The following is a 288,358-nucleotide window of genomic DNA, read 5'->3' as shown; positions in this document are numbered from 1 at the left end:
AGTTTCTTTAAAGAGTTTTTGTGAGGAGTGCTGTTACTACATTTTGTAACAAATAAGAGCCTCTCCTGGCCACACACTGAGTGAGGCCTTCAGAGAATGCTAGAAGACTTCTGACACATTCATTCCCCCTGCAAAAGTTATTGTATTTGCCCATATGCCTGTTGACTTGATTCTAATGATTGCCTTTTCATGTTTATGCAGTTCAGGAATGAGATGTAAAAGTATATGGCTCCTTGCCCCCATCCGCTCTGGAGCCCATTCAGCCATTGATTATTTACCAAATTACACTTTTGTGAACGGTGAACAGCTGTTCAGGTAGCAATTTCATAGGAAAGGAACTAGAAATTATGGTGAGTTAGAGACTGAACAATGCCCGGCTATTACAGAAAAAAAAAAAGGAAGATAGCAAGCTAAGATGCATAAACACAAAATAAAATCTATGGCCGTGTTCTGCTCAGCACAGGTATGGGTTGGATAAAGCTCTGTGTTCAGTGTGTTGACTATGTTCAGTTTTGTACCCTTAGGGAATCAGAATTAGAGCAATAAAATCTTTTTAGATGTCCAAAAATCATAGTCTAGGAGTAAAACTGAATCTATCAATACTGTTAACCCCAAAAGATGTAAGAAGACGATGGTAACAGTCTTTAGCACGCACAAAAAGTTGCTGAAAAGGAGATAAATCCAATGCATTACAGAATAAGTAGACAGCAAGAAGAAATCAGGTTAGATATTAGAAAAATACCCAATACTTTCAAATACGAATGAAGCCCTAAAATGGATTGCTAGGGAGGTTGTAGTGTTGTTATAATAAAACAACTTTTAGAAATAGTTGGACAAGCATCTGCTAGAAGTGACTTACATAGAGCTGATCCTGTCTTGGGAAAGGAGCATAGATATTTAAGGAGATTTTCAATCCTACAGCTCTAAACTCAGCCATGAGAAAAAAAGCAGACTATATTGACTTCTAACTTCAGAGCAGCGTTGAAGTCTTGCTTTATATAGCCTCCCTAAAAATGGAGCACCCTTCAGCCTCCCAGGGAAAAGATCCATAAACTCCCAAATCAGTGGAATCAGGTCTGGATATGCTTTCCAGTTCAATTGTGCTGTCCCTGACACTGCTGCTACTTGAACTCACTCTTACCAGACTGATTTCAGTAGCTGACTCCTTGCTGTTCCGGGCAGGATAAACAAACTATTGCTACATATGTGCAGTATTATGGAGCTCAGCATCAGCTAAGTTATCTAGCAGCATTACCAGCTTGCATATATTCAAGAAATAACCTGGAAAATAAGCCATAAAAATTATTTTGTTCCTGGAAAAATAGAATGTATTGTTCACAGGCAATCCAGGGGAGAAAATCTCCCAGTGGGACAATTCAGATACATTTTGAAAAAGACTGAGATGGAAATACAGCAGGCTGAATATGCCTAAAGTTCCCAGAGAACAGTTTAGCCCTGCAAGTCATATTCCATGCACTTCTGAGTCTTCGGACCATGCCAGAAGGAGATACAATTTGTTGGTCTCAGTCTCATCATTTTAGGAGTGGAAAATGGTACGAGTTGAACATGCAAAAATATTTTTTTACAAGTTGCTCCAGGGAACGTAAGAAATCAAACAATGTTTCTTGCTTTACTACAGTATGTTCCTTGCACAGGAAAGATCCCATTATTATGGCAACGTTGTTTATCATCTCTACATTGAATGAGAAAGTTAATGGCTTAATTTTTCCCCTCCAGCCATATAATCCTAGTAACAATACAAGTCTTTAAGCATGTCTTATTCTTTCCCTCCTGAAGAGTGGCTTTGTGGCACCTGCTGAGAGATGTTCGATTTCGGTGCTGGTTCAGAGCCCACCGCTGCCCCTGCCCATGGTGACAGAGAACTCGCTGCTGCAAAGGGATTCAGCAGTGCAAAGATCATGGGAAGCTCTATCCCTTTGTTTTTAATTTCCCCCTAAGGGCAATTTGTTCCAATTAGTGTCTCAGCTAGTAATTACTGCTGCACAGTGCTCTGACTTAGTTCTGTCCGAACCAGCTGACGCAAAATCAGAGAACCTCACGTGTGATATAATATACACCCTGGCCTAGTGCCCTTGCCGTAAAGGAGATCCCTTGCCAGGGCTCATGGCCATGCTCTCTGGAAAAGAGAGCTTTCTTCATCATCAGATTTGGCCTTTCAGTACTTAAAAGGGGCCTATAAGGAAGAGGGGGATACACTTTTCAGCAGGGCCCATTGTGAGAGGACAAAGGGTAATGGTTTTACACTAAAAGAGGTGATATTTGGGATAGAAATGAGGAAGAAAGTTTTTTTACAATGGGGGTGGTAAAACACTGGCACAGGTTGTCCAGAGAGGTCGTAGATGCCGCATTCCGGGAAACATTTAAGGTCGGGCTGGACGGGACTCTGAGCAACCTGATCTAGTTGAAGATGTCCCTGCCCATTGGACTAGATGACCTTTGAAGGTCCCTTCCAACCCAAACTATTCTATGATTATATGGTTTGTTCTGTCTTCCATGTATACATGGGAGTAATTTTAAACAATGTTCCTCCTTTGCTGTAAGGGCGTCTGTACCTAATGCATATGAACAAAGCAACCCATCAGAACTGTATATGAATGATTTTTTTGTTGTTACCCTTTTGTCTGGCCTGGGTGCCGACCCCTTCTCCCAGCTGGGTCTCTCGCCGGCTCCAGCAGCCGGCATTCCTGGAAGGAGCCCGGTGCCACCCAGCACCTCATTCACAGCACGTATCAGATCCTCTTGTTTTGTCCTGTTTTCCCCACTAAGGAAAAACCCACCCCAGAAAGTTATGTAATAGCTTGTTTTGTCACATATTTAAAAATGCAGATACATCAGTACACACAGCTATTTCACCCCAAAAGCTTCACCTGAATGTACAATTTTAATGATGTAACGGAGAAAGAGCCTTGCCAGAACTTCATTTGATGTTTCACTTTTCTGACATTGGACAGTTTATTTAAAGCAAGAGGTCATGTGCTGATGCAGAGCTAATCATGGTTAGTACTCTATTTTCCATACCAATAATCATGACAAAATAGATGACATAAATTCAGCTGCTCATCTTCCGTTATTGTCTGAAGCTGTGCAATACGGCAAAATTTAATTTCCCAAAGGCACATTTGCCTATCATTTCTTTGGCTACTAGATCTTTAAACATTGTCAAGCAATGCCCCATTATCTGAATTACAGTGTACTCATGTTCCTGCCATTCTCATAAATACTTTCTAAGAAATGTTATTGAAGAAGAAACAGCTGACTGAATCTTAAAGCTTTCATTTATGAAAAGGTAAACAATATTCCATTACTGCTTTATACAAAATCCCCATTTTTAGGGAGTCCATGCTGGGATTATTTTTTTTCCTTTCCTGTGAAGTTAAACCTTTAGTGAGGTGAGCTGCTGGCAAGCATGCACTTACTCCCTACAGGCTTATTAGCAAACAAGTCTCCAAATGCAAAGTGCAGCCCAGAACTCCCTGAGGTCAATGGAGAGACTGCCATTAAATTCAACAGGCTTTGAACCAATTAATCCAAAGAAAAAGTACATTACGCTGGCTACACTAGGGTAGATTTGGATCTGGGTTCCTCAGTCTGTGTTTTGAGTACAAACACCGTAGGCTTTAATTACTCAACTGGCTTCCACCAACATAAAATTCAACAGCAGCAGAGGGTTTCTGTTTTGAGGGGCCTAGACAGTCTTAAAGCTTAAGTTTTATTCTGGTGTGATCACAAGTGATCATATAACACATAGAGGATATGGCAGGTTTCATGGAATTCCTAATAATTACTGTTAGATGTGATAAAACTGCCTGATCCTGTGTTGTTTCCATTATTTTATCTGCATCGACGTCTTCTAAGACTTCATGATGCCTACAGTCATAGTCAAAGCAGTACATTTCCTCATTAGGCATCACTTTGCTCTCCCAATTTTGCAATAATATCTGGCAAGTGGTTAACAGGCAGCACAGAAATTTAGAGTACAATAAACATTATCAAATACAGAACTTTAAAATAAGATAATAAATACTGTTCTTTATTTTTAGCTTGTGTATATGCCTCGTACCAGTAATAAAGCAAGAATTACATGTGTATTGGAACCTCATTTACTTTTCTAGAGTGTTTATAGACTCAAACTTAAAATTAGTAGAGCATCTGTAGTTCACAGCTTTATTTAGAAGTGAGTATTTGGGAGATCTGTGGAATACAGTCCAATCTTCAAATCCATAGAGCAACTGGAAATTTTCATTTGGCTTTCTGTGTCTTTTCATCCCAAATCAAGTGTGATGCTTTTCTTTCTATTAGAGCCTTCTTAGCAACTGAGAAAATAATATGTGGAGCATGCAAGGGTTTCCATATTGCAAGTCACTGCAATGACACTATTTGTGGAGTAATACAGTTCATGTGGTGTGTAAATACAGAATGATATGGCCCTCCATTTATAAAAATGAACCAATCAAATGGATAATTGGACTTTAATAAACACCCCTCTCAACATTTGCCTTCTAGCAAGAAATTATGAAGTTTGATATGCAGATTTCTGGTCTCAGGGGAGGCACCAACTAAGCTATATCTTAAAAGAAATTACATTGTTAACGTACAGCTTGTTTGTTGTGGCAAGTGAACAGATGTTAGTCAACTACCAGAATAATAAGGCTTTGATATAATTATCTGATTTAGAACTGCAATGGACATAAGGAATGCTGTAAAGGTGGTTTACCACAGATTCAGTCTGGGTATTCATAGAGAAATCCGAGTTTAGTCATCTGGAGCCCTAGTACATTTATTGCTCACCATACATTTGTAATTATTTAGTCTTACATGGCTTATATTAGGAGTGACTGTATATATTTCAGTATTTAATATCAACTCCCATACTGAAAATATCTCATAGCAACTGTTTTAACAACGTATTGCTCTTAACTTTGTAGGACTCTGGCAGCTTAGTTTCCAGCCAGTCTGTTCTTCTGGAGTGTTTCACCTGAGTTTCTTTTAAGAGATACTATCTTTTTAATTTGAAGTAAATTTAGGCTTCTTGTTAAAGAAAAACTTGACAGTTAAGATGGAGTTTTTTCACTCCCCAGAAAAAGCTTAGTCTTATAACTAGCCAGCAGTTATAGCCTGATCCCTAGCCCAATCTGACCAGAGAAATATGTTGCATCTGGTCTACATAAATTCTTATGGTTTTCCAAAGTAGATTATTCTTGACTAAGACCTTAAACTATCTCACAGGTATTAACTCGTTTTTACATGTAGTTTCTGATCTAGGGCAGACCAATGGCTTTTTTGCCACTTTGAGTGAAATAATCTACTTGAAACAAGGGAGGAGGTGGGTTTCTGCTGAAGGGATGACATCTGTTAGCTGCTCTCTGATGCCCCAGGTTGAGGAAGAGAGTAAAGCTGCTTAGGTTGATGGCATGGTGACCTGTGCCAGACACAGTGACTGTGCTGAGAGCTGATGACACCTTTAAAGACAGGTTCTGCTGCTAAATTATGGTAGAAGGCAATTCTGCAACAGGTAGGCAGAGTGTTGTGATTGTCCTAGCCAGATGAAAAGCATTTCTGGCCTGGAAATGCCCTCTACAGTGACATCGTAAGTCAGGACCCTCCACTTAGATTACAGGGAACCTAAAAATAGGGCTTCAGCATGGCTAGTGGAAGTGCCAAAAGGTAGATGTATCTACACCGTTCCTGCCACTGCACGCATACCTCCTGAAATGGGCATTAGCTTTTTGATGTCTGTTAGGTCATATCTTGAACAAAGGAAAGACCACACAATTGAAGATATAAGTTCTTGAGCCAACATGGGAGGCATGTTTGGTGACGGCACACTCAAGTTAGAGAAATGAGGTCTTGAGGTTGGTTCTGATTCGTAGTGGGAGACTTTCAGCGGGTATAAACACGCAGGGATCAAAACTAACTCTTAATACTCTGCCAGTTAATTAAATAAATGGCATGAGGGCACAAGACTCCCACAATACAAGGGAATCACAGAATCACAGAATGGTTAGAGCTGGAAGGGACCTTGAAAGATCATCTAGTCCAACTCACCTGCTAAAGCAGGTTCACCAGAGTAGATCACACAGGAATGTGGCCAGGCAGGTCTTGAATGTCTTGAGAGAAGAAGACTCCACAACCCCTCTGGGCAGCCTGTTCCAAGTCTCTGGCACCCTCAGAGTAAGGAAGTTTCTCCTCATATTCAGATGGAACCTACTGTGCTTCAGCTTGTGTCCATTGCCCCTCATCGTCTCATCAGGCATCACTGAAAGGAGTCAGATCCCATCCTCTTGACATCCACCCTTGAGATATCTATAAACATTGATGAGATCCCCTCTCAGCCTTCTCTTCTCCAGTCTGAACAGACCTGGCTCTCTCAGTCTCTCTTCTTAAGAAAGATTCTCTAGGCCCCTAATCATCTTCGTAGCCTGCTGCTGGACTCCCTCCAGTAATTCCTTGTCCTTCTTAAACTGGGGAGCCCAGAACTTGACGTGGTACCACAGATGCGGCCTCACAAGGGCAGAGTAGAGGGGGAGGAGAACCTCCCTCAACCTGCTGGTCACACTCTTCATAATGCACCCCAGGGTACCGTTGGCCTTCTTGGCCACAAAGGCACATTGTTCACTCATGGTCAACCTGTACATCAGTAAGTTCTTGAAGTTGCTGTGTTTGTACAGGACATTTTGAAAGTGTACAGATGTCAGAGAACGTTATGGTCAGATACTATTCCCAAAGCTGCACTTAAAGTCTGGGAAATTGGTGATTACAAGCAATGGTCTGAGGAGACACAACTGTCTTTGGCTCCCTTAAATGAGCAGGTTCATAGCTTGTAGGGGAAGTTTGATCCTGACTAGCAGAAGGAGATGTAAATGAGAATTAGTCCTTAATCTCCTTTGTTCCCCAGCAGCATGGCTCTTCTTATCGCGTGGCTGAAAGTGAGAGAAGAATCTCACATACAAAAATCCAAATTAGTCCATACATTCCTGGAGAAGATTAGCACAGAAAGAGCTAGGAGCAAACTTTACCTAAAAATATTTGGTACTTCTCTAAAGCAGTGATACACCTTAAAGTAGCTCCACTAAATTTCTTGAAGTTGAAACACTGGATAGATATTAAAAATTAACCCAAATGATGCACATATTTTTCTTCAAAGAGGGTGATGTTGTTCAAAACCAAGAACCCTGGCATCAGTCTTCACAGATGAAAAAACATATCCCTTTTGGAGTATTGGTCCCTGAGGACTGCCATGTATCATATATTCACACAATCCTTTGGGCTCATTTGTTTACTTATTTGGGTAGATCAGCTTATGGCCATGCAGCAAAAGCTCTAAATACAAAGCAACTTATGTAGTCAATTATATACAACATTAAAATCAAACGTACACATAATAGAGAACTTAAACATATATAATCATCTTTACCAAACACAACAAATAACAGGAGATATGGTCCAGGCTACTATTATCTAATCAGTTAAATTACATATGATAGCAGCTTCAAATTTCTTTAAACTAATTAAAAAGGTGAGGATATAATATGCATGTGATGCTGCTGTCACCAAAGATTTCTCTTGCAATAATAGAATTCTTACTTTTTCCTCTCTTTTACTTTATAAATGTGAAGCAGGCAGGAGTAAATCATTTCTCTAAGTAATACAGAGTTGGTGGAAAAAATTTGCTTACTTCTCTGATGTCATCATAACATAATACCAAGTAAATATTATTATGCAAAGTATGTTGTTTAATGCCTAGATGCTTCTGTCATAAGAGCCGTATTCTGTTTAAATGAGAGAAGAATTACCTGTGCCATTTCTTCTATAACATATAAAATACTATAAAACGTTTTGGTTTGACAATGTGATTACAAGACAAAAATATTTGATAAAGAAGTAAAAACCATACCCACAAATACTGGTAAATGTCTATATGCGAATGCATTTTAGAGCTCCACATCCTTTAGACTACTGTCACTCTTCCTTAGTTTTGTGCTGGTGACTGCTTTCTGATGGCACAACAATTGCATTTACTGCTTATGAAGCTAAAAAAAATTGCCTTGATTTGTATGGCACCAAGATAGTTTGTCTAGACTGGAAAAATTGCATGAATCTAACTACATTTAAGAAGTTTGCCTAGTTACAAGCATAAACCCCTTATGAATATGTGTCCAGAAGGTGTAAACCATGCAAAAGCTGGTTTTGCTTGTATCAGTAAATTACCTTATTAAACTAAACTAAGTTTTGGTTTGATCAGACCATCATATCCACTCCAGTAAAAGAGAAATTAAGAAAATTACCCTCCCTCACCAAAGAGGTGATCCCTAACTGTGCATGTATTCCCTGTAAAGAGTAAATCACTAATGATTTTTTTAAACAAATGCATTTTGCTTTGTATTATAATGCATCCAGAATACTTTGTTTCAACTCTTTTCATGCAGACATGGCCTAGGTCATAAAAACCCTGTAAACCATGTCACAATCTTTGCAGGACTTCTGCATTGTTTGTCATTTGGAAATGTGGCCTAAGATGTAAAGTTCTTACCCAGGGAGGTCTCAGCCAACTCACATCTATGTTCTGCTTTCATCTTCTAAAGACAGGGGAAGGTTACAGAGTTCTCACTGAGATACGAAGATTCCAAAATAAGAGGCTGCTCGTGTATACTCTCAGTGTTCAGAGCCATGTTACCATTTAATTTACCATCATGAACAAAGAATATTCCATGAGGTGGAAAACTAAGTCTCACTTCTCATTGTGCAAGGCTGCTGACAGTTCAGAGGAAATCCAGATGCATTTGCATGGAGTAAACTTCTGTAAACATGTTCTGCGCTCCAGCAAAGAAATAAATGTCAAGGTAAGCTTGGCAGGCGACAAAAAAGGATGAGTCATATTTCTTTAGTTTCATTCCAAAGATGCTATCTTTCACCTTCCTCAGTACTGTAGTCACAAGACTGACAATGTTTCTGCTCCTTTATGGGAAACAGTACTCAAACATTGTGGGTAAATGATTTAGTGGAGCCCCACAGTCATTTTTCACACGTACTTTGTTTTCATTACCAAAATCTGGAAGGAATAAGTTTCCATATGCAGCAATCAATGTGCAATTGCCTATCTACAATGTTTATAAGTCACTCCTCATCCATGCTTTTAGCTGATATATTTACATTAAAATATATAGGATGAAGTCATTTTACGAAAGGCTTCTTGTTAAGTAATGAATGGAAAATGTAATGTCCATTTTGCAAAAGAAGAAACTGAGGCAGCGTCACTAAGACCATGTTTCCAAGCAATCATTAGCTTTGAGTTGTTCAATTTCTAATTAACCAAATTGACGTGACTCGGAAACTCATTTTCAAGACTGCTATGCACTTGTCGTTTCAATTAAAGTCAACAGGATCTGTATGCACCTAACAGGTCTGAAATTCAGGCTAAGTACTCAGAAATTAAGGAATCGGGAATGAAAGGCCAATTCTGAAGGTTTGCACAAGATTATATGTTATGTCTGGGACACAGCCCAAAACTAAACTCAGTCCCTTAGCTCTCAGTCCAGAGAATTAACAGTGTAATTATCATTCCTGCAAATGCTACTGATTAGTAAGTATCTTCCTAAAAGAAACATATTATAGAAAGTACTTTCTGTGTAGCTCATCCCTATTCCCCGTTGGTTTGCTAATCCAACTGCACCTAATTAATAGTTTTGCTCTGGAATGATTAATGATTCTCACTTTAGTGAACAAAAGTCAGTACATGATAGAAATATTGTGATATTTATATGCAGAACCCAGCAGTTTATGAGAGTTTCAGCTGACTTCATCAGTGGTTTTTGTTAATCAGATCTCTCAGGTGAAGGTTTTGCCATTTCTGTTTTCCATTGCATTTTTAAAAGATGAAACACATAGTCAAGTTTAATGTTCACAAAAAGCAATGCAATTGAATATTTACATTCATGCTAATATCCCAGGATTGTGACTTTTTTTGTACTATCCAGCTAGGGTTTTTAATATAAAAAGATTCTGGATTGCTGTGTATTAAAAATTATATTTATTCTTGGTCCTATTCTCCTACCATTACTCATGCAAATACTAATCCTTGAAAATGCAGTGGAAATGTTCTAATGACATGGTGTTCTGCTTGATTAGCATTGCAGAATACAGCTAGGTTCATTTCTTTGTGGTAAATTTCAACCTAATCCAGATGATATAATCCAGATTACATCTGGATTATTAAAGCATTTGTGGTCTGTTGAATCCACCAGCTGGAGATTTTGAAGCATGTCAATTTAAGACAATAGAATTATAAATAAATCTCATTATTTACAAAGGAGATGAAAGCTACTATTTAATGCATTCTTGGTCATTACTTATGTACATCAATATGTGTGCTGATGCACAGAGAAGACATTTATTTCCATGCCAATGAACAACAACACCAAACCTGTTTCGAAAACGCAAAGTCACTGCATTTTCAGTCAGTTCTGCCTGTTGTCCTAGCTAAGTACAGGAAAGAGAATTACCTTGAAAATCCATTTGGAAACCTTATGGCAAATATCTCCAAGACATGTATCTTGGTGTTATTGCTTTAGAAATCTCCCAAAATCAGGATTCTGTATTTGGGAGTGACTTCTGGTTGCCCTTGGTTATGAAGAAATGTGATAGATTTCTTACAGCACTAGCTCTGAGAGCTTCAGTTTTGCTATTCTCAGGCTCCATAAGTAAGCAGAGATGTGCAAGAGAGAATTACTAAAAGCAAGAGCTGCAATTTTGGTCCAGAGAAGTTCTGATCTTATCTGCATGGATTCATTCAACTTTGCTTTATCCAGACTTAGCAGTGTGATTCCCTAAGCTATGCCTGTGCACATCCATTGAAGTGTCTGGGGTGACAACAGCTAAATAAAATCTTCTCTTACATTGTCTGTCCCTCACCACCTTCTCTCTCACATATGTCTCTTCCTTTCCATTTCTGTATGTTGATTGCTATCTGTTCCCTGATTCCTGCTACTCTCTCTCATAGTGTCTTTGTTTTCTAAACGTTGGAAGAAATTGATAAGTGAATTAGACCTGTCAAATCCAGGCATATAGCATAGTCATGGCCTGTAACAATGAGATGTGTTTATTGTGTCTTCCCTCTATACTTTGTCCCCAGTTACTCAGTCCCAGGTCAGACTTTCAGGGTGGAACTCATCCCTTCTGACTTCAGACATGAACCTCTCATCATCCTGCCTTAGAGTGGAAAGAAATAGGTGCTTGGAGACATGATTCATCTCATGCCTTTTAGATTCCTACCTTTGGATGAAACTACTTGAATCTTGGAAGAACCTCTTTGTTTCCACTGACTAGAAGGGTAGCACAGATAACTAGTTCAATAGCTGAAAGCCCCATTTGACATACTTACATTTGGTCAGACATGGCTTTAATTGTCCTACCCCATGTAGACTGGAGGAAGCCAAAGGATGTTTGAAATATGGAGACAGTGAAAACCACAATTCCAGCTCCAAAAATAATAACACCCTCCCCCCCCCAACAATTTAGGGTTGGCAGAACCAAACTACTATCTACTGTTGTGTGTTTTTCATGCAGTTGACCTTTTTAAGTTGGCAATTTGTATGTTATATGTAAAATAAAGTTTTAACAATATCCAAATCAACAGAGACTGTAATCCCCAAAATGATCTGGTAGAAAAATCTTTTACACCACAGGCTTGGCTTGATGCTTTGGATGTTACAGCTGCCACTCTTCGTCCAGTTTTTAAACATTAAGCATTTGATTTATGGCCCTAAAGCATGCAGGTGAGGAATCATAAGAAAAATAAGCACGCTGATTCACACAAAAAGTATGTGCCAAATAAAGCCTTAAATCATTTTATGCAGCCTGTCATTCAAACATATTTGACTGTCATCCAAATCATTGGAATTGTCTTTCATAGAGAAAAAAAAATGTATTTATTCTTAGGCTAATTGGAAAAGCAACAGATTATCTTCAAATTAATGAATAGGTCAAGTTGTTTTTATCATCGTAATAATATTTTCCATTGTCCCTCCCTCCCTAACACCTATCTTCACTGCCTAATCATTCACATACTTTATTTTTTTGCATTTGGATGAGTCATGAAGTGAACATTACAATGATAAATATATCATCTCTGCTTCCTCTTAGTATTAACTCAGCGGCGTGATTCATGTCGTAAACCTATTTTACTCATTCTGTCCTTTGTCGTTCATAACCTTGACTCCGTTAACATCAATGGTACTGCTGGAGTCACATGTTTTTAGTTAAAAGCTAACATAAAGGTTTTATCTGCCTTACCTTTTATAAATTCAGTCTGGCACATTTTTTTCTATTACACCAGTTATTCACATAAAATCACAAATGTTGTTGTAACGCAAGCTGAAGAAACTCACCTTATATATGAAGGTGATATCTCCCCCATATGATGCTATTTAACTGATTTATGTGAGTTAATTAAATATTGTAAAAGATGTTTAAGAAGCTCTTTCTTTCTTTTACAGCTTAGGCCACCATTTCAGGCCCGACTGGGACGGCTTTCCAGTGCCATGTCAGAAAATGGATAGACCCTCCGTGTATGGCCCAAACAGCATCACGCCTGGGGCTTTCTTGCCCAACCCCAAGGGCTATACTTATATTCACACCATCCTTGGAAGCCAGAGTATGTGCTTTGCTTCTCCGATTTCATGTGAGTAACAAATTAATTTGTAATAGTTCTGAGACTGTACTGGTTGATGATCATGACTGAGAGCAATTACGTGTGTGTCATTAAAGCAATGTGTAGCTGAGACGTAATTTTCTAAAGATAGTTATATGTGCTGGTGACTGAATAGTAAGGGAACATAAGATTTTCCTTAAGAGGAAGTTATTGGAAAGCTAAGAAAGCAAAGCAATAGGAGTTGTTTTCTGTGCAATTCCTTTCAGAAACAGGAGGCTCAATTTCGGAATGAAAGCACTGATTCACCATGTTTGTGAGCTCAGAGGAAGACAGAATGATTAGAAGTCGCTGGCTTGTGATGCAGTGGAGAGAAAATTGTGAGATCTTTTGCAAGTGAACACATAAGCGCATACACATGCTGTTGGAGTCTCCAAAAGCAGAAAGATAACCTTTTTTCAGATTTTAGCCTTAGAAAAGACAAGCAGGTGCAGAGACTGTTTCTTGTATCTACAGTGTGTGCTTTTTTTTTTTTTCCTGAAAAAAAGTAACTTCAAATAAAATATCTTGTCCAGTGATAACCAATAATCAGTGCTCTGCCTTCCATTCAGGGCTGAATACATGCCAGATTTATGTGGAAGGGGCTTTGCAGGGAAGTGATGTGGGAGTGTGTGCTGTGAAGCTCAGTTTTAAAAGATGAAGTGAGGCAAGGACGGGCAGGTGGGTAGTAGTGATGTAGGAGACTGGAAGGCTTCCTAAACTGGCTTCTCCTTGCTAAAATATTATCTGTTGCTTCAATGGGACAAGATCTACTGAATGCAAACCTGCAAAGGTAACCAGATTGAATAGCCCTAGACCAGTTCTCAGTCCAGCCCTAGAACAGGAAATTGCATGGCAAATTGAGTGAGTGATGTCTTTTTCACTCAGGCAAATGGCAATCCTACTATTAACTTCAATGGGTCAAGGCATGTACATTAATTAAATCAGCTACTGGGACTTTCTCTTTAAATGTCTTATTTGACTATGGATCTCTGAACATCTTTGGTAGCCATTTCATTGATGATGTTTAAACAGCAATAAAACTTAATTTTCCATTTTCACTGGAAGATGGAAGTTGGAGTAAGTTGGGACATAATTCAAATTTCTGTGGCAAATTTTGATATTAAGATTATACAAGGAAGTGGTGTACTACTTGAAAAACTGTTTTCCTTGGAAATCTGATTTATAGCATAATGTTGAAGAGTCCAGGACCACCTAAACAACCACTGTGTAAACACTGTGGTTATCAACAGAGAACTAGTCTATGCATGTTACAGAATGGTTAGTTGTACTGGTACAGCATACACCTCTGGAGCTTTTTCCTGTTTTTTTATTTCAGGGTGACCACTGCCTGCTTGTCCTGGCTTCAGAGGAGCAGAGCGTGCAAAAGCGGCTGCTTCCATAACTACGAGCTAAACCGCCCTGAGGCACCTCACTGGTCTCTCCCATACCCACCCATTCTGTGGTGGGCTGTGCCCTCCATCCCTCCTTGTTCCTCTCTCCCTCTCTCCCTCCATCTCTCTCTTCATCCCTCCATCCCTCTCTCCCTCTATTCCTCCCTCCTTCAATCTCTGTCTCCCTTCCTCCATCCCTCCCTGCCCGGGTGGAGACAGGACGTTCTCCCCTCCACGGCCGCGGCTCCTCCGGCACTCAGCCACTGCTCCGCAGCAGGTCTGACTGGATCCAGCGTCTGCCAGGGGCTGCCTTTCAGCAGCCAGGCCCAAGAAGGTAAATGCAGTGACTGAGAAAGGCTTCTCCCAAACAAACTATGACTTACTCATAGGAACAAGGCACTCAGGGAGAAAAATGTTAATGTGAGACGAGACAATATCTCACTCGAAAGGTAGCCAGGCCTGACTCTTCCTCAGACCCCCCCCTTTCTGGATGGAAACGCCTCTGAAGAACTTCACTTTTCTCAGCCTCAGAGCACATTTATTTTTTATAATGAGGCAGCCCCTCTTTTTTTCTGTGTCCGCAAGCTCCTCTTGCCAATCACATCAGGTGAAGAAAGAGTAATGGACACTGGAAACATTCCTCTGATTGCCCTGCTTTGTGCGGCACATCGGCACGAGAGGACTCCCTGTTTCTAAAATTGAACTGTCTCTTTATTAACGGTCTCATTTACCGGGACACTGAGCTGGCAAATCAGATGCACACGACTTGCCCGGCTGTGCTGCCTCCAAGCTCTGCCTTCCTGCAACATGTGCTCTTCCCTCCGAGTTCACCACAGGTAATTTTGTCTGTAAGTACTTGCTGGTGGCTGCCTATCTACTTTTACGCTGTTTACTGCACTGGGAATCTGAGGAAGACTGTTGAAATTGCTGCTTTGATAGACCATGCCATGAGAAAAAGAGATGTAATATTCAAGAAGATAATGAAGTGTCTCCCAAGATCTTTATAGTCGATTCTAAAACTGTTGTTTAGAAATCTTGGTTTGTGTTTTATTTAATTATTAGTTGGCAACAGAACAATTATTCTATAATTTGCACTCATAGAGTAATCTGGAAAGTATTCATAGATGCAGATGAATCTTTTCCAAGTACTGTGTGTACATATATAATAAATAAAATCAAAACTCCTACTTAATTTTGTGCATTTTAAAATTCTGTACATTAAGTATGAATGGCATTATCTAAAGGTATAATCTAGAGATCTCTTTTTCTTAAAAGCAGTGACTATTCTTTTGGTTCAGGAATAAATTAAATACTTCAGAATATAAGCTATCTTTCTGAACACAGAAAAAATGGGGTGGGACAAATATATGCTGCATCTTGTAGTACCTGTAGGGAGTAGTTGCTTTCCTTGTGTCATTGCAAATGATATAAACATGTTTTTGCTTGCTTGTTGGCATGCAGGCTAGAAATAAACTTATTATCTACCTAATATATGCCCTTCCTGCTGGATCTCAGGTTTCTGTCCAACGAATTCAAAAGTTACACTCAGCTTTCAGGCTATGAGTTAAACCTCAGCCCCACAAATGTCAGTGGGAGGTTTGCCATTACATTAATTGGGACCAGGATTTCACTAAACGAATATTTCTTGGAGAAGATCTTAAATACTGTGTTAAAAATCCAATGAGAGAAATCTCAGCTTACAAGTATGTAAGGCATTCATTTCTATCCTAATGTAAAATGACTTGGTCAATACCCAGGGACAATTAAATTAAGCCTGGTTAGAGCTTTTACTTGTTGCTAAAAATTCAGCACCTCACATATAGAATAGATTTTGTTTCTACTAAGAGAGAAACAGACTCCAGATATTTAGGTTGTGACATAGCTATGATTTATTTAGACCATGCACCAGGCTGGAGCAGATGGCTTAAGCTGCCAGTGTCAAAGGCTGGTTGTCTTAGAAGCCCTTCTAATTGTGCTAAAACATTAAGCATCAAGTTACATATAATTGTGCATAAGGTTCTGTGGACAGCACAATATGCAGACATTTTTTCGTGACAAACTAGATGAATATATTAGTCAAAGATCTCTGTCTTAAAAAGCAATGTGTTGCTTCAGTGACAGCTGATCAGCAGTGCTCTTTAGCTAAAGAAATTCAATTGCCACTTGACAGCATGAAGATTAGTAACTTCTTAATACACCCAACAACAGCATCTTGAATTTGGAGTTTACATCAGTAATACAATAGCCTAGGAGCATTACACAATAATACACAACATTTCACAGATGCTATCCCCCTTATCATTAAGCTTTCAGTTAGAGCAGGAAGAAAATACTACAAGCTCACTACATAAAAATAGAGTCTTGCTATTTCTGCATAAACTTTCCACCACAAAAGCGAGCTCAGATCTTCGGCGTGGTGAAGAGAGTGTTCAGAGCAGCACCCAGGCTGTGCAAAACAGGTTTTAAGCCAACTTTATTTTCTCCTCGTTGTGGAACCCTGTTGGGACTGGTGTATAGCAGAGAATTGAAAGGCTAGCAGAGATGCCAGCAGTCTCAAAAAGGCTATTTTAGTAGCCAGGATTATTGGGGCATAAAGGAACCACAAAGCCCTTGCTCTCTGACTGCCTTGTGCCAACAGCATGCAGTGAGGGACCAAAAGAAGATTCTTATAGCATATGAAGTTTCCACTGTTCTCGAGGAATATCTTTGTGACCAGCTCCTCTGGGATCCCAGACTCATGAATATCTGCTCCAGTTTACCAGTGCACTAGTGTTATAGTTTTGGGGAGACAGCTGAAGTGCTGCAGATTACATTTTAAAGACGTGATGCTGACAAATTAAGTTCAAAGTCTTAGCAGGGCCCTTCCAAGTGGCAGCTCTCCAAGACTGGACAGTTATAGCAGTAACTTCTATAAATCTTTTCAGAAGCTCCTTGGGCTTCAAATACTTCCAACATTTCGTCATTCCCTTTAAACAGGGAAAATTGCCCAATCCCTTTTTGGAGGCCAGCATAATTATACTCTCAGAAAACAATAATAATAATAAAAGTTTCAAAACCAGAACACTGTAGTTCATACCACGTGACAGAATTAGTTAATTATCACAGTAAATACTGGCAAAAATGGTAATACAATGGCTTTCTTAGATGTACTCCTGTAAATTTATCTTGATGCAAAGAAGTGCAAAGAGAACTTTTAAGATATTTGTTTGAGACTCTTCCTTGTAGCCAGGGAGTAGTTTAATTCCAGCTATAAAACCTCTGCCAAGCTGTGTACACGTCTCGCTGTACAGTGTGCATTTCTTTATTTAAACATGTCCCAAACAAAACCAACTGGACAAAATGTTTATGTTTCTTTACATCTACTGCTTTTTCCTCTGTCATATTTGCTTGCTACTGCTATCCCTGCTAATTACCATTCTGGAATATTTTGGAGGAAAGAAATGTAAATACAAGTGTCAAAGAGGTCTTTTCTATCTATAGAAATAAAACCAATCACATTATAGCAGCCTGAAGCTCCCAGAACAGCTCACAAGACAGTATGAACTATATGCTCATGCAGCTGAATACCTCCATGAATGACTCACATAAAGTATTACTTGTTTAAAAATGAAAACTCTCTGGTGAACTCACATTTTACAGTGAAGCCTCCAATGAAGGCATATCTTTTTTCCGTCATGATTAAAGTTATTGTGATAAAATTTAGCATCCATCCTCACATACTGTATGTATAAAAAAAGGAAACAAAAGAAATCAGATAAAACCTGAGACAACTTTACATGGATTCAGAGGAAAAAAGAGAAACAAACTGATGAAGATTCAAAAAGAAAATGAAAGGAAATATCAGTCTGGAAAGCTGAATAGATGTGATGCACAGCATTTGGACCCCGTTATGCTTCAGACTCTCAGAATACCATCACTTGGCAAGGCACTATACTGCTTATCACTCTTAATTTATTTTTTACACTGATGCATGAACAAGGTGATTTTGGTGTTCAGACAATGTCTTAATTCAATGAATTAATCTGACACAAAGTCCTCTCCATTTCCTGTATGGATAAAAGGAAACTGATTGAGTCCATTTATATTGACTTAATTTAATACTCTTCTAAATGTGCTGCCAGATATATACCAAGTTTTCAAGAAGGCAAAAATCACAAAAAGAGAAGATACAAATGACTACTGGATGTGAGAGACTTTTCCTAAAGCATAAATTGTTGCAGGTTCATAATTTCAGTTTAAGGAACATCCTTTGATTTCTACTTATAGGTGTAATATAAAAGAGAAACTTGGTGATTACTAAAAAGAGAAACATGCCATCTGGGAGAAAACAGCCTGTAACTGGAAGAAACCCCCCCAGTGTGGCTGTGGTGCTGTCGCCGTGGCCATTTCGGGGCGGATGGAGGCCCAGTTGCCGTTGCATTTCGGGGATGGAGGCCCAGGGCCGGCAGAGGTGAGAAGTGAAGCCCTTCCAGGCCAAGCCTGTGAGACCTGGGGGATGGAGCTGCGGAGGGGGAGACCTCGGTGAAGCCAACAGTGGGTGGTGGCCTTGCAGGGAGAAGAGCAGCTGTAGCGAAGAGCAGGTCCAAACCAGAAGAGATCAAACTGCATTAATTTTAACAAGTGATTAATTATAGATTTACATTTTTTTTTTGGTGGGTGAAGAAATTGTATGTGTCCCTATGAACTAAAAGTTGCCCATGTTTAACAAAGTCTCCGTATGATTGGCATAGAACCATAAAAAACACAGACTGTGCTCGAAAGAGGAATGCTCAGAGAGGCAAGGTGTAAGGCCTGTGAGGAAAAAGGAGCTTTGCCTGCTGCAGTACTTAAATACTGAATCACTTCCAGTATTCTGTGCCAGACAATCATTCGGATGTGTGTAAGTTGTACCAGTATGATCTGATACGTCAAGAGGCAAGCAGGTTACATCAGTCGTTGTGATCTTATCGGAACACAAAACCTGTGTTTCTTTCTTTTTGTGTTCAATGCATCATTTCCCAAACTATTTTTCTTGCGTTCCCTCCCCAGATGAACTTTTAAATTCATTGCCTGCTAATTCCTCGATGCAATTAACATGTCCCAGCATAATTCCTTCAGTTCATTGCCTGCTGCCCGAGCACAACCCCAGAATTTGTTTAGCTGTTGTTCTAGTAGCCTGAAGGCTATTTCAGTCACTATGAGAGCAATTCAGTTGCCTAACTTGGGTGCCTGATGCTATTTGAGAAGCTCTGAGGTATCTAAGCCACCCATCAGAGCTGATAACACAAGATCCGTGGGAAACCTACACCCTTGTGGAGCGGCAGGTAGAGACGAGGGCGGATGACCTTTGGTTCATGTCAAGTTACACAAGATGCCTACATTTGGGTAACCGGATTGAGCCTCAGCAGCTGGGCATAAACATATTATTGTGCCATGGAAAGTTCAGCTTAAATATAAACCAATGTTTTCATGCCTATTAACTTTTCCTAGTGCTGGACATGTCTTCTTGCAGTCTGTTTTCTGAAAAGCAATTAACAAGTAATTATGTTCTACCTCATCTCAAGCTCATGTAAAGGCAATTCAAGTACAGGAAGCCAGAATAACATTCAGAAGTAAACTGTTATTTACACTTTCAATCATTTGCCATGTTAAACACATGCATCATTCAGTTTCTAAGCTTGGTTTTCAGTAGCCATAGAAACTGAAGAAGACTAAAAATGACATCACTTATTTCCTTGTTCATTTACTGATCTTGAAAAGAATTCCTGATCTGCAGTGCTGTATTATGCACAATCACTTGCAATCTGATTTTATGTCATGTACTGTGTATAACTTAAAAACATTATCGAGTACCTCATATTTTAGCATTTGGCATTAAAACTGCAGCAATGGTTCAGAGTGGTATTATTATTTTGTTCCATTGCACTAAAAACCAAAAATGGCTTTCATCGGTGACTCTGTCCACCCTATGAGGAGATGTTTTGTGTTCCTACATTATAGTTCTACCATTTTTCATTGTTTGCCCCTTGGTTGCTGCTAAGAATGATGCTTGCAGGAGGAAATAGATGGTAAAGTATTGATGCTAGAAAAATACTTAGCACCTCAAAGCCGTTCCTATGGCAACTGAGGCCTACAGAAGTACTAGAACATATATGAAACCTCATGTAGTTTTCAAGCATGGCATTTTTGAAAATGCTGATTGTAATAAAAATACCATGTTATACCATTTTTTTCTTTTAACTTCCTAGACATACATGAAAATGTATTTTTGTGAACGGACTTCTTTTGATGTCATGACTAATTCATTACTTAATTATGCTTTTGAGATATCAATTGTCATACCACATTACTACTGGATCTACAAAATCAAATCAAGTTAATATTAAAAAAGATGTTAGTCATACATATTCAAGTATGTTATCTTGAATAACTGAAGTTTTTTAATGAAATGCAAACACCTAGGGTTAAAAACCTCCTTTATTTTCTCTTAACAGCTTTTAAAGCATATAAATCTAGTTAAAACATTTTTCCAGTGTGTGCTGCCTCCACTTTCTGAAAGAGTCATTGCAATAGATTAGAAAGTCCTGGTCTGGTCCAGAACCCTGATGTGAAACTCGCGGTTTGCCACTTATTCCTGGTGTATGTATGGCTGAGCTCACCCCCACTGCCTGGGGCTGGTTTTGAGGTGCTGAACAGCCTGACACGAGGGTGCAGCCTGATCCTGCTTCTGGGTCCTACCTGGTGCAAGGAGGACAAAGCGGTGAGACCAGGGTCATCAGCAGTTCTCTTTGCCATGAGGTAACGTCTTCCTTCACTAACACGCCTCCTTGCATACAATGCATTTAAATAGGCAGAAGAATCACCATCTGACAAACTGCAGGGATGATCCAGGCTGAGGGTGATCAGTCCTTGCTCCAGTGGGAACTGGAGCCTTATGGGTCAGGTGAAGGGAGCTTTCCACATTAATCCCTCTCTCAAAGTGTATTTCCCTCTGTGCTCTGATGAGATTTGCTGTTTTCCAACACAATAGATACTTGCTCTTCATCTTTAGCTTTTCTGTGCACCAAGCCTTGATAATTCATGCAAGTTAAAAAAAAAAGTTTCTCTTACACTTCAGTTGGTCTCTTGTCCCAGGATGTTTCCACCTTAATAGCCAGCTACTAAAATTTAACATTCTAATTCTTCCTGGGAAATATAGGCAAGAGTCTTATCAGTAAAAATGAATATCTGTCGGGGGTCAAGACCCCGGCATGGGTTTGGGCCTACGGCGACGGAGGAAGAAATGCGGCCATCCGATGCGGATGATAAACATGCTTCAATTTATTGATACAGAGCACAGACCATTATAGTGGTTCTATTAATTATGCCTACTCGTCAAACACCGATTTGATAGCATACGTAATGAGCCCATCCCAACATACATAATGAGTCCATCCCCTTCTGTGGCCCCCCTGGTATGTGAATTCCCTCGTTATCTCGGAGCTGCCTCCTGAGACTTGTTTATCCAGGCCTTTCTCAGGAGCTGCCTCCTGAGACTTGTTTGTCCAGGCCTTTCTCAGGCAATACCTTCTCACTTACCCTTGCTCAGCTCATGCTAACTGAGGCCTACTCATGTTAACTAGAAGAGATCCTCTCCGTAGAGAGGGTCTCATGCCCTTTCTCTCTTGGCCATTCTCCAACAAATATCCATGGAAGGTTATTCATGGCACAATGATTTTAAGGTAATAATTACTTGCTAGTGTTCTTCTTTCTGAGCCACTGAAGAATTCACCATCAACAGGGTCTTTCAGGCTTTCTCCCAGGACCATCTTCTATTAATATAACTGAAATATAAGACAGCAACAGGACAATCCACCATCTTGCATCACTGAGGTCCTTCAAATGATGTTTCAGGCCCTACTACATCATGTCCAGCCTCCTACTTGATCCTGGTTGGGGGCCTACAGTCACCTCCAATGTGATCAAAGAGGCCATGTACTTACCCTTCTCTACAGGAAGGGACCTGGATTAAGGTCTGTCACAGAACCTTCCCTGCTTTTGGAAATTTTTCTTACAAGCTGTTTTGCCACTGTTGTCATCAGTTATTGTGATATGACACAGAGGAATGGTAATCCTCAGAGAGATTTGTCTGGAAGTCAAGAAGTAGAAGACATCAAGTGCCATCCCCAGTATCACAAGCACTGCATCAGAAATGTATCTGTAGGTAAAAAGTAAAAGACCTTAAAAATCCAGGTTTTATTCTATAAGTGTAAAGCAAAAGTGACATCCAGTGGCCTGCAAATCCAGACAGATTGTTTGGAGTTCATATTACAAAAGCACTGCAGAATTTTTCAGAGGCAATTTCATCTTCTTTGCTGACTTCCATGAATTTGCTCTTCAGTAGCCTCTATTATAAAGCTATAATTTGACTTAAAAAATTAAAAAATGTGCTAGAGTGGTGAACAAATGTGGCTTGAACATATAAGGTCCTCAATAACACCACAGTGAATAAGAAAACATTTGAAGATGGTTTATAAGGTGAAAAAAGGAGAAAGGTAAACTTCAAAAGGAATTGAATACTTCAGTCTTGACACTGAACCTAAGGAATGCTTTAAGATTGCATTCTAAAATTAGATCAATGCAACCGTATACATTTTATAGACAATTTTATAAACGTGAGTAATTAATGAGCTTGATAAGATCTTCCTTCTGCTAAACATTTCCCAGACCACTCCACAAAGGGGTCCCGATTCCACATAGTGCTAATCATCTCCTAGGACATGATAAAGCCCCACGGGAGACAAAGTCCTTCTGTGAGGAGCGAACCGGCAGCAAACAAATTGTTCTGAGCAAAACTGGAGGATCCACTCAAATGCAAACACCTTGATAGGAGGGAACCTAAGCCTGCATGGAAAGGAGTGAAGAGCAGCAGCACTGTGAAACCAGAGCAGGCAGGGAAGCACTCAGCTCTGACATTTTGCAAACTCAAACTATTTTGCCATGTGCACTTGTCCTGCCTTCTTAAGCAAGACTGATTTCAGATGGATAAACCTGCCCATATGACTGTGCTAATGCACCTCTGTCCAGAACTGGCCCCAGGTGGGTTTTTTTTCATGAAGAGACTAGACATAAGCAGTTTTCAACGGCTGGACCTCTGCCTTCTGGTACTAAAGGCCATCAATACACATGGCAAACCCCAGAAAATAAATAAAAGAAGACAAAGGCAAAAATGCAACCAAAAGGTGGTTGTATACACAAGGAAATGAGCAGTGAAAGATGATAATCAAAAAGTCAGGAGCAAAGGAGCAAGACGCACTGCAACGGAAGAAACCCCATGCACTTGCTTTGTCCTCTTTCCTGGAGCAACCCCCCTAGTAACAGGCAGACTATCCAAACGCCACCCAGAGTCATCTTTTTCTCTTAGTAAACAAAGACCTGAGGTGGCCACCTTTTCTCATATGCTCTCTCCCTCTCTTAAAGTTCTCTAGTGATTGTATTGGAGATGGTTTCAAAGGCAAAGAGGCTGTCACATCACTTTTCACTTCGAATTCCTAAATGAGAAGGCCTGTCTGTATTTGATAACTTTTAGAAACAGTTGAAGAAAAGTTAGTAAAACACTAACTCTCTTTTGAGTTCTTTCAAGGGCAAGAGGCTCTAGAATAGACACATTTTGAGCAGCGACAATCTGGGTCCAGAAAAACTGCCAGTCAAACATCATATGAAAGGAGCGTGGTAAGGAAGTGAGAGAAGTCCCTTCAGAACAGTTAAAGAAATATAAATATCCTCGATCCCTCCAGCTTGTGTCTCTTTAGCAGAAACACCCAGTCGCAGACTCAGAGGACTTGGGAAGCAGCTGAACTGGTGCTACTGGCTCCTTTCCTGACTCGGGAATAATGGAGACTGGGATTGTAATGGTTCTCCTGCAGTCACCTCTGCTGAACAAGAAGTACATTTGATGAAGGACTGGTACTTTTCCATTTAAAAAAAGATAAATCACAGTTCCCTCTCTATTGACAACGCAGTCGGGCACCTCTGTAATCAACCTTTCCACAGATGGATAGTCTTGTTTGGGTATCTTTCATTTGCAATACAAAGCTAAAAGAGGAAAGAGCATTTAACTAGGACACAGCCACCAAATTTGGCAGTGTTCCCTTTGAATATTTTTCTAAGGATTTTGTCCATATGAGTTCTGAGCGCAAATGCCAAATGACATTCAGAAGAAAAAGATTAAGCTGATAAAACTGTGCAGCAGGTTTTTTCTACTATTTTGGCTGCCTATGGAACACAAATTACATTACATTTTTTTTGCTTGATTAAAATGAAAGGAAGCAAAAGTAGGGACTGGCCTTCCTTTTTAATTAAACTGATTTAAAAGGATCATCTGCGTGTTTGTCCTTTCATTTCATATTTCACTAGCCAAATGGGTTCTCCAAAGAGCTGTGCTGCAAGATAGGATATCTCTAATGAGGTAGTATTTTTTCTTGCAGGTATCTACTCACTTTATCTGGATGTCTCATTAGTTAATAGTCTCCTCTGCCCAGGCAGCTGTGCCTATGAGAGCAGAACAACATGTTCCCTCCAGTACAGCATGTGGAGTTATTTCATGTCCAACCAGAGATAAAATGTAAGCTACTCAAAAGGAACTTCCAAATCACCCTGTAAAAGGAAACTGCAGAGAGACAAGCTGCTGGCAAGAAGAGATGAAAGGGTTATGTTAAGGACTTATTGACCATATTTCTCTTTCATCGGGCTGGATTATGCAATCCTCCAGGTGCGGAATACTTGCAGTTTCTAAGAGCTGAACAAGTATTACAGATATGTGTGGAGTAAATACCTTCATTTAAATGACATGCTGGGAAAACAAAGTCATTTTGCATGGAGGTCAGGATGCAGAGGGAACAGGTGGCAGATGCAGATATTTTGGAATGGTTCTTCCACACTTTGGAGTGTACAAGGCAAAAGATTTAATCTGCATTGTTACAGTGGTCGGTGGATATTTCCCTTCCTTGTTTAGACATATTTACTGAAAAGGGAGTGAGACCACCTGGTAATATATTTTTAAACTTAAGTATTCCTGCAGGGAAGGGCTGGGAGGAGCTGTAGACCAGCTCTGCTGCAGCATCAACGGAGCAGGGACTGATGGTCCCAGGGGGCTGAAATGGGCTCCTGGGCCATGGGCACGGTGGGGAGAACCCTGAGGAGTGGTCAGAGACCCCTAAAATAAAGAAATAATTTGTACTGTGAGGTGAGCTTTCAGTTGGCTACATTTGAATGAGGTTAATCCCCCATAGCAGATCTCGGCTTACTCTGTCTAATGCTTCAGGATGAGTTTTATCAGGTGACGTTCTCACTAGCTGATTTGGGAACGGTAAACTTACTTAAGTGCTTGTGTTTTCTTTACCCTAGCCCTTTGTCACTTGGGTGACATCTGGTAGCAGATGTCCCTTGCAGAGAGTTCTGCAGCAAAAAGGCATTAAACACTTCAGCCCTCTCAGCATCATCTGTGCAGATCTCTCCTCCCCTCGGCGCAGCAGACCAAAGCCTTCTCTGCCTTCCTCTTCCTCTGAGGGCAATTACAGAAGGATTTCCTGCTCCTCCTCACAGCCACGGCCTCTCTCTGCTTTCCCCCTCCCTTGTAGCCTGTTGCTCTCGCACTGTCGCAGTCACACTGGGGTTTTTAGTGTTCTTCTGCACTCGGGTGGGTAACAGAGCCTTCTCCATCCTCTCTTCTCCCAGCTTCTTTGTTTCTCTTTGACTTTACCTATCACCCTCTGAGGTTGGTGAAATCTGCTTTTTTTTTTTGAGTATCTATTGCCTCATATGGTTCCTCTTTTCAGAAAATAGGGAACTCCGCAAGTTCAGAAACAGCGCAGGCTGTCCCCATCATGATCTCTACACTCGTTGAATAGTTAATTCTGGTGTATTATTTTTCCAAGTACTTCAGGCACTTCATTACCACTCCTGTCCTTTGGATGTAGAAATGTAAAAGCACTCAGAAATCAAAACAAACTTTACTTCTCTTGCTTTTGTGTGCTGAAACAGTTGCTCACTGATATGTTAGCATATGAAGAGGACAGAAAAATGTCCTTTATTTTTTTTAAATGTAAGTAATTCTTAGTACAAGAGACTCACAGGTCAAGGATAAAGACAAATACAACCCTCAGGTCTTGCATTCTGATTGAGCAATCTGTTGGAAACATGAAAACTGTAGACAGCTTTTAAAGAAGTTGTTTGTATGATCATTTTGATTCTCTTCAAAGCTGCACAATAATTCAAATCTAAACGATCTCACCCACATTCCAGTGAAACCAGGGGAGAATTTATTGTACTAATTGGTGGATTTTAGCTATGACTGAAAGTATGGAGCAAAAGAAGGTGTTACATATTTTAAGTTAAATCTCAATAATCAAAATTGGGTGGGATAATTTTAATTATTTGCTTATAGCCATAGTATTATTATGATTACCATCTCATATTTTGTCAGCTTTACAAGAAGCAGAGCGTGTACTGAAAAAAACATTATTAATTATCAAGTGCAGGGATCTTGCAAACTGTAGACCATCTAAAATATCCCTCTAAAACACTAATAATAGTGTTTTAGCATTAACTTTAGCTTCATTGTCTTTCTGAGTAATTCATACTGCTTTAAATTCTTAACAAACAAATAAGAAGCATGATAAACAACAAATTACCAAACTACTGGTGTAATTCTGTACAAGCCTAGTTCAGAGCTAGGAAATGATGAAAAACAATGGAGCAAGTAGACCACTATTATGTCTTATTTATTTTCCTCTCTTTGTGGGCAAGGTGGAAAAACAGCAAAAATATTTAGAAGAGAAGACAAAGCAATATTTTTATGTCCTGCTCTTCATTTTCTCAGTCAAAAAAAGAATTGCAAGCAAAATATGGACTGACATCCCCAAAACTGAGAAAAATTTGGGTGAATACATTTAAGTGCAAAAGCACGCTTTTCAAAATCAGTATTTTGATGAAAATGAAAGTATTTTTAGGAAAATATGATCTTTGAAATTAAAATACTGACCAGAAGCAAAAGTTATTTCTAATATGCCATAGACTTTGTTTGCATCTGTGGATGTGTGATGACAGCAGTAAGTATTTCCAGATTTTTGCTTGTTTATTTTGGGGCACACTTTGAAAATGGAACTTGCACCATTCTGGGCAACAACGAGGCAAAGTATGGTCCTGGGATGACCCACAAAACTGTTTTGTCTATCACTGGAGAGAGATGCAGCATTTACAAAAGGCAAAGCAACAGGTTGATAAGGATTTTGCACAGAAAGCAGAGAGCGCTGAAACATCTGAGGGACGTGTGCTTACTTCAGGAGGTCTTGATTTAAGGCAGAGGGAGGCTGGTGGCGGAGCAGAGCAGCACCTATTCTCCACAGCAATGAGGGGAGGTGCATCCTGCACTGCCGTGTGTTGGCATTCCAGCTCCTGCTCCTGGACAAAAGGAGCTTTCATTTAATCTGAGAGGTATTGAGTAACGAGCCCCCGCACTGCACAACGCATTGAACACAACTGGCTCAAACGAGGGTCTATTAAAGCATGGGAAATTTACCACGGCCTCATGATTGATCATTTTAATTGGAATAAGACAGATTCCATCAACAATTACAGAGCAGAGCTGCAAGAAATGTGTGTTTTCCTTTAGCAGCTGTTATTACGCAGGATAGACGAAGAGCTAAGGTGGGGGCAAACCCCCTTTTCAGTGTAAATATATATCCGTCTAATCTGTAGAAGATGTATGTGTGCAGGAGAAGAAGGGAAGCAGGACCTTTCAGATACAATCAACACCAAAGCAGCAAAATCATGCCTTTTTCCAAGGCCCTTACATGGCTTCAGCCTTCCTTACCTCTTGCAAATTCCTCTGCTAGTGCTACAGGAACTTTCCTCCACTTCTTCTTGGCATATTTGAACACGAGTTGTCAAAGAGTCATTCTTTGACCTTCCCAGGTGCTGCCCATTTAGAGTTTCTTTTTACAGTCAGTAAGTTAAGCAGGGATCAACAGACTGCCACCAAGCAGGAAAAAATGGAATGCAGCTTAGCATGCCTTGTTATAGATCTGGTATTTTTACTACATTAAATTAAGGATTTTAATATCGTGCCCCAATGCTGACATGAAAGACCACAATACTTAAGTTTAAGGTTATAATTTTAACTCATAAATGTCGTAGCCTGATAGTTACTTTTTCTAGAGTCTCATAGCTTTTGTGGAAATGACACATTATTGAACAGAGGAGCAAAAGACTTAAAGCGGGTTAATTTTTAATGCAAAATGGTCTTCTGCGGTCAAAAATATCTCTAATGATCCACTGTTTTCTAATCTGAAGATCACTATTCCATGCATACTGATTTCAAAGCAGACAATATAGGATTAGCTACCTGGCCATCAGAATGCAATACAAAACCACGTCTGGAAGATAGGCTTCCACTTAAGGACACAGGGAGATGCATCTACCTCTAGAAGTAATCTAAGAAATACCTAGCAGATATTAACCTAGAATGCCCACAATGGTCAGCAATCATCAAAAGCGAGATAAAATTTAAAAAGAAGGCTGTGCCACCATGATCCAAATGTGAACACCGTGATCAGTTTGGGTAAGCAGTGGTAGAAATGTCTTAGAAATGAACAATAGATATTGGCCAACTCCTGTGTGAGAACACAGTACGGATCAAATTTTTCACCTTGGGAAACATGCATGTGAAAAAAGATACACTGAGGACCTATAAAAAAACATGTTTGGGATCAAGAAGGTGAATAAAATTATGACTCATTATTTCTTGTGATAAATGGCATCCAATGAAATTGGTAGACAGCAAACTGAAAAAAAAAATAGATTTTGTTGCTGGGTTTGTGTGGGTTTTTTTTGTTTGTTTGTTTTTTACTTAATGTAGGAGCACCTGAACTGCAGAATTTGAACTTCAAAGTACAGATGAGTTAAGAAAAAGAGGTGAGAGAAATTCATGGAGTGTAAATCCAAAGCTGCCTATTAAACAGGATAATCCATGTGCAGTTTATTTTGGAGGAAGAGCTAATTGCTAGCTGTTCGTTGGATAGGTCAGGAAAGGGAGGAAATTTGTTGGTTCATGCCTTTTCTTCCAACTTTTTTTTTTCTCAAGTAACCATTGTTGGAAATAAGATTCTGAGCTGTTTCATTACCTATACATGAGTTTAAAACAAGTTAAATATACAGATTTAAACTACTACAGAAAAAGCACGTTTACATTTTCATGACAGTTAAGGGTGCTCACACATCTCAGCTGATGAGCTGTCATTTTTGAGTGATGAACCATGTCTACTTTTGGTTGTCATCCCATATCTTTCACTGTTGTAATGCTAGAAATAATAAATTTTAGTTCTCAAAGCTGAACTTGTTGCCTAGTCCACATTAATAGTAACAACATAATCAAGGCTAATTCAATGAAACAAATGGATTTTGATGAAATAATGTCATGCAGAAGCACCAGACAAATCGAAACACCATTTCCCAGAGTGACATTCCCCTCCAGTCCTGGTAGACACTGAATCTGAGCATGTAATTTATCATAATTAAATCCATTTCTGTTAATCATTTCATCAAAAATAGTCAGTGCTAAATAGTAGGCTAAAGGGTAGGACGCTGACAGTTGCTGTCAGGGGCTTGCTAAGTAGGAAAGCAGGAAAATGCCAGACCTCCCTTCTTTCACATCTCTCCCATGCACAGGGGACAGAGCAGAAGTATCTTTTTCCCATGGAAAACGAAACAAAACAAAACAAAAACTTAAATTCTAAACTACCTCCTACACTTTCCTGTGGGTTAAAACTCCAGTTGCATCCTGACCAGCTCTTGGCTCTTCACAGCTATCCGCTGTCAACTCGGAAATCTGCAGCACATTAAGAAAGCGCAAGTTGAAGACAGCCCAAAGTAAAGTGAATTAAAATGATGATAAATATCACAAGGAATCTAATTTTAATTCAATAAAGCCATTCCCTTTTTATTCAGTGTGTTAGCAGAATTTCCATTCTGAGATGCCAGAGAAACAGAAAAAAACGGAAAAGTCAAGAAGAGCTTACGATAAAATACAGTGCACTCGGTTTGAGCATTTATGGTCTTCTCTTCAAAACCTAACTCTGCAAACAGCATGTGAGTGTAACGTGTGGATTGAGAAAAAAAGCTGAATAAAAATAATTATATATCACATCAGTCAATCTCTGTTTGAGGAAGTGATGCAAGTGCAGTCCCAGCGCAGTGTGCCTCCCGGGAGCACTCTGCCACCCACAGCATTGTGCAACTTTCCTTCAGTGTGAAACATGGCTGGGCTTGGCTACCGTTAGCGCCAGTTAATTGCACCCTGTGCAACCTCGCTGCAAGTTAAAAAAACAACAAACGGATTATATTTCCCCCCCCTCTGCAAAAGTGGGTCTGATTAGACTCCGGCTACAAAGCCCTGCGATGGCAGAAAGAGTCCTGCAGTTTCTGATGTTCCACATCCCACCCCAGTGAATTGAAAGGCTGGTTGGCTTGAGAGCTGTTCGTGTTTTGGATCTTGCCTCTTTCACATCGCTGGTACTTCTCTAATTTCAACTTTATTGTTTCTGTTTCATTTCTCTTATTTTGTCTCCCATCAGCAAATTTTCTTTTTGTTCTTTTGCAGTTTCCAAGATTGAATAAAAAAGGAAAATGTAAGGTCAGGTGACAGAACTCAACACCTGACAGTTACTTTTAGGCAACACTGATGCAACAATCCCAGTTGATAAATGACTGCATTACATCATATTTGATTTGGCTGCCACCACAGTAAGCTTTGCATATAGCGCATCCCACTGCATTACCTCAAACCTGATACTTTCTATGCATATCTGCATAGAAAAACAGCTGCCTCAAAGCTATTGCATGAGTGAAGTGGCACTAGAAGAGAGTGCATTATTTGGCGTTACTTATCCCACTCTCAGGATATTGGGCTGTGCGTTTCAGTTGCCCTGTTCCTGTGAGGCCACAGCTTCCCATTGCCGCTGCAGAAACGGCTCATCTGCTCTTGCTGCCTCGTGTTGGGAGCAGGGCTGGTGGCAGGAAGCCACAATTGCTCCCTCTGTTTATCTCTCCCCATCTCACAGCCCTAACAGAGTGAGTCTATTTGGATAGTGAGAAGCTGTGGTAACCAGGCAGCCACAAAATCTAAAAGGGACATTTCCCAGCTACTTGCACGGCTAAGAGTAAGAGCAAAAAAAGTCTTTATAACAGAACAAGTAGATTTTTTAATGCGAATGGAGTGAGAAAAAGGAATAGTAGGTTTTGTGTGGGTGCTTTACTTACATAATCTTAAACTAAATCTTCTTCCTAGAGAAGGTTTTCACTGACAAGGGTATTAGCAATAACTTCATATTCTAGTTACAATCTCTACATAATTCATCTTGAGCCTTTCTGTGGGTCGTTCAGAACCGTGCACAGCCCACGTCCCTTCTCTCTCTAGAAAGCAGCTCCCATTTCCTTAGGGAATAACAAAATGTCTGCCTTTATGAAAGAGCCAGACCCACTTAACCCCTTCCTGGCACATTTAACACCTCTCCGCTGGAAGAAGCATTTCAAGAGGTAGGTTTACAATGCACACTTCTAAACGCAGACCTCAGCTTTTGCAAAGGAGAGACCGAGGGTTTCGGTTCAAGGTCAGCCATGGGGTCAGGAGCACACTGGGAGCAGAGACTGGGACCAGTATTGCTCCCGGACCTGCCTCCTGCACTCAGACCACTTCACAGAATCACAGAATGACAGAATGACAGAGTGTTGGGGATTGGAAGGGACCTCAAAAGATCATCTAGTCCAATCCCCCTGCCGGAGCAGGAACACCTAGATGAGGTTACACAGGAATGTGTCCAGGTGGGTTTTGAATGTCTCCAGAGTAGGAGACTCCACAACCTCCCTGGGCAGCCTGTTCCAGTGTTCTGTCACCCTCACTGTGAAGAAGTTTCTTCTCATATTTAAGCAGAAATTCCTGTGTTCTAGTTTGTATCCACTGCCCCTTGTCCTGTCATTGGTTGTCACTGAGAAGAGCCTGGCTCCATCCTTGTGACACTTCTGTTACTTTCATGTTCTAGACAAACAGTGCTAGTGACCGCAACCAAGAAAGACCAACAAAATGGTGATGAGACTGCTAGCAGTAGTTATTCTTCTATTTCCAGATGGGTTACTAGAAAGAAAGATGAAATTTTACATCAGAGGTTCTCCTGAACAGTAAGATTTGATCCTAAAAACCATAACGACAGATTTCTGCAAAGGTAAACTGTGCCTAAACTCTGTGTACACCTGTCTTCTGGACATGCTGCAGCCAGCGCGGCCTAGCAAGGCCAGAGAGGATGCTCAGCCTCTCTGCACAGGCTGTGGGCTGGTCTGACAAGATGTTTGTGCATCCTTCATTTTTCAAACTGATGGGTGAAATTTCCTGGTGCATTCTGACTGCCTTTTATCTCTTCAGGGCTGCAGAGCAATCATAAAGTTTAATTGCCCAATTAAGCAGGGTTTACAGTTGCTCTGCATTGCTGGAAGTGCCACAAAGCAGATGGAAAAAATAAATGAAGCTGCCGCCCCCACCCTGGTTTTTTTTGTCAGAAGAACATAAAATACCTGGGCTAAAGTAACCTATATAGTGGGTATAGCTTGCACAGGAAGGTATTGCAGTATTGCAGAATGAGTTAAAGGCGATATCCCTAATCCCTCCTGTTCTTGTTACAAGCTGGCACAGAGGGAGCCGCGAGTGTGCAAGGAAAGGTGGCACAGCCAGGGCTGTGAGATGGGGAAACACAGAACAACTGGGGCTTCCTGCTGTTCTCCGGGGTCAGCAGAAACAACCTTTGGAGAATGAATCATGGGAAAAGGAAAAAAAAAAAAAAAAGGAAAAAAGAAAAAAGAAAGCATATAAGCATCAGTGATGATTTGCGAAAGGAGAAATCTAAATTTTAATGGGGAGTGGATTTCTGTGAGGGCAGCAGTAGGTGAGGGCTCAGCCCCGCTGAACCCACAGCTCGGCCTCTCACCATCTGCTTGTCACTTGCCGGGTCCCTTCGCTGGCCCTGCAGTTTTTCTCCCCACCCACTGCTGGCGGGTTCCTGTTTGTTCTCAAGCCTCTTGTTTGTGGGGTGACACCGGATGCACGTGCCTGCGGAGAGGAGAACAGGCAACTCTTTAGGGTGGTGGAGGCCTCTAGAGACAATATGAACACAAATAAACACTACAGTTATTTAAACGCCAGCAGGCATCTCAGTAGAAGTGCCTTAATATTCAAGAAAGCTGCTTGATTACTTCCAGGTTAATATTTCTTTTTAATTTGCCGAATTGCTGATAATATAAGCTATTGGCTAGAGCAGCGCTTCTCAAACTGCGAGAAGAGTGCTGGGAGAGGTCAAAAGGACCAAAGCTCACAAAAAGTTAATTAATTCACAATATTTTTACACTAAACCACCAGCAATTTAAGGCAGTAATATTTCTCTTTATAAGTAGGTGGTATCCATGGATTGCAGGATTTTCACAGAAACAGGCAAATCAAGAAGCAGCCCTACTTGCCAAAACAAATTAATAAAAAACATGTGAAACAGAACCTGTTAGCAGCTGCCAGCTCAGTCCCCATGGGATGGTGCCCCTTGGTTGCAGTCACTGCCTGCACTAGGGTTACCCTCAGCTCCCAGTTCATCACACCTCGGGGAGCAACCCCGCTCCCCCTGTTCCCTGACAAAGTCAGCTTGAAGACTGTTGGTTTTCAGATCTGCATCAAAGTTTAATACAATATTTTGTCAATAGTTATATTTGAGTAAATGAAACGAATGTAATTAGCTGATTTCTAGGTGTTCTTTAGTGGGGATTAGTAGAGACGTATTTGAGTTAGTGCAAACACACTTTGGCTTAGCTTGTCCGCTGTGTAAAGATGGGGTTGGAGATACAGTTGTCACTAGGTGGTGATGGAAAAGCTAAGGGAGCTTTAGCATTCACCCCATTGCAACTGGCAGTAATGCTGACCCATGTCCAAGGGCACCCGCAGCTACGTAGGGCTGGGCACCAGCCCAGCTTCACCCTCCCCATCCCCATCCACCCACATGCACTGAGATCAGCACTGAGTCTCTTCCAGGATTGTCACAATTCTCTGACAAAGCAAAGAGAGACAAAAGGGTGAAGGATACGGAGTGAATTAGCAAGGAGAGCAGAGATGGAAGGAACATTCATGTGGAGTGGGAAAGGGCCAGATAGATCACTGGCTGAAAAAAACATCCTACCACAGTTTTCAGTTGTGTTTGAGGAGGCCCTTAGTCACAAGCACTTCTACAAGGATGCCGAACAGATGACAGAAGTGGCAAAGGTCGCTTTAAGCAAACTGATTTTGAATATAGCTCCAATTAGAAGGGCTGGAGGTCTGATCACTAGATAGTTATGCAACAGTCACATGTGAAATCATCAGTTGGTTCTTATAGTGCGGTCCAAGTGGTATGAGCTGGCACTGCAGAAGATGTAAACTCTCTGTCTGACCTGAACCCTCTGCCCAGTTTTTCCTCTGAAGAGTTAATGCAGGAAAAGCAGAAAGAAAGTGCATTTTGAGATTACTTTCTCATTCTCAGAACAGCACACGAAGTGGTTGTTTCTTTTGGATGTTGGGCAAAGAATAACTACATCTATTCTTTAGAGCAGAGGTATACAGTTTGGACCAGAGCTGCCTATTGAACAGTTGTCACATCGCTACTTAGGGACATATGCCAACAAAGTTTGAAATCCAAACATGCAGACATTAACAGGAACCTAGAGACTTCAGATAAAATGTGCATCTCAAACTATAAGTAGAGAAGTTTGCACTGACACTGCTTTATACAAAGCAAGATTTCGGTTGCTACGGTTTCCAAGTTGCCACATTTGGGAAGCAATCAATAAATACACTGAATTAAAATTAAATCAGGAAGATTGATGGGGACTGTGTAGCTTCTGATGCTGAAGTAAGGCATCTGACACAGTCTCCCACAGCATCCTCACAGCTAAATTGAGGGAGTGCGGTCTGGATGACCGGGCAGTGAGGTGGACTGCAAACTGGCTGAAGGGAAGAAGCCAGAGAGTCGTGGTCAATGGGGCAGAGTCCAGTTGGAGGCCTGTATCTAGTGGAGTGCCTCAGTGGTCAGTACTGGGGCCTATATTATTCAATATATTCATCAATGATTTGGATGAGGGAATAGAGTGTACTATCAGCAAGTTTGCTGATGACACCAAGCTGGGAGGAGTGGCTGACACACCAGAAGTCTGTGCTGCCATCCAGCGAGACCTGGACAGGCTGGAGAGTTGGGCAGGGAAAAATTTAATGAAATATAACAAGGGCAAGTGTAGAGTCTTACATCTGGGCAGGAACAAACCCAGGTTACAGTATAAGCTGGGGAATGACCTGCTAGAGAGCAGTGTAGGGGAAAGGGACCTGGGGGTGGACCTGGGGGTGGACAGCAGGGTGACCATGAGCCAGCACTGTGCCCTTGTGGCCAGGAAGGCCAATGGCATCCTGGGGTGTATTAGAAGGGGGGTGGTTAGTAGGTCAAGAGAGGTTCTCCTTCCCCTCTACTCTGCCCTGGTGAGACTGCATCTGGAATATTGTGTCCAGTTCTGGGCCCCTCAGTTCAAGAAGGACAGGGAACTGCTGGAGAGAGTCCAGCGCAGGGCAATGAAGATGATTAAGGGAGTGGAGCATCTCCCTTATGAGGAAAGGCTGAGAGGCTGCGTCTCTTTAGCTTGGAGAAGAGGAGACTGAAGGGTGACCTCATTAATGTTTACAGATATATAAAGGGTGAGTGTCACAAGGATGGAGCCAGGCTCTTCTCGGTGACAACCAATGATAGGACAAGGGGCAATGGGTACAACCTGGAACACAAAAGGTTCCACTTAAATTTGAGAAGAAACTTCTTCTCAGTGAGGGTGACAGAGCACTGGAACAGGCTGCCCAGAGGGGTTGTGGAGTCTCCTACTCTGGAGGCATTCAAGACCTGCCTGGATGCCTTCTTGTGTAACCTCATCTAGGTGTTCCTGCTCTGGCAGGGGGATTGGACTAGATGATCTTTCGAGGTCCCTTCCAATCCCTAACATCCTGTGATTCTGTGAAGGCAAGGCCTCTGCACATATTCAAAACTATTGGTTAGTTTGTTTAAGTCTTTGCATTCAGAAGATTTGCTAATTGCATAGAGGAAATTCATACATGCACACGCTGAGATCACACAGAGACAAAACGGTCTTTTTTAAATTTTTACACAAAGGGTGGTTCAACTCTTTGTGCTGTTGAAAGGCAAGTATCCTCTCAAACTCTTACAAGACACAACTCACTGCAAAAAATTATGTTCAAAATGATAAATCGACATATCACATTTTAATATTTTATTGAAGCATGCTTAAAATTCTCTCTATTAAATGTGAACTTTATGAACGATGTTTTAAAAATTAATACATATGGGAAAATCTCAAGCATTCTATTATTTTAATTAAAAAGGTCCAAACATTTAATACGTTAAAATCAAACTCCAACAGATTTGAAACCTGATGCCGTCTATGGATTTAACTCTTAAAATAAATGACTGGCAACTGAGCCCAGAATGCACAATAAACACACTTCAAGAGCTTTTAACTCTGATCTTAAAAAAGAAAGAAAAAAAAAAAAAAGAAAGGAAAAGAAAAAGTGTTTATATAACAGTCCAGAGTTTCTTTAAATCCAATGGAATACATTCTCTCAGACCTGCTGCATTTGTCTCAAGCACAACCCCGGCCTGTCTGTGAGAAACTTTGACCTGCTTGTTTTCAGCTCCTACCCAATAATGGATTTGCTAGAACAGAGAGGGCAAGTCCACTCAATACAGAGAGCACAACAGATAGAAAATAAATGTTCCAAAGAGTTCCAGTGATAATGAACAGAAATATAATCTTCAAAAGACACAGACACTTTAAAAAGTCTAATCAAATTAATTTCAAGTATATATATATACTCTGAATCTATGTCATTCTGCAAACAGGACTCAGGCACCTCCTGCTATACACATTTTAAACATTTTTGAAACCTTGGGTTCATTTCCCATCTAACTACTGATTTCCTTGTGGTATAAAATCACCGGAGTTTGTATTTCCACATTTATATTACTGTCCAAACCCCTTCATTTGACAAGACTACAACCTTACATCAACAGTATCTTCTACTGCATAAAACCACAGGCAGCAAACTCAGTGTGGGAGGATTATTGCTCACTGTTCTGAGTAATACCTTTCTCTGATGCTGTATGGTTGATACAACGCATTTTTATTCCTTGTGAAGAAAACGTACTGAACTCAGGGATTCCCATGGAGCCCAGAGCAGCATCTGACCTGCTGAAGTGACACAACATCTGAGGTGCCTGTTAGAGCACGAAGGGCCACGTACAAAGCACAAGTATCTCATGCTGTGAGGGGTGTTTTGCTAGGGCAAGGGGATTATTGTTTCTCCAATCCGTGTCCATCCAATCTCTGTATTCAATAGCTACATGAAAATCCTATTTAATTTCTTTTGGAGTGTGAAATGCATATGGGTCTCCCATTCTGTAGGGAAACTATCATTTCTGTGTTGATGTGCTCAGTGGTTTATTTTTTTTTTCAGTTAAGTTTTTTTCTCAAAGTGAGATATTGTACTTTTTCCTTGATTTCTATTGCCATAAAATTAAATAAGTCATTTTTATTTTTAAAAATACATATTTTCCTTTTGTTATGATTAATAGATGCAACACTACTGCCATTATTTCTATGATATTTATTTTGGAAAGATAATAATTGCCAGGAAAAATCATGAGGTGGTCTTTCTAACATTTAGATCAGCCTGCCACTTTTGCCACCAGTGTAAAAGAAAATCTTTGCTCTGCTCTGTATTTTCTGAATCTCCAAACTTCTGTTGAGCAGTCATAACCCTTAAAGAACACTTTTATAAAACCAGTAGCTGAACAAGAATATGGATAGGATGAAAGCCCTAGCAAAGCTGAATGTAAATAGGAAGAGAATGGATCTTTGTTGAAGCGGTGTTTACAACTGAGGTGTGATTCTTCATAAGGAAGGGATGGTAAAAGTTCATGCCTATGTTTTTTTTTTTTTTTTAAACCACATCAAGAAAGTCACCAAAGAAAGTTCTCTTGCTTCTTAATCTTCTAGTGACAATATATGTGTCACTATATGCCACACCTATGTTAAGACTGTGGAAATACACTTGCCAGAAATACTTTGTTTCTAAGACCAGCAAGAAGATACAGGTAGTACCATCAGAAAAAAAAAAAAAAATGAGGTCAAAAGCTCCTATGAAATTATGACATAAAAAAACACTCAAAAGAGAATTATGTTAAGACATTATAGATCATCAGTTGCTATGACTGCTGTGTTGCGGGAGGCTACTGAGCAGTAGAGCTTAGATTTTTAACCTAAGATGTTAATTTTGCATTGAAATAATCTGGAATCTACCTGTTGTTTGTCATTCTGTCAGAGAACTGCCCCCTACCAGTCAGTAACAGTTTCTTGGAGTGGCTGAAGCACATCTGAATGAGTACAGATGACAGTTCGCAAAATACGGCATTTCAAGGGACCTTGAGATTTCAACAGGTTTTGATGAGGCAGCTTTTAAAAGAGAAGGAGAAGCAGGTATGCATATACTTTACGGTTAAGACAAATGTTCTTTCTGGGTTTGAAGTAAAACTAAACCCGAAGGACTAGAAGGTCAGTTTGGTTAACGTCAAGGTTGTTTTTCTATCCTTTTCATAAATACTGAACAGAAGAGCTTGTTCCTAGTTGAAACTCATCAAATTCTTTCAATAAAAGGCTATTATCTAACTCTTAATTTCTTCTATTATTGCCCAACTTCTGTGTTACATTTCATCTTCCTTAGATTCTAAATTCTGCTGAAGAAGGACTGTATCTTCCTATGTAATTTTATAACGTAACAAAAGCTGGTTATAATCCTCACTAAAGCCTTTGGATGCTACTGTGGTAAAAAGAAGCAACACCATATATAAGAGCAGCCCACAAGTATCCCAGTGATGTAATTATGATATTTCTATCAAAAGGACTACTTGATGAGACATTTGTATGAATGTTTCAGTCCATCATCATAGGGCATGTATATAATTCTTTGTGTGTGAAACCTTCTCTAGAAGAACAAAGTACCTCACTAAATGTGAACTTTGTCTGCATAAATAAAACCATCTGGTTTGCTGTCTCACCATCTGGTTTGTCTGAAGTTTATAGTCTCCCGAGCGTTATTCACAGGCCCACATATGATCAAGCCTCCACAGACATTTTTATTTGGTAAAAGCTTTCCCACAGCACTTTTCTATCTGTTTTTGATCTTGTAAAAAAAAAAAAAAAAATCATTTTAATACATGTGTTGTAATGCTGCATGTGTTTGTGTTTCTGTGAACTGTGTGTAGATCTCCTAGTGAGTAGATATTACAGGCTAGATTCTCTTGGGAACAGTGGAGGAATGAATTATGAAAGCCATTTGGAGATACCAGATCCTACAACTTCTTCACTGCTTTCCCTCAACAGAGGGCTAGGTGGGGTGGACAGATTACTTTAAAATGCTTCACCTTTTAACATGTAACAAGACACCAAGCACCAACCTCTGTCTCAGTTCAAGAGCTACAGCTGGTCAGAGGTAACAACCACTTTATCAATGCCTCATCAGATGGGGACTCTGTTGGGTTTGATGGCTCCACAATTATTGGCAGCGTGCAGGGTCCAGATAACCCAGCCATGTTCAGCCCTGGGCAAATAAAATGTATTACTCATATTATTTTCCCCTAATGCTACAAGCTGGACAGTCACTACATTTCTGCTTGCTCTCTCTGCTTCATAAACAGAAGATTTTCCATCCGGAGCCTTTACAAAGCCTTGCCAAAAGGGTTCATTCTCCTTCAGAGTTCAGCTGCTCCAGTTTCTGGAGAAAATGTCTCCATTCTCTGGTAGGTCAGTCAGTACGCAACAGTTCATGAGCTCTGATGCTTCTGCCTTATCTGCCCTATTACCACAGGCAATGGAAAAATGTTTCACTTGAAACAACAAACAGATTCAAAATCAGAAATAGAAATGACCTCAGTGGAGATTAATATAACTTCACAGAAACCCACCTCTTTCTGCTCTACACGGTGATTGATGTTTCAGCAAATTAAGCATGTGCATATGTAATAGCCTATTTCTGCAGTCAATAACAATAATCACACCTTCTCACCTACCTAAAAGACAGCATCCTTCTGTGTGCGTGATATCAAAAGTGAGATTTAAAGAGAAATGTAGACCTACAGATCACAGAGCGTGATATTGTGTTTGTAATCTGAACACAACCGAGGCAAGCAGCCTGCATTTTAAAGATGTGCAAAATAGGTGTCCAATTCTGCAGTCCCTCTTCCCCAAATTTCTTTAGCACAGAAAAGTAGAAAGGATCCCAACAGGCCTGCGGAAGCTAAGACCCAGGACGACAACTCTCTGCAGAAGAGTTGAGAGAGGGCAGCTGGATCCCACTGGACCCTGCTGTGTTTAGTTGCTAAATAAGGGAACTAAACGGAGCAGCAGCCTCCAGGGGCAGCAGCATACAGCAGGAAGCCTGGAAATGCCGTTCTGTTCCAAAAAAATAAATTGTTTCATGTACGTGATTCTATTTACTTGTTGGCTTATTTGTATAGCTTGGGGGTACTGGGTTGTTGCCCGGTCAGCTTCTTACAACTTTGATTCCTGTTGACATGTAAAAGTGTGGGTGTATGAGCTCATGCACACGTGCTTAAGTGCAGCTTCTGTGGATGTACAGGAGATTTAAGTAATTCTAATTTACTGTCAACGAATTTCCCTAAAGCCTTGTGCACTGCGAGAGAGGCTGAAAATAGATGAATTCATATTCCAAATCTAAGTCCTAGATTTTTAGATTTTATCCTTTAATATATGGACAGATTCTAAAATGAGCAGTTAATAAACTTTCCTGCTAAACTACAGTAACTGCATATATGCATTTCTAGCCTTTGTAAATGGGACACATGTTGTAAATTTAAGTCACAACATTTTATGAGATTCCAGCAACAAGTCAGGTAACAGAGCTAAAACAACAAGCCTTAATGTCTGTCTGTATGTTTGGATCCAAGATGGGCTTCGTATTTCTTTTGTTTATTGTACTGGAAGAGCTATCCTATTCTTTCAAAACTAAAGTCAAGACAACCATTAATTGTGATTTTTCCCAAGTAGCTATGCTACTATGGTCCTGAGTAACCTATTGTATTGCTAATTATTTACACGCAATGAATTTCAGTGTGAATATGCCTGTCACTGTGTCAACTTCTACAGTACAAATTGGTTGTTGTTAACAATCTCAGTGTGACATTAACATTTATAATCTGCAAATGGGAGTCAATATTCACACCAATCAGGATAATCTATATCCTTACATTCTAGAACCTATGCTATAGAGCTTCCTCACAGAAGAAAAATTAAACCAAAAATTTTGCTTTATATTTTAAATATTTTCTTAGGAAAAAAATATTGTGTGATCCTTATTTGTTTTCAGAATGGATTTCCAAGAGCTGGGAAGATCTGTTTTCTGGCATGTATCAAATGTTTTTCCATTGGTCACAGCATTCTTGCACTAATTGAGTTTAGAAAACTCTTCAGCTGCTGCCTGGACGAATATGATCTGTGAAAAGCAAGCATCAGAAATAATGGGATCCATTAGCTAATTATGCTTTATCATCAAACATGCATCAGTTGCAAAATGTAATCTGAGAACTATATTCTGGTATCCCAGATCTTTCAGACTGTAAGAGCTGCCAGGAAAAAAAAAGCATGTCAGTATCTTCTTTCCTGAAATACTTCATACTTCTCAGTGAAGAAGCCCACTGATTTTCTAAAGGTATAAATTTGTACAAGACAGGAGCCTTCTGAAGTGTATGAAAATGATTTTGCTGTCTGAAATAAAAACTTCAGCCAATATGCTTTGTTTTTCATGCATGAAATATCAACAAATCTTTTCCCTTGTTAAAATTATCCACTCTCCTAAAAAAAACCCTATCTTACAATTATAATTCAATTGTAAAATGGGATGTTTTGGTAGAAGGCATGGATTTTTTTCTAATATGATTACGGACTATGTAGAAGAAACATGTTTTCGTGGTTCCCCAAAGTGCCCCTTTACTTTTACGATGATTTTTAAAAATTTTCTATTGCAACACACACAGAAGTAACTGACCATATTTTGCTATCTCACCTTTCAGACATTACATTAGGAAGATAATATCATTAATTCTCACACTTTTTTCCATGGAAAGTATGTTCTGTCCTTTAAATAGGAGGAAATTTAGAGTCACATTACAGCTGGCCTTGTTAACATATTGACCTTGACTCTTTGTTGCCTTATACTCTCAGTAGCTACATATTTCTGTGTTAAGTGGAAGCTACAATGTCATCCTCCTGGAATGTTTACCTTTTGAACTTCCATGTGAATTTGATTTGAAAGATGACAAGGTCCAAGTGGAGAACCAACATCATGATTCCGCATGGAAGCCCAGTTACTTGCTATTTTAAATTCCAAACTACAAAACAAAACAGAAAGAAAAGCAAACAAACAAACCTCACACACACACGTAAATAGCAAAAAATCTTCAATAGATTAGACTCCTGTATAGGGAGCCAAATAAAACCTCCGTTAGCATTCAAGTAACAAATAAGCATACATTTTAAGTTCATGGGTTGCACTACGTCAGCCTGATAGTATTGGTGGGGAGTGCCTGACACTCAGGCTTTGTACTAGTTTTCCATGTGCTCCACAGTGGCAAATTTCCAAACAAACAGACACAGAGCTGCCCAGCCCAGCACCTCTGCTCGGTCCACCTTTGCCCATCTTCTGCCATTCCCTTCCTGTCCTCCTCCCCACAGAGCCACGTTACCTACACAAGCTTTGTGCTCCTGTTGCAAAGAGAGGAAACACTTGGAGCCGTTCCCCTATAGCGCTAAACCCGCTGCTGGACTGCGGCTTTTCCCAGCAAACTGGCAGAGCAGCAGCGCACGTGCCTGGGCTGGGGGAGGACAGGAGGTCACAGCAACATCTCACACCATAGCCTGCAATGAGGTCAAAGCAGCTCCAGCAGAGGAGGTTGGTCAGTCTCAATTCCCTAAAAGCCTTGCTGAACACCTGTGTAAAAGATTTAGTGCTTTTAAGACGCTTCTTGGTACAAAGGAAATAATAAAAAAACCTTACCAAGATGGGTTCAAACCTGCCAACTTTCTCTTGAAATGCTCTTTCTGTTAAGAGTGGTTTACCAGCAAATATGCTTTAATTTCTCTGGGCCTGAATACTGAGTTCTGTGTGCTGTGTAACTCTTCACACTGGTGCACAGTAATGTTAAAATAAGAAGGCTGCTAAACAAGTGCCTTACATTCCACAGGTGCAATTTTACAGATAAAAAGGAATAAAATACAAGAGCCTGTAGGTGGTGCTTGGAGAGTCTTCCTTTGTTATTCTTTTGAAATCAGAGATACACTACTGTTTTGAAATATTCTGTTCCCAGTAAAACTAAGTAGTGACATTGTTTGTGCTTGGACTTTTCTGAAAAGTACAGTATCTTACCTGAGGGATTTCCCTCACTCTGCTTTTTGTTTCTTTTATGTACAATGATACTTATGATCTAATTCTCCCCATATTACAGCCTAATTTCTGTGGTAGGTGGTTTCTAAGTGCCTTTTAGCTCCTATTCCCATTTCCCAAAGGAAAAAAGAACACAAAGCCTCTAACCTTATCTTCTAGGCAACACTACCAATATTCATTGTTTTTCTTCTTATTTTGCTAACAGAAAACAGAAAGATACATAGGTGTATGCACATCACTGGTTTTATACACATGCTCTTCTAGGATTAATGTTTTCAATTCCAGGAAGAGCACACAGCAGATGAACAGCCAAAGGAAGATGAATTCTGAAGGACTTAAAAAAGCATGTTTCCAAAATGTAAGCTTTATAAACCCAGACATTTGAAAACCCCATAGTTAACGGTGTACTTGGTATTAAACCACAGATCTTCATTAGCAGATCTCAGATAATGCCCACAAAATAGAGATTTTCTTTCCTTTAAAAGTGTCCTGGATACCTAACAAAACTCATTTACTAACAGCTCACCTTTGGGTCGATCCTAAATCTTAGCTGAACTTTTTCATCTAACTGGGTTAATTAGGTATTATGTTTTCTCTTTTTCACCTAAGGTTTTGTAATGTCCAGTATTTCAGCTCTTGCAGCTGTTTTCATTATGCAAGTTCTCTCTTATACAAAGCCACATATTTTCACCAAATATGTACAAACTAATTTGGTTTTGAAATTTCCATTATTCTGTGAAAACTAACTGAAACTGTCCAACAAGCTGGCGACCATTCCCCTTCCCCTGATGATCAGAAAAGAGTGGATGATAGACATCTGTGACTGCATAAACACTGTTCCTTAGGAAACAGCCTTAAAAAAAACCATCACTTTTTGGGTCACATGTTAAAGCTTTGTACAATTGGGGGTTTGAGATGTGCTAAGTCTTACATGCTCTGCACAGTACTATTCACTTGAATAGAACTAATCACTCCAATTGCATAAAGCTAAGTGCTTGTTTAAATCCTCACATGACTCATGACTAATGTTCAGTATTTAAAATCCTGTCCAAAGACAAAGGAACTGATTGTTTCATTTGAGCAGTCAACTTTCTAATTAATCATAGCAATTTAAATCTCTATTGTTTAAAATATCTAAGAAGCATGACCTTGCTCCATTGAAAAGATTCTGCTTTTTTCCTTCTGGAAAACTTCGCATATTAAATATGAAGCCTTAGAAGTAAAATATTTTCAATCTGAAAGTGACTAATCTCCATGTTTTAAGACAGATACTAAACAAGGAGAACACAGATAAAAGCTCAAATTGATGGTGCTCTGTGGATGCCCTGAATCTAAGAACTCCTTATTTTAAACATAATGATCACTGACTATTTAAGTTGGTATAATGAATTGCCTGAATGTGCCTTGGTGTCCAGTGCCGGAATAGAATACAGGGTTTAATGCTTCATCTTCTCCAGCACTTTACCAAACCTCAAACTAAAAAAACCCTATGTGGTTTGTATTGCCGCATCTCAAGGTGGTCCAAAGAGTGACTCTAAGCCCTTCGGGGAAAGTATCATTTTGTTGTCTTTATACCAGAAGCCCAGCTGGGTTCTGCTTGTCACTGGGTACCTAACACTAGATGCTTCCTAAGGAACTGATGAAAAAGCCTCTCGCAGGCTGTGCATCCTCTGTCTCTCTCTCTCTCAAGAAGTCCTTCAAGTAGCTGTGAAAGCAGGGTTCCATCCTTTCGGGTAAAAAAGAGAAAGTGAAGTAATTATGTGTACTACAACTTTTTAAAATAACAAAAAACCCGCAATGAACCACAGTGCAAACCGGGGAGGGGGAAAAGACTGGGTGACCTGTTGCAGTTGAGACAGACAAACGACATAGACAAAGTTCTTATGTAGAGTCTTCATTTATTGCCACAAATGCCTTTTTATGTAGTCTTTACCAGCTCATGTGTCTTTTTGCTACTGGTTACAGGCCGCAATAGTAACATACCATTGGTTAATTTTGCTGCCGTCAATGTTAGCCTTTCACTCCCTTCTTTCTCACGGGTGCACCTTAATATCTTCAAGGTCAAGCTCTGTTCCCATACCCTCCGTCAGGGAATCCACGGACCCACCGTAGTCCCCCACGGTGACCCTGCACCATGGTGCCAAGGCGAAGAGCCTCACAAAAGGTTCTGTGGACGCCGTTTAACCATCCTCAGCGCCCATCAAGCCTCTCCGGCGGCCGCAGCGCCAGGGGGCCGCGTCTCTGTGCCGGCGGGGAGGCGGCAGCCGCGACCCCGCCAGAAGGAACCGGAGAGACAGAGACACGGTCCGTCCTCCCTCCTTCCCCGGGCCGCACGGGACGGCCGTTAACGGAAAGTGCGCACGCTGCCCGCCCGCTCCCCCTGCCTGCCTGCCCAGCTCCGGGCTGCCGCAAAGTGCGACCGGAGGGGGGAGGGCTGGACGTGTGTTCTGTCGCACTGCCGGAAGACGGCGTTGCGCTTTGCGGCCCGGCTGCCCCTGAGAAGAGCCTGGGAAGCCCCGTTCGGCCTTTTCGCGGTGCCGCCGCCGAGGGGAGGGTGAGTGTGCGGGGGCTCCGGCCTCCAACGCGCTGCCCGCTCCCTCTCGCCCGGCAGCGCTAACGCCGCCTCCCTCTCTCTTGCAGGAGCAACCATGCCGGCCAAGGGTCCCTTGCAAAGCGTCCAGGTCTTCGGGCGGAAGGTGAGGCCGGGGCGCCGCGGCCGCGCTGTCTCCTCCTCGTTGCCGGGCTGGGCCGCGCCCGGGAACCTCAGGCGCTCGGGATCCCGCGGCCCCAGCTCTTGGCCTGAGCCGTGTGGCGGGGCCGGGGCGCGGGCGGCCGGCGGTGCGGGGCCTGTTGGGCAGCTCCACGTGTCGTGCTCCGTGGGTGCTGGGCTCGCGGTGTCCCCGGGGCCCTGCGGGAGCGAGGGGAGAGATTCGCTCATTTAGGGGGTGGGTTCGAACCCTCTGGGTCCGAGCTCTGCTCCACCTCTCGGAAGCAGCCGCCGCTGTTGTCCCCGGGCTGTTGGGGCCTCACTCATTGCCTGTGTGCGACAGCCATGTTACCAGGGGGTGGTGGGAGAATAAAAGTTACACGGAATGTTAGAGATCGAAAGGGATCTTGAAAGATCATCTAGTCCAATCCCCCTGCCGGAGCAGGAACACCTAGATGAGGTTACACAGGAAGGTGTCCAGGTGGGTTTTGAATGTCTCCAGAGAAGGAGACTCCACAGCCTCCCTGGGCAGCCTGTTCCAGTGTTCTGTCACCCTCACCGTGAAAAGTTTGTTCTTAAACTTGAATGCTACCTCCTATGTTCCGGTTTATATCCATAAATGTTCTAGTTTATATCACAGTTCACACTTCTGGGATCCACTCGTTTGAATAGTCCCAGTTAACAGGCCTTCGTGAGGACATGAGCCACAAAAATATTGTGTTGCAGAAAGGAGAGGGTATCTTTCCCTCCTTTATAACTATTATAGCTATATAGCACTTATAACTGTAAATTAAATAAATTTTATTAAGAAGGTGCCTTAATACTTTTAGTAAATACCTGCAAATGTAAGCAGCAGAACTGTTTTTGTTTAGTGAGAGATGCTAATCTCTGACATATACTTAAGATTTTTAGATTGTTCTAAATAAATAGAAATGTGCTTCACACTGCTAATGCAAAAATGAAAATGCTGTACTAATACGCATTTGGATTTTCAGAAAACAGCAACTGCTGTTGCCCACTGCAAGAGAGGAAATGGCCTCATTAAAGTGAATGGAAGACCTCTGGAAATGATTGAGCCCAGAACTCTGCAATATAAAGTAAGCATCCACCCAGCCTCCTCCTGCCACCCCACCTTGGATGTTCAAATACCTTTTTATGTATAATTGCTTGGGGATGGAGAAGAGTTGGTTGCCTTATTGGTAGTACTAAATTTTTTGTTGTGTGTTACCTGATTACCTGAAATGAAAGTGCTGTTATGAAAATTCAGAAAACTGTCTTATGATTGCCTTGTTAGGAAGGGTGGGCTTTTCGCTTAACTGGGTTCGTGTATGTTAATGTAATTTTGCGAAGTATTTTCAGCACTACACATCTATTTTTAAAATTTAAATGAGTGACTTAAACCCCTCCTTTTTACAAGATTGTTTAGGACTTAAAAACGTAATTGTTTGAACACTGCTGAGAGAATCAAAGTGACTACGTTAATACAAAGTGTAATAAACAGTGGAGAAGACCGCACACAAGTTACTTCGAATATTAATTTTAATAAAATCAATTTATTTTTTGGATGTAGTTGTAGCATTCCACTAAACTGTTCCCTTGCTCTGAATTACCATGTGTGTATGCTTTGCTATTAAGACTTCTGAGACATAAAAAGGTAAACTTAAGACTTCAGCAAGTTTATTTTATAACAGCACTGGTAGGTGTCAAAGAGCTCTGCAGGAGATGTAGTTACATTGAATTGTGTCCTAAAATCAAGGCTGTGTTTTTCAGAACATTCAATAACCTCATATCTGGTAAACACACTACAAGCTCTGATCCTTGTTGTTTCTGATCACAAGTGAATTTTCTTTGCATTTTGTTTTCCAGCTGCTTGAACCTGTCCTCCTCCTGGGGAAGGAGCGGTTTGCTGGTGTTGACATCAGAGTCCGTGTAAAGGGTGGTGGCCACGTAGCACAAATCTATGGTATGGTTCCGTGTCAGATCTTCCATGTAGGCTAGAACAGGTCAAGCCACAGATTTAAGAGGCTTTAGTTTAGAATAGTAACTTGTGCGTCCTGACATTCTATTTCTTTTTCCACCACACAAATGTAGTTTTTCATAAGGGCTTATTGGTTGTATTTTATATGCAAATCGGTAACATCTAGAGTAAGTAGAATGAAGTATGTTGATGAAGTTTTGGGAGATGTGAGAAAAGTATATTTGTGTCTTGCAGCGTGACAGGAAAGTTCAGGTGCTCCTGAGCACAAAGATTTGGGGAGAGCAAAAGGGAATTTGTCATTAGAAGTTGTATGTTTAGTTGTAAATTTCGAAGTTGTTGAGAACCATCTATCAGCTGACCTGCAAAGCTGGGCAGTTTTTTCCCTTGCAGAAAAGACTGAAAACATACTTGTTGATATAGTCACTCTTTACAAGTGATAGATCAGTTCTGCTGTTTCAGTTTGGGTATAGATTAGTGAAGTGGAGCTGAAGCTGCGGAAAGAGCATAGACGTGTTTCAGTCTCCCAAGTTGATTATATTAATTTTTCAGAAAATTTCGATTTTCATCAAAATTCTGGTTTTAGGCTGTTATCTGTCAGAACACCAACATCTCTACAGTTAACTTCATGCTATTGCTTCGAGTTTTGATTGCTGGGTTACTGTGCTACAGGCTTGTTTTATTGAGGTCTGCTGGAAGAACTGTTGATATCTTCCTGTTGTCCCTATTGCCTCAGTCTATGAACACACTGATCCATTTTATCCTTGTTGAAATGTGTAGACATTTCAGAGAACTGTGTTTCTGAGGATTTTGAAAACTGCCTGTAGGTAGAAGATGAACCTACATTAGTAGTTGGCAGAAAGGTGATCAGGACTGCCCTTGTACAATTTTTTGGCTAGCTGGCAGCTGTCAAATCAACAAATGAACTATGGGTGGCCTCTTGGCACAGATTTCTTTGCATTTGCCAAAGTAAACGTCACGTGGAGTATGTGGGATGGGAAATTGAGGGAGAGGAAAATTTGGCAGGAAACAAGACAGCAAGTATCTCAGATAACTGGCACTTTGTGTTTAAGTTTTAAATACATTTGCAATCCTTACTGATCCACTGCCTTTTTTTTTAAATTTTTTAACAGCTATTCGTCAAGCTATCTCCAAAGCATTGGTGGCTTACTATCAAAAATGTAAGTAATTTTGATTGTTGTATGTGTTGTTGCCTTAAGTGGAAATGTATGGCTTCTGGTAGTTTTGATGCAAAATATATTAATATAAATTTGTTGCCTGTGCAGCTGCTTAAACTGAAGATTTTTTGTTTTTAAACAGATGTTGATGAAGCTTCTAAGAAAGAGATCAAGGATATTCTAATCCAGTACGATAGGACTCTGCTGGTTGCAGATCCTCGCCGTTGTGAATCCAAGAAATTTGGAGGACCTGGTGCTCGTGCGCGCTACCAGAAGTCTTACCGTTAAAATTGTTCTACAGTCATGTGACACTCAATAAAGAGAATTTGATACATTTCATGTGTCTAAATTGTGTTTTTCTGTGTGGGTAGATAGATTCCTAGTAACTCTAGATAGGTAGGCTCTTGGGAACAAAGAAAAAGCTTTCTCCTGTTGATAAATGTGCAGTTATCAGAAATTAAAGAAGGCTTACATGATGTTTTTCTGTGAGTACATGCAGCACTGTAGCAGTTGATTAAAGCAGAGTTTAGTCTTTGCCTTTCTGGTAAATCTAAATAAAGATGGATCTTCTCCAGTACCTGGATGGCTACTTGTGGCATTGTGGTCCAGCGTGAGTATCCCATGCAAAAATGTATGTCTCAACCTGGTTACAGACTTAGTCTGTATGTATCTGAGTGTGGATCTGATTCCTAGCTGGTAACTTCAGTGTTGCGTGACTTGCTTTAGTGCGCTGCGCCAGTGTAACACAACATATTAAGCATCTTTTGGCATAATGCTTCAGTGCTGGTGGTTTGTGTTCTGGCGAAGGACTTCTGTTTTCCTTGTATGTTCATTTGAAATACACACGGAGAGTTAAATTCTAAACAGCACTATAGTGTATTCTATGGCAATGAGCATCGTCTACAGCAATGCTTTTGTTTGTGCATCCTTAGCAGTCAGTGGCAAGGAATTTACCCTTGTTAGGGTAACTGCCTCAACATGGTGCTGAAGTGGGTGTTCAGGCACTTGTTCTAAAGTTTGTATTTAAAGTTTACACTGTGAAAACCAATGTAATTGTGGGGGCAGAGAAGAGAGGTTTATTGAACTTTTGCTTTACTAGATAATACAGTTTTCTGGATTGGTATGTTGGATTTTTTTTTTTTTTTTAATAACAAACTCCATATATTGCCTTTCAAAATAGTATTTTGTGAATGTAAAACAAAGGTTTTATGTTATAACTAAGATTGGGTCTAAATGATTTGTCCTTCACATGTTCACACAGTACAAGCACAGAGGGATGTAGACGTAGAGAATGTTAAATGATTAAAATACCACCACTACCACCCACAAAAAAAACCAACCAACCAACAAAAACCAGCAAAAAAAAAAAAACCTATCACACACAACCCACAACCAAAAAGAAACAAAAAAAACCCAGAAAAATCCCTTTGGAAGCGAGACAGCAGACAGTTGCTTATGTCGTGAGCCAGGTGCAGCAATTTGAAGGCCTTAGGGAGGTAAGTGGGAAAAACCTGGAGTCAAAAATATGATGGTAATTTTCAAAGATCTAGTTAGGGTGTGTGTGTATCAAACATAAAAAGAAATGGTGGAGAAGTTTCAGTTTCTTCATCCAATAAAAAAGAGGATTTTCATTCTGGAAGTGATCTGCTGGGGACAAAGAAGAGTAAAGTTTCAAGTAAGATGTGGCATATGCCAACAAAAGGCTGTTGGAAGGGCAAATTCTGTCCCTTGGAAGAGTTGCAAGTAATTGAATGAGGCCTTGGATATGAGCTGACCCAAGCAACCAAGAGCCTGGCTTCTGCTGCATCGCTCCCTAAGCCTGGTATTTTTGTGCGTCGTATTTTTGTGCATTGTACATTTGTGTGCCAATCCCAACATAGTTATAGGAGCACCTCGTTACATGAGACTTTTGTTGGGCTTTCTATTAACGTGGTATTTCTTCTCTCACTTGTTTCATGGTAGGTAATTTCAGTGTACTCAGCCAAAGCTGGACCAGCTTCCTTTGTGAATTGGGTTGGGGAATTAGAAAGAATAGTACAATTTTGCCTTTTTGCTCTAGTTTAGGAAAGTGAGTGCTCATGGCTTTTTATAGATTTGTTATGATGTCTCTGCTTTTCTTCTGTAGAAAGGCATCTTTACTGAAGTGTAGTTATTCAAGAGTTAAATGTGTAGCTTGAAAAAAATTCTTCATCCATCTCCCATTTTAGCTGCCAACGTCTGCCACAAAATCCTGCATGACATGACTGGAGTAAACATTCTTGTTCACACCCCTCACACTCCCATTGAAGGGGAAGGGACTGTTGTATGTTCTATCACCAATTTACACATCGGGTTTTTTGCCTCACACTAAGTGAATGAGATAGTCTCCTCCAGACACTGTGTCTCTGGGAAGTTGTATGGTTTGCTTTCCTTAGTCCTCCCTTTCTGCACCCTTGGACCTGACCCTTTTCTCATCCAGTGAGTTCCTCAGAGCTTATACCTTGCAGTAGAGTTGCTCACAAATTCTAGCTCTTGGGCTGCTGAAGAATGTGATATTCTGCCTCCTAGCCTGGCTTCCTAAGGAAAATATACTATGCAGGGCCAACTTCACATTTTGATTGCTTGAATTCCTATGAGTTCCGTGGAAACTGGTGTCTTGATAGATGTTAATTAGCTCCAGCTGAGGAAAAATAAGCTTTTTAGTTGTTTGGCTTGTGTGGTGAGTGAAAAGCAATGTCTCTCTCACTGCTTAGGAGATGCGTGCTGGCCTGCCAGTTGGCACATCCCCACCCTATGCTGTGGTTTGTCCAGAAGTAGTTTTTGCTGAGCTGTTAGAGCAGTCGGATGGAGGGAAAAAAAGAGAACACAAAGTTACTGGGGTGTGAAACTCAGGGAGGCAGCAGGAGATGCAATACCTGATGCCAGTAACCTTATGTGTGGATTCTACAGTTACAGGGAAATCTAATTCACCAGTTTTTCTGCCCACAGAACAGCTTGTAGCAATTGGGGATTTTTGTTTTGCTACTCTTTTACAGAAAGGTTGAAAAGAAAACATTACCACTAATATATCCATAGGTCATACCTGCGTGTCGTTTCTTCAACCAAAAGGCTCTTAGCATAATAAAAATGCTTTCTGAACTGAACTCTGATCCTATAAAAATGCTCTATTAATCCTGTAGAGTGATGTCATCTCCACAGACTTTCTAAATGAGAAATGTCAATGGAATCAGGCTGGTGTCTGCCTGGGTGGCTGAAGACTTTTATTCTAAATGGTTACTTACTGATCACCCACTAGAGGGCTTAACTTCATTGGGGAAGGAGAACTACCATGAAGTTTGAAGGTGAACTTCTTCATAAAGGTGTTTCCTTTCCTGATGTTGTTTTTCTGTGGGGATGGCAGTCTGCTCTGACCAGTGACACCCTTCCACAGAGAAGTAGTAACAGTTCGATCTTCAAGGCCCTAGCTGAGGCTCTTGAGCCACTGTTGAGGTGGTTCTTGGAGCAGAATAAATGCCTCTGACCTTGTATTGTCCAGCTCTCTCATTAGTTTCATTGATACTAATCCTTAGGCAGATTAGGCGTGCACATCAAAACGTGGCCTCACTTGAATTATTTGTTGAAAATACTGGGTCGGTGAAGGCTGGAGTGTGAGCTCTAAAAAGTACCCTGTTTTTTTCATGAAGACGGTGGATCTCATTCCAAACCAGCGCAAGCTTGTAGCCCTGGCTCTGAAGGTGGTTATTTTTTCCGTCAGTGTTCAGAATGCTGGTAACTGCATAACCTGTATGTAAAATTAAGTCCTCTCAAATGTTATGTTGGAAAATTCGGGGCAAATTAATTTATTGACTGTGACGTGCAGATATATTAATATAGAGAACTTTAAATTTTATTTTTAAAGAAAAATCTATAGCTTAAAAATGTACCACTGACATTTTCTAAGTATGGGCCAACGTATGTTCTGTATTGTGTTTATTTTCTTACCAAAATGATTATTTTCTAACACATTGTTTCTCCTCAAATTTTTCATTAAGTCCCAGTTAGTATTACGCTAGCTGGTATAGGTAATGTGTGCTATTGCCTTGATATAATTGGATTATTTTTTTTCTCTCTCTTTCTTAATATAGTCCTGGGAGTTACAGTTCAGTGTACTTGGCTAAATAATTTTTTTTCCTTATTAGCTAACATACTTCATGTACTTGGGACTGTGCTACTTCCTACCCTGCCTTGAGCAGAGATATCCAGAGCTAATGAAGCCTATTGCTCTAAGTCTTAAAAAGTCCCTTTGCAGTTGATGAGGCTTGGCCTACTTTTTAAATGTTACGAGCTAAGCAATTGTGAAATACTAATATACACTAAATATTCCCTCAAATTTGTAACAGAAAAATTGTAAAAAAAAAAAAGAGACAGAGAAAAAAGGCTATTTTTTATAGTTTCTGTTAAACCAAAATAATTAATTTATATTGATGGAAAGATTTATTTGTGAAGCTGCATATGAACCATGATGTGAAAAATGGTCTTGAAGAGGGGAAGAATCCCAGGTCAGATTTCTTAGAAGAGTTTGAAGAAGTTTCTAAACTGTATTTATCTTGAAAGTGAGATAACTCGGAGACTGGTAGTGGAATTTGGAAGCCCTAGTGCTTGGGCTCATCTCAGCTTGACAGCAACCTCCAGGCATCGTTCTGTAGATTTATGAGAGAGTGAAATGTTGATTTACCTCTGCCACCTCCTGTAGGATAGGTGGCCATATAAATGATTACAGCCTATTAGTATGACTACATGACTGTGTCAGTTTGGAGCAGGAGCTCACTTCTTTTGTTTCAGTTTGCAATCTGGAGTGGTTTTGGACCACGTGGAGAAGGTGAAACTAAGCCGGATGATGCTCTGCAGCTGCAGATAAGCATTCAGTCCGTGAGACCAGCCTAGAGCTAGACAGCAAAAAAACGAAACAAAGCAAAAAAATTATTGAATTTCAAATTGTGTGAATGTCAGCCTCTCAGATTCAACGATAATAGAAATAATTCTTAAGAAATACTCCATAGTGTAGTTTTACAACGTATCAGCTTGCAATAAGTATCCTTGCCACTAGTGATCCCAAACCTGCATAGAATCATAGAATCATTTTGATTGGAAAAGACCCTCAAGATCATCAGATCCAGCGTTAACACTGTCACTAACCCATGTCCATAAGAATCTCATCTACATGTCTTTTAAACACCTCCAGCAGCCTGTTCCAAAGCCTGACAACATTTTCAGCGAAAAAATTTTTCCCAATATCCAACCTGAACCTCCCCTAGCACAAGTTGATGCCCTTTCCATTCATCCTATCACTTGTTACTTGGGAGAAGAGACCAACACCCTCCATGCTACAACCTCCTTTCAGGTAGGTGTAGAGAGCGATAAGGTCTCCCCTCAGACTCCTTTTCTCCAGGCTAAACAGCCCCAGTTCCCTCAGCTGCTCCTCATCAGACTTGTGCTCCAGACCCCTCACCAGTTTTGTCACCCTCCTCTGAAGTCTCTCCATCACTTCAATGTCTTTCTTGTAGTGAGGGACCCAAAACCGAACACAGGATTTGAGGTGGGGCCTCACCAGTGCTGAGTACAGGGGCACGATCACTTCCCTTGTCCTGCTGGCCACACTATTCCTGATACAAGCCAGGATGCTGTTGGCCTTTTTGGCCACCTAGGCACACTGCTGGCTCATGTTCAGCTGCTGTCAACCAATACTCCCAGATCCTTTTCCCCCAGGCAGCTTTCCAGCCACTCTTCCCCGAGCCTGTAGCACTGCCTGGGGTTGTTGTGACCCAAGTGCAGGATCTGGCACTTGGCCTTGTTGAACCTTGTAGAGTTGGCCTCAGCCCATCGGTCCAGCCGGTCCAGATCTGGAGCATGAGTGTTTTTGGCTACTGTGTGGACACAGGGTTTGTCTTTGTCTGCAGTTGGAGAGGTTTCGTGTTTTCTTTTGCTTTCTCTTCCAGTCCAGCTGAGGAGCGTGGAAGAGAAAGGGCTAGAAGAAATGACAGGAGAACTTTTTACCTGAGAGAGGCCACCAGGTTCTGAATTTTATTGTTGTTCAAGCTCCCCCTCTGTAATGTGCTCACAGGGTCCCACAAAGCACATCCTGGGAAAAAGATAGGCTTTGCAAAATAAAATGAGTAGCAGCAGTTTCAATTAGCATTATATGTGTCTTTAAAAATGCAGCATTAATGTTATAGTAAAGCAGGTAAGATATTTCTATTTTAAAATATGGTAATTTCTAATTTGGGTGAAATTCTAGTTTTACATTTTAATGAAAATTAGGAACAAACCCCATTGGGCCTGTTGACTTCTTATTTTTGCTAATATGAGCATTTCATAACATGTTTTATTAAAAATGAAATATAATTATGTTCTGGGATGCTTTTGTGATGAAATGCAAAATAGATACAAAAATGTGTCCAAAGTATTCTTAAAAATCCAGGTGTATTAATGGAAGTTCATGTTTCTCCTTTCAGAATAACATTAATATGTTAATTTCTAAAACCATCTGGTTATAGTTTATACAACAGAATAACTGCAGGTTCTTGCTAAAATATTTCACTGTAGTAAGCAGTAAAGGGCAGCACTCAGCACACACCTCAGAGCGCACAAAGGTGCGTGACGGCTGCAGGAACGCTCAGATCATCACAACATGGCAACATTTCTGTGTCATTGTCTGCTGTGTTATAAAGGGCCGATTCAATTCAGCAGAGGGATAATGCTCGCAGGTCCAGCGAAAGTGTAACTAATCCAGACTCTGCTGAGGAGTCACCGTGCATCACTAATGAGAGACACCCAGCCAGTCGGTTGTCCGCAACGCTTGCAAAGCTCCTGAAGCTGCATGTGGCTACCAGGCTTCATGTCTCCTTCCCTTTTCCTTTTCTGCATTGCATTATTTTAAATAAAGCATCTCGCTATCTGACTTTTAAAGGATTTATACACGCTGTAGAAATAAATAGTTCTAAGATGCCATCGTAATCAAATGCATTAATTTGGATAAATTTCCTCTTACTAAGTTATACTGAAATGAACATTGTGGGAAAGCTCAATTTAATGATACCGTGGAGTATATTCTTGCTTCATTCACTGCTGTACTCTTTGCAAGGTAAGACCTTCAATCCTTTTTTGCAGTAATACAAACTTTAAAAAATATTTTTCTAGATACTTTAATAATACGGCTACTTCTTTTTCTGTCATTATAAAGCAATTTTTTTTACCCTTGCTGGATTTTATAAATAAAAGTATTTTTTAATGCAGGTTTAAGAAGTATATATTACTATTCTCTTTGAAAGCATAGAAACTAAAATAGAACTGTTTGGGTTTTTTTTTTCAACACATTTTTATGTCTTAATTTGTTATGAAATAATTATTTAGGAATGAAATTTGAGTTTCTTGGCTTTCTTGCCATTATTGTCAGGTGGGTAGCAGATAATGATTTTCAGTGGGCTATGATTTGGTTTGATCAGACTGCACCTGTAGTCTGTTTAAGCATTTTTAGAATGCTAAGGTAAATAATTGGTCTTCTGGCTATGCAAATGACCCTATTTTCTATTTAATACAAATGGACCTTATGGACAGTTTTCTTGCAACAACTACAAAGATTTCTAAGGCAATATGAAAAAGGAGTGGTGTTTTTTTGTTTGGTTCATTGTGTTTTTTTGAAGTGTGGTGTCTAGAGTGTTTTAAATGGATTACAATTCCAAGTAACATTCAGAAAATTATTATAGGTAACCGCAGTAGAGGTTTGATTCTGGAAAGCTCTAAGCATCTCTTGTATTTTACTAGTTTTAGTCTGAGCCTTGGAAGAACTATGAATTCTCTTGTGGGTGATGAGTACTTGACAGAATCAAACTCTCAGGAAGGAAAACATGTAGTGCTACATTCCTTGGGAACAGAAAAAGTTTGTGTGAAGATGCTCTGGAAAACTTAGGGTCATTCAAAACCAAAATTCAATAGTGTTGCTTTAAACTTGACAAACTGCTGTTTGCTAAGTGCAGAGTGAGGCTGTAGAAAAACCGTTTAATGTGATGACTTTTTAATCTACAGGATCTTATTGCAAGCTTTCTCTATTGAGAAGAACTTCAAGGTAAGTTTTTATTCCTTATTTGTCAAGTCCTACAAACAGAACAAGAATGAATAAGTGTGACGCATTGCAAGCTAGAACATAAAATATAGCCTTGAATTTGACATGTAGAATGTCATGCACATGTACATTGGATGTAAAACACACTTTCAGAGTGTTTACAACTCTTCTCAAAGAATTTACATAAAGGACACTGGTCCTCTGTTTGAAAAATTGAGATCTATATGAAAAATGACACTTCTATGGTCTAAAGAAAGCTTAGAGCAACAATGGAATGAAACCAGGATGAGATCATGATTTCATTACTGGAAAAATACATTAAATGAGTACCCTGCTACAGTTTTAATTGCATGATAAAATCCTAGCTGCTTTTTGGAGCACAGAAAAGTGCTATACGGCCTTAAAATAAACATTTTCAATACGAGTTTTCATGTAGAAGCTGAAATCCAAACAAAACCCAAACTAGGGAATGTTCCTGATCCCATTGAATTAAATGGGAACTCTGCCATCAATTTCAATGGAAGCATCCAGTTGGACGTAGCTTCAGATATCTAATGAGCTCCAATATACATCTAGCGAACACACATGCATGTCAAATGATATACCATCTTGGACTGTTGATAAAACTAGGTATGTTTTATAGTTTGATGCCCTGCTTTCTAAACTTAGTCACAAATTTAAGTCAGCTACAGCTGGAGATACATCTCTTGCTATTAAAAGTACCATCAGGGTATATTCAAATAATACTGGGGGGAACTCGCAGCCACTCACACCCAGAGTTAAGTAAATATGAAGATGCTTTACAATTTTGTATCCTGTTGTGTAAGCCTATTTTGCCTGTTTGTGTCTCGCCCACAAGCTCCAGGTACCTCCCTGTCCGAGCAGAGTTCGGAGTGCTTCCCAATTCTGAAAACTGAGACCATGAAAATTAAAAAAAAAAAGAAGAAAAAAAAATCACCTTTTAAAATGTTAACCCAAGAAAGACCTCTTTGATAAAGTGATGGTAATCAGAGAGAAACACTTCTCTTTGAGGACCTGCTTATTCAGGTTGCTCCAAGGACCTTTGATTATACAAAATCCTTTTTGTTTTCTTCCAGAAACGGGTTTAATGCAAGTCGACAGAAAAGAGATCTTGTAACAGCCGAGGTAGGTTTTACCTCCAAAGGTGGGAGGGAGGGGAAATCCTCCCCCCTTTTTTTCCTCTGGGCTTTTGCTGTCCTTACAAAGGAGCCTTTGTGGGGAGAAGGGCAGGAGGACAGGGAGGAGGAGCGGCCATTCCCTGTCTGCTCACCCCCACCTGAGCCCGTGGCCTCACCCCCTCATTCGCTCTCAGCAAGGCGCCCGGTGGGTGACCCACCCTGACGAGCCGAGTGGGAAATAAAACCGTGACGCCTCCATCTTTTGTGAAGGAGAACAGAGAGCCCCAGAAAACTGTCAGTGTTTGGTGAGAGGCACCATGGTGGCGCCGACAGCAGCGCTCCCTCCATTGCCCCAGCCCACTGCTGCCTCAGCGCTGTGTCCAGCCATGTTGCACTGAAATTAAATAACAAATGGTGGAATCTCATTCCACTGCTGATATACATTTCAGGTTTTGGAGTCCAAACAAGGGTTATAACCCCATTTGATGGGGGCAGGTGTGAAGCCCAAGGCAGTCCCTCCTCATGGCCTTGCAGGGAGCCTGCAGCTAAACCATGGAAGATTTTCTCTGAGTCCCTTTGAGATCTGTGTGCCTCCTGATCGAGGCAGAGGGCAGCTGGTGTGGCTGAGGGAAATGGGCCCTGGGGACTGATGGTGTCCCAGGAGGGTGCTCCACCTCCTGAAATAATGCAAAGGCCAAAAGCTGCATTCCTGAGGAGACTTGGCTCAGAGTAACTAGCAGGAGAAATGGAAAAAGGTCTTGTTGTGCAGGGAGGGAAAGGATCCTCTCCGGCTAACGACAGACCAGGGGGACCAGGAATAGTTTTTGTGCAGAGGGCTTACAGGTGGTGACTTGGTGAAGTCCATTTCAGGTTGATTTTAGACAGATTGTGTGACTTGGAGGCACCCCACACAGTATTTCCAGTTGGAAAAGGGAAGCATTTATGGTGTTATATGAGGCATTAGTGAGATTCAACCTGGCCTGTTCCTTGCACAGTGCTGTTCACTTTGAGATCCGTTAGCTCAGACTCCTGACTGGTGGCAGGAGGGAAGAAAGAAATGAGCTTACAAGCAAAGACTTGAACAATTTGTTTTGCTTAGCTGTACAGCTGAAGGCCGGCGTATACGTCTGTGGGGAGCATAGAAGGGTAACTATTTTCTCATAGTACCTCAGAGAGGGAATAAACCACAGGGAGGAAGAGCTATTTAAGCAAAAGGGCCAAGCTTTATAAAACAAAAGGATTGAAACTGGCCATGAATAAATGTGAGAGGGAAATATCTAACTACCCAGCACTTCACTCTGGTAAACTTTCCAATCAGACTAGTGGGGGCAAAAACCCCAGAGCACTTTCAGCCTGGAATGGGATCAGCTCTTGGAAGGGATGATGCGACGTGACAAACTCCAGTAGCAGATTGCTGGGTCAGATCCAGGGCTTCCTTATAGTCCGATGCTCCCCGGTTCCCAAAAAAGACAGGAAGCACATCAGGCAGATCCGTTTCCTCTTTTGTTTGGGATGACCTGAAACACAATTCTGAAGGATGTCAAGGGGGACATTAAATCCATCCATGCACAGCAGGATGACTGGGGTGCAGCACAGAACATGAGTCAGGGGAAAAGGGGAAATGGAGGGGTATCAGATCTCCAGGCTCACCACCTATTGGTATTTGACCAAAGTGAAAACACCACAAGTGCTCTCCATCCTCTCACTCTTCCTTCCAATGGATCCCTGCTGTTTTACTGGGACTGTAAGGCATGTAGTGATCCCACAGCACAGCTGTGTCCTCCTCCCCCCCCCCAAAAGCTGTGCTTTCCCTCCCCACAGTTGCTGCAGGCATTGCCTTCCCCAAATGGCCCAGGCTGCCAATTCCTCCTGCAGCACCTGTAGCTGTGCCGTGTGCTGGCCGAGCCGTAGATTACCCTTTTGTGTTAAAAGTCCCAACCCAATGTTAGGCTGTGAGGCCTCAGGCTTCTATCATCCCACTTGTAAAGCACAAACACCTTGATTTTGCTTTTATATTTCTCTGACAGATTCAAGGTGCCTCTCCTCGGTCGCACCTTCATGGAGCCTTGACACGGAGTCTGCCAGGAGGTCAGTGCCGTGTTCCTCGCACCCATGGGATGAAAGAGGCTCCTGCCTTCCTGTCAGCCCTCCTATGTCACCACGGGCTGTGAAAGCCCTCCTCATTACGACCCTACAAACCTCTGGTCTACCTCATTATCTCGTTTTGTCCGTGTTAAGTCATAGAAAATTCCCATTAAAATTGTACTTTCAACATAGCCTTACAACCAAATTTGAACAGCTAACTAAGGCAAATCTTTGATTTTTAAAAAAAGTTTAGTTCCATTACAATGTTTCTTTTCTGCCACTTTTTGTGGCCTTGGCAGAGTAAGTATGTCAGAGAGGTGTGTAGCTGGTTATGTGAAGGGACAGTGGTGCTAAGGCAATGAGCATGTGGCTGCTCCTGGAAGGTTTTAGGCATCGTACAGACATGTAAAGCATGTCCAAGCTACAGAAGTTGTTTTGCAGAAAAGTTCATTGTATACAACTGAACTTTGGTATTCTTGGAAAGTACGTATGTCTTGGTATGTGTTTTCTGTTGTGGTTTTCCATGTAAATGTATATATGTAACTTCACAGCTCACAAGTCTAACAACAACAGATAAGTTTTCCACGTTGCTGCTGTTTCATAAACAATATTTTCTGCCTCGTCTGTATTTTCGGAGCATTTGTGTATATTTGGAAGCAATTCTTAAATGGGAAAAATTCAAAACTAAGCAAGGAAAGGAGTTTTCCCGGTGAAGGCTGATGTTCTGAATTAGTGGTAACTTCTGTGTGTGCTTTACTGTGAAAGTCCATTTTTTTTTTTTTTTTTTCCCATTTGATGTCACTAGCAGCTTTACCATAGCTTCATTGGGAGTTGAAGGGCCTGTTTATTTAATTTACTTCCTGCTTTTTGCAAGGCTTTTTGGATCTTCGTCAGCAAGATTGTAAACATTAGTACCTAGGGTTTTAATTCTCCCCCAAGAAACAAAGAAACTATCTGCAAAACATGATGAATTTTACTTTGTGACTACCTTTCTTTTGGGGAATTATGATTTAGAACCACCTCATCAAGTGGTTAGTAGATTACAGAGATTACAGAGAGGTCCTATCTTCCAGACCATAAAACCCTTTAATGAAACTGCTTTTGGAAACAATTACTAACTATAACATAAAACAAGCCATTCCCATGGAATCTTAAGTCTCTGACTTCAGCCACCTCTTAAGCAGAAATAACCTTTTAACTGACTTTTTTTTTTTAGCATGAGGGGAAGGTTATTTATAGCTGCTTTTGATTCTGTAAATTATATATTCTGGACTGTTTATAAGCTGAATGTACTCTTTGCTGTAATGCTTAGGAGGGAGGAGCTGAACATAAGTATAAATTGTGCTTAATTTAGTCAATTAGAATAATCTGTGTCCTATGTATTTCAAGATCAGCAGGATTGGGATTTGGTTTCTTTGCATGGGAACTTGACCTTTTGTTTGCTGGGAGGAGGCTGACCTTTTGCTCCTTTGTTAGTTTACAAGTCTCAAACCAAATGAGAGGGAACCTTGCTTCTCTTTTAACCAAGGATTAACCAAAGGATAAAATTGAGTAAATGTTAAAATCTGGAGATTGTTGTTGGTTAATTTTCTTAGCTAATATAGCTGCTTATAATTTAACAATAAACTGATTTAATGTTGGTCTCTGAGCTTGTTTGCAAAATATAGTATGTACTAAGAGGCTACTGTGCTTGCTTACAGGTCCATGTCCTCAGGAGTGCCTTAATGGAGCAGCCTGCACAGAGGCAGGTGATTGTGACTGTCAGCTATTTCAGGCTCAAGGAAGCAGGTGCCAAATTGGTAGGTGTTGGGCCCAAAGATTCCATCTTCAGCTTCAAGTGAGGTTTAAGGGTCAGGTTTTTAAAACACTACCGTTAACAGCACATTTGTGATTCCTATGTAGTAGGATTATCATTCCACAAGTAGCTAAAAAGATTAAAATTAGATATTTTGGGGTTATATGTAGAGCAACATCAGGAACACCTACATTTTAGCACTTGGGTTGTAATGATACATAGATACTGTAACAAATAGATCACTGTCTAGTCCATCAGTAGCCAGCCAGCTTTTTTTTATAGTTAGCTGAACAAAAAAGTCACTGCAATTTTCTAACAAACAGTGACTTATTGCAAATAAAACTACCAACTATTGCAATGCACTGGTTTCTGGAATCTGCTGTGTGCAGGGCTCAACAAATATTGTCCTCCAGAATCTGCAGTAGATCTAAATCCCTTACCTGTACTTGTAATTACAATGTATCCACTGAAGCAAATTAAAAATGATGACTGCACATGACTAAAACTGCAGCCAACAGTTTAAAAAAATGTACTGACTTTATCAAAAGTTGAAGAAATTAGGTTATATTTTGTCCTTGCGGTGTATTTCCTTTCTAAGTTCTTGTTTCGGTTTTGAGCTCTTTATTTTGTAGACGCCTGTCAATTTTTGATTACCGTGCTTGTTCTTTCCAGTACCTAACTCTGGTAAGGACCGAGATGGGATTTGCAAATCATGGGGACAGTATCATTTTGAAACATTTGATGGCATCTACTACTACTTCCCGGGAAATTGTTCCTATATTTTTGCAAAAGACTGCAGTACTCCAGAACCCCAGTACACTGTTTGGGTAAGTATGTGAGCATATGCTAAAAATAACACACTGAGTATTCCTGTATTACAGGACTTATTTTTCATCACAAGTAAAATAACTAGACACACAATAAATGGATCAAACTGCTGTATTGCTTACTTAAATATAAAACTATGCTGCTGGAAAATGTCTACGCCTATGTGCAGTAACTCAAAACACTGATGAAATTATAATCAGCAGTCAGTATATTAAAAATAGTATTTCTTACTCCCCTTATCCTAATAAGGATTTCTCATCTCTCCTTTCTGGGAACAAAAGTGGGTCTTAAAGCAAACTTCAGTAAACTTTAGCTGTTAGTTTGTAAAAAAAAATAAAAAGAAAGAAAGAAAAAAAAAAGAGTTGCAGAGTAAGGCGCAAAGAGCTGTCACCTGCCTGATAGCTTGGCACTGAAGCATACAGGACCCCCATTCACATCTATTGGGATGCTATGGGGAGCTGCTTTCCTGGCCTGTGGAAAACTCTGTCCTCTCTGGAGATTTGCATTCTAATTTCGGATTACCTCTACGTCATGCAGAGAAGATTAACAGCTCAGAAGCCTTTGTCTTGACCTATGTATGGAAAGCACTCTTTTTAGTGATTTCCTCAAATTGCTGAGTGTCCATGGTTAAATGACTTTGGGTCAGGGAGAGTTCAAACCTATACCCTCTCTGAAGGAAGACGCCCTGTTTGTCAGGCTCTTGGTTACTGTGGGGAGAGGATACAAGCTCATCATGTTACTTTTTAAACAATGGGTGGGATTCAGTGCTGATTGAGCCGGGGAGAGGGACAAGAGGGATCCTGCTTCTGAGCCCTGGTGGTTACAGTGCTCACAGGGGCAAGGGCAGACTTAGACTCTGATTCCTACTCCAAGGACTGGTTTATTTATAAATACGTGATCTCATCTCCCCCCAGGTAATAGCCCCTACTGAAGATAAATCTGCCATTAAGACTGCCATTTCTATTCAATCAGGTTATAGACAGATGCTGTTACCTCTGCCTTCCACAATTTTATTTTGATTCTTTATGCTGCTATGATATTTCAGGATTTTTCAGAAAATGCTGTAGCAAAGCCCAAGATTGTATTAAAATCTAGAATCAATATTTCAGTGGATCCCAGTTGCTCTGGAAAGAGAGAAACTACCATTCAGTTGCTGGAGCAAATGTCATGTTTTGTTAAAAACTGAAAATGTTTACTCAGAAAAGTAATAAGTAATGTTGAAGCACTGCAGTCACTACAGGTTGGGCAATGGAGAGCCACGAACCTTGCCAAGTCCTCACATTATGGCCCTTCTGGCTTTAATAATCCACCTCTCCAGAGGAGAAAAAAACCAAAAGAATTATTTTGGTTTTCCTTGATTGTGTTTATTTCTTGGGCCAGGTTTACACAGAAATCATCTGTCAACACCAGTAACATTTATGATGTCTTTAATTATTATTTTCTTTATACAAAACCCCCAAAACTCGAATGTTTTTCCTGTTTTGGTTTATTTTACTCAAAGAAACCGTAACTGTTTTTTACTTTCAGGATTGTTAGTTTAGGAAGATTAATTTGAGTATGTGTTAGCACTGTATGTGTTTACCAGCAGAGCTTGTCTACAAAAATGATAGCTCTGGTTACTTTTACAGACTTCATTACTATGTTGGCAAAATGTTTCCCAGTTACTAATCTATTGAGCTTCACAGGACTGTCAAGTAAACTGGTAATGCACTCCCATCCTTCTCAGAGGAAGTTGATGCACAGTCATAGGTGTCATATTTGAGTTACATAAACTATGTCTACATTTTAATTTAGATAATGAGAGGTATCTAAGATTCACAACATGTTCCCTAAAATCAGAGGCTTTGTCTAAAATCAGCTTGTGAAGCATTGTAGTTTAAGGCATCCCACAGCTTCTTTTTGAAGGAAAGCTGTTGAAGTTTTGCTGAAGCCCTTGGTGTAGGTATGTGCTTAAAACTCACTTACGTTATGTGTGTATTTCAAAACTGTGTAGTAGTTAATCGATCAGAGCATATGCACAGAAAGTTGGAGAGCTGTATCCCTGTCATCAGCCAGTGTAAATCTGAACCCACAGTTTCCAAGTTGTGAGATCACACCCTGGCCAACGAAAGCTCTGTGGTCTCTGGGAACAAGGACCTTCCTGCGGGAGTTGTGCTCTGCCATGCCAAACGCCAGGAATGCAAAGAAACTCTGACTTTAGTGGTAGCCTCCTTTTTGCCAGACTATTAAAAGGAAGAGTACTGCCTTATCATGCCTGTTTCAGGGTCTGATTGCACATATTTTGTGCAAGATTTACTTGACTGCCCTAACACTGTAGACATGCTGTGATAGGAGTTGCATGGTTTTCACTTCTGGAAGCACGCATCTGTGATCTCTGGTAGTGGGCAGTCATGGAAGTCATACATTGACAATATCTGAGACACACAGTTTTGCAAATCTCTCTGGCTGACTGAAACCTGTATTGCTATTGCGGTTTTCACACTGGGGAAGCTGATATGCAATTCAAACCAATACCATGGCTCACTATACTATATCCACATAACAGGCAGAGGCAGACTTTAGGAAAGCCTTCCCTTCTTCATTAGCAGGGCTGGAAAGCCAGTGTGAAATAAGTTTTAACAGATCCATGTAAGTTACATACCTGCAGTAATCTGTGGGAGCACTCCAAAATCTCAACAAATCCTGAGTGGCTCAGGAAGGTGTGTTGTAGTTCAGCTGGTACCAGTTGCAGCTGGTGCAGAGAATGCGGGTATTATGCTGAGGTTTTTTATTGGTTTGCTGTTGCCTCTTATAGATCAGCCCTCTAGAAACAGAGCAATAGGGGTGTCTCCTCAGTGTAAATAAAAAGGTCCTACATTGGCAGTTATAAGACAGCTCACTACAGTGTCTCTGAAGTTCATCTATGTAAAATAGCTGAGTATTTCATCCAGTCTTTAAACCACTGTCTTGTGATGCTTTGTGCTATTAAACAGTTCGTCTTGTTTGTATTTCTTAGTAGTATTGGGTAGCATGAACTTCCAGTTTTGGATATTTTGTAACTATTATTTTCATATTCCAAGTATTTTTTTTGCAAAGCTCTCTCAGTAATGGGTGCATAGAAATATAAAATATAAGATATGAATTTATGAAAAATTGCATGAAATTATTGAGAACAAACATTTATTCTTATTGTGTGTATATTTTTCCCCTCTAAGGTTCATAACAGTCCTCACTGTTATGGTTCAGTATATAATTGTCAGAGGTACATCAGCTTGTTTTTTTCAAACCAAGAAGAGATAACTATTTCAGGACATGAAGTAAGAAAAGAAGGAATGAGGTAAGTGTTCTAAGGGTGGGTTTTAACATTTTACTACAAAAAAATAGCACAGAGCTCAGAAAAATTATGCTTTTTACACCAGCCATAGAAGATAATTTGATATGTATATTTATTTATTTATCTCTCGCTATTTTGTATTGGGGCTGATAGAATTCTAGTGTGAGTAGGTGTAATGGTGCTGTTGTAAAACCTGAGTGAGGATAGCATATACTCCTTTCACAGAGGCACCCCAAAGTCAGTTTTACACAGACAACAAGTTCCAAAACAGACTTTACTCTAGCCGGAAAAGTGTAACAAATAAACTGACTGGAAGCAGGGTGTATACAATTAGTTAGCACTCCGATAACAAAAAATACAGGTTCAGATATCAGCTGAGGAGATTATTGGGGCACAACAACGTAAGAATAATGAGAATCCACAGCATGCATGCATTTCACTCACAAGAAACAAAACCAGAGCCCTCTGACTACAGGCTATCCACAAGAAATAATCACTTAGATGGGTTAGGGAAGGACTTAGCGTTGCCTGGGTTAGGCAAGGGCTCATTCAAGGATATATTCAGTAAATAACCACTCAACCAAATGAGGAGGTGAGGTGCACTCAATCCTGGGAAGGCTCCTTAGATGGCATCCCAGTCTAAGGGGAGGGCTCCAGTTCATAGATCTGCTGCTCCAAGAAAACCACTCAAAGTGGGTCTTCAGTGGGGAGCCTGTTTTATAGGCTGATCAGATCTGGCTGTGGGCATTAGAACATAGTCCAGAAGCTTTGCAGCTACTCTGGGCACCTCCCCTGCTAACGACCCTGTCAGTTGATTCAGGGTCTTGTTAAGGACCCTTTCAATTGACCAAGGGTCCCAGCCCTCCTGCCCCGTCAGCTGGCAGAGGTGAAGTCACCTTGCCCCAGGGCAGGGGAGGATGTGACTGTCAGCACCTTGGCACCACCCTAGGTGGGGACAGGCACAACGGGGCACAAAAGGTGCCAAAAGAGCCGTCAACTGCCCTGTTGAAGGTTCCAGATATCAGAGGGAATGTGCAACTGCCACAACTCCCCACAGGAACCTTGTGTTCACCTCAGGTGTAACCTAACAGTCACCTGTCCCTACTTTTTATCAATAAAGTCTGCATGTTTTACTGGTTGATGAAGCACAGAAAATTTCAAAGAGTTGTTAAGGTGTTCTTGCCATCCCTTTTGAGGTTGTAGCCATTACCATCTGAGGCTGACAGCTACAGTGATGCTGTTCATCCCAACAGAAGCAACTTTGGAAGATTAGAATTAGATCCACGCTGCAATATTATTGTCCAGCGTTCTCTGGCACCAGGAGGAAGATATTTTGGTCAATGCTATTTTCTGTACTGTAAATTCCTCCATTTGCAGACATCTAACCCAACGAGGACCCCGTGCCCAAAGGGCTGCTGGTGGTCACAGTGTCACATAGCTCCTCCTGCAATGCAGCATACTCATGAAGTCACATATTCCTCAATGTGCTCATGCTGGGCTTTGAAAATTGAGATTCATTATTCTTTCAGGCTTATAATTGGTACAACTGATAGGTGTATACAGCAGAAAAACATTTCGTTTTTGATGGTTGATGTAGAGAAGTAAACAGAAGAAAAAATAGTAAAAAAATTACAAAGAATTGAATGGAAGCAACTGTACACACCTGGGAAAAAGGGCTTTGTGAGTTAGAAGGTGATGTTTGAGTGATATTTTTATAGCACTAACCTTGTTTCTTATGAGATCTTTGAAGCAGACTGTTTATTTTTCCAGGTTAACATTGCCTCAAACAATTGGAAATGCTTTCCTCGAGAGACTGGCTGACTATATTCTGGTGAAGACAACCTTCGGTTTTTCTCTTGCTTGGGATGGAAACTCTGGTATTTATATTAAGCTGACAGAAGAACATATGGGGAAACCTTGTGGCCTCTGTGGAAATTTTAATGGCAATAAATATGATGACCTGATACTGCAAAATAGTAAGTAAATAGCCTAGAAATACACATTTACCTTGTGTGAAAACTTTCTGTGTTCACTTCATATAGAATACAGTAAAAAGGCAGTTTCATTTATTTCAGTAGAAAATGAAATATCTGCTCTAGCTCGTCATTAAAGATGCTAAGGGAAAAGGTCCCTTTTCAAGCAAATATTTATATGTATGTTTAAGCCTTTTCTTGATGAACAAAGCACTTGGGGTACATTTATCTTAGCTAATGAAAATGCCTTCAAATAATAAATAAACAAAAAAATGCTTGTGGTTTTCTCTATGTTTAAGGATTGAGGGAGAAGGAGAGGAGCCAAATTATTAATATTTAAAAAAAGCACCATCTCAAGTCATTTGTTTATATGAGCATCATAAAAATACTAGTTGAAATATATAAATTTCAAGGCTGTTGCCAGGAAGTTCCTTGTATCTCTTTGTTGTTTTGGTATATTACGTGCCTCCAACTACCCTGTAGGATGAGGAGTTGTCCAATGCTGTGCCTGGAGCAGAGATGACCTGCCAAACTGGTAGAATATTCTGTAGTCTATGTAGGAAATATTCAACAGGGATTTTTGTCCTACTTACAACTAATGTGGAAAAAAAAAATTAAAAGAACAAGCTTGAGAATATAAGGAATATTTTTCTCAGTCTCCGCTAAAAGCAAAGATAGGACTGTTTTACTGTTACCATTAATTGCTGAGATAATCCAGTCCCGTGGCCTTGCATATTATTAAGTCACAAAAGTTATCTCATTGTAACTTGCTTCCCTCCTTTGTTTTTCCTCATTTTTTAATGGTTGATAGTGAAGCTTTTTGACTTTTGAAGTGAAGGAACACACAGTGTACGTATCTTTGTGCAGTCTTTAAAAATCTGCCCATTATAAATTTCTCATACCTCTTCTGCCATAAGAGGAGTTAAATTCCCTGTTTCATGCATTAACTTCTGCACACCGGTATATAATATGTATAATAAGTAGTTAAAACTGGTAATATGTATAATGGAGAAAAATGGAGTTTGAAGGAAATAATGAATTCACATGATCTCTAAAAAATATTAATTTCAGTATCTTTAAATGTATTATCTGTTATAAAGACTTCAAACTCTTAGCTTTCTTCATTTCCAGAGCTGCATTTCTTCACCATTGTAATTTCTTCTAGCATGTTTCTTCAGAAATTCTTCAGAAATTAGAGTATTATTGTAGTGTACAATCAAGAGCATTATTAATTATTTTTTACCTTGAACCAGTTGTATAACATGATGCCTTGAATCTATGCAAATTCTAAGCACAAGTTTCTGATATCTTCACAAGAATAGACTGCTAATTAGAATAACTTCTAAGCTGCAACTTTTTTTCCTAAGTCTTTCCAAATGTTATAAATAGTCTGGGATGATGATTTACCTTCCCCAACTAAACTACTTCTCCCAGTAGTGTAAGGTAAGCTCTTACATCTATCTTGAGTTTTCCAGAGTTTGAATGTTCTCTATTTGCAATGCTCCAAACTAATAGGTTGCTGAGAGGCACGTAATACCCCATTTTGAATCGCAGTTTAAAACCAAACTCCTTTTCTGTTTCTTTATCTTCATCTTTAATGGCACCTTTGCATTGTTTTAATATACAAGGCTATACCTGTGTATAGAACAGTTTCAAGGACAATGGTTTTATTTTGTGGCATTTTTTGAGGACTTAGAAATTTTTTTCATGGCATGTTGAAATATAAATAAAGCATCTTTAATGTTTTTGCAGAAACAGAGTTATGTCAATAGGTTTACCTCTAGACCGAAACACATATTTTTATGTTTGGGAAGGGTTTTCTGCACAAAGAACTATTCTGTCGGAGAGGGAGAAATGTCTAACTATCCCTTGCTCTTAAGTAAAATATACTGGTGGTTAGGATCTTATCTTTGTTTGTTTGTGGAGATCCAAATACAAATATCTGATTAGTGTTCTTTGGGGCTTTCCACATTGCAATGTCAAACTTTGTACATCTTGTACTGGAAGAAGTTAGATTAAGTTTTGGATAGTACAACTCTGTGAAAAAATACTCTGTCTCCCAACCATGTATAGATACAGATAGCGCTGGCATAGATACCAGTTACTGTAAGGTTCTTCAACATACTTTTTTAACATACTTAAGAACATAGAGAAAATGTAATGTTTAGTTCTTGCTGCAAAAATATGGAAATTTGGGGTCTGTTTCTTTACTGCCAACCTTTTTGTGTGTTTGTGTATCTTCCTCAGCTGGTTGCCATGACTTCCAGTCATGCATCTCACTCATTAATTCTCCCATGCTCATGCTGTGAGGATAGCTGGGCATGTAGTGGTGTGTTTGCCATAGGGCTTTTCTGCTGCAAGGGAAAATGAGGGAGGTAACAGTGCTAACCTTTGTGAAATGTGATGAAAGCCTTAAACTGTTTTTAAAAATACATTTTTTTCTTAAGTATTGAATGCTTTATGCTCGTCCTTATTTGTATATTTTTTATAAAATTTTCAGTGATTGTACCCAATCAACACTTGGCTTTTTTTTTCTTTTGTTCTTATATTTTCATTTAAATGCACTATAAAATACTATCTGAAATTTAAAAATAAAAATAACATTTTTCCACACCACCCACACTCCAAACATATCTCTGAGGTAATGAACACATCGAAAAACTACCAGAAATTTCCAAGCTGTCTTTTGTGTTTATATTGACTATTTTTTTTTTTTCCCTGGATGCTCTTTCAATGTTTTCATGCAGTAGGTGAATACACAGAAGACATCGCTGAATTTGCAAATAGCTGGGCTGTGCAAACCTCAGATGACGTAGCTTGTGTACCTACTGCTTCAGATTTTTCCAGTCCTTGCTCAGGTGGTGCAGAATCCACTGAGGTATATTAATAATGTAATATATATATATTACATGTATATATATTTTCTTAATCTTCACTGCCTAGCGATGGTACAAGAATATAATAATATACACCGTATTGAAAAAAGCCTTAAATGCATTGAGGCTCTCAAAAACAAAAGATTCAGGTCAGGACTGTTGCTAGAGAATGTCTGAAGATCTTCAGATGTTTAGCTTAAAAGTATAAAGGCTCAGATAGGGTGTGCCAAGTGCCACAGGTCTGCTTGGCAGAACTCTTCATTGCTGCATTAAACTTGGGTTCAGTTTCCAGTCCTGGCATCTTACAGCTCATTATTTTGAAAAGTGTGAAATACTGCAGAAGTAAAATGCTCAGCTCCTGCATTAGCACAAAATACCTTTTTTTGTGGTAATTTCACACTCTTTCATTCCAGCTGGTTTAGAAGCTGCATGCACGCGAGCCAGCCTAGGCAGAATGGACAGGTTTTAGGAAGAGGAATAAAGGAGACATAACAATAAATTGGGACTGTGAGATTCTCACATTTTAATGGGGATTAAAAGGACCTTAGATTAGGGAAACAAAGCTAAAAAAGAATTATGCTTGTTCAGAAAATATTTGCTAACCGTCCTTTACTGACTCTCCTTAATGTGCAGGACATATTCTTCAAGTGCCAAATCTTCCTACAGTTTCCTTTTCTCAGCTGTCATGAAAGCATAGATCCGTATTCTTATATTTCTAGCTGTATGAATGATCTTTGCAGGTAAGACTGGAGTTCTTGTGTATTTATTTTTGATGCATGAAATGAATGCTCACTCTTTTGTTTGAGGCCAGAACTGAGCAGAATTGAGGGAAGTTAGGAGGAACCAAGTTCAAACTGAAGGAGATGCAACTTCTCAGTGAGTGATTTAGTGTGGAAACAAAGATCACAGAACCAGCCTGCCATGGGATATTTGGATTGCTAAAGGTTTACATAGATTCAAGGAAGTATTAGACAAATACATGGAAGAGAAATCCATAGAGAATTATTAATGACAAAAGAGGAGATGCTAACCACAAACCCCCCTGAAAACTGTATCTGGATGTCCTGAATCAAAAATACAAGGAAATTATACTAGTGGGAAATATCAATGATTCTGGAGGAACACGGGAATTCATTGTGACCGTTTCTTAGCACAAGAAGAGTAATGACAAACAAGTTTTCAAATGTGATATTGAATAATTGTCAATGGTGTTAAGGTGGATTTGATTTTTGTCAACATGCATATGTGTATTGATATGAATTGTGTGAATGTTAAAAACCTTGAAGGAACTTTCTGTGTCTCAGAACCTCATTAATTTAGGCTTATTTTTCTTATAAAAGAGACCTCTCTTCTTCTGGCTTAGTGTCAGTTTACAAAGTTTTTTTGTGGGGCCATAATATATGCCAAGTATTCTTTCTATTAAAACCCATTTAATTGGATTAGATAAGGAGAGCTAGAGAGACTCTGATCACTGTAACAAAGAGTGGTAGTGGTGTTTGATTTGATAACAGATGTGTTGAAAGCAGAATACAAATATATTCTTTAAATCATTAATTTTGGAAGCACGATCTTGTGTGCTGAAAGACAAACTCAGCTGATCTGTCACAGTCATGCTTATAATAGCAATGTTGTGTTTTCCTTTTGGCGTCACGTCCTCCATAGTGAATGGTGGGAGTTGCTGGACTTTCACAGCAACAAAAGGTTGGTGGTATCTCACCTTATGTGACTTAGATCTGAATAAAATTTGAGCTTACCTAGACACTGATGAATGTCTCTTAACTTGATCCTTGGCAGAAGTGCAGTGTACAGCTTCTTCTGTACAGACTAAGGCAGAGATAATGCCTTTGCCCAAGGTCACGCTGTAAATCCCTGAGCCTGTCTGCAGTACTCAGTGGATAATGCTTCTGGCGCCAAGTACTCCAGCACAAGGTCAGGAGTCCACCAAGAGGGTTCTTCTTGCCCAAGTTCAAGGACTGACAGACAATTGGAAACTTGAACTTATTACTTGGATCAGAATGTCTTTTTTCAGAGTAGGTCAGAGTTTCCACATCATGCAGGAGGGAGAGGGCCTGAGACATGGATCTTAAGACTATTGAGTTGTCTGTCATCTTCAAGACAAGGTCACGTTTCTCTTTCACCATAACCAGCATTTATCTTTTATTTATTTATTTATTTATTTTTTAATTAGTGATTTTGTTCAGTGCAGTGATGTTAAAATGAAATAACTTTTTATGAGATCAAATGATAAAACCACAACAGTGTGCTCAGTATAGCTCATTCCTTTTCATAGTATTTTCCCTGTGTGTCATTATGACTGAGTGGAGTCAGCTACGTGTACCCTGTGCAGTGTCCCATGGCAGAGATTCGTAGTTGGGATTTGAGGTCCTTGATTACTCTCTTGTTTTACCATTTCAGAGTGGATGATGATGAAACGTACTGCAGGGCGGTGACAGAGTATGCGAGAGCGTGCTCTCATGCTGGATCCCCAGTGCGAGACTGGAGGGATGACTTTCCTGCCTGTAGTAAGACTTTAATAAAGCATACTATGTGACCTTTGAGATACCCCATCTATTCATTTCAAATAATTCCATCTGGACAACATTTGTCAGTATAGGACTCAAACCTGCTACTGAAGTATTAATAGATCAGCTAGCTCCACTATTGCTGGGGAACAATTAAGTCCCTGACTTGTTTGAGGAATATTTTAATTCAAATTCAATATGATCTAGATACATACAAAATTAATGGTTCTGCAAATTGCTTGAAACATCATGTGTGCTAATCATATTCTAGGATGAAGAACAAAATTCTGTGGAGATCTGATGTTGCCTCTCTTCCCAGATAACCTTTCAGCCTCTACAGGCCCTATAACAGAATTTATACAGTTAATCCAGCTCCTTCTAGTTATGACCACCACCCATCAATTGCATTTCAGTCTCACACACAAGACTCTGAACTAGCTGAGATATAAGCACATGTTTCCCTGCCATTGAAATGATAACTTCTTTTGGAGAGGTGATGTAAGAACTTGGTAAAGACATTTAAATACTGTTGAGAGATTCACCACAGTTCATCAGTTAAAACCTCTCCAAACAATTCATTGTACCTTATTCAAATAAATACCCATACCAGAAGCACTGAACAACTGTTTATTTGATAGAGAGGGGTTGTCCAGTATGGAAAGAGAAATTGCCCTGATGTTCAATGTGCCATGTATTTTTTTCTAGCTGAGAAGTGTGAAGACAGCTTTGTACATCGTGACTGTATCAGTTGTTGTCCACCAACCTGCACTTTTGAAAAAGATTGTCTTGGCAGCAATCTACACTGTTTAGATGGCTGTTACTGTCCAGATGGTAAGTGCTGCCAATTTTATGTGAAAAAAATATGTGCAAACCTATTATCTAGCATCATAATAAAGTTATCTAAATATACTGTGCTTAAAGTTAAAGCCTGAAAATATGAATATTATAAATTCTGCTCTAGCTGTTGTTATTCTCACTGTGATTCTTCCTTTTATTGTATTCTAAACGTTTCTCTAGGATAAAAAGGTGACTCAGAATGAAATATCAGTTAAAACCTGGAGCCGTCACTAATGCTTGCTACAAGAAGATATTGAACAGATTTAATCCACTTTATTTGAATTATTCCAAAATCTACTGAGGTTTTGTTTAAACAGGATATGTCTTACGCTTTGTACAAGAAAACAAACTTCCTGTGACCTATACTCAATACAAAAAGGGGATTGGACTATGAACAGTCCTGTTCTAGAAGGACTAGAGATTATGTGATCTCAGAATCTTTTAATTTTTGAGTCTGTACAGTTTTACGTGCTTAAAGCAGACATTCTTCATAAAGCAACTATTCAGAGTGGCAGCTGCTTTGAGAGAGCTTCACTGTTCATAACTCTCTGCACTCCCTGGGTAACTCTTTTTGCTGGTCCCCCGTTAAGACTGGTGAGATCACCTTCTGGCAGATTTGAATGTTTGAGTCAGATGGAGCAAGAGCAGTGATCCAGAGTTTGTTAACTTGGTTTTTATCTCATTTATTAACTTCCCTCCCAATAGGTCTCATTATGGAAAATGGAACTTGTATCTCTGTGTCGAATTGTCCTTGTGTTTATCATGGAACTGCCTTCCCTGTAGGCTCAAAAATTGAACAAGAATGTAGCAAGTGGTATGTGAAAGCCTCACGTATGTGTTTCCTCTCTCTGTGACTGCTGCCCGTAGTTAGTGTAACATCATAGTCACATTTAAAAGTCTACTTAGTCTATATGTTTTACAGTATGGACCCTGTGTACCACTAAAACATGTAGGCTGTTGCATGGAAAGGGTGAATTCAAGACATATTGATTAGCTCTAAGCTGCTTTTTTTTTTTTTTTTTTTGCTAAAGATCAGAACACTGAATTTCTGTTTTCTGATTTTTTTTTTTAGTATTTGTATTGGTGGCATTTGGAACTGCACTGAACATGATTGCCCAGGTATCTGTGTTTCATTATTATTTTATTTCCTCAGTGAACATAAGGAATACACTTTTCAGAAGGCAACAGAACCAAATATGATATAAGAGCTTGGGATGCTCATTTAAGAAGGAAGATTAAGGAGATGGATGTTGAGAGTGGCAGTGGGTCAGCTGGGGTGAAGCTCTTAACTACCTTACTCTACTTATCTTACCTTTTCCCATTTGCTTCTCTAACTCAGCATGTTACATCCACATCTTGTTTTCTGTCTCCTGTGTTCTTCGGGGCAGGCAGTTTATTTCTATTGCCTGTGCAGTACCTAGGCCAGGTATAAGGATCTTGCACTTCTAGGTGCAATTGTAATGCAAATAATAAGAAAAATATCATTCTGATGCTCAGTATGCTGTATTTTCTCCCTTGTAACAGCAATTAATGTTTAGATGATGATCATTACCTTTAAAGATTACATGTCTCTGTAGTGAGTTACTCAGAGGAATATGCAGTAGTCAGGTAGTGAAACTCCCTCGACAGTTCCATGTCTTAGACAAGATTACACTATGAAACTTGTGAAAGAGAGAATGTTTTACAAATTAAGGAGCTCCCTCTGAATGAGGTAATAAGGCTTATCAGTTACTAAGCAAGTCTTGACAGAGTGGATCTGCAGTGTGAAACAACTGACACTGAGAACCCCTCCACATGTCTTGTGTATGTTGATTATGACTAGTTGCAGCCCAAATGAATCTGGTTCATGTGTTCTGACACTGCCTCATGGTGTGAATCAAAGTGTAGCAAGTGAGGATACCCTGGAGACTTGCTTCAACAGTGATCTCCTGATCTGAACTGAAAAACAAATAAAAATGAGTCCCAAGGACAGGCACCTGCAGCCTCGTCATACCTGTGCTAACCAGTGGTGTCATAGTACCTAGAAGGAAGAAGAAAGTAGCTTGTCCTCTTTCACACTGTGTCATGCCAAAATCTGATGAAGAAGATAATTCTAGGAAACTTCAGTTGTAATAAAGATAAAACTCTCTTGTATTTTTGAGAACTTGTGACTCAAAGACGTCTCATCTAGTTAAAACCAAAAGATGTTGTGCATCAGTGTGTGCAATTTGCGATGGTATCTGGTGGAAATATTTGTATATAAAATATTTTGTTTCCAAATGCTATAATAGCTAGATAGATTAAAGTTAGCCTGAATTATGTGCTTAGAAATAAGCAGAGTTTCTCATTTATCTCTTTCATCATTTACAGAATAATAATACATTCTTATGCAAGTGAACATTTTTGTTTTTCCTTTTTCTCTCAAGCTGAGTGCTCCATCACAGGTAGCTCTCATTTTACAACATTTGATGGACGTCATTTTACCTTTCTTGGGATTTGCCAGTACATTTTGGTAAAAGGTACCGGGAAAAACAAATTCACAATCACTTTACAGAAATCACCTTGTGGACAGGTAAGTCACATTTTTGTTGAACATTCACAACAAATGTGTCCATTGATATTTCAGGCAATCTTGTTCTAATGTAAACTATCAGGTTATGTTTATAGAAAAGATCATAAACTGAAACCATTTTACAGTTTTTTTGTAAGCAATTGTATTGCTATGTGTCATATTGCCTATTGTGAAATCGATTGCATCTTTAGAGAGATTAAAATCTAAAAAGTTACTCATTCATGAACATTAAATGAGTATATGTGTCTTTGGTTATGGTATGTCACAGGCTTTAGAAAAACTCTTCCTGGGAGCACTGAGCAGGTTTAATACACTGCTAGTTAGGCAAGAGACTTTTTTTTTTTTTTTTTGGTAGCTTTAGGTTTTTATTTGATATGTTATATCATACTAATTTGTCAGAACAATGCCTTTAGAAAACTATTGAAGAGGTTAGCCACCACACATTTATTTAAAAGTATTTGGGCAGTTATGCAACAACTGGCTTTACGAACAGAAGTGCTTATAAAAAGTACTTATCTGCGAGCTGGATTTAATGATGTTAAAACCTAGGCTCTCAGAAGAGGCTTTGAGACCATGACTCACAGCCACCCATGTGCTGAGGGCTGAATGCCTGAACCCATCAGCAGGGACTGATGCACTGAAGCTGCTCTACTGCAGGACTGTCTCTCCCATCCCTTCAAAACTTATACTATGAGCTGCTGTCTCTGTTGTTTGTTTTTTTTTTGTAAGCACCTCCTTCTTCTGCATAGGTGTTGAGCCTCCTGTTTCTGCATTTCAGGTGGCCTCAAGCATGAAATGGTTGGTTAGGTAACTACTGAGAGACAAGGATGATACTGAAAATGACCCTTAGCACAGCTCTAGGCGCCTTGGAAAGTTTCTGGTTGAAAATATAGGGGCCCTGCAGAACATAAAATGCTTGGTTTAAGCTGGTTGTGTGTCACTTTTTGTCCTGTACTTAGATACATAAATTCTACCTGGATAGCACTCTAAAATGGTGGGTTTGAGTTAGGTTGTGAGTCACCATTTTCTGATAGTCAGATATAAATTACTGTAGTATAATTCTGGAGAAATTCTATTATTTTGGTCTGCAGTCAGAGATCATGCCTATTTTTCAAGGCAAGAAGCACCTTCATGTGCGCAAGAGTTTCTATCTCCTGTGTTGCTGCATTTGGGCTCTGGCTGCACCAGCTTGATATAGACAGGGTCAATCTCACTCAAACATGGGTTAACCCAGCAAGGAGGAGTACCCAGGGTGGTGTCGAGGGTTTAGATTGTGGGGTGACGATAAAACCCTGGCAGATGTATTGTTAACCTCCTTCTTCCCTCCTCCTTCCCCTTTCAGCCCCTCCCTCTCCCCCCTTCCCACTAAGGACAGGTGATTGGGAGGAAAAGAAGGACAGAGAGAAGAGAGTTGGAAAAATTAAAAATGTTTTACTAATGCTACTAATAAGAATAGAGAAAATAATACAAAATATACAAAACCAATCTTGAAAGTCTCAGCAACTGCAGAGCCGGCACCCGAAGTCCTGGATTGGACTCTGCAGCCAACCGGAGCTGGATTCAGTCTCTCTCTAGGCCTCAGTTCGCAGGGACGACTAGCAAGGTCCTCTCCTAATGTCGGCTATAAGCAGAGGGAAAAAAAGGGACGAGATCCTCGTGATCTCCCACTTTTATATGAAGTATTCACGTGAATGGAATGTTATACACAGTTGGTCAGTTTCTTGGTCGCCTGTTTCTCGTTGCCCCTCTTGCGAGATGTCCATCCATGCTTATCAATAACTTTGCACTCCATTGCTAGCTTTACCAAAACATGTATCTGGTTCTCCAGGAAAATGCAGCTAATATGAAGGCTTTAGCTGACAGGCAAATTCGCTAAAAGAGAAACTTGTTTTTTTAACAAAACCAGGACAGGTGGCCATGCAAGTGTGGCCTTTCTGAACCCTGTATCAGTACATGGGAACATCTGTCTACTTACTGCTTGACTGCCATAACAGCTAAAATGCATTTTCCTTGCTCTTATATGCATATGCAATGATTTATTACATTCTACATGCAATTTTGGGTGCTTTCTTTAATTTTTTGAGTGACAGTTTACAACTGATTTACCTGATGACAGTTCTGGTATTTTCTTTCTATACAACTATTTTTTTGTTTGTTTTTTCTTTCCATGGTAATATGAGTTTCCTTGCCTTTTTCTGATGGTGAAACTTGTTTCTACTTAGAACTTTGACCATGCCTGCATTGAGTCCATAACACTAGTTCTTGAAGATGATGTGAGCAAACAAGTAACTCTCACAAGATCTGGTCAAGTCCAAACTGGTCCTAACCAAGTTTTTAACCTTAATGGTAAGAAGTGTGCAGAATACAATTTTACCAGGGTTCACATTCTTTCTTTTATATGCTCCAAAGCCTTTCAATAACATCTGTCTATGAAAAAAGGAATTTCTTCAAGCATAACTTATGAAATGTACAATCACTTACTCCTTATAACCTCAGTAATTGTTCTAGAAATGTACTTTCTCAGCCTGTGAAACAGAATCCTTCATTATACCCCCATTTCTTTACATTCCTGATGTATTGCAGAATACCTAGAAATTCCACTTATTTTGTTCACGTTTAGGGGGGAGGAGGTAAGAAAAAAAAAGGGACTGAAGAGAGGCTGGAAGTCATCTTGATGCTGATGTTGAGGTCTAGCTTGATTAAAGCTTTCTGGAATAAATGGCAAGGAATATAATGTACGTGCTCTACAGGATCTACATTGCTTTCAGCTCTGACTTACGTTGTGATTTCAGGCAGATTACTTCATCTTTTTGTAAAAGACAGTAAAATAGATCAGCTTTAAAAGGCTGTTATAAAATTAAGCAATAAGGGTGGGAAGGTTATTGCTAAATTTTTTGTCTTACAGTAATCAGTAGTAAATTCTTACTGGATTTAATCCCATTCTGAAAGAGTAAAGTGGGAGTTCCCTTTTCCTTTTCTAGCCTCCAGCAAAGCAATTTAGGGAGTTCTCTGCTGGTGGTTGCAGCTTAGCAGCTGTGTCTTTTCTTCATTTAATTTGTTCAGTCACAGTTCTGCTTTCGACATTAACAGCTTCCTATGGCAATGAGTTTCATAGCTAAGTTATGCTTTCAATTATGTTGACAGTTCTGCTTCATAATTTCACTGATAATTTCATTTTATGTCTTTTGAATCAGTCCCTATTTCACTTTTTGTCTTTCCATAGCCTAAGACAAATGTAATCTATGAAAAATATTTTGGTGTCACATGATAATTGGGTGTAGCCAGTAAGTTTTATCAGCTAAGGATATTTTTAAGCGGACATAAACATTTTATCTGCCTCTTCTCAGTTTGTGCACCTAAGTGTGTGTGTGCATGCATAGAGGCTGCTTGTGAAGGTAGATCTGCAGCTGCAAGTAGCCCAACAATGTGTAGCAAATGAATGCTGTGACTGTGAAATTTCAATTTCCTTGCATAATGGATTTGCTGGGTAGGAAAGCTGGGAATTTCATAGAGCCTTAGTTCACATACAGTTTAAGGAAGGTGCTCTACTGATGTTGTATCAATAGTAGTGAGAGGCAACCTTCTATCTAAAGACTGCAATACACTTTACAGACTTCTGTTAATTAATCTTATCCCTGAAGACAAGAAACAAATTGTTTCTTGTCTTCTCATTGCCAGAGACATGCTGTTGCAACTGTGGTTTCTGGATCACTTGCAGGTACAGAAAAGTGAGAGATTTTTTATTGTTGACAGTTGCAATTAATGATTTGTGTTGCTAATGAAAAAGACACGTAGTCTCATAAATTCATATGGAGAACGGGCAGCCTCATAAGTTCAGATGGAGAATGGGCAAGGTTATTTGGCTGCAGGTGAGGTTGTGCATAGTTTCTCATTTTATTTCTCAGTTTTCAAAATCTATTTTGTTTAAACAGTAAACCAATACAACCTGGAAGTTGGATTTCAGTGACTTTGTTTTTCTTTTTCATTTGCTGTGTTCAGGAGCTATTGAAATTCAGAATATATCTTCTTTATTTGTTCAACTGAAAACCAGTTTTGGTTTGAAGATACTGTTTGCTAAAGATGGAGAGAGGATCTATGTTCAAGTTGATGTTGGCTGGAAGAGAAGAACGTTAGGACTATGTGGAACGTACAATGGGAATTTAAGAGATGATTTTCTGTAAGTTGCATTTTGTACATTTAGATTGTGTTTAGTAAGTGAAAAGTTTTGTTGAATGTAACTGTATGATCATTTCATTAACATGCTCATACTTTCTTAAACTAACCAATATAAAATGTTTCAATTAAACTGTTAGTCATTACAAAATTATGAAACTCATAAATTTATCTAAGTCATTCCCAGATGTTTAGCTAAGTAATTCTAGAAAGCCACCATATTATTTATAGAAGTTATTGGATGATGATATTTTTGAATGCACTTTTTTCCTCCCTGCTGCACCTTTATCATCAGAGCAAACACATGAGCATTGACAAAATGAGTGAACGATTGATAATAATAGGATCATCCTCACCTGATTAATATTTATTACTGCTTGATTTTTTTTTTCCCCCACATCAGGATTTAAAGGAAAAAATATAATTCTGAACCACAGGAACAGTTTAATTAGAAGGGTACACTTTCCTTAATATTTTACTTTATTTCCTCCAAAGTTCCTCAAGCTAAAATGTCACAATTTTTTTCTAACAATAATAAATGCTTCTGAAATACCTGGTGAAAACCAGCATAAAAGTGCAAACAGCCCCACTCTAGAACACTGTAATAAGCTAATGGGACAAATTTTTGACATTTCACTGAATGTATGTACTTGAATGAAGGCCAAATTCTCCTCTCGTTAATGCCTCCTCCAGCTGATTTCAGGGCACTTGAATTACGTGTAAGTGAAGGCAGGCTTTAAGTGTAAGAATGTTTTTGCATGAGTAAAATATTGAGGAAAAAGCTGCACATGCCCTTTCTTCTTTTATACCTCATAGATAGAAATTCGTTTGACATGATGAATATTCAATATGACTGTGCATCTAAGGCTTTTTGATGTACTTGTGTCCTCACCCATGTAGTTCATAAGGTCAGCAGGACGCTTGCAGTGTTGACGTTTTCCTTTTTAGTTCTCCAGCAGGGATGATAGAAGGGACCCCACAACTTCATGCCAATGCATGGAAGGTTTCCTCAGCTTGTTCTGTGCCTATCAATATTCCTGTGGTTGATCCATGCAACGTTAATCAGCAAAATGGTATGTTTTCACATGGGAGTCTGGAATTAGCTGTATATTATTATTTTGGGATTTTTTTTTTCTCTCTGAATGAGTTGCATGTATATGTATTTCATCTCCAGTTTTAGATGTGCTTTCTTTGTTTCCTGTTTCTTCTTTCTTCTTCTTTCTTTCTTCTTCTTTCTTCTTTCTTCTTTCTTCTTTCTTCTTTCTTCTTTCTTCTTTCTTCTTTCTTCTTTCTTCTTTCTTCTTTCTTTTCTTCTTTCTTTCTTCTTTCCTCTTTCTTCTTTCTTCTTTCTTTTTCTTTCCATACATTTAGCATGTAAAATGAAGTAGATACTTCATAAATACAAGCTAGTTGATCATTAAATGCTGGGTGTGCTGGTCCCGAGTCCTAAATTCTGCTATCTAATATAGATGCAAAGTGCTAGCCAGAACACCGTCTGCACTCCTGTAAATGATGCCAGTCAAGAAGAATGATGTGATGCACATTTGTAGATTGACAAAGAAAGTACAGGAGACAGTGTCTTGCCAAGACAGCCTTCAGATCAAAAGTCTTGTCTCTGGCTTCTCCATGCTTGTTGCATTAAATGTTTCTTTATCCTCCATCTATGCTCTCTGACACAAACTGATGCAAACAACCTGAGATCTGTGGATTTATTCAAATTCCTGAGGAAAGATTTAGTCTTGGCTGTTTGATGTGCCCATGTTCTGTGTTGAACTTTGACTGTCTCGTCCTTTCCATGTTGCTGTTCTTTTCAATTAATGAAGACAATGGGCAGACAATAGTTGCCAATTCCAGCAGAATTTAGCCTAATGTTTTTAATGTTTTAGACATAAGGTCTCATTAAGGATGTGGGATTTGGCTGTGTTTAGAGCCTGTGGGAGCAAGCCTAGAATAACCATAAACTTTTAAGAATCTGGGGCATTCTAAGACTTTTTATGCCTTCAGCATTGTTTGTTTTCTAAAGCATTGCATCTCAGCCATCTCTCCAAGCTGCTTCATCCCTCACCTTCAGTTCTGTGCTTCCTCAGTGAAGGTGGAATTTGACATAAATGTAAGCTGCTTAGAGAGGGAGGGTGAATTAGATGACCTTCTGAGGTCCCTTCCAGCCTGAATTTTCCGGTGATCCTGTAATCATAACTGGAAAAAGCAGTCCCCAAGAACGTGGTCCTGCCCCATGCTACCACCTGTGCTGAGCCAGCACAAATGTTTTTCCAGGTCTGTTATGGTCTTAATCTAATGAACCGAAAAATAAACTATTGTCTGTTTTTTTGTTTACTTATTTCATCAGGTTACTTTTCAACCAAGTCAAGTTCACTCCTTGAATCTAGTTCACTGAGAGACTCCAGAAATCCTTGTGTCAGCCTGTGTATGTGGGAATGAACAGGGAGGATGAAGAACACTCTTTTACTAGTAAAATTGGCTTAAATATGATCCACATTATGGTGTTCCCAAGATATTCTCCCACTTGTGGTGATAGTACACTTCAGTGGTAGGAGGAGGGTCTGTTGGCGCTAGAAGATATATGGCCAAATGGGACTTGCATGCCTACTAGCTCCAGCTGTAATGCTTTCTGAGTCCATATGCCAAGAAGTGTATGGCCATTTCCGGCTGCAAAGCTGAATGAAACATCAAGTAGGAAATAACATGTTCTAAGCTCTGGATGACTCTTCTAACTAACTTTTCTGAAATATATTATTTTGTAATTTAAGTTTCCTTCACTACTAGAGGAAGGCGTAACTGTATCCATACAGTTATTTTTATCTTAAGTGGATTTTTTTGTTGACGGAGTTGCTTACAGTATCAGTTTTAATCTACAGAACTTTGCAGAAAGACATCGTATACATGTTTTTGTTGCACAACTGGCTATGTTTAGTTTTAATATTCTGTGCTATTCATTTGACTAACATATTAAAATGGGTCTGGCTAAGACAATGTCACCTTCTCTTAGCTGGGTATGCATCTCACTGTGATATCATCAATCAAGAAGTTTTTGCTCCCTGTCACGCCTACATCAGCCCAGGACTATACTACCAGCTATGTCGCTTTGACGCCTGCAAATGCGGAAGTAGCTGTTTGTGTAATGCCTTAGCACACTACGCTTATGTCTGTGGCAAGCACGGGGTCGTCATTGACTTCAGATCTCATATTTCTTACTGTGGTGAGTAATGTTTGCAGAAAGGGGTATCTTTTAGAAATGTTTAGAATGCCACAACTAACATTCCCTCCACAAAATACTGGAAACTGGAGTTGTGCCATGGGCTAATGCCATACTCAGGGGAGAACACTAATTACCTTTACGTTAGGTATCTGAGTTGGGGACCCTGAGCTGCCTCACAAGGGGTGTCCATCCCTTACTTGAGGCTACAGAGAGAATTTAAATGTCTGAGTTTGATATCCTAAGTCACATGGAGGTTAAAGTAGTCAGGGAGTGGCAGGAGCAGGGCTCTTTCCTAAAGGAAAACATTTCTAAACCAAAAAGTAAATGCCTCAACCTTAACTGGACCATTCTTCCTTTCTTGGAAGCCTGAGTTACTAGATAGGCACACCACCACAGACTTAACATATGAAGAACAGACACCTACTGCTTACAAGACAGACAATTCCAGCCAAGGAATTTTCTAACATAAAACCACCTGAATGTAAACATTTTTAACTTAAGAAATCAGTAAAATAATGTGTTTTCCTCATGGAATTTAACTCACCCCAGTGCAGAAAAAGACCATTTTGCTTTGCTGTTTTGCACTCCTATGATATATTGCTTTGTTTTCCATTTTTCACATTTTAAGAGTATGTTGTTCTCCTCTCTCCGTCTCTCTCTTCCAGCTGTGATGTGTCACAGTGGTATGCTTTATCATCAGTGTTCTTCTTTTTGTAAACACTCCTGTGCTTCACTTTCTATGACAAATGCCTGTGGTGATGACTGTGCAGAAGGATGTAATTGTCCAGATGGGAAATATTTTGAAGAGTCAGTCAACTTTTGTGTATCGATGTAAGTCATAAGAAAATAGAACATATGCATAGGCACATTTTCCTCTTTCCAGCAAGATTTAAAGTAGTTTTTCTGCTGTTTCTCTCAAGATTTAGACTGCCTAAACAGAATAGAAAGCAATACATGAAGATTTCATATTCTTTTGTACTAATCAGTACTGGAGCCTCATCTGCTACTGTGTGTACAGCCACCTACTGCACTTCAGAGAAGATATGTCACACTGTTTTAAAGGAGGATGATGAAACTTTTTTTAATTAATGGGAAAGCATTTTCACATTTTAATTTTTTTTTTTTTTAACGCTTAGGAAAAAAAGAGAAGCAATCTATGTAGCAGCAATCCATAAAGTCAGGGATAATATGCAAAACGCTTCAGTTAAATGGAAGGAAATGGTTGATGAAAGGAAATAGTGTTTTTACGTTGTGTACCAAGATTTTACAGCTTAATATCATGTAGAGTTACTGAGTTCAGGTACTGAATTAAAAACTGGAATGAGTATTTATATAAATATCAAGTTTATACAAAGCTATTGCTGTTCATTGTAACATTTATTTTGGAAAGATGAATAATGTTCATACTGTGGGGATAAAGGCTGTTTCAAACTATTAAATAGTGTGAGGTAACTTGGTATTCCCATATTTGTGCATGGTTTCTAGGGAATTCTGTTGGTACTTTTGTCCGATCTGGCTCTTTTCACAGAGAGAGACAGTGGATTTTGCTATGATAATTCTTCTGTCCTCTCATTTTGACATCACTATGAATGGAAACTAAATATTGCCATACTATTCCCATAACTGGGAAGAAAAACTCGTCTTTATAAGACTAATGCAAAGAACCAGTAAATAAAGAATATAGAGACTGAGGAAAATGCTGGCTTTGTTGAAGATGCTAGGAGTTTTGCCACTGACTTCAATACAGTCAGAGTGTCATCCTTTAGTTTTTGCCTTTAGAAGTATATTGTAAATATGGATTGAGTTAATGAATTATAAGGCCTGATTGTCATAATAGCTTGATAAATGGATTGCCCTTAAATCCCACTTCATCTTGCTTTTGTATCTACATGCATAAATATTCTTTTAACAGATCTGCCTGTCATTGTCATTACAAGGGCAAAACTCTCCAGCCTGGAGAAATCCTCCCTACGCCAACAGGCTCCTGGTAGGTTTGAGTGCCAAGAGTTTCATATTTCATGTCACAGTCTGGATGCTGCTCAAGAGCCTTGAGAATTTTTTCACATAGAATGAAGGTCTACTGTGTCAAATTTTTTTGTTTGTTTGTTTTGCACGTTTAGTAAAATGAAACATAATTAAATTGGATTATGTATCTGCTTATTTTAACAACATGATACCTGGAAAATTCTGTAAGCCAGGGAGTAAAGAGTATCACAAAACACACACACAGAGGTTGCAGTTCTGTTTGTAGATGTAGGGGCATTATGATAGAAATATGAGGATGATTTTGGAAGAATAAACAATGTGATTCTATTTTGGAAAGTCTTCCAAACAAAGGCTTGCAGAAAGCTATATTTGTGTCATTTTATATTGTTAATTCATGGAAGAATGCTGATTTCTCTGAAACAAGAGTGGAAACCTCCCAGGTTTCCTGGTCAAACTTTTTCATTTTACAAGAAATGCCCTCAACATGCTGATTTAAAATGTGACTTAAATATCAAGGCTGATTCTTGGTGAGGTCTTATGTATTATGTATTGTTACAATTGAAGCTTGGCAATCACATAGTTCAAGAAGTGAGAGTAGGAGCTTAATTTTTCTGCCATTTCTATGCGTCCGCAATGCTTTGGGGTTTTTTTAAGGAAAAAACGAGGACTAGGTTTATTGTCAAATGCATTTTCCTACAATCCTGTATTTTATTGCAAAATGAATCAAGCTGTGTATCCCAAAGTCTGTGCAACAGGAAATTTGCATACCGTATCCTTCCATATTCACCAAGGTGAACAAGGTTTTTGTTCTACTGCCAGCATCCTGAATCACCTGGCCCTGTGTTCCCACAGAGGCTGACAGATCCAGCTTCTCTTTTATTTCAGTGAAAGTTAGGTAATTAAATAGTACATAAATACCTTTGTGAGTTTGGGTCCTTGTTACAGATCAGTGATTGGAAAACAGCAACAAAATGTTGGTCAGAACTCATGCTTTTGGAATTTAATCCTCCTTCTCCTCCTGATTTCTGTTATTTAAATTGGGTTAAGTTGCATTATCTTTTTTTAACATGGTGGCTAAAAAAATTTACCCCTTAAATAAAGGTGGGTTTGCTTTTCTTTTCCAGTCAGTGTTTGAATGGAACAGTGAAGTGTATTGAAGCCACTACAGAAAATACAGGTAATTTACAGTCTTGTCTCATACTACAGTTACACAGAGAAAATTTTGACATTGAATAGTCATTTGCTTTTCTCCTCATATGTATTTTCGTTATGAGATACTTAATGTCATTCCATGTTTGAAAAAGGAGCTTAGGAGCACAAGTTGTCATGTTTTTTCCTTTTTCCTTTTTCTGTAGCACAAATTGTACTACTAAGTCACTTGGGAAATGAAAAAAAAACCCAACACGTGAGGTGTAGGTCAATTTGTTCTTATGGGAATACTTTATATTAGGCTTGCTATCCATGTTTACGAAGCCATAAGATCCTGATTTCTAGAAAGCAAATTTTCAATGACTTTATAATGGATTTAGAAAGGATAGCAGAACACCGAAAATAATGCCTCTTCTAAAGATTCTGTCTACCTAAGGCATAATAACTCCATCTTTAAGAATGGGCTGTGTTTTAGATCCAGGGTGCATAGATTGAGATGATTGATATTAAGGGTGTTTTTTTCACATGAAAGCATATATTAATTTTATATCTCTGTAATACAAATGTAGTTATAGAGTTGTATTCTTCTATGTACTGTAATGTAGGCTAACTGTGCACTAAAATAAATAGATTGTAAACAAAAACAAATAGAAAACCTGTGTAAAAGAGCAGTAGATCTAATTTAACCTGCATTTTGCATTTGAAGTTCACATATGCCCTGAAGGAAAAATCTACTATGACTGCAGATCTCCAGTGCCTGGATTACCAGCAGCGGGTGTGAATTGCGGGATCTCTTGCGCAAACCTTGCCATGAACTTCTCCTGCGTCCCCTCACCACCCTGTGCAAGTGGCTGCATTTGCCCCCCTGGGTAAGCTTTGGCAGAACAGCCTGCAGCACAAGCCATATATGTATTTTTCACAGTTTAACTCTGCATATTCTTTTGCTTTTTGAATTCCAGTGGTATCACACCTCTAATTTTGAAGCTATTGTTCTATAAATTTTTGCAGATATACAGTCACAGTTAGAAGACCAACTCCTTATTTTGTCTTTGAGAGCCTTTTCCTCCTCGTTGCTGGTGTGAGGCTCCCTGCTACAATGCTTCCTGAATTGGAGTCCCTCAGTTTCTCCATCCTGAGACCATGATTGCACTATGCCATGAGATATCCAGTTTGCTACCAGTCCAACTGGCAGCTGCTTGGGACTCTCTGGACAGGAGATGACACCTACCACTTGCACAGTATAGTTTATTTGAGTGTAGAAGCAAACATGACAAAAAGTCGTAATGTAAACCATCTGTAAGCCTGATTGCTGCCCAAGTGATTGTCTCACCTGGACTTCTACTCAGGCTTACAATATTGATTGATGCCCAGTCTGGGGCAGGGACGGAGTTTGGTGTGGCCTGGATCCCATCCTCTTCACCTTCATTCTCTCTGCCCATCTGAACTCAGCCAAAGTTTTTGTTTTCTCAGCTCATGTATTTGGATTTGGTGCCCAGAAACAGTCTACTGAGCTTTGCAGGGATCAAATCGAAATACAAAAGCTAAAAGCATTTGTTGTGAAGTTTCTGTCAGGAACAACCACCACTCACTGCATCAATTTCCATTCCCTCCCCTGACACTTTCTGTGTGCATTTTCAGTTTTGAAGAGTCAAATACACGGTGTAAATTGCTGCGATTTGACCTCAGGTGGAGTGCTCCCTGGTTTTCCTCAATGTTTGATTTTATTTCACTGTATGTGTAGCCAGTGGTGCCCTGACAGCATATCAGTTGTCCACAGATCAGAGTGTGATGAGATTGCCAGAATTCCCCTTCCAGCAACTTGTGGTGTTCATAGGTGACTGAGCATTGGTGAAGGACAGATTTCAGGTGTAGCTATTTAAGATTTCACTAGTTGTTCTTGCCTGCTATTCTGTAGTCCTCTACAACCTCTGCCTCAACTGAGGAGTTAGCTTTCGAGAGTTATAAGTGTTACAGAAATAACTGATTGTTTTTAACACAAAAATGGATGAATTTGTACAAGGCATCATATAATTTTTTTTACTGAAGCATCACCATCATATTTGCATGAGCTTAAACTGACAGCATTGTCGTGGAAGTTCATTTGAGATTTTGAAATAATTAAAATATAAGTTAAAAATAAGAGCTAAAGCCCTGCTCTCACAGTCAGGCAGTATTATACCATTTCAAATTGAATATGTTACTTGAAAGGGGTAGAGAGAAGGCAAATCCCAAGGTTCTGTCAAATAATGGAGCAAAACACATAAAATAAAATAAGAGAACAAGCACTTGTTTTGCTATTAGAAAAGTAAATATGTAACATTTAGTTCAGTTAGTACCATTGCTGGTGTTAAGTTGAATTTCTGGAACCATTATGCCTTTCGGGCTCATGGTTCCAAAAAATGAGCATGGCTTTCGGCTAGGAAGGGGCCAGCAGGGTTATCTTAAAAATTGGATTCAGAAGTCCTCCTTTTATACAAGAAAATGTTAAACATATACCTCATGATATCAAGTCTATATGGACAAGTCACAAAAGCCTTATTTTTTATAGGTCCATTTTAAGTACTGAAAGGCTGTAATAAGGTCTTCCCAGAGCTTTCTCTTCTCCGGGCTGAACAGCCCCAGCTCTCTCAGCCTGTCTCCACAGGAGACGTGCTCCAGCCCTCTGATCATTTTTGTGGCTGCAACAGGAGGATGAGGGAGCAGCAGAGAGGGAAGGGCAGCCCAGTTGCAGCCTCTGCAGCATGCGGAATGAGCAGATGCTCTGCAGTTTGCGTGCGGGAGTACCTATGCTACCTGTGTTCTTTCAACATATCACTTTTGAGGTAAAAGGACAGCCACAGCTGTGAGTTTTGCGAAGTCTCCAGCTGGGCACAGTGGAGATCATCTGATTTGGGCAGCTCTTAACGCTCAAACAGTTGTCCTTTGGCTGCATGGAAGACCAGTTGTCCTTGGAGGGGTTTAGACAATACAATGCATGTTCAGTTATGTTGATCTACTTGTGAATTTACACCTTCATCTTAATAATTCCTTTATTTTGAAGGATGGCTGAGCATAGAGGGAGATGTTATATTCCTGACAGCTGTCCATGCACCTGGAAAGACAGGGAATTTCTGTCAGGAGAAGTGATAGCTACACCATGTTACACCTGGTGAGTGACCTGAATTTTGCATACTTCCAAATCATCTGGGTCTAGCCACAAAGGGAAATTGATATGAAAATGTATTGAGTACATTGCAAATCAGAAATGTATATGTTTTTTGAAAAGACAGTTACAAGATACATCTTTTATTAGGCTTAGTAATAGACTTGAAAGAGTAGGCAGACTTATGGGTGGGTGCTTCTGGTCTGAAAAGGAAGCAGAAGATATCCAAGTTAAAAAACAGTCAAGAACAAATTCTTGATTCCACATGTATCAGTTAACCTCTGAAAGAAAAGTTATTTGGCATTTTGAGAATACAATATCATGAAAGATAACCAAAGAGAAAAAAAGACAAATTAAATATATGACAGTGGTAAATAGTCTTTGGGAACTGGACTGTTTGCAGTGTGAGTTGCTATTCAGCATGAGTACAGGAAGAAAATGGGCAATAAAAAAAAAAAAGAACAAAAGGAAATAAAAAAGCATTAGAATGGAAAACAAGCTAGCACCCAGCATCTTTTTTTAAGGAGCCTTACCTGACTGCTATTAATGCGAAAGTTTTTCATCCATTATAATTTGCTAGTCAAAATATTTATAATCACTTAAGTATATATTTAATAATTTTTAAAAAAGTTTGGCATGGCAGTTTTTAATCAGTTACAAACATCAGCAGCAAATCAACAGAAGTTACACACTTACACAAGTGAAACTGGAAGCTGTCAGTATTACTGAATGTAGCTGAACAGGAAAAGTAATCCCTTGAAATATGAGCAATTATTTCTTAAACTTATTTTGTACTTGTCTGATGCCCTGAAATCTTATGGGTATCAACCAGAGGTCTTTTGCATTGAACACGTGAAGTTTACGTCTCTGAAAATTTATCAACATTTCTTGAGAAAAAAAAATAATATTGACGTTTTATGAATGAGCATGTTGTGGCACAGTGTCTTAACTATACTGGAGTCAGTGATGGAAATATTTGCAAAAGCCATGAAAATTTTAAGATTTTGCATTCCGTTTTTATGCATTTGTATTGTACATATGTGCTGATGGCAAAATCCTCAGCACTTTTCTGCTATGGCATCACCAATAATTCCAGAAGCAACCTCCAGAACAGCTCTGTGTTTCAAGGTCTGAGACTATTCTCCCTTTCATGAACTTCTGTGTGACTTGAAATAAAGGACCCAAGAAATCTTTTTGTTGAAAATAAAAAGAAAATGACCCTGCTATGAGGAGATACTAATTGCTGATTTTCCTTGCAGTGTTTGTCGGAGAGGGATATTCAATTGCACTAGTTACCCCTGTCCTGCTGTATGTACTATTTACGGAGATCGACACTATTATACCTTTGACGGATTGGAGTATGATTATGTCAGTGACTGCCAAGCTTACCTGCTAAAGGTAGGAGGATTATTCATACATTTCCGTGTGTCCAAGTGAAACTTTCCGTGAGAGGGCAAATGCTTTGAACATCAGATGATCTGTAGAAACAAACATTAAGAATACAGGTGCAAAACAGATGTGTCTGAAAGGAAGAATCTGTAAAGGACATTTTGTGCTCAGACATTTGAAAATGTACATGGATGTGTCCTTATGTGTCTATGTGATCTAGAGGAAAATAGAAAACAATGTTTTCTGTTCTACCTGAACCATGCTTTCATCATGAACAAAGAATAACACTAGAGAAAGTCTTCTAGAATGAGGTATAAAGTATAGATTTATTCAACAAGTATCTATAAACACTGCTTGGTAGAGGGTTAGTAGGAACCTCTGAGGCTGCTTGGAATCTCTCCTGAAAGTTATCTGCATCAGATCTGGAGTGTATGTGTATAATAATATCAAACACAAGGATTTCATAATTCAACTACGAAATCCTTCATTGAGATTATCTGGCAGCTATGTGCTGATGTTCCTCATAGCACACATTTACAGTACATTGCTAGCCTTTTTTGTTTAAAAATACCATTACTGACATTTAGAAATATATTCTATTACTAACAACACTATTGTTTATTATCATTGTTGCTATTATTAAGGCTAGGAGTCTGTCTTCTGAGTTACAGTAATGTGTTTAGAAGAATATTCATTTTCTGTCAAGCCTAACTGTCTAAGAAAAGGCATGGTTTATCAACAGGGACTACTGCAAATAGTTCATTTCATATATGTTTTAGTAGAGTATTCACAGCTGTGAAATAAAATAGATTGGTTCCATATTTTCTTCCTTTGGTTAAAAAAAAACCCAGAACAAAACAGAGAGGTTTGATAAAGATAATAAGAATACCTCATAACAAATTCCTGGCATGAATCATATTGTCTCATAAAAGAGCTCTTACTCTTAGAGGTATATGAACCTTTGCACAAACCTTCCTCTTTTAAGATGCAAAAAATAGGGTTACTTTATCTGTAAAATCATCTTGCCTGTATGATGTGGTGGAAAAGTGGGTTGTTGTTTTTTCATTCCTAGGCCACTGGGCAGAGAGGTGTGTAAGATGAATCTATGCTGCTTTTTCAAACTTTAGTCTTATACTAGAATATTTTGCTTTTACAATAAAATGTCACCTGCCACTCTACTCTATAAGAAAGTACATGTCTGGAAATAAAACATGGGGAGCGTTTGGAGTCCAAGAATAAAGTTGGCAGCCACATAATTAAGGCATGTGGCACATTGCCAATAGGCTTTTCTTCAGAAAACATGATGACACAAATGATGAAAATGCTGCCTACATAGACCTGCTTTTCAGACTTTTCAAACTGTTTTGTTTTGGTTTGTTTTCCTCAAACTTAGCTAATGTGAGAAAGTATGGCTTAATTTGTTCGTAATTTTTCTTTTTTACTTTAGTATATGGAAAACTTTCAGGATCTATATTGAGAGACTGTTTATTGCAAATTAGGCGCTGCATAATTATGTCTGGAACACATGATGTATTTGTGGGCTCATTTTTGACTGTGAAATGTTTGGAGAAGTTTAAGGGGAAAAAAATATAAAAAAGAAACAAAGGATGGGATCATATGGCAGATGCCCAAGAGCTTTGACGGAACTAAACCACAGAACTGATGAACTATGTGATGTGCAATCCTGGAATCAGAGGAATGGAAGATGGTAGTATAACCAAATATTTCAAAAGGACTCCAAGGCAGAATTTGGCAGGAACAGACCCATGTGTCTGATTTCCATATGAAGGAAATTAATAGAAATTCTAATAAAGAGAAATGACATGATATTGGGGAAGAGTTGAACTCTTTTCTTGTGAAAAAAACCCTCATGCATGATGAATCTTCTCAATTATTCCATAAAGACAATAAACATATGCATGAGGATGATCAGTTCAATGTGTGTATTTTAGCTTAAAGATCTTTTAGAGACAGATTTCAACAAATATTTTATTAGAGACTAGTCTCTCATTGGATGAGAGTGAAGATTCTTTGAGACATACATTAAAAGTTAGAAGTTAAAGATTAGGAACAAATTGCTTGTTTTTAGAATGCAGAAATCCCAGTGACATACCATAGGGATCCACACTGAAGCCTGTGCTCAGCATATTCAGAGACAATTTTGAAAAGATGGTGTGAGGTTTGAAGTGGAACATGCTGATGATAAAGAATCCATTTGAACAGCTGAAACAAAGACAGGCCACCAAAATGTTCAGAAGGTCTCATGGCAGAAAATACTGCATGGTAAAATGGAGGATGAAATTCAACAATGAAATATGAAAATCATTGAAGAGAAAAAAACCTGTGACTACACTATCATGAAGATAGACACTAAATTAGGTACTAGTGTGCAGGAATATAATTTTATGTGAAAAATAATATATGAAACAGATGTAATTGGCATCTTCCTGGTGGCAGCTGTTCTTCAATTTCACATATGCTTTTATTTGCATGTACACAGTTACACCACAGTTGTACCACATGCTGATGTGGTTAAACTACACTGTATGTCCAGACGTGACAGCATGATGAGGCTGCTCTTTTTTGAAATACACTTTTGTTGTTCCTAGAGCAGAGGTTTCTGTGGTCTTCTCTTCATAATCATCCATGTGGCTATGTGCAGTGACATTTTTAATAGTAGTATCAGAGTAATACAATGAGTATCCCTTGAGCTACTCTTTATTCAGAAGGTGAGACAGCCCTGCCTCTTATAGCCTTCTATAAAGAAGCCAGATAAAAGGTGAGAAAGTATATGTAGTTGCAAAATTTTAAGCACCTTGCGTAACACCTCAGCAGGCACAGCTGTCCAGGGCAGTCCTGCTACCTAAACTGTGCTACTTGTTCTACAAACCAGTAAATATATATATATATTTATATATATATATTTAAAATAAATCATAGAACTATAGAATAGTTTGGGTTAGAAGGACGTTTAAAGATCATCTAGTCTAAGGCTCCTACCATGGTAGGTATGTGCCATGTCCTTCATACTCCCTACCTGTAAGGTATTACAGAACATAGATCTGATAGTTGCTAGTACACAGTCCGTTGACTTAATGTTAGTTTGCAGTGCTGTTACGAGGCTGATTTTTATGGATAACATGAAAAGGTTCACCAAATACCTGAAATTAAAACAGCTGAAGTGGTTGTAATGTTGTATATACAAAACTGTAATAACTTTGTCCTTTTCCTTTCACTAATCTTTTGTGAGACGTGGACAGCTTTGTCTCTGCTATCTTACATACTCTAAACAAAGGTGTTGTAGCAGTGCAATACTACAATAAATTTGTTAGCATACTAGTTCTTTCTAGACATAGAACTGAGTTCAAGAATTATAATCTGAATCCCCTGTCCCCAGTGGCATGATAATGCATTGTTCCCATCCATGTTACCAGCCCTCACTGTTCAACTTGGCTTTTAGCCTCCCTAAATGTGATCTATTTGAACAGCTCTTTAATTTGTCACTCCATTGCTCTGTACCAAACAAATAAGTCATCCTTACCTTTTACTAAGGTTTTAATAAGGACCTCTTGTGCTCTTCTGGGAGAAAAATCAAGTGTCACCTTTCAGCTAGTTATGGAACTTCAAACTTCATTTTCAACCTCAGTATCACTGCCAGGACTTTTTGCTTAAGGTGACAATAGGTGTATGAAAAATCTCTTTATAACTAGTTCAGCAGATATATCCATCAGTCAGAAAATGACCCAAAAGATTTAATGCAACAATTAAGAAAATTAAGGCAGTAATGTTTCATGAAATTATAACTTCACCTTTTTCAAGAATTAGGAGTCCCATACAGGAGCCACTGTATGGAAAAATGATGTTCACTGAGAACACATCAATATTTGCTTCTAACATTTTAAAACCTCAGTAATTTCGAAGGAAAAAAAGAAAAATATTAGCAAAACAACTTATTTAAGTCTTGTCAGTGTAGATCATGTAAACTATTTTATCTTATCTGAATATTGATGAATTTAAGCCAATTTCTTAATTAAAAATATTTAAATAATTTTTCTTCAATTTTCTTCCTCATCTTCTTTGATGATGCTACATTTTTTCCCCTAACAAAGTGGTGTTATGTTTCTAGCAAACTTTTACTGTGTGTTATTTGTACTTGCAGTGTGTTTCTTCCACTTCCCTGTTTCATAGACTTCTGCTTTTATAGTGAAATTACTGCCTTCCTATCACAGGTGTTGGATTTTTTCTAGCTTTGTGGTAGTTTTCAGTCCCGCAGTTTTCAGTGTGTTTATTAAGGCTTGTAGGGTCAGTGCCCTTGGAGCCTCTCAGATCTGTTCTCTGCTGAGAAGAATTACATTTTCTCTGATTTGGGGGAGTCTCCAAGCAAGCGTTTAAAGGGATAGTCTATCCACCAGACTATCCCTGAATGACAGAGAACTCTTTTGTTGTGTTTATCTGCCTTAAAAACAAAACAAAACAAAACAAAACCAAACCCAAACCAACCCACTTTAGTCTTTCCATTAACTTTAGTAGGTTGTCAATAAGGTCCTAAAGACAAGAAAAGGAAGGACTGTTTTATTCCTATATCCTGCAAGATGGAGGTCAGCAGAACTAAGCTTTCATCCTCAAGTATTCACATCTTACAGATTAGTCCTAACTTTAAAGTATGTAATGAAAATATTTTCACTTCTTGTCATCTGACACTGGGGGTGTGGCCATTTTAAAGTCACATTTTAAGTCTTTTTGATACAAACTTGAAGGCTCTTTAAAGCCAAAGTTACCACCAGATTTAGTGTGTTGGAAGATTATGAAAGCAACAATCAGGCATTTGATCAAATAATTGAACCAGTATTACAGTTTCCCAAATGACTGTCCTATTGACGAGCACTCCCCAGTGTTAGATACCTGGTCTGCCCTAGGGAATACAGCAAGGGAGCTCTTTTCTTGCACACTCTTCTTCTGTAACTTGAGGAAAAATCAAGGCTCCTGGTTTATGATGCTTTTATCAGAGAGCTTAATTCAGAAGCTGGTTGATGCACTGATAATCTTTTACCCATTACTTGCTGATATATTTATCTTCATTGGTAAATTTGCTTAATGTTGATTGAGCATAAACTGGAATAATCACACACAAAGCAGCAGTTCTACAATTACTCACTTGTCACATCTGAGGAGGCAGGAGCAGCCTTTATCCCATTTCCCCTTATTGAATATCTGTAATTTAATGTGCAGCTTTTTTCAACATCATTTGTGCTAGGTAGCCAATCTGTAGATCCATGAAGTTGGCAAACCTATAAAATGAAATAGTGTTTTGCATGGTGTCTCTTTGCTTGTTTGTAAAATTAATGCATTTTGGCTTGCTGTTAGTCATCCTATGGAGGACTAAAGCTGCAGGTTTATGTTTAACCAATATTGTCAAGTGACTGTTCATAGTTAAGACAAATATTTTCTTTTAATAGGCTCTGAACATTTTAATGGGAAAGTAGGTAGTGTTGAATTTGAAATTACAAGTGTTTTAAACTGGAAACCTGACTCTAAAAGTATTTTTCATCTATTCAGGGACTAAAAGTGTAACATAGGGTTCCAATCAGAATGCCTTTCATTTTTTAATTAACATATCTAATGTGCAAAGCCATATTCCAGCAAATAGTTTTATGAGTAAGTGATGTGCCAAAATATGTCCACCTAAACCACTTGTCAAATAATTTATAGTAACAGTAACTCTGTAGAAATAATGATGTGTTTCTTGACAACTTGCATGCCAATTTGTGTCAAAAACAGATAGAGGCTGCATTTCACTGAAAATATTATTTACTGTGAATAGTTTGCCTGGCCCTAGTTGCGAAGAATAGCAACAGTTTGCTTTTCATCAGTGCCATAATTTCAGATGAAACCTTTCTGGATGCCCTCTTTTTTTTTCTGTGCCTCTGGAAGTCCTGGAAGGGTCAGCAGTGAGCTCCTTGCATGATACATCCTTTCCATCCTCGTATTTAGCTGGGAAGCACAATGCTCAGATAACGTTGGCTTGTACCTGTTTTTTCATTTGTTCTGCCCCTTCTGTGAGCAAAAGATTTGATTACAGTTGGCAATGGCTTTATGCTCTGGTTCCATTTTCTCCAGATCAGTGATTTCAGACTCAATTACCTCTGCGTGCCTTTCCATCTCCACCACCTGGTTCTCCAGACCATTAAATTATGCAGTGAATGAATCACTTTTATTCTCCAACAAAGGATGGATTTATTTTGATTTGTGATTAGCACGGAGGACTTCCAGGAAAGGCTTGGAGAAAAGTTTCTTGCTATGAAAATGGCAATTTGGAGGTGGTGTGTGCATGGCGTGACTCAGAATTTGGATTCTCTCTGAGGAACTTGCCATTTAGCGACCACACAGCTTCAAGAAAAGCAACCTTTTCACCTTGAATTTCTGCTTTTGGGTTAATGTCCAGCATCCAACATTCATTTGGCTACACTGACTCCAAGATGTTATATCTGATGGCTGCCTGAAAAGGCAGTTCACTGTAAGAACGACTGCCTGAGTTTGATCACCTCTGGTGGGTACTATTGATGTCCATGTTCTGCTGATAACGGCAGTAAAAGATAAGCAAAAACCAGCATCATGTGCTGCTGTTTCAGGAAATGGTGCGATACGTTGGCAGCAGTAAAATGAAAGCCGTTGGCTGTGTTTGAGGTGGGAGGATGCTCAGACAAGTCCCCTGCAGGTGCTGCTCCACAGTTTCTGGCATCTGCCTTGGTGCTGGTGAACTAAAAGAACTGTGAATTAAATTTACTCTGGTTTAGGTCAGGTTATAGGTATTTTTATTTCTGAATGCATAGATACTAAACTTCAGCAGTGTAAATGAACACCATTAACATTCATTATATTTAAAAAGTAAAAGCTCTCTGGAAGTTCCAGCTTTCTATCTCCTGCCACCGTGTGCTGGAGCTCAGAAAAGGCAAATTTATCATGGCTCTGTCTTGTCCTTTTTTTCCTCTGTTATGTTGTGCTTTATCATTACAACCAACAATGATAAAATATTGACGTTTATCCTGCACTTATTAATAAAACAGTACTAATAGGTCTCATATATATACATATATATACCTGCTTTTAGATATTTAAAACTAACACCACCAGCTGTGCTGCTGATTTGTGATTCACAATAGCTTGTGTTGCAGAATGTGTCACTGGGAAACAAATATTTGAAAGTTCCCAAATCCTTGATCTTCAAAATATCTCATTTTTAATTAGAAAAGGATTGTAGTAATGTAACCTGTGCAAAAGCCAAATCTGATACACAAGCAGGCAAAGCTAAGTAAATGAAACAAAAGAAAATCTGCTTTAAATGATCTTTCCTCAAACCTTTTAATATAGTTCCCTTAAAATATAAAAAAGAAAAACAAAACCTTTCCAGTGATCTCTATCTGATTTAATCAAATTTTTCAAAATTAAGAAACATTGACTCTGAACAAAGTTTTGAAGTATATAAAGTAAAATATTCTGTGTCATGTACTTTTCATTATTAGCAGTAGATTTAAAAAATTATTTTAATTAAAAAAATATTGTTGATAAATCCTCAGAACACCCAACGACTATATTTCCATAAAATCTATTACAGAAAAACTATGCATAATAAAGAAAATATGATATAATGAACTATTGTTTTAATTGCTTGTATACATAAACAGATACTTGTATCTTTCTCAAGAGCTGTTTGAGAGTTTATTCTGCCTGAGGTGCATCCTTTTTGGAAGTCACTTAAAGAAATAGGAAAGAGTTATCATGGATGCATTAGCAGACATCTGGAAGTAGTTTGAAGATAAGCGGGTAGCTGGAATAATCTCACTCCCTTCGAATTTGCATTGGTGAATCTACTCAGTCATGTTGCTCTCCTTCATTTCTGCTCAACTGTGCTACAGTACTAGAAATGTCATATCTTACAGGTATGTTGCAAGTTTCTTTGCCATATTGTAAGTGAAAATAATAACATAATCTGCTGCACTGTAGAAGATGCCAAGGAAAAAAATTATGTGCCTCTGTGTGTGTGTGTGTGAATAGGTTCTTAGTTCCTAAATGTGTTTTTTTAAGTACTTGTGTAAAAATACATAACATCAGTGGAAAAATAAGTAATATTACTCTTCCTTTTCTCTGTCCTGTAAGAGGATCACCCACTATAATTCTTGTGATATTATACCCCAACTTTCACATGGATTTCTTTCCAAACTGAGTGTGTATCAGTGCCATCTGCTGACTCCAAGCAATATTGCTGCAATGTTTGAATAGCTATGGAGAAAAGCATTTGCTGACACAAATTTGTACAGGATGCAAAACCAGGGATTAAATAGAGTTACACAGAATGTATGTGTATCATTTTGAAATGGTACAGACGAAATTATCACACTGGCAAAATGAAAAAAGCCTTCCAATCAGCAGTGCTTCTTAGAGTAAATAGTGAATGAGTTTTGCACAATTAATATGTTTTCACTGATTATCTGGAGGTAAACCCAGCCATTAAATGGCACAAGAAACTAAGAGAGCAAATCATGTGAGATGTCAAGGCATTTGTCTGATCTCCAAATCACTTAAATATTTAAGTCTAAATGCTCACTAAATCTGGGCAAACATGCTTCTCTTAGGAACAACCTCACTGGAAGTAATGTTAGGTTCCTTCTGAAGAAACTCAGGGCCCAATATAAACAACCAAATTAATTCTGAGTTTCCATAAAATTTCCTGAAAGGCTAAATCTGAAAAGAGCTAATGGTATCTCTGAAAATAGGTAGGAAGAAAAAAAATCCTACTTTTAAAGCTACTGTATATTTTTTTTCAGTGTTTTTAGAGCTTTTGCATTTGTTTATGTGTGTGGCTATATATGAAAATCTCTAAAGAGTCATTAAAACAAAAGAAAAACAGGACTAATCTATACCCAGTTTCCAATATTCCCTAGAGGCTATTATGGCCACCCTAGTTTGCAAGTTGGTGTATTGTAGGGAACCAAAAAAAAAGGGAGGAGTGGGAAATCAGGAGAATAAGAATGGAAAAGAATGAGACTTTACACTGAACAGTTAGAGAGATTTTAATGAAATTTTTTCAAAGAGGATAAATACAGCCACTTTTAAATTTTCTTCTCCCAGGCTGCATTTTGACTACGTAGGCACACTGCACGGTGTTGTTATGGGTTGATAGCAATAGAAAATTTCTAATGGGATATTGAAATAGAAAGTTTCTAACAAAAATAAACTCTAGCATTCCCAAGCACTGCTAAAAAAAAAAAAAAAAAAAAAAAAGAAAAAAAAGAAAAAAGGGGAAAGAAATACCTTGCTTTTTCAACTAGGAAGAAATATGGAAGAAATATGGAAGAAAAGTGCAGTGAAGTCTAGCTAGAAAAAGAATGTCCTGAGAAGTGGGACTGACAATGAGCTTTTGACTGATTGCCCGGAGCTGTGACTCTGTCTTCCCTGTTGCTTGGCAACTCCGTGTTATCACAAAGAAACTGATATTAAGTTGGAACAGGCTGCATATGGTAATTTACGTGGGAAGATACTCTTGCAGTGGGAAAACCATTTTATTTCTAGTTTCTGTCAGCATAAGTAGGTTTCACATGATGAACTGTAGTACATCCCCTGTTGGGTGCATTTTACCTAAAAAGGTAAAGAGTGACTCTGCCTTGGAAAGAGACTGCGCAGAAAAAAAAAAAGAAAACCCAACAAAAACCCCCACCTTGTTATTCATTAGACCTCCTCCTAGTGTCTACTCAGACATTTCTTCCAGAGGTAGTGACAAAAGCTTCTTTTCATACCTGGGTGGATCCAATGCAGATTAGAGAGATGGAACTCGATCATTATCATTTATACTATAACAATCCTTTAGAGCTGTTGAGATTTGCCCAGGGCCTCACTGTCTTATACAAACATTAAAAGATGATCCTTAGTTTATCTAAATAGTCCTTGTTCTTTCTTTTGTGTTGCCAATAGTTAAGTGCTAAGTTTTGATTGCAGTTTATTTCTTCCCTGCTGAAAGAAGATGCTGCACATGTACCAGTTACAGAATTGTTTGACGACCATGATAGAAACTGTCATTCACCTTTGAATTTGGCTGGTACTGTATGGCTGGAAAAGGACTAAATTTTTATTGAGATGTATAGAGAGAATGGCAAGGGTATGTATGTAAAACAAATCTTACCATGAAAGCTTTGAGCTGCAAGACATACATAATCCATAATTGTGTTTTCATATATGGGTTTAGGTCTAAGATTTAAGTAGAAAGAGAGAAAACACAGAAGGCTCAGAATTTAATGCAAAGCTCTTTTTCCTAAATGCCTGGTTTACTCATAGCTCTACTGAACCACCACCACTGTCTCTCTGCATTTCTATCCTGCAACATTTCTAGTAATTTAATACAAACATGCAGTCCTACAAGTAAGGAAGTACTTCACATGTCTTCAGGACTCCCTGTTCTGGCTTTGGTCAGCAAAACACTCCCTGTCTCCAGGCTTCTCTCTACGGCAGAGTTAACTTGAAATATAACTCAACTTTTGCCCTTGGCTCAAATCCCAAGCGTACACAAAAACTTCTGACTTGAGTATGTTGATGCTGTTCAACTGAAGGGATTGGCCTGGGCTGTCAGAAGGCACAGGCAGCAGCTTCCATTAGCAGAGTTAATACAGCTACCCGCTGCTGCTCCAAGAACCGGTCTTCATTGCCAAAAAAGGTGTATTTTTACTGTAGGATAATTAGCCTGAATTAACCATCCTTTTTTAAAAAATAAAGCCCACCATCTCTCTTCTTACAGTGAAGACATTGCTACCCTGTTAACTCAGAGTGTCCCGTTTTGCTGAGGCTAAGCTATAATAACTGAAGAGGAATGAACTTTGCAATGAAAACAGCCCACAATGTCCTGGGCATCAAATAGACCCAGAGACTGTGAGCAAAGTCCTTTTCTGAAGGGACTCATGGGGGGAGGGAGCGTCCTTGCTCACTCTTCATTTGTCCAGCACAGAACGTATCAGCTTGCATCCTATCTACCCAAGTAATGAGTTTGTCTCCTTTTTAATTTACCACATCACCTCCAATAAATCCAAAAATGCTCTGGGCTGTTATCTGACTTGGAGGGGAATAATTACTGGATTTACTCCAGCAACAAGCCTGGCTTAATTAAAAGACAGTGTATTTCCCAAAAAGGTAGTGACCAATTTTATTCTGAGTGAAATCTAAAACAACTTTACAACAAAATGTAACAGATGAACTTTGCTTCACCCTGAAGCTTTCAGGACTTTCAAACTGAGTTTCCCTGTTTCATCATGAAGAGCTGATTTAGTATACCTCTTTACCACTAGACGCTAGTGTCTAATTTTACTCACCTTAACTGTTGTCTTCCAAGCTAATTTCTGAAACATACCACCTGTTTCTTAAACCCTGGCATTAGGGTAACATAAAGCTTGTAGACAGTCTCCAATACCTTATGTTCATTGCATGTGCTCACGCTTGCTGTGGAGTGTTATCTATGCCAAGTCGCAGCATCCTCTGACTTGTGGGCCATGCCAGACTAATGGCAGCCAAGATGTAGCACCTGCTTTGTGTGGCGACAAAAATAAAATACCTCTACACTTCCCATCATGCAGGTTTGTTTGTTTGTTTTTTAATTGAAAGTGGTTTTTAAACAGTTTGGTCACTATGGCTTTTATTAAGAAAAAAAAAGCTGCTTCCTGTAGTACCCATATTTTCCGTACACAATGTTTCTCACTGATGAGGAAAAACTGCTAATATGTTTTTATTCTTGAATTCTAATATGTTTTTATTCTTGAATTCTGATGAGCATAGAACAAGGGCACAAATGTGAAACAGACAAGGAATAGTTAGGACGTTTCAGGGTTACAGTGACCAAGGTAGGGACAAGAGCTCTGGAGGAGATGTTGTGGGCCCAAACCAAGGCAAGGGATCCCTCCCATCGTGTCCGAGCTGAGATCTCCAAGAGGACATCCCAGGACTGGGGAACTGCTGAAAGCCACCATTCCCGTCTTGGCCACCATGCCCATAGTTTCAGCTAGTTATAGTCTCAGTGTTTAAGGGAGAGCAGGAGTAAGAAGAGAAGTTTAAACATCTTTTTGTTTCCAGCACTACCCAAGGGTCTCATATAAGACTGGATTACTCAGAGGGTGAGATATATAGCTTGCCACCTCCAAGATTTTTATTTCATATCTGCCACAGGTTTGCACTGACTGTAGGACTGAATTTGATCAAAAATTAAAGTGGATTCAGAAGTATTGTCATTGGCTTCTATTAATGTTATCAAGTTAATTCTCAAGTTTTTTTCTATAGTTATGGCTTCTTGTTGACTTGCAAGGATTGGTACACAAATGAAAAGAAAGGTAAATTAAAATTAGAAATAGTAACTCAACTTTATTTTTGCTTGTGATACCATTATCAACTGTGAAAATACAGCTGGTCTTCTTTGTTCTAGTACCAATCCTAGCATGGGAATTATAAGGTGCATGTGTGTTTCTCTCAGGGTACAGAAGAACCACAGAAGCTGTAGGTGAATAAACAGACTTGTTGACCAAAGGTGCAAAAGTGATTTTACGTGCCCAGAATGCAAATTAATTTACAGGCTGGAGAACCAACAGATATGGGATTGGGAAGTCAGTAAATCAAAAGGCAACAGAGTAGACAAATCTTAATAAAAAAAAGACAAACAAAATTATCAGCAGAAACCTTTGCCTCCTCTAATAACATTGAGTATGACTCCTGGTTTTGCGAACTTTGATGGGTGGTGGTACCAAAATTGTTCTATCTACTACTGACAGATGGTAGGTTTCTTGGTTTTAAAAATACGAAAACAGCTTGATCTCATGTATCTTGGTTTAAAAATAAAGCTCTTTTTATAGTATGTCTCAATTTTGACAACCATACTCTGCAGTAAATATTGGATTCCATGTGTGAGCTCATTTTAAAAGCCTTAACCAGACTCTTATTTTATGGGTAGGCTGATCCTCCTCAGTTTTCTGAGATCCTCAAAAAGAGGGCTCACAGCTGAAAGTAATGGCTTTTTGTGTTTAACTCCAAAGCTTGAGTTGGTTGTGAGTTCAGCTTTGAATTTAAAGATGCATTTCCTTGTTCGGTAGCTTTCTTAAATTTAATTTCAAAGATGTGTAAATACTGAGTTAACCACCTTTCTTTGTGATGGTAAACCTGGCATAAATCTGCAGGAGTAAAATGCAACTGAATCTATAAGCAAAATGGTTTCTTCTTAATCTTGCAGAGCACAGATAACTCAAATATATCTATAATTGCTCAGAACAAAAAGTGCTTTGACAATGATATTGTTTGCTCGAAGAATGTTTTCATCACTGTTGGAGACACTGAGATTTATTTTAGTGAACCTTCTGAGAAGCAGGTTAGTTATTTTCTTTCCTTTTTGGGTTGCCCTTTAAGATAAGCATTGTTACAACTCCAAAGGAGCGTGTTTTTAGAAAACAACTCTCAGTCTAACATAGTACAAGTGCCTATGCCCGAATAAAGCAGCGGGTCCCAAGAATTTTTTTTTTTCCAAGTTCTATTTGTCCTACAAAGACTGCTCGATAGCCTCAAGCAGTCAGAGCATATTGGCATATATTTGTTTCTTTCCACTTGGTTTTGAAAAAGAAACCAAATACGAAAGCAAAGCAAACTTGAATAATTGAAAAGGTAAAATATCAAAGTATTAAAGAACATTTCTAGTAATATTATTGATACAGCTATATGCTAAATATATTCTTCAGTGTACACTTTGTTATTATTTGGCTACATATCTTAGTAGAGTTACTTTATTAGATCTTAATAAATATTCATTTCTGTCAGAAGACCTTAAGGGGACAGAAAAACAAATCTAACTATCAGCTTTGGAAGGCTGGATATTATACTGTGATACACTTTCCAGAACAGGACATTACAATTCTGTGGGATAAGAAGACAATGATGCATGTTAAAGTTGGACCTCGATGGAAGGTGAGCCGAAATAAAAACCTGAGATTTTGTGTAACTGTGTTGCTAGTATGATCTCTCATTGAATAACTGTGATTGTATTTTCTTCATGACTAACTTTCCCAGTGATATAGCTGTTTGTCACGGTGTTCAGCTGCTAGCATTTCCCAGGTAAGAAGAGACTGTCAATGTGATTTAATGGCCAGACTCCTGAAGAAACGGAGTGTTTTCTCCAGGCATGTTTACTCTCATGTTCCATACATTGCAGCCTTGAAGATATGCAGTGCTCTGACCCAAAGTTGGTCTGGGGGTGGGAAGAGAGGGTTAGTTTTGAGTTACCCAGTTCACTGTGTTGTTTTCATAATTGCTGAAGCCAATGGAAAAGAAGCTTCCATATCTAGTGACGTGGAAGACAGCAGGTTTGTAGCACAGATTGGATTAGGCTGATGATTGAATTGCACCCTGAGGTGTAGTAGAGGCTGTTGAGATGAACAGATGGAGACACATCTTGGGTTTAATTTAAGAAGACAAGATACAGGAGAAGTTCTAGACAAAGCTTGCCATTTAAACCTAAGAAGTGTACTGTGATGGTGTTCTGCCATGATGCAGGGAATATGAGGCTCCTTTTCTTGCCAGTTGCTCTTCTCTATTCCATTCCTACACCATCATCTGCTTTGGTGTATCTGCAACTCAGTCTTTGGGTCCCAGCAGAGTAACCTTATCTGCACATTCATTAATTACATTTTCAGTGAGGGTGACAGAACACTGGAACAGGCTGCCCAGGGGGTTTTGGAGTCTTCTTCGCTGGAGACATTCAAAACCCACCTGGACGTGTTCCTGTGTGACCTCACCTAGGCATTCCTGCTCCAGCAGGGAGATTGGACTAGATGATCTTTTGAGGTCCCTTCCAATCCCAAACATACTGTGATACTGTGATACTGTGTGATACGTTCCTGCTTCATCTCAACCATGAATACACATATTGAGAAGGGGCTGTATCCAGTAAAAGAAGGCACTCTATGCTGGAATACAATATCAGATTTTTTGAAGTGTAACTCAAAGTTACAATGACCATCTAATCTGTTTTTAAAACAACATTATTGCAGGCTTTTGTCCCAGTAAACATAAAATGCTTACTTCACATACAAGCTGATATCAGCCATCAGTACACACAGTGAAAAAAAGAAAATTCTTCTGTTTTTGAGTAAGCTAGCAGGGAGCTGAATTCTACAGGTTGCATGCAAGGACACCAATACTTCACGCTCTTTCTGGTTCCAGTGACTGGGCTTCAGTCCAGTAAGATAATGTCTGCAGCAGACCTTAAATAAAAAAAAATTCATGAGAGTGAGCCACAGCACCCTAGAAATGCAACTCCACATTTTAGTGTTGTGCAGAAACATATTTTTCTCTACGTATGTGTATGCATGTATATACACTTTTTCCATCAGCAGCACGTACCCCAACACGAGAAAGCTGCAGCTCTTTTGTAACTGCTGTTACAAACGCTCTTGCTATCGTGAGCTAAAATTAGAGGCAGCAAGTTTTAATGACAACAACTAGTCAGGCTTCACAATAATGAGGTAATTCACCTGAACTTTTGACTCTTGGACTGGATGAAGTACTAAGCTTTCAGAAAAAAACATATGACTAGATTCCAGTCCCTTTTCACAGGCAGACAGTAAAGACAGGTTCTGGAAAAAAGAAAGAGAAAAGGAAAACATAAATTTCTATTAAAAGTTATACGCAATATAGAACTGTAAGCATAGCAGAGTGTCAGATATTTTCAAAGGATAAGTTAGAGTTGCATTCACCTTTTTCAGTTTAAGAATATTTTATTCCACATATGTCATTTGTACTGGTTATTGACTGTCAGTATATGTAAAAAATATAATCCATCTCTTTTAGGGTAAACTGGCAGGATTGTGTGGCAATTTTGACAAATATACTTCAAATGATCTGACTACATCAAACAACATGGAGGTGAGAAATGCACAGGTGTTTGGAGACAGCTGGGTATTAGGGCAGGTAAGTCCCATGTCCAGCAAAAATGACAATTTTAATCTATAAATGAACATGTTATAAGCACATGATGTACAGAGATTTTCTAAATACATGGTCTTTGTATAAGAGTACATTTTAATTTTTATGTCTGTAGATGTGAAATGAGTTGAAAATGTCTTATGTCATAGCAAATATGTACTGAATTTAAATGAGACCAAACAATCTCTTTAGGGAAGAATGTATTTTTCCCTGTATGAGGTAACTATCATAGCTGGCTGGATTATACTTTTCTACAAAGTTAGATACATTGCTTCTGATATTTTGGATTCAGCCAAATTTTAAAAACAATTTTAATATCTCTAGTGTTGGAGGCATCAGGATGTCGAAAGTAAATAGAATCTGAAGATCTGGAAAAAAGCTTTCTTTCTGAACACTGAAAAAAAAATGGTGATTTTTTAGTTGTAGCTTGTAAACAGGGAACTAACTGACAAGCAGTGGTGGTGAAGGGGTGAGACAGAAAAGGCTCCGGACAGCGACAGGGACAACCCAGTATGGAAACTTGTTTCTGAGGAGGAGGGAGAAGGCTCTAGAGAATGGATGACCTCAACTGTGTTTTTTTAACACAGTAGGACAAATATTTTATTAATTTGTGCTGAGAAGATGTAAGGTGAGCCTTGTGATGTAAGGTGAGCCTTGTGAACCTCCCAAAAAATCATTATTTGTAAAGTACTCCCTTAAGATGTCTGTGAGAATCAGTTTTTAATCTGTTTTCTCCTTGACTCACAGCAGCGAATTGAATGAAAATCTCTTATACTAACTCATGAAAGCATATAATACCTATTCTATATTGGAGTAAACATTTTGAGGCTTCTATCCCTCCATAACTCCCATTGGATCTATTTTATCCTACATAAAATGTTCAAATTGTGTGAGCAAGCAAGGCAAACATATAGTGTTGGTGGTTATACTGCTCATCTAGAAGGTGGTACATAAAGATATCTGTAAATACTTTGTATGAAGTGTATGAAATTTTCTTTTTGAATTTATATAGTTCAGTGGCTGCTTTAAAAGTGTGCAGCATTTGCATAGCACATTAACTTCTAGGATGTTATGACCTCTGCTTATGCAGCCCAAACTTGGACTTGCCTTTTTTGTGGCCATATACATATATTTTTGTAAAATCTCATGTAATATTCTGATCTCTGTGGCTGCCAGAGAACTCAGGATCTAAGTTCAATATTGGCCTCAAAGGCAGCCTGTGCTACACCAGACATGACACTTCATCTACCTCCACAGTAGGCTTTGGGGATTTTTTCAGAAAAGACCTTTGGCATTCATAGAGAACTATCCTGGTCATCTTTTCTGCAAAATCTTAATACTGTGAAGGAGTATTTCATAACTAGATGCTTAGGACTCAGTTCTGCTTCTGGCAAACGCACTTGCATTAGCCCTGTGAAGCGTGGGATGCTTCCAAGGTATCTCCCTCCCGGTGGTGGCAGCATTATTCCCCCATGGCAGTGCTATTCCCCCATGGCAGCATTATCCCCTCATGGCAGCGGGACCCCACATGGCAGCACATCCCCCCATGGCCGTGTCCGAGCATCCACACAGGAGGGCAGTGTAAGTGGACAACTGTGCTGCAATTGAAACTGTGCCAGGACACCCCAAATCTGCCTACGGATCCATCACTACCCCCCTTCTATGCTGCACCAAGAGTGTATGGTTTTGGATGAACTCATGTTTTCTGAGCTGAGTGTCACTTTGTTATACTTCTCTGCTTGTTTGTTTTTCTTCTTGAAGAGAGACTTAAAGAGAGGGAGTTGTATCTCAGCCATTTTTGAGTTATCATAATGATCTTTGACTCTATTTTTTTTATGAGTTGCTCTCTTCCTACCGCTGCTTCTTTATTTGAGCTTACAAGGCTGAAGCCATCTGTAGTGTGACTCCATTTAAAGTCAGTGCAAAATCATCAGGGATGAGTTTGGACTATGTATTTGTTTGTGATGTTACAGTTGGTTGCTCTGGTAATGATTATAATGTGTCACAAAGAAAACATTTTGTCTTTATACGCTGAGCAGACAGCAGGAACATTTTAGTACTTCAGAACAAAACACAAAGATTCTTTTTTGTGCAAATGTTTTCAATTATAACAACAAATCAGGGAAAAAGGAAGATGAAGAAGGTAGCATTCAAACTTTATTTTATTTTTTCTGAGTGTGCAGGTATTGAATTTTGTGATACTATAGTATAGCTGAGTCCATGGTAAACACACCTTCCTATATAACATTTGTGGTGTTTTTGCTTGTTTTTAAGTGCAAGAGCCCAAATGAAACATTAAGACCATGTGAGGTACACCAGAGCAAGTTCCCTTATGCCAAAAAGGAATGCTCAATTTTATACAGTGATGTTTTTGCACCTTGTCGCAACGTGGTAAGTTTATTAAATATCCAAGATGTGCTCTCATGCAGGAAAATATTAAAATTCCAGTAATTAATTTCTTCTTGCCATCCCCCTCAGCCTGAATACTGTAGAGGATACAGAGTAGAGCCCTGCCACTATCTCTATGTGGGTGGGCTATGTTTGTGCAGAGCTCCTTGTTCCTTTCAAGAGTGGAGCCTAAGCATAATAGTGATAACTGGGAGCCATGAGTTAGTAGACTGGATAATCCAGGTTCTGCTCTCTTTATGTTTTATTTATGTATTTTATTTATATAGGTAACTAAATTTTTATGGCTTCTGTATATACTGCAGGATTCTAAAATAAGCATTTGTGTAATTTCCCTCAGTTTAACTTTGTTAACTTTGTTAACTGTCCTACTCAATATAGAAAGAAATATGAGAGAATGAGATTTCAGCTTCAGAATTATTGGTATTTTTACTTGGCTAACAGCTTATCATCTGCTTTTTATCAAAATTCTGAGGTTTGGTGTTCTTATTTTCCCAAAACCTGTCTTAGCCCAGGATTTGAGTTATAAGAATGTCCTTAAGTTTGTTCTAGACAAGATGGGGACAACAATGGCTTGTGTGGGATCTTTTATTCCATTTTAGTTCACCCTTTATCAACACAAGACATGCTCTATATATCTTTCGGTGTTTTTGGTTTTATCCTCCCAAAGCTATTTAGCTATTGAAGGTACTTCTTTACACCTGTGAAAGCAAGAACCACTACAAAACTTCATCTCAGTCTCTTATTTTCTTTATGACTATTAATACTAAATTAGATTATTAGAAGTCCCAGCTGAACCTCCTGACTTTCAAGACTAAGTTTGATATCAACATGGTTAGGAATTTGCCTGAGGAGGAGGTTGCAGTAGCTTAACCCAAGATATTTATTAATGTTGACTCTAGTTACTATGTAAAGAATTTTTTGGACATATGCCTGAGAACATAGCAATGAGTGTATTTTCAAAGTGGAAAGTAATAAATAAAAATGGAACTTTTGAGAATTTTTAAGGAGCTGTATTATTATAACTCATAAAGAAAGATGTTTTCTCTTGAACATTCATTTTCTGTATCTTATCCATGTTGTCATTTAAATTTGCAAACATTATGCCAAAACATTGAGCATAATTATGTTAAAAAATCCATGTCAGGTGCAAAACATGTCATTTAATCAGTAGCCAAGTATTTTCACATGCACATATCTATCTTGTATGGGACAGACTGTAAAGCAAACATCTTTCAGGTGTTTTTACAACCTCTTGATCAGTGTGTGAAAATACAGCTCTTACTAATGTAAAGTGACCTCCTGTCAGGGATTTCTGCAGCCGACTGCTGGCTGCATGAGTGGGGAACTGGATGCCAAGGGAAAAAGCCCAAGCAGGGACTGACGCTGGGGGCACGGAAGGAACAGAAAATGTCGATGTGGGTTTCAGGCCGTGCTTGGAGCAGCCCTTTAGAGATGATTCTGCTGTGTAGGCAATGGTGGGTCCTGCTGTGCCCAGAGGCAAGTTCCTGCCCCTGGGACAGGCTGCCTCAGAGTTCAACTGAGGCTGGAAAACCCCGTTTTCATGGAGAAAATATCTTGCGTCTCTGGCTGGCAGTGACTGATGGGTTGCGGTTACCCAGCTAAGTGCTGAACTCAGTGGGGGCTGAGGAGCCTCAACACTCACAGAAAAAAAGATCTTCCCCATGACTACTGAACTCAGCAGGAGCCTTGACCTGAGGCTCCCAGTTTGTCACAACAGCAGGATGTTGCTGACCCATGGAGAGACTCTGTCCTGCAGATGTGAGAGACAGGTTGAGCTTTTGGGAGTCGATCTGCTGCTCGGTGGTTCCTGCAAAGCTATTACAACAATTTTCAACGGAGCTAACGCTCGTGGCCGCACCCCAGTGGTGTCCCTGTTTTCAAAACAAGGAAAAGAATTAAACCAAAATGGCATCTCTCTCCACTGAAGGCAGAAAAACAGTCTTCGTATCCCTGCCAGCTTCTAGCAACTGCCAGCTGAGAAGCCGTCTCCGTGTTAGATAAGTGCTGCTTTGTTACTGTGATGGTATTTCTGTAATCTGACGTGTGCCATTTGAGTGCTCCCCAACTGAGCTAGACTAGAGCCTAAACGAAAGAAAAGCATTGCTTTAAACATTCCATGTGTTGAATAGGAATGTTGTTTTGGAAACGTTACTCAACATTACAAAAAAGATGATTAAACCCCAAGAAATAGCCTATCATGTAAAACCACGAAATAATGTGATAGGATTTTAGAGTGAGGACGTGGGTTTCTATTCCAATGAAGGTTTGTGGACAAAGAATATTAAAATCTTCATAAGGGCAGAAATATTTTTCTGCAAAATATCACCAGCACATTCAAGCTTTCTTCCCCAACCAAATTCGCTGCTACAAATTATTATGTTAATTACTTGATAACCAGAGCTGCAGCTCTGATTTTGTTGTTCATGCACAACTGACAGGATGACTATAGATGGCAGTATTTGCCTTATAAAAACACAGAACTGCCAGTTTCAGTACACTCTGCAAAATCAATGAACAGCAAGTGTGTGGACAGACACGTGTTAATAGTCACTCAAAGACATTTTCTCTTGACCTGCAAAGTAGATACAAGCTGACAATAAGAGTGTACTTTTTATATAGGAAAGTATCCAAACCTTAGAAAATGCCTTATTTTCACGATATATTCTTTCAGTCGGTACAGAGGTAGCACTCGTGATGAAAATGGTGCAACAGGAATTTGTGCAGTTCATGCAACTGAGTCACCAGCCCTCTTTTTTTTTTTTCCCCCTCCCTCCAGATTGATGTGACCTCTTTTGTCAAAAATTGTCACACAGATACGTGCAACTGCAATCTTGGTGGGGACTGCGAGTGTTTGTGTACCAGTATTGCAGCTTATGCCCACAAGTGCTGCCAGCAAGGAGCAGCAATTCACTGGCGATCTCCTTCGCTCTGTGGTAGGTACCAAGGCTGGCCTTGCACCTGAGCTCCTGTTTGAGCCACCTTTGGCCTTTTGCTGCCCAGTAATACAGATATGACAGAAGCATGTGGCTAATAAAGATACTTCTTCACTTATTTCAATTTGTCTATATGTTAGTTGTTAGTCTCATACACCCAATTCTGCTGTTTTACTGAAGAGGCTGTGGTCAGGGTATGCCCCTGTGGAGTGTTGTAAAGGCACCAGTGTACCAGATCTGGGGTATATCCAGTGTTCTATGTGGGGCTGCAAAGAGAATCAGTCTGTTCTACTCTTCACTGACAGTGAGAAGGGTTCTCAGCTATACTTGTGCTTTACGTCTGCTGTCCTGGCACATTTATTTAAATACAGCTGTATGTCACTGAATAAAAGCCTAAGAAAATAGTCACTGGCTTGAAATACATCATGGGAAATGAAACTTCTGCTGATGAAAGAGAATTTTACATTTTTAGGATGCAGATATACATAAATTCTGTTGTTGCTTAATAATAATAATGTGCTTTTCTTTTTGTTTTAGCTTATGACTGTGAATACTACAATCAAGGTACGTAGTATTTGATATTGCTGACTTTGATTCATACTCATATTTATATGCCTTGCTGAATACACTTATGCTTCATGTTTTCTAGCATACCAGCTAGCTATGAGCTAGAAACAAATCTTTCACAGGTTAGAGAGGTTTGTTTTTTGTGTGTGTGTGGTTGTTTTTTTTTTTTTTTTTTTTTTTTTTTTATGGTACTTCTGATTTTGTGAGTTTAACAAGCTCAGCAAGCTGGCAAAGCAAGTCCCCACAGGCATTTCTGCTCTCTGTCCAGGGACAGTAGTGGCATGGAAATAAACATCATACTTGTAAGCAAAATGACACGTCTGGAATCTCAGATGAAATGTGATACAGTGCACACTGCAAATCAAACCCTTCACAACTTGTGCTGAGAAGAATCTCTGTCAGCTGCAGCAGTGCTGGACGTTCTCTCTTTTCCGTTCTGCCTGTTCCGTAGGGTAGGGTTCCTTAGTCACAATCCCTTGAGCTCACTGGACCTTCAAATCCATTAGAAAAGAGAGGTGACTTGTATGAGCCTGGGGTATTGCATGTCAGTTTGCAACATATTCCTTGCCTATTTAATATCATTATGTCATTTTACTGACTTGGTCTTCCCTCCTGTTCTGCTATGGATATCTAAAATACTGGTTTTCTGTGAAATGCCTCATGTATTACTTGACATTTGTCCTATATAAACACAAACAGATAATTCTACTTCAGTAAGGAATTCAAATACTGACACGTAGCATGTATCTTACAAGGTTATACATGGCTATTGCCATTTGAATTTTCACCTTGCTGAATTAATTGCCTTTGGCACAAGGAGACTCGAGTCCTTTTCTCCAAAAATGAATAGTGTGGAAATAATGCATCTGAGAGGATACTTAATTAAGATTAATGAGAATAATAATTAATTTGGTGTGATTTTTGGAAAAAAATAAAAAAACTCATAAATGCTATGAACCTTTGTCACACTATACAATTATCTTCTAGGTTTTCATCTTGAAGTGGCTTGCTTTGTTTTATTTTTCCTTCTTACAATGACATATAAAAGAGATTAATCTGGCTCAATTAAAAACTCAATTGAATTAGTTGATGGGCTTTTTCCTTGACTTAGTTTATGTAGTTTAACACTGCTTCTATTTTTAATGGGTGAAGGTCAGTAGCCCAGCTGTGTTGAATGATCTTAGTATTCCCCAATGTCTCAAATAATAACCTCATCATATTCAATACAGGGTGGATTAATGCACCATGCAGTGTATCTTGGCAGTCAGGGAGAAGCTCTAGAAGGATGTTATCTTGTGCTTCTACTGTAAATTTCGGGACTGGGATGTATTATATTTTGAAATTGATTGGTTACAGCATTTTATGCACAAGTCTCCCAAGTATTGTACTGTAAGGAACAGTTCCTTGGAATAAGAGTAGTATGCATTCAACAAACTGAATTCCTGTGGCATCCCCTCTTATGTTTGCATACCGTGCATGTGCTTTGTGGGGAGCATAATATTGAAAAGGAAGGGAAACCTGTTGTATATTGGGCAGAAAGCAAAGAAAAAGGGACTACATTGAACAGAGCATAATACTCCAGCATAATAGCTTGAGGCACTGAGCTGTAGTTCCAAATTTATTGATTCCAGGTATGGTGAAATATTTAAGGCGATATATTATGTCAACTAAGACTTAAGTTTTGTATGTTATACAAGTAGATTTGTTTTTTTTTTTTCTATTTGATTTTTCTTCCCTTAGGTCTTGGTGAAGGACCCTATATTTTGGCAAGTTATGGAATGAATGACACAATTATAGGGGCTAACATATCCAGTAGAAGGATATTTCCCCTGCCTAGAACTAGAACATACGGAAACGTATATTTCAGTTTCATGATAACTCCAGGTCTTTTCAAAGATAAAGATTCATGTAAGTGTTCTCAACAATTTTGCTAATTTCAGTACATATTTTTCAAACTATTGAATGATTTTTGCTGCATCTTCTCTATCTCTTCAAACAGTCTAGACATTTTTAGTTACTGGAATAAATGAGGATGAAGCATCCCATTTTGAAACTATGTGTTCTATTTTTGAGGAGAAATGCTCATTTTTTAAAGAATAAAATATTGAAAAATCTTTCTGCCAGCTTTAAAGCTGATTTTTCAAAGATTTATTTTTAGAAGTATTGTGAACAACAAGCAAATAGAATTTCTCTGTGAAAAAAAATAGTTTATATAACTGGAAACTGGAAAATTTTGGACATGTATCCAGTATATATCAACACTGAAGGTGAATGTAGGATATTTTTGTCTTCAGTAAAATCACTTCTGCTTTATCTTTTCTTCTTTTTTGTGACTTTCAGTGGACTATAAAATGTACAACTTACAACAACCAATCTGTCTCCTGCATTGTTAGAGAGCAGCATCTCCATACAATGTAGAAGGAAGTTTCTTAGGTGAACAGCTATTCCTAAACTCTGTTTTTCACTTATCAGAGACTGATCCAAGCTATACAACCCAAAAGAAACATGTTTAAATATTTTTCTTTCTGCATAATATCTTTCTTCACATATATTTGGTTTGTGCCAATTAAGTCAATACAGATTCTGTCATGGCTTTCTCACAGAATTTAATTTGTTGAAAAATCTCAAACTCTCAAAAATCAACGTAGAGAAGGGCTGTTTTCACAGTAAAATTTGAAACTATATTCACAAACAGTTGACAACTTTGCAGTGGAGAAATTAGCTTTTTAGATATTATTTTGAAAGGAGAAATTACATAGAACAGAAGAATCAGTCTTGTACATCTCCAACTGATGTAAATTGTAAGAGAAATATTCACTGTATCTGTGCAGCACACAGGTAGTTTTCATGTCTATGAGGAATAAGATGGTATTCATACAGATTATAGACACTATAAGACTTTATTCCAGTTGACAACTGAATATGAAATCAATGTTCTTCTAAGTGCTTAAATGGTCAGACAATTTTCTTCACTTTTGATTTCTGGCATAGGTAGAGCAAATGGAAGGTTGAGTTTTCTATCTGGCCACAAATTTTCTTACTGTAATGGTGGATAAGGTTGAATGTAAACCAAAAGCCTGGCCTCAAGCTAAACTCCAGTGTGTTACTACAATATTTGTGTGTTACTATTTAGTAATGAAATTTTGGTATAGCTGAACTGTCAGGCATTTGTCCAAAATGGAGAAAAAACTGTCCCAATTTAAGAAAGTCCAAATTTGAAACTGCGTATCAATAATTTCAAAAGCTGGTAGCAGTAGGCTGAATGCATAGGATATATTTCTTTGGTGGCTCTGGATTATGTGATCATTTGAGTCTGCTTTAGGCCCTACATTTAAACTTTTCTGTGTGTGTTACCTAAAACTGAAATATTTTTTCTGTGAAAAGCAGTTGTTTAAAAGGAGCCACTTCACAGCCAATATTTAGACTGTAATCTCACTTTTAGGTTGTTTTCTGTGAAAACTGAACTATTTTATTTTTCTTTTTTCTTTTGTGGAAGTTCTCTCTCTTGTTTCCCTTGAGTCTGCTGAAAGGCCAAACTACTTTCTGTATGTACACGACAATGAAACCATTGGGTTGGAACAGTGGCAGGCAAGTGCCTCCTTTCGGAGACGAGCCACCTTTTTCCACCACCATGGCCTCTGGAGTCCCGGGCTCAGCGCCTTTGAACTGCACAGTAAAAAAGGCTTTTTCATCATTCTCACCTCATCTGGTGTTAAAGTGGCGAAGTATGATGATTCAGAAGAATTCAAACATTTGAGTAGCTTTAATATTGAAGGTAAATTCTACATAATCCCCAGGGATAAGCATGTTTTTTCTGCTGGCCTTCAGAGAACTTGTGTTTCATCAGCAAAAGTAACAAATATGTTTTATCCTATTTTTAATTACTATTCTGCCTTCACAAGGTTGGAGCCAGGCTCTTCTCTGTGACAACCAATGATAGGACAAGGGGCAATGGGTACAAACTGGAACACAGGAGGTTCCACTTAAATATGAGAAGAAACTTCTTCACAGTGAGGGTGACAGAACACTGGAACAGGCTGCCCAGGGAGGTTGTGGAATCTCCTTCTCTGGAGACATTCAAAACCCACCTTCCCGTGTAACCTCATCTAGGTGTTCCTGCTCTGGCAGGGGGATTGGACTAGATGATCTTTTGAGGTCCCTTCCAGTCCCTAACATTCTGTGATTCTGTGATTTGTCTTCCACTCAGCCTCCAAATGCTATTATTTTCTAATTTTTGAAGATATGAAAATAAGTTTATCTTTGAACTACATTTTTTACTGTTTTACTCTTGCCAAATAAATATGGTGTCATAAAAAGATTCACATTAATGTCTTCTTAGTGAGCTATAGATAACAGTTCTTTTAAATGAATGGGGTAACCTTATTGCTTCTGCAACCAGCAGTACCTTTAACTGATTTTTAAGGGTTTTTAACGGAGTATTTTGTAAAAGTAAATTGCTGTTTGTATCTTTGAAGCTTCAGTGTGTTTTAGCTTGATTTAACTTCTTAAAATAGTTGAAACTGAAAATGAACAAAATCTTCCCTGTTTGAAAGGTCTCAAAAATTTCTCTACTTGGTTTTCTTCTTTTCATTTTTCTGAAAATGCCAATGTATAAAAGTATAAAATTTATGATTTATTGACTACACAGTTAATAAATAATACCTTTTCCTTCTTTCTCAGAACTCGATGCATCTGTGCCTTATAGAAGAATGTGTGAATGGCGATATGAATCTTGTGCTAATCCTTGTGTTAAAACATGTAGTGATCCTGAAGGAATAGCATGTAAATTCCTTCCCCTGTAAGTAAAATTAAGCTCATATTGCTGCCATAGTTTTTGTTTGTTTGTTTGTTTTTTTAATATGTGTACCATGAACTATCTGAAAATTACTGCAGCTGCAATATCCATATATTTTTACTCGTCCAGATTTCAGTATCTCTCTTGTGAGCAACTCTCACATGTCATGTGAAAACATCTGTAACAAGCCTCTCTTTTCCCACGGTATATATTCTTCTTTACATGTGATACTTCAACACAAGAATAAGAGGGTTTGTACATAGCCCAGGGGATTTGCTTCTGGTAGTGGTTAAGTAGAAACTTATTAAATTAAATGAAGGCTATTCCCTTCTGTAGATTTATATTCACATCCTAAACCAGCATCCCACTATGCTGTAAATGACGACCTCTCCTGTTTACACGACCGAGACCAAAAACTGCAGGAATAATAAGGGTGGACTACGCCCTCTCCTGTAAAAGAAAGGAACTTTATAATGGGAGGTGCTCATTGGTGTGACATGAGGGATTTCACACGGCTGACGTGTCTCCGTTAATCTCCCCGGCATCTATGGAGCCACAATAAACTAAAAGGAAAAATGCCTAAAAACTCAAGAGACAAAAATCTGATGGAAAAGCAATGATATTTTAAATTTTGGAATGCCTCCCTAGCATATTCATTTTATAATTAGGAATATTACTAACATTACTAATTTTCTCTGTTGTTATTCTTAGTTTTTTCCAATGGGTACACTGCTTGTTAATGTCATAATTTTCTTATTAGAAATTCTCCAAAAATGAAAAAGTGAGGGCATATATGGACTTGTCTGCACTCTCCTGTGCTCAAAGTGCACAACAATGAGACTTTCTATGGAGTCAGTCTAAATATTTTAATGTCTCAAATGTATCAAGGTAAAAAAGTGGTCTTATGGAGAAGTTCTTCATCCCATGGGAAACCTTTCTGCTTAGGGATCTGAACTTCCACCTGGTTGTGAAAGTAGAATGGTCCAAAGCTATCATGTTCTTCAGCCTATGCAAACAATTGATTATTAACAATTTTGAAACAGAATTGTGCTGTTCAATGTCTTTTTTGACATTAAAATGCCTCAAAATGCTGTGTTCCCATTTACACTGGAAAGTTCTCAGGACTGATGGGGAAGACATTCAAATGTTTAATTTTGCTAAAGTAAAATAATTTAAAATTAATCTATATTTCTACTGTGGCTTTAGAATTAACCACACAATATTTTAAAGGGTTGAAGGATGTTTGCCATACTGCCCCAAAAACATGATCCTTGATGAAGTCACACTTAAATGTGTTTATCCAGAAGACTGTAAGTATATTTTATTTTATTGATTTAATCTTATAAATCACTCTACAGATCCCAGGAAAGGTTTTAATCAAATGTACATTCTTGGGTTTTTTTTTTTGTTAAATGCTTCACCAGAATACATTTCTGTTGAAAAATGTCTCTCTGGGACATAGACTCCATTCCCAGTCATCCGAAGTACATCTCCAAAATCCAAACAAGTTGACTTCTTTCATTTCTCTAATAGTGTGTTAAATTCAACCTTTTGTGGTGGTGTTATACTCATCACAACTATATTTGACTATATGCTGCTAATATATCATATGTATATAAGAGAAAGATCCCAAATGGAAGAAACACTGCTGTGGCAAAAATTTCAGACTTTTCAGTTGATGAGCCACCACTGACAAATTCAGTGCATCTATTTCATAATTTCTGGTGTGTGAAGACAGCACATTATTTGCTTATTTGGGGGATACAGTATTCTTTTAATATAACAATTACATTTTAATTCTCTCTTTTTTTTTTTATTTTTTGAGTTTTGAATTAAATACCTAAGTGCTTGATATTTGCTAGTACAATACCTAAATGCCTGATATTTGCTTCTACAAAGTTATATAGCATACTACCTTCCAAAGATATCTTTATTTCAAATATTTTACTATTTTGGATTTACTAAATTTGCTGCTTCAAAACTGCTCTGCAAAATTAAAGTTTTCACTAATAATAAAAAAATTAGCTACTTCTTTTGCAAATAAAATTAGGAAACTTCTTGAGTTATCTGAGTTCCTCAAAGACATCAGGTAACTTGGAACCATTGGCAAGTTATCTTCTCAGCAAAATGGTGGTCTGATTTGCTAATGTTTAAATGGGACTTGAGTAGAGATAGATGTTGCTATTTTTCTTTACCAATAATCCATAAAAGACAGTGAAACATGACTTTTTCCTTTTAGGCATACCTGTGACACCTACAGAATCAGCAATTGGAACAAAACCTTCATTGTTAATCTCTCACATGAGTGCTACCACAGAGAGATTTCCTCACATACCTCCTTTATTTGTTACTTCAGGGACTGAGTCAACTCATGTTGGTGTGACAGACAAAATAACCATGGAGGCAAACACAACTTTAACGGGAATGAATATGTCAGCACAGTCCATTACAGACTTTTATTCACTGGAAGCGTCTCATGCAGGCCCCTACTCAACGTTTTCATTACCAAGTACAGTGGAACCTTCTGATGTATTTCCCAGCACAGCCAGCCCTACTGTCCTTTCCAAGCTCATCTCTTCCTCAGATTTTCCAACTGTTCTTGAGGCTTCAGCAATCACATCACATACTGTCAGTTCAACTGCATCCAGGACTTTACCCATTACAATAGCAGCTTCAACAACTCAGTGCAAGTCCTTTTCCAACATGTTCTGTGTTACTAACACCCACTTCCCTAGTGGCAGTCCCATTTCCACTTGAAACATCAACTGTTCAGTTAGGAACTGTTCCCTCTACCTCAGCATTAACAACTTTAACCTCCAAGCCATCTTTTGTCACTTCTGAGGTGCCTTCAGGGATTGGGAAGAGTAGGAGTCCTTCAGTAAGTCATTCTAAGGGAGCAGAAGTACCCTCTGAAGTGTCTTTGCTTTGCTGGCTGGCAGAGCAACTTTCACAAGACCTGTATTTCTTCTAGGTTCACAGCTGACACTAAACACATCTACTTCTCCTATATCTACTTCATCTGTTAGAACTAAGTCTGGCATTGGTCAAACGGCAGTTCACCTAACACCTGTTTCTGCATTGACTTCATCTGCTCTTCAAATTCCTGTGACAACTAGATTTGCTAGCTTTGAGATAAGTTTTCCTCTATTAATCACAGTTTCTTACTTTGAAACAGCAAACCCCTTGTCTAAAACGTCTCTGATATCATTAAATACAAGTTATTTAACTAGTTTTTCTCCAAAGCCGTTTCTAGTGGAAATTTCAGTGATTGTTCCCAAGCAGACATCTCCATTAATCAAAGGCAGTATTTCTGCTGCTCTGCCCATAACAACCTTATCTTCACCACAAGTTGCTACCAAAAGTCTTTATAAAGTACCTTTTACTGCTTCCACTCTTCTAGTCAATCCAACAGTCTCTGATATGTCTAAAGCAAGTAAATCCTTGACAGAAAATTAATACATAATGCACATTGATTCCTTTTCAGTGTCATCAATTTCTAAGAAGCCAGTCTTCCCTCTTAGGACATGGATATTACCTCTAAATGCTACATTAATGACCACTGACCCTGTGGCACAAAGTTCAGGTGCTTTTATTCCTAAAGATCCTTCTTTTACAAGGTCATCATCTCTACTTACAATCTTGTTATCAACATCAGTACCATCCTATGCGACATCTCATACTACAAGTTCTTCATTGATTCCCTCAGTCAGTATGACATCATCATTAACACAAAATATAACTGTTACTCAAACATCAGTTTCATCTCTAGATACAGAAGGAACCTCAAAAAGTCCACACTTTGCAACTTCTTTTGTAGATTTTTCTACATTAATAAGCCCTTCTACCAGCCTTTCAGCAGCGCTCGAAACATCCATTGTAATGCCCTCTATGTCTTCACCTTCTACTAAGACCACTCATATCTCTACTGTTTCTCTAGGAAACCAGAGTTCTTCGGTAAGTTCTTCAGAAGAAGATGGAACAATATCAGCCGCATCAGCTGGAATCATCACTCAATTCACTACACCGATGATCACGAACACAACAGTGAATGCTACATCCTTAAAAGCACCTTACATTTTTGCAAAAATACCACCTAGCTCTTCAGCCAGTTTATTAGTTTCTTCTGGCACTACTGTAGCCCCTAGGAATACTACAAAAACCTCTGATGCTTTTCTTGCCAGTTTGGAGTTTTATACAGCTTCAGCCTCAGTTCCTACCACCATAGAAACACCCATGCATGTGTCACACAAATCTTTATTTACACCTGCAGTGACTCAAGCTTCACAGACCACTAAAGAAACTCAAAAAATTATGATCATGAAAACAACTGGTACTACAAATCCATTATCAGAGATGAAGAGTACCTCATTTACAGCTTCAGAAGTCAAATATGCAACCTCATTTGAAAGAACCGTGGGTATTTTAGAAAGTGGTCAGACTTCACATGAGCAAAGAAATGTTACCAAGATAAAGTCAACCACAACTGAGAAATCCTCCCTGCCTTATCTGACAGTATCTGCAGTTCAGAGTTCGCCTTTTTCAAGAAATACAACCTCAGTGAAAAATCTCTCTCTTTCTGGAGTTCCGGATGTAACATCTTCCGAATGTGTGGTATGATCAGTTTTACTTACCCTTATGTGTTAAAATATATGGTGCTTTTCAGTCCATTTCTGTTATGCTACATATGTAATACCAGAGATATCAAATACTTCCTATGCTTGTTTCTATTTGTATATTTTAAAGTACTCTGTTATACTTAGAAGTTTGTTGTATCGCTGCTCTTATGCTGCTGTGGTATATTCTGTAACCTGGATGTATTGCTCTGAAAAACATGGCTTTTAAAGCTATATGCTGATTCTAGCTAGCAAAATATATTTCTGAGGTGCAGAAAAAGCCATAATCCATGAAATTTTTGGGTTTCTGCATAATCTCACTCTGTCTTTTTTCCCCCTTTATTTCACTGTCATAGAATTTAAAATGATGGGAATGCATGAGTCTGTATTTCTTAAAATGCTTCAGATCATTGCTGAATATAATAGCCTCAATGCATAATGCTTTACGAAGGGTATTCCACCAAAGCTAGATGGAATGAGTACATGGATGAATGGATGTGCATCATATTCACCTATTACAACCACACAAAACCAATTAATTCCAAATTAGCCGGTGAGGAGTCATATAGACAGGCTGATCCTGTCTCAGAGCAGGGCAATGATCACTTGGACTTCATAAGGGCAATGAATATAAAGTTGATTCTGGTTGTTTTTCCCTTGTATGACAGCCAAGATACCTTGAACCTGTTGACAAATGTAGCCAGTATGTATGTGTTAATATGGGTTGGATGTTATACAACCTTTCAAGGAACTGCCCGAAGAATGTGCAGAAGCCAGACTGTGGCTTTCGAGGAATGCCAGTTCAAGTTAACACCGATAGTTGTTGCCCAGAATGGAAATGTCCCTGTAAGTCACAGTTTTATTTCTAAATACAACATGGAGCCTTTATCTGTAAATTTCAAGTAATAAATGAAGGATTTATTACAGTGGGAACATGAGGTTGAACAATGGAATGAATTTAAAGGAGCTCTTCATCAGCAAAACAGAATGAAATATAGTGAATGTTTTTGTATTTTTGAATTAACATTCAAGACAGTCAAAATATTTTGCTTTGAATGAAAACACTGAAATGCAATCTGCAACATAAACATCAACATTTTCCAGCTGAGACTTTTCAGAATTTCTTTCACTAGAAATGGTGAGATTTCAACATTTTGTGAAGAAAGCAAATTAAATACTGGCATTTTCTGAAAACCAGAGCCCCCAAATTTCAGTTAACTCTAACTACAGATTTCTTACAGAAGTTGTTTTTTACAGAGGTTTTTAGAAATGCCTCATGTTCAGTTTTGTGGTAACCTCATTAAATGACAGTTCTTTTTCAGGTCAATGTTCTGTATTGTCAGAACTGAGTATTATTACATTTGATGGAAACAACATCGCCCTTTGCAATATGGCTTCCTACATTTTAGTCAAGTTACCAGGAGAAATTATTGTTGCTCATATTGAAAAATGTCCTGCTAATCAGGTAAGGTTCTTGCATTTCCACAATAATTGTAATACTTCCTTGAATTTTTGTGTTGTAGGTATGAAATTCTGCAAAAATATGTCACTTAAAACTCTGAGACAAAAGCCATACCCATAGAAAAATCTCAAGTTATTTAATTTTCAAGGAGCATGCTTCATCATGCTATCTAGATAAACAAATTTTATCTGTTTAATTTTTATTGTTGTATTATGTTATAAGGAAATTCAAACGTAGGTTCCTTTTAAATTATCAGATGTGACAAAGCTTCTGAATATTTTCAGGCTCTCCACCCACAAATCTTCTTGAGGCCTCGAATTTGTACTTTACAATATAGTCAAAACACTAAAATCTTTTTCAAAAAATGAAAGTATTTTATAGTTATTTTAGGAAGGTATTCATGAGTTTGGGATTAGTGTGATGGGTTATTCTTTGTAGTTGTCTCACTCTCTGCATTACCTACAGGGGGGATGCAGCCACTTTATTTTCAGACTCCCAGTATAGGTCAGGTCAGTCTCATCCTCAGAGTCTGTACATATGTTTCCTTTGCACTGTCCAGAGTCCTAATCTATGCAGCCATTGCACAACAGGCTTGTATTTCCATCTTTGTTTTGTGGGTAAACAAGTTCCTGACGAGGAACCTCATCAAGCTTCTTTCCTTCCCGTCCCTATTTGGTCTCTTATCTACTCTCACTAGGCAACTTCACATTTCTCTTTTAAGTCCTGAGTCTTACACTATTTTAGAGGTTTTCCTTTAAATTGCTCTCTTCACCGTTTCTTGGCTGCAGTCTAAAGGTGTGAAAGCAGCTCACATAGGCAGATGGGCTTTGGAAATCTGGAGCTGCAGTTCTTTAAGAAATATTTTTTTAAAGGGCTTTGCAGCATATGCTGAGTCTTGTGATGCTGGCAATGAGTTGCTCTCAATGTTAAAGCTGTTTAGTTAAAAGCCAGCTGAGATATATATGAGCTACAATCTTGTGCAGAAAGAGGCCTTGGGTAAAATAGCAGTTTCACCAAAGTTCAGGGCAGGTGATTTTATTGGCATGACCATTGTCTTTCTGTATATTTTTAACTCAACTTGTTCTGCTAATTGTGTTCTTTTTTTCTGTATTGTTTTTCACATAAACACCTTTGAATTAGATCTTTAATGAGTAAATCAAGTTTCTAAACATAGTCCGTTGAAAGGTACACTACACTAGCTGGGAAATGTGTGGTTTTTATTATTTATAAGGAACATATTAAATTAGTCTAATTATGATGCTGATTGTAGAAGAACTTCAAACAGAAAGAAAATAGTCAATGGATTTTTCCCAAACAAGAATACTGCTAGTTATAATTTCATTTCTAATATATTTTTTAATGTTTTACAGAGTGCAAATTCAATAAGAAAACTAGTGAGTACTTTTTTCTTTTACTAATTTTAAAACACATTAATATTACACATATTGAAAAAATTCCCTATGGCACTGGTAGACAATTAGAAAAACAATAGTAACTAAACTTGTCACTTTTCTTTCAAGGTGCCCCCTGCAAACACTTCAGGGCTCTGCTTTAAGAAACTAAATGTAACAACACGCACACATAAATTACTTATCAATCGTTTAGCAAGAAAGGTAAGTATATATCACCAGTATTTACTATTTGTACACTTAAGAGACAGCTGGAGAGCTGCAGGATGCAATAGATCAGACTGATAATGAAAGTACTAGAGAACTGGGATTACTTTTGCAGTTCGGGTTCCCAGTAGTTCATGGTATGCTAGAATCAAAGAACACGCATTTCTAATACCATGGTTCACTTACATGTCATTTTTCCAAAATGATACTTCAAAGTTGTTTTTTTTTTTTTTTTATATTTTAAAGAAGTTGTAAAAGGCATTTATACTTGAGACTACATTTCCAGATAATCTAGAACTGGACGGAAATGTTCCAAGATGTGATAAATACTTCAGAAATACTTTATCTGCCTTTCCTGCTAGTCAATAACAGCTCAGAGCAGATAACTTTGAATAACCAGCATGAGGTGTTTTGTTTGTTTGTTTGTTTGTTTGTGTGGGTTTGTTTGTTTGTTTGTTTTTAATCATATGGTATGTGATGAAAGAGATTCATTGCTTCCTTAATTAGAAAATATTTCAATATAATTATTTTTTCTCCTGCCTACTTCATTTGCAGTTATAGGAAATGGCACAGACAGGAAACTGTGATTTAAGCACTGTGACTGTTATTGCATGTGGCAGAGACTGTAAAAAATGTTTTTTGCTATAAGATGTAAAGACATCATCACAATCTGTCCCTAAAATCTATTTGGTTTATTTTAGGTAGTAGTGGATTCTGTGTTTCAATCATTACCATTTTCAAAAGAAGGACTGAGTATTCAGGATACTGGTGCAATGTATGTCATTAATACCCCAGCTGGTATTAGCATCAAGTGGGCTCATGTTACAGGCATCATAGATATTCAGTATGGATTATACTCTAACACAATGATGAAGACAGAAGGACTTTGTGGTGAGGCTATGGTGGCTATTTTTTTCTTACTTAGTAGTTTATCATTTAAAATTTACACCTCCCTTTTGTGTTTGTGACTTTTGTCTCTATAACTCTCTTTGTGACCTCCATTAACTACATTGACAATCCTATTTGAGGTGGGCACATGAAATTCTGTTAACAATAATAAATCAATAATTCTGTTTCAAAGCACTACTTGCTAATAAAGTAGTTCTTGGAGCAAGTAATGATCAGTATATTGTGTTTAATTAACTTTCAAAATATGTACTTATCTTCTGCCTGTGTTTAAGAATATCATTGAAATCAAGTAAAGAAAAGGGAAAAGTTTCCAATAGAGAAGTGGCAGTTGGATAGCAGTTTTTCTCAAAAGTAAATTAATTGTTGTGAAAAATATCATCACTTCTATTGTATGAGCTGCTTGTTTTGCTAAGCCATGGAGCTGACAATTAAAATCACAAGTGGAAATATAGCTGCTTTCATGTATAAATTCAGATGACTGTGTCTCACAGGTGAGCCTGATGCAATGTTAATCTTACCTAAGAGTGCTTTTCTTTCCCAAAGGAAGTACTATGGCATGTTTGTGCTCTGAATGTGATGCTCTGTTTCCAGGGGTGTGTAATGGAGACCCTACTGATGACCTAAAAATGCAAAACAGGACCATCATTACAAGTATGGAGGAAATTGAAGTGTTCATTAAGAGTTGGGAAATTGAGAAATCACTTGATGTAACAACCAGGAGACCAGCGAGAAACTGTACTGAAGATAACTGCACATACTGTATGGAACTATTAAATAGAAGCATTTTCATCCCTTGTCACAAGCAAGTGAGTATGAAGATCAGAGAAATTCCAGGTGAAAGTTAAATAAAACATGTATAGTTAAGAAAAGACAGACGTACATTTTTATGTTTTGCTTACTTTCATGAATTGACAACTGGATGAGTGGCTTTAATACTTCTGCCATACTGGCTTTAATACTTCTGGCATGTTGTCCATTGTAAACACACATCTATACGGATCCCTGTGCTATTATGCTGTTTCTTAAATTATTGAGTAGGCAAAGCTCAAAGGCAAGATACCAGATTATCATCTCAACACAAACACATTCCAAAAGAGTTATTTTTAATAAAGGCTTGACATGGGTCACTAGAATGGAAAGCCTCGTGCTTCTGCCACACATAACAGCAACTCATCCAGTCTGAGACTAATTGGACTAAAGAAATTTCCATTTAAGCAAATTTTGATGTAGTCACTACTATTTTGACAATTTGGTAGCATTTCTAAAAGAAATCATGATCATTTTTTTCTGGACATTGTACTTTCTGAGGGGGATATACCTGTAGCATGCAGACTACTTCTAGAGTTGGGTAGTGCAGTGTCACTGCTTCCAGGAATGGGAAATGAGGAAGCCCCAAATCTCTGAGGTCTGACATACTTTTCCCACTTAATTTAAAATAAAAAGGACTGATTACTCAATTGACCCTTTCTTTCTCAGAGGCAGATGTGTCCAGATTCCTGATTCATTTCTTGCTGTTTTGCCTTTCCAACCTTGGTTTGCATTATGTTACTCTTCGGTTTTCGTCTCAGACAAATGCTGTTAAAGGTACTACAGGCAGCGGAGCCTCTTCCTTCGAACTCCAAGGACCTCTCTTCACCTTCCTCAGATGGAAAAAAATGGAGGGAGTTCTTCTGAAAGAAAGGAGTTAAAGAGATTTTTTTTTTTTTTTAATATTAATAGATATTTGCCACAGAAACCTAATGGGAGGAAGCAGTGTTAAGTAGTTTGGAATCAAGAAGGGAGAATAGTACCAGTGGGTAGCAGGATGCTTTTCGTAATTGTTTTAAAATATCTTATTCTAAATTAACAAAAGGTAATCTGAACAGTCAGAATTCCTACTTCTTATGTGCTTCCAGGACAACCCTCATAGCCTCAGATACAATGCAATTGCATCTTTTCCTGGTTTATAACAAAACCTGACATAACATCAAAATTGCCAAGCATTTTGTTCATCCATTGTGAAATTTGTTTTTTTTCCTAAATCCAATGGTGGCAGAATCAGAGTGGATGGAGCGTATTGTGTACTTCACAGCCATGAAGCAACTGGACAAGGATACATAACAGAGTCATCAGTGTAATGAACTTTCTGGCAGAAGTGAGCGACTGCTTGAAGGTTGCTGAAACCACAGGGAGAGCTGGGCTGCAGCTCTGTATTGAACAGGCAGAATGAAACAAAATCTGATTTTTTCCATCTTGTCATAAGCTTATGCAAATAAAAAGGACAGAAATAAGATAGGTTGGACCATCTGCATTTACACCCAGTAACATAGGCTATCAGGTCTTATAGACACAGAAAGAGAACACTCGGTAATAATTTGATGCCATCAGGGAGTTATGGAATGTATAGCAGCAATGTTTAGCTGAGATTGTTGACTTTTAGCTGACAGGGCTAGACTGCAGAAGTTCTTGTAAGTAGAGTGACAATCTTATTAGAGTTGTGTTCTGTGACTACTAATGAACACAAAAAACTCTGGTAGTTTAAGTTTTGCAGAATGAGCGTTCTGAAAAAAAAATTAGATTTTTACTTTAAACACTGCTTGTGATTTTTCCCCTTCCAGCTGTGTTATTTCTGGTAATTAATGATTTATTTTAATTACAGAAAGCTCTTCTACTTGTTAATTCTCAATTACAATATGTTCCCAGGTTTCACCACAGGAGTTTTGTGAGAAGATGTGGATCAACAGTACTTATTTTTGGAATTATGAGTGTGATGCACTTTCTGCATATGTGGCTTTATGCAACAAGCACAACATCTGCATTAAATGGAGGACATATGATTACTGCTGTAAGCAGATAGCCACGTTCTATACCTGAATGTGACTTTAAACTGCTGTAGTGTTTAGTGATGAGTTTAAAAAAAAATCTATTGTTATTGGAAATACCATCTCATTCTAGCACAGCATTAGTAAATCAGGGTACAAGTTCTGAAGATTTATTGTTTTAGTCAAAGTGTTGTTAATAATTTTGAATCTTGATTAAATGAGTTTCTTACCTAAGGTACTGTTAAAAATATAAATGTATGCTTTCTATGATACACTCGTTCTTACTAGTTGTTTATCCAATGAAATGCTGAATGACAGCAGCACCCAATGTCCTATTTTTATGACTTTCAGCATTGAGTTGTCCTGAGGGGAAGGAATACCAGCCTTGTGTGCAACCGTGTGAAGCCAAGACATGCTTGAATAAGTGGTTCTATGAAGATTCTCACTGTTCTTACTTAAGGGAAGACTGTGTGTGTAAAAATGGCACTATTCTGCATAGAACAGACTCTGACCTCTGTATACCAGAAGAAAAATGTAGTAAGTAAAGCAGGACAGAGTGTTTTTGCAGTTATGCTAATATTAACTGCAGCTCATTGTAATCTATGTTTAAGTTCTGTGTCAGTCCTCAGTAAGTGTGATTTTGGTACAGGTCCATTCAACAGAGTCCAGCTGTATCTCAAGCTACAGCATTTTGTGCTTTCAGTTGACTTGGACTGAAGACCCTGTGCTGATGGACTTCTATGGAGGAAAAATGATGGTCATTCTTCCCTAGGTCTTAGTCTTTCTTTTCTGGTGTCCCCAGAAATTAAAAGCATGGGCAGGTTCTTTCCCTTGCAATCAGTATTTATTTTCACTCATAGTAAAGCATTTGTCCAATTGGAATTCTTAAGGTCATAATCTTTTCTTGGATTCCTTGATCATAATGCTCAACAGTGCTTTTATTTTATGCATTAATTTTCTACAACTGAGAGCCGCTTGCGGGAAATCTGCGCTCTCTGTTTGTTGAAGGGCTATCATGTTTTTCTCTCAGCGTGTACAGATAACAAAGGACAACCCCGCTCTGCTGGGGAGATCTGGAATGGGTCCATGAGAGGCTGTTGCATGTACAACTGTTTAGAAAATGGAAGCATTGTTGCTGTAGAACCTGAATGCCATGAAGATCCACCACCAGTCTGTGAAAGAGAAGGGGAAGTTATCGTCCATATCATCGAAGAGAGAGCTTGTTGTCCAAAGAAAGTTTGTGGTATGTACCATGCTTGTTTTCAGTAACAGAAGTATAAAGTTAGTGCTTGACGTTCTCTGACAGATGATAATCTTTAGAGAGGGTTTGATGTAACATTTTTCAGAACTGATTTTTAGGTACTTGTGGCTTGTCGGGCCAGAGAAGCAAGTTTGTTTTCTTTCTACGAACGGACTGATTTTTTTTTTTTTTTTTCTTAGAAGTCCACTTGTGAAACAAAACTTCTGTTAAAAAATTGTTTTTAAGCTCTTGGGTGGAACTTCAAAAGAAATTGATAAATACTCAGTGATAGAAGTACCTTGGTAATCAGCACAGTCATCAGAGCCATGTGTGCTGAAGCACTTTTCTTATTAGTGATTTGGTGTCAAGAGCAGTATGCTCTGACCTGCTGCTGTTTCCCAGAAGCAGTATCCCGTGACCTAATCACTGAATACTAATATTCTGTCTGGCCATGGTTGTTAGAAAAAGATGTCGAGCTAAAGATATTTAATTCTTCACAACATCTTCAAGGAAAATGAGAACGAATGGTCCAGCTGACATGGTGCTTTTGACTATCAGTTAGATACCTGTAACCAACACTGTATTGTTGATTTACTTAAGAAATATTTTCACTGGCAGATTTTAGCTGACTTCATGTGTAGGAAGCAGAGCAAGTAAATACCCACTTTAAGAGGGATATAACTGTGCTTGCACAGTGCCATGTGAATGGAGCTATACCAGCCCCAGGCTGAGCCTGGAGGTTTACGTCATGGTATGGAGTGCACTTCAAGCTGACTTGGGCTGCTCTTAGTTTGTGGATCTCTATACTAGATGGTATAAATATCTCAAACTATAGAGTCTGCACTTGTATCTGTTCAAATATGACGAAATTGATTGTCTTTTTATCCCACAGAATGTAACATGTCCTTGTGTGATGCCATTATTCCAACGTGCAAACCAAATGAAAAATTAGTGGTAGGCTACCACCCTCTCTCCTGCTGTCCAGAGTACCGTTGTGGTAAGGGAAACACAAAACCACAGTTGCTGGGACATTTTCCATACTTGTATTATGTGTTGTAAGAAAATCTGTCCTACAAGTTGTTTTGATTGTTAACAGAATGGGACACTGTAAATAGCACCAGGCAATTATGTATTTCTTTTTCTCACTCTCCAATATTTTTTGTGTTACTTTTGTTTTGCAGTCAGTTTGGGATATATTGTTTTAATAAGGAGATGAAGAATAGATTTTCTTTATCTTTTTTTTAGTATTGTTTCTCTGACTCTTTTAAAAAGACTGTTTATTTCACGTCCTACAGAATGTGATCCTTCGGTTTGTTTCAATGCTTCCCAGCTGGACTGCAGAGAAGATCAATTTATTGTTGAAGCAAAACAGGAAGATCCCTGTTGTTTCTCTTATCTCTGTGGTAAAAAAGCCTCTACAATTTTTATGAATAACTAAGAAATAGTCAGGTATTTATGAAAAAAGTCTACAGTTCTAAACCTAACAAATTAAGCCAGGAATTCTTGGAGATGTGAGTGAGGCTTCACACGGGTCAGGCTGACTGAAGCATGAATTATTCTTGGGTGCTGGGATCTTTTATTTCTAACATCATTTTGAATCTCATACTTGAACTTTGCTATATTTTTATGTTTCCATGTCAATCCATAACACGTCAGTTATCCAAACTTTTTATATAGCTTGTTAAATAGAATTCACATGTGCTAACTTTTTATTATTTAAAACTTTGTAAATGTCTGATGTTTTTTAATTTAGTTTGCGAATCCTGTATTGAGCCAGTTCCATTGTGTAATGAAGGGGAAATTCTCACTGTAGACCTTCATACCATACATTACTGTTGTCCTCATTACTACTGTGGTGAGTGTGATAATTGTCAGTTTAATAAGTTACCAGATTTAGTAAAAATGACAGTCTGTGTGTGTGGATATTTTTTTGATTCATCATTTAGGGTGGGCTTCAGATAGGAATTGAAAGCTAAATGAGGGTGTCTGCATTTGAGGTAAGTTCAAAGTTCTTGGTATACTCAGTGGTGGTCTAATCAACACAGTCAGCGGAGTCTGAAGAGGTTATATAGTTCACAAGATAGTATATAGCCACTTTCAGGGTGATCTAAATACCCATTAGTTACCATGGAACTGAATCCCATTCTTGGAGTATAAATATCTGATCGTGTCTATGTTGTTGTTCTATTGTACCATTCATTACTGTTTAGGCAGTTTCTTCGCACTTTTAGCTTTTAGGGGAAGGAGTAGGCCAAGGGTTTCAAATACTCCTGGGTTGACTACTATTCAAACAATGAGCAGCCAGAAGAAAAATATTTGCAGTGTAATGTAGTCTCTTTGGTAGCCTCATAAAACGAACTGTGTTGTACGTTCTTAGTACTGTCTACAAGGGCAACTGCTTAGCTTTGATTAACTTCTCTCCTATTGCAGCCTTTGGGTAATTTCAAGTAGTTGAATTGTCTTCCAGTAAGTTTGGAGTTCAGTAATTTTTTCTTCAGCTGGTTCCATATTTGGGTCCTTTCCTTTTCCTACTGTTTGTACCCAGGTGAAAGTTTCTGCAAAGGTGTTTGGCACTCGTTTTGCCAAATTCTGGCAGGTAGAAAGTTAGATCTTAGTACGTAGTCCTCTTCCAGAGTCCCAGGAAGCCACCTCTGATAAGACAGGCAAGTATTTTCTTCTTAGTGTCATTCCAGGAGGGCCATTGCTCCCTGTTATCTTACAGAAAAGTGCTTTACAGCTGAGAGAAAAAAAAAAAAAAAAGAAGAGTAAATTCTCATACATGTCTTTTCCCTCCATTTAGTTTGCGATGAAAATCTTTGTTCTGAGCCTCCTATGAATTGCACAGATGAAAAGACACTTGTGAAGGAAAAAATACCTGGGCAGTGTTGTCCAGAATGGCACTGTGGTAATTAGTGCTTTATTCCTTATCATTGCTGTTAACAAAAGCTAACGATTAGCTAACTGACTAATATACTTTTCTTGTTCTCAGAATGTAGCTGTCAAAACACTACTATGCTGACCTGTAAATTGGTAAGCACTGTTCTTTAGATATTTTTATTAGTGATGTTCAGCCCTCTTGCTCCTGCCTTTCCTTTCCTTTCCTTTCCTTTCCTTTCCTTTCCTTTCCTTTCCTTTCCTTTCCTTTCCTTTCCTTTCCTTTCCTTTCCTTTCCTTTCCTTTCCTTTCCTTTCCTTTCCTTTCCTTTCCTTTCCTTTCCTTTCCTTTCCTTTCCTTTCCTTTCCTTTCCTTTCCTTTCCTTTCCTTTCCTTTCCTTTCCTTTCCTTTCCTTTCCTTTCCTTTCCTTTCCTTTCCTTTCCTTTCCTTTCCATTCCATTTCAATTTGTTGTACAATGTGATGAGGCTGGACAGGGACAGGCTGTAACTCCATCAAGTGTCTGCCCAGTCTTGTCAACTGTTCCTTGGGGAAATTTCACTTTGTGTGTTCTAAGACATCAAAAACATCAAAAGAAAAAAACAACTGTAATATTATTCTGCTCAATGCTGCCTTGAAGCAATATGCTGGGAAGGTTTTCCATGTAAATAATTCCCCATTGCTTTTAATAATTAATGAGGAATGAGCTTTATGATCATACGTATCATCTGGAGAAATATGTTATTTTGTTAATCATTTATGCTTTTAATTAAAATGATTTAACATTACAGAATTTAGCTGATATAAGAAATCATAAACATCTTGCTCTTCACATACCTTCTTGTAATAGAGACTGTGATCTGGAAAACAATTATGAGTAAATTTTGAAACTCCCATTATTACCACAGTGACAGGGGTAGTGCCTGTAGCTTGACTTTCTCTTACCTTTCTGTGAAGACTGCATAATGTAAAGTCTGAGCAGGAGCTACAAATTTGAATAGTTTTCACCGATCTTTTAGAAGAAAATTCATAGAAGGCAGTCTTCTGTTAATATGTTTATGACTGAAATAACTTTTTGCTTTAGGAAAAATTGCTGTTTAACCCCTCTGCTCTTTATATGCATTCCTAGAGGAAAATGGAGTCCTTTGCTCCTTTTAAAAGAGATAAATACATTGAATAACTCTGAACATGCTGCTGCTCCTTGAGTGCGTTGCAATTTTTCTCTTTCATGAAAGCAGGGGTGGAAGTAAGGAAAGTAATATTTTACATTTTTAGAGAAAAACTGTCTGTTTAGCACTACATTTAATTGTGTATGACTTTGAAAACTCTTTCATCTTTTTATACTCAGGGAGAAGTTAAAAGAATAGACAGTAGTGTTTCCAGTGCTTGTGGATGCACTCACTACATTTGTGGTAACTTTTCATATTGCTATCTGTTTTTTCTTTTTTAGTTTTTAGTAAAAGGGCACACAAAGGAAGCAGAAGTAGGACCATAACAACCTTCTCAAACATAAACAGTCTATTATCTTGATTTTCTGGATGTCTGCCTATCTATGCAATTATGCTCTCTTTTCTGAAAATGATACTTTGTCTGCCAACCCATCCATTTTGTGTCTGTATTGGTGGGGCACAGGAGTGTTGTAAAACTACCCGTGGTTTCAAAGCCAGGTACTGTCTCTATGGCAAGAGGCAGGTAGGAAGTGGGTTCTGAACCTTTGTTGAGTCTCAGCAGTGCAACTGCTCCTAGCTCACTGTCATATTATGTCCTGAGTTGGAAGGGATCCACAAGGATCATTGAGTCCAACTCCTGTCTCTGTATAGGACAAACCCAAAATTCACACCATATGTCTAAGGACATTGTCCAATCTTTTCTTGAACACTGTCAGGCCTGAGGCTGTGACACCTCTGTGGGGAGCCTGTTCCAGTGTTCCACCACCCTCTGGGTAGAGAACCTTTTCCTAATGTCCAACCTGAACCTCCCCTGGTACAGTGTTGGCTCATGTTCAAACACTGTTGACTCACGTTCAACTGCATATTGAACTATCGAGCACTAAGGAGATGACATCTCACAGACCTGTCAGACAGCACAACGGCAGGTGCCCAGTCTTAAGATCCAATCTCTGCTCCCTTCCCTCACTCAGCTACCCCAGGTAGACCAAATTTCAGCTGTACTGTGCATGTGGGTTCTTCAGGTGTGCTGCAATCATCACTGCAGCCCAGGCTAAACTGCCTCTGGGAGCAAGGCACACACTTTGAGTACAGCTTGAGCATGGTTGTTTCCCACAGGTAACTGTAGACATACTATTTTAATTGACAGAAAAGCTACATTTTGTGATGTACAGAATAATTCATACAGTGTGCTTTGCCTAATGTTAAATATTAGAACTCTTTCAAAATAAGAACAACAGATATTTTTGTTCCTTCCATAGCAGTAACACTATACATTTTAGACAGTTTTGCATTTTGTAGTATTTTCTTAAGCTGAATTATATCTCCCCCTCCTCCTTGCTTGGTAATAAAAATCACAGACCAAATCAAGTCTAAAAGTGAGCAAACTTTAGCAGAGAGTAGGACTTTGCCCTACTTTTGTCTCCAGTGATCCTGTTAATTTGCTTGATGATTTCTTTTTCCCTTCTGGTAACATTTGTTTCTTTTGGTGTTAGAGAAGGATGATGTGTGCATCTTCCAAGATGTCACAGTACTGAATCCTGGACAGTCAGTGATTCAGTACTTGGATGGAGACCTTTGTTACACAGTACAGTGTTTACAAGAAAAAGACCAGAACACAGGATACAATGCCATGCATTTTACAATGATGAACTGCTCCCAGCAATGTGAAGGGGTGAGTATCCTTAAAATACAGGAATGATGCAATTTGTGAGAAAAACTACACAATTAGGATCGAAGTCAAAGTGAAGACTTTTGCTAGTCCTGTTTGCTCAGCAAGAACCTGAGAACTTAATAGTGATGATGTGTACCTTTTGTCTCTAGGATTATTCTGAAATGTAATTTCTAGCACCATATCTAAGCATATCAGAATATGTAAACACATGCATTCACCCATTTATATATTGTTTCTCTTGTTATTTTTAGTTTCAGAAATAAATTAATTTTCATATACTGTATGTTTTTTTCTTTTTTTTTTGTTTGTTTTGTCTTGTTTTGTTTTGTTTTGTTTTTCTTTCTTTCCAGCATCAAATATATATTCCTTCCTCCAATCACCATACTTGTTGTGGTACCTGCCAAAATGTGTCCTGCTCTTTTCATACTGAGAATGGAACACTGATTGTGTACGAGGTAAGTGCCTTTGCGCAGAGATAGAAAATAGCCATAATGATATGCTAAACAGTCATCTGACAGTCACTTCTCAGTTAACTCATACTGCGTGTCCTTCTTCATACTTCCTAACTGCTGGCTATGCACTTAGGGAATAGTTATGGTATATGATAGGAAAAGAGCATGTTTATTTAAAGACTTGTCAGTTCACTCTAGGTGAACACCTTATTTCATTTTATTGGTTGTAATATTTTCTACAAAGATACATGAATGTCAGCATTTGCTTAAGGCTGGATATGCTCTAAATGCAGGGCAGGGTTCAAATTGAAAAAGTCATATACTGGGATTTAGATGAGTTAGCAGTTTCTGAGTCCACATCAGGACTCCTATGTCCCCCTATTCCCAGGCCCACTCCCCTCTTCATTTTGGTTGCTACAGAAGGAAAGTGTGCAAACTGAAGCACTGGGGTTCAGGATCCTGATGGTGTGTTCCAGCATCCACATACAAGGAAATTTAGATGCAGCCATGACTTGATTCATGCTTCCCATTGCTTTTGGAGCAAAAGAAACTACCAGACCTTTTTTCTGGCCCAGAGCCCTTTTGTTCTGCACTAGGGAAGCTGTGCTGAGCATCATGCTGGAGACTAGAGCCGTGGATCCAGGCAGGAGTAGCCAGTGGTATTTAGAGGACGGTCTTTCCCTTTGCTGCCCATGGGTGGTCTGCAGCAAACTTTCCACTGCAGTAGGTGCTATAGTATGAGTGCACCACTTTTTCAGACATTTGGTGTTGAAGATAAAGCTGGAAAGTTTTATTTTTTCTCCTGTCAATGGTTTTGTTTTATGTATTCAGGAAGGGAGCACATGGAGCTCCAACTGCACCAACTACAAGTGTGCAAAGACTGCTGTGGGGGCTGTCATACTGGCATCAGGTGTTGTCTGCCCTCCTTTTAATGACACTGAGTGTACAAAGGTTTGTACTTTGAGTGAGGTAAGTGACAATAACTGATCTGGAGTTTGGTTTACACTTGACAGCGCATGCACATCACATGCACTTTCTTTAAACTGAAAAAGTGGTAAGTAAAAACATGTATGTGAGCAATTTACAGTGTTGTTTTCTATGTTCCTGTTTGCTTTTTGACTGACAAAATATCTGTGAAGAGTATGAACGTTTGTCTTAGTGGTGACTGATGTTAAAGTATTGTGGAATTGGAATCATGCTTGTGATACCATTATATAAAGTGCTAATCACCATGTCTTACTTTAGTTTGGAATAACACTTTGCCAAGTTCGTAGTGTACATACACTGAATAAATTAGAACAGGCAATTCTGGAGGTCGAAGTGGGCTATATTTAAAATTCCTTAAGCTGCCAAAGATGAGAAAGATGACAGAATATATATAAACTTTATTGTCTCTTAAACTAACCTTGTGTAACATAACAAAAATACGTTACATAACAGAAAATATCTATCATGCAAGAATGAGTATCTACCTTCATCATATGTCTAAAAACGTAAATTGGGCATATACATATAAACTGGTTTGAAGAATGTGGATGCTTCATGTACATCATGTGTTTGTTTACAATTTTAATTCCTAATTCAACACTTCTCTAACTTTATACTACTTCTTATAATTCTTGCACTTGTATTACACCATATATTCAATATAAGCTACAAACAAAAATAAAATAAATATACATATAGAGAGGGTAAGTACCATTGCTGCCTTGACTACAGATTATAAATTTAGCACAAGTCCTATTTATGCATTGCATTTGTTTCAGAAAGTCCTTATTTATTCCAGTCCTGAAGAAGGCATTCTATCTAAAATTAATGTTTGTTCTACTTTGACTTTATGCTCTAGTTTCTTCCTTGGAATCCTTTTTGCCAATGTCTATTAGGATCTTTCCTTAGTAATAATGATGAAGATTTTAAAGAATGAAGCCCTGAAATTCACATCCTGACTCAGTCTGACCTGTTCTTCAGAGATACTGAGCATAGACTTGAGACAGCAGTCGAGGAGAAAGCTCTTCTGACAGGCAGCTTGGGAACAGGGATTTAAGAGGCTGAGTTTAAGTGCTCTTTTAAGAAGTTTTGAAACAACTAATTCAGTATTTTTTCAGTAATGAGATAAAGTATGTATGCTAGCGTGAAAAGATGGAAGTTTTAAAAGGGCTTTTGTCTGCTGTTGCTGTAAGGGTGCTATTTGTGTTCAGTTGTCTGCTTGACAGACAGATCTGAGCTATATACGAAAATTGTGGGTGCATGTTTATTGCTTGCACATATTCTGACAGGTTCCGAATCAGTCTCTCTCTTTCTTCCTCTCATGCTCTCTTTTAATTTCAAAAGGACATTTTCTTCACTGTCATACATTTCTACTTTCTAGCTAACAAGCAATTTTAGGAGAAATCAGTAACAGACTATATCCGAGAAAAAGAATTGAGCACACCGATGGTTCTGAAATTCTGCAGATAATGTTCTCTTTCAGAAGTGTGTACATACACATATATAGTTAATATTGTAAAGAGCTACTTATTAGGTATTACTTTTCTCCTTGGCATATGATCAGTGTAAATCATCAGCGAAGTTGCATATATGAATTTTTTGAACTATCCTAATAAATCTCAGTGGTGAGGAAATAGATGGTAGTGGATGACATAAAAAGATGCTCATAGAAACAAAGTGGCTTATTCAAAGGAGACTAGATCAGATCAGATAAGCAGTGACAACTTTATTTTCGATGTCAAAGGCTGTAAAGAATTTGTGAACCAAACCTTCAGCTGATTATATCTGTGCAATTATCAGTGATATTATCTTTTATTAGTTGGACATATTTAAAACATAGAATGTCTTGAGATACAATTCATATTTGCATTGGGCACAGTCTTTTTTGATATATTCTCCTCTTATTTTCCTAGAACGGAGGAATTGTGCAGACGTACAATGATGGCTGCTGCAAGACCTGTAAGTGCTGAAGGCTGCAGTATGTGCTAGTTTGGCTTTGGTTTTGGAGGGCTTGTTTTTTAACCTCAGTTGCTGGGACATAAAGAAGGAAAAAGCATGCAGTCCCTCCCCAAATCACAGAAAAATGTTATAGTTAACTAACTATTCCTTTTAAAAGGTCTTGCTTCATCTGGCTGCTGACTTGGTGATTTGTAACACTGTTGTTCTGGAGTATAACCAAATTTCTCCAAATATAACCTGTGGAAGATAAGAAGTTATCTCAACCGAAATAATGAAAACATTCTCTTTCTTCCTAAGGTGCCTCTAAAATACGATTTTCACCAAAAAGGATAAGGATTTCCTTCCCTAAAATTGATTCCTAATTTTTTGTTTTGAAATACGTCTCTAAACTTACCAATTTATTCTTTATCACAAGTATGTATTTTCTAGGGCTAAAATATTGGATTTTTTTTTTTTAATTTTTAATTCCAAATGAGGAAAATTTATAGTAATACCGATATTAGCAACCATTACATAAATTTGACTTTTCACTATCTGGGAATACATTCACATTTTCTGAGTGCGTAACTTTAAAACATGAAGAATTGTGATGAAACCTAATATAAAGGTTTCATAAGACATGCAATTTTAAAAGTTAATTGGTTTTCTCTGCAGTTTTGACTAGAAAAGGTTTTATTATCAAGCTATTTAATTATATATACATAAAAATAAAACACTGTTGTGTTAACTTATTGTGTAGAGCAAAAACTTGTTAAATGCCACAGAAAATCCTCCCCCCTCTTTTTTTTTTTTAGCCTTTTTTTATGTTCAACATTATAAGAAAATTAGTCTTTGGAACATTTTTAGGCAAGCCTTTACTTGATAATATTGAAAAGGAAGTCACAGACATAACTATGCATTGCACAGTTATTAAAATTCAGAAGTGCAACGTATTGTAAATAATTCAGTGATATAAGGGGAAATATTAATATTTATTAAACACAAAACAATACTCAGGTTTCCAAGATATGCAAAGCTTTGAAAGTGAATTGCAAGTATTCTTGTTCTATTGTACCCAAAACATAGAAAATAAAAGCTATTTTAATACAATAAAATACCTTTATTTTTTTTTTTTTTTTTTTTTTAATGAGAAGCAGCAAAGTCACATACCAGAATTGCACTAAAATCTCATTATTCGGTATTTTTCCTCTAATGAGATAAGCTACGTTGAAAAATATTTAATAAATTCCCCCAAATTACCTAAATTATTAGTGGCTACTGGCTTTCTGTTGACCAGGAGGATTCATCATTTTGGCCATATGCTGTGGCCTCAGGAAATGCATCGTTATACTTCAGAAATATTTGCTGAGGTGGCTGCTACAAACCCAGATATAATTCCTACATGATATGCTATTTTATTTTGTTTTAACTAAAAGCATGTGCCTTGTGATGAAGCAGTTAAAAAGAGTACTTACAAATAGAGCTTGCAACACCTTGGGGTTTTAATGGGAACAAATAATCTTTCTAAAAGAGCTTGATTCAATGCATGCAAAAGTGAGAGCATATATTTAATTCTTACCTTGCCTTAGAGAGACTCATTGCACAAGTTTGATTTACAAGGAAGCATCATTCCAATTTTGTGTTAACCAGGAGAGCAATAAAGTTTAGGCCATACTTAGTGAGACTTGAAGCAGCTGCAGAGTTTCTAAATTTGGAAGACTAACAGGAAAGTTCATCATCTTTTGCTAAAAGATAAATTGCAGCTGGCAGTGTAAGAATTAATGAAATGTCATTTATATAAAAAATGTTTTTATTTCATGAGAAACTTACATTCCTAATGATTCTGCCAGGTTCTGGATTGGGTCTATTGCCCTTTGCCATTAGTCCAGTAGTGCCTACTGATAGTATTAATTGTGAACCAGGTATTACTTTTAATAATGTATTTTCTTTTTTTTTTTCTTTTTTAAAATAATAGTTTAAGCACTGCTTGATATATGCATATAGCTGTACTCACTGTTAAATGTTACCGTGAAGTTAATGGTATTGGGGCTGATACTGAGAGATGCTGATCCCTTATTAGCCGCCCAGATCAGTCATTTCCTAAAGCCTTGTTGGGGTTCACTGCTCAGCACCTGTCAGAATTAGTCTCATCCATTTATGGTATGTGTTGCTGATGGATCCTCCTCCTGTCCACTTCTGAAACTGGTTTTAATACGTGAACTTACTGAGCAGGGTAGCTCTAGTAAGAAATGTTACTTTAAAAAATACCATCACCATGAATACTGTTACCAAGAGATTCTAAATCTGACTCCAGGTCTCTGAATGAACTGGTTTTGCCTTAAAATAGAGCAATAGCGTGCACTAATGCCTGATCTCACCTTTGCAGATATGGATTTATGCTGTATTTCTTTGTCACAAATAACATGTTTTACGAAGTTATGAATATGTTGGGAGGTGGGGGAACATACATTTACATGTTGATAAATATTCTTTGTGCCAGAAATCACAGAATGTTACAGAACTGTGGCATTATGATTGTAATTATTTGCTTTTAAGGATAGGTAAGTCACAGAAGCTCCTTACTCAAATAAGGAGTGAGTGAAAAAAGCACACCTGATACTGAATGCAGATCTTCTTGATAGCTGAAGGTGGGAGCGAGAAAAGTATAGCAGCAGAGTTTTCAATAGACATCAGCACCTTATAATCTGAAATGTCATATATCCCTCTGTACAGCTTGTAGAAGTACAGACTGTGTTGCCTACACATGTCCATGCTGGCAAGTGTTTTCTGATGGAAATACCACAGGACTTCTTTTTCTTAAGTGTTGCTGAGGAGGGAAAGCCAAGACCCTGTAGGATAACAACTTCCATCGCACAGTGATCTGCTACTTCAGTAACAGAATCTTGTTTGATCCTGCAATGCACAGAATAATATCTAGCTGTACTCCATGGCTAGCCTGATTTTTAAATATCTTAAAAACTGCTGATATAGAGTGAAGCACAAAAAAGTAATATGTTTAATTGTTTCTGTATTATATTATGATTTTTATTATGTTAAAAATTGCATTGCACTCTACAGCTTTATTTTTCAAATAAAAGAAAAAACCTCCTACCAATATCTTCCAGAATGTACTTAAAAAATCAGTATTTCCCTGCTCCTAGATCCATATGCTGACTCAGTGCTACACGGTTCTGTTCTGGTAGTAACCACTGCACAATATTTAGCAAATATATGCATCTCTCTCTTTCAAAGCTTCCTTGAAGTACATGTTTCTCTAAAATATATTGACATTATATAGTTTTATTTACATTTTAATCATTCAAAATAGCATCAAGGCTGTAATTACATTCACAGCTTTACCTTACCAAATGTGAAGTTCTGAAAATATTCTAAAACGCAGAATCAAAATCTCATTTACATTCAATTTTGCTATTAAAACAGAATTAATTCTAATAACATTCAAAATTACTTGAGACATCCTTGTTTTTCTAATTCTTATATTTGTCTTACCATATGTGCGATTTAAAATGATATTATTATTTTAATAATTATAAAATCTGTATAGCTTAATGGGCCATTTGATGCCTCATATGTCTCAGCTATAAAATTGATAATTCTGCACAGGAAGGATTTATTAACGTATTTTCTAAAAATATTTAATTATGAGTAACACTTTCATTTTGTACATCAAAGAAAACAAAGTTTAATTATTAAAATGGTTTTAATAGTTTCACTTTTTTAGTAGGAAATACAGTACAAAAAGTGCATAGATTCATTATGCATTTTCTGTATTTTATCAGGCAAAAAGGAAGAAAGGATTTGCCAGAAAATGACAATCAGGACAACCATAAGAAAACATGACTGTATAAGTCAAAGCCCGGTAAGCATAAGAGAGCTTTGTTTAATTCTGAGCCTATGGCATACCAAATCAACTATTAAGAAGTCGGTTACAGCTATCAACAAGCAACAAAAAATGCTGCTGTCTTCACAAAAGCAGACCTTTCACCCTAGGAATGTTATTCTACTCCTAAATGGAGTAAAATTAGCTGTTCCTATGGCTGAAAGACTCTACCCTCCTACCTAGAAAAACATCTGGCTTCAAATGGAAAGTACACAGCAGAATTGCTTGGAACTAACAGAGCCATTGAACTCTTCACCATGAAATAACATCCCACTCCAAAAGAGGAGTAGAAATGTTTCCACTTAGGAGGTGATGGGAACACTGCTGCATTCCGCTTTGAATTCAAACATTTACTTTCTAGGCATCTTCTCCATGTAGCACATTTCTCCATATCACAAATTCACAATCCCATTTATTTATGGGTCTGTTTAAGAGATCTTAATTCTCAGCTTCTGTGTAGTCCCAGCTACAAACCCAGGACGTATCCAAGGGCAAATGTGCTTCTCATGAAGCATTTAAAGGAGAAGCGATCAACACAACATATTCAGACTTCCAAAAGGTCTCTGGTGAGATTCTCTTGAGGAACCTGAACAGTCATAAGGGAAGAGGCAAAGTATCATCACGGATTGAAAGTTCAGCAGGTTCATTTCCATCCTGAAAGGAGGTCAACAGTGACGTGCCCAAAGTTTAATAGCAGATGTAAGAGTGTGGCGCGTATTTATTCAGTTTTAGAAGAAGGGTTGTTAGTGAGGGAGTTTAAGTATGTAGATGAAAATACAGTTATTTGCCACAGTTAAGAGAAGACTGTGGAGACCTTCACAGATACTTCAACAAAGTAGGTTAAGGGGCAGCAATATGACAAAATATTGATATGGTATTGACTAAAGCAAAGGCTATTAAAAAGAATGATTTAGTCAAAGCTCATTAGTTTTTAAGCTAGATGAAAAGGACTTTGCCCTTGCATCCAGTTCTGTGGAAAACTCTGCCAAATAATCTCCTGCAGACAGAAAGGCTAAAAGTTATGACATTTAGGGAACAGGATAGGGAGTGAAAACAAACTCATTTTAGTGTCTGTTATGAGCCAATGGTGCTGTACTACTGAGGGTGCTCTGTGACGTTATGATCCCTCTACCCTGCTGCAGAACTAGAGAGGGTTCAGAGAGGAGAAACCAGAATGTTGGCCAGGTCATTCCATGAATGGCCCGAGAAATGAAGCCTTCCTTTTAATGACTTTCCAGTGTAGATTCCTTATCTTCGCCCTCTAGCCACCTTCCAAAAAGACCTACCCACATCCCACCTCCATCCACATCCCTTTCCCTAGAATCTTCTTGTTCCCCATTTCCTTGATGGCTACTCACCCTTCCCGCAGTCCAAATTCCCTTGCCCATCACCCAGAACTACCTCCAAGTTTTCATGCCCTCAGAATCTCTATTAATATCCTTAGCTCTATCTCCTTTGCTCTCCACTTCCCCCACCCAAAACCCTTGGTGCTCTATTTCAATTGTGTGAATTTGGCCCATCAAATGGTGGCATCTACTGTAGCTGGTTTGGAACTACATATATGTTCTTTAGCTGGATTAATGCTGTCAAACATTGGATAGGGTTGAGCAAAATTACATTTAATTAATTATTAATAGTAACTGAGATTATTAGTGCTTAGGACAAGGCCTTTTTTTTTTCCCTATGTCAAATTTCAGGAAAGCTGTAAGAGTAACCTTTTGGTCTAGTTTGTTTGGACATGGCCCATTTGTTCACGGTTTATTTAGAAGTGAGTGGATCAAAGCATCTTTCGTACACCTCACCTGCATAAGAAATCATATTTAAAACTACCACAAAAGAACTAAATCTATTATGGCTATTCTTGATTTCCCAGCACATGACCTCTGCTTAAGTTTTCATCAAAGAGTACCAATTTATTTTCTGTCAAAGTATCAGCTAAGAAGACTTTTCACACAATGCAATAGTGAAAAGAAATCTTTGCTCTGCTGAAGTTGAGAGCACAAATAATTTTATGGCCAGTCTCTGCCCTTGCTGGTTTGTTACTGCATCTACTTTTTGGATATATTTGCACCAGTGATAACACAGCTGATATTGGTGTGCCATTAGTCACAAGCAGTATGAACAAGAACGGGAAAAGCTTTTGCACTGATATGCTTTTGCTCTTCAATGTTTGAGGAGAAGGACAGACTTTCCTTCATTTTGCTTAGAAGAATTTAACTTTTCAGCAGTGAACATGAAGAGAACGTCAATTTTGCTATGCTGTTTTGAAGTTATGAATTTTTAAACTAGGGATTCAAGTTTGGTATCCACAGCACATTTTGCTCAAGGTTAAGGCAGAACACATGATTAAACAACAACAAAAAAGTTTAATTGAAACAAAATATGTGTCTACACTTTGAATGAATAAATGAAAGAGTCTTATAAGAGAAAATATTTTTAAGACCAGAGTCCTTTTCAAATGTAAAAATGTGTTTTAGTCACAAAGAAGTTTGAGATGTAATATCTTCGTAATAACATTTGAGATGGCTAATTTCAGCTCTTATTTTACTCATAGATAAACGTGGCGTCTTGTGATGGAAAATGCCCATCTGCAACAATTTTCAATGTCAATATTGATAGCCATTTAAGATTCTGTAAATGTTGTCGAGAAACTGGAACACGTAACCTGACTGTACCATTACGCTGCTCAGGAAATGGCACTGAAATTATGTACGTCATTCAAGAGCCTATAGACTGCTCATGCCAATGGAACTGAACATTACTGTGGACACGATTTAATCTGAAGCATTAAAATGAGTTTCCTTTCACCAGACTCTGTTTTTTGATCTTGGATGGCTGTAGTACTCTGCAGGGGAAAAAAAAATTAAATTAAACATCATCAATTATTCTTTATTTCTAACTTTTCACAGATTTAGTAAAGATGATGTTGTCTGTTGTTCTTCAGATTTTCTTTTAAAATGTGGGTATGTATAGAAAGAAAAATATAAATCCTTTTGAACGAGGTATAATTTAGGCATAATTTGTTTCTACTCAGTGGTTTTCCAATGAGCTCTTGAAAGCTGGCTGTGTTTCCACTGGTTTAAAATTTTGGATTGTGGCTACTTATCAAAGTTCAAAATTTCTCAGTGGTTCTTTTCCTTTCAGCTTCCAGTTGGGAACCATCACTGGTTTGAAAGGGAAAGAAGCATATTAGGGTTTTGAGAATGACCGATTTATTACAAAAATAGTAAAACTGAAACATTTTTTTAATCTTGTTGAATAGTCTATCTGTTTTCCATTAAGCTGTTATCAATGACTAGACTCTGCTTACACTGTAAGTCACTGAGAAACACCACAATTATTGCCTGTAAGTACCTGTGGTAAGTCTCCAGAGCATATACTAGAAACATAGTTATATGTCTTTAAACCTCAGACATGCATTTAATTTTTATATGTATTATAAAGATGAAGCATGATTAGGCAAAAGCTGAAGAGTCCAATCTTTTGTGCCTTTATTAAAAATATCAAAAAGCTGTTTCTGATATGAAGGATTCTATTTTATATCCATTTTTCAGCTTTCACAAATAAGAAATTGGCTGTCTACTAGGTGTAGGATAAGACTATGTATATATATGTATTTTTATTAAAAAAAAAGGATACTGCACATTCTAACTATTCACAATGGGTTTCTTCCTTTGTTTTCCAGATTGAAGATTTGCATTAAGTATATTTTTATAAAATATAGAAAAATTGTTTGCATTTTTAAAATCTTGAGATTTGGACTACTGACTGAACTTAGGATTCATAATTTTTAAGTCTAGGAAAAAAAAAATCCAGGTAAAATATGTTTCGAAGGGCTTAGGTGAGCTATTCATGTTCCGTCAGGCTGTGAATGTCCATAATTCAGCACCTTAAGCTGAATATACTGTTCCTTTTATTAAACATACTACATAATCTTATCTTAAAAACTAAGGATAGAATTTTAAGCTTGTGTTTAGAAGATTGCTTTGCTTTATAAACTCACTGAATGAAACTGGTTTAAATGACAGCATTTTCCTTATAATGGAAATGGTTTCAGAATTAAAATTCTTGTCTATAAGTCTGAGAACTTTTTGACAAACAGTTTTTATTTCAAACTGTAATCATTTGATTACAAAAAGGTGGGATTATGACACCAGTTTTTACAATGAAAAATAGGCAATATAAAATCAAAAAACCTGAAAATCCAAGGCTATTTTCCTATTTTGTATGACAAATCTTTAAATGTTTGCTGTATTCAGTTTGATGGCTTATAAAGAAAAATGGCATATACAGTGAATCTGTCTTTATTAAGAAGACAGCCATGTACTCATCCATTTCCTTAAAAATAGTGATGATTTAAAAATTAAAGAACAATCCATTGCATTATCTATAAAATATGTAACCATTATAAAGAAATACTGATCACCTAGCAATCAAACTAAAGTGCCATCTTCAGAAAGTGTATATTTCATTTGCACATTTTTATTATTTGTATAACAGATATTTCAAGTTGTGTTATATACTAGGGCCTAGAACAAAAAATATTCTCTTAAATTTGCTGTTGGAATTTGTGTACAGAAACTTTTCATGCAGGCTAGAAATGGAAATTAAATCATAGTCATAGCTGTAAATGTTGTGTACTCAGCAAATTAAAAGGACAACTTTTAAAAGAAAAATATATTCTTAGGGCCTTTTGATTTATTAACATAGAGATAGAAATCTTACATTTGCATCAAGGAAGTTTGGCCCAAAAGGTCTTAATGAATTTAACATTTGATAAATTACTTAAGGAAGATCCTGCATGATACTTTTCCATATGATAACTGAACATGGATCTGTTTTGTCTGAACAGCTATACTTTTTATAAGCAATGTGCTTTTCTAAGATTTAGAACTGTATTTATAATCAAAGAGAAATTAATAAACATTATTTTGCAGAATGATAATATTAATAAATCAGTGTTGATGCAATTAATTTACCTGTGCCACTAAAGATGAATGATAATGCAAAATCTTACACCTGGAAATTATAAAAGCATTTACGCTTAAAATTAACATCGTGATAATCTGAAATAGGAAAAATGGTATTAAAAGATCCTTTTCCCACTTAGCCAATTTGTTTTTTTAAGTGCAACTGTCAGTAGGAACTGTGTCATGAACATCCCTGAAACCTACAGCTAAATCTCACATCTTCAGTGGAGCTGGAAAAGGCCTAAGATTGCCTTTCTTTTTACAATTAAACTTCAAATTCAGGCTGCTTTGGCCTGGTCAGAAAGTGAACATCTATTAAAACTTGCGAACCATTTTCAGGACAGACATTCCATGCTGCTTACCTCCATGAAGGTGACACTGGCACAATGTGGGATGTTTTATACAATGTGAACTGGCCCTTGCAGGCCTTGTGATGGAGAGAAGATTTCAATGAGCCTGCCATGTGGCAGGATTGTTCTGCTTCAAACATATTTTTCTGCCTGTGACTTAAATATGGGAGTAGATGCAGTTCACGGTTCTGTCTCAGTTTCCTCACCTCTCTCCAACTCTGTGTTCCCACCTCAACCCCCGGCTTCCAGCTCTCTGTAACCCTGTTCACGCAGGCATCTTGTGAGCTGCTTGGGAAAGCTGATCCATCTCAAACAACCCAGTTAAACACCAAAATTCATCAGTATGTTTATTATTGACTAAAAGAGCTTTAAGACCCACAGGGTCCCCTCCCTTCTACCTCCTCTGAAACTAAGAATAGAACAATCTCTACTCCCCTAGGAGACAGGCTGGGAATTTGTGCCTCTCCCAACCTCCCATGCTGGGGAGAAGCTGTGTGCTGGACTGAGCGCTCGCCTCCTGCGGCAGTCCTGCCTCAGTTTCCCCAGTCCCAGCTGCTCACACCTCACCTTCATTCCCACATTTCCACTGCTCTCTTCTCCTACTTCTGCTCACAAAAGAATTCCACAATATAAAGGCTTACCTGTAAAAAACTGTGCAGGTTTTTTTAATCTTAGGGGTTAACGTAAATAGATATCTATACTTAGAATCAGATTGATACTGGATATGCCTCTATAAAATAATAAACCTTTGGCCACACTATTTATAATATTTGACTTTTGTAATTCCTTTGCCTTATTACCAGGTCATTTGTTAAGACCGATTCTACACAATTAGAATTAGAAGCACATCTTTTAATTTTGGGTTCAAACCACCCACTGTGTGTTTTCATTAATAAAGCCCAAGACCTAAAGTATAGCTATACAGACAGCTAATATTCTCATTTTTAGCTAGCCAAATCTGTATAGTAAAATTTGAAGGTTAAATTTAATACATTTGCATGATTCATTACTTTTCCACATTGCAGGCAGACATCTTCCCAAATACATGCAAGTGTCTATTGGTGAAAAAGCTATTTGCACTGAGGTCTTTGTTACTAGTTTCTCCTGAGAGCAGGATCAGGCCTGAAGTGTGATGTTTGAACACAGCTACAAGCCACATAATGTACTACAACATGGAGGTGTTTACCAGAACACACTCCAGGGTGACAAATAGTCACTGTGCTGTTCACAGTGTTCAAGCAGTCACAAAACCCTGCTTCAGATGTGGCTCCTTTCCTATCTCTTTCACACCCCATTTTTCCTGATACAAATTCAACTTTTTTTCCCTTGACCTTCTGCACTGCTGATAAACTCAGCTTGCAGAGCCTGGATAATTTTCTTTTCATTATGCATTCATTCTGTACAGCTCTTTCCATCTTTTTCTTCGTCATTCCTTTTATGAGAATTTAAGGACAAATACTAAGGAAGTTCACCTCTGTGTAAAAACTCACTGCCAAATAAATGTGTGGGTACTAATCAGGAATACTGTGGCCATGAGAAACATTGACCTGAAATAATTTTTTCAGGATCTGTCCCATCAAATCCTTTTCCAGAATTTACCTTGATGTTATGCTGATGGTGTAATCACGGAATCATTTAGGTTGGAAAAGACCTGTAAGATCACTGAGTCCAAATGGTGTGTGTCCTATGGAAAAATCCCATAGATGTGTGTTCTAGTACAGGGGACAAAACATGAGTTGTAACACATAACCGCAGCAGTATAGCGATTGTAGAGGAGCAGCACGAAGGCCAGAACACAAAGAGAAGATTTTTGTGGTTACAGTGGTCTATTGGTACTGTATTCTCTATATTAGGTTGGAGTTCACATTCCCAAGCATTCTGGAGAATGTATTTTCAAAAAACATTCATGAGGTGAACATAAATAATCTTTTGAGGGATAAATTTCAACACTTAACACTAATGCAAAAGAAAAAAAAAAGGCTTTTACTGAGGAAAGATTATGATGTAGAGGGTCTATATGTAACATTGTGGACTAAACTTTCTATTTCTCTAACCATTCTTTGAATACCAGGTGGACTGTGCAATCCACCTATAGAAAAAAGGAAACATGAAAAATTATCTATCCATTATCGTTAAGAAGTCATCACAGTTTAGGGGAGAAGGGCAGATTCAGAGCTGAAGAACAACGAACTCTAGCAACCGCAAATATGATTCACTGATTAGTTCTCAGCAGCCACATACTAACCATTTTTTGCCTATTTTGAAAAACAATTCTACCTATTGACCCATGGAGTGCTCATATGCCTATAAAAATCAGAGGCAAAAGATTCCCTAAGGTCAGAGATTTGAGAATCTCACTCAGAGACAGTCTGAAAAAAATGTCTTACACATGTAGTTTCTACTTTCACAAGCAGTTTTTGTACGAAGAATGGGTGGAACTTGATGAGCGTCTTCTGTACTGATGTTGCATGCCGGAGAAAGCTAATACTTAATGTTAAAACTTAATCACTAGAAATGCTGACTGAAAGAAAAGTGGTTATGTTTTAGGGAGTGTTCTTTTGATTAAGGTGGAATGTGCCATGCACACTTAATTTAACAAGATTAAAAAGGAGAGGGCTCCTGCTGTTGTCTTGAAAATCACCCCATTAATAAAGCCTCCCTTTGTGCTCGGTGATTACAAAGTTCTCTGGGGAAAAAGAAAAAAAGAAAAGAAAAAAAAGTGTGCCTGCTTTGTAAAACAACTGAATAGGCGGCAGCTAACTTGTGGCATTTATAGCTAAAATAGCATTCAGGTGATACCCCCATGTGCTCTCTGTATGTGTATGTGTTTCTCAGAGAGAGACTGACTCAGTGTTTTGAGACCAGGCGTTTCATTGTAGCAGCTTTTGATTTACTGCATCTGTCTTTGAGCCTTGGTAACATAAGAGCTCCGAAATGGTATTCTTCTGGTGACATTAAGCTTGCCTTGTTTACTAAAAGTTCTAAATAACGACCTAATTAAAATCTGTGATCCTTATTTCGCAATTCAAAGTTCAGTTGCATACAGGTTTTATGAAAAATAAGGAAAAACCCACTGAAGAACAAGATATTATCTCAAGATGAAATAATATATTATGCAATGATAACATCTAAAAAAATACAAAGTGAATAATATGTTTCCCACTTTTTTATGGTACATATACACAGTGGCACTAGTTTTTATTTATTTTATAATAATTTTATCTGGAAATAATGGGTAAAAATTTTTTATCAGCTTATTAAAAGGATCTATTTTCAAAGAGCACAGCAGAGAACTAATTTTCTATTAAAGAGGTTAATTTGGGGAAGGTTAGGGTATTGGAAATTAAATATGGAGATAAGTTGAACTCTGAATGCACTGCTCTAAACCCAGCCAGAGGTGGTGTCACCCAAAGCTTTTGTCTGAGCCAAGTTCTTGTTCAGTAAATAAATCAGTGGTCCTACTGTTACATATTCTTGTCTATTCTTTGTTTACAGACGCTTGCACCAGTACCTTTGTGGTAAGTACCTCCCCACAGAGGCCAACAGCGTGATAAAGGAGAATCAGAATTTCTGCCCCAAGAAGGTAGATTAGGATCTTTGCAGTGACTCCAGCAGCAAGACAATGTCAGTGACTATTTCTCTCCTGGGGCAAATATCTGTGGTTTACAGTAGGGATACTCATCGGTGAGGAAAGTGGTGTCACACTGGGGAGCAATTATATGGGTTCGGAGACCAACTTTATTCCTAAGTGATCTGATTTAACCCTTTCTATGTAGAACCCTGACTGCAAAAAAAAAGTCTGTTGAAAGGATTACAATGCAGTACTTAATGCTAGTTGCTTTGATTGCATTTGTTACTAACACCTCCTGCAGATGTACTCTGAAACTCTGTCATGCCAACTGGAAAACATTTTCTCAAAGGAAATTAGAGCCTGCACTCCTGGGAGCAACTTTTGTGTTTTCCACACATTTATATATTATATAAAGCCTCAAAGATGTTAACTGTTACCTGTAAAAGGAGTTGAGAAACTGCATGTAGCAAATGTATAATAAGATGGGCCCATGTTCCAGTACAGCTGGATAACAAAGCACTAAAATGGGGTGGCCGAGCTGCTCCCATGGAGTTGCAGCATCACAAAGCACCGCAGCTCTTCACACGCACACTCAGCTCTGTGACACCCCGTTTGCCTGCTGGTGTTTCTTTCCAGACCTGTAACTTTGCAGGAGTAGTTTGACAGTGACACCCACCTCGGGACCAGCCTGGTGAGCCCCGATGAGTGGAGCTGCCCCTCAGGGAGTGCAAAATTAGTGAGAAACTTCGGCTTTGAGCTGCAGCCCGGCAGAACCTCCCCTGGGGAAGTGACGCGAGGTCTCTCCTCACCTCTCATAAGCAGATTGTGTGCCAGTTAGGAAATTTATAGTTTCCACTTCTACATTGAGAAGGAGGATTTTTTATTTTCTGTAAGCAATTTTAGACTTATTCCTGCAGTTCCTGGTGCTCTACTGGTGTGCACCTGCCTTTTCATGGGCAAATTTAACAGAGATTATAATAAACTTTCACTGTTGGGATGTATTCCTCTTAAGCACCCTAGCAAGACACATCAATGGGTTCTGCACATCTGCTTAATTTTTCCACAGGCTTATTTTGAATAGTGATGAAGGCTAGAAATGTGTGCTGTGGAAAACAACCACTGTCTTGAGGACAAGTGCAAGGGGTTACACTTATTTCAACGGATTTTGATCCAGTAATTGCCAGTAAAACTTAAAAAAAAATGGCATTTTTTACACTGAGGGAGGCTTAGTTGACTAATGAACAACAGGCACATCCCTAGTTGAGAGAAGTTAAAGGATCAGCTGTTTGCTGATCTCAGGAAACTATATGAGCCCTGGGAAGAGGCAGGGCCAGGGTGAGGACACAGATCTCGGTTAAACCATTGGCTGATGCTGTGTCCCTGTGAAGTATAAATACGTGTATTAATTTTTCTTATCCCTTAGGAATCCTAACATGATTTTATTTTGAAGCTGTTGTGATTCAAATAAGAGACACTGATGCTGTAACATTTCTCTATGGATCAAACAATTCTTTTCCTGTTTTTATTACAATATTTATTTAAGGTAAGAAAGATACTACTTGTTTTTTTTTTTTTTTGAAAGTGTTTAGATATTCTCATTGTATTTTGAAATTTGATGGCTTGTGATTTGGGCTGTTTTTTTGTTGTTCTAGCAGTCACAGGGAGCTCTTGATTATTGCTACTATGCATTATTTGTAAATAATTACAAAGCCTCTCTGCGTTACACATTAGGGTTGGTAACACTAATGCATATAAAAACTGTTGCTAGCTGACAGGTTTTAGGTAAAAGTAGTTAAAACTGACAGAATTTAATTATTTAGTTAGAGGTACGTCTTCTGCATTTCCTACTAATTTGCATTCTTATATGTTTCTGTTACAGGGTTCAGAAAGTCTAGACTGCGACCAAATGAAAAAGCCTACTAGAGTAGTTTTGGTGGAGTGGACTGAATTGCCCAAAGGAAAGGATCCAGACCATTATATTGTAACGTACCAGAGAGCAGATGCTTTAAGTCAAAAAGTAAGTTTCATCAACATAAGTGGTAAGTAGCTCCAAATGTATTTAAGCTGTACATACCAGCAGTTAATAGCATTGTGTGTTTGTTTGAAAAAATAGTACTGTAAAATAGCAATTAAAGAGGGAGTTTTGAAAAATCGTGCTGAATTCTGTAATTCATGTCGTTTATGTGCACTCTTACAAAGTCTTATTGAAGCCAGCTGGACCTAAAAGACTGTTGGGTACTCTGGTTGAATAAGGATAGACAGAATATGCAAGTTCTTCAAAGTGCTGTGGTTTGGAGGAGGACATTAACTTATCCAGTAGATATCTGTGGGAGGGCATTGTCAAGCACATGATGTACAGGAACTTAAAGAAAATATGGTGATTTTAATATGAAGATGTTTGATAATAGTTTGATTTCTAAAACATTAGGTATTTTGCAGTTTAACCACATCCCTAAGTTTGACATGCTGCAATATATACCCTTTAAAAAACTTTGTAGATAATTTATGAATTGTATTTTTATTACTTTCACTATGTCCAGAAATTCTTTTAACTTGCAGAATGTAAGAAACATTTCTAAATTTGAACAGAAACCTGTCAGTACTACAGTTCTGCTTGAGGAAAATAAGAAGTATGATATTACAATAGAATCCATAAAAAGCGGCCAAATCATAAGTGTGAAATCATTTAAGACACGTAAGTAGTGTAGTACAAAAATATTTTGGTATCATCATAGTTAATCTAATACTGAAGATTAAAAAGTGGGTATTGAAATGTTGAGCTTAATAATGTATTTAGAAACTTTGCATCAGTGTATATTTTCAACCATGAAGAGCAGAAGGAATAATTTTATATAACTTGTTTGGTTAATAAAACTGTGCCCCAGTTTGGGACTGTTGTAAAAGTTTGGGGGATTTTTAAAGGTTACAGGGTCTGCTATACTACAGTAATTTTAGAAGAGATTTATAAAAGAGGACCATTGAGAAAGTTCCTTGCGGCCTGGCAATTTCAACGTAGGATTGTGGTTATTTGCCTTACATATATTAAATATATTGGTTCAATATTAAATATTTCTATTTCCACTTTATGACAGCCCCTCTTTAAAAAGGGTTAATGAGTCACATGAAGATCTTAGTATTGTGATTAAATGGGGCAGACTTTAGTATAAGAATTTGTGGGTCTAGCCACTGAACTTATAAAAAAATCATTTATAACTGTAAATCTGTTCAGGATCACAGGTCCCACTGATTACTAGAATGAAAGGGCTTTCTAATCTTAATTTTCTTACTTGCTTTAGGATAGTTTCTAGTATTACCTTTGTACACATTATAAGCTCATATTAGCTTTGGAATACAGTCTTGGATCTGAATACAAACAACATCATTGGGAAAAATACATAGTAAGTTGAAAACATTGCAGCAGCTGTCCACTCTGCTGAAAGTTAGTATGTTTAGCAAGCTATTGGAAATAATTCAGGTTATACTACTAATGTGCTACTGTACCTGACATCAATTACTTAACTGATATTCTAGCAAAGTATGTACTTTTACAGTACTCCTTAAACTGTGCACTTTACTTTTATTTCTGGTTGCTTCAGACATAATTTTACATACCATGACAATAAAAAAGAACACGGCTTTCCTATTTGCTCAGTAAGACATTTTCTGTTTTCACACTACCTTTCTTTGCCCACTGTGTGTATCCTGCATCACTTCTTAAAACTAAAAAAAAAAAAAGGTGCTGCAATAAAACTGTGAGCTAATTATTCTGTTGTGGTATTTGTTTTTTCTTGGTCTACTAGGTGGCATTTCAGAAAATGACATCAAAACATTTGTGACAGCTACTACAGTGTCATTTAATTGGAGTACAATGGCTAAAGAATTTTCAGTTTCAGTTTCACTGAATGATACTTCTCAGAATATAAAACAACCCAGTGGATTCTTTGTATGGAGTAATTTGACACCTGCCACTTTATATACATTTAAGTTTATATTTGAACAACTGCATCAGGAATTAATAAATGTGTCTCAAGCACTGGATGTACAAGTTGAAACAGGTATATGTTAGAGTTTGTTGTTGTCACAGTGAATGCAAGGAAACACTGCAAATTTTCTAGAAGAGTTAAAAGTAAATTGTAAAAAGCCTGTATTCCATTTTACAATTTTTAATAGATGTGGATTGTTTCATTTCCAGAAAGCTGAAGGAGTTGAATGCTAATGACATAGGAAGGTTATTTCTAATTAGTATTTCTTAGTATTTTTAGGAGCAAGAATTCAAATTTGTATGTGCATACATCGTAAGCTAACTACACATTTTGCAGTCTAAAATAGTCAATTGAACGTTGAGGTTTGGCATTGTAATTTTTTGAGTGTATGGATTAAATTTGCTATATAGTTTCAATGAAAAGGCAGGGAAAATCCTGAAGTTGCTAAGGATTTGGAACACTTTATGCCAGCCCAGTGATGGGTTTGTACTGCTGAATGGCTAAGCCAGCTGCGCTGTTTTGTTAGAAGTGCTTTGCAGGAGGCATTCTGAGGATTTTAGGGCTTGATTATGTAACTTCATCACTTTAAATGTACTACTCTGATAATGCAACTTAAATTTTTTTAAATTAGAAACACAGAAGAAGGGATGACATAAGTTCAAATTAAATGATATAATTGTTCCAAAATTAAAAAAACAAAACAAAACTAAACTAAACTAAAAACTAGCAGGAACTTAGCTTAAAGAATTATTTTTTTTCCCAAGAATAGGATAAAAATTATTATTGTTATCATTTTTTCATTGGGTGGTAGTGAGTACTCTTTTAATTCAGTCAATCAGATTTTTTAAGACACTCAGGATTTTGAAGGAGAGTTGATTCATGACTGATGGGTTTGGTTTTTTTTTTGGAGGGGAAGGGGGTCAATAATGAATTAATTAATGCTGTGATCATCAAATGCCCATGTAATTATAAAAAAATCTAGAACTGTACCACTGCTGTAAATGTTATGGAGCATCTTTAAAATCCTGTCCTTGTTCCCCTGTAGGCACCTGTTCCCCAGGCTGGGTGGCATTCCAAAGCAGCTGCTATCGCATGGCTCAGGACAGCAAGCCCTGGAAGGCAGCACAACAAACCTGTGAAACGTCTTCACAAGGGGCACATCTTCTTGACATAGGGAATAAAGAAGAACATGGTTTTATTTTGTCTTACCTCCAGACAATTAGTCAAATAATCATGTTATGGACGGGCCTTAATGACCTAAAGGTGAGTTTATATTTTCTACTTTGCTGTTGCATATATGGAAGTGGGAGAGTTTGGAAATACAGAACCCAATTTGTTGGAATAAACATTTCCACACCATAAATAGGGTTTTTTGGTTGTGTTTTTTTTTTTTTGTGTGTGTGTGTGGGGGGATGTGTGTAGATTTTAGTAGCTGTAAGAGGAATCATGATTTCTTCATATTTAGAAATACTGAAAATATTTAGCAAGCCAAAGCTGAGGAAAAAAAAACAACACAGTTTATACATAACGTGTTTAATTTTCTTTTTTTGTGAGTACTTCACATGGATATTGTTTGGCCTGCAGGTGGTGCTGCATTGCCAGATTTTAAATCTTTACATATGTTACTCACTTTGGCTATCAAAGTCTGGGTCTGGCTTTCTCGGTTTTGATGTGGGTCTCATCTACTGAGTGTTGAGCTTGGCAAGGTCTGTCCAGTATGGCTGGATGATGGATAGACCAGTGGCAGAAGGAACGATAGCGAGATATTTCTTGTAAAAAGTTTCCTGTTCATCACATTTGGGATATGAGGGTTCTTAATGGCAGCTCTGCTTTTATTGAGTCACTGTGGTGTGGCATGTGATTTGGAAACAGCTAGAGAGATAAATATAAGTATTTGGAAAGCTCTCTGAAAGACGGAGACACTTTACCAGAAACGTGGGATCCAGTCGTCCTGTGATTAGACCTAGTGAAAACGTCTTTTGTGGTAAGTAGCAGAAGGTAGGGGGATAACCAGTGTTTTTCAGTTTGGATAACCTGCACTCCAAAATTTATTTTTATTATAGTTTTGGTCAAATTAATTTTAAAAGAAATGCTTTGAAAACCAGTAAAAATAAACTTTTTTTTTGTTTTTTTCCTAAACTCTCATTACCCAGAAAAGAGTTAATTGCCAGTTTGGAATCTGTTAGTCAACTGTTTAATCATTACATGCATTTTTATGGCTGTGGGAGTACAGTCAGTTAAATGAACTAGACGAGAACCTTGTTTTAAGAGTAGCAATGAATAATAAAAAAATGCTTGTTTTTCAAGTACCTCTTTCCTAATATTTTTATTAGCTTGTTCAAGTACCATATGAACATGTTACAATCCTTCTAAGTGTCATGGTTCTTATTTGCTGTCACAAAATTGTACTTATCCCAGGAGTTCAAAGATCATGGGGCATATGCTAGGAACCGCAGGATTTGTTTTAAATCTGAAGTAAGGAAATACAGATTCCATTGGTTTTGCTTTCTTTTTCAGATTTGAACCATTTACTTAGACTTCAGCATTGCAGACTTGCTGTGCCTGTAGGCACTTATGCTAGTGTCACTCCTGAGAGTGCTCCAGTGTCGTGAATAAATATGTTAGGTTTTTATTAATCCCTGTAGATGTTCGTGTATGTTAGTGCAGTGCAGCCTGAAAACGGTCTCCCACTAGAGGAGTCTGCATTGCAGTGCTGTGAGCATGTTCTACAAGCATTTTTCCTTCCAAATATCACACTGCCCCAGTCTCATATTTGTAGGGCTCTGCTGGGGAAACCGAAGTACCTCAAAGGTTAGAAACTTGGAGACAGATGTGAGTCAGTGTCCCAACTGCTGAGCTACCGGCCCACGGGAGAAAGAGGAAAAGATGGCACCTCCTCAACGGATTGTGAATCGAGCCCTGCATTGTATTCAGCTAAACTAGTTTTCCTTTCAGACTGAATTTATGAATATTTTTGACAGATTATTTTTTTTTCTTCAGTGAATAAAATTTTTATGGATGTTTTTATCCATTCATTTTTATAAGATTATTTGACTAGTAGTTTTTCTTAAAGGACTGTTTGTAATACTCAGACACTCTACATTAGCCTTTTGTTGCTGATATTATGCTATGCTATGCTATGCTATGCTATGCTATGCTATGCTATGCTATGCTATGCTATGCTATGCTATGCTATGCTATATCATATTATTACCTTGTAATCTCTTGTAGTAGAAGGGATAGAAATTTACACTGAAATATTTACTGCATTCAAAATGTTAATGTATAAATAACTTGTATAAATTATGTATATTTTGGATGTTTAGAAGATATGCTTGCCATGACAAAAGCCTTCATAATTCATCAATACAATGTAAAAAAACATAGAATTTTTACTCACTTTTTCTTTTTTTTTTTTTTTTTTTTCAATGCAGGAAGAAGGTCATCTCTTGTGGACAGATGGATCTCCTTATCTTCTAAAGGCTGGTATCTCAACTTTGTCAATGATACCAGAAAATGAGACTGACTGCTATGCCCTTCAGAGAGATCCCACTGGTCCAGGCTATTTCTTCACAGGATTTTTCTGCTATATACAGCTACCATATATTTGTGAATATGAATGTAATTATCTTTCTTATCTCCAATTATGTTTATCTTTGAAGATAAAAATATAAAAAGTTTTTCATTCTTTTCAATTATTTTTTTTCATTCTTGGTGTTCTTTTTCAGTACCTCTGGTACCAGAAAACTTCACATTTAGTGTGCATGATGTCAAGACAACTGAAGCTGTATTTACATGGAGTGATATGGACATATGGCTTAAGTCAGGCTTTGCACTTATAATTAAATACTATTTTGATCAGTGGAAACCATACATTCTGAGCTTGCCTGTGAATACAACTCAAATAAAAGTTGTGCAGTTGTCTTCTGGCCTTTGCTATAGCTTTTTATTAGCAGCAAGGAACCAAGAAGGGGCACAGACTATCTTAAGTCCAATTCTGAAGGTAGAAACAAGTAAGTCCCAAAAAGAAATAGCAGTAATAACCAGATAATCATACATTTTTTTAATGTTTTTCCTTTAATTGCCCTATGCCATTTGCTGATATTGTCTGAAAATATAAATAACTCTGAACATGAATTCTGAATCCAGGAGAGACCAGTTGTTATGGTGGATTCCAATGTCTTAATTTTGCTTTTGTGCTAAAATGCTTTATTGGGATTGATGAGGAAAAGTTCAGCAGTTTCTGGTGGCCACAAGCAGAAAGCCAGCTACAGATTCTGTTTCTGTGAAGTATATTTTAGAAGCTTATTCTTACCGTTATTTTACTCACAGGATTCGTACTGATGTCCGTAGGGAAAGCTGGATGTCAGAGTAGCAGTAAGGTATTTTTTGGCCATGCTGATGAAATGCAGAAACCTACATTCTAATCTGAAGTAAAAGATTTGTGGGAATAAATAATGATATCCCTAGATATCTGCAGTAAAGATTAAGACAAGCTTCACGGTTTAAAAATACACTGTGTTTTGACCTACTGCATTATACAATAGGACATAAGAAAAATTCATGAGCTGATTAACTTGTGTTCTAGTAAAATCTAGCTGAATGAAGCCAAACGAAGCCGGCCAGTTGATACTGATGAAAGATACCTTTGCATCTAAAGGTGATCAAATGGACATGTCCTCAAGGGAAAATAAGCTCGTGGGCACAACTTTACATGCAGATTTTCTTCAGGTTCCTATTTCTGTGGTACTGGGAAAATATCCAGATTTGCAAAAGTTAAAGAAAAGATACTACCCTAGTATTTTAACCAATTCTGGCAAGGCAATCCAAATATGAGACAGAGGTCCATCTTTTTAAGGTCAGAACAAAATACAGGTTTTTCTTTAGGGGAAAGAACTATTCCTTTTCTTCAGCAAACACATTTTGTAGAGTGCAGCACTTCTTCCCCTGGGCTGCTTTAGTGCACTTGAAAGTCTTTCCATCGCTTGCGCATACCAGCTTCTCTGCTTCCTAATATGATGATTTCTTTTCTTTATGTAAGACCCTGTAATGCAACTTACCTCTATGATGGAGGGAAGATATTCCTGCTTTCTCCTATGATAAGCAAATGTGTTTTTCCTCAGAAATCAGCTTCTCAGCTGCAACATTGCTATCTACAGAAACCTGATTGTCCAGGCAACGAAAAATAGGATGATTCACTGATTATTAGACTGGTGACCGAATTGTTGGAAGAGATGTAGGAGACATAATGAAGAACTGTTTTGAAATGTTTGATAAAAATAGTGTGCATAGAACACTTATACTTTCTGAAATTCAGTAGACTTTGCCTATTAGTTCATTAGGGCCAGGTTTTAACCATCATGGGTAATTCATACCATTTATCTTTGATAATGTTTCTGATCTGACTGACATACAAGAGAGAGGACCTAAGTGAGGAGACTGAGTTCTTCATAAAGAACCGAGTGATTAGGAAAACCTCAGTTAGATAGTGAGAATATACCCCTGCGGATCAATGTTATAACAAATGTACAGCAAAGTTGATTTGTTTAATTCGCTCTAACATTATTTAGCATTTATGTCAGTGTGTACTTTTAGCTTTTCAGGCTGTATTTGGGAAAAATAAAAAAAAATTAGTTATTGGTAAAAGATATCAGAAGCTATTATCCTATTTCTATTCCTAATCTTAATCTATAGGACCGTTGCACTCCCAGAAGTTAGAGGCTACATATGTTTCATCTGCAGAAATACATTTGAAGTGGAAGCCTCCACAGCATTCATCCAGTGTTTATTTTCATTACTACCTCGTCAATATTTTGGATACCGAAACCAACATTTGGGAACAGTTGCCGGTTGAAAAAAGCAAGACTTCAATAGTAATAGGAAATGTAAAACCTTATCATCAGTATCATGTATATTTACAGAATGTAGCAGAAAAAGGAACTCTAAGCTGCCATGAGAAGCCTATATTAATCACAACAGGTGATGTATCCATTTTCTGGAGGCTTTATTTCACTAGAGAGAGTTTAAATTGAAAATACAAGGCACAAAAGTATTTTTAAGGCCATGTACAGATTGCTGTTTGTTGAGATGTACTGGGGGAAAGTCAGAGGGATTCTTTTCTATATTCTCTGTTGACTGATTCTAACCTTCAGAACCTTCTAAAAGGGTGAATTTACCTATCCCCTTATTTATTTACTCACTCACTTACTTACAGCACATTAATACGTGCTAGAGAAGCAACATCCTATTTGATAAATATTTATGGTTTGTATATTTAATTTCAGCAAAGTAGAAACATTACCATGATGTCTCAAATTATGTAGGTAAAGACAGATTAATTTGTTTTTCTGATCACAGATACTGTGACTCAGATTGTGTCATCTTTGTTAATCTGTATATATCCAATGGAACAGGGTATAATTGTAAAATAAGTTCCTATTTGTTTTGAAAAAACAGAAAGCAGAATCGGCCTGTAACAGGTAGTTGTCTGCAAACTATTTTAAGAAATAATTAAATGGATTAGCAGTTTTAAACAAATGAAATTTTTAGAAGAAAAAATAAACCAAAAGTCAACTTTGGGAAGTGCTTAGTAGTAAGTTTGGTCTGTGGTTCTATACTGACATATTTTTCTCTGATCAAGCTGTCAGTCCACCTACAGCCGTTTACATTCACCCAGAGGATGTACAAGAAGAGAGTGTCGTGCTCCACTGGAAGCTGCCACAAGAGGGTCAGGAATCCTTCATTCAGGTGAAGCCGACTGCAGACATCGGTGACACCATGAAGTTTTTAGTAAGCAATACAGAAGAATTTAAGATTGATCTCCTAATTCCTGGAATGGCTTATGAAATAGCAGTGGCAAGTGTAAATAATGGAAATATGAGTGAACTGAAGACCATTCAATGCACTTTAAGTAAGATATCTTTTAACTGTGGAGACTACAGATTAAAATACACACAACATCCGTCTCATTATCATTACTATCATCTAACAGATTTGGTAGAACAAGTCAATTTGCTTAGTAGCCAAAGATCAAAACTACAATGTGAAATGTACCGAACCAATCCTAATTGTTAACAGCAAAGCAGATGCTGGTAACTTCTAAAGAAGTGGAGCCTTGGGAAAAAACATTGGTAGTGCTGAATATTGTTTAACTGTGGGGAGGACCACAGTAAGGAATCCTGCTCCCACTGACAGAAGAAATGAACTGAATCACTGATTGCAGTGAAATAACAAAATATTGGAATGGTTGAAACAGGCTGTTTGTTTTTGGAGATGCATTAGTTGTTCTGTGAAGTGTGAGAGAGAAATTGCCCTGGTATTGGTGAGAGGGTGTTGGGAAAAATTTTTAAGAGTTAGAAGCAGTAGTAGCTGAAAGATAAAAGCTTTACATTGTTTATTGAAGGGTCTTTCCTGTTAGTCATAGTTTACCAAGATGTTGAAATGCTTTTGGCACACTGTGCAGTTTTTGCATATGTGAAAGGAATGGGCAGGATTCACATCTACATGTGGTATATAAAGGCTGCAGCTGTCAGGTTATAGATATGTGAAATGCTGCGTTGTCATTTTTTCTGGATGATTACAGTATTTTGGAGGGTAGCAGACTTAGTCTTTTTCAGAATTTTTTATATAGGATTAGATGTAATACCTCATTCAAGACACAGATGACACAAAATTCTAGATAGGATTTTTCACAGCTGTCAGATCCAGCTGTAAGAATATGAAATGCACCAATATTGCATCCATCAAATGTATCTCATTCTCCATGCTCGTCTCCCTGTCCAGATGTATCTTTCTGTATATTTTTTCAACTATCTTGACTTGCAATCTTGGTGCTGTTGTAGCTAAAAAGGTAATTCACTGATATCTTTGGAAAGCTAACTTGCTATGATTCCTAAATCATTTGTCAAATGCTCTTAGGATTCCAGTACTAAGCACCTAAAAAGATCTAGTTGTTACGGTTTCTGAGCGATGACGTGTTTTATGGTAGCTATTTGTTTGCACCGGGGAAGCATATTTCTCAGGGCAGTTGCTTCAGATTTATTGTGCGGTTTTCCCTGAATTTATTTTCGACAATTTTAACATGTGACAATTTTTTTTCTTCTTCTTTTAGAGCCAAAACCTGTTCAAATTGTAGTCCCTTACATGCTTTATAGCGATGCAGTGGTGTTATTTGTTCGCATGCCGGATATTGGAGTATTTGATGGCATATATGTTGCAAGTAAAGGAGGACCTAATGCGACATTCGTTTTAAAAAGTGATGGTAAAATAACAATTGAAAACCTTACTGCAGGAACAGAATATGATTTCTGTATCTCCACAAAAAGTGGAACAATGTTGAGCTCCTTTTACCATGTATCGGGTGTAAAAACATGTGAGTATTTCAAGTTTATTCCTATAAAATTGCACCATATTTAATTGATTTGTAAAGCCTTTTAACTTGATTTCAGTGCAGTAGAAAAGCAGGCTATTTAAAAATAATCTTGATATACGTGTGTAAGAAATTGATAATTATACTAACACTAGCTGACTTTTAAGCAAGACTGTAACTATCCCTTATAGTTTCTAAACCTTCTAAACTGTGTCATTTTTTGTTTTTTATATCAAGTCTATAAAAACGTCTAACAAGTATTTCTGGAATTTAGGCAGTATTAAATTTTTGTCCTTGTGGGAAAGAAACCACATTTATACTGTTTATTCTACTCAAGAAGATGAATATCCATGAAATTATTTCTCTATTTGAAATCAGTAATTTTATTCCTCCCAGTGCATCTTTGAGCAAATAATGACAGCATTGAAGTTCCCATTTTTCAAGATAATAACTTCAATAACAAAGACATTTTAAAAAGTATTATGGCAGGGGTACTCCTTCTAGCAAGGCTTTAAAAAAAGGTACTTAATATAGATTAAAAAATGTTTAAAAATACCAGCTAAAAGTCAGTGTTTTGATTTTCCTATTATTTATGATAGTTATACTTCCTATACTTCCTATACTTATCCTAGTTATACTTCCAGAAGCTTTTATTTTCATGCTTTATCATTTTTCTTTGAAATTCTTTTCTACTTTGTTTCTCTCAGAGTAGAAATGTTATAAAAGAAAAAAATAAGAAAGGATAAAAAAAAGCAAGGAAGAAAGAAGTTGACAATGAGGACAAGACAGGAAAATTCTTCCCCAAATAGTGAAAACTTTGAAAGCTGCTTTTTCTTTAAATAAGGTTTTAATAAGAACTTGGGTTTTGATTTTATGAAAGCATTTCCTAAATTTACTGTGAAAGTACCTTAGAAAACTTAGTTTTGGTCTGTCTCTTCTGAGGATCAAAAGCTTGGAAGAAAAAAAGAACCCCATACCCACTAACCCCTCACCTGTATACAGTTTTTATTAGAAAAAGTGTAAATTTTGGTCTGTTCCAGCCAGAAACAACTGTAGTGGGGATGAAAGAGATGCAGAGAAGAATAGAAGGTCCTCTATAATATGATATGCATTTTGTCATACAGGGTTATACTAAGTAGGCAGAAAGTGTATTTGTCTTGCCTGGTCTCCCCAGTTTTGCTGAGCTGTTTGACAAAACTCAGGTACATTTGGAACCCTATGATGATGGTATTGGAGGGATTAGCTTCATTCTGGAAGATTTTTTTCTTCCTAGAAGTGCCAGCTCTGTCCTCAGGGAGAAATATATGTTCAGTCCCATGTGATTTTAAGATAAGCAAGAAAGCAATTTTCTTTGAATAGCGGCAATATTATCTATTTGTTCTTTCTCCATTTTCCTATTTTGGAATGTCCATGTGTTTGCACGCACCTGAGATGAGATTTTGCCCTCTATTTGTTTTACTGATTGTATTCACATTTATGTCTCCACAGGAGATATAAAAAGTGTTGGACTGAACAGTAATGTCTTTTATGTTCTTCTGTAGGTCTGGCAGCTCCACTCAATGTACGAGAAGGTGACATTACAGACACTTCAATACAGATTGCTTGGGACCGTGCTGATGGAGATTTTCATCAATACGAAGTCACATGTATAAATTGTGCAAATGCTTTCAGGGTATGCTTTTTAAAAGACCACTTGTGTGTAGGCAATGCAGGAATCAGAGGTTAAATTAAAAGCTATGTCTCGTATTAGAATAGATGGAGGTACAATTTACATAATATAACTGAATTTTGCAAGCAATTCTGTGAAAGCTGTATTCGGTTTTCTAGGTCCAGAAGGTCAAGCAAGAGACAGCAACATTTTCCAACCTTACTCCTGGTAAGCTGTACAACTTTACAATTCGAACAGAAAAGGAAGGTTTCAGAGACAGCATTTCTGTGACAAAGGAGATAGAGACAGGTGAGACCACAGTCTTGTCAAATTCAGCATTTGCTTTGCTCCATTTATATGTCTTGCTTTAATCTACAGTTTCTTTTTTTTTGTCTCAAATAGAGGAAAGTAATTCAACAATCTTCACCATTTTCTCCTTATTCTCTGTCATTGTTATTTTTCTTATTCTTTAACTGCTTGTGTACTTTAAAAATGTGAATTTGACTATGGTTACAGCGTACAATGAACTACCAAAGTTAACTTCATAACTACTCAAGCAGCTGTACAATCCAGTAACTGACCCTTGCACACTGTCTGGCTACCAACATTACAGAAAATCTTTTTTTCTTAGACTTCTCTTTAATGTTTGGTTCCTCATTCCAGTGCTAAGTTTGAACACACTTAGATGTTCAGAACTAAATTGGTTTTATGATGTTCTCTCACTGGCCAGCATGCCAGCAAGAAAAGTAACAGCCATTATATACAATATCTTATCACTACTTGGAGCAGTCCTGAAAAGCCAATTGGTTACACATTTGCATATCGCATTACATAATCCTTTTAGTGTATAATGAGCAACATTAAGCTAAAGGACACTTTATTCAACAGTCTTGAGATACGTGTTAAAGCAAGACTCAAATAATTGTGTGGGCTTCAAAAGGTCTAAAGCTGCAAAGTCAGTGTTTGTATTTTGTGATTAAGTGTTTCGCAAGCGAGTCTTATCTTTATTATATGAGCAGACCAACCTAAAACTGAAAGGATTTACATATCTTTAGGTTAGCAGTTGCAGACAGGATTCTTTCTTTTAACTGATCACAACATGACTGAATGTGTGAGTGCTAGTGAGATCCAGCCAGGTGAGCTGGTGGGTGGGTGAAGTGGCCTGGGAACAAGGGGTTGAGTGGGCCAGCTCTGGGTGTGATAGCATCTGTGTATCTCTAAGGGCAAGAGCACAAGGGTGTCCCCTTTTTGGACCTGGGAAGCCCCCTTGTACACATGTATATAAGTATTCTCACTAGTGGACCTCTGTTCTCTCAGCCAGAAAGGGAAACAGGACAGGAGTCTTGGTGCTGTCTGTGTTCCTGTGAGCCCTCTGAGTTCTGTTTGTTATCTGTGTGGCTGGCCACATGTATATAGAGTTTTTATTCCATTCTGATGACATGAGCCCTATCATAAAGTAATGTATTTAAAATGTATTTTTAAAGTAACATTTTTTTTTTTTTTTAATTGTCACACAGTACCAAGCTCTGTGGAATATCTGAACTATAGCAGAGACTCTGAATCAATAACTGTTACCTGGCCAACAGCCCAAAATATGTTTGATGGATACATTATTTCAATAAACAGTAAAGTCTTCAATGATGAGAAAATGTTACCTTCTAGTGCAAGGTATGAAGACTACATTTAAAAATAACTGACATGAAGTCAAACCAGATGTTTCACTGTATATTTAAAATAAGTAGCAGTGTAACTCATATGTGGTATGCATTTGAAGTTTTAATTGATGTACATTACGCACATGAAAAAAGATTAAGAGTTACATTGTTTAACAAAATACAAATCTCATAAGATGTGTTTGTGCAAAGAGGAGCAAACAAAACACTGTACTGGATTGAGCACCAGTAGAACCTGTGTGTCGTTCTGGATATTTAATAATTTAAGACTTTCTGTTACAGTACTTGAACTTGCTGTGAACCATAGTGTGACACATTCTATTTAAGATTTTATCATACTAAAATCATTTTTCACTGACAGCATATACATATGTATACACACATCATGTATAAATAATACCCATAATACATATTATGGGTATTAACATATGAATATACACGCAATTTAAAAATCCTAAAGAAAACAATCTCTTTCTTTAATCTTTGTAGAATGCACAAATTTGAGAGTCTTCTGCCGGGCACTGATTTCCTAATCAGTATTGTGACAATCAATGGATTAAAAAGAAGTCGCCCCACCATCCTCAAGATTAGGACCTGTAGGTTCATGGTTTATTAGTAACTTTTCATGACTTCAGATAATTAGAGTTGTTACATTTTAAGGTGGTGTCTAAGAAAAGCTATTCCTTCTCAAATCAATGTTTCTTAATAATGGCCGAATTAATATATATGTCTTTTCAATCTAAACATCCTTGAAAGTTACCAAGTAAATAAAAGCTATTAAAACACAAACAAGTTTCCTCTGTAGTTAATGGGATTCTGCCAGTAGCTGCAACAGCAGTAATATTAGCACGATAGAACTTTTTCATAAAAACGTATAAACAGTGATTTTATTTCTGATTTTATTGCTAATATGTAGAGGTGAATTTGATTGATTTTACATTCTTCTTAAGTCCAAAATGAAATCTGTTTCTACACTGAAGTCTAAAATAATGAAATACAGCAGTGTCTTCTGTAGATGTTAATTTTCCTCAAATTAATACAGATTATTTTGATAATAAATTTTGCACCCACTCCTATCTTTACCACAGATCCTGATCCACCATCAGATTTACAGGTGTTTGGGCAAGAGGAAAATACAGTCTATTTTTCCTGGAAACTACCAAGAGGAGGATATGATATGTTTCAGGTGAGATAAGAATGGGAAGAAACCAGTGCAATCCTTTATATCATTTTTTTTTTAATTTATCAATGAAATTATCATCCTGTATGTACTTATATTTGTACTTATAACCCACACAAGTATGGGAGGGAAATACTGCTATGGGAGAAGATCAGCTAAATACATGCTTCATAGTACACAAGATTTTTTTTTAAGTGTTATAAAATTAGACTTTTAAAAGTTTTCAAAAACTCATTTTTCATCTAGTATGCAATAATAAAGATTGACCTGTAGGTCAATGGCTGAATGGAACTGCAATGTAATATTTTTTTCTTAGTTTTTTCAAATTTGTAATACAAATTAATTTAATTAAAAGGCAAAAAAACCCCCATCCTAGATAGAAGGATCTAACTTTTTGTTTAGAAATTCCCAGAATAAAACTTTTTTTTTTTTTTAATGTAGCAATATAAAAGTCAGAACTGCAAACATTAGATAACTCCCATATCTTGGGCACTAAGCAATTTAGGGATTTCCTGAGTGATAGATTGAAACTGGACATACAGAAGAAAAAGAGTGACTGTTTTCTGGTGTGGAAACATTCTTGACCACAGAAACAAAAGATTTAGTTACTATTTCTCATATGGGTGTCCCTATATTGGGTTCTCCCTTTGTACTTTGGTCAGCTACTTGCCTCCCCAACGCCCAGATAAGCTTATTGTATGTTTAAATTATTGTTTTCATTACTTGTTATACCATTGTCGAGTCACTCGTCAGTATCTTTTGGCCTGCTGGCCCGTCTTTCTGCTTCTTCCTGCTTCCCTGTGTTTCTTAATTTAGCTTGCATGAATTAGGTAAATTCATAGTTTTTATTTTTCTTGTTTTGACATGATGTCCAGTTTTTAAGGATATATTTTGTTAAAGTAACTCTCTTTACTGTTCAAATGGTTTTGCTATTTCTACATTCCCTCTACAAACTTTTTGAGTGGTGTTTTATGTATTAAAGTTGCATTTCAGTGTTTTTCATACCATAAAGCTTTTGGGTGCTGCTCATGATTTCTTTCAATTTGCTTGATAATTTTTAAGTATTTCTCCTGTTCTAATTAAATGTCACTGTGCTGGACTTTTCATGCTTACAAAGAAGCTGAGTCCTAATACTTCAGGGTTGGTATTACAGAGTGGCTCTTCACCATTTGTGGTTCAAATAATATTCTTTGCAACATTTGGCACAAAATCCAGAGTTATTTCTATTCGTTCAGTTCTCTGCTCAGAAACAATCTGCTGTCACATCTAAATACTTTGTGGATCCTGTTTCACTATGACATTCAACCATTCTCTCCTTTGTATCCTGTCTTTTTCAGTCTGCTTTGTATTATCCCTTGCATTTTGCAGTCACTGTATGAACACGGTCATGCAGTCAATAAAATGGTGGCAGTAATCTGTTCTTTAAACATGTCATTTGAATCAATAAAGATTTCAAGGTACGGTCCTGTATGGTGGACTTACTTCACTATGATATTCTTTAGTATGTAGCACTACCATATGAAAAAGTACTTTGCTTGAATGGCCTTGCACTGTTTATACCTCAATATTACTGCATCCGATGACATCCCCATGACTTCAATTATATCCTTACCTAAAACTAGAAATCTGTGTATTAGTATAGTTTCTTGACATTTCTTGCTCCTTCATTAGTGTAAAACTTCATTGATCTGAATAAATGAGAGTAGCCAGTTCACCTTGCACAGCACAATTTGCTGATGTAGCCTGGAGTATTTTTATAAATTTCAAAATTAAATAAGATCTCATGTTCATGTTTTGAATCAATTCAAATCTACTTTTGTATGTGGTCAGGTTATTTTTACCATCCTGTGGAAAGTAACTGTCATCTGTAATATTGATCTTTATGGCACAGTATTATTGTTCAGCATCTCAGAGCAAGCAGGCACATTAGACAGTGCTTTGTCTGAATAAATGAGCTTATCTTTAAATCTTTAATGAGAAAGGCTTCAGTAGACTGGTTGCTTAGTAAGGTGCACCTGCATAAAAGGGATCATTTTACTAATCATTTAAAATTAATTATCCCAGCTCACCAACTTTCTATGCAATATATTGTAGTTTGTAGAGCAAAGAGTGCACAAAAGGTATTTTCCTAACTTGTTTATACTAGAGGTAAATCTTTAATCTATAGCTTTGCTTCTAGCGTTTTGCAGTGCTGTAATTCTAATAAGGTGATGACAGCCTCCAAGATTTAGTGTGTATTAACAGGTACTGTGCTGGTAAAATATACAGAGGGCAACTGGATCATTCTCACCCAAATGAATAGCAGCTGAACCAAAGTGCTTTCAGGTCACTACCATGTGTTGAATATACCTTTTTTGTTGGAGGAAACAACAGGAGGCAGGACAGGACACACTGATATCAGCAGCTGCAAACCTTCTCAATCTCTTAGTACTAACTGAGGAACCCATGTGCATATGCTGGAGATGCTTCTCCAGAGCATCCTCTGCAGGGCAGACACAACATGCATCTTGCCTGTCACTAATGCAGACACGAAACAAGCTGCAGTTGCAGCTTTCTGTGTCCACAGAAAGGACTATCTCAGGAAATGTTTTTCTCACCTTAGAGTTGTCTGGGAGATCAGAAGGAATCCTCACAGCTTCTAGGATTTAAGTGCCCGAATTTCAATTACTTGGTATCTCCAGCACTTTTATTCTCTGCAGTGGCTCTACACAAGTGAGTTTTCAAGGTTAGCAAGGAGTGGAGTTGAGTGGCTTATGCCTTGGGGCTCTTTTCAGAATCTCACCTCTGGGTGTTTGTTGGTTTGTTTTGTCTGATTATTTTTTTTCCTTTGCCAGAAATGGACAGAGATTTCAGAAGTGTCTCCATTTTAGAATTAAAAAAAAAACAACCTCACACTGTTGATTAATCCTTAGGCTCGTCTTCTACCCCTCGGCTATTCTCATTCTGTCTTGTAGTTAATTGTATGGCTCATCAGTACAGTTGTGTGACTGAGCAGTCGGAGTACATTTCATTATCTTTCTTCCAAGAGCAAGAACGTGTCACCTGTAAGGCATGACTTAACTTTGCTTCCTTCATCTACTTTTAAAGATTAAAGTCACTGCTTTCACCACTGGGCTATTAAGGAATCTTAAAGTAAGTAGTGGATCAATCTTGTAGAACATAATATAAAGCTTAAGCTATACCCCTGACATTTCTTTTTTTCTTTAAAATATGGAAAACATCAGAAATATTTTTATATAAACAGGTAGTTTGAATCTCTCAACATTACTTTTATGATGTGAAATAGTCTGATATAAGAAATTATTTTTCTTCCATAGCTTTCATATTATCTCGTGAATAATGAAAAGCTGCTTACCAGAACAGTTTACGACAGCAGAGCTGTAGTGAAAAATCTGGCCCCTGGGACAGAATACTTTTTTCAGTTGAGGACAGTTAAAGGCTTGGATTCCTCTGTGGCTGTGGAGAAAAAAGTCATCACAAGTAAGGAAACGCCTTATGACTTGTCTTTTTTTTTTCTTTTTGAAAAACAGTGAATGTTCTGAGATATTTATATCGTTGTATGTATGTGACTCAAAAGGTTCACATGGTTCAAAGTGAAATTTTAACTTTGGGTGGCAAGTTCCGCTTCCTCTTGTGAGAGCTGTTTGAACAGGAGCCTTGTACATAACTTGCTGGATTGAAGCTGAGGAATCTATAGACATAGTTGCAGATATCTGTTTGAAATTAAAAAAAAAAAAAGGTGAACTCACAAAATTCTTGAATGTTTGACAGAATAGGATCTTGCCAGAATAGCATCCTATACTTTAAGAATTACCTTGCATTTTGTTTACAATTGTTTCTGCATCTCATAAATTCTTGCAAGCCCATGGTCCAGGATTGGAGGATTGCTCCTGTACAAGGCCACAGAATGCTTTAAAGAGTAAGAGGCATTATGCTTCAACCAGGTTAACAAGGTCCAGAAAATTACTCTGTATCCTGCACTCATTTTTTGTCTCTGAGCAAACATGGATTTTCCAATGTTCCTGTGATAAAGCATAAGAGGGGAGTTCGTTAGTGGCAGAGATTTGAGGGAATGGATTTATATTGGATTCCAGACTGCCAAAGCAGATAAAGAACAGCCAAATGTAATCAGAAAATAAATCACTTCCCAGATTTCTACACATGCATGTCATGGATCACCTGCCTTCCCATCACTTCCCATTAACAGTCAAGGAGTCTCTGCACTTAAATATTCAAAGATTAGCAAATCACTGCATAACACCCAGATCTAGTCCTGCAGATTCTTGTTAATGAAAAATGCAACAGAATAGTCATCATCATCCTCATCATCATCATCATCATTATCATCCTCATCATCATCATCATCATGGACCTGAAGTTGCTCTTTATTCTCAAGTAAATGTTTTCAAGCGTATTGTGAATGAGTCCAGTATGTGGTTAGATTATGGAGAGTTTATTCTTTTTACTGGCAAACATTTAGGATTTTTTACATGCTGAATAATCCAGCCCTTAATGGGATTATGCTCACTGGTATTTTTCAGAAAGCTTCAAGAAAGATAAATCAATCATCTGGAAGATTCACTTTTTTAGGAGGAATGGAAACATCTTCCTTTTCTCTCTGTGGCTATGCTGCACAGATTAATGGAAGTGCTATTTGTAAATAATTAGCTGTGATTTTAGGAATTTTAATATATCAAAAAAAGATATTTAAAATGTAAAAAAGGGTTAATCACTGAGACAATGCAATTTACTGTATACCTAGGTGACTAGATGGACATTTTTCCAAGATTATATTGTCTATGATGTATTTTAGAAAAATTTTAAGTAAGTAAAATATCAATTTATGTTTACAAAGTGTTCCATTCTCATTCCGTTTCACCAGTGAGCAATGTTACTGTTCTTTCAGAAGATCTGATAAGTCTGAAATTTTCTTTGTAATACATAGTACACATAAGAGGTACATCCCCAGGTTTTACCCTGTGCAGCATAATGGTACTGCTTACTATAGTATTTTTTTAGAAGTATTTCTTAAATTTGTATGAATATTTCATGATTCTGTGAGGCCTCAATTAATTTAAATAAAACCTACTTATTTTTAAAGAGTGTACTTTTCTTATACTTTAAGGACTATGCATTAATTTTTTCTTTATCAATCTGAATAATTTTTACTGTAGAACCTGCTGGAATATGTGGTCTGGCATTAAAAATGGTAAATACTTCCTCTGCAACTTTAGTGTGGAATCCAACCAAGACTAACTTCACCTCTTACGAAGCATCTTTATCAAACAACACCTTTATAAAGAAGTTCAGGATTCCAGGAGCACTGACTGACTACAGCATTACAGACCTGACTGCTGGGGGCATTTATAATTTCACACTGCAAAGACTTAGAGGAAATATTGAAGGAGCTTCTGCTTTCATTGAAATTGTAACAGGTCTGTATGGTTTCTTGCTTTCTCTCTTCACCGGTGGATGGTAGCTGTCAATAATAGCACACATTTAACTTTGTACATCTCACGTTGTAGAATAACACTGGAATTTCAAGAGATCTTGCATGTTATATCTAGCTGTGGCTGTGGACATATATTACTTATGCCCTATTCAATCTGAACTTAGTGCTACACCACCAGAAACATAATTTCTTTAGTAGTGCTGCTTTTCCTTTGACTATTTTAACCATTTTCATTGTTTCTCAGGTCTTATCTTCCAAAGACCTCCCATGAGCTGAGTTTTACCATATCTGATTTCAGTTGTTTTTTTGCAGTGAGTCAAGTTAAACAGGTTTACAAATGTTGGTAGAGTTAAAGCTTCATATTGTAAACTATTCCATTCAAGTACTTTGTTTTTTGTTAGATTAGTGATTAAAATGTAGTGGGGTAAAATCTCAATACTGACACGTGTCTGAAATTCACCGTAATATAATAATGTAAAATAAAGATGAAATTTCAAGAGGAGAAAGGTGCACCAGAACTACCTCAACCAATTTCTCTTACTACTTTCCTGTACTACTTTTCATAGGGATTTTTTTGTGGCAATGACAGGGCCATATGAGAGAGACCTGAGAAGTGTCGGAATTTGTCATTGATTGACTACTTTGACCAAATGTCATGACATTTGTATGTCTGCTTTTTGGATCAGTGCTTGACAAACTGTTCGTGCTTCTTTGTTAGGGAGACTGAAGCAATAGGTTAGAGAGCTTCTAAAATAAAGTGATATGGGGACGAAAATCCTTACATTTTTTGAGGTAGTGTCTTGAAGGTAAAATTAATAAGAAAAAATCTCGTATATCTTTTAAACTAGGACCGCAATGCTATAGTACTTTACTTGCAATTAATATATTTTTTTAAATACAGGGAAGATTTAAGTCAGTTTAGTTGAGCTAACTGTGCTTCGTCTTGCTTAAATATATTGAGATTACATTACAATCCAGAGCCTGCTGGTTTATGATGGTTAATTTTGGGAAAAATTAACATGTTGTTGTATTTTTCACTCCATACTCACTGATATATTTGTTCAACCTCAACCAATTTTCAGTCCACTCACTTGTGATATATATATATCTCACAGGTATTGAGTATTATTTTTGTATGTGAAATTGTGAAATTTACAGCAAAATGTTCTGACTATGCTTTACACAAATATACTGGCTGTATACATTATACTAATAGGCTGAGTGCTGCTGGAGAGCAACGTGTGTGTCCGTGTACATGAAACTGGGAGGAGGATGATAGAAAAGCAGGTGCAGTGAGGCTCCAGTGAACCACACACACATGTGTGGTTAAGTCTGCAGAAGGGTAGAACTAGGGTGGTTTTTTTTTTGTGCATCAGTGGGAAGGGTAATTCTCAGTCATAGAACACTAGTAGGAAAAACGTGACCTTCATGGGACTAAATTTCTCTTTCCACGTGGACATTTTTATGTTCTCTTCTGCTGCTGTGTGAAAAGGAATTGAACTGAGGTAAAGAGATGATTTAAGTATTGTGATAACTGTACAGTCAGAGAGTAATCTTGGGTCTGTATAACAAAACCTATATAAGCATAAAATTCAGCTTTAAAGGAAGTTGAGATCCATAGAAATAACACTACTGATGATAACGGTAGGATTCCAAATTTATGAAAGTATACTAAAAGGAAGAATTGACGCTCCTGGGTACACTTGCACACCTCCACATTTGTTGATTTTTTCATTTTTTCTGTTATTATTAAAATAAAGCAGCAAGTTAGAAATCATGCATACAAGACAAATACGGACTGAATATAAAATCTAAATATAATATTCAGATATAGTAATATTTCAGATAGATTATTTCATGGCAAAACTGGAGTATACTGAAACGACTTTGCAACTGGATAGTCAGTGTAAAGAGTTCATGAAATATATGATAATCTAAGCAGCTTTACAGTAAATAACAGAGGAGTGGAGCTCTCTTTCAGGATAGAAGTGATATGATATTCAAACTTCATACTATGATGTTAGTGTATAAACAATACTAGAAGATTTCATTTGGATTCTGAAGAACTGTGTTAGTAAAGAAGCCAGAGGACTGAATGCAAGGGTAGAAGTGAATCTCAAATGTGACAAATAGTGTCATTGACTGGGCTCGCTCAGGGAGATAAGCACAGGGACAGTTGTTGGCTGTGTGTATTTTCCAAAGCAGAAGGAAGACAGATGCACATGGGTATGGATTGCACAGGTGGATAATATATACAATATTAAAGGCAGATAATGTTTTAATGAGCTATTGAAGAAGCTAAAATCTGATGCATTGTTAGACTTTGAGATGGTGATACAGATTTAAAGGTGTGTTTAAGGGCAGAAGAAAGTGAGATGATTTGACAGGGTGAAAACTTGAGATTAATAAAAGGAATAAAACATCCAGATTTGGGGGACTTGACTCACTAGACTTCATGGAATTACTGGGATTCCAAATACAGGAAAACTCTAGAAGAGTTAACTAGCCTGTGGCTAGCAACAGAACAAGCACCAGCTGTATCTTAAATTTTGACAATAGCACCAGCTATGAGAGTAGTAGTGCTGAAGAGCAGAAACACCTGGATTGTGCAGAGATTCTTTGTTAACTGGACACTGGGCAGAGCTACTTGAGCTCCCTTGCTGTGAATGGGGGTGTCTGCAGAGCTCAGAGTTTATCAACTGAGTCTCAGAGGTAGTATAGAAACTATACTATAATATAATGCTGTATCCAGACTAATTAACAGTTATCCTTCATGTAGCAAGTAAACTGTTCTTGGATGCTTTTGTATTCAGTTGTAACTAGTAATATATTTGTAAAGGAGGTGATTTAAATTGTCTTTCATTCCACAATTGTCTTTCAGAACCTGCAAAGCCAGAAGGACTTAAATTCTTCAATGTTTCGGCACATTCCTTTTCACTGTATTGGAGACTACCATATGGACATGTAGACAGATTTCTCGTGGATCTTATTCCTGATCATGGCTCTATTGTTATCCTAGATCTTGGAGTTAGGGAGTATCAAGTATGTGCTTTTATTACAGGACTTGCATGGCCAGGTTTTCCTTATGCACTGTGCTGATGAGTAATTCAAGCTTGCCTCCTTAGCTATTTAATGCAAAAATGAATATGCAGGTATTAATGAAAAATTGGTGAGAGCAAATTTCAGCATCCAGAGTTTGTTACCTAACAACAGGTAGTGAATTTACTCTTTTTTAAGTCTCCTAGAAAGATACAGCCAGTCATCCAAGGGTTCATGAATAGTTTAACAAAGGAAGGGCAGAGCTATTGAGTAATACAGACTCATTAATTGTGTACTTGCCAGGAAGACCTGTGCTTAAATCATTAATGCAGGTGACGTTTCACTGCTAAGCCATCAAAAAGGAATAGGAGCACTTTTTGATTCTGCTCTCTGGAAAATATAGTAATATTTACAGAAATAATGGTTGTTCTGGTGGTTTTGCTTTTCTTTTCTATTGGAACTGCAAAGATACAGGTATTTTATGTAGATACTTGCTAAAATGTTGATAGTTATGTTTATTTCACAAGATGGGCTAGCTTAAGTGTTAGAAACTTGTAAGTTTTTCAGGCTGCTTTTGTGTTTATTATTTTTAAAAGGAATTTTATAATGTTTCATATGTACTTTGATAACAATGATACATAAAACCTCTATAGATACACTGATAGGTGATTCTGTGATAAAATTAATAGGTAATTTTGTTGTTCTTTAATATTGAAAGTTATACAAATCTTATAGATGGTAGTTAAAAAGGATGGCAAAATACTGCACTGTAGCTAACATCTAAACTACTATATTTACTGTTGTATATACTGTTGCATTTCTAAAATCTTATTAACAGATCACTTTCAGTAAGACTGCTTAAACTTTTGGGTTTTGTGGTGTGTTTTTATATATATATATGTTGGGTTTTTTTGTTGTTGTTGTTGGTAATTTTTGGTAAAATACTTAAATAAATCTACGTCCTATTTCAGGCTGACTTCTCTAATACTATTCCTGGAACAACATACAATGTTACAGTTTCTGCAGTTTCTTCTTCACTCTACAGTTCACCTGCCAGTCGAACAGTGACAACAAATGTGACAAGTGAGTTAAGAGTGATTGATGAAATCTTGTTGATTATTTCTTTAACTGTGCTTTTTTTGTGTTTATTATATGCACAACGGTATCGGAGAAATTATAAGAAGTTATGAACAGTCATTAGGATTTTTCATCTTCTTTAGCCGTAAAAACCCACACTGAGTCCAAGGCATTATTTGAGAATATGGATGTTTCTCTATTGGATATTTTTAAGAAGCAGCCCTGGATGTGACTTGTAGTTGCATTCATCCATTACCTTGGCTATTAAAAAAAAGGGGGGGGTGGGAAATTAAAAAAAAAAAAAAAAAAAGAAAAAAAGAAAAATGTGTAAAGGAGAATAATTTATAAGCTTTAGAAACATTTCCTATTGTGTCATATAATAATATTCATACCCCAATTTATATATAAAGTGGAGACTTTGGAGACGTTTCTGAAAAACACAGCCATATCAGACATGTTTTATAAAAGAGTGCAGTTTGCTTTTTAATGGTTTAGGGAAAGGAACTGAAATTAAGCCTGCTAGAATATCTCAAATATTAAATTGATATTAAACTCTGTTTTGTCCATGAAGATCTTATCACTAAATTTTTTGCATTCTTATAGAAGAATGTTCCTGGTGTCCCAAAGTTCATGTTATCATTTTTGTAACAGGACTCTAGCCAGGAAGAAAAAGAAAAGCTTTTTATTCAACAGTACATTAGTTTTCAGTACTTTAATTGGTTTATGTTGGCAAACGATTTAATTTCTTTATATAATCTGTGAAGTTGTTGCCATTATCTGGAAACATAACTAAAAACTGTTTTACATGTTTGTGTGTATATATATGTAAATAAAACTATTACTTTTTTTGTTTGTTTTTGTTTTAGATCCTGGGCCCCCTGTGTTTCTTGCAGGTGAAAGAGTGGGCTCTGCTGGGATTCTGCTCTCGTGGAATACACCACTGCATCCGAATGGGAGAATTCTCTCCTATATTGTTAAATATAAAGAGGTCTGCCCATGGATGCAGACAACTTATACACAGGTCACAACAAAGCCAGACAGTCTGGAAGTTCTTCTTACCAGTCTTAACCCTGGAACAACATATGAAATTATGGTAAAAGCTTTATGAATGCTTTTTAGTATTTTGAATTCTGACTTATTATACATTGTATGAGTTTATGGTAGGTGTTTTCTGAAGGACCTCACTAATTACCATTGTCATATAGCAAAATATATTAGCCAGGTATTTGTTTACAGTAGTAGTTTTTAAATCTAATCTAAATAATTTCCAACCAAAATTGGACTGAACCGTAGTTTCTTCTCTTGATATTCTTCTTGACATATGGCATGTGGTAGAAAGTAAAAAGCAAAGGGTAGAATTTTCAAAACCATGTAAATCCTTCTTCATCTTCATTGAGATTTTATCTTTCAAATCACTGGTGCACTTTGGATAATACAAATAGATTTCTAAATCATCTCAGCCAGATGCAGAAAAGCATGTACCTACATACTTCTTTCTTTGTTTTTAAATTTAATTAGTTTAAGGAGGAGTTTTCTGACCTGAATATCTGTTTTGATGTAGTCTGTAAATGCTTTCACCTGGTTTCCCTAATCCTGGTAGGTAACCTAGTGTTATCTCCTGAAATAATGTCATACTTTTCCATTCCCTTCCCATAGATTTTTGTTACCTGGATATTCACAGTGAATATCTACTGCCAAAATCAGTGCATGTATTTTCATTACTTTTGTATGTGGAATTTGTTTAACATTGAGATTAGGCACTCCCCATCCAACTCTGAACTCTTCAACAATAAATGACTTCAGGTGGACAGAAATGAACTGCTGCCCCCTTGGCAATACTGGCCAAGCAGTTCTTTGCCTGACTTACTCTTTCATCAGAACCTTGGAGAGGTCAATGTCAAGAATTAAGTGAAATAATGTGTTTGATTTGCTTCATTCTGTGTCATGTAAGTTCACGCAGCACAAAACTATAACAAAATATTGAAGTTGACCCGACTGGGAATAGGGCTGTGCAGTGATTCTTTGTAAAGGTGGTGTGCGTGTGTCAGAAAGTAAATATGTAATTATGCCTGCCACTGTGGGAAAGTTGCTTATTGTGAATGTAGCGATGGCCATGTTGATAAAATCCACTATATCCACAGCTGCAGAAATGTTTATCCTTTGACCTTCTGCCTCCAGTCATCTGCTAAAAAAAAAAACAACAAACAAAAAAATGAAAAAGGTTCAGCTACTATTTGAGAAAGGTATTATCACTTAGACTCTAAGCAATTTAATCTGCTCAGACAAATCAAGTCATTAAGAGAATTTAATTTGCAATTTTGAGTACCTCGGTAGCACTTGTATGGGATTCACTATTAAAGTTTTGCAAATTCTGTTCTTTGCTCTGTGTATGAATCTTCCATGGGAAGACTGTGGGCCATTTAAAATAATTTGTTTTACTTTAGCAATAATTTGGCTTTTGTTGGTATATATGGCAGGCAATTCTTCCCATTGCTGGAGCCTGAAACATTGATCTTAGAGCAGAATTTGACTCAGAAAAGTGACTTGTGACCCAACAACCTCTGTCTAACAGGGACCACACGGCTTTTCTCATGAGTGAATAAAAGTCTGTTGGCAAACAAAGTACTGTTACGTTGCCTACTGCTTTGGTGGGTGCCCTGACTGCCTGACCCATGAGCAGCCTCACGGATTCAATAACAACTTGGGTGGAAACACTTTTTCTACCTGGCAGATGTGGCCGAAAAGAAACATTACGTATTTTCCTTCTTTTGAGCAATTTATTGTGGTTCTGTGGTTAATTTTTGGAGTCTGTGTCATTTAAAAGCAGCTCTTGGTTTTCAAACAGGTGAAAATTCTTCATTGTTTTAGGGTACCCAACTTCATCCTGTTACTAAATTATTTCATGTATTACCTTGACAGTACAGATCAACAAAGCTTATAAGCTTTGAATATGGGTATCCAATCTGTTTGTAACAGCCCAGTCTTAATTTCTTTACATTAATGAAAAAAACACTTTTTAAAGAAATAGCAGTGACAAGTGATAATTTGTTAAATGTTGGGGAGTTATAGATAATTTTGGACACCTGGTCATTGACAATTTTGTAAAGCTCTGCACTCGTGATTTTTTTCTGAACTTAAATAATTGGTGGCATCATCATAATTAAAAGCATAAAAACTAATACTCCTTCCAAATGTGAACTGCAGCTATTTGAATTTTGGGTAGTACTTTCTTATCTGCATAGTAAACTTGTCCTTCTTAAATGTTTCCAAGGTTTTTTTCTGTAATGTCTCTTTGTGGCAGTGATGTCTAGAAGCTAGCAGTGCATTGTGTAAGCATTTATTTTGATTTCTCTTCATAGCTAGTTGGTGCATGTAGCTGACACCTTTACAATGCAAATTTTTGCTTACTTGTGAGTTCTCTTGCAACTACACATATGAAAAGGGAGTTTCCATGTCCCTCTTAATGTTAGTTTGCCTTTCTGGACCCTTTCTACTGTACCTACTTTGAGATGAGAGAATTAAAAATCAGTGCTCAGGAAAGGATGTACCTTTAGATTTATATAATGTAATATTAACACTGTCAGAATTTTCTCATTACCTGCCAACCCCCATGAAGATCTCCAGGTCATTTCCTCATCTATTGCAGTTACTGTAAAATTCATCAGTGCTTAAGGACATTTCCAGTCTTTCTTTCAGTGACACAGAAGTAGATAGGGTTGGCTGGAGTCACAAGGTGTGCATGCATAGAAAGGGGTGTTTGTACAGCTTAGGGAGGAACTACCAGTGATACAGATTCTCCTTCACCAAGCAGAGTGTGCACTGCACTGGGAAGTGGTCAGAGGCGTATGCATCTCTTTACATTCTAGATTATATCTTCCATGTTACTTCATATTTCTTTGCTGTAGTTTGTCTGCTGTGGCTTAGTGCTTTCGTCCACTATATAACCTATAGATGTTCTAATGCAACTTTTTTTTTTTTTTCCCTATAGGTTGCTGCTGAGAACAGTGCTGGCATTGGAGTATTTAGCAATCCTTTTCTTTTTCAGACAGCAGAAAGTGGTAACTTTAAAAAAGCTGCTAATAGTTATTCTAACTAGAGCTGATAATTATTTTAACTAGAGCTCTTCTACCTTGTTCAAGTAAAGTATCCGAATTCTTGACCAAATTCTGATGCGTTAAGTACAAAATCCTAATTCTGTTCTTATTCTCTCATTCAATGGAAAAGGTGGATTAGTCCTATTTGCTAGTAACACCATTTAGAGTGTGTACATATTTCTTATATGCAAAGTCTGTTTCTGTTGGGGTTTTCCTACGCCAGATTCTAAGCAGGCTGCTTCCAGAAAGCAAGGTCACAGGAAAGCAGAGCTACCTACCCTGTTTCCCTGAAAATAAGACCTACCCCAAGAATAAGCTTGAGCATGATTTTTCAGGATTTTTGAGGATGCTCGAAATATAAGCCCTACTCTAAAAATAAGCCCTAGTTACAGTTCATGAGAAAGATCAATTTAAATAGTGTCCAGGCAGCTCTACATGTAAAAGAGTAAAATTAATTGGCAGCAGAATGCAGCAGGACAGGTAGACCCTTCACCAAGAAAAGCAGATACCCCCAAAAGAATCACACTCAAAAGACCTCATGAGATCCAAAACAATAAGGGCTGGCAAGTGCCAGGCTCTCACAAGCAGATTGGAGAGTTATGATGATGTTCTAGAATGTGATGACATGACTATATCTGAATAACTGTTGATTTTTTATTCAAGAATAAATGTAGATTGTTGCTTATGGAAAAATAAGACATCCCCTGAAAATAAGCCCTAGCACATCTTTTGGAGCAAAAATTAATATAAGACCCTGTCTTATTTTCAAGAAAACAGGGTATCAATTGGACCCATCTGCTGTTGCCTTCAGCAGTAGTAGGAGACTGACTTTGTTGTGCAACCAGCTCTGACATTGCCTGCTTTTGTCAAACCGTATTTGTTTAGTGCTGGAGCCAAGTGCCTTTTCTACAAAGCCCAGGACAGAATGTATCATACTAAGTTTTTACTTCTTCATTCTGAAGAAAAAAAAAATAATTATGATATATGGCTGAAATGAAAATTTGACTTGATGCCTTTGAAGATTAAAAAATGATAATTATAGTCTGAATTTGGTTAATCTTTATTGATTTAGTGTTTGTAGTCTTGGTCACGCTCCAGGAGCAGTTGAGCCTTGGCTGAAGAGCTGGCACCAGGCCGGTTATGTTGGGGTCAATAAGTCTTAGGGGAATATAGAATTTGTGCTGCCGTGGCAGTGACCATTCCACTGTGTTTGGGACTCCTGGTTGGTTTCTGTGGCCGTGCAAACCACAGGGTGCCACATCTCAGTTATTTGCAGAAAATCATCATTCTGCATCAGTTTTTTGTGATAGTGCAATGAGCTATGAAACCAAATATGAGAAGGGGTAGTAAACTTGCCATGTAGAGCTATGCAAAGTCATTGATTTTAACTATTCTTTATATGTTACTGTTGGTAGAAAACCTTATTTCTGTGAGCTTTATTTGCTCGTGTTTGACAGAGGCATCAGTGTTTCTCCATATGAGAGTATTAGCTTTTTTTATGCATTCCTGCTTACATTTTATTACAGCTAAAATCTGTTATTATAAATGTAGTTCAAAGGTGTCTTGAAATTCTAGATGAGAATTCTGTGTCACTGATACTGCATTTACACTTTTAGCTTCTCAACTTTTTTTTTAAGTCTTCCTTTAATGGCTGAAGAAACCCTAACATCTTGAAGACATATAGTTTAAAGTAGGAAAGTTAGAAAAGTATTATTTAAATATAAAGGCTGCAGTCCGAGAGGAGGGGATAGGAGGTGAAAGATGTGCAAAAGATTCAGCACAGCCTAAGCTCTTGCTTAGCTGAACATGAGGCTGGGAGGTTCTGTCTCAATTCAGCCCTGGAAGGTTTGTACTTGTGGATACCAGTATAGGTATATTTATAGTATAGTATATAAAAATATAGTATATTTTTAAAGTAGCATAACCATTTTCGCTTTTGTACTAAGGCTAGCTATAGCAGGAAATTCTGCTGCCCACACAATGCAGACAGGACTAAGAGAGAGTCACAGTGCTCTTGTTCTCAGGAAAGTTCATATAGCTTGTAAAATCTCGTTAAGATGTTATATCCCATTCATTTGTGCCGTGATTAATGCAGATGCTCTGACAAAATGTTTGGAAGCTGTCACTGATACAAAGAACATAATTTCTGTAATAATTAAATTAAATTGAGCTATTTAAAGCTCAAAAATCTATATTCATCTGAAAAGGTGACACAGATAGAGTGAAATAAAACAACCAGTGCTGTCATATGCTTTTAATCAAACAAAAGTGGTAAAAATCTGCTACTCCTGGCAGAGTGGATGAGTTGCTTCTAGGAAGAATATTTTTAAGTTGACCAAACCAATTACTATATTATTATGGGGTGGAAATAATTATATTTCTCACTTAAGCCAGGTTGGAAAAGAGCTGGTTGCCTATCAGCTACTTTACATGTGTTTGTGAATGGTTGTTATTTATTTGCATCAGGGTTTGGAAGCTAGAAATGGTACTGAAATGCCAAAATGGGATTTTTTTTTTTTCCAGTGCTGAGAAGAAAAGTATGTCTCACTGCTTTTGTTTGTTTTGTTTCCAAGCTCCAGGTAAAGTAGTGAATCTCACAGTTGAAGCCTTGAATTATTCAGCTGTAAATCTGATCTGGTTTCTCCCTCGGCAACCAAATGGAAAGATAACTAGTTTCAAGATTAGTGTGAAACATGCCAGAAGTGGAATTGTAGTGAAAGATGTCTTGGTTAAAGTAGAGGACCTTCTGTCTGGGAGGTTACCAGAATGCAATGTAAGTGCTGCATTTTCCTTGAAGAGCTCAGCTCAGATTTTTTTTTGACCTGTGCAGACATAGTGTAATATTAGTATCATCTTATTTTTATATATATTATAATAGTGCTTTTAATATTTTACATGTATGCTTTATTTTGTGTAACAAATTTCAACATTATTTAAATATTTTTTAATCAAAATAAAAAGACCACTATTAGCAGAGTGATTTTTTTTAAAAAAAAAACTATTTGTAGTCAGAGTTGTTCTTAAAATAAGCATTCATTGAAAAGCTTTTGAATTTTGACTATTCATTAGATTCAGACCTGTAACCAATGTATACCTTTCTGAATTTCTTGAAAAAATTCTCTTTTCCAGTGTTTATTCTCGGTTTCCTCTTTATCCTACACAGTGTTGTGATTACTTGGATGTCAAGTTGCCTAATTTTTCCTTTTTTATTTTTGGTTTTTTTTTGGTGGAGCGGGAGGGGATGCTGGGCTTAGAACTTTATTGAAAAGTCCAGTTTTAAATGGTAAAACTTATCAGGACTTAGGCTTCAGATTGTATTTGGAAGATTATCTTGGGCACTGTGAAGGTTCCCAACATGAAGCTGATTTAATTCAGCACTGAGAACCTGCCATCTGCTGAATCAGAAGTATTTGTTATTGTAATGTCTAGCGGCTTTTCAGAGGTGTCTTCTGACAGTATGGATTAGGAAACCGCTGTCTGGTCTCATCCATCATATATGGATATATGTATATATCCATCCATATATATAACACACGTGAAGTAGAAGGACCTTACTAGAGGACTTTTTTTTTTTTTAAGAGAGAAACTGAAAGCTGAAAACGGAATTTGGAAATTATTAAATAAATGCTAGAGAGTGGCTTCTGTTCAATCAGATTTGAGAACTTTTGGGATAAGGCAAGAAGCTGTAATACTGTCACTAACAGAATGTACTAGTAATGTCAGCTAATGAAAGCAGCAACCTGAATTTGAACGTTGAAGCATGAAAAGGAGAACCGGTTTTGGGTAATTTTATTTCAAAGGTGGTCTGCCTTTTTTGATCTACATATAGTTACAATTGTAATGTATAGATGCAGCTTATCATGTTTCATATTTTGTCTTTATAGGATAACAGTGAATCATTTTTGTGGAGTACTACTACTCCTTCAACTACTTTTGGCAAATCTACAATTCCTTCACGGACTACGGTTACACCAAGCATGGACGCACCGAGTCAAACAAGCTCTGTTTGGAATGAACCAATTAGTTTTGTTATAACTAACCTCAGGCCATATACCACCTACCTTTTTGAAGTCTCAGCAGTTACCACTGAAGCAGGTTACATTGACAGTGCAATTGTCCGGACACCGGAGTCAGGTATATACCCCTTTCAAATGGAAATAACATTCTCAGATTTATATGAAAACTTCAAAATATCAGCTTAAAGTTACACTGCAAGATACGTTGGTCTAAATCTGTCTTGATCTGTATCACACTCTTCTATTTACATGATTCCTTAATTTTGCCTGCTGGCATCAACTGAAAGTGTATATAACTATTAATGTATCTAATAATGTACAGTCAGTGGGAGTTCTGTTATTTTTAAAAGTCTAAGATAGCCAAGTATGTTGAGGACAGATCAAATTTTATGAAAAACTGAAGATAATTTAAGAACTGCATTTAATGGCACAATGGAAGGAGAATTAAAAATGCACATGAAGAGAAAAGGTGTCAGGCATGGTATTCAAAAAGTGTGTGCATTGTGCACATAGCAATGCACTTAAAACTGCTTTGCCTTTGTGGAAAGATAAGCAGTATAAAGAAAATTCCTGTTCTGTGGTTCCTCAGTCTGGACCTATTGCAAAAAGTTGTTCAGTCCTGAAGAAATCTTGAAGACACTGGCAAAATTGATTCTGGATTATCTGCAATGCACTGAGAAGTCAGAATTGGAAAAGAAGGTTGTCCAGGAGCAGGAGTTTTATAATGGCTTAGGTGGCAGGCAACATCATTAATAGAGCCATACCAAAAAGGTGTTCTAAAGGAATGTTATTGCTTTCTGTTTGCTAGTTCATAATTTTTTTTGCCTGACGCAGTTTGCTGTTACTGGGTTCCCCATTCATCCAGAATTCATAGCACTGTTCAGATGGAAATAAATTCAATTCCCTCCTAGCACTGTTTATTTGAATTACTTTGCTAGAATTGAATTATCCCTAGTTTGCTGCTGTGTCTAGGGTTGATGAAGTTTTGGATAGTTTTTGTTCTAGCTATCTCATGGCTAATTTCCAGTTTATTTTTCACCCTGTTATCATCCATGGATAGGTGCATTGGTATAATAATAGGAAAACCCTGGAAAGTGATGAAAAGCTTATGCCATGGGGCTTAGTTCTGCCAGATACATAGAAAGATGTCCGCTGTGTGCAAGATCTTCAGTCCTTGCCTACCAGGTGCCTATACAGCCAGGGTTCATCCATTGAAGCGTGATCTGGGGAAAGGGAAGCTGTCATACTGGTCAGTGTGGGGGGATCATCATCTCTCATGGCCCAAGCCTCAGCAAGTGCCTCCTCTTAGCAGCGCACTGGCACACTCAAGCTTCTGGATCCACCTCAGATCTTCAGCTTCTAAGCATGCAGGTGCTTGTAAAGTGCTCCCTGGAGAGTCCAGCATGCCCATGTGCCAGGGAAGCCCTTTGGGGCTGGCCATAGAGCTGGTGGTGATCTGTTACAAAGTCATTATGAGTTAATAAATGCTTTGCCTCATTATTTTTATTTTCTCACCTTTAAATTGCTTCAGTGAGTAAGATATTTTTACATGCTAAAGTTTGTGTTTATCTATATAGCCTATAGAGTAAAATAATTATTTAGGAGTGTTGCTTTGCAGTTATTGTAACAGGTCCCCCCTCCAGCATCAAGCATCTCCCAGTCTCTCTGTAATTACTGAAATCCACTTCCCTTTTACAAACATTCTAATTCCTACAAGAATCTATTTAGCTCTATTCTAGCCACCTCCTGCAAGCTACCAGTTGCTTGTACCGTCAAAACTTCACAAGTGTCTGAGATGAGGCTTGAGGGAAAGGAATTGATATAGCTTGAGTTAGCAGATGGAAGGATGGAGAGCACATTTATTTCAGATCTCACTTCCCTGCTCACAGAGGAGCATGACATGGAATTGTTGTCATGCCCATTTCACCACAAAGAGGAACATGATATGTGTCTCTACTGTACAGCTCATGGTGCTCCATTTTAAAATGCTGAAAACTATTTCTGCCCCTCCAACCAGAATTTTCTGAGCTGTGCTGAAGCTCTCCTGTGTTCTTGACAAAGGTGATATTTTTCTTGCTTTGATTTTTTGAAAAAGAGGCTACTTCTTTAAAACATTTTAAAATGTTTCATTATAAATACTTTTTTGAAAACCCAGCATGCAAATATTTCCTTTGCTGGGATGGCTGTGAAAGAGAAAAAGATTTAAACCTTGGAGAAAAGGAAAGTGGACTTTTAAGATGATACTTCAGAATTATGTACTATTATAGCTGATGCAATTTGCTTAATCAACAATGACTAAGTAGTCACTAATGACCAATCTATAGGATATCTTTTAGGAACAGCAGGATTTTTCATTTCTTTCATTTGTACATTAGTTTTTGCAAAAGACAGTAGCACTTTTAAAGAGTAATATGTTAGTTAACTTGCATGTTTTTTTTACAGGATCAGTCTCTATTTCCATATTGGTTTAAATCTCACACACGACATATTAAGACCTAATTTTCATATATATATATATATATATATTTCATATATATCAAGCAGTTTCCATAAGTTTACTTGGGCATGCAGCAGTTTTGAAAGTCAGATTTGTTTTTATTCTATACAGATGTCAAAAATTCACTTCTTTAATTGTCTTTGAATTCAGATTTTCACCTCAATAGTAATCTCTCATTAACTTTCGATACAGTAAGGTATACTTCAGAAAGGAGAGGGATTGGATTTCATGATCACTTGAGTATGAGATTCCTATAATTGATGTGAATAGTTTAATGAAAATAGAAAATTATTCAAGTATGCAATGTTTTTGCAAGCTTAATTGTTTCCAGGTTCATCTTTTTGGATAGTAATGTATGTCATTAGTGCCATCAGAAATCTTCAATACGACGTATTGTCTGTATGAAAAAAGAACCTCTTCAAGGAAGAAAAATGTACGTGATGTGAACTCTGTATTGCTCTTATTCAAGCATCTTGTGTATGTAATCTATATCATGATGAAATCACTGCTAAACTTGGTAGAATCCCTGCCACCTTTGTCTTTTAAAGATTGTTTGCATACTGCCAGGTCTTTTGATACCCTTTGAGAGCATTACATTAAAAAAAAAAGAAACAAAAATAAAATAAGTCCTTTTAATGAGAGATACTTTTAATGTAGCTTCCCTTCAGAATATTTAATGTTTATGTTTAAAATTAATTGTCTGATACGTAGTTCTTGGAAATCCTAATATGAATTATTTTATGTTCAAAGACTTTTTCCAATATTGTTTAAGTTCCAGAAGATCCACCACAAAATTTTGCCAAGAGCAACATTACAGCAAAGTCTTTCTCAGTGATGTGGGACCCACCAACCATAGTAACAGGAAAGTTCAGTTACAGAGTTGAACTGTATGGACCGTCTGGTAAGCCTAAATTAATGGTTTTATTTCTTTTTTTTTTTTGTCATTATTTCCTTGCACTTGCATTCTTAGTGTCCCTGTCAATAAGAATGTATATTTGAAAGCAGTGCTATGTATCTTTTTTACTATTAGTCTTCTTAATAAATTTTAAATTACTTTTAAGGGAAAAGTCTGCCCACCATGATGAAAAGTATGCAATGAAATTCACATTGGATATTCTTAAGAGTGGAGGAAACCAACTTTCCTCACTCTTTTAGAGAAACGACAGGCTGAGCTTGCAGCTGCATTAGCGTGCTTATATATACAAATCATTTGGTATCTTACCTTTTTGCTCTTTATGGTAAAGATTTCTGGAGGATTCTCATTCCTGTGCAGCATTTAATCAACTGTTTTGATGTTTTTTAATTTTTTAAACTCAGACCTGTATGTATAAAGAAATGATACAACTGCCTGTACTTAAGTGATAAATTAATGTGCTGTACACTGATGTTTTAATGGAACTACATGAGCAAAGAACTGGAAATTAATTTATAATTAAGAAAATCACCACTTCTTGAATCTCGTATCTTCTTGAGAAGGTTTGGGGAGATTTTTTTCAGGCATTCAGTATTATTTCCAATGAGATTGATGTCAAACTAACTTTTCACAGATAAATTTGGCTTTTCACTGTTCATCGTCCTGAAAAGTGGCTATATCTAGTGTAAGCAAATAATGGACTTTTTTATTTCTGAGCTAGAATCTCTTCATTTTTCACTCCAGGTCACATTCTGGATAACAGCACAAAGGATCACAAATTTGTATTTAGTAACCTTGTGCCGTTTACAACATATGACGTATATGTTGGTGCTGAGACAAGTGCTGGGGTGGGGCCAAAGACAAACCTTACAGTTTTCACTCCTGAAGATGGTAAGTAAGAATAAAGAAGTGAAGTTGATGGGTTGTATATCATAACTGGTTGCAATTTTCTCTTCAAAGCCCTTTAAGATGCTTTGCAAAGGAAAGAATGGGTGTGTTTTATAAGAGTCCTACAACAGAGGGATAATAAGCTAATGAAAGAAGTTAGCTGAAAATTTATTACTTAGATTTATTTATCAATTTTTTTTTCCCAGTTCATACACCGTCACTAAATTTGCTTGCTACCAGAAGCCTTCAGAGATGGTGACAGAAATGCAGTTTCTGCCTGAATTATAGTTAGACGGTGATTAAGTTGCAGGGCATCCAGTTACCCGTTAGATGGCAGCAAGTGGAAGAGAAAGAACAGCGCAGGATTCACCCCCCCCAGCCCCCCCCTCCCTCCCCGGCTGGTGTGTCTTTTACTAAACATCTCTCATTTCACTAAATTTCACCAAATCCGAGGCCCCATTCCCGTTTCTAACGGAGCCACGTTTCCCAGGGCCCATAGCTCTGAGGCAGACACAACATCCAGATCTTATCCTGGGGCAATCAAGGGGTTGGTTCTGCCCCGACGCATCTACTCTGCCTTTTGGGAGTTTGGCTCCCAATAGTTCACTCGCCAGGTGAGAGTCCTCTGCTCAATAGTAACACAGTTTTACCTTACATGTGTGTGAGATTGTGCAGGATTAATGGTCTGCATCTGAGGATGCAACCAGAAAAAAAAAATCGAGAATCGCTGTGTAATAGGCAGACAGTTTCAAGGTGACTATTTTTGTGTTACGTTTATGCCACGCAGCAGAAAATTTAGACAATCTCTCAGTCAGTGATTGCTGCAATGCTTGCTGTTAAGTTGTAAGAGCAGGAGGAACATCTATCCTTATTTAATCATATTCTTCACCTGAGTATCTGCTTTTGTCAGCTCTCAGAGACAATTTCCAGAGATGGCCTTCCTCAATACAGCCATGCTCATCTTCTGTCTGAATGCCCGAAGCCAATTTATTTATTTATTTATTTATTGTGAGGGTGACATAGAATGTGTCATTTTAATGTCAAGTCTACAAACATCCATTAAGCAAGTGATTTCAAGCATGTCTTTTTTTGTGGCATATTAGGAGAAAATATTTTTCACATCAAATCTGAATATCATTCTATTGGATATAAAAGCTTCTGATATCTGGCAGTCCGTTGTGAAGTACAGTATCATTATTACTGCATAATTAAAGCAGAAATTGAACCAAAACCTACTATATAAGTGAAATGAACAAGGTGTATCACATTCTCTTTTTTTTTTTTCTTTTTTTTTTTTAGCTTTTTGCTTCATTCTTGTTTGGTTTTGATAAATTTAGAATTAAGCTTTCATTTTCAATATACTTGATGTTCCATATAGTAAGCTAGAAAATGTATTCTTGCTTCCAGTGCACTGACTTCAGTGGAGCTATTCTGATTTACATAATTTTAAGATCTGACCATACTCATACTTACGTCATATATGTAAAAAAAACCTGTGTGCATATTTTTAGAACTGTAACTTTTTTGCTAAAAAAACCCCATGTGAAGTAACTTTTTACCTTCATGGGAGCCACTTAAAAGGTAAATATATGAAATTTGATTAAATACACACAGTGCTGAAACAGCCTGTAATAATCACAAATGTTTAATAAAATCATGTTTCTTCTTGAATATTTAGTCCCAGGTATTGTATCAGATTTACATCCAACAGAAGTGGAAGCCACATACATAAAAATTGTTTGGAGGAAGCCACGACAACCAAATGGAATCATTACCCAGTACAGAATTAAAGTAAATGTGCAGGAGACAGAGGTGACTCTAGAAAACACTATTCTAGATGGAAAAAATAAGGTATTCTGTGTTTGTTTGTTTGTTTGTTTTTCAATATGGATTTATTTGCTGGATTAAATTTGCTTCTCTGCTTTATCTGATAGGTACAGCATGTGGAATTAGCCATGGCAGATGAGTTGTCAGTGCTTTTAAAAGCCACCTTCTTCACTCCACCCTCTTTCTCTGACTGGGTTTTAAAGACATTCCAGTAATGTTGTTTCCACAACATGGAAACAGTAAATAATTCTAACAGAATGATCCAGATTACTTAGGTACTGAAGTCAAGAAAGTTATAGCCCATAGTATTACAGTTTATAGCCCCTGAGTTCTTTGCATCATCTTTAGGATGACCTAACAGCAACAGTACAGCTTTAGGTGCCTAGATCAATACATAAAAACTCAGGGAAACTCCTAGAAGGTGGAAGGTGTGGGTATGAATCCTATGGGGAAGTGAATTTAGCATAAGTCTCCCAAGGCTGGTCAAGTGCTCTGCTTGCAAGGCTAACACCCCTAGACTTTCTGTCCCCATTTGTGTCCTTGAATTTACGTGTCTGATAATGCATGCTGAACTTCATGCTGTGGCTGTATAGTAAGGATATCTGCATGCAGCTACCAGATCAGATTTTTTAGAGGTTTTATGCTGTTAGTCATTCTGGCTTCAGGATTCTGGATGCTGATGTGCTCTACATGCTTAGATGGGGCAGCTCTCAGCATGCAGCACAGAACTGTAGACCCCTAGTAAATGTTCAGCTCAGGACTGAATGCATTCTGAGGTGGTGTTTTTGGGTCTTAATTTTTAACATAGGAGTCCAAAGTTTGAATAGATCAGTTTTTAAAAACAAGGATGTCTTTCCCTGGATCTGACACAGAATCTAAGTTTTTGATGTAGAGCTCAACAAAGGATTTTGCTTTCATGTTGAATGATATACATTAAATAGAGCCCTGGAGCCAAACATTGCATAAGGAATAAGGCAGGGTGGCGGGGTGGGAAATGAGGATAAGGATTCATTCATCAAAACGAGCAGGAGTCCTTGCAAAATGAAAGTATTTAACTCTATAATTAAAGATTGTATCATAGTACAGACTCAAAATATTAGAATTGTCTATTGTCTGCACAGACATGTTTTAATGATGGGATTTCCTATTTTTTTTGAGTTCTCAGTTTAGCATCATCCCTGCTTTATTACAGTTTATTGAATGTAATTTTTTAATTAAAAACCAAAACAAATCATAACATTATTTAAAACCTCATTCACCCAAGCTTAGAACATTAACAGGATTTGAACTGTCAGATCCACAGTGCTAATGATACTCAATAACTAGTAGCAATAAAAGGCTGTTATCTTAAGTGGAAAAGCCTCAGAAACAAAAAGTATTTCCACATTGATTACTATTTTGCTATAAAATGTTGGTGAAGATGAGGCATATGTAGCTGTTACCTGTTGGTACTTAGATGAGATTGATGCTCTGTCTCTGCCCATGGTTAATCCTCCTGAGTTACAGCAATCAAAAAGCTGCTTTGCCCTCTCTGCACCCAGAGTCTGTAGGGAGAGAGCTAATGTGCATTAGTTACATCACTGTAAAAGCATTTCTTTCTGGCGGTGAAGTGGGCCACATGTGCGAGTGGGGAGCGCTCTACAGATGACAGCAGAACAATTTAGAGACACTACAGTCCTGGATTCAGTCCCACATTCTGAAGGGGCATGATGATCTAGTGCTTGCACACCATTTTGTACCTGTGCGTGTCTCTCTTTTCTCTTCTGCTTTTGTTGTTCCCCTCTTTGTAGTTCTTGCTTCCCTTATATCTGCTGCCATCCCTTTCTGGCATTTGTCTTTTCCCCCCCTGTCCTATGGGACCCTATGGACCCCTCTGTATTACTTGTCTTCCTTTCACTCTCCCTTTTCACATATATACTCCCTTATTTCCACTTTATTTCATTAGCTTCTGTTTTCCTCCCTCTTCCCTTATTCCTTCTCAGCCATCTAGTCAACCTGTTACTACTTTTCTTCAGTAGGAGCATCTGAAGGCCTCTTGTTGTAAGTGTCTGCAACTCTGCTTCAGAACATGTTTAGTACAAACGGAATCTCCTAGGCTCAGACATGTGTCTATTCAATATAACCCTAAGGATAAAGCGTTAAAGGCCTTGTTCTAAAATTACCACTTTAATACGAAACCCGTATTTTAAGAATTTTTTTTTTCAAAAGCATGCGGCATTTATTTAAATAATAAAAATGAATAAAAGGTTGTAGGCTGCTGGCAGCTGAGATTTTTCATGAGAAATGTTGAATTTTTCCACATTAATTATTGTTGTAATGAAAGATCATGTTTCTATGCCAACATTTACATAGTGTGTGTGTATATATATGCACAAAGATACAAGCACTATTTATATATTATATACAAATTTAATTAAATAATTTAATGATGACAAGGTTTATTTTTATATTTCTATTTTTTAGTATTTCATTGATTCTTTGGAACCATATATGATAAGTGAAAACACCAAGCCTTCTCCCACCTGGAATTCAATAGAAACGACCAATGAATTATATGAAGGTTCAGCTGAAATGTTTTCCAGCATTCAGACCACTTCCCCAGTAATATTTACAAGTGTATCTGGTGATAATTTACCTGCTACAAATGGAGCTGCAGAATTACATTCTGCTTCGGGTAAGATACTTTAGGATATTTTTCTACCTGCTCCTTTGTTCTGAAGGACCCTCATCACTGTCCCAGATATGATCTTTAGCACATGGTTCAAGCAAATTATGAGTGGGTCATTTGCAGGAGTCGGATTTTTTTTACTACCAAATAACCTTCCGAAGCAAATGGGAATGCCACACAGGCAGGAACTAGCCCCTTGTCACCCAGCTGACCTTCTTCCTAGTGAAAGGAGCACCCGAAAGCCATCAGCCAAGCTGCATAGACAATCAGTTATTACAGTTGCCAAAGCAGGTGTGATTGTCAGGGATTAACATATCTCCAAGCCCTTCAGAGACCTTGATTTCTCTAAGCCTTTTGACTAATGGGTTTTCAAATGTCAGTGAAGGTAAATAGGTCAAAAAGTTACAACTTTGCTATATGGGTGACAAACAGGTGGAGATGACCCCATGACACGGTGGTGTCATTAGCGTGTACACTTGTTCTGTAGTATCAATGGGCCAGTGTTTCTTTACCAAGAATGGATATTTATAAGTCATTAAGCAGGCCTCAGCTGACAGGCAGGGACTTAAAATACCACTTTAAATTTTTACAGTGAGAGGGTCTTTTTGTAGGCAGAAAGTCATTTTTATCTTATGACTTCTTCTTTTAGTTAAGGTCACTGAATCTCTCCATATACATCAGTATCTAAGACCAGAATTTAATCCATTAGTTTAAACTAGGTAGATCTTTTCCATATTATATTAATCCCGAAGAATCTTTTTTGTCATGCAGAGAAACATGCGGTACTTTAAATGTGAGTCTTCTTTTTGCAGTCTCATTCAGCTTGAGGCATTGAGTTGCTAAAAGATGCCTGTGTTGCTGAAATATTGATTTCAGACAGCACCTGTTGTAATCTAGCACATGATTATCATTTTATAATAGTTATTACAGTAGCTAAAGTTGTTGACGGCCAAATTTTCAAGAGGACCCTCTGATTTTTACATGCCTCAATTTTAATGCTGTTCTTAGAAAACTCTGAGCCTGATACTCATTTATGTGAAGCACCCACACTTTTCCATGTCGCGGTGGCATAATGGCAGTGTTGTAACAGGTGATTTTGAATAGCACAGTTTGGGTTGCTGCTGACTTTGAACTTTATTGCAGATGCACCAGTGACTCTTTGTGGGTGTGGGTGTGTGTCTTCTTCATTCTGATGACCACAACTCTTCTGTTAAAAAACACCAGTGTGAAGGTATCCATGAGGGGAGCCAGTCAAATACAGTTATTATAGCACAGATCGGAGGGCAGGGAAGAAGGGAACTATCTTTCTCGAATCATTAAAAAAAAAATTAAAAACAAAACCAAAAACCACAGTAACCTAGGAGTCATGGTTCTCAAGTCACTGAGGAGACTATGCCATCTCCAAGCCTTTTCTGCCTTCCTAGGAAATTTCCTCAAATTTTTTTGGAGATAGCTGTCAGTATAAACCTCAGGTTTTTAGTTCTTACCCATTCATTTTTTCACCTAGGCCAATCTAACCATTATTCTTACCATCTAAATTCTATGCTTCTTACAAGACCTCTGGAAAGCAGAGAGGATTGTACACATGAAAGTGGACCTGTAATAGCCTCTCTTTGATTAAGAGGCTGTGTGTAAGCTTTGCTCTGTATTTTTGTAAATGCCATGAAAGTTAATTATTTTTCAGTAAAATAGTTCTAGGTCACTATGTCATCCTGAGTTTAGAATGCTGAAAAAAAAAAAGAAAGAGTTTATGAGTAAGTAAATATTTCTCTCCATTTAATCTCAGGTGATCAATATAGTGTTAACATTTTGGCTGAAGAACTGTCATATGTTGTAAAGGGCCTCGTACCTTTCACAGATTACACCATCAGTGTGTCTGCTTTCACTGCTGTTGGGGAAGGGTCACCATCAGTTCTCATGGTGAGGACACAAGAACAAGGTAAAGTGTTGTAACTCTGATGTAGGTTAACATACATGATTTCTTTCACTGAATGTTTTTTAATCACTTATTTGCTTATTGTTATGTTCTTCTGTTTTCATTTAAGTTCCAAGCTCAGTACAAAACATATCTTACAAGAATATTACCTCCTCTTCTATTTTGCTATATTGGGATCCTCCAGCAAATCCCAATGGGAAAATTATTCATTATACTGTTTATGCAATGGAACTGGATACAAAAAGAGCATTCCACATGGTAACTTCAAACAACAGCTTACTTATGACAGGTACAGTGTCATTTGATTAAAAAAAATATTGCAAATATATTATACAAAATTATTTTTTTCCAGCTTTATATACTCTAGCCATTTGCAAGGTAGGTGGACCAAATTGCCCCCGTTCACACACATCCACACACACACACACAACACAACTGCATGTGAAAACAAGGTTGGGTCACTACTACCAGATTTGTCTACTGTGAAGGGGTATGTAGGGAATGTGAAATGGGAGAAGAGGTCTAGGTAAGACAAGCACTCATTTGTGAAATATGCCAAGTAGTAATTTGTGAAATGTACTGGGTAGTAATTTGTGAAATTGATTTCTCCTTGAAATTTTTTCCTCAACCTCTTCCTTCCACATAGAAAAATGTTCCTAAATTGTCAGTTATTTTTAAGACTTGATTTTTTTTTCACAGTATTTGTCTGACATGAATAATAATTTTCTTCTTTTAAGGTGATAATTTTGATGGTAATTGAAGAAAATGCATTCCTTGTGAGGTTTCAGGCATTTATTTATGCTAATCGGAGTAATGCATATAGAATAAAAACACATATTTGGTTGTACACATACAGATCTTTTGGTTTGACAAATAAATTCTTAAAGCTATTTACAGGGTTGAAGCTGCTTCGCTTATTTCAAAATCTTTTGATTTGACTGAGTGCCTGTTGCCTCTTTGGTTCTCCCCAGATAAATGGTATTATACATATTCTTTTAGTTGACAAATGTGCATTAAAACCTCCACAAACAGTAACCATGTTTATAATTTTATAAGTAGCTATGAGGCAAAAATATGCTTAAGAAGTCACAGTCAAGATTTTTTTACTTAATCTTTTTAGGTTTAAAAAAGTACACGAATTATAAAATGAGAGTTGCAGCCTCTACAACAGTTGGAGAAAGTGCTTTATCTGAAGAAAATGATGTTTTCGTGAGAACCCCTGAAGATGGTAAATGCATTGTTTGCAATGACAATTTGATTTCTGAATTGAAGTTTGTGCTTCTTCAGAAGACTGGGCACATACATAGGGAGGGAAAGTGTACAAATAAAATCACTGTTGGAATTATTAATCTTCTATCAGTCAGTTACTGCATTCAGACTATTTTTAGGTAGGTGCTAGAAATAATGGAATAGTGGTGAAAGCTGCAGCATAACATACAATAAACTAATGTCTACTCCAACAGACAAATGGGGGGAAAGCTGCAGAGCTGAGGTTCCTTCACTGAAAATAGTGTGTTCCTAGACCCCATCTAAACCATAACTCATTATTTTTGGGATGCCAGCTTCTCTCTTTTTTTTTTTTTTTTTTTTTAAGGTTATTATGTAGAAATTAGGTTAGGATTTGAAGCATCTGGAAATGGCAGCTTTCAACAATTCAGAAGCCATATTGCTGTCTACAAGCAGAGCTACTGATAAAGTGAGGGTTTTTTTATACTGAATGATATTATATGGAGTTGTTTTTATACAGGTTTGGGGCTTTATTTGTGTTAAGACTGATCAATAGTTTTAACGTTGGGTATATTACTACTTTACGAAGACTTCTGGATCTCCAGAAGATGTATCTCTTCTGGAGATGCAGTCTTCACCCATGAAGGTAAAGGGGCAGTACTGGAATTTGATTTGAAGAGAATCATTAGTATCAAACCTTAATCTTTTCTCATTTATATCAGCCTTTTATTTTTACTAGTTTCAGAAAGCTATTTGCAGTTTTTACCAAAGTAATAAAGAAGGTAATTGACCAGTTGTCATTTATCTCATTGCCAAATATGTTACAACACAGGAAGAATAATTATGTGGGAATAAAGGAGAGCAAAATATTACAGGATTAAAAATCGTGGTGATCTATGAAGTTTAGATTATTTGAATAATGAACCAAAATATCAAATTAAACAGTGAAACTAAAAGGGCTTGTAATTTTTTTTTCAAATTGTGGGCTTTCTGTGCTGTTAGTTTTTTTCACAAAGGAAAGGCATATCACTACTAAAGAAAATTACCTACCTAAATATCTTTTTCTCTGAAAGTTTAAACAATTCCCTGCCTCTAAGCATGACAGAAGTTTGTTCAGAGTGGAGTTTCAGGCCAACAGTTTGTCCATTGGTAAGAGATGCCCACAAACCAGATGAAACTATTGATAAAGCCACCAATAATTCCAACCTTTCTACAGGGCTGTGTGCAGTTAGTCTTGTCTTGTTGTTCTTCGATTTCCCTGAGGTAATTCACGCTGAGATTCATTCTCCTAACTTTAGCCAATCTGTGAGTGAAAACTCATTTGACTCCTGCTTAGTTGAAAAGAGAGAGACCTCCAAATAAAAGATTCACTACGTCTGTCTTAGATAACTTATGTTAGGATGGAAGATACTAGGCTGTGTCATTCAAATGTTGTTCCATGCCAGATACATTGCGAAATGCCTTTCAATTGAAAACTAAGCTTCTTCACATGGGAAATATCCATGAGGACAGTCCTGCCATCCAGAGTAGTGACCTGTTGCAGTTAACACTTTTAATTCATGGGATCAGAAATCAGGAATGGTTTGTAAGACCTGTAGGCCAAAAAAAATCAAGATAAATTCTGAAATTTCTGTATATAGGGATTTGTACACAAACTGAATTGCATAATCCTGAGTTCTTATTGCATTATTTTAAAATTTTATAGGCAGGTTATTTCAGGTGTGAAGTGATGAAACCTTCAGAGGAATTAAGGTTGACATTCAGAGCTGAGTTTGTTCATAAGCGCAGCCCACTCACTCCTTCAACACTTTCACGTGTTATTAGCTCACTGGAGTCACATGAAATCATATGTTGCCAGTAGATTTAACCAACATGCTACCCTAGAGCTGGGCTTGTTTTTTGCATGACCTTCACACCAGTGTATGCAAGATTTATACTTTTTATGGTCATCAGTTAGCAGCTGTATTAGTAAACTAGAGGGAATTTAGTTACAGTGTGTACAGTCCATTTCTTTGTTTAATGGTTGGCTGAGTAAAATAAAAGGGTAGTTATTTAAGAAGAAGGCAGTAAGACAGCATTCAGACAAAGAACTTGAATTTGAGGGAGCCAGTGATAGGATTTGAAGGATCAGGCTGCATGAGAGCAGAAGACGGAAGAGATTTTTTTCTTAATAGATGCAGTTTCAGACAGATTTATAAGCAGATGAGAAAATAAACTCCAGGAAAGCTAAACTCTCTGGGAAGCAAAAATATACCTAGATTTGTTAGTGAAAGAGACGAAATACAGAAACTGAGATTAAAAAATGGTAAAGCTTTGAAAAGGAGAGCGAATGAGTGTGGCCCTTGTGGTACAGTTAGCTATGCATATCTAAATGTTAGGATCCAATAGGTTTATGAGATCAGTCTTATATTCACTTAACTGAAAGTTTATGAAGTTGTTTTTTTCTCTTTGATTTCTGTGTTGCAGAACCAGACTCCCCACCCCAAAACGTAGAATTAATAAATGTAACTGCAACGGAAATAAACCTGAGATGGTTACCACCTGAGCAGCCTAATGGTCTCATAACTCACTATGAAGTTCTGTTCAGTGATTTCAATGATTTATTTATCAAAAATGCCTCATCTACAAGTATATCACTAGGTGAAATGAAGCCATATACTCTCTACAACATCTCTGTAAGGGCATTCACCAGGCTTGGCCACGGGAATCAATCTTCTTTCCCACTTCTGGTGAGAACTTCTGAAACTGGTGAGTATAAAAATGTAAATTTTCCACGATCAGCTGCTTTATGGTGACATTTGATGCTCAGAAGATCAGTTCAATTAATTTACAAAGCAAACACATACTTTTAAAAGCAGTAAGTTTGAACCCTGTTTTCTTTTTTTTATCTAGAAAACGAAAGTAAGGAAATAGTGAGAAAAATTAAGAAGTGAAGAAAACAGGGGGAAGTTGTACGCTTGATGGACTTCATTATTTTACTGTTTGTCCTTGCAGATTCCTGGTGTCTTGCAGGAAAATATTTCTTTTTTAGGAGAGGAAGGGTTTCAAAAATTGAGTTTGACTTTAAATTCACATTATGAACTGAAATTTGGTAAGAATTCAATCCTAAAGGTGAAAAAAAACCCCACAGAATTCACAGATAAGGGGCTATTTTGTAGCACGAAATGTTGTTTATGTTACTACAAGTATTTTGGAGAAGGTACAGATAAAAAAGTTACAGTAGGTGAAGGTTTTCCAAGAAAGGAAAGTAAATTTAGAAGTGAGGACTGGGAAGGATGAACATTAAAGATGTGTAACGAGGCAGAGGAAGAGAATTGAAATAAATAAGTAGCTGTAAAGTAGGACAGTGTAGGAAAACAGATATAAAATATAGGTAGAAAGTCATTAAATTTACAGCGAAGCTAAACAGGAGAGGTATTGGAGAAAAAGTGAGGATAATAGTTTACATAGAGGAATAGATGTTTGGGTTGTGCTGTAGACTCAGGAGTGAAAGGTGACTGGGGACACAGACATGAAGATTTGTTTCCTTTAGGACTCGGCCACATGCAGGTAGCACTGGTTAGATGATCATCTGTTTTGGGGTGCTTTTTGCCATCTTCACTAATTTCCTACCTCAGACAACTGCCCACTTTATCTATACCTAGAGCTAGCCCTAGAGCTAAGCATGCTCTGTTTATCACCTTTTTCTCAGTAAGGAAGGGATTGCACATACTGATGTCTCTCAGAAGGGCCAGGGAGATGCTCTGACTCCTTGACTGTAAAGACACAGTGGAATCACTATGAGCTCCTTCTCCTTCTTGTTTCTGAAACAAACTTTGATTTTTCCTGTGTGAAGTAGTTGTGGTCTAGGCCTGCCTAACAAGTCAGGCTCAAAGGGATGGGGACACAATTTTTAGATTGCATGAAACAGTAGTCATAATAGAAACACCAAGCTAGCTCTGCCAAGACATCGTGCTACTTTTGAGGTTTTTTTATCAGGTATCATAGGTATTTTTTTATCAGGTATCATAGGTATGTATGCACCTGCCTAACTGATACAATATCTTTAGATATAACCTTTATTATTGCTCTCTCTAGCTTAGACATCCGTATTTTGTCTAAGTTGTATTTTAAGGCAGTTAGTTCTTCCTCAGTGCCTAACTCTGCTGATACTCAGAACAAAAATTTGAATTCCAGTGGCCTGTGACAGAGTTGTGAAACTGCAAAAACATCTTCTGAGATGACAAGAATAAAAATAAGGCAGGATCTGGAGGACAGAGCATTTTGAGTGTAACACAACTAACTAACTAACAGGCTAACATGTTTGAACAGCTCTTGGGAGTTCTCTGTTCTACCATGGAATTAGGAAGAATCGTGGACTGTTTTCACTGCATTCCATGGCATTTATTCCCTTTCTGGATATTGCTTAAGCAGAAATTGTTTATACTTTTGAATGTGGAGTTTCGTCACATCAGTACATTTATAAGAATGTTTAGGGCATCCTAAAGCATACCCGTGCATTACTTGACCTTTTGGGTAAATTGTGCTGTCATTGTATGATTGATTTTCTGGAATAAGATATATTATGCTATCAGACCAGTTTCAGATACTGGAAAACATACTTTTGTATTTGTTTGGGGACAGACAGACCCATGTACACAAAAACAATCGTCATGACTCAGCAAGGGCCAGCTGCCAAGAGCCAAGGAGGTCCCTGGGTCAGTGAGGCAGGGGCCTCGCTTGCCAGAACTTGTCCCACCAACCCCCAGTGAAGGGAGCAGGGCAGGTCTGGGGGTGGCAGCCAGGGGCAGCCCTGAGTCCAGATAGACAGACACTCCATGGTGATGAGACAGGTCTGAGATGGAACCAGAAAAGCGAGTTAGGAGGTTCAGTGACACCAGCCAAGTCAGACACAGCCAGATGGGCAGGTCTGTAGTGATGGGACCAAGCTGAGGTCAGGCTGCCACATCAGGCTGCAAGTCGGGGGGTAGATCATAAAATCATAGAATAGTTTGGGTTGGAAAGGGATCTTCAAAGTTGACCTAGTCCACCCCCCCTGCAATGCGCAGGGACATCTTCATTTAGATCAGGTTGCTCAGAGCCTCGTCCAGCCTGGTGTTGAATGTTTCCAGGGATGGGGCATCTACCACCTCTGTAGGCAACCTGTACCAGTTAGATCAGTGGGTCCATGGACAAAGCAAGGCCATGGCAGAAATGCAGGAGGAAATGTAGCTCATAGAGGGACAAACCACGAGACCTCCACCTGAAAGCAGCTCCCAGAGGCCAGCAGACAACTCTGGCTGCAGCCTCACTGCAGCGTTACCTGGGATCGTGTCACCAGCAAGGAGGGGACAGCCTCCTGCTGCGCTATTGCTGAGTTGGCCCTGAGCCCCAGCATCTGAACCTGCAGAAGGGTGGAGGATGCTCTCAGGGCCTTTACAGCAATGTGTTAGTCTCTCTTTGTTATTCCATACAAGTTTTCATATAGTTTGTATAGAGCACCCAAGGAAAAGGGAGAATATGTGGTTGCTGATACAAAGTGTAAGTTATGGCAGGACAACATGGAAAATCTCCTAACGATAGCTAACTTGGAGGATTGCAGTGGTAGTTATGAGGTGTTAGAAGGAACGTTTAGTATCATGCTCCAGATTTCTTTAACTGACATGTTAAGGTGATTTCCATGGGTTTTTTTTTTGTTTGGTTGGTTGGGTTTTTTTTAAGAGTGACCCATATCTTGTTACAGTGTCTGTCTGTCCTGTGGTTTTCATTTTCCATTTCAGCCTCTTTTAAAATGTATTTTGTACAAAAATTGGGATAAAAATAACAGTGTTTACAGTGCGTTTCATTTAAGCCACTTTAAGAAAATGCATAACAAATCAATGAACCTGACTGGAATCTTCTCTAAGTCTAAATTTTGTCTTCTAGTTCCTGATTCTGCACCAGAAAATATAACTTATAGGAACATCTCATCCATGGAAATTGAATTATCTTTTTTACCGCCATCCATCCCCAATGGAATCATACAGACCTACACAGTATATCTCAAGAGGACTAATGGAACTGAGCAAAGAGTCATAAACACTACTCTTCTGACACTACGTATTACAGGCCAGTATATGATGATCTGAAACTTATGGGAACTGTAAATTTTTCTGAGAAGGGACCAGCAGACTGATGTAGATTAATTAGTTCATTGGTTGCACACGATCCTTCTTGTCCTTACATAAAGTTATATGCTACCTGTCCTGATAAGTAACCTGTTGTGTCTTGCAGTAATGTGATGAAATGGGCTACAATCATTATAGATATACATCTCATATTTTAGATGGAACTTCAATAGATTTCTTTGCAAATCTATCATCATAACAAAGTAAACACTGAAGTCACCTATATACCTCTCTGATCTTAGTCTGAATAACAATAAATACTTCCCTTTCTACTCACCTTTCCATCTTTTTCTGTGTTCTGCCAGTATTAACAGAGGCATGACACAGCAGTTAATGCTGGGAGGTCAGTGCCTTAACCAGTGAACTTTCAGAATATAGCCATGGACAAACTGTAAGACATTCTAGGAACATGAAATACGTACCGGTAATTGAGGCTTTGCCCCTTCTTTTGTTCATGAAGAATATTTTGTGTTCAAGTTTTCCTAATGCATACTTACATCTCAAAAGACACAGATCAGTTTAAGTGATGGGCCTGTTCAGCACTTCAAGACTACTTATAGTCCATTAAAAAAACTAATTTAGCCCAGTGAATGGCTGGTTTGCTGAATTCTTCTTCTTTATTTAGATTTAAAGAAGTATACAGAATATACTGTAGAAGTCTCTGCCAGTACCACAATGGGGGAGGGCCTTCTTAGTGCACCTCTGCATATACTGACTGATGAAGATGGTAAGTCAAAAGAGCAGTTGCAATGTGTCTGCCTGTAGTCTTAAACTAATCTTACACTTCATGTCTGATATGTGTAGATGCTATATACTTTTTTTGCATTTATGTCTCTGTATTGATATCTATATCTATCTACACACAAACGTACATACCTATCTGTTATTTAATGTATTTATCAGTACAAGCTATGTGAAATGGCACAATAGCTCTGCATGGGCATTTGGTCTTACCAATATCTTATGAATTTGAAGAATCTTAATTTACTAATATTATTTAATCTAACACACCACATGGTAAAATTAAATGTTGTGTCTGGTTCTGCAGGAATGTAAGAGCTGGAAAAAGGAAAAAACACCAAAAGATAGTTTGAATGGTCTAGGAACATATCTGATTCTTTTATTTGGGGACTTTTTGATTCTTCTAAACAGATGCATGTACAGATTCACATGTATAGATTTAAATTTATTAATATTATAAAAATGCTCCGTCCATCATCTGTAATAGTGGACTTCCAAATTGAGCAGAGGAGTGTTCTGCCATGCAGGCTGAAGGTAGAACACAGCCATTGCATCCTCTGCTCATTAGTACAGTAGGTCACAACTCAGCAGAGGAACCTTAAAATATTTGTACCCAATTTAGTTGTAGGAAGTTATCATTGGTCCCCTCTATAGTTTCTGGAGGGGGAATCCAGAAAAAACTCAAACCAAAATCTTAACTTAGGTGATGTGAATCACATTTTGGAGGAACCTGTGTCTGTCCCTCTACCTTGCTTGGGGAGTAAGTCTCTGGGAAGCTGGACTAAAGCGGCATTGGCATAAACTTCCCACCAGACATTCCCACATTAAATATCTTTTTATGCCTTAGGGGGCACCGACTTGCCTAAGATCCAGCTTTTAATTATAATGGATCTTTGCAAATCTCCAAGATCTTGATGGACCTACATTCACACTGTCAGTAATAAACATTTTCTTGAGAGTAATATTGCCAGAGAACTGGGAACAGTTAATTTGGATAAATCTGTCTTTTGCACAGAGTATTTTTATTTAGAGCAATGTAGACTCTGTTCTTCGGCAAAAAATAACCTCTGAATAAGAACTGTAGAATGAACTAGACATGCCAAAAAGACATGACACTCACAGTATGACAGATCTTTCATTATATAGCCACTGATGATAATAGAACAAGTAAAACACTAAATACAGCTGTCACCCTTTTTCGCTAGTAAGTACAGACATTCACTGAATTTGGTGAACCTTTGCTCATGAAAAATATTTTGTTTTTTAAATTTAGATATTTCTAAAACCGTTCTGCCAGCTTTTGAGATAGTGAAAGGATGAACAACAACTGAAAACCAGCAATATTTATAATACACCACATGTTCTTTATTCACAGGAACACAGTGTTCCAAGGTTCAGACCAAATGTTTCATAGATTTCCTAATAGCTATGCTCATATTCTCAATTTTCATGCATGACTACAGCTATGACCTGAATTTTTAGTGCATGATGCTCTTTGGTTTAATTTGAGAAAAACAAAACTAGCTCTACATTACTTCATAGTGATGCATATATCCATGAATCAAGATGAAGAAAAATATTTGCTTCTCAATAACATACTAATACAAAGCAGTGTCATTTATGCATACTTGGGTATATTTTTCCTCAGCAATACTTATGTAAACTTTAGAATGAAATCAAATGTGGTCTAACATTTTCATTTACTTATGTTGTTTCCCTACAGAGTTGGGATATGGTGTCATCTATAGTTCATCTTCAAATGAATTTTAAGGGTCTCAGTCAATGCCTATCTTTATATTTTCCCTTGTGACATATTAAATGAATGAATGTGGTCCTTATTTGATGGAGTGAATAGATTTTACCGCTGCCTAGTATCCCACATTTTTATCATCTCTCAATGCCATGCTCATCCATTTTTCCACCTTTTGGTGCTTTGTATAATTCTTTACAGCACCTCTTTTTCCTCAGGGGAACTACTTTGCTATATTTTACATGTGTTCATACCTATAAAGCTCTCTCTTTTATTAGAAGGGTAAAAAAAATTGCAGCAATGTACTTGGACAGTAGGTGAATCACTGTGACCTACCCATTGCTCTGTTTTCTCATGAAGTACTTTTTCCATTGAATCACAGAAACAGATGTTCTAACACCACCATGAAAAATCTTCTTTTATCATCTGTCAGAAAAAGGAAAAGAAGCTGCACCTTAACATTAGTTGATGGATACTCTACCGGTGTAGTACAAAGTTCACTTTCCATCACAAATAATTAAAAACCTATTTAAGGACGCTGCGTATCCCATCGATCTTAGCTGTTTAACAAGATGTTGTGTCCTGTTCTCTCATTTTGTAGCTCCAAGTTCTCCTCCAGAATCCCTCTCTGTAAAACAGTTGTCGGGTGTCACTGTGAAGTTGTCATGGAAACCTCCACTGGAGCCAAATGGAATTATCCTCTATTACACAGTTTACGTCTGGTAAGATTTTCTGGAAGTAGTTCTGAGGATAAATATTAATCTGTAACCTATCAGGAATGTTAGATTTTTCTTACGCAATGTGTTGATTACACATTTTTGGAGAATATTCATCCAAGACTTAGAATACTAGCCTTTTGTATATACAAATTCAGATACAATGTAGCAGCTGAAAATTGGGGTATTAAATATTTTGTAAGCATTTTCAACATTTTTCTAAAGGCTATGTTATGGTAAATGAATTCCAATTTAAATTAGAGCATGGTGGCTATTTTCATTATATTCTGATTAGGCCAATTGTAAGGCAGCGCACAAGCCTATGTTAAATTATCAAGGAGATTTGAAATAGGCTTAAAATAGAGAAATATTGTTTCCTTTTTGTAGAAAGTACATAAGAGCAATGTTAAAAGTCTTTATATGTGTTATTAGTTATGTGTATTATTATATTTTATATTTATTGTTATATATTCATAGCAAAAAAGGTATTTTTTAACAGATTTTTCATTTACTGTGTTTTTTTTTCCTATCTGTCCTTTCTTTTTTTTTTTCTTTTTTTTTTTTTTTTTCTTTTTTTTTTGGGGGGTCATCCCTCCTGGAATCTTTTTTTCACCTTTAAAACCTTTAAAAAAGAATTTTGCCACTTTAAAACTTGCAGCTTCTGTCCTATTCTCTGCATAGCATAGTCTGGTGTAGTGATGTGGCATCTCTTCAAAGATCTGTGTATGATTTCTGCTGGAAGTGAAAAGATTTTGTTATTGATCACTTTCAATACGTTGCATTTATGCTGTACCATTTTATTGTCACTACTAAAGTGCAGGAAGCAAATGCTAACATGCACCTTATGAGATGTGAACCAGATGTGCAAATCAGCAATAGTTACAAACACACAACTATTGAGCTTATGTTTGTTATTTTAATGTTACTTGACAGTTTTGGGGTAGGGTTTGGCCTCAGTTCCTAATGAATTCTTTTAAATCATAGCTTCTAGTTAAGTTGGTGATAAGGTGAGCAGGAATGAGCTCTTATTTCCAAAAAAGTTAAAGTTGGTTTGCCTTGTCTTGTTAATTCTACTGTATCGGCAAGGTTTGGTGTTCTTTTACCACAGACATACACACATACAAGAAAAAAAAGGAAAAAAGGAAATAAAAGACTATAGCTAGCAAAAAGTACAACTTTTCATCCTTATATTGCCTTAAAGCTTATTGCATTTGTTATTATGACAAATGAGTTAGTAAGAATTATTTTTTAAAAACTGTTAATTGATCCATCTTTCTAAATACTTGAATTAAGCAGCCACATAACTTTTTGCAGTAAGCCTTGTACTTTTTCCTTCCATATCCTCCCTGCACTGTCTCATCTGTCCTTACTGTGCCATATCTAAAATTAGAGAGGCATTAGGTATCATCTTGAGGCAAGGACATTGGAGAATAACTCCTGTTGCCTTCAAAGGGGCCACAACTTCACTCCTTCCTTTGAGGTTTCTTGGGGCAGGGGAGAGAAAGGAGGAAGAAGGGGAATTGTAATTATTTAATAGAACTGTCTATACAATTTAATAAAATGCATTTCAGGATGAAATTTGACAAGGCAAACTGCTGTGCCATAGTTGCTGCTTTTGGGAGGCATTCAATATATTTTGGGAAGATTGTTAATCCCAGGGCTACTCAATAAAGCAGAAAGAGGAAGGTTAATACAGATATTAAATAAAAGTTCCTTCTCTTACATATATTGCAACAGTTATAGAGAATTCGGTAAACTTTCTTTAGTGGTTTGGAAACAAGAATCCACAACTACTAGAACATAACGGATAATATGTGTAATGTTTCCATTATTGTTATCTGTCATGGAGTTTGTCACAGGACAAGGTGGTTTTGGGTGTTAGCAGGTAGCAAAGCAACTTTTTGCATGCCTTGAGTCTACAAACTCATAGTCCCCAAGTCTGCAATTCTAGAGTATTGCAGGCATGTTAGCAAAATTGCTGAACTCATATATAGCTACTGTCTTTTGGTGTTATCCTCTTCAGCAAATTTTTGTGAGATAATTACTGAATAGATCTACTTTGAGGTACAGATTTTTAAGAAAATATGGTACCTGCCTTTGTCAAGTAGAAGTATGCAATTTCTTAGAAACTCTCTTGTCTGGGTTTCTGCAGGGTCTAATTTAAAATTCAATGTTGTTATTCTTCATTAAAATTCCTTGGCTTAGCTTATTCTGCTAGGCACTTTCTTTCTCATTATCTGTGAAGACTTGCACTCACTTTGATCAGTGTTTTCTTATTATTTTGACGACAATCTCAATTGTTCCTAAACAGAAAATCAACTCTTTTTGAAACAGCTCAAGCTTTTCTTCTTCTTCTTAACTATGACTGATTGTGGAAACATTTTTTGGCAAATAAGGTATTATAAGAATGCAATTACTCAGACTAGAAGTGTTTGCAGCACTAAGCTGTGAATTTTTTTCTTTAATTATAATGCACTATGTTTTTCCATACTAAGAATATATTGGGCAAAGATCCAAGAAAAGATGTCTTGTCTTTGTGTAGAATTTGATAACTGCAGCTGCAGCCCTTTGTATCTCTTTATTGACTATTTGAGATGTCAGAAGTTTGGGAAAAATGTAAATATTAAATTTATCTGTTACCAAGAGTGTTTCCCATGTCAAGAGACATTCCACTCAAAATCTGAAAGGGAAAGGGAAAATTTAGTTTTTTTCATTCTCATAAATTTTCTCATTTCAGTTGTTTGTTAATGTAACTTTATTTCAAGACTATCAGCTGGTGATCTTTGCTAATGGGACATTCAATCATTTACCAAAGGATGCAAATCAAACCATCTAATAGTTTTGAATCAGCCTTTCCCTTTTTTTTTTTTTTTTTTTTTTTTGTAGAATTAGAACTCATTCACTTGTTTGTGAAGAGCTCTACAGTGACTCCTGGAGCAAGATATTTGGTTTTACTTGTCAAATTATCATCCCTGTATGAAATCCCTTTAAAGACACAGGGCACTCACTCATACAGAAATCTTTGCAGGACTGGAATATTAGCTAGCTTTTTTTCCTGCTATTTTTTTTCATAAAAGATTAGATTAATTTAATGAGTAATAGCAGACTTTTTGAATTCAATATAGTTATTTCTGTATCTTATTTTACTTTCTGATAATCATTTCATACCTATGCTAATACCAGCGTTTTATTAATGTTACATCTTACAGTCTTTCTAGGCGGGTTCTGACCTGACTAGAATTCCATTCTGATCCCCTGCTACATTCCACCAGAATTAACTCAGCACCAGCTAATTCCTGTTCCATATCATCTTCTATTATTCCATTTATAACTTCAGCCTTCTGACCAATTTCACAGAGTCACAGTAGGGCATGCTCTCTGCTATAATCTTTTTATATTTCGCTATTCCTGTCCAGCGAGACAGTTTAGTTATGCCCTACTGTGTCCTTCCCAAGGGTAACACGTAACTATTTGATAGCAGTTACTAGATGGACATGCTCCTCCTTGATACTCCACATAATCATTGTCTTTGCCAATTAACTTACAATTATTTTTGTGGGGGTTTTTCTTCTTTAAGCAAAATTAAGAGCCCTATGGGGATGCAACAGTTCAAATGTGAGCTTTTCAACATAAAAGACAAAAGTTTTCCCAGTCTTTTTTTAAAGCCTGAAATATTTGCATTTACTACAATATTGCATTTGTCAATTTTATATTGTATGCCACAGTTATGTACGTACAGAAATGGTGTGTATACATGATTAATAGAATACTTTTTCATTAGGAACAAAATGTCAAAAAGAAGTGCTAATGTAACAGAAACATCACTGGAGTTCACAGACTTGGAAAATAACTCTGAGTATAGTGCTTACCTAACAGCAAGTACAAGATTTGGAGATGGCAACATAAAAAGTGATACTATAACATTCAGAACTTCTGAAGGGGGTAAGCTTGTGTATAATATGAATCTTTAATTTCATTAAACCTTAATTTCTATCAGCCTTATTTAAGTTAATAAAGCTACTGAAGTAGAAGTGGCAAGAAGTGCCATTTTTGTGATCAAGAAGAGACATTCTACCTGTCTGTGTGTGTCTCTGTGTGTACATGTATCCACGGCTCTGTAAAGCTATGATGGGTATTTCTGTTAATTTACTGAGCAAAATTTTGTATTTCCCTTCAAGACAGGTAAGACTAAAAATATATTATAAAATTAATTTATTTCAAAATTTAAAATTAAATTATTTTAACAGTTCTTTCCTTTATCTTCTGTGACACAACTTCTGACAGGAAAAATACTCTTTAGAGTCTCACAAGTCTGAAATTATTTTAATTGAAATTTAAATCTGTAAGTGTATACTGATTTTTTTTTATTTATTCTATTTTAATTATTTTATAATTCCAACATGGCAGATGACTTTTATAAATGGTCATACTCTGTACTGTGCTTTGAAAATCATTCAGTTTAATTATGGTTCCTAGTTTTCCCATCAGCCATATTGCTACAATCTGTTCCAAAATGGACAGTACACAGGCATATTTCAGACTCATCCTGCATAGATAAACTGACTTCCTAACGCACAGTCAATGGCAGGATTAGCATCTATCCAAGCCATCCCTCAGAAGACTGTCTAAATCATCAGCCTGTAGGTATTCTCAGCCTTTCCTATTGAAGCTGTTATGCAAGCATGAACTGATGTTTGAGGGCAGGATTTTTAGGAATCAGCCCCAGAGTTCCCCCTTCAATTAATATTTTAGTATTTTATACAAACTAGGACAGCACAAACTGAGAGAGATAAGAGAATTTATAGTGTTCAGTACTCCATTGCATATCATGTAGGGCACTTGGATGGTGAGGAATATGGATATAAATTCTCTTAAGCTGACTTAAGGAACTGAATTTGAGCCTCCTTTATCACTGGTCTACTGAGAAGGACCATATGCAGCCATTCTTTACAGGATAGGAGGAGAGGCTAATTGAAGGAGACTTACAGAGTCTTTCCTGCATGTTTAGTAGGCTGAGGAAAGAGGAAAAAACAGAAATGGTCATACTCTCTAAGCTTAAGTATCTGGTTTGCCTAAATGAGTTGGGAACCTAAATTCTGTTTATAGCCTGCAAAGACAACAAGGCTTTTTAATTTAGCTTTTCTGAAACTAATCTTTTTTTTTTCCCCTGTTAACTTTATATGGAGCATAGAGGCCTAGCTCAGTCAACTTCCATGTCTGCAAATCAGACTTTCCATGTGCCCAAACCAGTAAGTACAGGACAAATTCTATAAGACAAGAGAATCTGTCTGCATATGCAGCTAAATACAAATGGGTCTGAAAAAACAGGAGTTTAAAAATTTGTTTTATCTACTTGTTTATTTCATCATTTCCATAACCAGTTTTTTATACCATAATCAGAAATATATTTAATTTTATATAGGATGTTGCAAATCTATAGTGGATGTTTCTTGGGCACTAGAATGTATGAAACCTTGAGTTAGGTATGCTAAAACTTAACATTTTTCCAGCACCAAGTGATCCACCAAAAGATGTTGTGTACAGAAACCTTACTTCCACATCAATAAGGCTATTCTGGTCTCCTCCTCAAAAGCCTAATGGAAATATACGATACTACTCAGTTTATTTCAAAAATAATTCAGGAATATTCATACAGGTAAGCTTATTTTTATCTTCTTCTTTTGTAGAATTCAATAAAGTGTTCTAACAATCTATTAAAGATTAAAACAATTTTATAGTTATACATAGATTTCTTTTTTGTGTTGCCTTTATGGAAAATAAAGGCAGTTTAGGCAATTTTTTTTAACTTATAAAGACAGAAGCACATCTTGTGGTGTATTGTGCATCTCATTGGACATTCATATCATTAAGCATTAAAACAAATAGACTTTGTGTAATATTTCATATTGCAAAGTGTATGTATATAGGTATATGTATATGCACACACAAATATGCAATACATATATGTTGACAGCTAACCACAAGACCCATTACATTCATTGCACATCCTGAAGACTGCTATGTCTAATCTATAGGTTTGAATAAATTTCTGTAACAGTTCTGTTTTTACTTTTTAATGCATCTTTGTACAGTACTGAAAGTAAGAAGATAATGTCAAAGTAGTGAATACATTATTATTTCATATTTTTGTTACTCTGAAAATGAAATTACTCTTTAGTATATTGAAGCAAAGGTATTGAGATTGCTAAATTAAAGCATAAAAGACAAATAAAATGTTATTTATTATATTTTGGTCATCCACACATTTCCTTGTGGGGTGGTTTTTTTTTTTTTTGCTGCTACTATCATCCTGTATATATAGTTTTGTATATATAGTTTTCCTGTTCTCCTTTCTAAGAATATATTATAATTTAAAAAGTATAACAAGAAGAAATAAGCTTCCTTTACAGGTTTTGGGTTACAAGCATTGCACTTTTGGGAGAAAGAAACATAAATTAATGAAGAAACTAATGCATGAAAAACTACCTCTACTGCATAACTTTATGCTCAAGATATATCTAGTGTGAGGTATGCATGTGTTTGAGAATAATTAGAAAAAATATTTTACAAATACCTGTGACTGAATAATTGCTGACATACTTTGGTGTATACACTTCTCTGACTTCTGTGAAGCTGTGTGGTTGCCAGGCTCTGTCTGCAGAGTTTCAGATGCGAGCAGGACTGTGCTATGAATTCACATTCTGATGAGATTAAAATCAGGGCAGCAGTTCAGAGCTTCAGCCTCTGCTTGCACACACTGCTGTACCAACAGCATTTTTCTTAGCCTAACAAATCCTTGGACAAACATTTGTGCTGGTACATTACCTGAACTAGTCCATCCTATGAAAAGTGTCTACATTTATCTAATTCTTGGACAACTCAAGTGATTTTAGAGGAGGACTATGGACTTGGGCTATTCCTGCCTTTGGGAAGGTGGAACTGTGAGGTGAATGAATGAGGTGAAACTGGTACACTGAAAGCTGTAATCCCTCTGGATATACCCAGGACTCTGGAATGAAGGAGCAAGATAGGGAAGACTGAGCACAGTAACACTGGTCCAGCAAGGTGAGGCTCCAGTTTCATTACTGTGTGACATAGTTGGGCAAGGACCGGATGGTGCCTGGGTGTAAGTTACCGCTGCTTTGGCATATGATATGGTGGATGGCAGGAAAAGTGCTGAGAGTAGCTCCACTTCTAGGTGTGGAAACTACCATTTTTGCACTTTCAACTTTGATTTTTTAACCCATCCCTCTGCAGAAAGCTATGAGAAGATAGGCTTCAGCTGCTGTTGCATCTGTCTCTTACCAGCCATGGGAGATCACCATTAGTCTCTCAAATCATTATTCACTCCTAATCTGTCTGCTTCCCTTAACTCTCCACGTGCCTCTCTGTTCACTATTTGGCATGGCAAGTACCACATCTACATTGCACTCCTGTTCTGTACCTTGGCATTGTGTAGGTGCAAAACAGATTTCAAACAGGAGGGAAACTCAACTCAACCCTGCTCCCGTCTGTCAGATTTTGCTCTTTTCATTATGGAGAAATGCATGTGTGAAAGCCAGCCTGATATGTATATATATATATGACATATATAGACTGTTGTAAGCTGTATGCACACACACACAGCTTACAAATGTCTATAACTTTGAAGTATAACTGTGTAGTTGCAGGGTGTATTGGTAATTTTGTGTTTCACACATTTAGAAGGAAATAATCCTTGGCTGGATTATTCTGCATCTAGGTCACCATTCTGCTTTTGTTTCTCAGAACTGTGTTTTCAGTTTGGGAAAGGATACAAGACAATTTAAAAAGTAGATGGTCTTTTCACATTTCTGGGAAACTCACCCACTGCAGGCAGCCTTTCGCTGCCAGTCTTTCAGCTGCTTCTTTGTCAGGACATAATAACAGAGGTCCGAGTCTTCAAGCATATCTTCTAGATGCCCGAAAAGTAACCTGACTGAAGAATCTCAGGCTAATTAACATCTTCCAATGTTGTAATAATCTGAAATATAAAAGGTGTATTAAAACTACTACTATTCTGTTGTCTCAAGTTGTCACTTCTCCTCATACGTTCTCAAACTCCTCAGGCATATTAAAACCTAATGACTATAAAGCATTTTCTTTGTGGGTGGTAAAAAGCGAAAGTTTACTCCTTTACATGATGTATTAACTTGCAGGAAAAATAGTTTTCCTTTAAAATGGGAAAAAAAACACCACAACCCCCACACAAAAAAAACAACCAACCAAACAAATGAAAAAAACCCCACCCCAGTTACATACCTTCGTAGAGCAGAAGAATAATGGATGGTTTCTTTGCTTTAGAGGTCTACATGAAAATCACAGTGTGGCTGTCCAGTCAGGGAGCCTGGGATGCTCAGACCTGGGATTCAGACCCAGAACAGCAGAAGGAAAAATTTAGTGATGGAGATTAGATCTGAGGATTTTGGTAGGTGAGGGGGCTGTTTCTAGGCGGATGCTGACAGATTGTAAAAGAAAGTGTCAGTGAGGGAGGAATGACTGGTAGCCATATAGAAGAAACTGTCATTTGCACTAGGCTTGGTTCAAGTTCAGCTTTATCTTTCATCATTTGCTGTCATAGGTCTAGGGAAATTGCTACTTTCTGATTTATGTTCACTACTCTGCCTCAGTGCAGTAAAGATATGGCACGTATTCTGGCAAAGGGCACTTCTTACCCAGGTGACATGACACATCACTTCTCTGTGACACTGCTGGATTCCTACAATTTGAGCTTTCACTATTGGCAATAGCAGCTTTGAAAATTTTGCTCTGTGGTTTCCCTACCTGATGTTCAAAACAATCATACTGCTTATGTTCTCAGTCCTATCAAGGACAGAAGTTGAAGAATCTGTGGCAGTAATTGTCTCATTGCTAAAAAGTCATCTATGGGACACCATAGAATCATAGAATGGTTTCACTTGGAAGAGACTTTAATCTAGTTCCACCCCCCCTGCCCTGGATAGGGACACTTCCACTAGACCAAGTTGCTGAAAGATGCCGTTGACTTGAATAAACTCTTTTATTCAATCTCTCTATGCTTGTGTTTTGATTAGCAAGAAAGTGGAAAAGGGGTTAGTTACAAATACAAATTTATGCTCGGAGAAAGTTATCCAGTGTAGGGATTTCAGTACAGGTGACAACTTTCCTGCCCTGCCAAACCAGACAGGGGAACCAGGAGCTAAGTGGAGAAAAGAAGCCCACTGCCCTTCTAGAAACTGAACATTAGATCCCAAATCATCCAACCCCTGTACTACAAGACAACCTAAGTGAACATGACGGGATACAGTTCAGAGTGAAATTTGTCTTGGTCTGCCCTTGGATGCAGACTAGGGATTCAAGCAGTGTGCTGTATTAACAGTCAAACAATTTCTTTTACCAGTATAACAAAAATAGGGATAAAAGGGGAACTTCCCTAAAATACACTGCAATTTTTTTAAAAGATGGTGTTGGAATGGAAATAACTTCACTTAGATTAGTACTGGAACAGTATGCATTACACTCCTTGAGGGGTGGCTTGGATTAGCCCCCAGTGTCACCACTCTCACCTGATTGCCAGAGTCATTTATGTGATACTCTAACTCATGACAACAGTGCAGTACAATGAACCTAGAGAATGAAATAGAATGAGGGGAAAAGGTTAGCAGGGAAGAACAGCAGCACTGTGTTGTCTGTATACAACTAATTATAGCTTTATGCCACTGGCAACTTCTGCCGCTTCCTGAGGTGAAGAAGATAGGACTTTCTACTGATGCTTTCATGGCCTGTGTGTATTGCTTACACTTAGCTGCTTCTAATAATCTGATACCTTGCTATGTCAAAACTTCTTTCATGTATAGATGAAGAAGGGGACAGAAGGAAGAATTTCTTCAGCTGTAGCCAAAGATCCTGAGCTGTTTGCTTTCATCTGCAGCCACAGTTAATTGTAAAACTTCCTATAGTGTTCTATCCGCAGGGCAAAATTAGTGCAAGTTTCATCTTTTCTTAGTTTGTACCCACACAGTTCTTCCTGCTTACCCTTAGTCTTATGTGTTCATTCTTCTCTAATATTTTGTCATATTAGAAGTCTGAGGTAGTCCCCAGTCCTTGGGCTCCTCACGGTAAGGGGTCTACCTCTTAAAACAGTTTTTGTTGAACCACCAAAAAGCCTGTTGCTATAGCATTCATGTTGGTTCAGCAAGTCCTTGACTACCAGACAGCTGACAAAATTGTTAAGGTATGCTTTTTAAACTAAGAGCTGGATTTTCAGCTGTTCATACCACTAAACTCACGGTAAATCTAGAATCGAAACTTGATGTGGTACCATTGACATTTTAACCTTGAAAACTCAGAGAATTATTTAAGGTCATTTTCAGGACCTTATTATTAGATATTAACAATTGCTAATTATTAATAATTACAATATATAAAAATAAAAACAGGGGGGTTGTGGAATGATGTTTCTGGGTGAGAAGGTATTTTCTGTCACATTGTGCTTGAGCATTAGAAAGTTTAATTAAATACCTGAGAAGTCGGTCTTCTGTTTCCTGTATCTTAGCCTTCCCAAGAGTAAAGAAAAACTCTTCTTAGCCTTTTTCAGTTAGTTACATGAAGATAGTGTGAGCCTCCATCTATGTTTAGAAGGAAGACATATATTAATGTAGAATTTCTTAGTATTTTCACTGATGCATCTTCTGTTCTGCAGTCAGAACAAAGGCTTACCTTTTTATTGCCAAACGAAGTTTGCTTATTAATGTTACATGAGCACTAGTGACTATAGGCAAAACCAGATCTTCAGATACTGGTATAAAAATCTCAAGGAAATGAATGGAAGTGTTGCCTATTCTTTTCTGAAAAATAAAACAATTTTCTATCAAAAAAAAAAAACAGATGGAGTGTTATGTTAGATATTTTAATTGGTACATAGTGGTGACAGACATCAAGATTGCATATTGAACCATCAATTTACACAGTACTGACTCAAGTATTTGGTAGAGTGTATAACAGTAATTTCTTCAGCAGGAACTTTCCTCAAGAGAAATATAACCTTTTTTTTAGTATGTGGTTTCAGTATGACTGTGTTTATATGTGGTATTTCTGAATTTAAATATGCAAATGTTAGAGTTGCCTATTTTAGTAAGTCTGCTATCTCAGCCTCTCTTTTTTAGGATATCATTTAATTCAAAGCCAGCTTTGATTTTAAGGAGATGAAAGGTGCGAATAAGATGTGACACCCAAAATAGTGGGCAGGCCAAATAACTGGAATGTCTGCTAGGGTGTTGGGCAAACCAGCTCATCATGAGACTGTTGCCATGTAGAAAAATAACGAGGACTTCTTTTGGCCCAAAGAAGTGCTGCCCATGCTGTCTGCTCAGTGGGGCAGTATGGCTGCTGGAGAGGAATGATACTGAATCTTTGAATTGGGAGATGGAGCTGAATGTTCTTGTAGGGTACCTGACCTCCCAGCAGTTTTCAGATCATGAGCCAAAGTTCTTTAGATCATCTAAGCCAGGTTCCTGTAAAGCAGAGGGTGATTTGACACATTCAGTCATGTGACATAACTGACCTTACGTAAATAATGACTCTTTTTTTTTTTCTTTTTAGTTTCCTAAGTGGTTTATTCTAAACAGGAATAGCCTTCTCAGAGCACTATTGCAACAGTCACAGTTTTAGTGGAATTTTTTCTGTAGTTCAAAAGGAAGTGGTACTTGGTTCTGATGCAACCCTTTCACTAGCAAGTAACTGCATGAAGAAAAGGAGCTCTGTTGGTTCCTTCATTTTAACACAATCCACTGGATATAGACATTTGCATTAGAAATATTGGCATGTTTTTAATGGAAAGGACAACTAATGAAAGGAACAGTTTGTCAAGTGTTGCAGTGAGATGTCTGCCACTGGAAGTTTTAAATTCAAAATCAGACAGTTTTCTATAAGATCTGTTCTCATAAAAATGGAATAAAGTGAGACAAGTCTTTGATTTACTTCGCGCAGATCAGGCAAGACAATCACATGTGTGATCATGTAATCTCTGTACAATTAGCAGATGATAATATTTTGTTTTCTTGATGCAATATGGATAAATACATTTCAATATTCCAGATTTAATATGTTTTTAAAAAAAGATTGATTGGAATTCAACAACTACAGACAACAGGAGGAGTCAAATAGATACTCTGTAGTACTTACAAGGAATAATCGTAGGCATCATACAATAAATTACTTGAGTATTTCAGTAAAAATCAGGACTCATTAGGAGTCATTAGGTTTATGTCTCCTGAACACTACTGTGAATCATCTCTCTTGGTGGCAGTGATGGCTAAATGGGAAACTAGAAAGATAAACCAATGAATAAATAACATTTTCAATTACAACAATTTATTTCTTTATTTTTTTAGAATTTCACGAGTTATGGTAATGACAGCAATGTTGATGTTTCCCAGTCTGCAGTTCTGGATGGCTTAGCAAAATACAGCCATTATACCCTATGGTTAACTGCAAGCACAGCTTTTGGAGATGGAAACAAAACCAGTGAAATAATAGACGTGTATACAGATCAGGATAGTAAGTTAAAAACTTTTTCAATGTTCAGTGTATATCAGTGCTTCCATTTGTTAAATATTCTCTAACATTAAAATTATTTTATTTTTATGGTGGCAAAAAATGCAGTAAGTACTGTTTTCAACACTACAGCATTTTTCTTTGCAAGAAAGACATTCTGATCACAAACTTCTTTGGATATGAGCTATAAAAATATTGTCTCAAACCATCATTTGTCTCAAAACAGTCTTTTATTAATCAAATTTAAAATGGATGATTATTCATATGTGCCTTCAAAATATTTTGCTTTTGATAGTGAAACACAAATTGTTACAAATGAGATTTACAAACTAATCATACTTTGGGCATTTATTTCTGGTTTGGTTTAGGATTTTTTATTACTGTAATCCATGCATTTATTTTTTGCTTATTATCTCTCATAGTCCCAGATGGTTCTGTTGAAAATCTGGTCTATCAAAACATTTCCTCATCTTCTGTAAATGTAAGCTGGCTTCCACCATCTCAACCAAATGGCTTAGTCTTCTTTCATGTTTCTCTAAGTTTATTGCAACTGGGAACCCATAAGATATTGTCTTTCCTTACTTACAACACAAGCATCGTTTTTGACAATCTGGAGAAATATACTGATTACATTCTGAAAATCACACCAGCCACTGACAAAGGATCTTCTGAACTGCACGCTCTAAGTCTGCATATAAGAACTGATGAAGATGGTAAGATATGTTATTCATACTTAACAACATGTAGAAAAAACAAACAAACAACAAATAGCTTTCTAAAAGAAAAAGATATTGTTGTGTTTATCTTACAGCTTTTTTTGTTATACAAGGACACAAACTACTGCCACACATTTCTGTGTTTAGACCATGAAACAGAATTTTCCACTCAGAGCACAGCTTTAACTGATAACTAAAAGACATTTTTCATTGTAACTCGTATTTTTTCTGAGGTTATATAATTTTTTTTTTCTTCTTTCTTCCTGTAGTCCCAGAATCAGCACCAATAATCAAAACATTTTTCAATCTTTCAACTACCTCAGTTATGCTTTCATGGGACCCTCCTGTTAAGCCAAGCGGTGTTATAATAAGTTATGATTTACATTTATTTGGGCCAGAAAGGAATAACTCATTCTCTACCACCAATAATTTTATCATCTTGGAAGACCTTCTACCATTCACATTATACAGCATTTATGCAGCTGCAAGAACAATAAAAGGACCTGGTCCATCTGCCGTGCTTCAATTCTACACAGATGAGTCAGGTGAGCAAATTCAATTGTAACTGACTTTGAAATTTTGGCCCTATGTTACCGCATCTGTCTTAGATCTGAATATCAGAGAGAGCTGAGATGAAGCATTAATTTTTTGATCAGTCTGTGAAAGCTTTCAGAAGAAGGAAACACTAAAAGGGAAGTATTTTCTGAGTTCTCCTCCTCCCACCACTGTGTGCAAGAGGAGGTCACGTTCTGCATAGGATTGCAAAAATACCTCCAAAGAGAAATGTCTTTTTTCTGCGGAATGTGTTGCAGATTGCCAAGTGTCAGGGATTTTGAAGCAAGCAATAGTAACTTTCTCTTCATCCCCGCACATAACTGAAAAAATGATAAAACATGGAAATATTTCTGACACTTTCTGGGGTCTCCTTTACATGGACCTCCTCTCACCTGCATGGTAAATGCATATCGAGGAAGCAAAGTATATCACATTCCAGTAATAGACGTAACACAACTTTTGTTAAATGCCTTAGCTCTGACAATGGGGATGTTTAAGTGATTCGTAGATTTCTTAGCTCTCTAAGAAGTTTCCTTGCTGAATAAACATGTATTCCCTATTAATGGAATTTGCATCATGCCAAAAAGAAAGAAAATGTTTAAAATAGCAATGAAGTACTGTTTTGTTGAGCTCAGATAAAAATGGCAGCAAACGTACAAACGTTCTCCTGCTTCTTGTCTGGTTTTGCCTGGATCATTTCTAATTTGGAACTAAAGAGCATTTCTCTTTTGCAGTGCCATTAGCTCCGCCCCAGAATTTGACCATTACCAACTACACTGCAGATTCTGTGTGGCTAAAATGGGATCCAAGCCCTCAGCCAAATGGTGTTATTATGAGATATAGTTTTAAGATTTATCAAAACAACACAAAAAAACTATTTTATCAGGTATGTTCATAATTAACAGTGTTTAATTTTTTTTTGGCAGATACAGATAAATACTTTTTTCATGTTTAAGAAACAAAATATATGACAAATAATTTAACTGTCTGTTATGGTCCTAGAATTTTGAAGGTCCTCTAAACTTCTATTTGTTAAGACAGTTCACTTTCTCTCCCACCATGCCTGTAATTCCATTTTTAAAATTAGATAGAAAAAAATTGTTAGATTTTAATGTGCTTTGAACTTCTAGTACTTCATTAATGATGAGCTTTATTAAACTTTACTTCATATTTTGGTGTAAGTTTGATGTTACAAAATGACCGAAGTTACTTGTTTTGTGGCTACTTTTGTTTGGCTATTTAGTATCTGCAGACTTTCAAGGTACAAAAAGAAAGACAGACATTCCTCATTGTCTTGAAAAATTGTTAGAAACTGTTTAGAAGTTTGCATTTTTTTTTATTTTTGCAGAATAAGAATAACAATACATTTTAACTGAAATAGATGCTATAAAATTATATACAAAAATTGATCAAGGCATTTATACCTGGTTGCTTGGATGGCATCAAGAAATGCACCGTGTACTGTAATGGCAGCAAGCTGAGGCCCAGGTTGCATCTTGGGCTTAGAAACCACTATATATAGTGAATTCTGTTCACTTAAGACACTTGTAGAAGCTGTAGGGAAAAGGCATCGCTGCAGTGAGCTCTGAGTTTAAGACATGGAATGTGGTGGGACTGTGAGGAGCTCCATTACTCCCAACTCCCTCAGCCATACAGTCCTTATTGCAGCGACTTAGCATGCAAGGCAAGTGCTTGTGCTGTTGTTAAGCATATGAACTGTGGAAACTGGTCTCCATGTGGTGGCCTGCTGTGCTACCCCTTGGGCAGTCAGCTGTTATTCCCCCTTGTAGAATGAAGTGCCGTCATCCCCTCAATTTCTTCCATAATCCTTGGAAGAAAAGGAGTACAATGCATATATGGAAGATGAACAGTGTTTTCTACAGCGAGTTGCCTCTGGAAAGACATCTCTGGAAAGAAATCTCTGGAGGCCGCCAGAGATTATTCCCCACTGTCCATCTGAAGCAGACTCAAGTTCAATGAGATTACAGAAACTGGCTGGAGTGCTTGAATGCATTTGCTATGCCGTACATTTCTTCATGTTTTGTAATGTTATATGGGCAAGAAACTAGATTTAGGTTGTGGCAGCAAGACAGGCAGAGCCGTTTATATAGAAATATTGTAGTTAGGCATCATCATACTCTGGTGAGTTGGATCCCACAAAATGTTCACCAGGTTTTCTTGCTGAAATTCAGCTTTTTCCCTGCTGCTATTATAGTCCTCTCAACAGTTGCACAAAATGTGCTGTGCATCCTCTGTGAAAAACAGCTACCAGGAACTGAACTGTGTTTTTTAGCTTTTTTTTTGAAGCTCTTCATCAGTCTGTGGTAATTATGTGACCATCCTTTGGTGTATCTTCCTCATAAACCACAGTGAAAGAGGGAGAAGAAAGAAAATAAGGGAAAAGGGGAAGGGAAAGGAAAACGGGAAAGGAAAACGGGAATGGAAAGAGGGGAAGGGAAGGGAAGGGAAGGGAAGGGAAGGGAAGGGAAGGGAAGGGAAGGGAAGGGAAGGGAAGGGAAGGGAAGGGAAGGGAAGGGAAGGGAAGGGAAGGGAAGGGAAGGGAAGGGAAGGGAAGGGAAGGGAAGGGAAGGGAAGGGAAGGGAAGGGAAGGGAAGGGAAGGGAAGGGAAGGGAAGGGAAGGGAAGGGAAGGGAAGGGAAGAATTTGAGCCTGCATTTTTGTTTGTTTGTTTGTTTTTGTTGAGCTCAGGGACTACTTCCACTAAAAGCTACTCAGAGTAGAAGAGGCAAGACTATGACTCGAAGTGTGTTCATTTCAGTAATTTCAAGTTTACACAGATTAATTGCGTACTAATATTTTTTCCTTCCTTAAGAACATTTCAGGTTCAAGCCATGAGGCAAACCTTGTTGGATTAGAACCGTTCAGCCCCTATTTTATCAGTGTCTCTGCATTTACCAGGCTTGGAAATGGCAATCAGTTCAGCAATGCTGTCCAGTTTACAACAATGGAATCAGGTTAGAAATGACTTTTTCTAAGCTGCAGTTCTGTTTATATATTTTTCCTCATATGGCTGAAAAACAGTCTTCCTCTTCTCTCTAAAGAAAGTGTAACTTAACACTATCTCATTTTCTTCTGCCCATGTAACACTAATTCACACTCCAATTGTACCGGATAGGCTGGGTTTGAAGTTTGTTGTCGGAAGTATAGAATTAGAAATGTCCTCATCTGAAATGAGAGGCTTATATGGCTACCATAAGTCTTTTAATAGCATCACAGATAAAGGGAGGAAAATTAGATAGATATCAGTCTTTGCAGATCAAAGCAATAATTCAGATCCCTGTGAAAATAACTGAAACTTTAGCAGTATCAAAAGCAGGTGGACAAAAGATTGGCAAATGGACTGGAAATGGTATTAAACAAATACAAATTTTAAACATTTTTGTTATAGTTTATTTTAGGAAGGGAACCTCACCACTAATTAAATATCCTGATTTGTTAGATCTTATTCTTCCTGGCAACTGGGGCGGACTATGCAATATAGCTGGTTTAATTAATTAATTAATTATGTACAGTTTTGTCTTATGCCTTCCACATGTCCTTTCAAGTTGCATGTTGTTCCAAAATGAAAGATTGTATCACGTGAAAGTGAATATTCAACGTTCATTAAAAAGAGCCCAGAAGCTCGGCAGGTTTGAGAAACTGGCCTTTGTGCAAAGCAGTAGCGCCTTTGCCCACTCAGAGCGATCCCCAGGCTCATGTAGTCTATAAGGTCTGACAGTGCCAGGGGACCAGCATGGGTTAGGTGGTGTGTCTGACCTCCCAAATCCCAGGTTCCATTTCACTGGCAGCAAAGGAAGCATATTTTACAGGATTTTCTCAGATTTTATGCTCAGCTACCAGCAGCGTTGTCTCCTTTCCCTCCAACCTAGATTTTAGGTAATTGCTGGATCAGTCCTGATTGAGTTCACCCAAGAATTCTGTCTCCAGTCTTTATTAAACATGCCAGGTATTATTTGTTCTGCAGATGCTGCTTAGATATAATTATTATAATTATATATATATATATATATTTGAACTGGGGAAAAAAAAATAATTTTAAAGAGATTCATTTACTCTGTGCAGTGATGATGAAAATGTTTCCCTCAATTTCTGGTACCCCACTGACAGTTTTTTATGACACTGTTTTATGGATTCTGGGACATGTTTCAATAGATGAAGTAGGTTGCAGAACCCCTCACTATATATTCACTTTCTCTGAGCTGGTACAGCCAGCACTTTAACCTTTTCTGAGACACTTTAATTTATTGTTCTTTTTAACCTATTCACAGGTTAACTATCTGTTCACAGATAGTTTCTCTATTTTCAGCTTAAGTATAGTATTTGCTACTTTTTATTAAATTTTTATGAGCCTTTTAAAAAGTTTCTCCTGCTGGAACCAGCAAGGAGATGGGGAACAGTAAGGTAATAGCATTGATATGACAGCTCTGAAAGCTGCCCAGTGACTTCTGGGCAGGTCATGCCCCTGCTGAAAGGGCAGAGCGATGATATAGTGCCTAAAAGAAACAAAGCTAACATAAATAAGGAACTTCTTCTGCTGATACTGTCATGGAGTATGTCTATGGGTTTCACACTACTGTGTATGTTTTACTACACTTTGATTAAAAAAACCATGGGGAAAATACAAACTGATGTGAAAATAAAATCGGAGCACACAACCGGGAAAAAGCCAGATACGTGGCCTCTACTGTTTCAAGTACGAGCGTCTGTCATGTTCGTAGTAGTTGGAAATGAACCATCTAATGAAGAAAATGACATATTCTTGTTCTCTCAATATGTTCCTTTACCAGTACTGATTTTTCTGCTACTGGAATGTTTGGCCCTTGCTTGGAATGATAAGTCTGCTTCTCTGACTATATTGTTCTGTGATTACCATTTTAATTGTTTGGAAATGTTAATCTTTAGTGCACATGTATCTTTTAAGTACCAGATGCTGTCCAGAATGTTCATTGTCTTGCAACGAGTTGGCAGTCGATCCAAATGCAGTGGGACCCTCCTGCTTCATCCAACGGTGTAATTACTCATTACGTTATAACGGTTGAAGGAAATACTACAATTTTTTCAGCCTATGATACATTGCATACTTTCAGAAATCTGCCTTCCAATTTTACTTATCAGTTCAAAATAAAAGCTGCAACATCTGCTGGTGAAGGTGAAGAACAGATATGCAATGCCAGTACGCTTCCAGAAAAAGGTAACTAATTATTCAAGTTAATTCTTTTCTTAAATTTAAATGATGACTATGAAACAAGGAGACCTGAAATACCTGTTTCAATTCAGACAGCTAAATCCTTCTGTTGTTGAAATTTTGTGCTGATAGTGGCCGAGGAGAAACAGGGCTGCTTCTTTCTTCTGTTTCAGAATACACTTCTTAATAAGAATGCAATTATTTGCCATTTTAAAAAGCTCAGAGTACCTTTTTCTGTGTTGAGAACAATACAGCTGCTCAGAATTTGTGGAATTAAGAAGCATTTAACTTCTTGAAGCAGACTTTCTTCATAACTCTTGAGGAAAAGGATTTTTTAATAATGAAGAAAATTGTGAGCTAAATCCAGAGAAGAACATAGACAGGTTTTTTGGCATTGGAATAAAAAATTGTCACCCAAAATCCATCTTCCCTTCTCTCTCCATGTACACTGCAGACTTTACCTAATTCTGGCTGTGCTTTCATCTGGCACCTGAAACTTCCTTAGGCACTCAGAGATGCAATTCTGTGCAAAATACAGTGTCGCTGCTGTGTAAATAGCTATGTGTCCAGCTTCTGAATTGGACATGGAGAGGAGCCCAGTGCCCAGTCCAGGAAGTACATGCCTGTTTCAGTTCTCTTCACCAGTTAGGGGCAATTTCTGCTCTTGGGGTTGTTTCTCTTGGTTTTTATGTCTTCACTGATAGTTCGGTATAAAAATAAAAAATAATGTTCAGCAAGTAGGATCCAGGGCAAGACTTCACCTTCCCACTGAGTTACAGGAGAAATTACTGCATTTGTTTCTCAGTGCCATTTCTTCTTCAGTGACCTCAATTCATGCAGTGGAGTTGAGGGAGTCTTTTAATTCAGAACAGCTGGATCATTAGGAAACCTGGGGGTGGGATGGGGAGGGGACAACTGTATCCCCTGATGTTTAGGAACCAAACCTAACTTTCATAATACTTTAATTACTAAGTTATCAAATAACTTAAACGATGAGTGGCAGCATTCATTCACACATATATTTAAACTGAAAGAATGAGTTCTGCTCAGTTATGTCAGAAAAAACATAGAGTCTATGTCAGTGACAGGTTTTATGTTGTGGTTGATAAGTGGAGGGGGGTAGATCTAATATGCAGACTTGAATTGGACACTTAAACTTGGAGGAAATCAGAATTACCCTTATGCTTAGACTACCTGTTGGTAGCTTCCTGAGCAGCATGAACCTCTTCAGGTTCAGACTTTGGATCTCTCCTAGTCACAAAGCCTTAATGCCCCACTCTGAGCTTTAATTAACACACTACTTAAACTTAGACGTGTGGATGTGTATGTCTGAATGAATCTAGACCACATCTGTGTTGGCAGGTGCACTTCTGCTGCTTTGGTTCCAGATCAAATGGCTGAGCTCCAAATGGGGATAAGCAGAGCAGCCCCTTGCAGGTGTAATGAAGCCAACATTGTGAGAATAGCCAGGGTTGTACTTTGATGACTGCCACTCCTTGTAATACCATCCATCCCACTAAAGTTTGACCACATCCCCTATTTGAACAATGAGGTGGCACATTCATACCTGTTTCTGGTAAAAATGTCCTCTCTGGATTGGCTTCCTAATCAACAGCAGACCCCCTACAAATTCTGCCATTTTGAGATCCCTGTTGGTTCCCTCCAATCCAGCTCTTTGGTGATCTGAAACTTCTCCCTGAGTCATCCACCCTATAGTTTCCTCAGAAAACTCAGTCCATCAGCAAGGTTCAAAATCCACTTCTGAAGGAAGCATTGTTTAAATATGAGAGGTGAGCATACTCATATCATACAGCGTTGGCTGTAAATACTGTGGTGAGCTTGACTTCTGTGCTGAACCCGGATGCATGCAAGTGTGCACCTAAGTACACTTCTCAACTGCAGTCATAACTTTCCACCCTTTCTTTTAAATCAGGGCTACTGAATAACCAGCCCTGACTCAGAGCTGGAGTAAAACCAAAACTAGGGGTGGATGTGCAGATAGGTGGGCTGATGCACAATTAAAACTGGACTTGTCCAAAACCCGAAGGTTTTGGAGATACTCTTATAGGAGGCATATTACCTTCCGGTACAGAGGAGACCAGGAGACATCCTCAGTACCTCACTTCTGGGAGGCTGGGGGAAAGGCTTCTGTTAGTAGTAGTGTTAAAGTAGTAGTGTAAAAGTAGTACTGTTTCTCCTGGCAACTGGGAAACTTCATTGTTGGGATTTCTGATAAATTTGGGATTGGCTATTAATTAGTGCTTGAGGAAAGCCTGGAGAAGCTGTGGATGTGGAATTAAGCCTGGGTTTGAGAGACAGGCTGCTCATCTGTTGTGGTGTGTTACACAGAATTGTACTAGCAGGAGAAAAAAAAAACCACAGACTTTATTTTCTAACAATATTTGGCTTGTGTCTCTTATCAGTGAGAGTTTTCCTAAGGACTTATACCACAGTACATATTTGTTGGTTTTTGGGTTTTTTTTGCCGCATACAGTGCACAGACCCTTTCTTGCTGTTTTAGCATGGGCATACATGTTGTTGCTTAGTCATATTTACAACAAACTAGTTGTTATTATTAGGACATTTGCTTGAATTGTTTTGTGGTGACTAGGTACTAGGAACTGGAGATTAATGGTTGGGAATGGAAACAGTTTTATAGCTGTTGTCAGCTTCTTATTTATGGTGGTCTAAGATTAGTCACAGAATATGTAGCCAGCACTGAGTCACTGACAATGCATTTATTTCTGACATAAAGTGAAATCGGATTTGGCTCAGTGTCTCACTGCATAGTATTTGACCTTTACATTCTTAGCAAGATTATTTGCCTTTTTTTTGAGGTAAATTTGTTCATATCTGGGTACAATTAAACATGAATCACAAAGATTAAATTTATGAGGAGATTAGTAGTGTTTTGTGTCTAATCTAGCTCCACTGTCATGGTAAACCACTTCTGCTGGGCTGCAGTATGTTATAAAAATTGACAGCTTAGTAGTGGTAATATTACTTTGTGTTTAAATATACTATACAGGGTATGAAAGATAATATAGCAAGTGCATGTGCATAAATGAATTAGGATTTTATGACTGAATAGCTATCCTTAGGTTATTTTCAGGAAAATACACATATTAAAATGAAATTTCATTAAGGTTGAGTGAGCTTTTAGAAGGAAGAAAGAGCCATATAATGGTAGGAAACTTCTCCAAAAGGCACACTAAAGCTGTGAAGATTCAGTTAACTCACGCGTCTAGGACCTGCATAATATTCAGTTAAGAATAACAATACAATTATTGAAAAGACATTTGGGTGGTTCAAGGCATGAATAATCCAAAGAAAACTGCTGCTGTTTTCAATTTTTTTAAGCTAGATTTTTCTTCACAGGCTTTTTATCGTTCTCTGAAATTATTAGTCATATTGATTATAGTGTTAAGACACACACAGTATTTTTTCTCTCCTTGTTGCTGGTCCTACTTAATATAATAACTGAACACAGAATCTTGGAACAGGTTGAGGCCCCTATTGTATTGCAGTGTCAGTCCCTACCATTTGCTTTCTACTAAACAGAGATTCATTCATAACTTGCATTTAAAAGAAATATGGCTAGGAATTTGTCCAGGAAACATTTTTTAATTTAATCTGTGCTTAATTTTGCTGGCCGATACTAACTTGTAGCTCTACACAGAAGTATGCATTGTACATTAAGGAGAGTAGTGCCCAAAAGGATTGGTAATGGGAAAGTTTCTTAGGTCTCTTGGTTTGGAAGTGGCAAATTAACATAATCTGTTGTTACTTGCCCACAAAATCTCTTTACTCTCTGCAAAGGGGAACCTTTAAAGATTCTGTGTTTGTACCTCCAGGATGGAGGTGCCCATTGGAAAATGTGGGCCTTTTTATTCATTCAGGCCCATGAGGGGCACAAAACACAGTGTGGCCTTAAAACCTTCTTCATGTCCATGGAAATTCCTTCAACATGAATCCTTTTCATGGGACATGGCAGCTCATGGCAGCTCTAAGTTAGAGTTATTATACATTAATTTCCTCATTAACTTGTGAAGAGAACTACAGATGACCGTGATGGAAGACGTATTTAAGTCCGTACCCTAAAGCGGTCCTTATGGCCCCAAGCATGACGTGCAGTGCAGTGTGATGGCCTGATTATCTAAAGGAATAATCAACCTACTGCAGAGCCACATCACTGCAAATGGTGTCCCCTGTCACTACTACACATAAGAAAAGTGTGTTTCACTGTTCAGTCAATGCTGCAAATTTGTATTTCCAAACTGTACTGAAGAAAAAGCATCCAAAAACTGCAGAGTGAATAATGACTAAGAATTTTTGAAATGCTTCTTTCCAAGATGACTAAAACTGATTTTTTTTTTACCAGATTTCTATTTTCTTAACCTAATGAGAATTTTTTTTTTTTTTAGATTTTCTGATCAGTTGGTATGTTCAGACATCAATTAATGTATTTGATGTTTATAGCAAATCTTCACTAGACAAATGCAATGATTACTTTGCTGCCAATTAAATTGCATTGATGTTATTTTTATGAGCAGGTAGATAAAAATAGAAGAATCATATAGTGTAGGATGAAAAAAAAATATTTTTTGAGGACTAGGTCAACTCTAATGTATAAGAAATGGTGGTGACATATATATATATAGATGACATTGAAAACATGTACAGGTCAAATAAATTGGTTGCTGAAAAGTAGATGATGGTCCTGTTTTCAGAAAGCTGAGCGTTCTTATTTAATTTCAGACTGGAATAATAACAGCTTTCCACTAGTTTTCTAAGCTTATGTTCAAGGTGTGCATTTCTCCTCAGATTTGTAGGATTTGATTTTTCAGTGCTTAGATCCCATAGTCAGAGATTGAATTTTCTAATGTGCTGAAGACTGAGAGACACAGTCCAAGGAGATTTTTTTAAAACATGTTCTCAACTGTGCAATTTCCTTTAAAGCATGTCTGATAGTATCAGTCCCAAGTCATGGGAAAAATCAGTCTACAGTTTTTTACATGTTTATGTTAGTAAAATAATTTGGAACCTATTTGTAATGTCCTTGTTCATACTGAGCAGGATTTTATATCATGATGAGTCTCCTTGAAATTAGCAGTCTATACCAGAGTACTATTTAGTATGATAAGGGAGATGAGCTTAACCCAGGGAACTCCTTTAGGTAACTAAGCTTTCAAAGATTAATACAGTTAATCAATATAGAATATTAATTTTCTTTTCAGATATCTCAATTTTCTGAAGACTCTTTTGTCATGTGCCCACTGCTATCTGTTCTACTTTGTTCTTCATTTTCCTCCTATTGATGTTCTTAATACCACCCAACTGACTTCTAGGCTGCCGCTGTTCTTTTAATCCAAACTCCAGCTACAAGCAGCTGTTCTGTAGGCAGACTTTTTTTTTATTAACTTTGTTAGGAACTATGCTATATCATATTACCGTCTTCTGTTCCCGGCCCGCGCAGCTGTAGTCATTGCTTTCCACAGAAGACTTTATAGAAAGCCGTAACTTCTTTCTTTTCTCAGCAGATTTTTTTTGTGTGTGTCCTTTGCTGCCCTTAGGTTGTCTTTGCATTGTGAGTAAGATTTTTCTGCTGAGTATTTCTGTTGATTTAAACCAGATCCACTGGCACTATTCAAGTTGATCTGAGACTTTGCACAGTCCTGGTAATTTTTCTACCAGGAGTTCCCTTTCATTTAGGTTCTCAAATAAATACTTAATCTCAGAGCAGTCCACCAGCTTTGGAAGGGTTGATTAGCATTGCAACCAGATGAGTGCAAGGAACTGGGGCCAAGGTCTGTGAAAGTACCTTCTATTTAGGTGCTTAGTTTCCTGTCAACTTCAGTGTGAGTTCAGGCACATAAATAGGTTTTAGGAGCTTGAAATCCCATGTGGTTCTGGCTTCAGGCACTTCTTGTTCGAGTTTGGCCATCATGTGAACAATGTTGGATGAACCTGAAAATACCTCATTCCTCCTCCAGTCCAGAAACTGAATTCACTGGCATTTCGCAGCCAACCTCTCTGCCAGCTCCCTGGCTGGCTTTCAGAAACTGAATTAAAAGCTATTAAATGGAAAAGGATAGAGTATATTGCACCAAAAATTTCACATTTGAAAAACTCCCTACTCTCAGAGCTAGCTGAGTTGTAGCAAATGCAACAAAATTCAATAGGGAATGGCTGCCAGATATATGATGATGAGATGTAATGGGTCCTATTCATGATTCCTGGGAAATTCAAATATTGGATTAACACTAGAATGCCAACCAGCTAATCGGAACACAGTCCTAGACAATTAGTGTCCCACACCAACACAAACACAGCCTTTTTCTTGCCTTTTCTTTAAGTGCACCTTCCTGGAAACCAGGAAGAATAATAAAGTTCCTGTTAGGGACATATCAAAGCAGCAGTGTATAAGGGCAGACACATAAGTCTTTGTTACAGTTTCAGTTTAAGCTGAAAGAATAATTGATAAAGATGCAGTTTTTGCCTTTAATTGTTTTTAGTATGAACAGTGATCACTTCATCATAGTTGAGTCATGTTTGGAAAATTTAAACAAGCTGCATGATTACTCTAGGAAGCATGGAATGGTTTGTTCAAATAAGTACCATCTGTGGATAGAAAAAGTTGGGGGAATTTTAGTCATTCTTGAGGAATGGAAATCTGATTCTCCATGCTAGAGTAATTGTAATCCTCTTTGTATCTGTAACCCAATAGTGTATTTGTCTTGAAATTGTCTCATTGAACACTGTCATCAAATGCACTGTGCCACTGGGTGTCACTGCTCCTCATCGTGGCCCTCAGAACAAAGCTCTTTGATTTGCTCCACATTCAGATCACATCTTTTTACTTGTTCTAATGAGAGATTACATTTATATTTGATTTGTCTGTGTAAGCAATGAGATGAAATGGACTTTTAAACTGACTAATGTTTAAGGCTCTGATTCCATTTTCAACGTCTTTCTAGGCACTGGTGGAGAAAGTTTTCTCATGTCTTCTTCTGACTTACTCTTTCTTTCACGGGTTAGGAATATGTTGTTTATATGTGTCTTAGTAAACTGGAAAAATAATGAAATAAAATAGCAATAAAAGTTTTTGTATGAAAGGAGAAGTACTTGTCTAATCTGTCATTACGATACCTGTGAGTTTATCTTTCAAAATGGTGGTTTTCATGTAGTGTTGCTCATCAGGATAATCACAGATACTATCTTCAGCCTTCTGAGGGTAATATGGATGGGTTCCCTCCGTAGTCAGTGGGAAAAGAACAGATGGAAAGAGAAACATCATTTTTCTGCCCTCAGTTCTTTCCCTTGCTCTCTGGGAGTTAGTCTCTTTCCACTAAATGCAAGGAGAGCTCATGGAGTTTTTATTAGACTTTTATTGGTCTTTGTGAGAGCACACAAATCACAGCCACTGTTACTTTTCCTGAATATAATTTCCAGTTCTGTGAAACCGCTGAGTGCCAATTCCATCTTTACTGCAACATTACAGTCTCTCAGGTTTTTTTGATGGCTTCATCCCTATTGAAACTGGGGAACAGGGTACTCTCCTTGAGAAGGGAAGCCCACCATGCTGGCTAGAAGATGGGCAGTGCTCTTTCTGCCTGTGACTGGCCTCTTCAGCCTGTCTTGATTTAGACACAGAGACTGTAGTTGTGCCAGCCATGGCTCTATCAGATGCACGTTTGAACAAGCAAAGGTATATTTTTCCACCTCCTTCTTGGCACCCAGGAAGCAGCCAGTTACTACCTACTTTATTCTAAGCCCCTGTTTCAGCGTTTGATCCAGTCTTTCATTTAAATTGGAGTATAGTCCAATAATCATTTTCACCAGATAGAAGTTAGTGATGATAGACTAAGAGGCATTAGATCCAGTTGTTTCCATCTCCATGTTGCATACTTCCACAATTTTATTCCAAACCTGCCAGTGTTGGCTGTTCCTATTGCAACAAGAGTTCCTGGAGTCGCATGCCTGGGAGGGTGAGGTCACATTACTTTTTAAAAAAAGAGTAATCCCCTCTGATTGAGAAGGAGGAGAATTATATTTTCTTAAGTTCTTTAAATTTTTATCTGTTCAGATATCTTTGGAATTGCTGACTCTTAATTTTTTTAAGTCCTGGAATATGTAGCAGTGGGTCTTAAACATACTTTAATTCAAATTCAGAGTGAGACTGGATGGTAGCTTTTATTTCACTCAAATAAATTTATCCATTTTGTCCCACATTTTACCATCATCATCATCGAGCATGTAAGATTCACATTCTTTGCTGTATCTTAACAGATAATAATAGCTTGTATTACAACAGAGTAGGGGACTTTTAGAGGAAAAATATAGGTAATTGAACACTTCTCTGCCTTGATTTTCCCTTAACTAATGGTCAAATTAAGCCATTTCTTGTAATTTGTATAAGTAGCAAATACAGTTTATAGAGCTATTATGAAAACATTGCAGTGTTTATTTTTCTGAAAGTGGACAAGCTGAGTATTACATCTCTAAAACTATGATCAAGAAAAAAGGGTGCTGCCTGTTTTGCTTTTAGTTACTATTTCCTGTGCTTCTCTCTATGCTAAGAATAGCAGAGCAAAACAACTTTAAATGTGATAGTACGGAGTATGATGATGGAAGTTGGCTCTACTGAATATTTTTTTCTTAGTTTGCTCTGTTTCTGTGTCTGCTCAGAGTGTAGCAGGGTGGGAGCACATGGGGCTATTGCATGCTGAGATGTGTACGGGTGTGTGAGGGCTGAGCAGAAGGACAAGGGAAGAGCCCACGGTTCCTGTGGCTGACCCCTCTCCGGCAGGTTCCAGCTGCTTTGGGCTCATTTGAAGTGATTTGAGTTTCCTAACCTTTTCATCGTCACAGCTTGGTTTGACTCAGAATTTACATTTCATGTTAAATATTCCGAATTAATGGAGAGGCTTCAGCTTGTTATATATATTATGATTTTTTTATAAATGATTTGTTGCAGATGAAAGCAGAGATCAGATATTCTCACAAGGCTGAAGAAAAAACAGAGGGTTTTCTCTTTCTTGCCCAGTAACGTTGGTCTGGGATTCTTTTATTCTTTATGTAAGCCTTGGGGCTTCTTCGATTTCAGTTTGAGGATGTATCATATGTTTTTCTTTTACCAGCGATACTCCTTCCCCCAAAGACTCTAAAGCACTCTTTAAAGCTAAGTGCACAGAATGATTTCTGAGCTGATTTCTCTGCACAGTTTTTGCCACAGAGAGTATTAGTATTATCTTACAGAGTCTTAGAGATAATATTAGCTTACTGTATGACTATGTGATATAGCAAAAAACCATATGTTGCATCCCGCCTGCGAGAGTTGGGTTGGCTGAATAGAGATATGGATAAATGTATGTGCGTGTGTGTATGCATATGTACATACATCCATGTACCTCTTCTGTTTCCATGCACATGAATATAACCTGTGTATACATGTACATATGTATGAACACTATGAACACACAGAAGCAAAGTTGTTGGAAGTTTCTTCTTTTTTTTTTTTTTCCTTTGTATTGACATATTATTTAGCTCTTTCAGTTGGCATTCTTTGACTTTGTTGTTTACTGAACAGCTTGTAAAGCATTCTTATAAAGACAGACAAACATATTACATGTATTGATACTTTCCATTCAGAAGGTGAAACAGGACACTTATGAAACCTCGAGGTGTTGCTCGAGGATTTCATATGTTGCCAAGAGAGAGGGAGACAAATGGGTGTTTCTGAGTGAGAGGTGAGAAATCCCAGTTAGCAACAGCAGTAAAAGATGCAATGGTAAGGCCAAAAATAACATTGCTTGATATTCCCACCCCTAGTTGAGACAGAGCCCCAAATGTAGCAACAGCGATGTTACACCTCCCGAAAGTGCACCCTGCATGCCACACCTACAACTACTTTTCTTTATTTCAAGACCTATAGTAAGTACATATATGCCACCCACATATGTACAGTGTGATTTACACCAAAGGAATTACTCCTTATTAACCATATGAAATTGAATCCTGGTCTTTAGATTGGTTTATTAAAATATTTTTTTCAACACTGGATAGAAGGGTTATAGTTGCAATCACTTTTCGTTCAAATGAAGATATCTTACAAGTGTTTTAATCTGTAGTTCCTAGTGCTCCCAGGGATATAGTTTTTTCCAACGTGCAATCAACAAGTGTGACCTTGAATTGGAGATCACCGAAATCTATCCTTGGCTACTTTCAAAACTACAAGATTACCACACAGCTACAGTCCATCCACTGCAGTGACTGGGAAACGAAGGATTGCATTGAATCTGAAATACATCAATATTTATATGAAAATGTGGTGGATGACCGAATAGAAGAGACTGTGTATGGACTGAAAAAATACAGATGGTACAGATTCACAGTTGCTGCCAGTACGAATGTTGGTTATGGCAGTTCTTCACCTTGGATTTCTACACAAACCCTTCCTGGCTGTAAGTAAGGATGTTTACCAAGTGTCATAATGCTATAAAAATGTAATGGTAATCTAAATAAGCAAGAAACTTTGTAGAAGTTACATCTTCACAGATCTACAATATTGGTGATGTTATTAAGCATTTATTGCAACTCTTCACGTATGAAATATCATGGTATAAATCATGCTGTAGGTATGCATACTTGACATTACTTCAGATTTTAGTGCCTTCTGGATGCTCTGTTATATTTACTGCTTACCCAACAGCAATTTCATTCCTCAGCTCTTCTCCACATCTAGAATTGCTGAGTCTGAATTTTGGCTACTTTGGATGGATACACCATTTTTAATCCATCTTCACATGTGGGGTGTGTCAATGAAAATAGACTTTTTTAAATTATGTGACTAAAGATCTCTTCTCTAATGTCATAACACTTTCCTGAAATACTACTGTATGTCCTGGCAATAGAATTTAAGTAATAGTTTCAGAGGAATTCACATTTCTTTCCAAAACCATATCCACCTAAAGAATATAATCAGAGTAGCCATGTAACACCAACAGGACTGTTGTGACACGTATTAGGACTGTCATGCCTCAGCTGAGGAGTTAGTTGTCACAGATAAGTCATCATTGGATATTTGAGAGAAGGGGACAAGAAACATAAACTATTTATGAAGTTGTCATGTTGACATATGACCTTCCATCCAAGTCCACAGCCAGCCTAGGTCAGAGCACATCTGAGATCCAGCCTCTGGCTTTCGTAGAACAACTGAGAACTGCCATAAGTGTCCTAACTAAATCACAGCTTCTTCACTCATTTCCCCTTCCAAACTAATCATAATAGAGACAGCAAGGACTTAAACAGCTGCATACCAAGGACTATGCAATGGTCCACAAACTTATTTTGTTCCATTCATGTTTTTACAATCACGTGATGGGAATCCAGGTGGCTTTGATATAACGCTCCTCATAGTATCTGTGTACACTCTGTACAGTAATACAGCCATCTATACTTAAATACCTCACAATTCTTCTATTAGGTAAGGAAACATCATCTTCAGTTGCAGATGAGAAATTGCAATAGAGATATTTTAAGGCCCAAAGGTCAAATTAATTTGGACACTGTGACAGTGAACATCACAACAGCCCATTTTTCACATAAAGCACAGAAGCAGTCCTTTGGACTTCCCAGTACTGGAATCAGCTGCAGGGCCATTCTCATGCGCATTTACTTTCTTCGTCCAGTGGTTCTTATGGGGATGCTATGCCTGGTAAATTAATGTAATATTTTAAATGAAAGTGAAAAAAAAAATCAAAAAAATGTAATCCCAGATGGAGCAGAAGATAGCTAACAGAATTTGTGCAACTCCTAAGCCAACAGCTCTGGGGAGATTTTTGCTATTAGATGGATAGATCTCAGGTGCTGACTTATGCAAATATTGATACTTATCTTCAGAAAATCATTGCTGAATTTATGAAAGTTAGGGATTTAAACTGGACAGAAAGATAACTAAAACCTATATAATCACATAAAGATAGGATCCTCTTCATGATTTCCTCTCTGGACAATGATAATTTATTTTAAGAGAGAACTAGTTTCCTACTAGTCCCATTGAGGAGATGGTAGTTTAAATATAAAAATCTCATTAGACTTCACAAACTCTTTCCCTGCCAATACAATGTAATTCTCAGCAGCAGGTTCCCCGTGTGCTCTTTAATAAATGTGTTTAACAAATGGTGGTAGGGTAGAAGTTAAAAAAGTTCTACCAGTTCTTCCGGCCCAAGCGTCTGGGGCTGCTGCCCTGTGCCTGTGCTGACAGAAGTAGGTAGCAACAAATTTCCTGTGAGCTAAAAACAGTGACACATCAAGAGATGAGCTGACTATAAAACACACTGCCATGGGGTCAAGGAAGCATGGGCGTTGTCCCAGATGTCACAGCCAGGTGCTGGTCTTTTTCCTGGAGTAATGACAATCAGCTGAGGAGGAAAAGTAGAAGAACATGATGTGTCATAGCTGGGCGGCCACCTGGCATCTCCAGCCTGCGAATCTTCAGTAAGGGCATGTCTCTCGCTACCTGACCTCATACTTTCCAAAGACTAGTCTTTAGAAGTATTATTAAACAGACTAAAAAACCTTAGTTCCCCTCCCCCCTTTCTTTTTTTCTTTTTCTTTCCAAAGGGTCCTACCTGTAGCAGGGAAGAGAAATTCAGGATGCACAGAACAGATCCAGTACTCTAGGCAGCCGTGCGGAGTGTATCTATCCAGAGAACAGGTGTCGATCCCCCTCTTCTCTCCCTCGTGGACAGGGCCAGGCATCCTCTGGATTAGCCTGCTGGTCCACAGCCAGTATACATGGTCTGTTAGGGCTTAAGGGTGTTTAGGTGCTATGTAGAATAGGCTGGGTACTTAGCCCATAAAATCAATAGGAGTTGTGTTTGCAGATTTCAGGGCAGGAGTCAGCCACTGTTGCTGATTTTCAAGAAATGCCTCTGTAAGACATTACTACTGCCAAAGAGAAAGTTACCTTAGTTGTGAAATAATAGTCAAATTACTTTTCTTCAGAAATAATTGGTTCTCAGAAAATTTTGGGGTTTTTGAGCCTAAAGAACGTGCTATAGTTATCATATTTGAGAAGGGACTGCATTTAATCTGAAAACTGTTAGACTCAGTTCCTGGAATAGAAAGAGATGAAACTTCAACAAAAGCAAAAATTACATTACAGAAACCCTGAATATTCTCTGCGTTTAGAAGTGCTGAGTATTCTACTGTTGTGGTAAAGCAGATATACCTAGAAGTTCTGAATATCTAGTTACTCAGGTGAGAATCTTAGCTATTTCAGTTGTTCATTACAAAGGTAAATTCAAGGCTACAGGAATTCTTTTTAAGTTTCTTTAACTCATTTGTAAGTTTCAAATAAAAAATAATGGTTGTGCTCTGTAATGAAAGTGATTATAGGGTTAGTCTGTGGAAAATGTTACAAGTTGTTCAGTACAGTCCAGTTCTCACATCATACAGATAAACTATTCAGGCTTCTGTCTTGCAGATTATTCTCACAGGAATTGTCCTACTGCCTCATAAAGTAGTTTGATGGCACTGTTATTGCTTAGCTGATAGATTACCCAAGAGCCAAACGTACTCTGCAAGCTGAAATATTCTCAACATAACCTGGATTTACATAGTTACCGGTACAGAAGATCATAGAACTGTATCTCAGTAAGAGAAAGGGCAAGAAATATTTTCCATAGTTGAGTAAACTTTGTTCCCTCACACCTGCACTTACTCAGAGCTTCATGTTTACATTTATAAGGAGAATAAGATTGGCTAAACTTGTGCTTTCTAAGAGAAAAATCACTTTGGAGAGTCAGTGTTAGGTGGAAAATGAATGGCAGTGGGATCACTGACGTTGTTTTGGATCTCATACGGTTACACACTGCAATGCTTTTTGGTGAACTGCCAAGGCTCCTAATGCCAGGATATACAGAGGTACAAAGGAAAATCCCAGATGTTTGAATGTCCCAGGAAGGCTAGAACATGGATGCATGGGGCAGAGGGTTATGCTTCTCTTCTCAGCACCTTCTTTCCCAACCCGTGCCGATACCCTGCTGCTTGGGATACTTCAAGAAATGGTTCTATATAGTGAAAAGCAGTGAGAGTGCATCTCTTGTTTTATGCCTTTCTTCTGGCAGATTTTGCCTGAGGGAACTTGGGTTTCTTTGTTCCTTTCATTGTCTTAGAACAAAACATTGGAAAGTAAATATGGCCTAATATAAGATAGGAATGTTTAAATATAGGCAAAAGTAAGCTAGGTGATTATGAAATGAAATGAAATAACTGAACCTCACACTTATTTTTTGTTGGGAAAATTAAAAAGGACTCATCTTAACCAAACTAGCAAGCAGGAATTTCTGTTAGAAGACCGGAGTATTCAGTCTTATTTTTAAGGATTATGCTAAATGATGGGCTATCCAGACTTATCTTCAAGCTAACACACTTAACTGCTGCCTTAGCAGCAGGACACAGATGGATGGGAAAGATGACCCTGACCTCCATAAGACCCACATTCCTGTGCAAGGATAGAAGCATGATAATCAGGAAATGATGGTTATTAGTTACAGAAAATGCATTATTGTGAAAACCAGGAGAAAAGTGCTTATGAGAGGAAGTGATTGGATTATGGGGGAATGAGAGAATAAGACTAGGTCATTTCTACTGAGTAAATTGCTGTGATTTATAAGGGAAAGGGTATAGTGATATCATGGCCTCGTATTGACTAGATTCATTTCACAAACAAACCTAAATCAGAATATGGCAGTTACCCTCTGAAGCAAACACGGTTTTTAAAAAGATGGTTTTTGTAAGACACGAGACATGTTAGACACATTTCATTTTCTAGCTTTCCTTCTAATCATAGCAGTTATTTCAGACAAAATTCCTAAATTTCAGTATCATTCAGTTAATGTCTGATATTGTAATTTTCATGATGAAACTAAACCAGATAATAATGCTTAGATGTATTTTAGCTGTTTTAAATATAGCATACTCAGTTAGATTTTTCCTGCAAAGATGTAAAAATTAATCAAATATAAACTGCATGTGGAAATTATACACATAGATTCTTCAGGTTGCATAATTTGTAGAATAGATTATGCTTTAAAATTATTTTGCACCATCATTCTCTAATGCATAAACCTGAATTGGCTTCTGAAAAATGAAATATTGAGAGATTAACTGCTCTATTAATGCTATAAAAAGTAATGGAAAATTGTCTTTGGAAACTTGGTTGGTTTGGAAACTAAAGCTAGAGAAGCTATATACATCATTTTATACTGTTTTTCAGAAATTTCAGCTGGTGATAAAGGTAATACCACTGCTATAGTTGTAGAAAGCACTGTTCACACTAAAAGACACTCTTTGAGCAACAAGTCTGACGCGCATTACCTGCAAAATAAGCTTAATTTGTGCTAATTCTAGTTTTTAGGGAACATGTTTGCCCTTGTATTTTGCTCTATCTGTTCTGGCACCACACTCAACAGCCAGCCTTCTCTGAGCAGTCTCCTCCATCACCACTCCCATGCACTTTTGTAGTTCCTTCAGTTATGCTCTTCCTTCAGTTGTTCCATGCTACTCAATATTTTGGGGGACTGCTTCCAATGGTTGAATTTGATTCCGACTACAAAGCCTAGTGTATTCCTGCTAATCCCAGCACAGCAGTATACCTCCTATATCCAACACTTTAAACTCTTCATAGCATCATATCAGCTCCCAAATCTTCCTGTTTCATTCTGAAACCATGATGCAAAATTTTATGATTTCTCGTCATTAATCTTTCTCACATAATTTCAATAGCTACAGACCTCCTTCCATGCTTTTTTTTTTCCTTTTCCTAAACTGTTTTCTACCTGAAAAACTAAGTAGCCTTATATACACTCCAATTTTCCTCATTAAGCCCTCTTACCTAATGATTAATGGTGAAAAAAATACATACTCGTGCATTAATCATGCTTGAGAGAAGAGACTGCATCTTCTGATTAGGTTAGATGCAATCACTTCTATTGTGTTTTATAACAAACTTTTAACTGGTATGTGTTAATCATAGCTGAATTTTTTTGTGGTAGCTTTAAAAATAAAAAGGCATAATGAAGCCAGATTCTGGAAAAATGTACAAATCTGTTGTTGTTTCTATAGCAGCCTGTTTACTGATATGTACCGAATTTTATTTTCCTGAAATTTACTACAGTTGTTATGAAAAAGCAAAACCACTTACTGCAAATTGCTGTGTCGTTATCGTGATTTCATGAATTTGTTATTCATGAATAATAACTAGGTTAATTCATGTATCACCTTCACAAAAGGAAATTTTAGGAAAATACCAGTTATTATGTGGACATTCTTGCCCACTTACAATTCCTGTCACTTTTGTATGTGTGTGTGTTTTCCAGAGCTTCTCAACATATTAAGAGTAAGTTGAATTAAACTATAAAATATTGTTCTGTATCAAATTCTTTGTGTTATACTAGTACCTTCCAACATTGCTGGAAAATTTTTCTAGCATGCAGAAGACCTTGTGTTTTCACAATTTCTTGTTCCTTGAATGATTTTTTTTTTTACATAAATGGATACATTATGCTTGCCTATTTGTCTAAATAGTTGTATATATATTTTGCTTATGCCATGTAAAATACATACAAAACAACTTGTAATTAAAAAAACCCTGTAATTTCAATTTAAGATGAAGTTTTAGGCAGTTCTTACTCTAGAAAAGTTGTAGCAATTGCAATTAAATACGTGTTTCTAAATCCAGCTACATGCTTTATATATGAGAAAGGAAAATGTTGTAATTATGTAAGCAGTGTATAATGGTAAACGTGTGAAAAAGGTGTGTGGGGGGGTTCAATTTGAAAAATATCTCTACTGGTCGGTAAAATTACTGGATTATTTGTTGTGAATTTCTTTGGCTATGATTCACATACATATTTTTTTCTACAGCTCCAGATGGTCCTCCAGAAAATGTGACTGTTTTAGCTACATCTCCTCACAGTATTAATATCAGCTGGAGTGAACCTCTCATCATTACTGGACCAACATGCTACCTCATAGACATTACCTCAGTAAGGCAACTCTGGTTTATTGCTGGTAGTAATACAAAAGTTTGGTGATATAAATACCACAGCACATGGTTGTATAGAAATTACAGGACAGACATAAACTGGATTGAAAAACAATATGGCTGTGTCTATTTCCACATAAACTCCACACAAGAATTAATTGCAGATTTATAAGTTTCGTAATGGGAGATAAATTAATTACTTGTTATTAAAAAAATGTGTGCTAATAAGAGGTCTTGAAGAAAAAAACTATACCTATAAATGTATGCAGGAAAACAGTAGCTGAGCTTTGCAGAGGTGTACGTGTCTCCTTCTAAGAATAACAAGGCTGTTTACCTCTAAAAGTAATAATGACCTTTTTTTTTTCTTCAAGCAAAGAAAAGTTCACTGTCAAGATTTTACAAACCACGGTAGAAGAGCTGGCAAAAGGAAGTGACTTGTACAAAGTTACAGGGCGCATCAGAGGCCAAACTTTAAAGTCAAACTAGATTTCCCACTTTCCACTCGGTGCTCTGTCCATCGGATTGCCTGTATTTTGTTATAACAACAATAATACTTCTTTCTCCTTGATCTTTATAAGTAAAAAAAGGCTGACATGAGTGAAAAGCTCTAGTAGCCTTTCTCTTTTCATCTTCTACTACCCTTATAATGCTCCTTAAAACAACCTTTAATAAACCTCATTTCCTGCCCTCTGGCAAGATAGGAAACTTTCTATGTTGGAGCACATGAGAAGTTTTAAGTAGGATATAAATTCCCTGTTCTTCCAGAAACTATACAGACAGGCCTATCAGTGAAAATGGGAAGCAGTTTACAAGACTATACCCAGGAAAACTTGCTGTTTGAAGGTTTAAAAGCCTGAATCAACCTGTTAGATAATTTGAAAATAAAAAATTAACACTACTTCAAACTATTTAAAGGCTGTAAATAGAAAGTTATTTAAATTTTCTGAGCAGCGAGTTAGAGTATTATGTGTATATTTTCAATGTTTCTGAATCAGTCGTAAGAATTACAGATATGCTAAAAAATGAATGTTGAGATTTCTATGCAACCAAAATTTCTAAGGAGATCGGTAAAAAATGACAAATATTTGTAAGCTCTTCAGTAAAGTTACAAGAGAGAGTAATGTGTAGTCCTGCTATGTTCTTGTCCTCTAACTTCATCGTACAATATGAAGAGAGCAATCCGTTCAGTTCTGAACACAACACAGAATTACTATGACAGGCTGAAGTATATACAATAACAGGCAATACTAACAGGGAAGGAGTGGCCTCTTGGCCTGTTGGGTAGGCTGATGGAAACTACATAACAATTTTTATTTCTGCTTTACTGAAGTTAGAGAAGACTTTTGCCTCATGAAAAATTCTTGTCGCTTTTGACTAAACAGCACTGTAGTGCATCAACAGAAAAAATAATTTTAATGCTTTTGATAAAACTTCCAAATTCAATTTTCAAAGCTTGATAGGTTTTGTGTGTGTAATATTTAATCAATTTGTAATTAAATAATTTATCCTCTGTCTGATAATCCCTAAAGCATAAACAGGGTGTCGTCTGATTCTACACTATGAAAATGACATAAATTACCTATATAAGTTATAGTAAAATTCATGAAGTAAGATGAACTATAGAGAGTTTCATCTGATCCTGCCAGCATTTGGAAGGAGCTTAAAAACCTGTTTTAAATATTCAATTTGGAGGGCTTTGATTTTGTTTTTTAGAAAGTGTTTTCTTGTGTTGGGGTTTTTTGTTTGGCATTTTTTGTTTTGGTTTTGGTTTCCAATATATTTCCAATATACATCTGGCTTTATATTCAGGGATTCCTTGTAATCAAATGTTGTCTATCTAATGATCAGTAACTACAGGTGTCAGCTCTGTAGATAATCATCTTAGTAGACAAATGTATTCCTTCTTAAAGGCAAATAAAGCTGCCACAATCCTTTTTCAGTGAAAATTTGAGTATATATTTTATTGTCCCAGTGGGAAAATTTTTATGAAGAGTCCAAATACCACAAACTTCCTGTACATGTAACTTTACTCATTTTAGTTCTCAACTGAGTATCTTTAAGAATTATATAAAAATAGGCTCACAGAAGATAATGATTTCAGATTTCTACTCCGTGATGTCTTTATTTTTTAAAGGTAGTAATTAGTGTTCGTTAGTGAATGTATTAGAGTTCTGTTAAAATTTCTAGGATGTTCCTTGTAGCTTTATAGTTCAGAAAAACTAAAAAGTACTCCCTCATTATTATTCCTACAAGTCATATTTTATTTTGTCTTGGTTCCTGCTATAATTAGTAGTCCTGAATAAAATATCACTGAAAATGAGTAAGGAATATGGAAGTGAACCATTAAACTTCGGGAAGAATTAAAATAATTTTAATGATATAGTACTGTGATTGTATTTTAGCTCTTGTATAAATATTTATGTGCCAGATTTTTGATAGTCAGATAGGAAAAAGTGTTTCAACTCATGATGGCTATCCCAGGAAATGAATGTCTGTTTAGTCCATCAGAAAGTTTAGTTCAGGTTAATTCTCAGTGGGGATAGATGCATATCTGTCAAATAAAAGGTATGCTTGAACTATTCTAATGTTTTAGCAGCTGCATTTAATACAGATTTCATCCAGTGGGAAAACTACTGTACAGCTACCTAATCCTCTTTTCAAATTACACACTGAAGAAACAATAATGAAAACATCATTAACTGAGGTAGTGGGAATAGACATTAAAAGAATTTTGTAAATGATACCTGATCAAACACTAGAGAAGCTGCCATTTTTTTCATTTTTCTCCTTTTTTAAAGTGAATATTGTAAGTTACTAGTTCGATATAAAGCCCAACGCGGTAGATTTTTCTACAGAACTACAGATTATTTGAGATGTATGGATGATAGGGATCCCAAGACATCATCCAGACCACAGCTTGCTCTAACACAGAAACCAGTGTATCTAAAGTCTTCCTCACAAATGATTCATTATTCTTTTCTTAAAAATGTTCAGTGCTGAAAGTTGCTCAGCAACCCTCAGTAGATTGTTGTATTTTTTCACTAAACTTATAGTCATAGTTTTAGTTATATATTTAAGTATTGAAGTTTTTGTAATTTTTAATTCTAATATCTCTTTTTTTTGATGCAAATAAAATTTCTATTTGTGTTTTTATGAACACTGGAAACAAAGGATTATCTTCAATTTAGTTCTGTCCTTTTTATATATTGAAGTTACTACTATGTCTTTCACCATCCTTCATTTTCTAGATTGAACCCAAATTATTTCTGCTTTCCAGCTTTTCTAGTGAGAGAATTACTCCCTCCTCACTGTCTTCTATTAATAGAAGTGCTTCTATTAATATATACCAAGAGGAATGACACTTTCTTCAGCCTTATTAACATTATGTATGGCTGCTTACTTTTAATTTTCTATTTTTATTCCAAACCATTTTCTGCTGTATAGATGCTCATCTTTCAGATCTCTGCCTCATTTGATTCCCATTTCAGGTCACTACAGCTCCCCTGGCCCAGTGAATATTGATCAGTTCATGTTTGCTTGGTGGAAGGCAGTGCCAAGCAAACAGCCCATTTCCTTCACCTCATCCTACGTGAGGTGCTAAAGAGGCAACACATGGGTGAGGAATGGAGTGTATGCCCCTGTGCAGCTTTCTTGTCTTGGTAGCTAGAGACTTCTTGTGAAATGGTTAGAAAACTGGAAAGGTAAAAGTCGAAAAGCTGTTTAAATAATAATATCCTGCTTTGGGCTGTTTCAAGTCTTGTAATCATTTTTCTTTTATTATTATTTTGCAGGTAGATAATGATAATTATAAAGCTCAGTTTCTGAAGACAAATGATGAGGGTAAAGTCTTAGAAATTTCTGATTTAAAAGCATTTACAAGGTATTCTGTAGTAATCATTGCCTTTACGGGGGATGTTACTGCTGCACTCCTTGAAGGCAAGGCTAGTTCTCCAGTTATTGTCTCCACCTTTGAAGCAGGTTTGTATTTTTCTCTACTTTCTATGGACCAGACTTTACAATTTTTCTTTCATCTGACAAATAAATGACAAGTTTGAACACATGGTGCACTTTTAATGCAGATTTGTTCTCACAATATTTTTTCTTTAATATTTAAAAGGCATCAGTCAATGAGAAAGTGATAGTGATAATAAATACTAAGATTTACCTTAAGTAATGCAGAGATCGTAACTTGTTTCATGTAAAATACGAATGTATGGAACACAGCCATCTAGATTACTTCTGTAGTCAAGAGAGGTCCTATCTATATTATCATGTATATGTAAAATACCTGTCTGAGAAAGAGATTACTCTCACCTGTGGAGGTGCCTGTTTTCTGTAAGAGACTATTGAAAACCTTAGATGACATGCTTGATCTTGATGCAAAATTCAAACAGAAAAATCAAGTGAAGTGAATCCTACCATTTAAATGGTACCTGTACTGACCTGAGAAGACAATCTGTACATTCTCAGTGGAAGAAGGTTGCTAGTGAAAGCCCACAGAGAACCGTGCTTGTTACCTCTTCCACAGATTTAAAACAATCTGGAGAATGAAGTAGATACTGAGGTGACAAACGATTCTGATGCTATTAAGTTATTCAGATAAATAAAACTGAGAGATGAGAGTGAGGACGTGTGCGAGGATCTTGTGATACCAAGAGGCTACATTACAAAAGAGTAGATACTATTTGCTTAGGAAAATATAAACAGATGTACATGGGAAAGATATAGTCCTAGATTTACTTACACAGTGTCTGGTTATGTTGTGTCTATTGTCTTTACTGGTTTTGAATTGTTCACTAAGGACAGTTAAACAGACAAACCAAGCAGCAAAAAAATTTTCTGAAAAGTTATTGAAGTTTAGTTTCATTCAAACTAATTATCAACTGTCTATAAACTACAGATGCCTTCTCTCCAGTAAGGTTAGCTGCAAGTTGGCTTTTTTTAGTTATATACTCAGGTTAATTTCAGATTTAGACAGACTACACAGTGACTGTATTTATCATTTATCTTTTCTTTGACGTATGAAAATCCAGTGTCCGATATATATGACTATGTGCATATATATATATCTTTCTAATGCCTCTAATATGTTAAATTCTAAGGTTTTTGAGACCTATTTATATCTCTGGAGGCAGACATAGTCTTTTACTATGGAAAAAATGAATGAAAATCAAATTAGGTGATTGCTGGATCTGTACTGTGAGTTAACTTTTGTGGTAGCCCTTTTTTATGTAAAAACATGATACATTAGGAGGTGTAGTAACCTTAGAGAAGGACAGTAATTTTTTGCATCTCATCTTGTCTCAGCTGGTTTGTACAGTCCAGCATATGGCTGAGTTAGGACCAATTTACATAGATTTACTCCAGAGAAGCCTGAGTAAGCATTTCTTGGCTGGTGTAAAAAAACTGGAAGATACAACAACTGCATCTAAATCCTTGGTCAAGGGAATGTGGTTATGTTCAGTTGCTTGATTTCACTGTTTTGAGGTCACGCTACATACTTGTCTGTGCAGGTAGAACAATAAATATTTAGCTGCCTGGAAAGAATGTTACAGCCTTTTCTTTCCAATAGGGACATTGGGAAAATGATTTATACCTTTGCTGTCGTGAGAATAAGCTACTGGAATAAGCATTTGATAAAAAACTGTCTTTGGGAAAAACGCATGTTGTGTTTGTGTTTGGGCATCGGATAAGGGAAAGCTTTTCCTGAAGAGTCAGCTGTGATAAGCAGAGACTCTCGGGAGCACGGTGGCTTGTTTATGTGTTGAGAGGGAGCTTGCTGTTGACAGGAAGCTTTCAGAAAGGGATACTCAAGACTAACACTTGCTTCTTGCTTGTCAGCTCACACAAGAATTTGTTTACCCTGGTTGTATTTCAATGTATAACGATGCCCTCAGGCTTTCTCAGTAGAAAATCAGAGGGAACTTCTCCTGAGTAGAAAATACTGGGGTTATCTAATAATTGTTTTTAATTTTGCTAGCATTAAATGCTATCTTTAATAACAGTATTTCACTAAATATTTACCTTTTTATTGTATTTACATTTACTTATGCAGTAAGTATTTGAGATGTTTTAATAAAAACAGAAAATACCAATGAAACAATACTGATGTTCAAAAATATAACTTGTAATTTTCAGGTTTTACTCTAACAGCAATAGTAGTAAACTGATTGAATGGATAATTGAAATATTTGTTTCAGTTCCTGAAGACCCACCTAACAACATAACATTTCAGAAGATACCAGATGAAGTAACAAAGTTCCAAGTAACATTTGTGCCACCATCTGAACCAAATGGAAATATTCAGGTGTATCAAGCTGTGGTTTACAACGAAGATGACCCCGCTGCCACTCGAATTCACAACCTTAGTGTCATTGATAAAACAGATCAGTCAGTCACTGCCATGATAGAAGGACTAAAAGGAGGACACACCTATAATGTCAGCGTAAGGATTGACACTTTTTCTTTGTGTTTTTTTTTTTCTTTTATATGAGTGGGAGACTAGTCTGAACACAAACCTAGGCTGACTATGAGATTTTCATGCCAAGAATGTTAGCTGGGTGGAATGAGAGACAAGTCTGAGGAATGAGGGGAGCAATGAAGAGGGTGGAGTGAATGGAAGCAGAACGTATCACTAGTGGTTGGCTTTGTACTCGACCACCAGCTCATGTGCTGGCAAAGCAGCCTGTGACACATTGTCACAGATACAAGACTAAATCCCTCTCTTAATTCTGCCATTTGCATTGCTCATTTTGCTTAAATGAATGGTCCAGTTCTGCAAGGGGAGCTTGCTACAAGTGTTACTGTACTGAAGATTATAAAGAAATTTAGAATAAGTTCCAGCGAAGTGTGAATGATGAAAGGAGTATTTCAGCATTCATTGTTGCTTCAAATATATCCAGGTTTAGCCAATTTGAAGCTATTAAAAATACTCATTAAAAGAAGTGTGTGTGTGTGTTTGTTTGTTTTTAAGGTGTATGCCATAAATGGTGCTGGTGCAGGGCCAAAAATTCAATTGAAAATAACCATGGATATCAAAGGTATGTTTCATAAGTTGCCCTTTAGCTGAAACCTCTATAAATGCTGAGGAAATTGCTTTTCTACCTGTGAGTACATAGCTGTGTACCTTTGTCTGTTAGAGGTCAAATAATGTAGGAACTGGAACATGTAACTGACAGCCTTGAATTGTAGTGGTCAGATTTGCTGCATATCACTGATCATTTCCTATTCACATCTGAATGATACTCTAAACCATGTGCAGACTTGCTGAAGTAATCATATTGACTTCAGTATTTCAGTTACTGTTAGCAAACAGCTTAGAAGACTATCACAGAGGTACAGCTAAGTATACAGTATCACAGTTGTGGAAATAAATACAATAATGGATTGAAATTCACTGAAAAAGTAAGACTCAGTCTTTGTCTTGTTTTCTGTTTAATTGAAAACTGATATGCAGAAGCATTTATCAGAATAAAGTTTTTGGAGGCTTAAGGCATTAAGTAGAACATTAAGTTGTCTCTGAAAATGTGCTGGAGATTTATCTTGCATAACACAGCTATATGCCTGAACGAAGTACTTGTAGAGAAAACAATTTAAGACAAAACTCTGTGGTATATCTTTGTTTAAAACCAGAACCACCACGGCCTAAAAAGAAACCAGCACCAGTTTATGATACCGATGGGGCGTTACTAGTCACAGCTACAACAATTACGATCAGAATGCCGATATGTTATTACAGCGATGATCATGGCCCTATCAAGAAGATACAAGTTCTTGTTGTGGAAGCTGGAGGTAGAATTTTGTAAATTCTATTGATTTTTTTTTTATTTTTATTTATTTATTTATTTTCAGGCTGTTTGTCTTTTTTATTTCTTTTCTTCGTACTCACTAATTTCACTTTAGAAAACAGCTAACAACATAACTTTACCTGTGGCAACAGTACTAAGAGGAACGATGTCTTTCACAATACCTGTTGACTGGGTACTGAATTTTGGAAACACTTGCCAACAATTGTTATCGTTACCTTTTCCTTACTTCCTATTTCCTTGAAAAAAAAAAAGGCATTTGTGAAAGCTGCTTTTTGTGAGGTTCTTCTGTTGCTACTAGTGTTGCCTATAAAAGAATGCAGTCATGTGCAGCTGATATTTCCATTTCATAACGGGGGCAGAGGGATTTATATAAATCCCTTCTGTAGACTGTGGGTTAGAATGTGTAAAGCATTCACATTAAGTGAATTCACATTAAGTCTCCCACCTTTTTCTGAATTTTTCATTTTAGTACTAATGCTACAGACATTTACTTCATAGCTCTTGCTATGAAGATTCTCTTGAACTGATAGATACGCAAATACCATGTTAAGCCACATTTTGAAGCTTTTTCTCCTGAGTTGCTGAGTACTGGTCACTTACAGAAACCTAGTAAATTCATTTATGCAACAGTCTTTACTGTCTTCTACTGTCTTTTTACCATCTTTGCTAGCCATGCTCGAGTTCAAAGTCAAGTGTCTTGCACAAGTGATATTCTCTACATGCAGAGCTCTTGTGTGAGACTACCCCTGAAATTTTCTACTTATGATTCAGCTGACTTACTCCGAGCTAGCAAAACATAGAAATTTGGGTTCAAGTGCAAACACAGTTATAAACTTAGTTGTGTAAATGGTATTGCTAGCATGCTAAGTTCTTAAAAAAATAATTTCATATTTAACTTCTTTAATTACAGTCTGGTGAGAATGTAAATTGTTTCTGATTATTTGTTTTCTTGACAATAGCTCAGCATGATGGGAATGTTACTAAGTGGTATGATGCCTACTTCAACAGACCGAGGCCATATTTTACAAATGAAGGCTTTCCAAACCCACCATGTATAGAAGGAAAAGAAAATCTGAGTGGCAAAGAAGAGATATATATCATAGGTGCTGATACTACATGTATGATATCAGGCAGTCAAGACAAAATATGTAATGGCCCACTGAAACCAAGAAAGCAGTACCTGTAAGTACATTTGTCTCTATGTTTGACCAAGAGAAAGATTTAAGTGAAATATACATTTCTACAAGCATACAAAATGTGTAGTTCAATTACGAAAAAGTGGAGATTGAAATGATCTTCACGTGTCTCTAGTTTTAATTTTTTTGGCTGAGCATAAATATGGAAGACAGTTTAAAAAAAATATTTTAGGTAACTAAAGATTCTTATTGAGCTTCTAAATTAAATAAGTGCAAATTCGAGATAAGTAATTCACATAGTTTGGTTATATGTTTAAGAATTGACACTGTGTCCTTGATGTCTGTCATAATGTCACTTTGGCAGGTGAATAATGATTCCAGTTTATATTATGCTAAAACTGAAAAATAGTTGTTAGTTTCTAAGTGAAATAATAATTAAGAAAATACACATAAACTTTCATTTCATTAGTTTTCTTGGGTTTATTTCACAGATTTAAGTTCAGAGCAACTAACATTAAAGGACAGTTTACAGATTCTGACTATTCTGACCCTATCAAAACTTTAGGTAAGGAAAGTATCATTTATTAAAATATTTCTTTATTTCCAAAGAATGTCTACAATTCCACATTTCTTTCTAGTAAAATGTTTTTCCTGAAGTAAATAATCTCTGCTTTTGTTGGACCTAGTTTAACCATCATGGCTGAGGAAACATATTAATTCCCTGTATGTTCTTTTGAGGTTGTCAAGGAGTCTTACCTCAGCCTGGACTGTTAAATGAAGAAGCATTATTGACAAAGTTCTTTAGCAGAAATTCAGTCATATTGGTAAAATTACCATTTTGCCAGGACAGCTCATCTTGCTTGGTGAGCTGCCAGATGTTGTACTGTTTCCATCTATGTTGGATGTGGAGCTATTCCAGTGAGCCCAGTGTAGGAAACCTCTTGGCTGCAGATCGTTCCTTCTAGTGGCAGCTCATATGAGGACACGACCCTTTCACCCTTCAGCCATTAGATACAGACAAAGCTCCAGATTAATTTGTGAATTAATATCATCTTATAGAGCCCCTCTGGTTCTGATGTCCCTGACCAATAGGCCAGCTGTTATGGGGTCTCAAATCTTAATAATAAATAATAAATAAATAAATTATTCCATGGCAGTGTTGATTTACCCCCAAAACTGGGAATGAACTCTCATAGCAGATTGCAATAAGATCTGTAAATTCTTTTAATCTATTGGTAAGCCAAAACTTACTTAGCTAAGCATTAGCCCTGACTTTCTGAAAAGGGATCCCAAGACAACTGGTTGAGTACCCAGAAGAATTTTAGTGGGCACATAATTTTCATTTGGCATTTCTCTTCTGTGATATGAGCTCCCTTATTCATTTAATCCATGTTAGAAATTCGTTACATGATCTGATACTGACGATCTTCAAATGTTAATTCACTACTTGAATATTCTGAAATGATCTGTGGCTATTTCTCTAGCCTTGAATGTTTTGGAAACTGCAACATAAAAGTTATCTTTACGTGTTCTAAGTTTAAAAGTTCTAAAGCAATGAAGCAAATAGCTTGCCCAGTGAAAGAAAGACTACGTGTCCAGTTAAGGAAAACAAGTCTACCAGAAATTAGTCTGACTATCCAGTCCTCCAGGAAACTTTCCTGTTTCTAACAGGAAACTCTGCAATACTTAAAGAAATAATTTAAGAAAACTTAATAATCACTGAAATTTGTGTTTTTCCAGCATGACACTTTAATATTAGTAGATAAAAGACTAATTTGAATTTTGTCAGAGATATGAATGGCTAGGTTATTTTGTTTTTTAAATCTCCTTATAGAATAGGTAGGTCTTTGATCTGGAAAACCAGAAGGCTAAGCTTGTGTCTATGCAATTTAATACTGCATGTTAAATATGTTTGAAGCAGAAAAAAATATGGAAAACCTGTGAGAGAGTTCTCTGTGACGGATGTCAGATGCTCTTGTTAAACAATAGGAATTTTGCTAGGGAGGAACGCTGAAGCAGAAAATATTGAAATGCAAAGCTGCAATCATGATTTTTTAATTAAAGAAAAGGATACATTTTAATATGGTGCTCCCACTCAACCATACTTGGCATACCACAACTTTCCTCTTGAGCTGGGGAAGTGGAGTTTCTTCCTCATAACACGACTGACATTGCAAAAGTAACGTCCATACTACAATGAAAGGTCAGGATTTTTCCATGAGATAATTAAGATGTGGTGACAAATATTGTTTAAACTTCTAATACATCAAGGCAGCTTATAACCATTTCATAAACTCTGATACCTACTTCAGCAAATCGTTGTGGGGAAGCTGGTAGTCCTGTGTAAGTGTAGAATTTTTCCATGTGAAATACAAAGCTGGTGAGACAGGAAATAAACAAAATGGGGTTTTCTGACACTGCCTTTTGCATAGAAACCTACCTAGGTGAAGAATACCAGCAGTAGTAATCCCTTGCTTTACTTATTTCCACTATGTGCCTAAGGAAAAAGGAGGCTGAGGTTGAAATGGGGACATGACTACCAGGAAGGTTGAGAAATTAAATGAGTCTCAGAAATTTAGCACCAAAGAGGTTCAAAAAGAGGTCTAGTAATTACTAATCTAAATGGTTTATCAGTCTCTTCATGAGCCTTCATTCTCACCTGGAAGGACTGGTTAGAATGCCAACACCTTTGCCTTTTTATCGTAAAGGCCTTTATGATTACTTTTGCACTACTGTGGGTTATTCCTAACAATATCACTAATTCCCACATAAATAAAGAGCATAAGTTAATGGTCAGTGAGGCAGATTAATCCAGAAAGTTCACATCCAATCACCAGGTGGGTTCCTTCAGCACCCTGAGGAGAGTATTTCCAAAATCGCACCTTTTATTTTGTGTCTGTAAGTGATGGCTGCAAGCCTCATTGCTTTTGAGTTGTGGCTCTTCCTTTTCCACTTCTGGAACTTGATTATTTCTGGCTGATGGAGCACCGTGTCTGTTCTTCACTGTGCAGAGGCTGAAGCAGGAGCTCAGCTCAGTGTTCAGGCTGATGTTACTGTGGTGGAGACCTACCAACCCGCTTAGCAGGTAAAACTGAAAAGCACCAGAGGATGGCTGCACATATAGCTACAGACGTGTACTATTAGCATTATGTATTACATAGATCAGCAATACTTAGGAACCTTTAAATAAATAATTTCTGATTTTGTTATATCTTTGTTTCTCGGGCAGCTCTTCGACTGACACAAAACAGATACAGTTGTATAGACAAAAAAGAGTCCGTCTCACTTCATTGCTTGATTTCAACCTGTCAGAAATGTACAGATTGAGGTGAATCTATGAAATATTAGCTTTTCACTTTCTGTTGCAGGTGAAGGGATGTCGGGAAGATCTGTAGAAGTTATTCTTGCTGTTACTTTGTGCATACTTTCCGTTCTTTTGGTGGCTGCAGTATATGCTTTTGCAAGGTGAGATTTATGTGTTCTTGCCATATCATGTTTGCAAGCACTCAAAAATGTTTTAAAGAACAGTTTAAGCAATTGGGAAACTTAGAGAAACATTCACAAAGGCTAGCTTCAGCCTAGTGAGCATAACCTCCAAACCTCCATAGATGAAGGGGGAAAAAAACCTTCTCTACAGGGTATGTCAGAGCAGTAGCTCATCTTGCACTTTCAGAGTCACTTCTATTAGATACAGATCAGAGTGTCAGCTGGCTGGAGTTAGCATGATGGCTAACCCTATTGAAAGCTTGATATGAAGTAAATACTCTAAATTCTCTTTTCTGTCTTACTAATGAATTTGTCAGTTATAATAAATACACTGAAGTCTCACACGTGAAAGAGAAATGGACCTCTAAATTCAAATTGTGAACAAAATGCCTGTGTAAAGGAGCAGACTGGGTGCTGCATGTGTGATGTTAGTTTGCTTTTTTGACAGAAGTTCTGTTCTTTCTCAGGTGCATGATTCAGGCATTACCAAACAATTTATGTAGGAAAACTGTTGCGGCTGAGATGGACAAATGACATAGACCAAGTTCTTCCAGGATGAAAGTAGTAGATCCATTTATTACCACAAGTGCATTTGTATACAGTTTGAGCAATTCATGTGTCTCTTCACTATTGGTTACAAGTTACAGCAGTAACATCTCATTGGCTATTTTTGCTATCATCAATGTTACTTTTACTCCCTTCTCTCTCACGGGTACATCCTTAACATCTCCGGATACTCCTTTACTCCCATCTTTCTCATGGGTAGGCCTTAATATCTTCAAGGCTAATTTCTGTTCCCATGCCCTCTGTCAGGGAATCCACGGACCCACCATAGTCCCACAGAAAACTAAAAGAATACATAGGCTAGATTCTTTCTCTACTAGTTTTAGACAAACATAACTGCTGGATTTGACTAATTTACATGGTAAAAAGGGAGAACCGAATAAAATACAAGGTTTCCAGTAATAACTTTTCAGTGTTCAATCACAGTATTTACATATACATCCTTAAATCTTTTGCATGTTTATTTTTCACTATTATTTTCTGTTTAGAATTCGACAAAAGCAAAAGGAGGGAGGCACATACTCCCCACGAGATGCTGAAATTATTGACACAAAATTTAAGCTGGATCAGTTGATCACAGTGGCAGACCTGGAGCTGAAGGATGAGAGATTTACGCGGTAAGCATACTCCTTAGGCAAAACAGTAGTCCAAAGGGGCTTAGCCATGACCCCTTTCTGACCTTTGCTTGTTTGGAAGTGTTTGTGGTGTTCTTATTTACACAGGTCACTGAGATCCTCTTTCAAAGAATGACCTCCACCCTCAAGACACTTCTCACTAGCTTTTAGAAAATCACTTAATCTTCAGCTCTTTTTACAACAAGATAAAGATCTAAGTGCAAATCACTGTTTAATTGTGTTAGCAAAAAAAAAAAAAAAAAAAGGCTTTGTTTTTAAACACGCAGAATTTATAAGTTTGTTTGATGGCCCAGTGTTTGGTGTAGACTGCAAACCTACATAAGCATTTTGAAAGAGTCAAACTCCCAGAAGTCACAGTCAGCTAATTCAAGAGCAAATCTGGCATTGTTTAACTGATATTTGGAAAGTGTTTTTTCACAAGGTGATTTGCATAACATCTGGATTTCCGTGGTGGTCAGCACAGTGGTTATCCTGACATCTACTCCTTTAAGACATATGCACAGTTCCAGGGTATTCATATATTCCCTCCAACAAAGAATCTCATAACAGATAGTTATCAGAAGGAAAACTGCTCTTTCTGACTGCCAGAAATATGGAGATTGTTCACCGAGTAAATATAATGATGGTTCTCAATAATATAGGACATCCAACTGAGTTAGAAATGTTTAGTGAACATTCTTTACCTGTCTGTATTCTCCCTGCTGTGTCACAGATGAAGCACTGTGGTAGGCAGTCTCCTTAAAGATGAGAAGCCTAAAATAGTCTTGCCCCAGCAGTCAGGGATCCTACTGTTCCAGACTGGGAAGAGCTGGAAGATGAAAGGTTGTAGCTGTTGACCTGTTTTGTTTGAGTGTGTGTATATCTATGTGTGTGGTACAGAGTAAGTTGATTGCAGGTACAAACCTGTTCAAAATAGTGCATGCAGGAGCGGCTGCTTGTAACAGATGAGAAAACATACTATGAATCATCTGGAAATCATTGACGTAATGGATGTGCTATGTTCTGTGTGGAACACGTGTCTTTCAGATAGTGTTGTTTAGTACCCGCTAATAACAATGGAAACATGCTCTGGAAAACACGCTCTATTGCCAATGGACTATAACTGCAACTTATATAAATTATCTTGATGGATCTTCGAAATGGGCTTGTTTCCAAACTGTTAGCTGAATAAGACTAGTACTAATTTTGTTTATATACTAAAGTGTTAATGGATTTTACTTCCAGATACTCTTCATTTTTCTTTAGACGCAAGGAGATATTTGTCATCCAGTAAGTTTTTGCATTATTGAAGCAGTGTGGTGTGTTTTCTGTTCTGTTCTCTTAACCTGTGTGCTGCCATACCATATTGAATGATTATAGTTAACCAAGATGAAATGTCAATCTTTGCAGCTGTACTAATGACAAACAGTGGTGTTTGTCATAATGAAATCCTGTTTATTTGTAGTCCCTAACATACAACAGTTCCACAACTACTTTGAAATAAATCAGGTCAATTGACATGGAAATTATAACAGATTCTGATGACATAGCACTGACATATACAATCTATCCTTGAAGCAAATGTGGTGCAAATGTAACAGAAGAAACACGCTGTTTCTTTCCTTTGGCAGTTAGAACAATGTACTTAGGAGGTTTATTTTTTTCCTCAACTGCCTTTTGCACTCACTTATACTGCAGCTGTTTTGTACTACACCACTACAGTCTCAGCAACATATCTACACTGTTATAGTCAAATCCTTAATGAGTTTGTAGACCACGATTCTACCACTTTTCTGTCTCAATTATATGTAATATAGTTTGGATTTATACAGTCTCAAACTCTATAGGGTACTTGCTAACTATAATATTTCATATTTATGTGCACTTTGTTATGTGATTTATGCACAGCAAGGCCTTTACTGGACAGTGCTTCAGCAGTTTTAGTTACATCACCCTTTTCTTAATGTCAGTCTCACATTTTGATTTGCAATTTATGCATGTCTTACCCTCTGTATTTTTCTATTTCCTCCTTCCCCACTCCTTTAATGGCCAAAAGCAAAGACTCTGCTCTTCTGCCATTCTTCAAAGGTACAGCATCCAGCTGTTAAATTTTGGATTATTATTTTTCAAACAGTAGCTGCACTGAAGCTACAGCAGGCTTCTTGCCCAGGTCTTTTGTTGGACATTACAACAAGCTGTGGAAGTCTGAAAGGAAGGCACTCAAGATATGATTCATGCTATATTTTCAGCTGGAAATGAGTAAACATACTAGGGGACCCTAACTGGTAACATACATACAGTAATGAGGGGCAAGATATCTGCTGAAAACTTTTTAGTTTACTATGGCTTTTTTAAAGCTTTAAAGAATGTTTCAGTATGTCTAAGATGCTGTTCTGGCAATTTCAGTGGCCAAAAGAGAGATTTTAGATATATTTAATGCTGTCTTTCACATATTAATAGATACATCCTTCCTGGTAACAATGAGCTGGATCAAGAAGCTGGCAGAAGCAAGGCAGCTTACTGCAAAATCTGACGTCTAAAATAGTTTTGCTACCTGTTTTCAGACTTCCACAGTTACACCATTAAAGAGCTTTTGTAGCTGTTGCATTCAGGGAATAGCTACGTAGAAGTCAATCACAGTTCCAGTTCTTGTGTTGTATTTATAATTCTCATGATTTGTGGTTAAAGCAGTGGCATGTTAGCATGATAAATTATTGTATTACATGTTGATGACTACAGTGTAACCTTCATACATCTACCAAGCATTTGGAATGGGACTGTGCATCACTGTATCTGCATAACCTACTGGCCTATGTTGGCTGCATTTGCCATGCTTGCTGTGCTGCAGAATGCCGGTTTCAATTCATGACATCTTGTAAATGTATGAGGAAAACATAGATGGACAGTTTCCTTTTCCAGGCTGGGTTGTTTGTATTTCTTGGGTAGCAATAAGTCAGCTGAAATCTGATTTTAATTGTCCAACTAAGTGTACTTCCTACCCTAAAAGGGTGATGGGGAGTTTGTGTGAAAATCGTAGGTGAATAAAAGAGCAGTATAGATTTTTTCTGTACCTACCAATGATCCAGTTCAGTGTTCATTTAAAGGAGATGCTTTGGAAACCAACTGTTTTGTCATTTCTCAACCAGTATATTATTTATTAGGTTAGCTACTATAAATCAGTAAAGCATGGACTTGCAGCTGACACCGTCCATCCACAGAATCAAAATACTCTAGCCTGCTCTGTGAGATTCTTCTTGACTGTCTCTCCTGCATTGTCTCTTCAGACATTCTCTCATGTTTAGTGGATCATGGCCTATGATCTTGGCTCATATTCTCAAAAAAATCTGTGCAGCTGGGATCACATGAGAAATAAAAGGAAGTAGAAGAGGATTTTCCTGTTCTGTAAGAATGACTGGAAATATTTTTTTTTATCATTTTTAGCAGATCAACAATTCAAAAGCTTGAAAAGTTTAAAGAAGCAAAACTCAGCAAATGTTCAGTATAGGTTAATCAAAACATTTTATTTCATACATTTTCATATTTTTTTTAGTATGAATTATCTTGCATTACAAAAGTCAGTTTAAGTAGAAGAAACATCAAATTTAGAAGTGCCAAGTATACCATTTTGCCAATTTTGAAACTTTTTTTGGGCCAACATTTTTTTCAAATCAGGAAATTCATGGCAAATCACAGCTCCCTGTAGTAATTTCTTAACATAATGGTCATAAAAAAATTACTTGAAAAACTTCAAGTGTCTGAAATTTATTAATACTAGCTAATATGTATACACCATCTCTCCGCAAGTCTTTGTTAGGCAATTAATTAATGGGCTATAGTTTCAGAGGGCATGCAGGGAGTTAAGTCTTACTGAATTCAGTGGAAAATGAGATCCACTTTATGAAGCCAAAATGCTGACTTTGAATGTTTGGGACATACACTGATCTCCATGATGATAGAAATGGTATGAGACAGGCAAGAACAGAAAAAAACAACTGTTGCTTAAAACATACATAGTCCATCAGTCTAAACTGGATTAAACATTGGATCACTAGGCACTCTGAATATACATATACTGGGGCCTCTCATCATTTACTTTTTGTAACATGTCCATAGGGCAAGTCACCTTTAAAAGCAGACATTCATCTTCTGTGAATAGACTCTCTCAATGAATTTTCAGGACACACAGGGTTTGGTGAGAGACAAGTAACCCTTCCCTACTCCAGGTGCTCACCTAGGAGACAACTTCTCTGGCACCCCAGTTTTGAAGTGGTTTCTGCAGCAAGGATAGAGCCATGTAGGTCCCTGTTTCTTAAAATTTTTCCTTGAAAAAATACACCTTGTGGTGGATGCTTTGAGGCTTTTGTTTTATCCCGCATGAGGCAGTTTGTCGAGTAAATGAGGCACAGATTCAGAGGAAGTATTTCTGAATTACAGACACTGTGGCCTGTATTCAGGAAGTGTCTGTATTCAAGGTAACACTTCTGCACAGATAATACTTTCTCTATACCATGTTTCTTCTCTCTTAGAGTGGTGCTGGGCATGGCTCCTGCCTTGCTTTTTTTTCAACAAGTTTTTGTTTACTAATCACCTACCGAAAACAGGCTTCCCGAGCTTTGCATCCCAGTAGTACAAGGTTTATGAATGTACGTGTTCTGGTACAATGGAAGAAATGAGCATGTGTTCTCTTTCCTTAGGCCTTTAATATTTAGGAAGGGTTAAGCTCCATATTGCTTTCAATTAACTTGCTAAAAATTAGTTCCTCTGTTGGTCCTAGGAAGTGTCAATGGTGCTTATGAGTTAAGCCTTTTGCCTACATACTCATTTCTGTTGTTTTCTATTTGGACGAAGTTTTAATTCCCTGTGGTTTTCAGATGATTGACCCAGAGAGAAAGCCACGTCTGTGTGACAATATGGTCTTCAGTTATCACTGCCAACACAAATAAATGGCTTCTTTCTAGCTCTATCATAAGTAATCTGAGTGGGATTCAGATTTTTGATAGACTTCAAAAAAATCCCCCACATGAAACAATACACTATTTTAAAAGAAAATCAGATTTAAGGCAATAAAGCATTCTTTATCTCTGAGAATGTTTTTCTTTCCTAGTTTCAAAGTCAGACAAGTGGGAATCTGGAATTGTCCAGCTGAAACAGGGAAATTTGCAACTTCTTGGTTTGATTCTAAATTGTGCTCATCAAAATCTAGTGATATCTATATTTTTATGTTTTATACAAAAGACTGGGAAATCTGGAGAACAAGATTACAGGTAGATGAGAATTTGTTAATTGATGAAATACCATAAGATTATTATTACACATTCCAAGTCAAGAGACTTGGAAAAAATGCTAATTTTTGAAGCTTGAGGATGCTGAAACCGAGCAGAGCTGTAAGTCTTTAGTGAGCACATAAAATTCATCCCTTCTTACACAACAAAGCCAACATCTTTGTCACAGTCTTCAAGTTAGACATTAATTTTCCTATGTGTTTAAATTAAATCATCTTACTCTCCAAACTGCCAAAGAAGTGTGAGAGCTCCGTACTTCTAAACATCAAATTCTTCATTTAATTGCCCTCAGATAGATTAAACTGTCAATCTGCAGGTGCCTTCTTTAAAAATGCTTACTGCTTGTGAAAGATAATATATGATTATGCCTTTAAAAAATAACACCTGTTATTAATACTAAAAATGAACTAGAAAGCAACTTATGTAACACTGTTTTGTTCATTCCCTGAGCTATATCAGTGCTTTATTTCCCTGCTTTGAGTGAAAGTAACAAAAAAGAATTATTGTTGAGTAAGTTGGCGTTAATGGTGCTGCTTGTCTCATGTTCTTTGTCGTTGGATCCATGTACCTCCAGCAATGAAGCAATGAATGATGTACCCAGGTTCTTCATGTACAGCGTAGCGGTAACTTTTATTCCCTAATGACAAAACTGCATTTGCTTACTGCAAATTAGGAGCAGTAAGCCCCTAATTTATATCAATTTGAGAGGAGGAAAGTCAACAGTATTCATATAATAATGGAGATGTCAATTGGGAGATGACTTTGTTTTTCTATGGTGAAGATAGGTGAATTCAAAAGAAAAACAAGTGCAATTTCTTTGCAGCCTGCTTATAATTTTGTCCCGAAAAAAGGCCTTCAAAAAAAAAAAAGTTTATTTTCTGCTCAAAGACAAATATATTTGCATGTAGTACATTGGCACAGCTATTATGAATACTTTTTTTTTTCAGGAAACTTTAGCTCTGTGATGTTGTTCATATTACTAGAAGGTAGTTTCATCTGCCATGCAATGCAAACAATATAAGTGATACAGTAAGCAACAGCTGGATTTCTAAAAAAGTCTGAATATAGTTGCTTGCTCTGTCATCTTATTGCCTTCTTTTTCATCCTAAAGCTCTCCTTCAGTTGTCCTAGCATCCACTTCAAGTTTAAGCCTTTTTCTGTGAATTCTTATGCTCCTTTTTACTCCAGTGAGACTGACGCAAGGCTTTCACAGCCAGATTGCTTTGTTTGAAGAGAACTGTCTTAATAAAGTATGTACCACAAAGGAATCCTTAGTAGCTTTGAAATTAGCTTCTCTGATGGTTAATAATAAATTATTCAACAATTGTATTAATCTTGTTTTATTATCTAATTTAAAATTTAAATATTTAAGAATAATTTCACAAAACGAAGTATTTTTAAAGCAAACTGTTGGCTTTTCTAATAAATTATTCTACTAAAAATAGACATATGTGTTTGTATTATAGAATAATTTTTGTAATATTTGTACATAAGAATGTATGATTTTTGGAGAGACAGACATATAAAAGGCATACTTAGAGATTTTTTGAAGAAGCAAATTATCTTTTAAACTGTATTACTTCAAATTTTTTGGCTTGGTCTTTTAGACAAGCTTTGTGAGTCTTAGTGCCTAAAGCCTAGCTTCTAAATCCGTAAGGCTGAGATGTTCTTAAAAAGGGCCAGAGGTGATGATGATAACCAAGTTCCAAGGCTATCTGAAAGTCCCCTGAGTGTAGATGCTCATGTATCGTCTTCATTTCACCTGCTGTGGGATCAAATTAAAGATTTAACATGCACCCCAGTTTTTAAAATCACCATGCACCAGAAAGAGCAGTGAACGTGTGAAAATGAGCATGAAAACAAGCACTCACTTTTAAACTCTTAAAAATACAGCCATAGCTGGTTTGTTTCTGTAGAGGCACACCAATAGCATGATTCATCTGTGACTTATTTTAGATATCTGCTTAAAATTATATGAAATAACGCCTATTTCTCTTCAATGATTACAAAAGGAATCTAGAGTGACTAACTCAGAAATAGGTGTCGGTGTCCAGTCAGATGAATCCTATCCTCGTGCTCTGAAACAGTCCTTAGAAGAACAGCATTGAGGACATAGTGTAAAATGAAGCCTGTCAATGTATGTGAAGTGGTGTGCTGGAAGTATGGATTTCCCAGGGCAATATGAGCCCAGAGCACTGTGAAATGATCTGAAGAGAATGATAGAAACTGTAACTACCATATCTATATCTGCCAATACCTGAGATAAAAACTAAGCAACACAATCACCCAAGTTATCTGACATATAATAGTATTTGCATCCATGAGAGAAATAAATCTGGTTCTTCAGTTACTTGAGTATTTCATCCAAAACCTATTAACATGCACAATATTGGTTAACTCTCAGCTTGCTACATTTAACAAAAATCTCTGTTGCAGGTTACTTAGTTATAGAAAATCCATCAAGTAAGTTAATTAAAGATTTTTATATTGTGGTCATCGGTGAGTCTCAATGTGTGGTTCCCTCCTCTATGTTTATTAGAAAAAAAACTCCAGGCTGCGTATAAATCATAAAAGCATGACTAATTGCATGGTAACTGGAGAAATGCTTTCTCTCTCTCTGGGGTGAAGTCTGCATGTCTGTGTTTTAGCTTGGGAAGTAATACAGGGATATTTAAACTCCTTGGGGTTTAAAAACCATGTCATTATGAGAATGAGGTCACTGCAATATTTTATATGTCTGAAACCTTGCAATGTATAAAATGTTTTCTGTGTGACAAAGAAGTATTACGTACTTTAGAATGTAATGATAACTTTACAAACTTACATTAATGTCAAAACCTCACTTTGCAATGTTGTTACCTATAAAAACAATCCTATCCAACAGTGTTGTTAATATTAGCAATATTAAAAATTTGGTGATGGGTAAGAACAGGGAGAGAAAATGGTTCTATTTTAAGTGACTGAAAACAAACCAAATAAGCATGCTGTATGCAATTTATAATTTTGTGTCTATAAGTATCAGTTTCTGTTGAACTGGAAAACATTATTAGTAAACTGCAGTTAAATAAGAATAAGAAGAATGACAAAGAAATTCCCTATAGGTTTCTAATTCTTCTGTCATTACTTTCAGGCCAATAAGCAAGAAATCCTTCCTACAACATGTTGAAGAGCTTTGCACAAACAACAACCTAAAGTTTCAGGAAGAATTTTCGGTATGTTGCTAGCAGTTGTCACAACATCGCAAGACCTTCAGTCGTTTAACGTGTCACATTTCACGTCCATTTTAAGCAGGCAAGGCCATGAAGGACTCTGGCCTTGATAATCAATACCCAATTACCAGTTTGATTGTTTAGAAAGTAATGTTACACTGATTTGGATTCTGAAGTCGACGCTGCAACCTGATCAGAATTATCTACCAAAGTGTCAGCAAAAGATAATTTTCTTTAGATGTTGATCTTTGCACGAACACCATCATATTTAGGCTTTTACATATGTAGAAATGCATATGTAGTTTACCTGAGAACAGTTTATTTAGAAATAGTTTTCTAGCATATGGAGAAGTATATTCAACTGCTTTAAATAAGTTCATTTTCCTGAGTGATGATGACCTCAGAAACACAGCTGACATTTATTCTGTGAAATTTTCAGGCCCCAGTTATACTGCCATGCAGTTCAGAAATGTTTTTCTTTCATAGGTCTTAGAGCAGAAAGTAAAAAGTTTGTGCATGGTGCTTTGCTTTTTGCTCCTTTACAAATAATAGGCCATACTTGTCACGCTCTTGAGAAAAGCCTCCATGTGTATAGCCTCCAGCTCAGCAAGCCTGTCCTTCCTCCTGAAAAGAGAACAGTTTTCAAAATATGTATTACATACCATACAATGCATGTATGCTTTCAAACTTAAATCTCCAAGTTTTCACTATTTTCATTAAGTAACACATTTATGGCTGTCATACTTATTTTTTTCTCTCAACAATAGCTTCTCTTCTTGTTATTTCAGAATCTTTACCATCATTTTAAACACATACAGTCATTTGCCCTCACAAAAATAATTTGTCAGTCTCCAGTGACTTTACTATCCTGGATTTATAGATTTACCATGAGTTGCTTATCAGTTGGATTAACAAAACTGAAGACTCAACAATTGGCTTTTCTTCTGCTAGATTATAATATTTCAGTCTCTGAGGGAAAACCAACAAAAGTGTGAAAAGATTAATGGTATTTCCTACAGCTTTTTGTTATGCTCCTTAGTTAAAATTGGTCTGGATTTAATAATAAAAAGCACCATAAAATTCTCTGAGAAATGAAGTAAGAATAACTTTTTTTCCAAGAGTAGAAGTGTTATTTTACTTGAACAAGAGTGATTATAGTTATATTACGCATGACTGAACAGATGAAATGTTTTGCTAGCAATAACATTTTCACATATTAATAACATTCATCACTGGAAATTTTCTGGTATTACTTTCTTTAGGTGTGACCCACATTAGCAAAGCTTTACAGAATTGTAAAAGCCTTAAAACTTAAACAATAGTCATGGCAATCCATTTCAAATTTAGAGAAGTATTGAGACCAAGGCCTCATTCAACTAAATTATATGGTCAACTTATAATCAACAGGTTTATATGTCCTTTGGGCTTCCATTTTTTTTCTCTCTGAGCTTCAGCTCCCATGTTCCAGAATGTAGTGTTGTCTTCCCAGGTGACATGTCCAAGAGCAGGCAGAATTGCAGGGTAGGTCCAGTCCCATGATTGAGACTATATCTATAGTATCTGTAGTGCCTGTCTTACCAGATGAATAGTAGGATTGACAATGTGCTTGAAATGACATCAGAAATGACAATGTACAGAAACAGACAATGCACACAACAACAAAGCAGGTCTTGTGATGTTCATTGTTTCCATCCACATTCACGCTTTATTTCACATAAATGATTCAAGGCTCCTACAATATGTGTAGGCAAAATGAGCTCAAGATGTGAACCCATGGACCATTAAATCTCAAGCACATAACTAAAAACATGGTGCTGAGCTTACCTGGGCTCTCTGACCACTTCCATACTAGTAAATTCAAGTGTACAAGGAATTAGACATGAGAACATGATCATTTGCACTAGTAAACTGTTAGTATAGTCCCTATCTTGAATTTTTACTGTTTCAGCTAGCAGCCTTCCTGGACAATTCTGAGATACCTTTTCATAGGTAAAATAGTCTAGGGATCATTTACAATAGGCAGTTTGTAGACAACAAACCTTGTTTGGAGTTTTGCTAGCATAAATGTGGCTCTTTGCATTTCACTTAGTCTTGAAATCCAGGAACATTTCTGGTCTCATCTAAGTTACTGGACTGACCAAGCTGCTGTGCCTGGGTATCTCCGGTCCACATGTAAACACGGTCTGTGTGTAGACATTAAAAGAGAATGTGGACCTCAGAATGGATCTGGATCCATGTCTTATCCGAAAAGACAAGTTTAAAGAAACCATAGGGAGCCACAGTAACTGAGAGTGTCCTCCATCTAGCTGATTTTCAAACTTCCAGCTTTCCAGATGATTCATGTATCTCTCAATACCTTTAGGAAATCAAGTTTTGCTAGTAACTGGCAAATTACTGAAACAGAAATAACTCTGTAAGTGTTTTACGGTAAGTTCTGTTCATGAATTAAGAAGTGAAATACCTTCAAATGTCACCATAGTACCACGAAAGTCCTACAGTAAACAAAGTGCAAATTAATTATTTCAAAGAGTCTGCAGAGGAATATGGTTTCTGTGATTAATTGTTATTGAATCTGGGAATCCAAATTGTTTTCCCAAGTTCTGAAAATAATCATTTAGACTGGAATTCATACTGATGCAGAGAATTGGTATGAGGCTTCTGAACACTTGTTCAGATGTGGAAGCATCATTACAAAAACAACAGAATCTGCTTTTCTATTTCCTCTCTACTACAAATTACTGTACAACATTGCTAGTTCAATAGTAGTTAACTGGCAAGATAAGACTCAGAGGAGTGAGGCAAATGAGGCAAGTTCAAGTTCACATGACTTGCACATGAAATGGGATCCTGTGGCCCATACTACCTGCAAAATGCCACAGGCATTTCGTTTATGTTCTTCCTTCATGGAAAATTAAATGACAGAATGTTTGTGGGAGAGGTTCAGCTTTCCGAAGGAGAGAAATTTTAACATCTCCACCCTTAGCTGTGTTTTACTGTTCTTATCAAACCTGACAGGAATTCACAGAAGTCTGAGAACAGGGATCTTTCTCTAGGTTCAGTTTCAGGATTGGGGCTTTACTTCTCTAAGGGCTATTGAGACAAAAGAAAGAGGCAACTGAATAGATAAAAGAAATGTGCATTGACTATGGCAGAGGTTGGTTGAAAGACAAGATTTTAAAGTAAAGAGTGCCTTTAAAGATATTTTTCTACAGTACATTACAGTCTTTCATTTAGTTTTCTATTTGCTTCATGTCTGTTAAACTTAATTTTTAGATTTTTAGCATACAGATATAAACGTAAAGTTACACGTGCTTTATAAGGTGATTTTAAGTCAGAAACTTTCTTTTTAGCAGGGGTATAATCATCCCTAGGAAACATAGATATTTAGTGAGATTTCAAAGGGCATGGATGGCATCAAGTGCCTTGTTAGTTTTCAAAGGGAGATGAGCATCTAGTTGTTTTCTGCAATTTTTCCCTTAATTCTTTCTCCAAGGAAATATGTGTCAGAGCTAGGACAAGAAGTCAGGTCCCTTGTCGGTAAGTCCTTTGCTTTTATCATGAAACCATTTTTTTCCCTTCCTGTTCAGAAGCACCTGCAGTTAAATTATTGAGGACATAATTATAGAAGTGAAGTCCTCTTGCTTCAGGCCATAGAATTTTTGTCAGAGGGTGAAAGAAATAAAGTTTTCATGGGATAACATTGCATATAATACAGTTCAAGGGTTTTGAGATCTCTTCTATACATCAGACATTATACGTCGTACAAAATAGGATATCAGATTAGATGAATTATTGACTTGGTTTATTACACAAGATTTTAAATTATGCCATTTCACTAATGCTCATGTTAAATTATTCTTAATGTCCAAACCCATCAAATAAGGCTGGCAAAATATTTGAATCAACAGTGAAAGAAAAACGCTGAAATAAAACACACTCCCGCTTTTTGCATTTTTCATTACCTCTCTCATTTATTTATTTATTTGGTAATAATTGCCCATTACATTTTATTTATAGAAGGCAAGCTGTCTCAAATACCTGTGCAAAAGAGCACTTGAAAGTAATTAACACTGAATCTGATAGTATGGCTATCTGCCCCGATTTTCGAAGTAGCCCATGCAGAGAGTAACTCTTAATATTAAAAGAAAAATTTGAAGGGATTCCTCTGCACAAGCAACAAAATTTTGTATTGTACTCATTCAAAGCAATAGGTAGATCTTTTCATTTGTATCTTAGCCAGATGTTGAAACAGAGTTGCAATAACATTTGTCAAACAAAGGGAAAATCTGTTACGATTTAGGTAGTTGATAACTTAGAAATCCTGGCTAAATTCTGGCTTTTCTAAGAGTTTTCTATTCTCTTATCACTGCTAGGAGATCAGCACTTTTATATGTTTTCTCCATTAACAAGTTATGAAGTTGTCTCCACTCTTTTATTCAGCTTTGGAAATTATACTTGTTTCTGTACACAAACACCCCATCAAGTTTATTCCTCAATACAAATAATCTATCCATCTCTGCCCTCCAGCAGGAGAGGTAATGACCAGTTATGAAACTGTGGTATGACCCAAAATAAGTCTTCCCACCCCTTTCACACACAGTCCCGTGAACAATAGCTAATTGCCAGTTGTCTCAACTTAATTAAATTCTCGTCAGTTCTCATGCTGTGGCAAGAACTCTCCCAAGCTACAGGAGTCAGGAAAAGGCATTATCCAAGAGTAAGGCTGAGTCAGTAGGGCACACTAACTGAGCATGTGACTTCATGAAGAGACAGAAAAGAACTACCAAAGGTGAGGGGCTGACTTTATCCAGACTTGTAAAGGTGAAAGTTCATGTAAGCTTTAATTGTTCAACTTGACAGCATTGTCTGCAGCGCTGCATCTAACATTGCTGGTGTAACTGGGGTTGACAGTGAGGTGGAATGCTCTGTAGTGCATCCAGCTGTTCTTAGAAATGCACGCTGTTGGAGAACTAAAGAATTCTTCCTCTTACTGGAGTGATTATGTCATTTTTGTATATTCACTGAAGGTGAAATGCAAAGGTTTGCCAACAAACATTTATTTCTCTACAGGAACTTCCCAAATTTCTTGAAGACCTTGCTTCAACTGATGCTGATCTGCCTTGGAACAGGTCTAAGAACCGTTTCCCAAACATAAAACCATGTATGTGTGTTTACTGACATCTGTTTTACCCTCTACCTTCGATAGTGCAGCATATATTTGGAATGCAAGTGTATTTTTATTTGATCTGTCTTTGAAATGGCAGAACAATCATGTTCACATTATGAAATAATTTTCTGTCAAGTAATCTGTCTTTTCATTGTGTTTTTTTAAAGACAGTTTTATTTGCAAGTAGCTTTCAACTTACTCTCACAAGCTTTAACATGCAGGTGCAAGAAACTGTAGCCTCACAAGTTTCTTAGCTTTGTAATTCAAGCCATGTAACAAACTCTTTAACATTTTTCCTTGGGTTTGTTTTTTTTTTTTTTCCCTTTAGTGAGACGTAATTTTTCTAAAAAACATATAAAATCCACATGTTTGTGCATTCAGCTACTTCGGGAGCCTGGGTATGCTTTCTTGTGGATATGTGTACATGTGCTGCAAAGGTTCCATAGAAGATCAGAGTGACTGTATGATAACTTATAAGCCAAGGCTAGATTTTATCACAGGAGACAGGAGTCTGTCTCTCTGTACTCAACACTGCTTCATTTTTCAGTTAATAAGACAAGAAATGTCATTATTATTTTAGGCATTAGCTGTGATGTGAGATGGGGAGCATGGAATTCCTTGGTTAATAATGCTACATTCTGTGCTATTAACTTTTCAGAGCAGCTGTTCCTGTTATCTACTGCCTTGTTCAAGATGTAGTCTAAGTTACAGTCACTAAAAAACTTATATTCGTAACTCACAATTAAATATAAACAGAGGAATTTCATAAATCTTTATCTTTGTATGTTAATTTTTTTTTCTAAGTTGAGGACCAAACATCAAAATTTGGAATGTTTGGTTTCAACATTTACTGATTCACATATGAGAGCTTTCCTGGTTTTTGTCATTTCTGCATACACACCGTAGGCCCAAATCGGAAACCCTCAATCTTTTTTTTTTTTTTTTTTTCTGTAATAATGAGCTTACCATATGTAAAAGATGTAAAAGTATGTAGAAGTGTCAGGATATGGCTCAAAGCTGTGACCTGGACAGCAAGTACACAGGAGAGACTGTCAGACCCCTGACCCTGCTGTCTGATTCACATGGAGGACGACGGTGCTAGAACAGCATGGTTTAAAGTACACTGGATACCTTTAGGCAGAGGATCTCCCATGTATACATCAAATTCGAGGGTTTGACATATTCACCATTTCAATAAAAATATATTAAAATACGTCTGGTACATTAAAGGATGACCAAACAGTAATGGAAATTGGTTAAATTAGTGTTTCACTATGTCAACTGTTGTTAGATTAACAACAACATTACTTTTGATTGCTTAGCACTCCAGGAACACTTGTCACATGTGTCTATGGTTTTTGAACAGTTCTTTTAGTTAACTAGACTTTATTTCCTTAACAGATAATAACAACAGAGTAAAACTCATGCCTGATGCTGCTGTTCCTGGATCTGACTACATTAATGCCAGCTATGTGTCTGTAAGTAGAAAGTCTCTCACATTTTTACTGTATTTGTTTTCTGGTAGAAGAGTCGTAAAATATCTCACAAATACAGTATTCTAATTTTACTTTCATTCACTATGGCTACTTTTGCATGGGGTGGTTCAAGTGACTTCTGTGGCATTGAACATGACTAGTTAAAAATGTAAATTATCCTATTTTCATTGCTAAGCAATGATTTTCAGTAGTAATCAAAACTTTGTCCTGCAAATTACTTTCTGTAAGTTCTTTCATACCATTATCATTAAAGACAATAGTGAAACTCCCAATGAGGTCAATTGTTTAGAGACAAGTCTTATTTTGTCTTTTGGTTCAGAAGTTGAAGTAATTATATACAAACAGGACAATGTAAAGATAACTGAACTGGAAAGTTCACAGAAATGGCTAATAATTTTGGTGAGTGGGATTGGTATGCCCCTTATTATGTGGTGAAAGTCAGGATGGAGGAAAATAGGCTTCTTGAAGAATAAACAAGTATTATACTTCTAAACCTCAGCTTTCTTCCTAGACCTTCTGTTTTCTAACTGTGTTCTCAGTAAATTCTTCCTCTATATTTTTCTGTCTCTAGTCTTGCCTGTATAATTTCTTCCCATTGAAGCTCAAAGTAACACTTATAATTATGCATTTATTATGTTGTAGAAGTGACTGGTGGTCTCAGGTGATTTCAAGCACTATTCAAATGTAATGCAAGACATGCTGACTGTAGTCTAAACAAATGACACCCTGTCAAGTAGAAATAGTTATTTCCAAGTAACTAAGAGACATTGACAGGGAACAAGTGATAGAGTTGAGAATGGATGTCTTAACAGCATCTTTCTTTCTCATTAGCAAAAGCTATTTATTCACTTTATATGGAATGTCCTGATTCTGACAGGTAGCAGAATAGAAGAGCCATACTACGTGGTTACTTGAGGCTGGGACTATACACAGAACCACTGAGAAGACCAGACACCTCGGAGCATGGCCGGGTCTTTACCCTCCCTGTCACTGGCATGTCAGGGTTTAGGAAGGGAACACCAGCAGCAACTTCCAAAAAGCTGCAGCAAAAGCCAGCTGCAGAGAGTGCTCCCTGCTGAGATCTTGCATATCTGTACTGCATACAGGGATCTCTCTTTAGGTCACCGTTCATCAGTGAATAAACAACTGTAATGTCACCATTTCTCAGGGCTAAAGCTTTTCCCTCTATATGATCTCACTTTCCATGTTTGTAGGTGTGTAAATATATAAATGCATATATCTGTAAATATACAATATGTGTGTGTGTTTACCTACCTATTTATCTAGGTGTATATATATATGCATACATATAAAAAGAGGTAAAAAGAGATCTTGTATATAGTTCTAACAAATGGGAACCTGGATGCTACTTTTATTTTCATTGGTTAAACAAGAAAAAGTCAGTAACTGTACTGTAAGCTTTACATCCCCGAATTACAGTTTCTCACTTCACTCTTAAACTAGGGAGGATTAACATAGTTTCTCACTGCCACCTGTTCTGTATATTATAGATGGAATAAGTAACAGGCAGCTGTGAATTATAGGGTTATAATTCCAACAAGGAGCTTCGGTGGTGCTATAAACCAGTGTGACAGTTGTTTTGAGCAATAAGCTGAACTCTGTGATATTATAGACTTCTAGCTTTACAGCATAAATTTATTGCTATTATTGCTATTGTTGTTATTTTACACCTTCTGTAGGACATAGAGTTCTGCAGGGTACACTTAGTTTCTTTGAGAAAACAGACCCATGAAAACCTGTGCACTGGCAACATTTACACAGATTTTTTTTCAACAAACTTCCTTCTCCCAAAGTTTTACATCAATTTATAAATGAACGAAACAGTGGAAGCCAACATTAAAATAAAAGTCAACCCCTACAGTAGGTTTCTCAAAGACCTTTTGTCAGACATCATTTGTTTGAATGAGGTCCATCCCTAAGTTACAACAGTAGACTCCTGAGGATCACTGGAGGACAATGTCATCAATGGGGTGTGTAGATTGCATTATCTCTCAGCTCTCTAGTGGGTTCCCTGGCTCCACTGCTCCTTAACACTATTTAGTTCTAGTGTGCTGGCCTCTGTCTGACACAGTTCTTGGTCTCCTCTGGCTGAATCTGCAGTATGGCTAACGTGTAAGCTCGAGTATTTTTAAATGGGAATTACTGACCCGACGTCCCTGTAATTTCTCTACTAAATACGTTTCTATTAGGATGTAATTTCCCAGACTTTATTACAACATTGGTTCATAACTGATCTGCATGGTGGAAAAATGCCATTGCTTCCTGAGGTTTCCAAGGCCATCTGCCATACAATGATTGGCCAGGCCTTTGCCAACTCATTTAGTATGTTTGAGAAGGTTCTAGCCTTAGGCATGATAGCTACAGGCACAGCTATGAGTCACATGCAAACTCTTTTTGTCCTTGCCAGCAATTATATATTAAATATTTTCTTTTTCTTAGGGTTATTTATGTCCAAATGAGTTTATTGCAACTCAGGGACCATTACCAGGAACAGTGGGCGATTTCTGGAGAATGGTGTGGGAGACAAGAGCAAAAACACTTGTGATGCTTACACAATGTTTTGAAAAAGGACGAGTAAGTTACCAGTGTACCAATTAACAGCTTTTGATATAATTGGAAATTCTGTATGTAGTTTCTGTCAAAACTGAAATATGATCACTGTTAATTTGTAATCATCTTCCTGCAGATAAGATGTCATCAGTACTGGCCAGAAGATAATAAACCAGTTACTGTGTTTGGGGATATAGTGATTACTAAATTGATGGAAGATACTCAAATAGACTGGACCATCAGAGATCTAAAAATCGAACGGGTAAGCCAGAACTGGGAGCTGAGTTAATAAAACCCATCCAACACCTCAAAGAATATCAGATGTGCTCCATCCCAACCAGCTATCAGTGTTGTTATTTTACTCTTTTAATGCAAATACATTGTAGCACCTAGTTTTCTTGCCTTTTCATTCCTGGCTTGTTTTTTGTTTTGTTTTTCCTGAGAATTTTCTCCAGTTTCTGTCACAAAGAGTTGTGTGGCTGACCTGCTACGAAGGGCCTATCAAGGTTACTGAACCTCTGGTCTGGTGGGAGGTGAAGTTTCTATTTGGACACCTCAGTTGTCTCTTCTAGAAAGGAGTAATCCTAACCATTCTGGGATCAGACAAATCCCTTTGAATGTATCCCTCTCAGATTAAAGGGCAAGATTCTCTGGTGCAGCGCAGCTGTTTTTCATTGTACCACCGGTCATTTTGGCCTCCACCCCCAGGAGATTCACCCAATATAAATGAGAATCATCAGTATTACTCCCACTCTTTGTGCTGGGAAGGGGGGTAAGGGTACGGCATAGATGTTCATCTTTCTTGTGATCCACAACTATAATTTCCACTCTTTGGAAAAAGTAGCGCCCAGCAGCATTGTCAGACCAGTAGGTGGGCTCAGAAAGCAATCTGGGTGTAATGACCCAAGATGGTCAGCCCTGTCTTGCACTCCCAACACTGACCTGCACTGCATGTAGTCCTGCCAGATCCTAGGAGCTGAGCTCGGTCATCCAAATACGTGCATTACCATCCTGTGGCATGTGCACATGACAAAAGGAACATAGCAAATCAGGGATTGTCTCAGTGGTCACCCCATAAGGATATGCTGTGCACATAGTACAGGACAACTGAACATTTTAAAGTGAGTGAGAGAAGATTAACTTTTTTTTCAGCTTAAATAAGACATAAACAAGACTGGAAAAGGGACTATTTAGAGTAAAAATACATGCCAGCAAAATGCAAATTCATCTGTGTTAACCAAGGCGAGGCTGAAAAGAAAACAAAACATAACCTGAGTTGACTAAGAGATCCATTTACTCCAGCTGAACTACCCTGAACAAGAAGCTGTGTCCTTTATAAGCATGTCATTAAATGTGCCATATTGCTGACTCCAAGATTGTACTTCATCTTCCATTCACAAATGGATGAATTGTTGATGATCTTCCAGTGAAGGTAAAAAGCATATGTGAGGCATATTATTCACAATTATTGCCATATTGCTTGCAAAGTCACTTCTCTTTTGGTTTTATGTTGGCCAGTTTAAAAATACGGACCCAAAGTAGTTACTACACATAATCATTCACAGTTTTTCAGTGGTTCTTACAGCATGAAAAGATCAAGAGGTTGGTTCAAAATAATTTTTTTTAAAAAGGAACTGGTTCATTATACAACAGTTGATTAAACTGCAATGCTCCTTGCTGCAAGATGTTGTGAATGCTAAAAATTTACAGGGCTTCATAAAACCTAGACAAATTAGTAGAAGAAAATTCTGACAAGTGCTATTAAATTTTGAGATACCACCTCTATCCAAGGCAGTTCACAAGTCACAAACTATTAAGAATGGAAAGAATATTCTGTGGACCTATAAACACCTTGTTGTCATGTTTTATGATTTTCCCTAAGATTTTTCCTTGAATACTGTTGGACACAGGATACTGGTGGTCTAGACAGGCCGTTGTCATTACACAGTGCTTTTATTCTTATGTCCTTCATAATTAATGTAGGTATCAGATAATAACCAGCTTTTGAGTTACTATTGCTGCTGCTGTGATTGAGAGGGCATCAAACACTTAAAAAATAGATCCGTATTTAACAATGTATGTGTGCTTCCCTTTACTACAGTAGATCAATCCTAGAATGGCTGATTTTCCCTGAATAAATTTGTCATCCCAGTTCACTAGACTTCTAAATGAGCAATAGAAACTTCACCCTGTATCTACAAATCACATTGATACAGTGACTGAAGTCAAATGGAGAGTGACTGCTGAAGTAATTAATACTTCCTGAAGGATGGACTTGATGCCATCTCTTAGAAAACCTGCCAGAAGACCTGTGCCTGACAAGTTATGTCTTGATACATACTACAATTATTAAGCTATTCTGACTTACTTTCTTACATGAAATTGCTGAGAAGGTTATATGTAGCTTCCTTGATTTCCTGTCACCTTTCTTCTTTAAAAATTGTCTTATTTTGTATTTTTCAGCATGGGGACTGCATGATGGTGCGGCAGTGTAACTTTACTTCTTGGCCGGAACATGGCGTCCCCGAAACTACTGCACCAATTATTCATTTTGTAAAACTTATCCGTGCAAGTCGAGCACATGATAATACACCGATGGTGGTTCACTGCAGGTAAGCGTATTCACCAAATCATCCTTTAGTATCTTAGAATTTCAAGTGTGTATTAATGCTTGAAGAAGGCACAAGAACAATGAAAACTGAGTGCACAAGTATGGTTCTAGTATGGACAGTGGTGAGGGTTTTTCTAGCCATGCCCCTTAGTCCTTTCTAGGAGGTAAAATGCCAAAGTGTGCCTGTTCTTCCCTCCATGGAAATCCCATTGAGGTGATGTCAGTGAAACAGTTACTTCAACAATTACCATAAGGTACTGCTGGATTTATCTCAATTTTCCTCTTTATTGTAAAAAGACAAATAGCAACTGACATGTTTGTTTTAATTACTTCTACTGTAATTATAGATCTTTTTAAGAAATATGTTAAAATTGTATTTAAAATGTACATGTCACATAACAAGAAGAAGAAACTATTTGGGAGCCACAGATAATGACAAACAGGAATAAGGGTTTGTACATGCCAGATTTCAAGTTTGGATGCCTGTAAACAGCTAAAATCTATATTTAGATTCTCAAATAAATGGACTGGTGGTTAGAGGTGTTCAGCTGTCATAGTTTCCATTGATTTCATACTGAACACTCTTAAATAGCAATTTCAAAGATTAAGTGTGTGGGGAAGGCTAAGTCTTCAGGAAGGTGGTGAGTGTGTCTGCATTTTATAAGCAGGTCAGTGTTCCTACCAAATGAGTGGGTGCACTCCAAAATAGTGATCTGGATTCAGAGCTCTACAATTGATTCTTTGCCTCCTTCTCACTCGGTGTGAGTTTGGAAATGCGTGGAAGGAAAAAGCTGGGTTTGGTGCCACTTATCTCTTCCCTAACCGTGCAGTTATTATGCATGGGAGCTCTTTTTATTTGTCCTCGGTGTCCTACAGGTGCCACCCACAATGGGTAATACAGCCTTGTTTTATTTGACATTTTCCTCTACTGCAAGGGCCAGAGTGATTGTTACAGGAGAGAACTACAAGCTTTCCATGTTTTGAGGACACTTACATATCCCAGGGCCCCTCTGCAATGAATACCATTCCCTTTCCCCAACACAGATACCTTAAAGGGTCAGCACGGGCCATATACTCCACCTGTGCTCAAATTCCCGGCGTTATAAAGCGGCAGTATGTGCTCCCACATCCAGAAAGCTCATTCATTATTTTCTACTCATTAGATCTTGCAGGTTCAAGAGAGTTTTGCTACACTTTTCCTGAATATCTGCAGTGATATACTCTGCATTTATTACACTAACTGCAGAGAAGCCTGACAGTTATTTTGAGAAAATTCTATTTGTTTTCAAACCTTGAAATAAAACAAGGGTAGCTACCAGCATCTTGCACACACCTCCTCCATTTAAAAGTATTTTGATCTAAATGTTTTGCTAGATCCTTTGTTGTTTTGTCTCATACACCAAAAACATCACAGAATCCAGGTGTGTGTAATTTCACAAAATCTTGTGATTTATTTTCTTTGAATTAGTGAGCTCTAGAAAATTCACGGAAAAGCTGTAGAAGCATTTTTTTTCCCTTTTACAGGCTTGCTTTAATTATATCTCATTTGTCCGATGCAATCCTTTGTAAAATCAGAATCAGAACATGACTCAAGAGATGTTCACACACACACAAGAAAATACTGGAAAAGATTATTTTTTTTCCAAAGTTTTCTTTTCACAATAAACTTCATTTAACTAGAACATTCTAAGAAAATATTTTATACTAAAAACAAAAAAAACTTTATTTTATCCTGTGTATTATGTTTGCAGTGCTGGTGTTGGAAGAACAGGTGTTTATATTGCACTTGACCATTTAACCCAACACATAAATGACCATGATTTTGTGGATATCTATGGACTTGTAGCTGAATTAAGAAGTGAAAGAATGTGCATGGTACAGAATCTGGTAAGATTTATATAATTATCCATTCTGTTTTCCTCGTTTTTAAAAATTAGTCATCTGATGATCTGATCTCCTACAAAATAAGACAAGAAAGCTCATAACAATCAGGCAGCTAATACATTGTCTACCAAATCCTGCTTTTATTTGCATTTCAAGCATCATGTAAATATATTCTTTTTATCTATTTAAGTATATTTGGCCAGCAAAGTCTTGACAAGTGCCAAAAAGACTGCTGAGAAATTTAGTTTTTAGAACCTAAATCATAATTTCTCAGATTTTGAGAAAGTTCGAGTTTTGTGTGAAGAACAGTTGTTAAATAAAAAATGGATTTGCTCATGCACTACATAATTTGACTTTATTTACTACTATACTACGCGTATTTTTTGCATACATATGTAGCACAGTCCTCCAAACATTTAAATATTCATGTACCTTGGACCTCATTAGTGATTCCTTGATTCTTTTTAAATTGTTTCAAATAAAATAACACATATGGACAGAATTAAGCACAGGCTTCGGAGTTTGCAAAATAAAGGCAATGGTGGTTTATGGGTCTAAAAAAGTGCATTTCTGGCAGACTTAGTGAGTATGGATACAAGTTAGTGATGACCTGCTAGTAAGGAAGCCCTCTGCTGTACCTGGAGATCTGGGTATTTGTAAAGGTGTAACAGCAGAATTTAAAGCTGATCTTTCACATCCAGTGGAATGGAAATCCAGCCCTTTTGCAAAAGGATTCTGGCCATAAGTCTCCTGCAGGCCAGATCTAACCCTAGGCTGCTGCCTCAACCCTTTGAGTCTACAGGAGGACTTACCAGTTTCTCAGTGTGGGTGAGCAGTTTCAGGATGAACTTCCATATGACAGATGGATTTCAACTGATTTTAATGCAAGGAGACTTGTTCCTTTGGGAATGCAATTCTGTGCTTCTATATCATGTCAGAATATAAGAAAAGTGTGTCAATGTACAAAGAGAGGTTAACCTCTCTTTAGCAACTGCACTTCAGAAGATTTTGTGAGACCTTCTGGTGATAATGTGTCATGCTGTTTCTTGTAAGGTACTGTCCAATTACCAATTGCTTTCAGTTTTTCCTTTTGAAGTCTTGATGCAGTTAAACAATTGCCAGGGCTTTCCTGTGATCATGTATTCTGGGAATACTTTTGTTGGTTGCCGTTTCAAACTTTTGACCAGAATCGGAATAATCTGAAAATCAGGCAAAGGCCAAAATAAAATCTTAAAATAGTAAGACATTTGATAAGTTCAATGTACGTTTTTATTATTTTTGTGTACTTCTTCATTTGCGTATTTTGGCAGAGACTGGAAAACAATGTGCCAAAGTGCAATACAAGATGATGGTCTTGTAGTTCTGATTCCAAGCAGATCAAGTATTGATCTATATGCTAACTGCAAAATCCTGAGGCAGGGTATTCTCTAACCAGGCTATTCCTAGCTCACGTTTGCAAAAGTACAAAATGAGATCAGCACTAAAACTTGCCCAAAGAGAACCAAATCTTGTAAAGTTTTATGGCAGATTCAGTAGTCAAACTAGTCTGACAGTTCTGTTATAAAACTGTTTAGTAGTCTCTAATTGAGATTTTTATGTGATCAACATAGAAGATATGAACAGAGGAGCAATTCCTTCCCAGAACTCAATTTAGAGATCCCTCAGTCAAACTGTCTGTAAGATCTATGAGTAAAATAAATTAAAACTAGTTGTTCTTAGACCTGTTTTTTGCTTGATTATAGCTTCAAAATAGTTCCCATTTTGCCAACAGGGGCACTCTCTGTTACCCTCTGTTACTGTAGTCAATGGGCACAATATGGCCCACATCTGTGCAATTAAACATCTCTGCATAGCCACATCCAGGCTTTCTACAGGAATCGACCCATAGTCTGTAGTAACTCCTGAAACACACCTGGGCATTAGAGATAGTGCTGGTTCACATGGATCAAAAATATGTGAGGGACTATCCAATTAATTTGAATTAGCTTGGATGATCAAGTTGCCCCAGCTGGCGATGTACCCAGACACTGTTTACTTCTGTAATGTAAATATAATTTCAATATCCTGGTACTCTGCCTGCTGGCCTGTATGTTACCAAGACCTGCCCTTGGACTACAACCGTACAACCTAAACTTTAGTGAACTTTTTTATTCTGTCTCCCACTACCAACTGTAGAAAGACTTTCAAATAATTAAGAATGTCATTAACTGTAACTGGGAAAATAATTGGTCACACATACAGTCCCCAGGTGTCTTGCTTCACTTTCCCCTGGCCAAACCAGAAAAATTTTCATTGCCGACAAGTAGCTGTATGAATGCAAGAGATTATGGAGCTTTCAGAGTCTGCTTTCTGAATTAGAATAACCAAACTCTACTGAAACTTAAGACCTTCATTCTAGAAATCCATATTTGTCCAGCGGATCTGTTAAAGTTTATCACCTTGCCAAGGCAAGTACAAAGGCTAGTTTGAAGTAATGCTTCAGTAAATGAGCTATGGAAAAGTGTAATGATACTGTGTACTTCAGGGGCCTGTGAAAGCCTGTTTTAATTATTCATGGCTCTGGAGCTGTGACCCTAAACCATATCCATGTAAACAAATAGCTCTTATGAATCGGGGACACTTGAATTGAAAACTGATGGCAGGTCTAAAACACAATAGCAATTATTGAGCAGAAAAAAGTACACTAACGTATTTACCCATTCAAAAGTCTAAAACATTCAAGTTAGTTTGGTCATCTCTGTCTGTGGAGAAGTTCAAAACCCATCTGGACAGGGTCTTGGGTAATGTGCTTTAGCTGATCCAGCTTGAGCAGTGGGAGTTGCACTAGGTGATCTCAAGACGTCCCTTCCAACCCAGAAGAATTTGTGATCTGGCTCATTTTTTGCATCTACATACACAGGACTTCTCCTATGTGAAGATAGCCACAATCCATTTATTTTCTATCTGTTTTCATTACTTTATTTCATTCTTACATTATCCTTATGTTACCTTTTTTTTTCCCCCCTCTTTTCAGCAATCATTACCCAGGGTTATTTTACATCCTTGGAAGTGTCAGATTAACTTTAGTTGCCCACTCTTTGCACTATAATATGTTAAAAATGATGCTGCAGTCCAAGAGGATCACTAAAAATAATGGTCCAAGAGGATCACTAAAAAATAATGGGTTTTTTTTGCTCTTAGCAATGGTGCATGCTCATAGAACATGTAGATTTACTTGAACTTTTGCATTTGAGTGCACCCTGCTGGTTTTCTGTATGCTAGAAAGAGGAAAATTTTCTTATCTAAATATTACATTCACGTGGTTCTGTTTCTTCAGTCAGAATCTAGTGGCAAAAGTAATCAAAAAACTTTTTGTAGAAGAAATCTTTACAGAAAATTGTGGAACAACATATTAGTCTCAGTTAGGATTAGTCTAATTCCATATATCTTACTGGGCTAAAGAATTAACGTGTTTTGACAAATTTTAATGCATTATGCCTCATAATGAATGAAACCAGATCAGGCATATATGATATCATCAAAGTATTGAGATTGTTTAGTTAAACTGCAGTTACTTTGAGAACATCTAAATGTTATATATACATATATATATATTGTATTAGAGTTACACTTTTCTTCTAATCAAGCATCTTTAAATTCACATCTTACAGGCACAATATATATTTTTGCATCAATGTGTATTGGATCTGCTGGCAAGCAAGGGAAGTAGTCAGCCCATATGTTTTGTGAATTATTCAGCACTGCAAAAGATGGACTCTCTGGATGCCATGGAAGGTAAGGAGAGGCAGATTGTCTCAAATATTATTTTTTCATAGCAGGTACATTGACTTGTCCAGACTAAGAAGTATAAACAAATACTGTGACATGAATTTTCTTGCTTCAGAAGTGTAATTTTCTAGCATTTTGTTGTCCATTAGTCTCGCTCACGGTAATAGTCATTTCTCAAGCTTTCCACTTCTTTCCCTGCAAGATCTTTAAAATTCAGCCAAAACAGTTGTCTGCCACTAGTTACATTTTTTTACAAGGCAGGTTAATGTAATGTATCTGTTTCTTTTGTAGGTGATGTGGAGCTTGAATGGGAAGAAACTACGATGTAAATACCAAGACTAAATATTAAGGCTAATGAGACTTTGAAAGTCAAAGTCCTATTTTTCTAAGCACACAGGCCAAAGTGAATTCCCCTATTTTGATGATTAAAGCAAACACAGACAATTGAAACAGCTTTTCTTCTATCAATGTGCCTTCATAAATATGTTGAAGTATTTTATTCAGATCACCAAGAAATAATGATTTGGAGTACTTTTGCACAGACTGCACTTCTGGCAATCTACAAATACTGCATTCAGTATATATTTAAATAGAAGGAGTGTTTGAACATATTTCTTTTTTCCAGTTATCTTTGTAAAAGAAGAAAAGTGAGCCAAATATGATGTAAAAATTTCATATTCTCATTGAATTTATTTTGGTGTGAATTTGCTGTGTTATTTGTGGTTTGGTTTTAAGTAAAAGTTACAGTTCCTTGAATCATTCTTGCTAGATTGGTTTCAGTGTTGTCAGCTCTTGCAGATTAATTCCAATACCATCACAGTGATTTTTACCTAAATATATGTTATTGTGTTTTGAATCTTTTATTTTTTTACAAGTGGTAGCATATCAGCTTGTGATCCTGAACAGCTGAAGAGTCACCTTCTGACATAGGGAGGATTATTCAGCTTTTACGCAGCACACAGTAGCTCTTCAGGGACACTTGGGGCTATTTAAACTATCCTATGATCAGCGGATTGTTTTATTTTTAAATACACAATGGTGATTGCATATGTTCAGTCCTGAATAAAGTATTTTACATTCCTACTACTTTTAAAAGCAGATAAAACAAAGTAAACTACAAATTTATCACACATTGTAATGCATGTTAGATTGACTTGAGTAATAGAATCTTTATAATGTGTTCATATTTCTTTAACATAACAGTGTTCAGTATTTTGAAAGGTTACTCAGAATTCAATAACAATATATTTTATAACAGAAGGTTGTCAAGTAAAAAAGTTATTGCTCCTTTCTCAGGTTTGGCAAATCACTATAGACACTGAAAATATGGGAACTAATATTCAGAGATTTAGTAAAATAAAGTATCTTCAACTCTCACTGATTATCATTATCAGAAACAAATCTGAAACAGGAATGAAAGAAGCAGCAAGCTCTTATTCAAGAAGCAAAGAACTGATAGAGTAGGAAGACTATAAAGAGACATTTAAATGGTCTGTCCAAGGTTTACACAGAAGTGACAGTATTCAATTGATACTATTGGGGGGAGGGTTAATGGCAAAGTTTTTCTCTGTGGAAAGAAATGTATCATTCTGAATAATACTAAAGCTGTGACCTTAATCTGAGATGCAAAACATAATAGCAGAGAGACTTTGAAGTTGCCATCATATATTCTTGTTCAAACAGAAGAAATCCATAGCCTTGCTGAGGCATCGAGCTCAGGGAAGTCAGACAAAACTCTTTAGTATCTCGAAAGATTCATGCGTGTGAGTGTATTTGTGTGCGCACACTATGAACAGAACTGTAAGTGAACAAAACTTCTCCATCTCTTAACTGTAGCTGCCAGACAGACAATGCTATACAGCATGTCACATGACATTTTTTCTTAAGTAAATGACAATAGGTGTTTGATGTCTTTTTAGAAGCTGGCAAGGATGGTGCGGTGAGGAAAGTGCCAAATATCTAAAATGAAAATCAAAAGACAGCATTGCAGGAGATGGAAGTGGTCTACAGGGATATTTTGGGCAATCTGTCTCTCAAGAAGACTGACGGTACTGTAAACATCACCTGTCAAGCTAAAAGGAAAACAATGCCTTTTAAAGCTGGGTAGAGAGAGAGGTGATGTCCACAGCTGTTCAAGTCTCTGGCAAAGCATTCGGTACAGCTCTAGTTTCATTTGGTTCCTATGAAACATGTGTTCTTCATTTATTATACATGTACTTTAAAGGATTCTGACAAATTGCTTATAGGGACTTACAGATGTTTTTCATGATTTGTATTTGTACTTGGTAGCTGTACATGCAGCGCTGTGATAAATTGACATTATAGAGTCATAATCTTATATAATCTTATATACACAATGGTGGAATATCTGTATGTGTTCATTCCTCTTTCAAGGAAAAAGCTAAGAAGCCTTGTACAACTTACAGATGAACTCCAGAAGTTCCAAATGTGCTTAAGTGTTTTCTATTTTATAAAATATTTAATGATGAAGGTTCCTATATCCTCCATTAGGGAACCTGGCTGCAGTCAAACATGACATTCAGTAGCGTGCTTGGCTGACAACTTAGTAAAATATGTGACTCTCTTTCCTCTAGAGGCAAAGTGAAAAACTGAAAAATAATTCAAGTAGTTTATTATACAATTTGATGTAAGCAATCGGGTACATGCTACCTTGACACATTTTATGTTGTCTTTAGGGTAAAATCCAATATTCAGGGTAAGCTGATCATAAGTCATAAGATACACAGTCACGGAAAGAAATATCTCCAAGAAATTCTCCCCCAAAACTGGTTTTCCATTTAAATACAGCAGTAGTTCATTGACCTTCTTGTGTGCCTGCCAATGGTTTAGAGGGATAGAGGAGCAGCTGTGTCCCATGAGATCCCCTAGACCTCTGTACAGTCGTGAAGGAAGAATTTCCACATAGTCTCTTGTGTTCCAGCCCTCCTTCCCCTACGCAATGGCTCCTATGGTGGTGCTGCAGACAGACCTGGAGAGCTGGAGGCAAACAGAAT

General features: G+C 37.5%; 3 protein-coding genes across 3 annotated transcripts; all 3 read left to right on the top strand.

Annotated features, from left to right (window-relative positions):
* Window positions 1–46,130: 46,130 nt before the first annotated feature.
* On the top strand, window positions 46,131–49,875 carry RPS16 (ribosomal protein S16). The gene is made up of 6 exons (XM_082065609.1): window positions 46,131–46,232; window positions 46,319–46,374; window positions 47,381–47,482; window positions 48,252–48,348; window positions 49,494–49,541; window positions 49,681–49,875. The coding sequence occupies exons 2-6, from the start codon at window positions 46,327–46,329 to the stop codon at window positions 49,824–49,826; spliced, it is 441 nt and encodes a 146-aa protein (XP_081921735.1). The 5' UTR covers window positions 46,131–46,232; window positions 46,319–46,326; the 3' UTR covers window positions 49,827–49,875.
* A 6,662-nt stretch (window positions 49,876–56,537) lies between these two features.
* On the top strand, window positions 56,538–147,692 carry OTOGL (otogelin like; the record flags this gene model as incomplete). Its single annotated transcript, XM_082072954.1, has 59 exons — window positions 56,538–56,637; window positions 57,579–57,618; window positions 58,713–58,761; window positions 60,782–60,842; window positions 62,540–62,638; window positions 63,307–63,461; window positions 66,657–66,778; window positions 68,546–68,751; window positions 71,496–71,626; window positions 72,258–72,364; window positions 74,040–74,146; window positions 74,852–74,977; window positions 75,689–75,797; window positions 76,056–76,102; window positions 77,389–77,534; window positions 79,757–79,880; window positions 81,534–81,711; window positions 82,656–82,780; window positions 84,715–84,924; window positions 85,590–85,755; window positions 86,837–86,911; window positions 88,035–88,087; window positions 88,766–88,928; window positions 91,100–91,207; window positions 92,461–92,599; window positions 105,840–105,974; window positions 106,418–106,564; window positions 108,446–108,565; window positions 110,855–110,971; window positions 113,787–113,943; window positions 114,481–114,507; window positions 116,251–116,418; window positions 118,007–118,285; window positions 119,191–119,308; window positions 120,536–120,615; window positions 121,545–121,814; window positions 123,243–123,916; window positions 124,587–124,764; window positions 125,241–125,383; window positions 126,751–126,774; window positions 126,901–126,993; window positions 127,698–127,887; window positions 128,497–128,711; window positions 130,588–130,729; window positions 131,058–131,243; window positions 131,737–131,949; window positions 132,839–132,943; window positions 133,242–133,349; window positions 133,700–133,801; window positions 134,747–134,851; window positions 134,936–134,976; window positions 136,167–136,230; window positions 137,481–137,659; window positions 138,010–138,114; window positions 138,943–139,062; window positions 141,012–141,057; window positions 142,887–142,958; window positions 144,837–144,916; window positions 147,492–147,692. Exons 1-59 carry the CDS (start codon window positions 56,559–56,561, stop codon window positions 147,690–147,692), a joined length of 7,929 nt encoding a protein of 2,642 aa, XP_081929080.1. The 5' UTR covers window positions 56,538–56,558.
* Window positions 147,693–155,323: 7,631 nt separating this feature from the next.
* Window positions 155,324–285,737, top strand: PTPRQ (protein tyrosine phosphatase receptor type Q; the record flags this gene model as incomplete). Its single annotated transcript, XM_082063008.1, has 63 exons — window positions 155,324–155,371; window positions 155,708–155,845; window positions 156,388–156,523; window positions 157,629–157,883; window positions 158,857–159,074; window positions 161,246–161,432; window positions 161,540–161,824; window positions 163,506–163,790; window positions 164,452–164,721; window positions 165,922–166,182; window positions 167,721–167,851; window positions 168,007–168,136; window positions 169,345–169,495; window positions 169,990–170,096; window positions 170,589–170,686; window positions 173,998–174,160; window positions 175,855–176,115; window positions 179,014–179,174; window positions 180,143–180,254; window positions 181,115–181,341; window positions 184,237–184,306; window positions 186,916–187,115; window positions 188,227–188,476; window positions 191,628–191,756; window positions 192,513–192,659; window positions 194,335–194,507; window positions 196,947–197,157; window positions 198,938–199,090; window positions 199,197–199,376; window positions 200,208–200,315; window positions 202,781–203,062; window positions 206,219–206,401; window positions 207,086–207,187; window positions 209,553–209,673; window positions 213,449–213,609; window positions 215,178–215,323; window positions 222,057–222,222; window positions 222,642–222,932; window positions 223,205–223,480; window positions 224,225–224,376; window positions 226,323–226,464; window positions 228,432–228,701; window positions 238,826–239,158; window positions 245,628–245,749; window positions 249,540–249,726; window positions 251,949–252,193; window positions 252,722–252,788; window positions 253,381–253,539; window positions 254,516–254,738; window positions 255,184–255,257; window positions 258,061–258,157; window positions 259,231–259,359; window positions 260,602–260,646; window positions 267,075–267,101; window positions 267,769–267,850; window positions 272,918–273,008; window positions 274,416–274,492; window positions 276,971–277,105; window positions 277,218–277,343; window positions 279,545–279,693; window positions 281,444–281,579; window positions 285,227–285,350; window positions 285,636–285,737. 63 exons carry the CDS (start codon window positions 155,324–155,326, stop codon window positions 285,671–285,673), a joined length of 10,203 nt encoding a protein of 3,400 aa, XP_081919134.1. The 3' UTR covers window positions 285,674–285,737.
* Window positions 285,738–288,358: the final 2,621 nt, after the last annotated feature.

This window comes from Streptopelia decaocto (genome assembly GCF_964273445.1).
Source record: "Streptopelia decaocto genome assembly, chromosome: 1".
Classification (NCBI taxonomy): domain Eukaryota; kingdom Metazoa; phylum Chordata; class Aves; order Columbiformes; family Columbidae; genus Streptopelia; species Streptopelia decaocto.
This window is presented reverse-complemented; position numbering and strand designations above follow the sequence as displayed.

Coding starts and splice junctions, on each gene's coding strand:
- RPS16 (XM_082065609.1), top strand. CDS start 46,327: ATGCCGGCCAAGGGTCCCTTGCAAAGCGTCCAGGTCTTCGGGCGGAAG. Junction 47,483..48,251: donor CCAGAACTCTGCAATATAAA/GTAAGCATCCAC, acceptor TTTGTTTTCCAG/CTGCTTGAACCTGTCCTCCT. Junction 49,542..49,680: donor GGTGGCTTACTATCAAAAAT/GTAAGTAATTTT, acceptor GTTTTTAAACAG/ATGTTGATGAAGCTTCTAAG.